General features: G+C 44.5%; 1 protein-coding gene and 1 long non-coding RNA gene across 3 annotated transcripts; one reads left to right on the top strand and one right to left on the bottom strand.

The window, feature by feature from the left end:
• Positions 1–61,630: 61,630 nt before the first annotated feature.
• FGD3 (FYVE, RhoGEF and PH domain containing 3) lies at positions 61,631–286,844 on the bottom strand. Of its 2 annotated transcripts, XM_059716171.1 has the most exons (19): positions 286,570–286,844; positions 166,723–166,893; positions 148,149–148,317; positions 146,582–147,179; positions 127,991–128,080; positions 125,969–126,105; positions 120,763–120,919; positions 107,108–107,246; positions 105,425–105,483; positions 99,732–99,878; positions 98,506–98,598; positions 97,019–97,098; positions 96,585–96,615; positions 96,016–96,117; positions 88,911–88,973; positions 81,222–81,344; positions 78,748–78,900; positions 74,658–74,798; positions 61,631–63,044 (listed from the first exon to the last, which is right to left on the bottom strand). In XM_059716171.1, exons 1-19 carry the CDS (start codon positions 286,580–286,582, stop codon positions 62,820–62,822), a joined length of 2,691 nt encoding a protein of 896 aa, XP_059572154.1. In that variant the 5' UTR covers positions 286,583–286,844; the 3' UTR covers positions 61,631–62,819. The 2 variants fall into 2 exon arrangements, with proteins under 2 accessions (XP_059572154.1, XP_019350986.1); XM_019495441.2 differs by lacking the exons at positions 166,723–166,893; positions 286,570–286,844 and adding an exon at positions 148,805–148,957.
• On the top strand, positions 184,679–196,107 carry LOC109285096 (uncharacterized). Its single transcript, XR_002092761.2, has 3 exons — positions 184,679–184,763; positions 191,540–191,640; positions 193,689–196,107. It is a non-coding gene; the product is annotated as an uncharacterized LOC109285096 (long non-coding RNA).
• Positions 286,845–288,358: the final 1,514 nt, after the last annotated feature.

Here is a 288,358-nt window from a genome sequence, read left to right as displayed (position 1 = left end):
CAGGTGGTTTCTTTTTCCTGCCTGGGATTAAGTAAGCAGTAATAGTGCTTTCTCTCTAATGCTTAATGGGTTTAATAACACTCATTAGAGTCAAAACAGTTTTGGAGTTCAAACATTTTTCTAAGTATGTGGAAATCCAATAGAAACTGGCTGGTTTCCCAAACCCCACATAACAAAAACCAAAACAAACAAACAAGAAATCCTATTGGTTCCTGTGAAAAAAAAATATTGATTTTCTTAAAGTACCTGGCCCCAGTTGTTCAATGAAGTTATGCACGTCATCTAAAAATGGAATTTGTTCTCTTTTGTTTCTCAAGCTGTCTCCTGTCAACTAATTTCTTATAGGCCATTATCCAATCCAGGCAGTCTTTCAGGATCTAAGAGTTCTCCACTGTCTTTCCAAACCACTTAAACTTTAAGGCCTATCCAAAACAAGTGTAACCTGGGTGGTACTCAACATGTATACCCCTTCTCCAAATGAAGGGATTGTTAGCGGGGTAGGGGCACTGGGGAGGTGTGGCTGCTCAGCTGGATTCAGCTTTCCTCCTCCCCTACAGAGCAGAGCAAGGGCACGTATTGGGACTTAACTATATACAATTTAATAAGAGATAAGAAAGTTAAAATAGGACATCTATACAGAGGATATAGGAACTATAGGCAGTATATGTACAAATCAATGCAAATACTCCATACACAGGTGCGGGAACAGGTAATCAGAAAAGGAAGTCTCAGCGAACGTTATACATTCTTATACTTTACTGGGGTGCAAGGCTTACAAAGCATGAGGTACAGAGCCCAAAGGAAGAGAAAAAGGGCAGCAAGCTGCACCAGGGTAATGTTGGTGACCCGAGGCAGAGGGCTCCCCAGAAAGAGAAATGGGAGCACCCAGATGTCTCTGCAGCACCCTACAACCTTACTTAAATAACCCAATGGGTGGGGCCTTCATCCCTAATCCCTCTCCCTGGCCCCTTTCAGGGGTTTCCTGGCAGTTTGCCCCACCGAGAGGGCCTCCCTCCCCTGTGGGAATTCCCTTCTCAGGCAACTCATGCTCCTGGGAGCTGTGGAGGTTCTCTTTGTCCCCCTGTGGAACTTTTCCACTCACTTCAGGGCCTGCCTCAGCTGCTTTGTGGGGCTCTCTCAGCTGGCCTGCTCATGGCCTTGTATATAGTCATGTGCACCGATGGCCCTGCCTTGTGCAAGGTGTGGGAGACCCGAGCTGCTTTGCACAGTGCTGGGATCTTGGTCTGCTCCTGGACCCTTCATGCACCAATCCGTGCACCACTTGCCCGACCCCATGCCAGGGTTGAGGACCCAAGCCTCCACGTGCAGTTCCTGGGTCTTGGTCTGCTCCCAGACCCTCCTTCCACTGATCTGTGCACTGTGCGCCCAGCCTCATTCCGGGGTTGGGGACCTGAGCCACTGCATGCAGCTCCAAGGTCTTGGTCCACTGCTGGACCCTCCATGGACCAACTGCACTAATGCTGTGCTCCCTCATGGAGGGCTGGAGTATGTGGCCACTTGGTGCTTCTCGTCCAGCAAGTCTCTTTGGGTTCTTCTGCGGCAACCACTCCACCCCGCTGGCCAGCTCTTCTTAGCTCTCTTCTCTGTACCTAGTCACAGCCGCCCATGTGCTGGGCATGCTGCCTTTATATTCTTTTCGGAGGTTCCACCCTGAGATTGCGAACAGACCAATCAGAGAGAGAGGAAGTTAGTCCCCTCTCTGGCCCGGCTCTTTGCCTCACCCCTGGGTAGGTGTGGGACAAGCCTCTCCCCTTGCCTTTCCTGATTGGTGGGGTGTGCCCCACCAATCACTTTAACCCTCTCTGAAGCCAGAGCATGGGGCTGCTGCCGGCAAGCCCACCACACAAGTATGGGTGGATCCAAAATTTTGAAAATGGGGTGTAGATGCTGAAGTGCATCACCACATACAAAACAACACATTTTTCCCCAGTTAAAAATTAATTAGAAACTTTACTAGCATGCTAGGGTCCTAGGGTTATATTATTCAAGATTGAAGCAAAAACAAATATAACTTGATTGGAATGCAGTGGCGATGTGTAGGGGGTGCATGGGGGTGCACATGTACCCCCTGAAAGCACTGGTGCACCCCCTGATAGCCAGCATTCCCCGCTTAGGCAATAAGCAGGGGGGGCAGGTGGGAATACTGGTGTCCCCCTGACAGTGCTGGCTGGGGAGTGGGGGCACCAGGAGGAGCACCACTGGCACTTCTGGGCACACCCCTGGCCCTTCCAGTTCAGTGTGACTGGCCGTGGGGGCCCTCCCCCCCCAGTCGTTGCATGGCTGCTGGGGGGACAAGTGCCCCCCCCCGCCGACTCAGGAGGCGCCAGTTGCCCATGTTGGAATGAGTTGAACAATCTTCAGGGCTGTGAAATAGGAGCTTCATTGCCAGGAGCAGCTAATAGACAGCAGAATTGCAGAACAAAGTATAACTTGATTGGTGGAACATCAAGACCATTAAGAAGAAGACAGAGTCATTTACACCTGTGAAATGAAGAGTTTAGAAGGGATCAGGTAGATGACAATGATCCATGAGGTCAATTGACTCCCTCAGCACTTCCTGACTAGAAATACTGCTACCTCTGTCAGGCAGTTGATTTTATACTTTGGATGGAGCAAGAATCAAAGCAGGGTGCAAGTGCATCAGTGCACCCTCCTGGATCCACCCCTGAAAACAAGTATAAAATAGACAAAAAAATGCAACCTGACTGGAATCAGAACATTTTAGAGTCCCTGTAAATGGATGAAGTGATTGCAAAAGTGGAACTTATCAAAAATATGCCACTGCAATATTTTTGATGGAAAATGGCTTTTCCAAAGGATGGAGTTTATTATAGGAAAACTCTTTGAATCTGGAGGTTTGTCAACAAAATAAGACACGTTGATTTTTTTGTTGTTGTTTTTTAGGTTCTTGAACCCCAAATTTCACTTCCATCAAGTTTTCTTGTATGGAGGAAAAGAATTCCCACACCCCTCTATACACAATATGTACAACAGAAGAAAATCAAGCTCTAATGCTGTATTATTTAATTTTGTTATTCACTAGTACAGAAGGACATTGTCCTTAGTACAGTGTCTATTAAAATCCAGAGAATATGGAATCCTAAATCCTTGATCCAAGCATGAAATATTATTAAAAAATATAACAATCACACACAACTGGGCTCTAGGGACCACAAAATCCCTAATGCAAATTCTTGCATTTCAGTGGTTTCACAAAAACATGGCCCATTACCTTTTAAAAACTATCAAAATATAAAGACACTAAGTCAAATCCTCATCTGGATATAAGCTGAAATAACTTTTGTTACTTCAGCGGTGGACTGCAGATCTGTACAAACTGAAGATCTTACCCATTGTCCATTTTTACAAATTAAGCTTTACTATGTAAATCCTCATTATTTTTATAGTGCTGTTTCTCCTTTGTGCAATGTTAGTGATTGCCATGTTATTAAGCCATTTTATTTAACCTTTTGTCCCTTTTTACTTCATGCAATGGATTTATCACATTCTCTGCTGGTCTAGTCAATAATCCTCTGCTAGATACTCTACAACATCAATTTTCTTTATAAAGGCCAACTCTTAAAGAATCCAAGTAACAATGCAAATATAAGATTAGCTTCACAAGTCCTCAGTGCTTATTGGTTAATATTTCTTTCTTTAGCTTTGTTAAAGGAATGAAACAAAGAAAATAAGGACAGCAAAACACAGTGCTGCATTACAGTTGTTCAGTGACAAGTAAGGCAAAATGCAAAACAGGGTGTGTGGGGTGGGAAGAGGAACTACATGACTCATAGGTAACCTAGTTTGGGCCAGAAACATAAACACAAAAGCTAGGGACAGAAATTACACATAAACCGGTATAAGTAATCAGAAACCGGTTCAAATGTGTAACATTACAGAAGGTCAGTGTATATAAACTGATTTCAAAATGACCAAAACTGAGTTAAGATCAACCTGGATGGATGTAGTATCAGACTTAACTGATTTATGTTTCATTGGCTTATTGATCTGTCCCAGATCCCCTCCAGATTCAAGTTAACTCACTGTTCCCCAGCATCCCAGGATGCTTTTCTCCTCCCTCACATACCTTCCCTCACAGGGTGGGCAGGATAGCTTTGGCCCAAGTTGTCTGCTGATGGTGGCTATCATAGAAGACATTCCGGCTTTTTGCTACTCTGTCCTCTACTGATACAAAACCCGATGCCTTTCTGTCCTCTGTTTCTCTCTGCAAGAGAAAAATAGAGGACAGAAAGGCATCCAGTTTCGTATCAGTAGAGGACAGAGGACAACTGGACTGTCCTCTATGATGGCCACACTAGCTGCAGCAGAACAGGAAGACATGCTTTAGCATCCTTTGGCTTCTGACCTGGGCTACTGCAGGCATGTGGCTGCATTTCTGGAATCAAAAGTGAATGTCTGTTCACTTGCTTATCAGTTCAATCTACACAGTTTAGACTAATCTGCGAAGATTGAATCAATTCAGCCTCAGGATTTTGGACTGTTGATACTTAGCCAGAGTGTTATAAAAACAGCATTAGCACTTGACTGTCATGAAAATATTATTGGACACCAAAGTAATTTCTACATCTGGAACAATATACTTTGAGGTATTTTTAACTTTTTATTTAGGCTTTACTCACGTAAACATATCTTTAGCCCCCTTGGAGTATTATTACAGTAGTGTCAATGCAGAGGCTACATATGTGCAGATGTTATCCTTCCCAAAGGATATCCCCAATGTGCATCTCTGCCCCATTCCAGTGAAGTCACTGAAAACATGGAGAGAATGCTTGTGTCCCTGGAGCAGTATTGGTGCAGTCATGGAACACAGCCTGTGTGCCTTGGTTTAAGATGGTGTATAGCCTTGTCCACCCCACCTAACCTTGCCTCTGCACCTGGCCCATTCTGGAGTGAAGGGGATAGTAGGAAAGGATGGCTCTCTGCTATTTCCTTGCACATTTTGTAGTAACCAACTTCACTCATCTCCTGCACCCACCAGATTGTGCCCAGTCCTGTGTTGGCTTAGTGCTGGGGAGAGCTGCTCCCCACTGCATGTCCACACAGAGCAAGAACTGTCTACATGGCTCCATCTTACACAAACAGCAACACCCAGTGGTAAACCACACATAGGGAAATGAGTGACATCACAGTAACTATTTCAGTGCAGCCTAACACAGTTTCTATTTAGGACACCTTTTCTAAAGCTTTCAGACCTGCTGCTCCCACAAGCTCTGCTAATGCTCCAGATTCTACTTCACATTCTCAGAAAGATTAAACCAAGTGCCCACTCTGGATCTTTCTTGCCAAGACAGCTGTTATCAGTCTCAACCAGATCTGTTGTTAACCTGCCCAGTTCATTCTTTGAATGAGAATCTCCTCAAGAGAAGTACAGTTGTCCAGAGTGAGGTCCTTCATGCAGATGTCCTGCTCTAAGCACATAGGGGAACATGGGTGTTAATGGCAGAGGGAAGCTCGGAGGCCTCAATCACAAATACAATAAAGAAAATGAAGTAGAGGGGGTAGGTGATGTGTGCAGGTGACTTTAGAGTATTTGTAAAGCTAGGGGTGCAATTTGCAGGCTTTTGGCAAAAGTGCCCACTGCTACTAGCAAGGGGGGAAGATGCCAGTCTCCCTGAATGCTACCATCTCTCCTTAGTGCACTGCTTCCCTCTACATAGTCACATGTGTACACCTGAGCAACAAAAACAGCCACAGTTGTATTAGGGAGTTTAATAATCCTTGAAAACAGGGTTGTCAAACATACAGCCTGTGGATTGAACTCTTCTGGCCTGTGGGGGCCCTGATGGGTATGGGAATTTGACATTGGAGTGAGTGGGGAGCAGGGCCTGCCACATAATTCATGACTGCGGGCCCTGTTGGGGATATCTTGGTGGCAGTAGGACAAGCAATAACCAACGCAGAGCCTCTCACCCCTACCACGACTGCTGCTGAACCTGCTGCTCGCCCCACTACTGCTGCCACTTGTCTGGCTGCCAGCCTCCCAACCCAAATCCAGCCTGCAGGAAGCCCAATGGTCCAGATCCAGCCTAGCGGGGATGGGGGGAGAGTTTGATACCCCTGCTTTAAAAAGAACTTTGACAAGGGCTCAAAACTGTAAACTTCAGAGCACAAGTCGAACTCTGACCAGAAGGCAGAGGCTTACAGGAGAGGCATTCTGTAATTTCCTCTTCAGGCCTTGCCTTTTCCTCTGAAGCCTCAGTAACTAGCCACTCTCAGAGAACAGAGATCGAAGCAGATAAATCACTGATCTGATCTGCTTTGGCAGTTATGTTCCTGCCTGTAAAGATGCCTATAATGAACTTGAGCGCACATACCTCCTTTCCACTAGTCCTCAATATTTTCTCTTTATCTAAATTGCTCTAGCATACAACCTGAAAGCCACAACTTTATTGTCTTCCTCTCTGAAATGGCTATAAGTCCAGGTCAGTAAAAAGGTGATCGATGAACAAAAAAAGATTTGTGACTCACAATTTTTTCCTGCCGTTAGAAACAGAATTACATGCACAGGTTATTACAGTTATCTGACGCTATTAAACTAATGGGTGGCTCATGTTGTTCTGATCTAATAGAAAGTCCCACTCACCCCCAGCATGATTCTGTAACGATGCAACTAAAACCTCCGATTTTGTTTTTCCTTTTAAGAGCAGACACGCAGAAACAACTGTCCAATTATTGAGACTTGTGCTTCCTTAGCAAGCAAAATGGGGACCATAGCTTCACTATATAAAACAAACACTGAAATCTAGAAAACAGCAAAAAAAATAAACTGGATCCTAAAGAATGAATGGAATGAAAAGGAACTGTATTTGCATTGAACACTATCAAATGCTTGGGATCAAATTATCTTGTGTCCTCAGTTTCTACCAGGCACAGCAGAAAAGGGACCATCTATCAAGGAGCTGGCTGCAGCATCCTTTTTTTTAAGTCAGATTTGTGCCTGCCTGAGCCCTGTTGGAGTTTAGAGCCGCATTTTACAATCACAATTCATCATATTGGATGGATGCATTCATGTAGTTCAAGGCCACAGTGTAGCACTGGGCAAAAGTATCATTTATGGCCCCTCATGAGTAGAAATATGTACGTATTACCCAGCAGCATGCTTCACGTTCCTCACAGTCTAGGTGGCTGCACAGACTTAGCGGAACCCTCTTTTAGCAGACAAGCCTGATTTGCTATTGCCCGGCACACAGTATAGCTGTTTTACACTGATGCGAACTGATCATGAAGTGTCTGTAAAAGGCTGTTTCTGACTCAGTCATTTTCCATAGTTACTTTGCAATGAGGCCAAGGCACAAGACAAGGTATGAGGCAGCAGAGAAGCAAGCCCAGGAGTTTCACAATGGAGGCTGATGGTTCTGGGAGTTCCCCCATTTTCTAAACCATTAATGTCTGTTATTCTTTCTTCTCATTGTTATATTTCTCATTATCCGGTGAATTAGACACCTGTCAAATTCTATCACAGTTCTACAGAAGGGAATAAATGACTGAGGACTAACCACATCTGCTCAGATTGTCACTTTCTTTTGTCTTACACTTGGCAGCTCCCTTGCTTTTGTTTTTGCTTTACCAACCACCTCTTACTGCTGGCACACCACTACATTTTAACAAGATTGAAAAACTAATAGAAAGGCACTCACACTGAAAATTGCACTGTAATGATATTAAGTACATCTAATTGATTTGTTAATTAATGCCTCCAGAAACAAAAATGTTTTTGTTCCAGACCCTTAATTTGTGACTCTCAATAATTAAGCTTCTCCATGTGTCATTCACTTTTTGGAAATGTATACTGTCTGAAAGGCAATTCAAAACTAAGCCATTATTTAAATCAGAAATGTACAAAACCAGTGTCACAAAGTATGAGAGCACTTGTAAATCCAGGGGATTTGTTTTTCTTGTGGTATCTAGTAATTTGGTGGTTTGGAATCCTATGCTCACAGGGGATCCTGTAGGCTTTCATTTCATTGTCAGACATAGTACTCTGGAAAAAGGTACTTCTAAAAACTAAGTGAGGCTGATCAGTGTGATGTCCCCTGTCTTTTGGTCCATTTCCCCTTAGATTCATAAATGCTAGGGTTGGAAGGGATGGATCATCCCTCAATGGATCATCGAGTCCGTCCCCCTGCCCGTGACAGGAAAAAGTGCTGCGGTCATGTGACCCCAGCCAGGTGCTTGTCCAGTCTCCTCCTGAAGACCCCCAAGGTAAGGGAGAGTACCACCTCCCTTGGGAGCCCGTTCCAGATTCTGGCAACCCTTACTGTGAAATTCTTTCTGATGTCCAACCTAAATCTACTCTCTATCAGCTTGTGCCCTCTGTTCCTGGTTATCCCATGGGGTGCCCTGGTAAACAGAGCATCTCCTACTCACTGATGCGCCCTGGTGAATTTATATACTGCCACAAGATCCTCCCTCAGCCTTTTCTTGTGGAGGCTGAAAAGGTCCACGTCCCTCAGCCTTTCCTTATAGGGCCTTCCCTGCAGGCCTCTAACTATATGGGTGGCCCTCCTCTGGACCCTCTCAACGTTGTCCACATCCCTCTTGAATTGCGGCACCCACAATTGCACACAGTACTCTTGTTGTCTCTTGTTTTGTATGCTCTTTATTGTATGGGCTATATCTTTGTGCTTTGTGTTTGTACAGTGCCTAACTCAATGGGGTCCTTGTCCATGACTGAGTTTCCTATACTCTGCTGTTAAACTAGTAATCATAGTATCATAGTGCTTAGGGTTGGAAGGGACCTAAACAGATCATCAGGTCTGACCCCCTGCCCCAGGCAGGAATGGGTGCCAAGGTCATATCACCCCAGCCAAATATGTGTCCAGCCTCCTCTTGAAGACCCCCAAGGTAGGAGAGAGCACCACCTCACTTGGGAGCCCATTCCAGAGCCTGGCAGCCCTAACTGTAAAGTAATGTCTCCTGATGTCCAGCCTGAACCTTCTCTCTAACAATTTGTGTCTGTTATTCCTAGTAACCCCAGATGGTGCCTGGGGGAACAGAGCCTGCTCCAGTTCTTGCTGGTCCCCCCCTGGTGAATTTGTAAACGGCCACCAGATCCCCTCTCGGCCTTCTCTTGTGGAGGCTGAACAGGTTCAGGCCCTTCAGCCTCTCTTTGTAGGGCCTGTCCTGCTGCCCCTTGACCATGCGAGTGGCCCTCCTCTGGACCCTCTCAATGCTGGCCACATCCCTCTTGAAGTGCGGCACCCAGAACTGGACGCAGTACTCCAACTGTGGCCTGACCAATGCTGCATAGAGGGGAAGGATCACCTCCCTGGACCTGCTTTTGATGCATCTGTAGATGCACAAGGTAATGAAAAGCATTACTAATCATGTCACTGAACCCCACTGCAATATGAAGTGCTCCTTATTGGTGATGTTTCAGCACTGTATATAAATGAGTAATTCTCAAACAGGGTGCTGGGTGCCCTCAGATCTTTTCAAGGGTGCCAAGAGGTGTTAGGAGACAGGGCATCATCCTGAGGCAATTACTACATCAGCCCGCCTGCCTGTCAAGGGCAGTCCACCCACCTGTCTCACCTGCCACCCATTTTGATATAATTAATAAGTTGTTTCTAGGAGGGAGGCTTCCCCTTTTATGCCCTAGTGCCAAGGGCATAATACACGACTCCAACCATCCCTATATCATATCCCAAGTCTTTCAGGTGTTATATTACTATCTTTCACTTCGGTGCCCCTCTGGTGTTAGGGGCTCTCTGCGCTCCTGTAGCTGCACTGCCCTGATGCCTCTCTCTCTCTGTGCCCATCACAGGCTCTACCCAAATCGTGTGTCCCTTGCTCCAGGCACTAATGAGGCCCCCAAACCTCCCCTTATAGTCTCATCCTAGTCCTTCAGTACAAACAAGCACAAGTATAAGCCCCTAGGCTATAACTTAAACATTATCAATGACAACAGAGCTACGCCCCTTTAAGGGGGCAAACTTCCACCCTTAGGGCAATATGCTCCCTAGCCTAAACACCTGGGAAGTTCCTAAAGTCTTGCAGCACTTGGGTAGCAAAGCAGACAGCACCAGTTCTCAGGCAGCTTTCTCACGCAAGAGATCCTTCCCTGGCAGTTGCCAGAGAGAGAGTGTCTCTGCTGGTTCCAGCCCTGGCTTGTATGTCCCAAAACCCTGCCTCCTTCCAGTCATGTGATGCCTGCAGGTGCTGCCCAATTACTGCCTTAGGCTGTTCCCTGCATCTGTGGAGCTCTGCTTAGTCTGCAGAGCTCCCTGGCCAGTAGGGCTGTGCGAAGTTTTGATTTGATTTGGCTGGGATTCGGCCCGATTTGGTGGCTGAATCTCTGAATCCAAATTGGATCAGGAGACCCTTTAATCTCTCCAAATCAAATCAGAACACTCCAAATCAATTTGTAGAGATTCGGAAATTTTCGGCAATTTGGACACAGACACAGCTTTAAATGTTTTTTCTACATGCCTCTAGGTAGCAGGCGGCTCATGAATGCTGAGATGCTGGGGCGCATGAAGCATCCCACAGGAGTGTGGTGGACTCCCCAGTGCACTCAGCAGCAGTCCTAGAAGTGGACCAGAAGCACTTCTGGTCCACTTCCGAGTCTGCCGGGAAGCGCTTGGGGGGCCCCCCACACAGTCTCCCAGCTCAGCGACTGGTGCCTCCTGGGTCTGGGGGGGGCACCTGCGTGAAGTACTTCTGGTCCACTTCTGGGTTTGCCGCTAAGCACGCGGGGTGCCCCCCCCCACGCTCCTGTCAGACACTCCATCCGCCCCACAGAGTTCACAAGCTGCATCTGGTACCTCAAGGTATGTAGAAAAAACATTTAAAGCTGCGTCTATGGCTGAATCACTGATTCTCTGAATCAGCATAGAATCTTCAGATTTGTATTTGTCCGAATCGAATCGGGGACAGTGATCCGAATCAACAAATCGAATCACTGTCCCTGATTCAGGCAGAATCCAAATCCAAATCAAATACGGCCTGTTTCACATACCCCTACTGGCCAAGCTGCTTCAACCTTAATGGAGCAGGCACATCTTAGTGCCCTGCTACAGAGATAAGCAGCTAAACTAAGCAGATAAGGGCGGGCTTAGACTTGTCTCTGCCTGGATGGTCTTCCATTCCCAATGGCAGGCCTCTCTGCAAGGAAGTGAGTACAGTACTGTAATCTATATATTAGTTTTTGAAATTGGGTGCCACTCAATTATCAAAAGTACTGGATGGGAGCCTCAAGGCCAATTAGAGTGCCTCGAGTCCAGAAAGGTTAAGAACCGCTGGTGTAGATGTACAGGCCCCTGCCAGAGGAAATACTGCAGAAGGTGCAAAAGCTGATGCTGTAGTGCAGCTCTGCAGCTAGGGGCCTGGAGAGCAGAGATCCTAGCATACTTCTTCCCCCCCACCACCCCTGCTCCCCTGCATCTCAGGAGCCTCCCTAGGCCCAAGTGGAGATAACAGCGTCTATAGTATAGGCTGTTTGATCCCTAGGTTTCTGCTTGTGCTCCCTGCCACTGTGGGCCCAGTCCATTTTACCTTGGAGGGCTCCTCAGATACACAGGCAGTGTAGGCCCAGCAGGCACAGAATGTGCCTGTTGTCTTTTTGTCCTGCAATCCCTGGCTGAGTAGTGCTGCAAGGTACTGGTTTCTCCTGTCCTGCTCAAGGCATTGTCAGCCTTGCATTTCCACTGTCTACAACAGGGGTGTCCAACCTTTTTGAATGTGGGGCCGGATCACGAACTTTTTATCACCCAGTGAGCCGGCGAGCCATATTCAAAGACCTCACCGGAAGTGACATCACATCAGGAAGTGATGTCACATGACCTTTGACACCAATGAAGTTGCAGGAAGTGACAATGAAATGGGTCTGGAAATGTGCACACGTGTGTTGCAGCAGACAGAGCCAAAGCAGCTATTGGGATGTGCTGGGAAGCGCACACGCATGTACATGCATGCACGCATGCACACACACACACAGCCCCAACCTGGCCCCGAGGCGCTGTAGTATAAATACATTAGATTTTAAACATAAGGCCTAAATTTAGACACAATGCTTTATTTTTGTAACATGCTTCTGTATCCAATATGGCTTGCAAATAGCTTCTGCACTAACTTTTGCACATAGATTAAGGCCTGCTTAACACATAGAACTGGCTCAAGTAACCTAGAGTTACACGAAGACAGGGGGTTACTACAGGCCAAGTTTACCGCAGTACCCCCTGTGCAACACACACAGGTGCGACCACATATCCCATAATAAGTTGAGCATAGCCACCTTTGAACTTCAACATCCTATGGAAACTTAGATATAACCATGGAAACTGTAACGTCTTGCGGAAACTTAAACGAAATAATAGAAGCTTGTAGAAGCTGTAAGACAACCAATAGCTGCATAACACGACACGGTTCTTTGTTTAGGTAAGCTATAAAAGGACCCCCAAACAGTGTCTGGGGGTCGACTTTGCTTTGGGTTACTTAACCCCTCTGTTGATCAATTGCGCAATCAATAAACTTATAATGGACCCAGCCTGAGTGTGAAACTCCCTCCTTGAGGTATTTGGAGAAAGCCTCCAGGGGCACGAAACTAGCGATTTGTGCAACAATTTGGCGAGCCAGCCAGGAGACGCCTTTGGTCCACTCCGAGGGTCGGACAACGAGACCGGCGAAGAGGGTCGTGGACGTGGCCACCGAACCACTTTGGAGTCTGCCACAGTCCCCGGGTACGTGAGTCGGGACACCCGGAAGGTTAAAGGCTCTCCTTTAGAGGAGTCAACCAGGCTGAGTGGGTCCGAAGAGAAGGCACTGGGGTGTTGGCAGAGTAAATATTCGCTTTCTTGTGTCACTTGGGTAGTCTGCCGGGGAGCTTGGGAGTCCGGACATTGGCTTTAACGTTCAGCATGTGGGTCTGAACTTTGGAAGTCCGGACATCGGAATTAGCGTTCAGCATGTCAGTCTGAACATCAGCCCCGGGGACTCTGTTACTGGGAAACATGAGCCGCTGACCAGGTCTGAAACTAAGGCTGAGCCTAGCCTCCCCAACTCTGCCTGACAAGGTACTGTCGAACGCAAGGGGGCTCAGCTGGAACCTCATGACCCAGTGGACGTTAGACCCGAAAACTTCCTTTAGAGACATGAGCCGCTGACCAGGTCTGAGACTAAGGCTGAGTCTAGCCGCCCCGACTCTGCCTAACAAGGTAGTGTCGAACGCAAGGGTGCTCAGCTGGAACCTCGTGACTCAGCGCACAGGACTCTGAGTGAGTGTGTATACTGGTTAACACAATGGGTTTGGGTAGCTCCCGAAAAGAAAACTCTGCAACCCCATTCGGATGCATGCTAAGGAACTTTAGTAAATATAAAGGGGAATATGGGATAAAGATGACGAAGGATGACTTGATTAAGTTTTGTCAGTTAGAGTGGCCGACTTTCGGAGTAGGATGGCCGGAGACCAGTTCTTTTGATGTAAAAGTGGCTAATGCAGTGTTAAAGGTGGTGACGGGGGATGGTCATTGGGAATAATACCCATATATAGATTCCTGGATTACAACTATAATGGCTCCCCTCACCCCGTGGGTCCAAAAATGTAAGGGAGAAATGTGTAAAATGTTGCTGGCAAAAGACACTGGAAAAAAGCCCCGAGACCTTGTCGATTTTGGTAGTGAGGTAGATCTGACTCAGGAACTAAGGCGTAGGAATAGAGCACCGTCTCCGGCCAGCACTGACTCTTCAAGAGGAGGAAGCTCGGAGAGTTCCCAGGTGTCACCGCAAACAACCTCCAGTAGTCCAGGACCGGGAAGCTCAGGGACTTCCCCCAGGACGTCTCAAGCAGACCTTGATACTTTGAGAAGGGAGGAGGGAGGAAGCCCAAGAAATTTCTTAGCATCAGCCCCCCCCTCCTTATGAGCAAAAAGAGAGAGACAAACCCCAGGATCCTAACCCGGATCCCGATCCGGATTATCCTTGGCCATCGGGTTGCTGGCCCCCGGATTGGTGTCGCAACTACTGGAATGGATGGACACTGGCGGCACCACCACCACTACCACCCCAACGCAGACCCATTCGTTCAACCCGTAATCAGGCACCCCGATACCAGTGTCCAATGAGACAAGTGGCAGTTCAGGGAGAAGAACCCACCTTTGTCTATGTGCCCTTCCATTCGTCAGACTTATTCAATTGGAAGAATCAAAATCCGTCTTTTAGAGAGGACCCTGAGAAAATGCAGAACTTGTTCAGGTCAGTAGGGCAGACTCATCGTCCCACCTGGGCTGATGTTCAGATGATGTTACATACCCTTCTAACCTCTGAGGAGAGGCGATTGGTACTGGGAGCAGCAGATCGGATAGCTGAGGGACAAATAAGGCATGGAGAAGATATGCAAAATATCTGTCCTATTGAGAGTCCCAATTGGGACAACTATTCACCGGAGGGAAGAGAGCGAAACAGCAGGTATTTAGGAATTATAGTGGAAGCCTTAGGCAAAGCAGCACCATGAGTAACAAACCTCTCTAAATTATATGAGGTCCGTCAAGGAAAGGATGAATCTCCCTCGAGTTTTTTGAAACGGTTGTATGATGCGTTTAAGAAATTCAGTAGTTTGAACCCTGAGGCACAAGAGAATCAGCGCATGGTAAACATGCTGTTTATTGGGCAAGCAGCCCCAGATATAAGGAAAAAGCTGCAAAAGGCTGAAGGAGAACCAGGGAAACCTCTTTCAGAACTCGTAGAAATTGCGTACAAAGTTTATGGAAATCGAAATCAGGTAGAGGAGAGGAAGGAGGAAAAACGTGGGCAGAAGCAGATGGCAATGCTAGCAGCCGCCTTGAGCAAGAACCCAAGTTCAGGCGGGGGACGGAAGGAGGCACCTGAGGAGGGGCAAAAGAGAGGAAAAGGCCGACTTCAGCCTGATGAATGTGCATATTGTCGAGAGAAAGGACATTGAAAAAATGATTGTCCTAAGAAGGACAAAAAGAAGGAAACCCAATCAGGGGTTCGCCAAATGCGGGCGGAATCCTCAGGGGAAGACTCTAGTTGAAGGGAACCGGGGTCCAAGACCACCACCCTGCGGGCAAATGCCCAAAAGGATCCCATGGTAGAAATAAGGGTTGGTGGCAAAAAATACCAGGCTTTAGTGGATACTGGAGCAACCTTTTCCATGATCCCCGTGAAACCCCCTCTAGCTGAAGAAAGTGGAAAGCAGGTAAGGGATAGAGGGAAAACAAACCAAATTACCAGTATGTAAGCCCCTCCTCACTAAGATTGGGAATAATATGTTGGAGCACGCTTTCGTAGTATCACCTGCCTGCCCAGTAGCTCTTCTGGGGCGAGATTTGTTAACAAAATTGCAAGCTGAAATTTTCTTCCGTGAGGATCAAATTGTGGTACAGTTGCCAGTAAAGCAGGGCTCAAATTACCAAATGGCCCTTCGAACAGTCAAAATAGAACCCGAAACAAAAAAAATTGAGATTTTAGAGAATGTTGATTCTTGTGTGTGGGGAGATGGGACCCCTGCCCGGGCAAAATGTGTAGATCCAGTCAAGATTATTCTGAAAGAAGGAGAGGGTCCTGTATGTGTAAAACAATACCCTCTGAAGAAATCTACCCAGACAGGCTTGAAACCACTGATTGAAAAATTCAAGCGGTATGGGTGGTTGATAGAGGGATCATCCCCCTTTAACACCCTGATCTTGGGTGTGCCAAAAGCCGATGGCATTTCCTTCAGATTAGTACAAAACCTGAGAGCAATAAACAAAAAGGTCTTAGTGGATCATCCAATGGTGCCAAATCCTCACACCATTCTAACCCAAGTCCCAGCTGAAGCCAGCATATTTTTGGTACTAGATTTAAAAAATGCTTTCTTCTCTATTCCGCTACATGAGGAAAGTCAGAAATTATTTGCCTTTGAATGGGAAGACCTGGACACACATTATAAAACTCAATTGCTATGGACAGTGTTGCCCCAAGAATTTGTCTCATCTCCTCATATCTTTGGAACAGCGTTGCAAAAAGATTTAGGGCGATGGAAAGAAAAGCACCCTGAGGTGGCGCTGCTACAATATGTTAACGATTTATTGATAGCAAGTCCTGATGTACAAACCGGAAAAAGGGCAACAGAATCCTTGCTAAATACCCTGGAAAAGAAAGGATATAAGGTGTCAAGGGAAAAAGCTCAAATTTGCCAACCAAAGGTTACGTTTTTGGGATACAAGATTGAGAAGGGGGTTCGGGCTTTGAGTAAGGATCGAATCCAAGCAATACAGGATATGCCTACCCCCAAAAATCCCAAAGAACTGCAAGCCTTTTTGGGCCTAACTGGGTTCTGTAAACTATGGATTCCTAACTATGGGAAAAGCCAGACCCCTATATGAGTCTCTCACTAAGAAAGGTATTGCCAATTGGAAATGAACTAAGGAAAATCAGCATGCATTTAAGTTACTGAAGGCTGCCCTTTTACAACCACCCGCTCTGATGATCCCAAATGGGCGTAAGCCCTATAGACTGTATGTGCATGAGAATAAGGGGGGTGGCCTCAGGGGTCTTAACTCAAACAGTAGGCCCAACTTGAAAGCCTGTGGGATACTATTCCAAGGTCATAAACCCAGTGGCAAAGGGGTGGCCTGCATGTTTGAGGGCTGTCGCCGCCACAGCTACCCTTGTGGAAGAGGCCCAAAAGATTGTTATGGGAGCTGATATGGAAATACATACCCCACATGGGGTTCCCCAGATTCTTGGGGGAGAGGAAGGAAAATTTTTAAACCCCTCCAAACAATCCAGATATGAAATCTTTCTCCTATCTAACCCAGGCCTTACCTTCAAGCACACCACTGCTCTAAACCCAGCCACCCTGATACCAGAACCGGAACCTCCATGCCATGACTGCTTAGAGACATTAACACAAACAGCATTGATTCGTCCTGATTTGACAGATAACCCTCTCAAGAACCCAGAGGAGGAGTTTTTCGTAGATGGCTCAAGTAGTGTGATACATGGTAAGCAACACACAGGATGTCCTGTGGTAACGTTAACTAAAACTGTGTGGAAGGAAAAACTCCCTGCAAACTGGTCAGCGCAAGCAGCAGAACTTACTGCCCTAACCCGTGCGTTGGAATTAGGAAAAAACAAAAGGGTGAACATTTTTACAGACTCACGGTACGCATTTGCCACCGTTCATGCCCATGAATTGCTGTGGAAAGAACGTGGGTTCATCACGGTCTCTGGACAAAGAATTGCCAATGGGCCACAAATTGTGAAGCTGTTGAACACCCTTCAATTACCAAAAGAGGTGGCCATAGTACACGTGAAGGCCCATGGCAAGGCTGCAGACGAGCGTCAGAGGAGAGGAAATGCAAAGGCTGACATAGCAGCCAAAGAAGTGGCACAGATGGGAGGAGAGGCAGCGTTTCAGGGGTCAGTCCATGACGTGCCCTTTCTCTTAGAAGATCGTAAAGTGGAGTATGGTCCAGGGTCAGATAAGCCAGCCGCCGAGCTTAAAGCCAGTAAGAATTTGCAGGGATGGTGGGTCGTACCTGGAGGGAAAGTGTTAATACCTCAAGGCCTATTGGGAGAAATACTCCACCAGCTGCATTCTTCCACTCACATGGGAGGAACCGCGATGGGAAACTTGTTAACTCGTCAGATGGTAGCCCCAGGTCTTTACCTGGAAGCCCAGAGAGTGGCCTCTCAATGCCCGACCTGGCAAAAGGTGAATCCAAAGTCCACAAAACCGCCGGCCCCCATGGGAGTGAAACCTTGGGCCCAGTATCCTGGACAGGCTTGGCAGATTAACTTCACTGAACTGCCTAGATCCGGTCGGTACCAATTAACTGGGTGGGTGAAAGCTTACCCCACAAGAATGGCTACTGCATCCACAGTAACACGAGTGCTACTTCATGAAATAATACCCAGATTTCTGTTGCCTGAATCTATTGAGTCAGATCAAGGTAGTCATTTTGCGGGGAAGATAGTACAAGAAGTGTCCAAAGCTTTAGATATCAAGTGGAAGCTCCATACCCCATGGAGACCCCAGAGTTCAGGCCAAGTGAAGTGCATGAATAGAACACTGAAAGTTATGCTAACAAAAATCTGTACTGAAACTCATTTGAAATGGCCGCAGGCACTCCCACTGGCTTTAACTCATATTCGTAGCACACCATGTAGGGGGATTAAATTGTCACCTTTTGAACTGATGTTTGGTATGCCTCCCAGGGTCTTGCCAGCAGGACGGAAAGAACCAGTTACGATAGAATTAGGCAAGTCCGAAATTTGGGAACATGTTATTGCCTTGCAGTCTGTTTTGTTTTCCCTACACAGGTTCGCGGCACCCTTCCAGAGCCTCCCACTGGATACACCCATCCACAACTTTAAACCAGGTGACCAAGTCCTGGTACAGAGGTGGAAAAAGGATCCCCTTGTGGTACGGTGGGAAGAACCATTCCAGGTGTTGTTAACTACAAACACGGCTGTTCGTCTAGCAAACAACAACAAGTGAACTCATTGCTCAAGGATAAAGGCTTTTCGTCAAGAGGACGCCAACTCCCAGGGTGTAATCACTCCAGAAGCTGAAAACACCTGGAAACAAGAAGCCAGCCAATGGAAAAGCGAATCAGTAGGGAACTTAAAATTACACTTGCAAAGATGTGAACCTTAACCTATTGGTTAACACTCTTGTCTCTTTTAGGTACATCAAACTCAGCGGCTGTGTCTAACTGCTGCAAATGTGAGAAACGCAACACTATTCCCTTCTCTACAACCGCCTACGAACAGGCTAAGTCCTTAATTTCTAAAGCCTACTTATTTCCCATTTCTTACTGGGAAAGAAATTTCTTGCCCTCAGCAAGAAATTATGATAGAATTCGTAGTCACCATAGGCCACAAGGTTAGGTGTGTCAAGATGAACCAGGCACTCTGGAAGGCAATCCTCAAATATCAACCTTCAAGTCTCCAGCCTATTCCCACCAACATAAGTGGCCCCTCAGTTATTGCCATTTCAAAATGTGGGGGACCACCTATAAACCCATGGGCGGGAAATTCCTGGGTAACTCTCCTCAGGAACTCAGCCCGGGCTTTAACCAGTCACAGTTGCATTTTGTGTGCGCTTACTCCTACTTCTAGTGAGGAAGGAGTCACCTTTGTACCCATCTCCCTCAACAAAACAGGTATACTATCAGATTGGGGCTTTAACCGTCAGTTCAATTTCTCTGATCGGTACAACGGTTCAGAAAAACTTAGAGTGGTAAAAAGTAGGGGTTCTGTATGTATTTCTCAAAAGGAAGGGGGATTCGAAGTAGGGGAATCAAAATCCCAAGATACTTAAACTTCTACAAATGCGGCCCCTCGAGAGGGCCCCTGGAGATGTAGTAGTACCTCATTCAATACATATAAAAATTGTGCCTGCCTATGGGCACTCTTCAACTACAATTCCCGAGGTTCCATTCAGGGTAAGCATGCATTTGTTTGGCGAAACTGCTCCGTGCCCCTACAAAAAGATACCCAAAAAGGCTCATTAACTTTAGATTTAATGTCTTCCCGCTCTAGTATCACCAATAAAGCCTATGGGCTATGGTGGATTTGCGGGCAGTGGGCATATAGACAACTTCCCTCCAATTGAACTGGAACTTGTTATTTAGGAGCTTTGATTCCCGGTGTTTGGATAACACAGCCTACAGCCGCTGGTATTAAAACAATACCTCCCAATACTCACCGCGCTAAATGCAGCATTGATAACTCCTTTGAGAGTGTAGCCAAAGGCGGGAGCCAAAAATGGAGTAACGATGAATGGCCAGCAGAAAGGATCATTAAGTACTATGGTCCCGCAACTTGGAAACCAAACGTAGTTGGTAGAGAGCCCACGTACTTAACAAACCGCATTGTAAAACTCCAAGCCGTAGTAGAGATAGTTACCAACAGAACAGCCGCAGCCCTGCGCCTGATCGGCGATCAGCTCACTCAGCTACGCACTACAGTATTACAAAACAGGTTAGCTCTTAACTATCTACTGGCCAGTGAAGGAGGAGTGTGCAAAAAGTTAAATTTGTCCAAATGCTGTGTCAAAATTGATGATAATGGGGAATTAATAAAAGCCTTGGCAGATAACATGAAAAAGGTAGCACACGTTCCGGTCCAAATTTGGAATGGGTGGAAATTTGATTGGTTTCCTACAAACTGGATTCAGGAACGGCTTGGATGGCTAAAGGGGGGCATAGTAGGTCTTGCTCTAATACTATCAGTGCTTTGTATGCTTCCCTGTATTATACCCTGCACCGTAACCCTTATGAAACGAATTGCTAAGTCGGTCGTCAAGAGTGAAATGCTTGTGCGTTATCAGGCGCTAGCCCTCATTGAAAATTATCAAAATCTGTAGATATAGAAAGCATCTTGAGGGGGGAGTTGTAGTACAAATACGTTAGATTTTAAACATAAGGCCTAAATTTAGACACAATGCTTTATTTTTGCAACATGCTTCTGTATCCAATATGGCTTGCAAATAGCTTCTGCACTAACTTTTGCACATAGATTAAGGCCTGCTTAACACATAGAACTGGCTCAAGTAACCTAGAGTTACACAAAGACAGGGGGTTACTAAAGGCCAAGTTTACCGCAGTACCCCCTGTGCAACACACACAGGTGCAACCACATATCCCATAGTCAGTTAAGCATAGCCACCTTTGAACTTCAACATCCTATGGAAACTTAGATATAACCATGGAAACTGTAACATCTTGCGGAAACTTAAACGAAATAATAGAAGCTTGTAGAAGTTGTAAGACAACCAATAGCTGCATAACATGACACGGTTCTTTGTTTAGGTAAGCTATAAAAGGACCCCCAAACAGTGTCTGGGGGTCGACTTTGCTTTGGGTTACTTAACCCCTCTGTCAATCAATTGCGCAATCAATAAACTTATAATGGACCCAGCCTGAGCATGTAACTCCCTCCTTGAGGTATTTGGAGAAAGCCTCCAGGGGCACGAAACGCGATTTGTGCAACAGCGCCCCCAGCTCTGCACGGGAACTTACCCCTTGCCTCCGTCTGCCCTGGCCTGGCCCCGAGGCACCCCCAGCTCTGCACGGGAACTTACCCCAGGCCTCTGTCCACCCCGGCCTGTCACTGAGGCGCCCCCAGCTCCTCACGGGAACTTACCTCGTGCCTCCATCCACCACGCATGCGGGCAGGGTGCGGGCCATGCTGCAGCTCCCCCAGCCACATGCCGGGGGCAAGGGGTGGAGCCCATCCCCAGCTCGTCCAATGAGGCATGGCTGGGGCAACCCCGCTCCACGCAGCCCTCGGGGCAGCTGCGGCAGGACCCAGCTCACTGATGAGCTGGGCCCCGTGGGGGTAAGCAGCTCCCCTCCCCTCACTGCAGGCTGGGGCTCTGCGCTCTGCGGCCATGGCTCTGTGCTCTGCCACCACGGCTCCGCCAGCGCTGCTGCCGCTGCTGCGGCTCCACGCCTCCACCGCCACGGCTCTGCTGGCGCTGCTGCCGCAGCCGCAGCTCTGCGCCTCCACTGCCACCGCTGTTGCAGCACCGCCGTGGGCCAGATAAAATGGCTTGGCAGGCTGCATGGCAGCCCATGGGCCATATGTTGGACAAGCCTGGTCTACAAGCTCACATGCCAAATGCTGGGCTACAGCATGGCAGCTTGTGGCAGTAGGACCAAGGCACTTGAAAGGTGACCCTTCAGGCTGTTCTACATACTCTGAACTTCCACACACAATATGCCCAAGAAGAGGTATGGGGCACCATGGAAGACAGCTTTCTCTGCAACCACCTGCATACCATGTGCCACTGCTTCTGGACCATGAAGAGCAACCAGTGGGAGTAGTTAGTTTCTGAGGAGCTGGGAAGAACTTCACTGGTAACAGAACTTCAGGAGGAGCAGGGCTACATTCACTGAGATCTGTGCTGAGCTGGCTCTGCTCAGCACAGTGACAGGCCACTAGTCTGCAAATGCCCACATCTATGGAGAAACAGGTGGCAATTGCCATGTGGAAGCTGATAACCCCCACTAGTCTCCAGTGTCACCAACTGCTTTGCCAATGGCAAGGCCTCAGGTGGAGCAGCCCTTTGGGAAGTGTGCCATGCCACTCAGAGGGTGCTGGCACTGTGGTTCCAACCAGAAGGATGCAATAGGTGGATTTTTCCACACAACCTTTCCAATCTTCACCGTGGCTATTGATGACAGTTATGTTGTAGCTGCATGCCCTGTACACTGTAGAGCAGAGTACATCAAGGGCTACTTCTCCATCATGCTGCATGGTGTCACAGATTGCTGGGGCCTGTCACTCAGGTGAGCACCAGGGGGTCCACAAGGTCTGTAGCATCTGAGTCCCCACAGTGCTCCTAACACTGAATAGAAGAAACTGACAACTTTCCCTGCTGCTTGGGAACCCTTCCTGCTCCCACCCTGGGTTATGAAATCCTATGCTAGACACTTGGAGATGAGGCTAGCTTGCTGCATAGAAAGAAGGAAGGGAACTGGACCATGATGGTCTCTGCAGACAGAAAGATACACCTTCCTACAGCGGACCAAAATAGGGTCTGTCTGTGCTTCCTTCCCTTGTTGTCATGGGACACAGCGCACTCCCCTTCTGCCACCTTGGGCTGTCACTGTGCCCCAACATTGAATCTAACACAGCACTCCCTGCTGAATGGCTTTGAATTCCCCTCCACAGAATCATAGGTCAGCATGAGTGGGTGCATCCAAACCCATGTTTGGGGGACAACTGGCCAGTGGGCGTCTGCTGATGTGCAGATAGTGGCAAGGAGGTTGTCTAGCAATGCTGTCAAAGTGTCCATGCACTGCTACTCACCAGCGGTGGTGGTCAGCCACGCAGCCATCCTCTTTAGGGACTGGGTGTTGGGTGCTGAGAGGATGAGGGCTGGATCACCATCAGAAACAGTGCAGGAACAGCAGGGTTGTGGTCAGCAGGGATGCTGATGGGATGCTTAGGTGGGAAGGCCCTGGCATCTCCATGTTGGTGGCATCCAAGCTATCATGGCTTAATGGCTGGTACATCAGCTCTAGAGAACTGAACAGGAGGAGGGGTCCCCCACTATCATTCTTTTCATCCTGGGGTATTCCTGGGATATAGTTAGAACCAAGGCTGGAGGCTTCTCATCATCCTCCCTCTCTGTCTTTTTGTTGTTATTGGAGTCGGTGATGAAGTGAGGCTCAGTGGAGTCCTTATCACCAGCATGTGTGACAGCCATGTCACTCCCCAGCACCTGAGACATGGCTGGCATCATGGGCTCTCTTGTACTGCACCTTGAGTACCTTTGTCTTGGTATAGCACTTATGTCAGTCACAGCTGCGCCCATAAAATACTATCTCAGCCACTATCTGTTTGTCCATGACCTGCTTATTATGGCCCTTTCTCAGGGAATGCTGGCTGGTCTCCTTGTTCCTGACATCTATAGATAGCAATAGGACTTCCAGAGCTACCAGGGACTTTAGCTCCGGAGCAGAGAGTTTGACTCTGGCACATTGTGCATGGTGGCTGTATCCTGGTGTCATAAGACCAGAGTTCCTCAGTAGCCTTCCAGGTGAGATGGCAAGAATCAGGTAGGGTTCATGCAAGCCTGCCTGGTGCCATTGGAAGGTTTGCCAGGCTGAGACAGGTTTATGAACATTTCAGTGTTAACTGAAGAAAACCTGTTTCACTGGAAAATTTGGAAACAACTCGAGTCTCCAGTTCCTTTAGAAATTACTAACACCTGATTACTGAATTTCTGGTCATTATGGAGAGGAGAAATTGCTGATTGTTTCGTGGTTATGTTGGCAGAGACACAGGCCATTGTAATATGTATTCTATCTCAAATCTTTTTTGGGGCACATTTGACCTTTATGAATCTCATAACTAGGTGCACTTGTAAACATCAACCTTTATTATTATTATGTATATAATAACATATGATAAACAATATCTTTCTTTCTGTACTAAGCATCCTTAGCACATGAAACTCGGCTCTGTGCAGAAAAAGAATATGAATGACAGGTCCTACTTAGGCCCTAACATGAAGGTTTAAGTAAGGTATATTTGATGTATAATTCTTCTGCTGGCCCTCTGCACAGAAGTGTATTTCACTAAGAACAAAGTCTAGGACTGGAGAGAGCTTAAAGCTTGTAGGGTGAGGGAGCTGTGGCTCTATGGTCCTGAAAGCCCTCCCACCTACTAAGTGAAGGAGTGGAGAGGAGACAGGATAAAATTACGGTCAATGTTGGGCCCATTCTGGCTGTTCCCGGTCTTAAGAGAAATGCCATGATTATGATCATAGGCACTGAGTACGTGGGAGCCCAAGGGCCCTGCCCCGACTCAGGAAGAGGATAGGGTGACCATCCATCCCTAATTGGGTGGGACAATCCCAAAATGGGAACATCGAGTCCTGGTTCAGAGCTACATGACTCCAGGACAGCATGTGTCCCAGATCCTCAGTATTGTGCAGGGATACGGGTTTTCCATTCACTGTGGAAAAATGTGGGAAATGGTGCATTTGCCCTTTCTGGCTGGCAGAGATCCATCCTGCAAGGCACTGCAGGGCATGGGGCACCACATGCATGTGTGTGCATGCACACATGCACATAGCCAGGAATACAGCCCCAGGCAGCAGTGGAGAGCAGCTCCCTCACCTGCCTGCAGGTAAGTCTATGGTGGTGGGGGGGAGGAGAGAATTGAGGCCCCCATGGTGAGGGAAGGAATACGGCAGGAGGTATGGGGCCCAGGGCTGGCACACAGAGCAGAACACAGCCCCTGGGAAGCTCATCCAGAGTGGGGGGAGGGAAGAATGGGGGGGCATGTGTCCCCCAGATTTGTGTATGGGATGGGGGTAGATGCAGGCTTGAGGCTCCCCACCTTGCTGCTCTCCTCCCAGGAGCCCCACGCCCAGCCACACCACCATGGCAAGGCACCCCTTGCCCGCCCATCAGCAGCAGGGACAGCTGTGCAGAGTTGTGCCCCACATTGGTGCTGGGTGGTCAGGGGGTGCCTCACCATGGCAGCATGCCCAGCATGAGACTTCTGCGGGGAGGGCAGTATGGCAAGGAGCCCAAAGCCCACAGTGGGCAACACACATCCACCCCTTCCCCTGCCCCAACTACAACCACAGGCTCCGCTTGTCTCTGCTCTGATCGTGCCACCGGGGGGAGGCCAGCGGGGCAAGGGGCATCATTTTAGGCCCTTTCAGAGCAAAAATATAAGCCAGAACCTATGATAATGATAACTGACACCCATGGTCTGGGCCATTTCTGCTGTCTCCCTAGGAAAAGAGGAAGACAGAATATGATAGACGGTTCACGGCAAAAGACTTCTGGTATTGACCTTTCTGCAAATAATGCTTGGTTAATGTATTCTTTTTGATGAAACACATTTCCTGTGATTTGTTTAGTATGCACATTGCCAAAGGATTTATTAATAAAATCTTGGTAAATGAGATCCAGGCCTCCTGCTGCATTTCTTGGCATATTCAACACATTTCAACTAACACGGTTCCAAGAATAGCAAGTTCGAGTAAGAGAATGTTGCAGAGGGGAAATAGGCTTTGAATACTAGCAAGCAATTGCAGCAGTTAACAATCATGACACAAGAAGAGGGAAAATATCCCCAAATATTTTGTAAAATGACATTCAAAATGGGCTAGTCTCGGTCTGAAATGTTATGGCTTATACAATTTGTCTTGAGGATAATGGAGAAACTTTCAGACTAGCAGCATATGCAATACACACAGTCACCTTGAACTCAAAACAGAAACTGTCACCATTCTGTAGTAAGAAATTACCCAAGCCCCAGGTGCAACTTGCTGGTGTCATATCTGGAATTGACTGCTAGTTTGGAACTCGCCTGTTATTTGTACTACAGAGACTTGTCAAAGATTACACAGTCAACACAGGAATGGAACCCATCACATCAGCCCCACTCCAGTGCCTTAGCCACCAGACCATGCCGCCTTCCTACTTCATTAAGAACCACTTAACCCAGGAGTGATGGAAAATCTAGTGATATTTCCTGAGCTGTATGTGTGGCTTGCCTAGAGCTATTCATCAGTTTTAGAAGCAGTGACATGGTACAGACAAACTGAAAAAGACCCAACCACCTCTAGGTTAATTCATAAGCAATCATTTCCACTTTAAATTAATGTTATTTTGAGATATTGGAATAAATGAAAAAGAAGCACTTAGCATAAGACTTCTTCCAGCTTCTAATTATGTCAAGAATTAGTTTTTAATTTCAAAAAATAACTATGGTACATTCCACCTTGGTCAACCCATTGCCCAAAGGAAAACTATTGAAACAAAAATGCCTTGCTCAGTGCAGCTATCTGGAAATTTGCAATCTACCCTTAAGAAAATACCTGACTAAGTAGGAGCCTGCTAAGAAACTACCAAAAAAAAATTTGCCATCTGTGCTTCTCAGCTTGGCTCTTGTCGATACAATAAGATATGTTTGATGATATAGTTAACTTACAATAGGATTACTTTGTCTGAGAAGAGATAAGAAGGTATTAATAATGGCAATGATGGTAACTAACAAAAGAAAAAAACAAACCCTTTGCCTATGAGTGTTTGCAAAACTATTTCAAATATTCAGCACTTATTTTAAATATGAATGTATTAGTTCTAGCAAAGTGTACCCTGAAGAAAAGAGGGGAAATTGCTTTAATCCGATGATTTGTAAATGCAAATGTCCACATGGGGCCATCTTGAGAAGGGGCGGGGGAGGAGAGGGAGAGGGGAATCTGTCATAAGGAATACAGATCAAGTTTGAGAAGATAACCTAGTCTAAAACATAGGTTTATGAAAAGAACACTTTAGCAAGATTCTTCCTATCATAATCCTGTCCTGACTTTATCAACTGAATAATGCAAGTAAAATGCAAAACCTTGTACATTCTGCATGTACGCATGTCTCTCTGTGTGTTTTATGCAAATAAAATATAAAATCTTATGTATTCTGTTTCACCAACTGTGAGTAATGCAAGCAAAGGGTAAGACCTTATTTATTCTGTGCATATATTATGAAGGTAATGTATAAAACCATGTGTATTCTGTGTGTAATCCAAGTAACGCAAAAAAGCCTTTGTATTCTCTCTCTCTCCCTGTACACACACACACACACACACACACACACACACACACACACACACGCGTGCACCTAAGTGTAATAGAGGTTGTTTGGTCAGCAGCATGATCAGGGAACAATGATAAACTACCTTTCATTTACAAACAGCAGTAAAACAAAATGAAAAGTTTAAAAAACACAAAGGGGCAATTCAGGGGAATACATAAAACTTACATTTATCTCCTCTATGACCACCCAAAACATTTACCTAGAAGCCTGGTTCTGCTCTGCAGTGACCAGTAAGATGACATCGTGGGATCCAAGGCTGTTAGTTCTCATGGATTTCCATTTCAAATGTGCCCGGTTTCCAATTACAGATTTTTGTTCTAACTGCCAGCCCTATAACTCAATCTGGGAGTCAAGAGGATTCTTGGCTTTCTATACACCCTTTCCAGTAACAAAGATTCTGCAGGCCAAATTAGGCCCCAAAGTATACTGCTTGCCTACAAATTATGTCCTCAGTGACATCTGCGCAGTCTCACTGCCTTCAAGGGGTTAGCACAGGTGTAACAAATTGGAAGTTAGTAAGCAGTTCTATTGCTAGTGAACAAAGAGTATAATCGAATTCACTTCTCCCAGCAGTGCTGGCTCCGCAGTGCTGACAGGAAACACAAGCAAAAACAGTAAAATCTTATTTTAGTCACCAAAGCCAGGAGAGGTAGCTCTGCACACACACAGGGAACAGATCTGTCGAGAAAGAAGGTGCCATTTTTTGTAGTTATTTTTCAGAGCAGAACTGCACTGCAAGGGAAAGAAAAACAAATGAGAAAGAATCAGGGCTTTTATTCATTCCTCTCAGATTTGTGTCCATAGCAAGACCAGCTCAGTCACTGAGAGGTGGCAAATGGGAGATGAGTTAATTGAATGGTTCATCAAGTTCATTTTGTCATATATTCTGGATCTGAAGGTATTATTTACACTCCAGTTCATCCCTGAGCTTGTGTCTCAAATAGAAATGGTGGTTAATTCAAGGGAAAAGATACTGATGCAAGGTGCAGTGTTTTCTCAGAAATGTAATTTGGGATATTGGGTCTGAATGGATGTGAAAGATCTCATAACTTGTCTATGTCACCAGCCCTGCCATAAGCATTTCCTGTCCACTGCTCAAAGTTACAAGCAGAAATGGACCCCTTTCCCAGTAATGGAGAGCAAGGCTTGCAGTAGACTTTGGTATAGAAAAACTGCAAGCTTCTTTTACACTTAAAGTTCACACCTGACCCTGAACTGTCTATGCTAATGGGTTCATCCCCTGCAACTTGATGTTGAGCTGTTGTGTGATCAGTTAGAAAAGTTAGACATTTTTAAGTCAGCAGGACTGCATGAACTTCATCCAAGAGTGCTGAAGGGGCTGGCCAAAGTCATTGTGGGACAAAACTTCCAAAACTTGTGGCACTCAGGGGAGGTCCCTGAAGATGGGAAGAGGGCCAACGTTGTGCCCATCTTCAAGAAGGGGAGGAAAGAGGACCCAGGCAACTACAGGCCAATTAGCTTAACTTCTATCCCAGGAAAAATCCTGGAAACATTCATCAAGGAGTCTGTGTGTGATACACTCCCAGAAGGTACGATTCTGAACAACAGCCAGCATGGCTTCATCACAGGCAGGCCTTGTCTTATCAATCTCATCTCCTTCTACAACCAGGTAACTCACCACCTGGATGAGAGAGAGGAGGTCGACATTGTATACCTAGACTTCCAAAAGGTCTTTGACCTGGTATCCCGTGATGTTCTCATGGGAAAATTTGAGGAATGTGGGCTTAACTGCTGGACAGTTAGGTGGGTAGGAAGCTGGCTGCAGGGTAGGATCCAGAGAGTTCTCATGAACCGATCTGTGTCATCCTGACAAGAAGTGGCCAGTGGTGTCCCTCAGGGGTCCGTGCTTGGTCCAGTGCTTTTCAACATCTTTATCAATGATTCGGATGTGGGGGTAAAGAGTTCACTGGCTAAGTTTGTGGATGACACCAAATTATAAGGGAGCATGGTCACACTTGAAAAATAGGCTGCAGTTACAGGAGGACCTAGACAAGCTGGCAAGTTGGGTGGATCAGAACCAGATGAAGTTCAACATTGAGAAGTGTAAAGTGCTCCACTTGTGGATGAACAATCCCCAACATACTTACAGGCTCGGTGGCACCAAACTGACTAGCACCATGACTGAAAGGGACCTAGGGGTAATAATAGACTATAGTGTGAACATGAGCTGTCAGTGCAATGCTGTAGTCAGCAGGGCAAACAATGGTCTGGCATTCATCAACCAATGCATCTCAAGCAAAACCACGGAAGTGATTCTTCCACTTTACTCAGCACTGGTGAGACCGCAGCTGGAGTACTGCATCCAGTTCTGGGCACCGCACTTCAACAAGGATATGGAAAAGCTTGAGAGAGTCCAGAGAAGATCCACCTGTATGATCAGAGACTTGCAAGGCAATACATACAAGGAAAGGCTGAGGGACTCGGGTCTCTTCAGCCTAAAAAAGAGAAGGCTGAGAGGATACTTGGTAGCAGCTTACCACTATATCAGGGGAATACGTCAAAGGGTTGGTGAATAACTGTTCACCGGAGCACCCTAGGGGAAAATCAAGAGTAACTCCAGGAAGACCATTTCAGATTTAACACTAGGAAAAACTTCTTCAAAGTCAGGGTGTCCAGACTGTGGAATAAACTCCCTCCAGAGGTGGTGCAATCACCTACCCTGGAAATCTTCAAGAGAAGACTGGACAGTCACTTTGCTGGGGTCCCTTGACCCCAGTTGCCTTTTCTGCCTAGTGCATGGGGTCTGGACCTGATGATCTTGCATGATTCCTTCCGGCCCCTTACAATCTATGAATCTATGAACTGTTTACTCACATGAATAGTCCTTATTTGCATGAGTAGCCCTATGGCCTTCATTGGAAGTACTTACATAATTTATGGTCACATGGGTTGAGATCAGCAGCAAATCAAAGGCAGCTTCTAATGGAAACTAAATAGTATTTAAACCAGAGCTAAATATGAGGCCTGGAGAGGCAAGCTGTATGGGAAAGAACCTTTAATTTCTCATCTGATTCTCCCTAGCTTGGTCCTGATACAGGCATAAAGGTAAGGACCAAGTGAACTGCTCTGCCCAGTTTAGTGAGCTGCCTCAATGAAAACATCCCACAGGTTTGTCTTCAGAGGTGTGTGATACCAGTGGAGTTAGAAACATTTCTTTGTATAGACACTTCTGCCTTCCCTAAGCAATAGGTACTGATCACTATTAGTAGTAAGTGATTAAAAATAAAGCTGGAAGGACAAATTTTACAACACATTATGCACAGGGATTATTCAGGGTGCAAATATTATGCATAGTCAGTAAAATAAGATCTATGACAAGCAGAGCAAATGCTTGCAACCACTTGGTGTGACATCATGGGGCTGTTAGGAAACAAGCAGTAGATGTGAGCTATTCCTTGTTGCTATACAGTAGAGACCCTGGAATATGCATGTAACTTGAGTAAATCCCAGGCATCCCATTAACAAGAACTGTCATCAACAGCCTTGCATCCAGAAATAAGATTGATTTGAAACACTAAGGTGTAGAGAGAATCTCCCATTTTGTTTCTGCCCGATTCATCCTCCATTTTGGGAGCCATATCAGAAGCGTTTGCATTGTGACCTGTCAGGTAACACCTGGTAATACCTGTAAAAATCCTGCTAACACTCCAAACCATGATTTTGACCTTACAAATTGGCCAACTATAATCATCTCTAAAGTGATTGGCACAAATTGTCCTAATCTCATACTACACTGAAAATCAATTACATGCCCACCCACTGAAAACCCAAGTACGTGACTTCTATATGAAAAACCATGAGGCCAACCACTAGTTCAACGTTACATGGTCTGGTGCTCCACTATCCCCTGTCCAAATCCAGTTTACCTTGGAGTCACTCTCGATTGAACCCTCTCATGCAAAGAACACATCATGAAGATAAAAGCAAAGCTGAGCACTCGGAACAACATTGTATATAAGCTTACCAGTTCAAAATAGGGAGCTAGCCTCTCAGCCATCTGAACCACTGCTCTGGCTCTCAGCTTCTCCTCTGCCGAGTGTGCATGCCCTGTGTGGGAGAGATCCATACGTGCTCAGTGCCTTGACTCCATTCTGAATGATAGCTGCCAATGCATCACAGGATGTCTCAAGCCTATCAGCCTAAACAGTGTGTACCTGCTGGCTGGCATCACTCTGCCTGACGTCAAAAGAGCAGTGGCCAGCAGGATAAAATGATCAAGAAAAACTGAAGATGAGAGACACCCGCTGTACAACCATCCCGCAGCACACAAATGCCTGAAGTCACGCAGGAGTTTCCTCACCAGCACCCAAGCTCTCAATGCCACACCCAAGGTGACACGACTACAGATTGGAATGAGAGGCTGAAGAAAATGCTTGACAGCAAAAAAATGGACATTCCAGTGGCTGAGTCCTTACCACTGGGGGCTGACAAACCATGGCAAGGTTTGGCATACTGGAGTCAGATGCTCCAAAGAATTAATGAAGAAGTGGGGCTATACCATTGGTTCAACCACCTGTGACTGTGTCACAGAGCCTCAGACTATGCAACACCTGCTGTAATGCTCACTGCTTGAAGGCACATGTACAGTGAAAGACCTTGCAAAGTACAATAACCAGGCACAAGCATATGTAAGAAAATGGTCAAATGTGGTATAGAGACTTGAGAAGAAGAAAATCCTCCATTTTCAATCCTGTCATTCCACTTTCTTACTATTTGAACACAAGGCAAAAAGTCCAGCATCAAACATCTAAGAGGTAGACACACATTTTTGGTAGAATCGAAAAAATGTCACACTGCCTTCTGTTCAGACCCACCTGAAAGAATGAGGAACCCATACCTCGTATAATTCAGTGTTTGATTAACAGGCCTGTGTGCCTACAATATCTGCTGGCCCTTCAGAAGGGGAGTGTCTGGGAAGGAGAGGTGAGGAAGAAGCTATAAGAGGGATGGTATGAAGAATCTTCACTCTTTTTCTGAGTAATCAGCAGGGATGTAACCTTCTCTCTTGTCTTTTCAAGATGGAGCAGAAGCAGCACGGAGCTTTCTCTTACCTCTCCTGTTCAAACCGGGAGGAACAGGAGTAGCCAGAGGAATCTTCACTTACATCTTGCTCCTTGCCATCCCTAGGAGGGTGAGAGAAAGGGAGTGAACAGATAGGAAAAAAATGTCACTTCCCTCCCTTCTGGGGGCCACAGGGAGGAGACATTCATTTCTGAGCTCCACTGGTGTAAGGGGTGCTGGTCTGGGGCTCTCCTTAGTCTGCTTCACCCAAGCCACACAAACAAAGCAGCAACAGAACTCTCCAGCCTCATGGATCCCATAACCAAGTGAGCAGGCTTATGGGTAGACACGGACATTTGCGAATGAACCTGCAATGCTTGGATCAAGCCATATTTCATAGATTTCATAGACATTAGGGCTGGAAGGGACCTCGGAAAATCATCGAGTCCAGCCCCCCGCCCAAAGGGCAGGACGTCAGCTGGGGTCATAGGATCCCAGCAAGATAAGCATCCCGTTTCTTCTTGAAGGTGTTCAATGAAGGCGCTTGAACAACCTCCGGTGGCAGGCTGTTCCAGACCTTGGGGGCTCGGACAGTAAAGAAATTCTTCCTTATGTCCAGCCTGAAACGATCTTGTAGTAGTTTGTGACCATTTGTCCTCGTCATCCCTTGGGGCGCTCTGGTGAACAAACGTTCCCCTAGATACTGGTGGTCACCCCTGATAAACTTGTAGGTGGCCATCAGATCACCCCTGAGCCTGCGCTTTTCCAGGCTAAAGAGCCCCAGGGCTCTCAGCCTGTCATCGTAGGGTCTGCTTCCCTGACCTCTGATCATGCGCGTGGCTCTTCTCTGGACTCTCTCAAGCTTCTCCACATCCTTTTTGAATTGTGGAGCCCAAAACTGGACGCAGTACTCCAGCTGCGGCCTCACTAAGGCCGAGTACAGGGGGAGAATGACGTCCCGGGATTTGCTTGAGAAGCATCTATGGATGCAAGCCAGCGTTTTGGTCGCTTTACTAGCCGCAGCATCGCATTGCAGGCTTATGTTCATCTTGTGGTCAATGATGACTCCCAAGTCTCTTTCTTCCATAGCGCTAACCAACATAGCACTGCCGAGCCTATAAGGATGCTGCGGGTTTTTTTTCCCAAGGTGGAGAACCTTGCATTTATCGGCGTTGAACACCATCAGATTCTCATCCGCCCACTTGCTGAGCCTGTCCAGGTCAGCCTGGATCATCCGCCTGTCTTCTGGTGTGGATGCTTTGCCCCAAAGTTTGGTGTCATCGGCGAACTTGGCCAGTCCGCTTCTGACTCCAGTGTCCACATGATTAATGAAGATGTTGAACAGTATGGGTCCAAGGACAGAGCCCTGGGGGACCCCACTGGTCACAGGACACCACGATGAGTGGCTTCCATCAATTACTACCCTCTGGGTCCGACCCCGGAGCCAATTTTCCAGCCAGTGGATCGTGGGGGACCCAAGGCGACAATTGGCCAGTTTCTCCAAGAGACGATCATGGGACACCAGATCGAAGGCTTTTTTGAAGTCAAGATATATGACATCAATCTCATCTCCCTTGTCCAGGTGATAGGTCACCTGGTCGTAGAAGGAAATGAGATTGGTCAAGCAAGACCTACCTGCAACAAACCCGTGCTGGCTATCCCTTAAGATGTTGGCGTCGGCCAGTCCATTAAGGATGGCCTCCTTAATAAACTTTTCTAAGATCTTCCCCGGGATAGAAGTCAGGCTGATGGGCCTATAGTTAGCCGGATCCACTTTCCTCCCTTTCTTGAAGATAGGCACCACGTTGGCCTTCTTCCAGTCTTTGGGCACTACACCAGAGCGCCAAGAGTTTTCAAAGATCCGCGCTAGAGGCTGGGCTATGATGCTCGCCAGCTCCTTGAGTACCCTGGGGTGAAGATTGTCAGGGCCGGCTGACTTGAAGGTATCCAGCTTCTCAAGATGTTCCTTCACGAAGTCAGCATTAATGGAGGGCAGGGGATCACCCTCACCCGGACTTCCCGGCCCTGTAGTGGGCACGGGCGTCCCATGGGGCTGATGAAAGACCGACGCAAAGTACCTATTTAATAGGTTGGCTTTTTCCTGGGCGTCAGTTGTCAGTTGCCCCATCTGGTTCAGCAGGGGTCCAACGTTGCCCCTGCTTTTCCTCCGGCTCCCCACATATCTGAAAAAGGACTTTTTATTGTCCTTGATGCTCAAAGCTAGCTGGAGTTCAGTTGCAGCCTTGGCTTTCCTGGTCTGCTCCCTACAGGACCGGAATTATATGTGCACGTTCTTTTCAGCTACAGTTATGAATGAGTGCAAAGTATTTCTGGTCCACCTAAGTGAAAGGGTCATAGAGCAGACAAGATGGACACCTTCCACCTCACCTTACCCATTTTTCCTTAAAGTGATAAAAGCAGAGAGACACCACACCATCATTTTGAAATTAGCAACAGATACCTCTACTCTCTAGCAGAGGCACTGGCCTCATCCCTCGCACACTTATGACGTTTTTAGTGAGAGCTAGAAATCATTCCCACATTTATGCTTGTTGCCCTTGAATTAAACAATACATGGAGAAATAGTCTTCAGCTATAATGGGGACCTCTCCTTCTCCACATTGGGAATGATGCTGTGCAACATGATACGCTCAGTATCGCCAATATAGTGCTTTCAGGTATAGAGGTAGAGATTTGACAAGATTAATTTCCCTGTGTCTTTCTAGGTCAGGCTGACCCACTTTTATTTCAGAAAGAGATGGCATTTTCATTCAAACATACCTTGAAAACACATGTCTAATCTGAATGTTTGCAAGGAGGTGCTGAAATGCTAAATTTAGTAATGCAGGAAATTAAAATTAGATAGAAAGTTAAAATCAGTAAAAAAATTCAGAGATACATGAAAAGGGAATATAAGTGGCTGTTTACTGGACATTTCATGGGATTCTTGGCAATTTAAATCTATGACTAGAAATAGCACAACTCCATTAATTATAATTTAAAGGGATATTACTAGTCATTACATATTACTAGTGCCTTTTTTCTGATCTCATGCTGTTTGTGCTGGTTCAGTGCAAGAGCCAAACCTTCAAAGACAAGGTAATATAACAGGAAGGTATTGCCCAATGGATACGGGCAGAAATCCTTACACCAGCCCTAGGTGTGAGTGACATGGGTGACCACCCAAGCTGCTGTAGTCAGTAAGGCATCCTACTGCTGCACTCCACCCTGGCTGATCCCCACCCCAAGCTGGAGGAGTAGTGCCCAGCCCAGCCCAGCAGAAGCTAGCCCAGCCCAGCCACCACTCCCTGCCCCCATGGGGTCCTCTCATGGACCCCCAGCTCAGCTATGTGGGGCAGAGCCCCTGCACCCCTTCCCTCCACTGTCCAGATATCCCAGCACAGCACAATGTAGGGAGGGGTGGGTGGAGGGTGGTGGGGGGTGGCCCAGGCCAGCCCCACTTCCTCCTGGTTGACTTCCAAATTTCTGTTTCTCTCCTGCATACAATTTCCCTTCCCAGCAGATGGCTGTGCTCCATGCACCCAGCCTGGCCTGCCCCCACCCTCGAGCACAGAGCAGGTAAGCACCCCGCTCCACTCCAGTCCCTCCTGTGCCAGTCTCTAGGGGGATGGCCCCAGCCCCATGCCAGGCTCAGGTGGCAGTAGGACACATCTCAGCCCAGCCACAGCAGCCTGCTGAGGTGGGCAACATGGGTCAGGGCAATGTTGTCTGCCTGTGGCTTGGGAGCTGGTTTCCCTGAGGCTCTGGGGTCCCTGCTCAGGAGAAGCCAGGCCAGGCAATGCAGGTGAGATGCCACCTGCTCCAATCCTGTTCCCCTGCCTGCCCCCTCTGCCTGCAGCAGTGCTGCTGAGGTTCAAAATACAAGTTCACCCAGGCTGCCATTTCCCTAAGGCCAGCTCTGGATACAGGGCTCCTCTGTCAAGCCATTCTGATGAGAAGAACTTGAATCCTAGACTATGTAATCCTTACTGTGTGGTGTATCTTGTCAACTCTAACCCAGGTAAGAAGCAGTTGCATTGTTGCTCTCAGATGCAGAGGAAACAAAGGGCTAGGACAAAGCAGGTGCATCTACATGTGAGCATTTACTGTGCAGTAACCAAAATTACTGCATAGTATGGGCACATATTTACACAGTAAATATGGTGACTTACACTGACTTGAGCATAAATTTGATACCTGCATCCTGCAGATATCGAATTTACACCCAATTAGTTACTGAGCAGTAATACATGCCTTACTGCACAGTAACATTGTGTGTGTGGACTGACTCGGGACTAACTTTAATCCCAAATCAGCTCACGCATAGCGTTAATGCACCTTAACACCTGCACATGAAGACACCAGCCTATTCCTATTTACTGTGTAGTAATTTACTGCGCAGTAAATTTAAGACAGCATAAATGCACATGTAGACACGCCCAGGAGGTCTGAGAACAGATCCAAAAAATAGCAAATACTATGCTTATACTTTGTCATCGCTATTTGAATTACCATTAAATACAAACCCCAGAAAAGACAAAATTGTGTATAATATGCAATATTCAGAGCTGGGTGGAAACTCCAGCTGCTTACACTTGAGAGAACTTTTAATGATGGAAATTGGCTGTGGAGCTTGGGTTCACCCTGAAACAGAATTCATTTCAGTATGTAGCACAGGGTTATTACAGCCAAACAAAGAATTCACAGGAACGGTGGGAATATTCTTCCAGCTTATGCTGAGATTCCAGTCACCCCAGGTGCTCAGCTGGGCTCACTGTTGGTCATTGGCTTGAGACTCCAAATGCCTGGAAAAATAGGAGTGAGAAGGAGTTAGAAGAGCCTCAGTCCCTTTCCTTTTTTTATTGAAACTTATTTTCCAGTAATCTTTTTCCAGTTCAGGAAAAATAGTAGGCATTTTTAAGAAAAGGAGAGGAGAGGAGACTGCATTTTCCCCATCAAAACAAAATGAATAAAATGTTCCAAATACATCATACAAATTAAATACGTTGTGCATAATTTTGAATGAAACAGATCTTTTGCATGCATGTGTTTGGCTGTGGTGGCTGGGTTTTTGTTTTTTTTAATCAGATATGCACCCCTTTTTCTGAACAGTAATTAAACACCCCTCTAATAAACTTACCTTCTGGAATGCAGGACATTTCTGGGAAATTTTGATAGGGCCTTCGGACCCCTGGGTTGCTGTGGTGCTTGGTTCTATGAAGTACTGAGCGCTATAGTCAAGATCCAGCAAAACACTTCAGCATGTACTTTAAGCATGGAAGTAATCCCATTGACTTCAATTAGGACTGCTTAAGTGTGAATTGCCATGATTTATTGGGTTAGGAATTTTGAATAGCTCAAGCTATTTGCAAAGATTCAGTTGATGTGTTCTGAGATAAACTATTTCACAATGCTAGCCAAAATGTAACAATCCACACTAAACAAAGGGCATATACCAATTCCAAAATTAGTTCATTTGGGGTTTTAACGTTGGATTCCAGTGTGGTCAGGGTTAGGACCCAAATCATGAAACCAACATAAGGGAACCACACCTCTTCTGTCTGTAGTAGATAAAACAAAACTATTTTAACCTGAATCACAAGGTTCGTTCTGACTGTTCCTCATGTAGCATGGTCTGCTATCAACAAGAGCAGACTGTACCACTCATTACATTCCATATTAATCAAATGCAGCATTATACTGATGTATGTCGTGGTAACATGTAATTGGGTCTGTTAAAAATATTATTAAACTGATTGCCTGCAGCATTCTCAGAAGGGATACATCTGTTAGCAGACTGTTTCTGATTGCTACGGGTTTTATAGCTCTTACTCTAATTTTACTGTAGCTGTGTAATATTCTGCCTGAATTGAAAAACTTGATGCAACAACCTTGAAGCACAAAGAGAAGTTTGAACACAGATATCTAACAATAAAATTCAAAGACTCAGTGCTTGCAGAATTAGTATGTTCCTCGCATAAATGCAAAAGGTTCATAAAATTGGTGAGAGTAAACTACAAACTGTTTCCCAGCTCTGATTATAGGATGACAGTTTTTCATTTATTCATTTATTCTAGCCTGCTGAAGATATATTCAAAGTAAATTGCATTCTAAATTAGTGTTTCATTATGTATAGTGTATATAGAAAACTCCCTTAGAAAGATAATGCAAAACAAAGCTGAACACTTTTTAATTCAAGCTATTATCCTTCCCAGTGCCAGTTCTTCTTCTTTATTTTTGTGTTTTTTTCCTGTTTTTTAATTTATCATGTGCATTTCTCTGGTGCTAATGCAAAGCTCTTTATTAAATCTGCCATTAAGGATAGTGCTAATGAAGGTAATTAAACCTAAAGACTGTCAGCAGCTACTAAAAATTGCCATTTAGATTATTTGGTAATTCTAGTACCTTAGTATCTATTTTACAATGTACAACATAGTCCTGTGTTGGATGGGAAAACCAGTACCTGAAGCAATCTTATGACTAATTTGTAACTAATGGGGCAGAAATCTTGCACTTTCCATTGGCTACAGGATTTACTTTAGTGAATGGTTTCCTTTCCGTAGTTCAGCACTTCGACAGAGGATAGGAATATTAAAGTCATCGCAAGTGAAAGGATGAAGTTGCTCCAGGAATCTCACCAGCAAACCAAAGGCAACTGTGAAGAAGGAAACGAGAATTGTGATGAGTATTTCTAGCTCTCTCGGTCTCAGTTCTGCCTGTAGCACTTTCAATTACCAGCTCTAGCATGACCTTCTGGGTCAAACATAACGTAGACTAAGCAGGTGCAAAGCTCATGAATGACAGTGGAACTGACTCATGGGAAATATGAACAATGGCATAAACTGCACATTGGGAGTTCACTGGTGTTTGTGCGGGCACGCATTAAACGGTACCCCTAATATTAATGGGGACAATTCTGTTAGGGTACATCTATACTGGGCACATCTCCACAAGATGCTTACTGCGCATTGGCCTAATAACACTGTGTAGTAGCATGTCACAGCAAAAACTGTGCTAATACCTTACTGCACAGTATTATCAGGCTAATGTGCAGTAAGCATTACTAAATAACCATGCAGTGCTGCACTGCACAGTAACTTTAGGTACTATGCATTTAATTAGTACTTTACTAAGAAAATACTAGACTAACTGCACAGTACCTAAGGTGCATTAATGAATGTGTAGATGCACCCACTGTTCCTCAAAGTGACACTCTCCACCACACCTCTCATCTGCTCCTGCTCTTCCAATCCCAGAAATGACGTAGTGAACCTGCTTGGAGGACCCTGCTCTCAAGAACATTGGAGATGGGGATCTCAAGAGCAGAAACAGGGGATGTTGTTAACACTGACTTCCCCAGGGCTGGTGCAAGGAGTTTTGCCACACTAGGCATACAAAATTTTGCTGCCCCGATGTCCTGCCTGTCCAAAGTGCTGCTTTTTTGCTCCCTACAGTTTGCTTCCTAGGAGCCACCTGTGCTCCCTGTAGGGTTACACAGGCTCTGGATTTCACCAGTTTACATCCAGGTTTGGTACAAGCAGAGTGGAAGCAGGCAGATAGAGCACAATGGAGAGCATGGGTGCCCACCAACAATGGTATAGACATTCTGATGGATGTGGGTGATTCTGGGAATTACAGAAATTTAAACCAAATCTGAATTTGCTCCTTATAGGATACTAGGTCTGTGACAATTGCATTTATTTCAAATAGCCACTAAATGCTAAACAGGTGTAAGATTAAACCACTGTTTTACTTAGACCCTGTATGGAACTAAAGTGATGCCTCCATCTTGACCTTCACTGGAACTTAAAACTGACTGCAAGAGCCAATGCATCTTCAGGCAGAAGAAGCTGCAACGAGATTCATATCCTCTCTAGACTGAGCCCAGGAGGACTGAGAACACACACTGATCATGGTCACATTAATACTCCCATTTATTGCACTGCTGAGTTTGTCCTATGATTTTTAGATTTTGGCCACATTAACCTTAAATTCATGGACATACCAAAGCTCCAGGACAAGCATTTGTTTGTCCTACAGATAGTTACTTTCAATTTTACTACTCAAACTGACACTGTTGCAATATATTTTTATAGACACTGGTGACTGAAACATAAAAATAAAAGAGACGGCACTTAAACAGTCTGTTACAATTTGTAGTGTGGTGGCTGTGATTAAATACACAAGAATAATGTTGGCTTGCACCAGATCTGACCAATCAGATGAGAATAAGTCCACAAATTTGAAAAAAGCCAATTTATTATTATGAAGTTAACGCCTCCCCCCAAAACAACAACAACAACAACAAAAAACAAAAAGCAAAAAACCAAAAACAATTATTTATTTCTTGGGAAAGATATTGCTGAATAAAACAGATGAATTTGGAGCAGCTGATGGAAATTCTATGGATTTTTTCAGTTTTCACTTGCCACAACAAAGGGATGGCAAGTATTAGTTAGTAATGGCCAACTTTGTAAATCTAGGTTCCCTCATGATCAGACAGACACTGCACAACAGAGCCAAGATCTAGAATGGCCACTTTGCTTGTAGACAAGGATCTTTGGAATGCAGATACAAGAGACACTAGAAGGAAAGTCAAGTTGAATTCAAGATTTTAGAACATTAAAACACCGCACCTGTCTATTACACATTATCCATTCCCTACTGCTGCTATTTTGGGGATGTGCCCCACTACTGCAAAAGATTGTACACAGTACTGCTACATCTAGGATTGCCACTTCAAATTCTGCTATAACTGGTGTAAATATATAACATGGTGAATATAGCAAGGGAGCCTTTAATCAATGCTATCTGGAGGATCAGGTTCTCTGACAAAGGGGAAATATGCAGGGATTTACAATTCCAAAGTTTTACAGGCTTCATACATCTCATATATATGATATTGACTGAATAAGTAAAGAAGCCACTTACAAATTAAGATACATCCTGTTCAATCAATTTGATACATTCCCAGATTATCTCAGTCTTTACAGCCTTGGCTCCCTATTTCTTTAGAGGATGTATCACTTTGTTTATTACCTCCTGGGCACAGCCTAGGAGAACCGGATGCCATCCTGTCCTGACCACAAAACTCCCTACTCCTTTGGTGACTGTTTTGTTTATTGCATTTGGAGGGTGGAGGGGGAGCCTTCATAGATTTCATAGATTCATAGATGCTAGGGTCGGAAGGGACCTCAATAGATCAGCGAGTCCGACCCCCTGCATAGGCAGGAAAGAGTGCTGGGTCTAGATGACCCCAGCTAGATGCCTATCTAACCTCCTTTTGAAGACCCCCAGGGTAGGGGAGAGCACCACCTCCCTTGGGAGCCCATTCCAGACCTTGGCCACTCTAACTGTGAAGAAGTTCTTCCTAATCTCCAGTCTAAATCTGCTCTCTGCTAGCTTGTGGCCATTATTTCTTGTAACCCCCGGGGGCACCTTGGTGAATAAAACCTCACCAATTCCCTTCTGTGCCCCCGTGATGAACTTATAGGCAGCCACAAGGTCGCCTCTCAACCTTCTCTTGTGGAGGCTGAAGAGGTCCAGTTTCTCTAGTCTCTCCTCGTAGGGCTTGGCCTGCAAGCCCTTAACCATACGCGTGGCCCTTCTCTGGACCCTCTCCAGGTTATCCACATCCCTCTTGAAGTGCGGCGCCCAGAATTGCACGCAGTACTCCAACTGCGGTCTGACCAGCGCCCGATAGAGGGGAAGTATCACCTCTTTGGATCTATTTGTCATGCATCTGCTGATGCACGATAAAGTGCCATTAGCTTTTCTGATGGCTTCGTCACACTGCTGACTCATGTTCATCTTGGAGTCCACTAGGACTCCAAGATCCCTTACCGCTTCTGTTCCACCAAGCAGGTCATTTCCTAGGCAGTAGGTATGCTGGACATTTTTCCTCCCTAGGTGCAGCACTTTGCATTTCTCCTTGTTGAATTGTATTCTGTTGTTTTCCGCCCGTATGTCCAACCTGTCCAGGTCTGCTTGCAGCTGTTCCCTGCCCTCCAGCGTGTCCACTTCTCCCCTCAGTTTTGTGTCATCTGCAAACTTGGACAGAGTACACTTCACTCCCTCGTCCAAGTCGCTGATGAAGACATTAAAGAGTATCGGTCCAAGGACCGAGCCCTGCAGGACCCCACTGCCCACACCCTTCCAGGTTGATACCGACCCATCCACCACGACTCTCTGGGTGCGACCCTCTAGCCAATTCACCTCCCACCGGACTGTGTAGTCATCCAAGTCACAGCCTCTTAACTTGTTTACTAGTATAGCGTGGGATACCGTATCAAAGGCCTTCCTGAAGTCTAAGTATATGACATCAACCCCTACTCCTGCGTCCAGGCGTTTTGTAACCTGGTCATAAAAAGAGACTAGATTAGTCAGGCATGATCTACCTGCTACGAACCCGTGCTGGTTTCCCCTCAGCATAATTTGTCCTGCCGGGCTCTCGCAAATGTGAGCCTTGATAATTTTTTCGAAGACTTTGCCTAGGATGGAGGTGAGACTGACTGGCCTATAGTTGCCCGGGTCCTCCTTCCTCCCCTTCTTGAAAATGGGGACCACATTGGCCCTTTTCCAGTCCTCTGGGACCTGGCCTGTGCGCCACGAGTGTTCAAATATTACCGCCAGTGGCTGTGCAATGACATCAGCCAGTGCCTTCAGTACCCTCGGATGGAGATCATCTGGGCCTGCCAACTTAAAGGCATCCAGTTCCTCCAAGTGACTCTGCACCATCTCAGGGTCTACACATGGCAGTCTGGTGCCTTGCTGCTGCCTCTCTACAATCCCAGTGAGAGCCTTGTCTTGCCCCTCGCTTAGGAACACTGAGGCAAAGAACTCGTTGAGGAGTTCAGCCTTGTCCCCCCTGTCTGTCACCAATTGCTTATGCCCATTTAGTAGGGGTCCTATTCCTCCCTGGGCCTTCCTTTCACTCCCTATATATCTAAAAAACAATTTTTTGTTATCCTTTACTTGGGATGCCATCCTCAGCTCCACGGTAGATTTGGCCCGTCTAACTGCCTCCCTACAAGTGCGAGCAGAGGAGGTATACTCCTCTTTGGTAATCTCTCCCCATTTCCATTTTTTATATGCTCCCCTTTTAGTCTGCAGGCTGCCCTGGATTTCTCTGGTCAGCCAAGGAAGCCTCCTGGCCCCTTTCCCTCTTTTTCTCTGCATCGGGATCGTCTTCCTCTGTGCCCGAAGGATCATTTCCTTAAGGCACAGCCACCCTTCCTGGGCTCCCGTCTCTTCAAAACTCCTACTCTGCAGTGCATCCTTGACTAATTGCCTGAGTTCATTGAAATCAGCTTTCCTAAAGTCTAGCACTTTCACCCTACTAGTTACCTTACCCACTTGACGTCTTATGATGAATTCTATTGTTTGGTGATCACTGTCCCCCAGGTGACTACCAATCTGTAGGTCCCCTACCATGTCATCCCCCGTTGCCAATACCAGGTCCAGTAAGGCATTCCCCCTAGTGGGACCGTGTACCTCCTGCATCAGGTGGAGGTCCTGTATGCAGGATAGGAACGAGCGCGAACGGTGGGACTTTGCTGTCTGCGTCTCCCAGTGATGTCTGGGTAGTTTAGGTCCCCCATGACTACCGCCTCCTTAGTTTTTATGGTCTCTGAGAGCTGCCTCAGGAGCCCCAAATCTAGTTCTTCCCCTTGGTGTGGGGGTCTGTAGCAGACCTCTACCACCAAATCCCTTTCATCCTTGCCCCCCATGTAACCTAACCCACAATCCTTCTACTTTCTCCTCCTTCGATTCCGTCTTGATGAGGGTCGAAGTATATTGCTCATTGACATAGAGCGCAACCCCTCCCCCTTTCTTCTCCACCCTGTCCTTTCTGTACAGCCTATAACCCTCAATATGTACTGCCCAGTCGTGGGAAGAATCCCACCAGTTTTCTGTTAGCCCTACCAGGTCATAGGTGTTTTGTGCAAGCAGGAGCACTAGTTCATCCTGCTTGTTCCCCATGCTCCTAGCATTAGTATATAGGCACTTGAGCCCTGTGACTGGTGCCTTTTTTGACCCCCCAGCTCCTGCAGCCTAGTGGGGTCCATACCTTTGATCTAACCAACACCTTCAGCTCCTTTCTTTTAGAAAAATAGAATAGAAAATAAAAGAATGGAAAAAAAACCTTGGTGGCAGCAGTATGCATCATGGCATCTAAAGGGTTGTCTCCATGCAGAAACTGCACTACAGCTATTTAGGTACAAAGATACTATATTTCAGAATAAAAGAGACTCTATAATGACAGTATTTCGTTTAAATCAGAATTACTTCCAGAATAAGGTCACCTTTATTTGGAAATAGATGCCTACATGGGAGAATTATACCAGCCAATTTACAGTGCAATAATTATTCCACTATGGTTATGCCAAACATTTTTCCCATGCAGAAGAGCCCTAAGCATACTATGTCTTTCCTTGGGCATAAATGTGAAGATGTCACAAGATTAACCCACAGGATTTTCATATTAGGAAATCTAAAAATGGTAGTGTGTGGCACTTATCATGTAATCTGGTCACCTCTGTAAGTGGCCAATTTACATCTGTACATTGAAGTTCTCAGACATGGTAAAGCCACCAAAATGGCAGCAAGTTCAGAAGCAGGAGCTGATCAGCAAACAGATAAGACAAGACCGGCTGGAAAACAGAAGAAGCGAGTGAAAGAGAGCGAAAGATTTTGGGCGCAGTAGTGGAACAAGGAATCAAAACAGAAAACCTGAAGGAAGAGAGATAGCTTGTTGTGAAGTAAGAGGTAGACGACATGAAAGGGGTGGAAACCTGTACCTATGCACTTGTGCTTGCTCTGACTCTCATTCCTTCCACTGTATGGCTTTTCTGCCAGCATGATATTTTCTTTCCTGCTTGGCAGCCCAGAGACCGCATGTAGCAGTTACAAAGATCTTTGCTGTATTGTGTTCTTTGTTTCCAGATTTGTCTCATCAGCAAATTTCCCTCGTTTATATTTGCTTCTTTTTGCTCAGGTTCCTGTGGGTGGCTGTTCTTATGTTTCTTGAAAGGAAGTGCAAGAATTGCCTGGGGGAGCATCAGCATTTTATCTTTATGCTTAAAAGAATCACCCCCTTCCTATCCCCACTCCTCTTTCCCCTCAGCAGAGGGCTCTGGCACTCACCCAGCCCATCTTCCTCTTCTTTATACTTAAAAGAGCAGCAGCCTTACTTTATTGTCATTCACCATGTCTAAACAAGACGCTACTGCCCAGTCATTACTACTAAATGAACGTGATAAATGACTTTTTTGTAATGCTACTGCACAGTAACCTAATATTATCATGCAGTAGCATCACATTATGTGACACTAGTGCACAATAGCATCAGACTACTGCACAGTCAGCGTGTTGTATAGACATGGCCACTGATCCCAAACCTGCTTTACCCCTCTCAGGTGGCATGGTAGAAAAGGTGTAACGGGAAAAGAGGGCAGTGAAAAATGAAAGGAGTTTGGGATGTAGCTTTGAGGAATAAAATGAGAAAGGCAATGAGTTGGTCCATGTGGAATATACCTCAATATGCAACACACTAGCTCAGGTGTGTCTACACTATCGCACGGTGGCAGGAATGGAGGACATGTTTATGCTAGATTGGACCATGCCAGCGAGCAACACCCCTGGCCCTCTTGCTTCCTCTTTGCAGGTTCCACAGTGAAAAAAATGTCACAAAGCCACATTTGTGCTCAGAGCCACAACACCCAGCACTACTCTCGGGCTCTTAGCTTCAGGCATACGTGGCTTCATGTGGAAATGAAAGCAAATGGGCAGTAAGTGCAGCACTGTCTGGAGTTGGTACATCCTAAGTTATGCCGGCTCACCCACTAAATGCCAAACTGCTTCAAGTTGAACTGCTTTCCCACTACAGGTGAAACAAGTCTCTGCCAATCTGAACAAAACTTTAGTTTCAACATTTATTGTGTCTACACCCAGTTCATGTCTGTCCACAATCTAAGCAGCTAACAGGCCTGTTCATAATGAAGCTACTGGTATTTTGAAACTGGAATTGCATTGTGAGAGACAGGGAGAGCTTGATGGAAGTGGGGGTGGGGGATGGAAAAAAATGGGGAGATGAAGAGAGGCAAGACGGTGAATGTAGGTAGCAGCTGTGGCAGAAGGCTTGGTGCTTCTGACACTTTAAAAAGCAGGCAGGCTAGAGCTGGCAGTCTGCAGGTGCAGCCAGGTTTGACTATAGAGTCATCTGATCCTGGAGGAAGGCTGTACTTGGGTAGCATATAAACTCAGACCCAAGTGGAGCCAGTAGTAACATCTTAGAGCCTGCTGAGAGAGCACCACCTAAGCAGGATGGCTGCAGCTCCAGAAGATGTACATGGAGGGTAACACCTAAAGCAGTCTGGAGGTTTGGGGAGGAGCTATGGGGAAGAGGAAGTTCCTAGGGACCCAGGGAGGGGTCCAGAGCCCAGATTGAGGGGCTGAGATTGTGGGACCTGCAAGGGTCCAGGAGCCCATTGAGAGGCTGAGAGTGTGAGACCAGCGAAAGTCCAGGAACCCCAGAGGAGAGGCTAAGTGGAAGAGAACATCAATGAGGATGTAATTTGCAAGGCATGGAGCATGACGTAGGGGCAAAATGGAGCCACACAACTGGCTCATAAGGCAGTGACTATGGGCACCTGGTGGTCTTTGAGAGAGCAATTTAGGAAGCACTGGGGCAGCCTCCCTCATACAAAAGTAACAGACATCAAGGCATGGCAGGGAACTGACAGAGTGATTGCCCACAAACTGTCCTCTGAAAGGAGAGCTGTCACAGCAGCCAGTGTACTCTGGAAAGAACTCTATGCTCTGAGGGTGTTGCCAAGCTCTGAAAAGGATTTTACAGATAAGTCTCCCTTCCAAGTGGTAGCTTGGTGCCCAATGCCTTAGCATCCCAGCTTCATGGACAGTAAAATGCCAGGTTAAAACATTCTGACAAGCAAATGTGTTTATAGATGCGATGCCTACATAGAGTCTAATTAGTCAGGGCACAACACGTTAACAATGCTGCCTATGGCTCATCCACCAGAGTGGTCCCCTCTGCTCTGAACTTTTTAGTGTCAGGGTTTTTATTAAACATTGAAGGGAAAAAAGAATAAGGTTGTATGCGTTTGACCTCAGGTTCTCTTTTCCATTAAGCTTACCTCAGCTATCTTCTAACCATTTATATCTATGTGCATTACTTACTTACATTCCTTCTGCATCCCTTTGGGCTTGCTTGTTTAAAAGGCGGACCTGCTTCTAGTAATTATGGTGGCTTTCCAGACTGCAGGAGACTGCACATTCATATTCTGAATGTGCAGTTTATCACCAATTGCACTCCTAAGATATGGATTTAAACTCATTTATTATGACCTGCTCTGAAATTCACCCTCAAACAGCTTTTCCTTTATATCAAGCAGTTGAAATTCCCAGGGTAGTCAACAGATAACTATCGACACAATATGAGACAGGTCTCATGAGATACCAGGAGACCCAACTGGATAGGATGCTACTGAGCAATTAATATAGCTGCCCTGCTTCTGTTTCTTTTTCACAGAGGCCATATGTCCTAGCTGTGGCCATATATAGGGTAGGTAAAGACTGTTGTACAGTAAAATTCCTGACTTTACTACTGTTCCCAGAACCAGTTCAGTCATCAAGCAGGCTCTGTAATACATCCATGTTTCATAAGCATTCCCAGCATGAGTGAGATGGCATCAGCTCTCTCTACATTTTAGTCTTTGTATCTGCTCTTTGATTTAAAACCTTGCCATACTAGTGGCACTGCTAGAAACAGCCAGGGTGATGGCACTTGTCCAGATGGTCCTTCTAGGACATTCTTGTGTTGTCCCTGTCTGGCCCTCTACCCCTCAGTGACACCTATGGGAGTTTAGAACATCAACTATCACTTGCCAACTCCCCCCACAAACGCACAAAAATCAGGAAGGTACACACTACATACACTAACATGCTTACTTTACCATGGTGTGGTGATACAATGGTGATAATGCTACCCCTGCATCAGGCTGTGGTCTCAAACTGGGGGCCTTGGCCTACCTGGCATAGCTTCACATCCCAGTCTGCCACTCTGCAGCTGCCCGTTCAGACTGGTCAAGGCTAGCTGGAACCCCCCATCCGAACCTAGCCCTTCGCCTGCCCCCTGTCACCAGAATGGCCTGTTGGGGTCAGCTGATCTCTACTTCTCTCCATTTAAACAAGGAACAGGGGTGTCTCAGACTGGGTAATATGGCTCAGCCTGATCTCAGTCTGCCTCGCTGTTCCATCCATCTTGTGTTCACATATGCTCTCTGCTTGATCTCCTGGCTCCTTGACCTGGTTCACTCTCTGACTCTGAGCTCTCTGTGATTCTCTGGCTTTCTGACCCAGCCTACTCCCAGGCTCAGTTCTCAGATGGCCCTCCTGGCTTCCTGACCTGGCCTGTGCCTGGATTCTGCTCATACCTGCTGACCGAAGTTGGCACTTTGTTCCTCAAGAAACCTGGTTGCCCACAACCTGGCATGACACCCTGGCTCCAAGAACATAGTCCTGAGGCATGACATTTAAAATAAAGGCAAAGGAGCATTATTTTAAAAAGCCCCATCAGGACTCCTGGATGCCATCAAGAGCAGCATAGTTTTCTACTTACCATTCTCTGAACTCCACCATGTACTGGCTGCTTGTCTTTCCTGGTGGTGCTTCCTATGCTCCAAGATGTATGTAGGATACTGAAAAAGGAGGGGAAACTGGCTGTTCATCAGGGAGTCTTCCAGAGACACTACACTCATTGTCTAGATACACATCATTTCCATGTCTAGATCCTAGAACACACCAAAGATGGACACCATTAGTTCAACAACAAGACAAAGCAAAAACAAAGGTTATTTACAAAGGTATAACAGGGGCAGCAGCAAGCACCTTATCTCCTCAAGTGCCAGGCTTCAAGCAATGGCAGTGGGCGGCAGCTCAGAGACTTCCAGTGTGTCATGCATGCACGTATGTGAGGTGGAGTCTCTGTCCTTCATGATGCAAGAACAAGTCCACAGGCAGGAAAGAACCACTGGGGAAAAAGAAGCTGGAATAAACAATGTGTACTCACATCATGCATGCATTGCAACAAACAGCTGCTTTCCTGACCACCACACTGGCACCATGTGGTTCCTGGCTGCAGTGCCAGGCTGCAGGACTCAGTGGAAGCTGGCCTAGCCCCTGCAATTCTCGGCCGGCTCCATGTGGTGCCGGCTGGGCCAGTTCCTGCTGCATCCTGTGGTCTCAGCCGTGCAGCCTGAGCAGCGAGCAGCAGGGGGAAGTGGCATAAGAAGAGCAGCAGTGGCAGACTGGAGGGGGAAATGGCAATGAGCAGGAGCATGGGGCCTGTGCTAGTGCCCCAGGGCTAGGAGCAGCAGGATTGCCAGGTTTAGAAGAGCACTGGCGAGGACTCTGCCTGCTGTAGGGGGGCTGTGGGCAAACCCTCCCCCTCCACACATACCACAACCCTCCCCAGCCACCCTCCCCCCACACACAGCTCCCGTCACCAACCCCATACCCACCTACACCCCATGTCCACACACATACCTGCATGCTCCCCACGCCACATACACCCCCCACACCTATCCACCACCCACAAACCCCACATATACACCCACACCCTACCTACCCACCCACCCACAGCCCCCCCAACAAACCTATACTCACCCACCCATACCCCCCTGCACTCCCTCACAATATATAAGAGTAAGACATCATTTTAAGCTATTATACAATCACCTTTATGTACACTACACAAACACATATAAATCAGGACAAAATATTTTTTTGAAATCAAATTAATGAATGTAGTAGAAGTTTGATTTTTAGAATATAATTTAATATTTTTCTGGTTCCAATATGGCAAACCCCCTTGCTGAATGGAGCACTTCTGGGGAGGAGGGGGGGGAAGGGGAGGGACTTCTGGTGGCAAAGGTCAGGGGTTAGGGGGCAGGACTTCCAGTCCCAAGATGATGACCAGGGGGTGGGGCACCTGCCAAAGGGTGGGGCTACCCTTGTTGCCCTCAACAGCTTGCGAGGTAAGTGGCCTTCCACCCAAAATAATTGCCCACCCCTGTGGTAACCAGACTGCGCATGTACCATACCCATATAACAAATGAGTATGTTCCCTGCCAGAGCTACAGGGGTTCACACCAGGACCTTCCTGTGGCTCACATTGGCTCTGAGCTGGCATGGAGCTGAGCATCAAAAGTGAAAACAGTGAGGCTGCAAAAGGATGAAGTAGCTTAATTTAAATGAAGAAGAAAAAGAGCTCGACCTGGAGGTGAGGTGGGTGAGAGGGTAGAATGGGAGAAGGGGTGGGTAGGGGAGACCTTGTACTGAGAATGTGATGGACACTGGAACTGACAAGGCAAGGAGCCTAGGCTGGGGAGCCAGTTGGAGAGTGACTGAGATTGTTCAGAAACCCATGGCGTGAGGCTAAGATTAGCTGGGGCAATTTAGTCTTGAAAGAAGACTGGGATGAAGAGTTTGGGAAGGAGAGCTCAAGTCTGACTAGGCTAAGAGACTGTAACAGAGAGCCAGTGGACTGGAAACTGGACTAGCTGGGACCAAGAGCCAGCTGTAGATGGTAGGGAGGGACCGGACAGGAGCAGACGGGTCATTGACCACCCGAGAACACTCTCCTCCAAAATCCAAAAGTGCAACTCAAAATTCCTGAGTCACAGAAGTCTTCTGCTGTGTCAGCAACCTCAGTAAAATTCACCAACAAAGTGCACATCCATCATCTTATGTCTTCTTCGTATCAGTGACAGAAACCTATTCCTGTGCTCCATTAGCTCAAGTAGATCTAAAGGTTCTAACCTTCTGATGACCCATCCGGTCACCAATATAATCCTATGTGACTGAATAGCTGTTTTTTAAGTTTTCTTTCTAGAATAAAGATCCTAAAAAAATTGAAGGCATAAATCCAAACATTCAAAACACAGGAAAAGCCAGAATTATGCTGGCTTAATGTGACTCGTCTCCCCCTGCCCCCCCCCCCCCGCCCCCCGCCACACACACACATTTCCCACCCCTAGTGCTCACGTTATGATACAGGCCTTTATTTTGTGATCAGTATTTTTTTCACAGGACCTTTGCCACATCAATACCCAGAATGGAATTGGTCTGCAGAAACTGGGAAACACAGTTAAGACAACTGAATGCTGACATGGAAAACTGGATTTTATCCCTGTGAGGCTCATGAAGTCTCTGAAAACAGGCTTCTAGCAAGTAACCACTGACTGTGTGTTTCTTATTTGCCTGACTTGTAGAGGTCCTGAATGCTCACAGCTTCAAATGAAGACAATAGGAGCTGTGAGTTGAAGAAATAAAGTTCCATGTGGTTCTACATACTCTGAAATATGAGGATTTAACATCTCAAATGTTAAATGTTAAATGTCCATGGTTGTCATGGGAGACCTCAACTACCCAGACATCTCATGGGAAGAGTGCTCAGCTAAATCTGAGCAGTCGCAAAGCTTCCTCTCCTGCGTGGATGACCTCTATCTGACACAAGAGGTCTATGGGCCAACGGGAGGTAAAGCGCTGCTCGACCTGGTACTGGCAACCGGGGTTGACCTAATCAGCAACCTAATGATCGAGAGGACGCAGGGTGACAGCGACCGCGAGCTGATCACCTTCACCATCCACTGTAAAGCTGGCAAGTCAGTCAGCAATACAGAAGTCCTTGACTTCAGGAAAGCTGACTTTGACAAGCTCAGGAGGTTTGTCGGTGAGGCCCTAAGGGACAACGACCCCAAGGGGAGGGGACTTCAGGAAGAGTGGTTCCTCCTCAAGGGAGCGATCCTCAATGCACAAGCTAATGCTATTCCACCTCAGAGGAAAGGCAGCAAAAGGGCACAGCAGCCCCCTTGGCTCTCCAGGGAACTAGCAGACCTCCTGCAGCTAAAAAGAAAGGCCTACAAAGGATGGAGGACTAGATCCACCTCCAAGGAGGAATATTACGCACTGGTCCAGACCTGCAAGGAGCGAACCAGGAAAGCCAAGGCTGAGACAGAACTCCAACTAGCTACCAATATCAAGGACAATAAAAAGTCCTTTTTTAGATATGTGGGGAGCCAGAGGAAAAGCAAGGGCAACACTGGACCCCTGCTAAACCAGATGGGACAACTGACAACTGATGCCCAGGAAAAAGCCAACCTACTAAATGGGTACTTTGTGTTGGTCTTTCATCAGTCCCATGGGACACCCCTGCCCCATTATGGGACAGGGAGGCCTGGGTGAGGGAGATTCCCTGTCCTCCATCAATGCTGACCTCGTGAAGGAACCTTGAGAAGCTGGATACCTTCAAGTCAGCTGGCCCTGAGAATCTATACCCCAGGGTACTCAAGGAGCTGGCAAGCATCATAGTCCAGCCTCAGGGACAGATCTTCAAGAGCTCCTGGCACTCTGGTGAAGTGCCTGAAGATTGGGAGAAGGCCAATGTGGTGCCTATCTTTAAGAAAGGAAGAAAAGTGGATCTGGCAAGCCACAGGCACATCAGCCTGACCTCTATCCTGGGGCAGGTCTTAGAAAAGATTATTAAGGAGGCCATTCTTAACAGACTGGCCAACGGCAACATCCTGAGTGATAGCCAGCATGGGCTTGTTGCACGTAGGTCTTGCTTGACCAATCTTATCTCCTTTTATGACCAGGTGATCTATCACCTGGACAAGGGAGAGGAGATTGATGTCATATATCTTGACTTCAAAAAAGCCTTCGATCTGGTATCCCATGATCACCTCTTGGCAAAACTGGCCAACTGCCACCTCGGGCCCACCACGATTTGCTGGCTGGGGAATTGGCTCCGTGTTCAGACCCAGAGGGTGGTGGTTGACAGAAATCAATCATCGTGGTGCCCTGTGACCAGTGGGGTCCCCCAAGACTCTGTCCTTGGACCTATATAGTTCAACATCTTCATTAATGATGTGGACACTTGAGTCAGAAGTGGACTGGCCAAGTTTGCCGATGATACCAAAGTCTGGGGTAAAGCATCCACACCTGAGGACAGGAAGGCAATCCAGGCAGATCTTGACAGGCTCAGGAAATGGGCGAACGAGAACCTGATGGCGTTTAACACCAAAAAATGCAAGATTCTCCACCTTGAGAGGAAAAACCTGCAGCATCCTTATAGGCTCAGCTGTGCTACGTTGGCTAGTACTACGGATGAAAGGGACTTGGGGGTTATGATTGACCACAAGATGAACTTGAGCCTTCAGTGTGATGCTGCGGCTAGTAAAGCAAGCAAAATGCCGGCTTGCATCCATAGATGCTTCTCAAGGAAATCCCAGGACGTCATTCTCCCGTTGTACTCAGCCTTCATGAGGCCGCAGCTGGAGTACTGCATCCAGTTTTGGGCTCCACAATATAAAAAGGATGTGGAGAAGCTTGAGAGGGTGCAGAGAAGAGCCACATGCATGATCAGGGGTCAGGAAAACAGACCTTATGATGACAGGCTGAGCGCTATGGGACTCTTTAGCCTGGAAAAGTGCAGGCTCAGGGGCGATCCGATGGCCAGCTATAAATTTATAAGGGGTGTTCACCAGGATCTGGGGGAACGGTTGTTCACCAGAGCGCCCCAAGGGATGACACGGTCAAATGGTTATAAACTCCTGCAAGACCATTTCAGGCTGGACATAAGGAAGAATTTCTTCACTGTCCGAGCACCCAAGGTCTGGAATAGCCTGCCATCAGAGGTGGTTCAAGCACCCGCACTGAATGCCTTCAAGAGAAATTTGGTTGCTTATCTTGCTGGAATCCTATGACCCCAGCTGACTTCCTGCCCCTGGGGCAGGGGGCTGGACTCGCTGATCTTCTGAGGTTCCTTCCAGCCCTAATGTCTATGAAATGTATGAAATCTATGAAAATGGGACACCCAAAAGTACCAGATACTTTAATCTTTGCCTTATTTCCCTGTTTATAAAATGGGGATTACATTACTTGTCCCACCTCAGAGTAGCACTGGGAAAAGCAGCGGATACTTATCAGAATGTTTCATACTTTGCTAATAAGCATCATGGAAGAGCGCGAGGAAACTAATAATTCTGTATTCAGAGCAGGGCTTGAATAGAGCAGTCAGTAAGGACTAGAGGCCCAAAACTGAGCAATAAGAAAATAACAAAATGGTAAAGAGCTGTTAGTACAGTGAGCACCATCTCTCCAGCACATGGATTTCCTAATTTTTGAGTGCCTGTCTTTACCACGTTAATGCTCCTTTGATATAGTTTTTTGCATGCAATTATGCACAGTATAGGTATGCAGTAGAAGCACCAAATGTGTACTATAGAGGACTGGAATACCTCATAGTGCAGTTACTTGTTCCTGAAGTAATCCAGTTGTAGCTACACTATCCAGTTCCTTAATCATTTCATTATGTTTGTTCATAACAATGCTTCTTCCATTGGTGTTCCCACACATCCTGGGACCCGTCCCATACTTCAAAGTGCAGCTCCTCAAGGCAGGTGCATATGTTATGGTATACATACAAAAATACAACAAAAATGCCCTTCAGTCCTTTGCACAGATGGATTTAGGTGGAGAGTGCCAAATTGAAGGAGCATGCAATCTTGAGGCACCGGTAGCATGGCTCCACAGGCATTAACCTGGGAGGATCAAGTGGAGGCACTTCATAGAGTGGTAGGGTATGTGGTAGCTGGGACATGGATGGAGTTGGAGAAACATGTATTCTGAGATGAAGTGATATCAGAGTGAGAAGCAGGTATGCAGATATTTTTTTATGAAAGGCGGAGATAGGACTTTGACAGGGTTTTTTCTAATAGTGCCTGTTTAAAGTGTTCATGGGATGTGAACAACTTGGGCAGTGATGGGTTAATGAGTAGAGGAGTAGGTGGCAAAATAAAAGTGTATGATAAACTTATTGATATGGTCTTTAATACTTCCTGCAGTCTTTGTATAGGAAACAAAACACCATGTGTCCAAGGCCTGATTCTACAAACTCCTTTTATCTTTCTTTTGGACTATTTATTATGCTAAAGTTGCTTTGGAAAAATGCAACTTCACATGCATTTCACATCTCATCTGAGCTCCAACTCTCAGGAATAGTGAAAAAGATTCCCTTTCATAACCTCTTTTAGCTGAAACATAAAATATAACCTTGCTTTTAAAATACAGCACATAAAAGATTCTGTTCACAAACCATTATAACACTTAATTTCTGAAGGTGACTAAAAGACTCTGAAGGTGAAATCCTAGCCCTGCTGACTTCAGCTGGAGGTTTGCCATGGACTGCTATGATCCAGTTTTCAAATGCACTGTCTTCATGTCAGATATTAGATCTATTTTCTTATTGATGACCAGGGCTAGAGCTATTGAAGAATCCCAGTTTTTACACACAAGAACAAAATGTTTTAGAGTGTCATGTGGATATTGATAAGGTGTAAATCTGAAGCTTAGTAGTAATAATAAAGCTTATAACAGAATAGCTGACAATTGGACCTCTGATTTGAGCTCAAGAAGGTCCCAGGTACTAAGGCCACAGCAGACAGGGTACAGAGAAAAACTGCGGGCTCGTAGCTGTCGTTTCCATGCACTCTTTGAGAAACATCTAAGTGGCATGCAGCCTCTCCCCTCTAAATGCCTTCAGCTACCATATCCCTTTTAGAGCCTAGGAACAGTGGGCTGATTTAAGGCTGAAACAGCCAACCTTCTCAGCACCTTCGGATCTTTTGCTTTAAGCTGGCCTGTGCCACACAGACATTTCATTTAATTTAATTTGCCCTTGCAGGCCAGAAGCATTTCCCTTTCAGCTGATGCTTAGTTCTTTTAATCAACAAAGACAATCCAGACTGATTTATTACTTTCCTCTAAAGCAGTCATTTGAAATTCCACATCTTCTACAGTTTTGCTGAGGAAGGAAGCACTGTTCACCCTCCTTTGAATTTTGTTTTCCACAGCAAGCCAATTTCAAGCTTCCTAAATACTAATTTCTTAATTAGAATTAAATGTGATTTCCACGGGAGTACTACACCACCAGCTCAGTTAACTCAGCTGTCCAACGACAACATTTCTCCTATGTGGCTGGAGGATTTGTAGAGTCTTCATCCCCCCCGATTAGGAGCAAGGAATATTCCTCTCCCATCTCCAATAAGCCCAGCCAATGTGCCTCAGGCATGATGGTAGTTTCCTATTCTTGACTTTGTTTAAAGCACATCTAACTGTTGGATTGCACATTTCCAAAACCATTAGGTGTAGTGGGCAAAGCCAGGTCACTCATTCTAGCATTGGATCTCTATGGTTCACTCCAAAGGGAAGACCTTTTATCTATACCCCTTCCACAGGATCTGGGGCTCTGCATGATTGCCATAAGCCTCACACCAGTGTCAGGCTTGGTCAAGCCCCAGTTGTTGTTCATACAGAGTCTCAAAGTTTTCTGACACGGTGGGCACTCTCATTCATCAGTGTGAAGCCTATTATTCTATTCCAAGCTTTTTAGTACTAAGCTCCTTCTTGTTTTAATTAAGTTATGGCTGTATTCCCTTTTCTAGGCACAGTGGATTCACATGGTGCTCACTTAAGCTTTAATTAAGGGGAAAAAAGTGTCACAGATCAAATGTGCTTTTCCCAAGTGAACAAATTAAATCTATTGCTAAATCCAGGAAGAAAGTGTCAATGAAGAAGCTCCCACAAAGAGCTCAAACACATTCCCACAGACCTGTGTCCATAGGAACACGCGAATGCTTCAGAACAGACTTGCTGAAAACATACAACTGTTGTAAGTCAATAGCAACAGCAACTTCTAAGTGCTGAAAATCAAAGTTTCGTAAGTTGTCCTCATAGCAATACTTGGCTCTTATCAACAAGTGTGAAGAATTTTCAAATGAACTATGAGATTAATATAGGGTCCATAAGGCCATTAAGCAACATTTAAATACATTACCCTTGTACAGAGGCGGTGTAGTAGTTGGCCATCTCCGCTGTTTCAAACCTAGCAGCACAATCGATAATAATGGCACAAAATATTGCAGAGCACCTGGCTACTTCAGTTCTTTCCCCCTTAAGTATGAGATATGAAAAAGGCATTGTGGCATACCAAATTCCTGCCTATCACCTGGCTAATCTGGGTGGGAAAGGGAAGCTAGTACAAAGGAAGCTGTTGAGAGGAAGGTTTGGTAGGGAGATTATACCTCTTTCCCCCCAGCTGGCTGAAGCCGAACAGGTTTCAAGTACTTGTTATGCAGTTGTTATTTACAGTAGGTAAAGATCTGCTCCTATCATTTACCTATGAGCCACTTTGCCAAGACCTAGGTGGTGTGTATGCATATATAGCTATAAAAGCCCTATAACTTCTTCTAGCATCAATACACTACAATGGGCAAAACATGAAGCTCATTCTCGTTTGACAAAAATTGAACAAGTCTTCTATTTAAGTCTGGATAAAACCAAACCAAGAAGATAGGGAGAAAAGTATGTTTATGGACAGCAAGCAGAATTCTTCCTCCTGTTCTCATCTCCTGTGATCATAGATCAGGCAGCATCTGTGAAGACAGCCAGCAACTGCTTTCTGAAAAGCTTGTTTTATCACTATTTCATTTCACAGAAAAACGTAATCATTCAACTCTGTCAAGCTTCCTTGGACCTGCAGATTGCCCAGCCAAGCGAAAACACCCAGACAAAAGTGCAGGCCAGATGGAAAACCTCATCATGTCCCTGTATGGGTTGAAGAACTGAAAAAAGAGAAACAATAGAAAAGTAAAAAAAAAAAATTCTTATTAATAAGACATGTAGTCATTTATATTTCACAGTTAATGCTGAGTGAAAGAGCACCAAGGAAGCAAAGTCAGAGGCACACAGGTTAACCACACACTTCATTATAAAGCTTCAGCATTTGCTGCACAACCATTTCTGAGAAATTGTGATGGGATGCAAATAAGGAAAAAAACTAAAAGAAATGAACTCTATTGCCACAAAGAGAACAGGAAACCAGCAGGTCTGCATTTGATATGCAAGCTTAAGGAAGACAAAATTCTCTCTGAACACCTTGGTGCTGATCTTGAGTGATGATAAATGCCTGCAAACATGATTGTTTTTCTCACCTCACTTTCTGAGCAAAAAAAGGGAAAAGTTTGAATTTTGCATAGAAAACAGGGCTCCCTATTATAGCTTCATCTGTGGATGCCACACAACACACAAACATTCTTTTAAAAAATATTTCATAATTTCTTGGTTCATCATTGATATGGCCCCCTTTTTTAACTTCTTTTCATGCATCATCCAGATGGCAGATCTGCTGAACACAATCAGGAAACAACCCTTTTCCCTCAGCTATCCATAAAGATTTCTCTTTTAAAAAGCTTACTTTTCTCTAAGAAAATCCGGTAGCACTTATGCTGTATCATTTCATTTAATCGATGTATTATTTAGAACAAAGAGGGGACCAGCAAAACTCCTCGGCAGTAGGGAGAATTTCTTTCCGTTTCATATAGGCCTGAATGCCAGAGAAGTCTTCAGGTTCATGACCCATTTATTTCTATGATAGATGAGATCAGGCTGAATTGACACACAAGTTTCAAGAACTTCCATAGTGCAAATTAAGTAAAAAATCCATGACACTCAAGAAGAATGCATAGGTGTTATAGCATATTCAGGTCACCTTGTGCAATCTTTATCGGTCTGATAATGAAAACGATTTCCACTTTGCATACACAGTTTTTTTCACAGCCACTAATGTGATCATATAGACAACTGTATGCTTTGCAAGCATGTGGTTGTGGACAAAAATTGCAGGCTCAAAAAGTAAAGGCTGGGTTTTAAACATCTGGGAAATCTACCCCAGTAGTACATTGGTTGCTTACGCAGGTCCCAAGCCCACACATGCTTTACATAATCCTACTGATGTCAGGAGAAATTTACAGTGCACAAAGCACATACCAAAGCTGTTGTAGAATCAGAGGCAAGAGAGACGTCTGCTTGCTCTTTTGCAGACTGACCGACCCATACAATAGAACGTCGATTGTCCAGAAGAATTAGTGTCACCATTGTTCTGCATAATCATTTTTTCTGGATAATAGAATAATAAATACCACAGTATAGAGTGCTGAAAAGTATCATTACTATATTATACAGCAAATATTTTTTAAAATTAAGAAATAAATGGATGGTTCTGTGTAATGTTCTAAAATCTCAAAGCCCTAGCAAATAAACAATGTGCACTGAAATGCAAAACCCAACTGTGGGCTGATGGTTTTGTTACTATAAAACCTTTTGATTAATTAACTTTCTGAATAATCAACTCTCTACTGTATCTATGTCATAAAATTCTTCTTAAAGGTGGCATCTTACCTACCAGTTATAATAAACATATTTTGGCCTTAGTAGCATCATATCTAACGAGTCCCAGAACATGCATTACACAACTGAATTCGGAAGATGATTTGGGGATCAGTGAACTCTGCTTGACTGCTTGCAATTTTGAAATATCTGTTCATAATGTACAGTAGACTGTGATCACTTTTGACATGATCCTCATTTATGTAAGCATATAAGAAAGAAAAGCTTGGTTTCCTGACATGGGAGGTACCTGAATTTACCAGGAATCAAGGAAATATGGAGTGATGACAGTTTATGGATCACAATTAAGTACACAGATTCAAGCCTTGCCCAGACTAAGCCTTAATTTTTATAGTAGCAATGCGATGCCCCCTGAAGGCCACTCAGCCCTTGCCAACCTAGCTCCCTTTGGGCATTCTCTCATGTACTCACCTGCCATGCCCTGATGTTATTAACTTCTGAGGAAAGGGAGACTGTCCCAGGGCTTCCCAAGCCTGGTATCACACTCATGACCAGAGGTGTCTATGGTCATTGCCTTAAGGGCTAATCATGGGCTCCATCCTCCCCAATACCCACTCCCATGCCTCAGAGGATATGCTGCTACATGCCCTTCTTGGTCTATGAGCTCCCAGTCCCAGTCATCACCCCTCCTGGGCTACAGGCTCTTTGGCCCCCTTGGTCTCTGGCTGTGGTCCCTGATCTTCAGTCTGCTTAGGCCCTGGCCCTACTCCTAGGCTAGTTGAGACCTTTGGGCCTCCTAGGCTCTGCTGATGCTCATCCCTCCTGGACTGCAGACCTCTAGGCCCCAGACCCTCTCTTCTCAGTCCCCCCTGGACTCAGGCTTTGTTCCCATGCACAGTGCTGCTAACCCTGGCTCAGCAGTTATCTCAGCAGCCCTGCTTCCAAGAGCTCCTGTCTCTCTGGCTTCTAGGGCTAGACTTCCTGACCAGCTCAGGCCCTAGGCTTATATGCCCCATCTTGGCCGCCTCCTGGTCACATAGGCAGCTTGGACTTCAGGGAAGGGCAATCTAACATATGCATTTGGGGACTTTATTAGAGTCTAGGCTGCCCTTGAGGAAAAATATTTCCATGTTGATGTCCAAGAGCACCAGAGTTTTTGGATCTATACTGGACTCCTTTAAGTGCGAGGTAGAATTTAAACTCTGGCTTTTAACCTATATAACCTTAACCTGTGTAGGCAATTGTGATTGACAGGGTTTCTCCAGGCAGAATCCAGAGATGCGAGACACTGAGAAACTTTTCCTTTGAGGACCTGGCCTCTGCCCTCATGTGTCAATCTTCCACACAAGCTGTGTCTACATGTACAGTGGATGGTGCAGTTGTTACTGCTCAGTCATTTAGTACTTGCATAAGCAACAGTAACCGGCATTACTGTGCAGTACCATCACCACATATTTTTTTCCAATGTTACTGCACAGTAGCAAATGAGCTACTGCACAGTAGCTCGTTACTACTGTACAGTAACGTTGCCACATGGCTAGTGCCTGGCAATGCTACTGCACAGTAGTGTCTCATATAGATGCGTAAACAGATGAGAAAACACTTTTTTCTGGGGGAGGGTAAGAGGGCATCTAAGGAAGGTGCTGAACTGGAATATTTTTTTAAAAATAAGATTTTACCATTTTTTTACTAAAGCTAGAAAACAACAAATTTATCAACTTTTTCTGGCTTGGGCTTACCATTTCTTCTTCCTTTCTCTTTCAGTAGCCAAAAAAAGAAAGGAAGAAAGAAAGAAAATTGAGGGAAAACTAGAAAACAATATACTGAAAATGTTAAAATCAAAAGACTTGTAAAACCATTTTTTTGTGAAACATTACCTTTAAAAATCTATAAATTGAAAAATTTTGGAATGTCATATCCATTTGTTAAGTGGCTCAGCTGATAGTAGCACTGTGGGGACAGAACTACCGGAAGCTACCTAAGCAGCAAATTAAATGGGTGGATTTTGTTTACAGAAAACGCACTTTTTAAAAGTAAAACCAAACAATTAAATCCTTAGTCAGTGGAGAGGTGTCTTATGGGAGAGAAATATGCACTGGCTTGGAGCCTTAATTTTCAAACACTCCGAACTGAAACTTTGACTGTATGGATCAGTGCTCTCCACTGACAAACACCGGATAGAAAATGTCGAAGGCTGAACAGGGAACAAAAGTTAAACCAAAGCGTTTAAAAATCATACCACTGTGACAAATTTTATTTCATTTTTTTCTCCTTGCATATCAGCACTACATGCTTGCTATTACTAAAAACAGATAGGACTCTCATACTGTACCTATGTTAAATGTTGATCTAAAGCTTGCAGTATTCTGGAGATTTGGCTCAGGAGTAATGGTACGGATTTTATTTAAATAGATAAGCACTTAAGGTTTGAAAAAGACAAATACAGGTGAACAAGGAAATTAAATTACAAATTCAATTCATACAAATATCTCGTATCATCCTATGCACTAAACCCTGTTATTAGCTCAAATCTTTTAAAACTTCTTAAAATACTTATGTAACATTATTTACAAATTATATAAATAAATCCTAGATTACTTTAAAAAGTTAACCAATACAACAAAAAAGTCACCTTTTTGTACTGTGTATACTAAAAATGTTCTTGTTTATTGGTTACATCCCGGGTTGCAGTATAAAATGTTGGTTCACTTACATTAAAATGGGTTCATAAAAGAAATAAAAAAGTGTTGGTTTCAAAAGAAAACAAAACACAATATATAAAAGCTTAATATTTATGAGGCTTCTTAATGTTCTCTTCTGCATGTTTTGCAGTAGTTATTAAAAGTCTCTTCTACAGTATACATCTTGTGAATGGGTCATCTCAAAATAGTAGAGACAAACAGCTTAGTAAAAGAAAAGGTTCAGTACATTGTTCACACTTCACAAAGACCATTCTTATCAGAAGGGGAAGGACAGAGAACGGAATGTCAGTGGCCAGCCACAAGCCTTTACAACATTTAACTTAAAGGCAGCATTTATATACCTAATCACAGACTATACACACCCTGCACTGAACAGCAATTGAAAGGACTGAAAAATATACATTTAGGAAAACAAGAGACTGTTGGTCTTCCATTACCTTTGATAAAGTTAATGCTTTCTTCCTTATCTTCCGATTTAAAACCAGCATAAACACAGTCAACAACTATTACTACTTTTTCCTTTAATGTAATATATGTCAGATAGCTAGTACTGCACGTGATAAATGTACAAAAAGAAAAAGGAGAGAGAAACCACTGAAATTCCTACACAGACACATGAAAATATAAAGCCATACAGTTTCCAAAGTGCCATGAACACCGAATTCAAGTGACGGTATATAGCATGAGTTAAAGAAACTAAATGGAATTTGCTCTATGGGTTACTGATTCCTTCAGTTAGATCTTCAGTCTCCCCTTTAGCTGCTTTGGTGAGAATTTCCATCCATTTCATTTGCAGTTCTTCATCCTCTGCACTGAAATATAGAGTTTGTTGGGATTGGTAAAGCTTTAAAATGTGTTTTGCTTCAAACTTCTCACCAGAACTTGGTAAACTGACTTCATAACCAGGCAGGGGAATGGCACGAAGACTCCGCCCATCCTAAAACACAGGAAAAAAGTCAATGTAAGAACTACCAAAGTTTTGCATTTGAAATAGAAAAAAGAAACAATATGCTGAACGCAAACACCTCCTCTCCCTAGTATTTGAGAATTCTCTCTCTCTAATGGGTTTCCCACTAATTTTAAAAAGCAAGGTCTATTTCCTAAACAGGGAGGGAGGCATCATGTCCAAACATCTAACAAAACCATAAGTCATCCAACCCAACAACTGAGGGTACCCTGAGACAATTCACTGTGTCAGTATTGTGTCCATGTATCTGATTAGCTAATAAACTGTATTCCTATCATGTATTATAACAAATTAGAATATTTATGTATGCACCCATCTACTTATATGCACATTGAAGCCTGCACAATGTTCATGCTCCAGGCTCTGGGCTGATTTAAAAAGCCACAGCAGTGCAGCAGCTCAGGGTACAAATCAACCCAGATTTCGAACTGTGCCATATATAAACTGGTTCACATCTGGCCTTGGATTTGGCAACAGTCCTTACAGTTGTAACAGTCCCTTTGGGCAAGAGTCCAGCCCTAACAGTAGAAAAGCTGGGGACTTTGGTAATTCTTTAACTGTGACATGGAAACCCAGTATTTTCTGCTTTTAAGTTTTCTTTAGACACTTTATATTAAATCAATTTACCCATCCAGTCAAGAACAGCAGAATGCAATTCCCCTGGACACCAAGATGATGCACCTATGCATAGTTAGAGCACAGCATGCAAGCACAGCTAGCCCTTGCAAACCACAAAGTGCCAGGGTGACCTTGAACTGAAAAATCCCCACTTTCATCCACCTGCCTCTAGGGCAGAAAACACATCATTTTTCCTAAAGATCCCAGAGTACTCCCAATTCCATCACAATGATGCAGGGGGAGGCACTGGAGTCCAGAAAAAAAAATCAAAGCCAGATCATTGCAGTTTTCATAGGAGCCTGGCAGAGGTGTAACTTGTCAGCACTGTGCTGGGCAGTGGCAGCACACAGCCAATGGCTGGAGGTTCATTGCCGTGGGGAAGGGAGGGAGGGTTGTCACCTCTTTTTTTGCCACTGATATGTGTGCCAAGTGGCCAAAATACCAGTGATTATTGCAGCAAAAAAGGTGGTGACATCTCCCACCCCTCCCCATCACCTCCCCCCCAGCAGCAAATCTCTGGCTGCTCGTACTTTGTGCACTGCTGCTACTGTGCTGCTGGAGCCACTGCAGGGAAGTCACAGTATGTGAGTGTTGGAAGAAAGAGGGGACCACAAGAGTAAGACCCACCCCATCCCCAACTCCATTCCAGTGCCCCCCGTCCCAACCTCTCCATAGAGAGTGCCTAGGGCTAATGTCTATGAAATCTATGAAATCTATGAAATCTAGGGCTCCTGCACTACTCACCCACCCACAGTCATGCTATTAGAGCCTGGAACAGTTCACAGATCAAAGGAGTGGTGCTGATTCAACTACCACTGATGACACCCAGATTGTCACCCACTCCCTAAACTGCCTGAGAATAAACAAATTGCTCTGCTGAACTTCAAGGCAGCAAGGGGGAGGAGAGACACCTCCACAACACAAGAGACATCATCATCTGGGGAGCTAAGAACAAGCGAAACCAGTCTCAGCTGACATTGACTTTATGTGTGACCATTGTGAAGTCATGTAAGCCAGCATTTTCACAAGGGTGAGCCTAAAGTAAGGTATCAAAATCCGCAGGCAGCCGTTGATTTCAACAGCATGTGTAGATTCTTGACACCTCTGAAAGTCAGGCTGTTTTACCCTTAGCATACTCTAATAACCAGGAATAGATAATCACAGGATTCTGGGGTAATCCTAAAAAATTAAATGCCATTTTTAACATTCAGAGTCCAGGAAGTTCCTATAGCATCCCACATAGATCATGTCTGTGAGCATGCATGTTCATGGAGCTACACCATATACATGCATGCACCCAGCACGATCCCCTCTCATTAAAATAGTGTGGGCAGTCTTAGTTGCATAGTAATATAATATTTAAATAAAAAAATAGTTACAATTAATGAGGAGATTTCCCTCAGACCTTTTGTTAGCTAACTGAACCCATTTCTAAGCATGCACTGTCACATCATCTAGTGTGGCAGCTAAGAGGAGAAAGGAGGACAAAATGGCTTTGCAACTTCCCAATTCTCAGATGAGCTATTTACACAGAGCAGATTGCAAAGTTACAAAGAACTAATGGCCTTAAGGTGGGGGTGGGCAAAATATGGCCCATGGGCCGGATCCAGCCCACCAACTGACTGAATCTGGCCCATGGCTGCCCCTGCAGCACTCCACAAGGGGCCCAGCCCCACCCGCTCCTGCCAGGGCAGCCTGTGTTGTGTTCCTGCCCGCTGACCAGGGCCCCGACTGGCGTGTGCAGCTTCCGGTGGGGCCGTGCCTGGTTCTGCTCTGCTCCCCTTGCCTCCAGCAGAAGCTGCCCAGCTGAAGCTCCCCGCCCACTTGGAGCAGTGCAGCAGGGGCAGGAGCGGGAGGAGAAGCTGGAGGCAAGTGGAGGAGAGCAGCACCCAGCTGGCTGCAGCCGCACTGGGAACAGCCCTGCTGGAAGCTGTGCGTGCTGGCTGGGGCTGGGGCCCGAGGTGGTGGGTCTGTCCTGCTCCCCTCCCAGAACAGCCCTGCTGCCCTAGGCCCCAGCCCTGGCCCCGGCCCTGGCGTTGGTGCTGCTTTGGTCCCCTCATCTCCAGCTGCAGCTCCTCCTCCCATTCCTGCCCATGCTGTGCCATTCTGGGCAGGCAGGGGGTGAAGCTTTAGCTGGGTGGCTCCCACTGGAGGCAAGAGAAGCAGCTGCACCAGGAACATCCCTGCCAGAAGCTGTGCACTGGCTGGAGCCAGGCTGGCAGGCACAGGCAGAAGTGGGGTGTGGGCTAGCCCAAACGAGGCTCGGCCCTATGTGGAGCACTGCGGGGACAGCCATGGACCATATTGCCCAGGCAAGCTCTGCTGCACGTGCTCCCTGCCTCCTGCTCCCTCCTCTCGCCCCTGCCTGACCCCTGGGTCCTAGAGCCCAGGCAGCCTCCCCCAACACACATGCCCCCCTTCCCACCACAGGGCAGGGCATGCAGGCAGATCACGGCTCAGCCCAGGCCCCAGCCCTGAGCTGTCACTGCCCCGTGACCTGGCCCCATGATCCTGGCCTCACCAGCCCAGCCCTATAAACTGACAACACCTATAAAAGGGCATAGCAACACCTTGCCTTCTAATATAAGGACAGGGTGACAAGATAGCAATCACTACAATGACTCTACGCCACCTAAGAATCATCCTCCAGAATGCTATCCTCAAATGGACCAATTCAGGTGTGGTAGGGTAGTGTGGTTTTGCACTGAGAGGCTGCTGCAAAATTGCCATAAAAGAACAAAGAAACTAGTTTTTACTATAAGCACCATGATTTTGTGGGAAAAGAAAACCCTATAAAATGTCAAGGTATTGATACCTCAGCTGCACCTGTTATTACTACAGGTACTTGTTGCATCTGTAATACACGATATTCACATGTATAAACTGGGTACAGACATTGCTACATGCATCTGATTGGTGCAGGTATGTGTGCATTGTGCAGATGGAGAAGGGGTGCATGCCCTTGTGTGGGAGCAGCTAGGGTGTCAAACTTAAGCCTGAGTCTGCTTCACTGTTAAGAAAGAAAACATTGATCATGATTGTATGGGAGGTATATCCAGGCTACATCTGCTTTGTTTGCACAATACTAGCAATCACATACTGCCCCCACCTTATTTGATCAATTTTGTTTCTCTAGAATGTATTTATTATTAATATATGTGTGTGTGTGTGTATATGTGCACACACATATATATGCATAGTCATGTATATATATGCATATGTATATATGCATGTACCTCCTTTCAGTATAATCCCAGGCCATAGACTCTAGTAATCCAAAAGGAGGAGTCACCTTGGAGGAACTGCAACACTGTAAGAGGCAGCCAGTCTCATTAATGTTAGCTTTAAGGATCAAGTAAAATCAGGCTCTCGACTGCAGGCACCTACAGAGGCTCCTTTTACAAGTTTATGAGCTTCTCTGGAGCTCTTGCACTTATTCCTCCTTTCTTCCTGGGTGGAAAGTTGCAGGCCTGTGTCCCACTTAAGCCCTGTTTACATCCTGCTGTGAGTGTGTCAGGGAGGTATAAGTGACACCTCAACCTGGTGCATAGGGTAAATGTAATATTCCACTTTGAATCAGTTCTTGGGTCTGGCTGTCTGTGTAAGGAGCGCTTGAGGACAAATGTGTAAGGAGTACTTGTGGATTAGATGGTAGCAACCAATTAGCAAATCACACTGCCCAGATGGAAAGAAGAGTTCTCTCTCAAGGGCTTATTCCCAGCCAAATATTGAAATAATTAGTGTTAAACTGAAATTTAAGGGATACTGAATGCTGGCAGTAATCACACACAGCACGCACCCTTTCAATGTTATTGTCTATGAGCTGGATGACTTGAAAGAATCATGTATTTGAGCATTAACAGTGGGCTTATTTATTGCTTGTAACATTGTGGCATGAGTGATTGCAACATACAGGATCTGGGACTTCAAGCAAAGAGCCAGACCCCACTTTTGTGGAGCTCCCTTAATGTGGGAACACTATTTAAGATCCTGAATATATGACCAGACCTACCATTAGTGCTAATAAGAGTTAAACATACACAAAACAGAAGGAAAATAAACCATTTGTTGCAATTAGAAAAATAGCTAGCTAGACACTGAGATTCTTTGTCCTCCTTTGGGAAGTTTCCAAACCTAATGTCGCTGTATTAGCTCCTAACACACAGTGGCATACCCAAAATTCTCTCAAAAGAAAGGGAACACTCCCATAGACTTGAAAAGGGTCTGGAGCAGGCCCTTAGAACCTTGCATTTTGGCTACCATGAACAAGGACTGGATATAACACCCTCTAACCTAGTTAATGCTTATTCTAGAATGACTAGTGGCCTCCAAGGAACCACAAAAGATGCTTCCTTCTCCCTGTGAGTCTGAGTAGATTACTTCCTTATTTATTACAGACACAGCTGCTATCATTTTAATTGCAGTCAGAGATTTTAATTGCAGTCAGAGTTAATTTTCATGATGGACAAAAGATGGTAGTTTTAGGAATTTTTCCAAATATTGTTTTTGTCTAAGTAAGGCTTGATTTAAGCAGTTGCTCCAGTTCATGTTGTCTAATCTTTCTCCCAAACTCATCATTTTCTCAGCTGTCAAGAGACTAACTCATTGATCTCATCCTTCTCAGAAAACATGCACCTCTGTTAGGGTACTTCATGTTTTCGGTGTAGTTCTGTGGACTTTACACTTCCATGAAGACTCTTCTCCAGTCCTCCACTTGAAACCAACCCATGGCTAGCCAACAGAGGGAGTTGTTTGAAGCCAGGAGGAAGAGTACAGAAGTCAGAGGATGTGCAGCTCAGTGAAACAGATGTTGCCCTGGACGGGAGGGAGCCCTGGTTTCATGTTATCACTGGATAGGAGAAGAGGGGAGGGACTAGAACCTGTGCCTGCTCCTCCCTGGACAAGTACCCTAATCACTATGTAGCTGGCCTAAGGGGTGGGAGAGTTTTTCTCCCTTTCAAGAGGTAAGCATACAGGGCAAAATACAACCATAATGTGTATAAGTGCCAAAAACTGCAGTTACACAGATACGTGTCATTAAAGCACATAAAGCACACTAGGATTCTTCCCTCCATTTCAAAGCTGTAAAGAATTTTATTGTGCTTACACATAGCAAGAGCTTCAGTTTCTCGTAATTTGATTTCCCCTCTCCATTCCCAAAAGTCAAATATTGTTCTATTTTTTAAGGTTTGCTTTTCTAGGAGGTAGCCAAGGTTTCTCTGTGGTGTACTATATATTTTATTCATCAGCCAAGACTAAAGATCCTATATCAGGGCCAGAGTAGGCAAAATATAGTCCGTGGGCTGCATCCAGCCCACCAGGCAATTTCATCCAGCCTGCAGGTGCCCACCAATTAATTGTACCACACATAGCCCACTCGCTTCACACTCACCCTCCTGCATGGGAGGGCCCTGGCCCTGGGCAGCACACAGCTTCTAGGTGGGGCCGCTGCTGGCACTGCTGCAGCTGCCGAGGGACCTGCTCGGCTTTCCCAGCCTCTAGCCACTCTTCTTTGTGTCCCTGCTGCTGTGCTTGCTCCGGGCAGCAGGTAGGGAAGCTGCAGTTGCGTGGGAGTGCAGAGCATGGGGCTGGGGCTAGGGCTGGTGGGAGCATGGAGCCCGGGATCCATGACCAACCAGGTGGTGGGAACATGGAGCTCAGGTGGGCAGGGTGTGGTCGTGTGCGCTTTGTGGGGTGTGAGGGATGGTGGGGGGTTGTGGGGTCCCCTACATGCCCCACCCACATCCCCTCTCCATGGCACACAGCCCCTGCTGCCAGTGGCAGCAGCAGGTGGCAGGCCCTCAGGGACCTCACAGCCCACAGGTGCAGCTGCCCACAACTCCAGCCAGTTCCAGAAGCTGCACATGGCAGCAAGGAGTAGAGCCAGGCCAGCATGCCCCTATCATTCAGGGCTGACGTACAAGTTCCCAGGAATCACATGCCACCGGGGGGATGCCAAGCACGATGGAGCCAGCCGCCTTCCCTGCTCCCTGCCACCATGTGCAGCTCCTGAGTTGTGGGGCTCCCCGTCACTTTCAGTGGAGTCCCAGGAACTAAACATGGTGGCAGGGAGCAGGTAAGGCAGCCAGCTCCATTGGGTGGGCCTTCCCCACAGTGGTGCGTGAGCCCTGGGAGCTGCATGGGAGCCTCATGCGATAGAGGTGGGCTGGCCTGGCTCTGGTCCTTCCTGCCACATGCAGCTGGAACTGGCTGGAGCCATGCACAGCAGGGAGATAACATCTGTACAGGCTATAAGCACCCCAAGAGCCCACAGCCTGCTGCCACCATGCCATGGGGGGGACATGTGGGAGGCTTCCCATACCCTCCCACTCTGCTTCACATCCCACAAACCCCACAACTTCCCCACATATACACCCCTACACTCCCAACATACCCTATACCCCCCACACAGCCATACCCCCTCACAAACCCTACACCCCACCATACACACACACTCCCAACCACACCCCATATCCTCTCTCATACAATATACAAGAGTAAGACTTTATTTTTGAGCTATTAGGCAATACCACTATATGCACTATGCAAATGCACATAAATCAAGACAAAAATATTTATATGTTGTAGTAGATGTTTGACTTTTAGTATATGAATTCATTTTTTTTCCAGTTCCAAGATGGCACCACCCCAAAAGGAGTACTTCTGGGATCAAGGGGAGAGATGTCTGGTGGCAAAGGTCAGGGGTTAGGGGGCGAGACTTCCAGTCCCAATATGGCAACCAGAGGGCAGGGCACCTGGGAAGGGACGGGGCAACCATTACAGCCTTCAACTACTTGCCAAAATTAATTAAGTGGCCATCCAGATGAAATAATTGCCCTCCCCTGTCCTATATATTAGGAAATTTGAGGAGGTTCCCCCAAAACATTTCCAGACCATGAATTCAGCAAACTTTTGCTCTGTCACTGCTAATCTCATGCTTTCTAATTTCAATGGGCATGTCTACATGAGACACCAACTGCCCAGTAGCCTAATAATACTATGTAATAGCGTGTGGCACAGCGGAAACAGTACTAATACACTACTGGGCAGTAGCATCACTAAAAAGGCATGTGCTGGCACTACCGTGCAGCAGGCATGGCTGGTGAACGCAGACTGGTGGGGCGGTGGAGCATCCCACAGGAGCAAGGGGGGGCAGGGTTTGCAGCCAGCTGGGGAGCAGGCTGGGATTTGCAGCTGGCTGAGAGTCAGCGGGAGGGGGTGTTGCAGCTGGCTGGGTACTCTGGCCAGTAGCAGGGAGGCTGCAAATCCTGCCAGCGCTCCTGTGGGACACTCTACCACCCCACCAGTCTGAGTTCATCAGCCGCACTTCCTGTGCAGTAACTGTGGTTACTGAGCATTTCTTTAGTACTTGATTATACAAGTATTAAATTATATAAAGTATATTCCAAAGTATAATATTTTATATTAAAGTATATTAAATTATACTTGTATTAAATTAAATGCGCCGTAACCACAGTGCATTAATGAACCTGCCCAGTATGTCAGCAGGAGCAATAACACATAGAAGCTTATTAGAGATGGGATGAAGTCAGACAGATATCTAAACACTAATAACACCAACGATACAGTATTTAAGAATGGATGCAGAATTCATTAATCTAAATGCCAGGAGGGGAGGTTTTGTAAAAGCCTTTTTTTAAAAGAAAGTATATTATATGATACATGAATTAGAAGCATATGGAAAATTGTGTTCACAAAGGGAATTAAGAAAGAAATTATGTTATAATTTTTTTCCTTTTTCTTTGCTGCACGTCATGAAATAGGTCCTCATTTTCATTGTTTATGATCCCAGCCAGTGACTGCTGATTTCTGATAGTAAATCCAGGATTAATGTTATTGAATACAAGACAGATTAACCTTGTACTAGGTGTTTTCTTGCTGTTTTGTTGACTGATTTATCCCATATCTGAAACAGTCAGGGGTACTAATCATTAAATTTAACCGTCATAAAACCAATGCTCAGTGTCAAAGGCATCCTTTCCCCCTAATATAGTGTCCTGCTAATCACATCACCATGGGTTCAAGATCAAATATGGCAGGGCACAGGAAAAGAATATGGTACCATGGCACCAATTTCGTTTCTCCTATTAATATATGATGAAAATGATTTAACATTTTTACAGCTGTTATTGTTCTACTGTGGACCAGACAGAACTGGTTTCTGTTGTGTGGATCATTATTAGTGATGCCCTGAGATACTAGACTGTAATGAGGACCTACATGGAAGAACTTCCTTCAAGTCACACAGTGCAAGTGAAACTGCTCTATGTCTACATGGTTTGTAGCAGTTACTGAAAATGATGTATACTGCCTTTAAATGTATTTGCAGCTCTTCTCCTGACTTTCCTCCAAACTCTTCTCAACTGGGGTGCATGAAAATGTTCCAAGGAAAAAAAAGGAGATCTGGGGCCCCACCCCACCCCACCCCACCCCACCCCACCCGCCTCTGGACCTTACATGGGAGGTCCCAACTTTTCTTTCCCTGGCAAATGGAGCTACATGATTTTGCTGGAGTCAAGCTACCACACACCTGCACAGATGAGAGGGCTTGGACCTTATAACAAATGATGTTCCTTGGGCACATCTACACATGCTACTAATTTACAGTACGGAATTAAGTTCCTTACAAAGCTCCTTACAAAGCCTTCCATGGAGCAGGTCTACATGTGCTCCCTGTTGGGAGCAGTTTTGCTCCCATTGGGAGCAGCCTGGTACAGGGCTGCTCCTGTCCTGCTTGGTCCCCCTGCAGCAACCAGAGGGAGCTCCAGGCTCCCTCTGGTTCTAGCCTGGGGTCCAGCAAGGGGCACAGGGCCTGTCTCAGTGGGCACAGAGCAAAGAGAGCTCTTCTGGCTGCAACAGCAGCTGTCTCCTGGCACCATATACATTAAGACAGGTTCCTGATGTGCACTGGGCCAGGAGACAGCTGCCCCTGCAGCAGCAGGAGGCTTGCTGAGGATTATCCTGGGTGTGGGGCAGCTGCCAGGGAGACTCCTGCCAGGTGTGGGGTAGGGACACAGGGCTTGCTACAAGATCCTCTCCTTGAGCCAGAGCTGGCTGCTCCAGGGAGCAGACAGAGGCTGGGAATCTAGCTCCCACCTGCTCCCTGGAGCAGCCAGCTCCACACGGCACAGAGCTGCTCTAGGGGACAGATGAGGGCTGGGTTTCTAGCACCCACTTGTCTTCCAGAGCTGCCAGCTCTGTGCTGGGAGTTGGGAGCCAGGACAGGTGGCAGAGAGCTCCCAGTTCCTGGGGGAAGCTGAGCAGTGCCAGGACAGGGACAGATAGCTCCCTGTCCCCTGTGACACCCTGCTTCCTAGGCTGACTGGGCGCAAATTTGCTCCCAGTCAGCATCTATACAAGTATTACTATGCAGTATCTACTGTGCGGTAAATGGTGCACACGTGTAGATGGTGATGCTTTACTGAGTAGATTAGTCAACTACACAGTAAAGCATCTTGTGTAGACACACCCCTTGAGGGTGAAATTTACTCTGTACAGAGACTCACTGCATAAAGCTTTATTCCATTGCTTCATTACAAAAAACACAGACCTTGTACTTTCTGTATAGGATAATTTTACCTCAACTGACTAATTTGGTAGGAAGACAACTTTTCTGTGCTGCTTCTTTTAAGGTTTTTTTACCCAATATTCTGGGAAAAATCTCAAAATTAGCCCTTGCTGTAATAGCCTTTGGAAAAATCTCAAAATTAGCTGCTCCTGTATTAGAAATATTGTCCTGTCTAAGGGAATTTCTTTTTCAGCTGGTTAATTCAGTTGGAAAGCTCCAGTGGGAGCTTGGCAACCCCAGAACCCCTAGAACCACTTGGAAGGTTACCCTGTACACTGTGAAATCCAGCTGAAGCAAAAGCAGCATGTGTCCATGTCCTGTAATTCAAACTTCAGCTTCCTGAATGTTGCATTCAAAGCATTACAAAGGGTCAATTTAAAGACCTTAGAGGTGGTATGCATTCTCATAGGATGCATGTTTTTGAGAGTGGCATACAAATACTTATACTTGTAGAAAGTGAAGTTCTCCATATAACAAGTCATGGATAACAGTAGCTAAAGGCCAAATTTTGTTTTCTGATGCTGTCAAATAGATTGGTGTTCATCCAAGGCAAATCCATCAACATCACTGCACTTGCCTCTGGTAACATAAAGCTCCATTTGGCCCATGATCCCTCCCCTCTATCCCAATATACCCAAAGTAAAGCAATGCCATTGGAATTTGAAACAGATGCAATTCTACTCTGGGTCTGAAGGGCTTTAACGTTCACTGCTGTCATTCTACTAGGATTTGATTCTATCATTTTGTGTTCAGTTTGACTCACCACAAACAAGTTTTGACATGCATTCTAAAAATCCACTGTATAAATTATCACCTAATTTATCACAGTGCATTCTTCCAGTCATTTACAAACAAAGCAATTAAAAAAATAGCAGCTGTTAAGACACATTGGTTTCACTGCACATAGTCCAGATCCCAGGCCTTGGGAAATATTAGTATCTGTGTAAATTCACTCCAGAGCTGGAGCAGCATTAAAGTACAAAGGCTTAAAATAGCACCATCTTATTAGTACTGCTTTGCCACCTTCTGCATTTACTAGAAACATTTTCCCCAGATAACTGATCCATAGAACCTTTGAGTGTTTATTTTGAAAATAAATGTTAACTGAAATAATTATCATTGCTTTGTCCTTTTTATGCTACCACTTCTCCTTTTAAAAAGAGAGAGATGAAACTAGACATCTGATTGCAATCACATAATCTTCATCTACAGATAAGATGGAAATTTGAAATCTCTGAGGCTTTGTGCTAAATTCAGAACACCAAGTTCATTTCTGCTGTTGAAAGTAAGCCAAATCCCTTGACCTATTTCCCAGATTGACATAGTGAAATTTATACTTTTTTGCTGAATGATGCCCCTGTGGACGTCACTTTTACCTGACTGACACCTTGCAGGTATAAGACGAGGGGTTCAGTCTTGGGGATGGTGACCAACACTTTGGACCAAGTCTTCCCTTTCTCTAGGAACTGGAGGTAGCTGCTGAAAAGGCTGTTTTCTGCTGCCAAAATGTTCTGCTTCTGTAAAAAGAAAATAAGAGCTGTTTCTATTGATTCTTATGTGGTATGGGTACTTTAAACACACCATATTTAAATACTTAGCTTTGAAACCAAAAAGGGCAAATGCTGAGTAGCCTATAATTGCACAAGAGTTTAATCATCATTATACACTATCAAGATATAGTATGCCTCTAAGTACCTAGAGGTAGGTGCTGAACTATTGTTCCCAGAGGACAGGAAGTTAAAATTCCACCTCCACAGTGTAAATTGAGAACAGCAATTAAGATGACACAGCTAGTTTCTTGCTTAGCTCAAGTAGGTTGGGAGGAGATTTTAAATTAATGAAAATGGTTTCTCAGCACAAGTGAAAGGCATCTGCAAGGTACAGAACTTCAGTAAGGGTGAGACAGAGCTCTGGGTTTACCATTGTTGGTAAGATAACATGAGCATATGCTAAGACAGAACAGCGTTCTGATTATACTACTCCATACCCCTCCAAACACTGGGACCCTATAACCTTCCCTTCTGCACATTCCTTTCGCTGCATTACAAGTTGTGTTTATCTGGTATGTTTAGGAAAGCCACCACCTTTCTATGGGTCACCCAGGTTGGCATCAAGTTCCCTTTTAGGAAGTGCCCGACATATTTTGTACATCATGTACTTTCTTCAGAGGATGACTATTTTATATCATGAATTTGCAAGAAAATGAACCAGGCAGAAACAATCAGGTGGAGAGGGTTAAGAAAATGCAGTAGTGTTATCACTAGAACTGCATGAAGTGGCAAGTATTTGCTTCAGATTCGACCGATTTGGAGAGACAGTGATTCGATTCAGCTGAATTGGATCCAAAGATTCGGTGCCGCTTTGGAGAGTCGGCCATAGACTAAACAGGCAGCAGTCCTCAGCCCACTGGACACAGCTGCCTTCAGCTGGTAAGTCTGTTGTGGTGGGCAGAGGTGGGGAGAGAAGGGACATGAGGGAGGGAGGGATTGGGGCTGAGTGGGACAAACTGTCCAGCTGGGGCAGGGGGGGTGCAGGACTGGGAGCAGGGGCTATGCCCTGCTGCTGTTTGCCCAACCAGGCCAAGGGGTTTGATGCAGACATGGCTCGCTCTGGGTGGAAGGGGGCAAGCCGCAGCAGGGCATAGCCCCTGCTCCCAGTGCTGCCGCGCCCACATCCTGCACCCCCCCACCCCAACTGGGGAAGCAGCAGCAGTGCCTGCACCCACCGGCCCCAGCTGGGCATGTGGCGGCAGTGCCCGCATCCCATACCCCCATGCCTCGGCTGCTGCTTGCCTAGCAGGGCCATGGGGGTGCAGGACGCAGGCGTGGCAGCGCTGGGAGCAGGGGCTATGCCCTGCTGCTGCTTGCCCCCTTCTGGCCGGAGCAAGGCGCGCCTGCATCACACCCCCTGCCCACCCCGGTGGGGCAAGCGGCAGGAGGGCATAGCCCCCACTCCCAGTGCTACCGCGCCCACATCCCCCCTCGCCCCCCTCCCTGGCTGGGCAGCTTATCTCAGCCCCAGCCCCTCCCTCCCCCATGCCTCTTCCCTCCCCACTCCGCCCACCACAACTGGAGGCAGCTGTGTCCAGTGTGGTGAGGACAGCTGCCTGTTTAGTCTATGGCCGAATCTCCGAAGCAGTGCTGAATCTTTTCTGAATAGATTCACAGGCTTCTGATTCGATCCAGACCTTTTAACTGGTCTCCTGATTTGATTCGTATTTGGAGATTTGGCCGCCAAATTGGGTCAAATCTCCTCTGCGTTGAATCAGCTACTGAACCTTCGCACAGCCCTAGTTATCCCTGCTTTTTTTTTTTCTAACTCAATTAAATCTTCTATTTAGAAATCCAATTTTTTTAACACTAATACTAGCAGATGCTCTAGTATACAGATGGGAAGTTGTTTGGTGAACTGTATCCAAGGGCTGTGTGACAAAAGGTAAAAAAAACCCCAAAAAACTGTCACTGAAAGATGTCTCTATCATATTGCACTTCCCAATGGAAAAACCTCTAGAGGATTTCTGGCAGTTGCTAATAATACTTGTGAAATCACGAACTCCTCAGTTATCATTAAGCTCCTTACAAAGCTTAACACAAATAGGAGGAGAAGAAACAGACTTGTTGTGATATCTCTTTTTTGTGCACCATCTTTCTTACATTTTACCTAATCCTTTCAAGACAGGAATAAAAGTAAAAGAATATGAAGGTAAACTGCCCCCTTTCTCAGATTTTTACAACAATAATCTGTTCTCTGAAGTAATGCCTTTGATGCACATTTCACTGGCTTTTAAATAGATTCCTGGCTTTCAGGATTATCAGAATTTTCGGCTGTTTAGGTACAGGCTTTAACTTTGTTGGCAGATAGTTCTGCTCAGATGGTACTAGATAGTTCATGGTGAGAGAAACCAGGCTTTACTGGTGCACCCTTGGACTGTAGCCAGATCTGCATGGCATCCTCAGATTCTGCAGCTTAATATCAACCCACAGAACCAGATTCTTTGCTCTGCCTTACAAATGATGCAGTTAAGGGAGAATGTGGCTTTATCCCACTTTTGACTTCACCGATTCTGCACCAAGCTGAAGGTGCAAAGCTGAGATAAACCATCTAGCAAGAGAGAATTACACGAGCCATAAAAGCCAAGAAACCACAATGGCAGGTGGCAACTGCCTACAACCATCTGTGGGCTGCTCTGTTGCTCAGGATAGTCATGGCTCAAAGCACTCTTATCCCTTCTCCTCTTATCACCAAAAGGCACCTAAGTATGTCTCTGTGCCAGAATAAGTACACAACAGTGGCATATGCTATCTCTGGCTGTGCTCTAAATCTACATATACTCTATCCCTATTCCCAGCACTGTACTTTCTCTCTGATGAAGCATGAAGCAGGTCACCATGAGTGCAGCTGACTAATTAACTGTGCAGTAAACATCTCAGTGTCTACACATGTGCCCCTATTAGGGTGTGTGAAAAGAATAAAGTCCACAGCAATACAAGTAAAACATAAGTACTATCCTGCTGTGGAGTGTTTTCATGCGCGCTAGCACATGGGTAGGCACTACCCCAGCTGGCCGGGACACAGGGTGCTTCAATGCAGGGTGAGCTGGCAGGCAGTACCCATGCTGAAGGATCCTTGTGCCCCAGCCAGCCACTCCACAGCATGTGGAGCCCCACTGGAGCAGCCCAGCCAGGTAAGGGACCTGGGGGGTCAGCCTGCCAGCCCAGGGATGCTTTGACCAGGCTCCATGCACTGCAGAGGGGTTGGCTGAAGCATAAGGGTGCTTCAGAGTAGGGTTAGCCAGCAGACAGCACCCATGCTGAAGCACCCTTGGGCACTAGCTAGCCCCTCCACAGCACATGGAGCCCAGCTGGAGCAGCCAGCCAGGGTAGTACTTGCTACAGGGTAGCACTTGCTCTGGCTGGGCTCCATGTGCTGTGTATGAATAAACTCTGGAGCAATATGCTCCAGAGTTTTTTGCTTGCAGGCACACGTGTAGACATGCCCTGTTCGTGTAAATTTCTGTCACTCAGCTACCCCAAAAGAGGCACCTTTAAAAACAGTGGCTCTCTCACTCTGCTGCTTCTTGGTGTTTCACAAAATAAAAAGAGCTTTTCACACCTTTGCATGGTTCACTGAGAAGTCAGCTCCACTCACATTTTGTGGTGAAATTTCCAGAGGTGCAAAATTATCCACAAAAGAGGGGAGGAGGAAGGAGCAGGCAGTGCGTACATGCCTCTATTTGTTTAATGTGTGAAACCTGGATGTTCCTGCATGAAAAACCATATTACATGTTTGAAATGTATGCCCGTTTGGCCAAACAAGTACTAGGTTGCCAGGCATGTGTTATGAGTGAGTGTTAAGCTACCAAAATGGTGAAAGATCATGATGAATATATCCAAAGGATTTTAACAATCAAAGCAGACTCCTATGTCTATTTAGTATATTATAAGATGAATAGGAAATCATCAGTACCTCAGTAGCTATTTTTTTCTTCTGTTCTCCCACAGCTTCAGCTCCAGGGCTGCTTGGGGCTGCTGATAGTATTTGAAAACAGTCTTTGCACACCCGATTGTGACGGCTGTTATCTGCAAGTGGCTTAAATTCAGAACATTTGGCACAGATAACCTGCATGAGAGAGAGGATGCTTTATTCTTCAGTCTTTAGTAAACCAAATTCACTTTTATTAATGGATTTGGTTAGTGCAAGCAGCTGAAATAAAATTCTGCAAACTTTCAGGCACAAGACAGCAGCAGGTGTCATGTATCTTTTATATGTACATGTCTGGGGGAAAAAAAATGCTGTATCCATCAGAGCTTAAGGAACAATTGTTGCAGTCTTATGTCCTGTTCCAAGATACTAACTAAACAAAACATTTCCAACCACTAATAAAGTGATGTTACATGAAAAAGCTTTTGGAATCTTAATTTTCAAAGTGATTCATTGTTTTGAAAGCCCACACTGAGATACATCAAAGAAAACTAGTAATCGGAGTGGTGAGAATGCAGGGCATGGGTGTACCATACTTTTTGAAAATCAGGTTTAAGGTATTTGGTACTCAACATCTGAAAAAAGCATTTAAAAAAAATCACTAGACACTTTTGAGAGTATAGGCTAATATGTTAAAAATACATGACCAGCCTGATACCAAATTAGTCCATTTTTTCCTGATTTGCCATGAACAACGAATTATACATTAGTCTCATAAAATTAGTGCCTATGAAAAGTGTTGGATTTAGGGCTCTAGAGTATGATTTCCCATCTGAAATTCCATGTTAGTAACTGCTGTTGCAGACTATTGTGACGAAGGGATCAACCCTTTGTGCTCACAATACAGGAGTCATCAGTAGGATTTGTCTTCAAATCCCATTTTATTATACAATAATGCAACAGGAATGCTCTTCAGCCAGAAGAATATATTCTCACAGGCAGACCTATAGGATATTCATTACTATACATTCCTCCTGTTAAATGCCCCATATAAAAGTGTTAAATGCCGCATCATTTTTCTGAAACGCGCAAACAAAAGCAGTTGTTTTTTAATATGAACGTCCTAGCTTAAGGCAAATTAACTTCTTTCATTTGCATATTACTGCCACGTGAGTAAGCACTGCATAACAAACAATTGTTTATTTAACTTTAAATTATTAATAACCTAATTCTCTTTATTGTCTTTGTGTCCATGAGGGAGGTTTTTATTTGATTTTTTAAAAATAAAATTGAGCTTTGATATAACAATTCAACCCCAAAGAAAATGAATGTGATGACTGCAGTAATTATTTAAAAAACCCTGAAGCTTCAAGAGCACTTGCTCCTGTTTGACTGTGTAATCCTTCTCTGTAATTTTATTTCTAAGACTAAAGCTTTTAAAAAGGTTTTTAAAAATATCTCCTTACCTGCATCCCTCTCTTCAGACCAAATTTACCTCCATTTCACATCATATGAACAAGATTATTTTTAAACTACTTAAATCAGGAATACCAAACTGTGAAACTAACAGCACAGAAGAAGGTTGCAGGTCATAAAGAAACTAATCTCATACAGGGTTTGAATTACAGGGGAGCTTGAGCCCCCCATAAAACAAGAGCCCCCCCATAAGATTTGAAAATCATAACCTGAGGAAGTCTCTGATTTTTATTAGGGCATCGTGATGGGCAGCCCAATTTATTTTGCAGATCCTCCAAAGAGACAAATTGTAATTCAAACCCTGATCTCATGCTATTTTAGGCTGGGAATTTTCAGGAGAACCTAAGAGAATTAGGAATCCAAATAGCACTGAAATTAAATTGGAGATGGGCTCTTAACTCCTTTAATATCCAGGCATTAAGCTACTACCACTGGATTCTCCAGACCTTCTAAGCGCAGTGGGCAACTTTCTTAGGCAAAAAGCACCACGCCTCTCTTTTCACACAAGGGAAAATGCAATCTCATTACTTTACCACTGTATATTCAGGTGTTCTGTGAGCTTCTGAATATATTGTATATTCAGGTCTCCTTTGAGCATATCAATCAGAACTAGAGAATTGTTATGAAATGAGTGCTAACACAGGAACGTTCTGGACTGTTTATTCCATTGTTGGTTAATGTTTATGACACATTAGCTCTGTAGGGAAAAACAAACCTGTTCAAAATACTGTAAACTATAAAAACCTAAGGGAGAGGAATCTTTTTTTCAGCTGTGTGATACATGTCTCCTCAACACCTCCATCCAAGAATACAGTTCTGTTTTGACTCCCAATGGACAGCACAGCTTGAAAGATCTGTTCTATCACGAGCCTGCTGCGCACTCCAGTGCCCTTCAGCCAAATTGCTGAAAAATCAAAAGCTCTTTCGGAGGTCCAAAAACTACCCAAATACTTGGGATCTGATATTAAATTTAAATTGTTTCATCTGCACTAACTGAACTGACAGAAATGAAACGTTTGCTAGAGTTTGCTTCCGATACTCACTGCCCCACACTGTTTGCAATGGTGCCGCCTCTTGGTGATGGAGTTGAAGCTCTCGTTGCAGCTTTTGCAAGCTTGCTTTTCCTTGTCTCGCTTAGATTTGGATGATTTTCTGCAAGGATCAGCCTGAAACAAAATGTATAAATGGAGGACTCTGTATAACAATTGCATATTGCAAAATAATTCTGTCACTCAGTTTTACCATATTTATTTCTTCCCAGTGTATGTTCCTCATACAGACATGCTTAAGGAAACTCTTCTCTTGTCAGTGATACGTATAGCCTGAGACTGCAGTGAACAAATGATACATCAGCTCATCCAGTGCTGATTGGCCCTATAAGGCTCTAAACAGCATGGTCTGTTCTTCACAGAGGCCATCTCTCCTGTTGTGAGACAGCACAACCATTGAATTACTCCATCTAACAATCTATTGGCAAAAGGAGATGGGTGGGGAGGCACAGCAAGGGTGTCTTCTTTCTGGAAATCACATCTTCCTCGTTGGTCCAACATGGCCTGAATTGATTTAAACTTGTTGCAGTGTTGATCTATTCCCTTGGTTGTGTAAGGTTTCAGTGAAGGTGGGGCAGGTGAGAAGACACACTAGTTGAGAAGCACACTAGCTGAGAACATTTCTGATGCATTGAACAGTTTTGAGGTTGACACTGTCCAACTCGTAAATCTATAGATCTACTTACAGTTGTGGCCAGCATCTGTTTGGTAAATTTAAATACATTAATTCTCAGCTATCTTGACTGTACCTTTTCCTTGGTCAGTGCTGCTGGCTTTAGGCTGTCTTTGGTGCCCATGAAAGGAGAGGAGGAAAATTACAGGCATCCACTGCACCCCACCACTATTACAGACACTGCAGAGCCCCCTGCTTATAGAAAGTATACACCAAATTACTCTGGCAAACGCATCTATTGTATCTAGAGAGAGGAAATCTGTCACACTGTACAGTAATGTATGGTAGCTTTATTAGCAAATTCACATCAGATTTACCTCTCTCTCAAAATAAAAAACAAATAAAGAGCCGTGTTAATTCATTCCCTCATCCCTTGCTTCAATCTGCTCATAACATTTTGAGAGAAAATGCTGTCTAATAAGTTTTTTTGATTTGCCCACAAGTAAAAGCAAGAGCAGAGGCATTTTGTGTTTGTTATGGAGTTTATAAGGAGCTCCAGAAATCAATTAAGACAAAGATCTAAGCAGCAATTTCACCACATTTTCGACCTTCATCATTTTGTCAGCACAGTTTAAAGGAATCTGCATCACCAGATGAAGAAACAAATTGCATTTTGACAGGGTGGCAACTGTACATAGAGGAACACCTGCTCCTCATATCCACTGCCTCTCCCACTCCAACACAGCTTTTCTCCTCAAAAAGTGCTAAGAGATAAATCATGGGGCCTGAGACCTGTCTGCAAAAAGAATTTCAACTTCAAAAACTCTGAAGACCCTAATAAGGAGGAGGAGGAGGAGGAGAGGGGGTTTACAGAGCTGGGAATTTAGAGATAGCAATCAGCATGTTTGAGGAGGCAGCCCACTGATCGCCAGCTAGTGGTACTAGCCCAGAAGGAATCTCACCACTTTTTCAAAGGCACTGTCTCTCATTAGCCCAGTGAAAGTCTATAAATGAGTGATGTCTCTGCAGTGAGAATCAATGGCTGCTTACAGACATTAAACCCCGCCCCAAAAAATGGCTCTTTAAACTCAGTGCGCTCCTGCGCTGAGCCCAGCACATGCCCAGAAGAGGCAGCACGTTAGTTGGACCTGGCTCACCCAAGGTCTGTATAGACTGGGCACTTTAGCGAGGCTTTTTTGGTGCTTTTGTCTAATAGCTGATTAAAACAACTAAAAGCCCTGCTGAAGTGTCTGATCTATACAGATGTTGTGGAGCCAGGTCGAACTAACGTGCTGCTTCTTTCGGTAAAGCATGGTTTGGTTTGGTTTTTTAATGTCTGTAAACAGCCAATAAGTAGCTGACTTAACTGAGCTGCTGAAGCAGAGAGATATTCAGAGACGAGTTGAATATGCATAACTCCCATTGATTGCAATATAATCTGGGAAGAAACGATAAGTAGACAAGAATTTGAATCCTGAGTCACTCTCATCCCAATGAATTAAAAGGGTTAGGGCCAGGCCTGTGTCTCATTTCTCAAGAAACTCTGGCTTTGTTTCTGACTCATTTTGCTTCTGCTCCCAGCAAAGGCAGTATGGGAAGAAATGTAACTGTCTTTAGTATTTTTATCCCATGGGAAAGTCTTGCCTGAGAGAAGCCAACATCAACGTGTCAGGGATATATTGGCTACCCATCACACATGCTTCCTCTAGTCCATGTTTAGCATCTACCCCATCTACTATTAATCTTCTCCCTCCTCTAGACCACAGCAGTCTCCCACAGCAATATTTTTGTCCCTCACCTTTCCAGTCAGTGCCTCTCTTCACTCTTTCCCTTTGCTTTAATCCCTCTCATTTTCTTCTGCTTATCTTAGCCTTTGCCTATTTTTCTACATAAAGCTCCCAGCACACTCATTTACTTCTTTCCTTAGCTGCATCATTCGCTCCCTTCCTTCTACCCTCTACTCTTCATTTTGGTGCAGGAAGGGGAGATAGAGAAGAGCCTTGGTGCTAAATTAATGGCTCCACTATTGAGTCTTTCTTCATCTTGAACTGACCCTCTCTGGTAATTTTTCCCCGGTTTAAGAGCAGAATGCTCCTGAATACAGCTGTATGACCCGCCTCACCTGCAAGAGTATTAAACGTGTGCTACTGCTAAATAGCTGGCAGTGAGCTCTAGCTCTATACAAGAGTATTAAAATGTATTCCCTCATTTTTAATTTGTGCTTTCATTTTTATTCATTTCCTCACTGCTTCCAAGGCAAAATTTCAAACTTTTACACAGCACATATGATGTCCAGCAATTACATTTTATGAAGCATATCGATACATATCTGCTCACATAGGGAAATTGCTAGACCTCTCTTTCTATACACATTTACTACTCAGCAGAAAAGCATGTATGTGAATCCATGCCATCTCTCTCACACAGCTCAAATGCACTTTACTTGCCAAGAGCCAGATGTAGCTAACGTGACACTGAATTATCATGACAATGAAACACTTACAAACGCCTGGGATGAGCCACTACTAATAATTTTAATTTCAGACTATGTTAGACCTGCTCAAAAAAGACTTACAATTAAAAAGACATGGATTACTTTCACTAATCAGCATGATTTGAAAGAGCATCAGTTCTTCCCCAGCATTTCCAGTGGCCAAAGCCACCCATTGATGAAGAACTTCTTTACAGCTCTAATTTTGATATTCATGATAATTAAACACTTATGAAAGCACATTTCCCTTCATCTACTAAGGGAAGAATCCTTCTGAAACGGTTTGAGTAGTGTACTTCATTACTGGATATTTTTTTTAAACAATTACAATTTGCATCAAGAACAATAAGCCTTTTGGTTTGCGTATTTGTACCATGTAATTTCACTAGTGTTAATGAGATTACATGGGTGTGACTGAAGGCAAAATTAAGCCTTGTGAGAGATAGCTTATTGGAAGGTGACTGTCATAAAACCATCCACAGGGTATCCTTGGAGCCCCAATTTTCTCCCTGATGTCTTACTGCTGCTTGGCTCAAGCAATAGACCAAGATTTGTCCCTGGGATGAATGCTCACACCTGCAAGCCTCAGCTCCACTGCCCTTTCCTCAGACCCTATAGCTGCAGCAGAGGAATTTTTTTCCTGCTCCAGGTAGTTCCCCCTCGCGAGTTCCAGGTCCCTCCATAGAAGGGGCCAGCTTGGAATATCACTTACTCTTTACCACAGGCAAGCTGTAAGGTAACAAAACAGAAGGATTTATTATGTAGAAGAAAATAATTGTTTGTATATGAAAAGTTTTGAAGATGAAACAAAAAGACAGGTAAAATTTCTTACTCTCTCATCTGGCTACAACCTAGTCCTTCAGAGTGTCCTGCTAATATTTCCCAAGATCAGCCTTTCTACTGATCCTGCCAAGTCCTGACAGCTGGTGACCTGGACTCGCCCCAAGCCTGGGATAATCCAAAGACAATTACTACCTTATGGATAGCTCCCAAATACCTTCAGGACCCCCTACCCACCAAATAGCATTGTTCCATTTGCTGACATGTCTCAGAATTCCCTTCTTAGGGCATCTTGAATTCCCCTAATGGTCCATCTCCCTGAAATGCACTTGCTATTATGGGGATGATTTGTCCCATTACAGATAGACACTATTTTGGGGGATCATTCCAATAATAGCCCTTTCTCCCACGTGCTTGGGAGGGCAATTGTTTTTGCCCTAGTAATACAATCAGTCAGTGATACTTACAAGTTTTGCCTCACCTCTGTTTATTAGGTATGCATTCCTAAAATCCTTTGACATCTAAACAGCTGTTAACTAGTAGTCTGGACATAACCTTTGATTCAGCTATGTTCCAAAATTGTAATGATGCGTACAGATGGAGTAATACAATCTGTACCATGATAAAAATGATGAATGCAGCTTAACATCGACTTTTGAATGAGATGAAACATAAAGTTAATCAAATCTTCTTTGGAACAAATACCTCTGGTGAGATCATTCCTACTTTTGGGGTAAGCCTATGACAGTGATCACAAAGAATACTAAAAAGAATACTACTGCTTCTACCTGTCTATCCCCGTAGCTATATACAGCCAGGAAAAACAACTGCCTAAAATTCCTCAATTGTAACTGGACTGCCAGTTAATGACTGGCCAGTTAGCTGATTTGGAATACACTGGGAAGCTCTAAAATAAGATGATGATGTGTACATCCACAGTCTAAAAGACACCCAATTGCCAATTGAATAGTCTTGCTAAGGGATCTCAGCTGTAGATGCTATTAGATAAAGTAGCCTGGATGAGCCAGCCTTCAGCTATGAAAGGTTCATATATTTAGAGTGCCAGGCTTTGGGATGGACAGATATGCTAAAGAGTGGGATTTGCGGTCGAGGACAATATTTGCACGAATTGATAGTTTTTATGTGAATGTATTTTAACTTATGGCACAGGGGCCCTTTAGCCCATGACATAACGAATGTTTAAAAAGGCCTTTCATTTAAAGGTTTCTAAATCTGAATAAGACTTCATAATGTCCCACTGAAGCAGGTGAATGTCCCTTTATAAAAACAAAGTGAAGTACAAAGAAGTCATGGTTATTCAGTTACTGAGCTGAAGAACTGGGGACAGAACCAAGGAAATAGTTTGCCTTCTGGAAGCACTGAACTACATTAAACGAGACAGTCTGCTTGCTCTAAAAAGCATGGGTGAGAGAGCAGAGAGTGCTACCTACTTCTAAATATAGGCTGTCTGAAAAAAGTTCCTTGCAAAACAAAGAAGTGCTTTGAAGCAAGTACACACTCTGAAAGCTACACTGCTATTGTCATAGCTCCCTTAACCCCAAGCCGAGGAGTTCCTTGCTTAGGGTATGTACAGGAGCTACACTTAGATCAATCTATCCAAAGGAAGGTTAATCTAAATGCCCTGAATAGGTGAACTGACTTAGACTGAGAAAGGGTTAACGTGATCTAAGAAAGGGTTAACCTAATCTTGCAAACACCTGTATACATTTGCAGTGCACCCCTGGGGCTGGAAAAACTGAGCTTTTTGTGCCAGCCCCTGGGTGTGCTATTCCCACCCTGCACATGCTGACTGGGCTATTTTTAACTCCCCAACCCTCCCCCTCTAGCTAGGCACCTCATGGACCTCCTAGCCCCTGGATCCTGCCTACTGCTATCCCCACTCCCTGTTACTTACACCAGGCCTCCTGAGCAGTACCCAGGAGCAGCAAACAGCTGCACATGCTACTCCCAGTCTATGTTCATACAGCTGAAAGCAAGCCACGTGAATGCAGACCAGAAGCGGTGAACGAGTGTATGAACCCTCAGCAAACTGAAGTCTCTCGTCTCATTTATTGAACTGGATTCCTAGTTTTAGATGCTCAGAAAGAGATTTTGCACAAAGGGAGCCTGATGCTTACTGAAACTTCCCAGTATTACTATTTAAGTAAAATAATAATCATAAGGCTTCATTTTCCTCACATGACCAATCCTACTATGCTAGGATTGTAAAATGTAAATATACTGTCAAGTTTTTACAGGACTGGGTTTCAAAACAGCTTCTTTCACACACCACAATGTTGTGATTGCTAGGCTGCTTGTACTCTACAGTTGTCTAAAGTTCTCTAACATTTTAATGAAATGTTTATCAAAATGTTAAATTTGGGGAAAAGAATGGAATAAAATATATCAGTAATTTATTATCCAGAACAAGTGACACTTAAAAATAAGTGCTTTCAAGGTCAGGATCAAGGGCTAGGGAGGGGGTGGGGAGAAAAAAGAATCAGACAAGCAGACATCACAGCTGAGCTCTTTCAGTTTCCTTGCACTTCTGAGAAGAAGGGAAGAAGCCCAAGAAATCTCACAACTGTTTTTGTGCTTCTATGGTTTTCTTGCTATTTATTTCCTCCTTATGTTTCTCCCCTTTATTCTGCACCTGGGCTAGTGTTTACATTTTAAGTACCTAAATTACACATGCAGGTTATGTTAAGAAGGTAAGAAGATTACCAGATCTTTACATAGGCAGCTGCACAAGTGAAAGTATTTGCAAGTTGAGTTATCTATTTTTGTTCACTCGGCCTCATATTTTCCATGTGCAGGTTACCAGCTTACACACAAACACATGTTTTAGTGCACAATTTCAGAATCAATCTTGAAAAATAGGCTGAACGAAGTGGAATTCAAACTTATATTAAATAGTAGGATTTAAACTTTGCAACGTTGCGAGGGTTTTTAAAAGAAAGCTTTTCCACATTCAGTTTCTCTCTAATGCATAGGATTATTTGTAAGACATACTTACCGAACACTTCAAGCTGGGGCTTAGGGTAGTTTTCTACTTGTGTATACGACCACTATCATTAAATACTGTATACTGTGTTAATAATATGATTATCAGATTCTATAACAAAGTGTTTACATACTGTTTTGTATGTTTGTTTAATTTCTCCCATTATTTCCTCAGTGTCCACCTATATTAATATGTAATACTTCAAAAAAGATCTCATTCTTTTATGTATTTCTTCACAGCAGGAGGAGAAGGAAGCTACAAGTTTGCTGACCACCACTACCACCAAGTGGCTTATATGCGTAAGCTTTAAGCAGAGTGTACTTCTTCTCATGTTCATATTGGGATGGTTGTAAAGAGATGTCATTAAAAACAAATATTGCTTAAGGCTGCAATATGCAACACAATTCACAGACCATGCTGATGTTATTCTTCAGTTAAAATACAGCAGAATGAGGGGAAAACATCAGGCAAGGATAAATTTGAATTGATTCTGAAAATTCTTAGTTTAGTATTTTTGATAGATTCAAATATAAATTTATATACTGGGTTCTTATAATTTGCTTTTCTTTAAAATACAATATAAGGGATATTATTAAATCAGCCAAAATATACCACTCAAATCCATTGACAGACAAACACATAGTGAAGATTCATCCTGAAGTGTATCTATGCCAGAAAAGCAGCTGAAAATACAGCATTAAAAAGTACATTACATCCTCCTCTCAATGTTTTCCTGCCACAAAAGATACACTTTAAAATGTTCTCAATGAGAAAATTCATCTCATGATTACTTACCCCTCCAAATGCACTGCAGCCATCTGCTCCTGGCATAGACTCCACAGAGCTGGTGCTTGCTATCTAAAGGAAAAGGTATCACAAAAACATTTCAATATGGAGACTGCACTTAAATGATTTTTGAACAGGAAAGTCAAAACATGCAATAATGTACTTCTAACCTCATAGATGTTCTGTCTGTGAAAGTTAATTATATACACATTCAACTATTTGCAACATTTAGCTAACTATGAAGTAGGTGACTTTACAGATGGCACTGAATTGCCAAGGCCCGGTTTTCTTTCAGAAATACGGGCAGTCTAAGTAACCGAGAGATGCATTAAAGACAGCATAGAACAAAAACTCATTAAAGAACGCATAGAACAAAGAGAGCAGATTTTGATTTGCACTGCTACTATAGATCCCTATAAGACAAAGCAGCAAAGCAGTTTTTGTAGTCATTGGACTCTTAACATGGATGTATAACTCATTGTTTCAAATTGTGCCTGTGTAAGCATTTTTTATAATTGATTATTTTAAGACATCCAGGAAAATACATAAATATATGTTAGCAATGTATTTAATTAAACTAAAAATATCAATTACTAGACACCACCGACATACCACACGCAAAAATACTCTTTAAGCACAAGCCCAACCCCGAGAGTATCTGCATCATTGCCTTAAACCTGAGGAGAATATTCTCTAAGGAAAAGGCTCTATTTATGATCAAGTCCCCTATGACATTCATGCATTTTTCCCACAAGCCCTTCAGAAATATATCAAGCATAGATCTAATGTTCTTAGACAATCTTAAACTTCAGAGAATTCACAGTATGTACTTTACTCCTTACAATTTCATTTGAAAGCAGTACATTTCTTTGTTGTAAACAAACCAAGCTAAATAGTATAATTGTAAAAGCTGTTAACTCTGATTTTTTTTTGGCGGCTATTTGAATCCTAGCACAACTAAGAAACTGCTTGGAATGAACACTGTGCATTTGCAACACTGAAAGCAAAAAGAAGCCAACTGGGTATAGATGTGGTCTGGATGCTTGCAAGCTTACAATAGCAGAGTAGCAGAGTCACACTACCCACTAAAGGCTACAGGAGGGATCACACCTACTCAGAAGGAGGACATCTTTGTTCACTTCCCTATATCCAATCAGGGGAACAGGCATCTGTGGAGACAGGCAACACTATTGTCTTTGGAGAACATTTAAGGAGCAAACTGGGTCTCTCAACAATAACCCTATTTAGTCAATTAAGGAGCAGCCCTGACGATTTTCCTGTAATCCTGCTTAGCAAGAAGGATAACACCTGTGACAGGATTTTAAGAGAGTGGAGACACTGCTGGGAGGGAATGTGAACTTTGACATGGATATGAAGAATGCTCCCCAAGAAGAGGTAAAACATTCTAGCTGTCTTACAGCGCCTCCTGGAGCCCCAAGCCAAAACAATATGTATATACAACACCTACACTTTCCCAGAAGCACTCTCCAGCCTTGAGATACAGATCTCAGAAGAGCTTTACTAATATTGGTTCAGTAAGCCCTACCATTTCCTTAAGTACCATGTCCCAGCACTGTTTTCTGTCCCACTTTGTTAGGCAACTGACAAGTCTACTAGTCTCTTAGGCTGTCATCTGTGTTTTAACTGCACCTTCTAATAATGGATCAAGATGTATCCAGCTCACCAGGCATCAAATATATTTTCTCTAGAGGGAAACAAAAAACTCTATGAAAAGAGACAGTCTCACTCCAAAGAAAATATATTTTGATCTTCCTTCCTTGTGGAAAGTATAGATGCACTCCTGCCAATTTGCCTAGTTAAAGCCCTTACGTTACTTTCAACATTTCCAAATCTGTTATACAGACTGGTCATTTTTCATTTATTTGTCCAAGATACTCCACCAGGAGATGAAAACTGATAAAAATTCCTGGGCATCTAACTAATCACTGGACACACAGCTGCCAGGTCCTGGGAGGCCTGCTTTCACTGAGCTCAGTGCTTGACCTGAGAGACACCAGGGCTCTTCCTTGGCTGATGTCCAATATCACATGCATTAATGCTTCTCACACATCACAAGCCTTTAGCTTTTTGAAAACAAATGGGGGGAAAGTCCTTTAATGTGAGAACATGCTGTTTAGCAAGAGACAATATTTATGAAGCCTTAAAGCATGGTAGATGGAGACTGAAAAAATGTGCAGGCCCTTCTCCTGAAAGAGTCCATGCTGCAGTGGAACCTCAGAACACTCAGACTCCTTGAAGCACCAGGGGTATGCTAGTGCTGAGAAGGATGCAAAATAACAGCCAGTAACTAGTCTGAATCTTCACCCATTCCAGAGGATGAATCAATTATTAGTCCGGTACTTGTATTGCAGTAATGCAAAGTTATGACTCCACTATTCCACGTCTATGCAAACATGCAGTAAGAGACAAAAGGTGGGTGTGAAAACCAGTGGAAGGAGTCAGAAAGGGAGGATGAGGTTAACAGTGACAGCAAAACCCACATCCGCAGATGGGCTCAGAGCCTTTGAAGGCTGTAAACAAACAAGAGATATTCATGGAATATGTAATCGTTGCTGGCCATCTGCACAGCCTTTATCAGTCAGTAATTTCAATCAGCACAATAGCAGAGCACAGTTAGGACTGAATAGTGTCTCCCAGCCCCTCATTTAGCCCAGCTTCCTCCCTGAACCTCTCATACCCCCCCACCTCCCAGCCATTTCTAGCAGAGGTCAGAGCTTGCATGCAAATTTTCAGACTTGAGAAAAAAAGTGACATGTACAACTATTCACTTCATACACACAATGCTCTTACCTCCATGCTAGCAGCTAGATCCTGCAAACACATGCCATCCATGTGCAAACCGGGGTTCTGCAAACACATGCCATCCACGTGCAAACTGGGGTTCTGCCATGGCCCACTCATAATGTGCTTTCATCAATTTTGTTATAGTAGAGACAAAGGCAGAACCTAAAAGTTGATCCCTCCTGTCCAATTTGCACATGCAAATGTCTGTTTATGCCTGCAGAAGACCTATGCACACCTTTTACAAGCAGAAAAGACAACTGGAGTGTTGAGATTTGGATCTGATTTTTATAATTAGGCACAGGATCTCTATTTCATAATGAAATCTTCAAATCCTAATTGAAAACACTACCTATAGTAGTGATCCAAATGCACTGCCATGCTGGGATTCAAGCTCTAGACTGAGGTTGGTCTTTTTCTTTCTGAAAGTGGAAAAAACTGGACATGATCTGGCAAACAGAAGGGGACTCACTTCTCTGGAGCTCAGGAAGAAGCAGCATGCAGTAGCAGCCCAGTTTTCAAATCTGTGTGTTCCTTACTAAAGCTATTGTGGAACTGAAGTGTTTGGTTTGAGACTAATTTATATTACTGTAGGTAAAAAACCTGCATGTTATTAATGTCTGACCTTGGCAAAGCACAAGGCTATCAAAACTCAGTTAAGAAAAATGTTAAGAATCATTTCTATAAAAGACTGACTTTTGTACCTTACAGCAGCCACTATGAACTTCAAATTCTGCATAAACATTATAACTTATCAGCCACCAAGTGCTAAAGTCCTGGAGTGGGGAGTCTCAATATACTTCTGCTTTTTTCCTCCCCATCAGTTTGTGGGGCCCAGTACCCAGGCTTCTCAGAGAAGAGTGAGCAACGGCTCATTCCAATCTAATGCACGACCGTGAATCACAACCATGGATCACAACAGAACTCAGGAAACTCTTTCTATGAACTGATACAAAAGTAAAATACAGGTTGTGAGAACATAGCCATTCTGCCCAATATCTTCTAATGAAGGTGACTTTATCAGTGTAATAAAACTGCTATCCTGAGATTGCCCAGTTTCTTTATTCACACGATCACATGCATCTCTTTTTGATAGCGATTTGTAGCACATTTAGCTTGACATGAGAGCCTGAAGCTGATTATGGTGATAATGCAACCTTTTCAAAAAACTGGTATAAAGAAAATTAACATGTATATTGCACTCATATCAGCCAGGAAATTAACTAGATTTTTTCCCTGCTTGGTTATTATGACCTGCTAGAGTATAAACATGTAACTGTCTTATTAGCAAAATCTGAAAATAAACTAGAACTTAAAAATAAGATATATTTATAAAAGACAAGCAGAGAGTCTCTAACTGAACAGGGGCAAGACTGCTAGTTAATTCAGCTATGTATAAAAAAGGACACTGTATAAGAGCATTTTGGCTCTGAAGGTAGCCATGCAGAACCCAAATATTCACTGGCAGTTATTTTTTCTTTGGTTTTTGTCAAATTTTAAATGGAATGCTATTAAGTGATTAATAATTTGTGCAGCGTTGCCTTTTCTGCAGAATGCCCCTCAAGGGTGTCCTGTCCTCACTCATAGAAGTGAGATGCCAATGAATCTGTCGTAGAAGGGAGAACTAGGACAGGAAATGTCCCCAGGACTCTGTGTAGATGGATATGGCCTCTCTACTTTGAGATCTGCCAGGCTAGGGACAGACATTATACATAAACCTGTTTAAGTGATCAGAAACTGGTTTAAATCTGTAGCAGAGCATAAGTTCAGCACACATAAAACCAGTCTGAGAATGGCTGAAACTGGTTTGAGATAAACCTGGTTGAATGTAGTATCAGACTTAACTGATATGGGTCAAACAGATTTATGCAATATCTGTCCCAGACCCCTTCCTGGTTTAAGTTAAACCAGAGTCCCCCAACATCCCACATGCTTTGCACCCCTGAGCTGGGCTGTGCTGTCTGCTCCAGTGGAGCAGAGCTGACCCCACCCCTCTCCTTCCTAGCCAGAGCACTATGACTGCTATGGCTGGCTGAGGGACTGCAGTGGCTGCCAAGGCTCCACCTGCTCCCCCTTCTCTGCTCTCCCATCTTTCCTCCCCCACATGGCTGCTCAAAAAGGGATCCCCCTCCTGCCTCTCTTCCATGGCAGTGGCCCTAGTGCAGGGACCCAGCATCTGGCCATGTCCCCACTTCATCCCATGCTAGATAATGCTGGGAGGTGTCTGTGTGGGTCTCCAATTTCTCTGGAACAAAGGGCAGGCAGTTAGTAGCTTGCAAAAGCAAATGCACCCTGCAGATAAGAAGAGCTTGAAACTAACGAGAGAGATATTTTTTTCTGTAGGGCTTGATGGGCTGATAAACTTTGTTCTGACAAGCAACCTGTTGGCTGTTATCTGTCAGTCTTCAAGGGGGGGATAGAGAAAGGTGTTAGAAATGACCCAGTTTGCAGGCAGTATGAAGAAGCAGGGAGAGAGAGACTGAAAATCTCAGTATCATCAACAGATGCAGGGTCTGGCAACACTCCTGACCCCTGAGCAGTAAGCAGGGAAAAGCCTTGGAGGGTGCAGACAAGGTCAGGGTATACACCCATCTCTAATCAGAGCATCCTGCCGGGGCCTGGCCATGCCCCCCCTCAGCATGGTGGAAGGGAAGGAATGGGAGGGCTGCTCTAGTACCCCTGGCTTCTAGCCTGAGCCACTACAGGCATGTCTGAAATTAAATGCAGGCACATCCAAATTGGTTCAAGCTTTGCAGGTTAGATTAACTATAAAGATGTAATCAATTCAACCTCAGGCTTTTTAAATGTCTGTCTCTAGCCCCTGTGTCAGGGACAAGTCACATGACCTTTTATTTCAGAAACAAACTCAACTTCCAAAAGGCAACTCCTTCTGAAAATTTCTTCCTCCAGTGACCTCTCCCACTCTGGCTTTGGTCAATGCCATCATTTCAGTGACTGCCTTAAATCAAGCAGCAGAGGGGACATTATTATCATCTTCACGTGACCACAGTAACTACAACCCTTATGGAAAGGTCTTGAAATTAGATAGAGCTGAGACACAACAGAAATCCCTTAGGTTTCTACTCTTAGAAGTGTATAGAACTTAATATTGCATTTACTTTTATTCTAAGACAGGCCCCTCCCCCACCAGTCAGCATGGGGGGGAAAGCTCCTCATCTTAGATTTGAATACAAAGCAGAGGGGGGAGGGAACAGGGGCAGGGGGGAGGGGAGCAGGCAGCTGCTGAGGCTGCAACTCTGACCCTGAGCCCAGGTTTGGGCCAGAATCAGACCCACAGAAGCTGTTTGCCTCTCCCTTCTACTTGCCCACTGCAGCTTCTGCCCCCTGCCCCCCTCTACCCTCCCACTGTCAAGTACACAGAGTACAGGGAAATTCCATCCCCTGCTTGACCAATCAGCAGTGCCAATATTGGTGCATGGCCCAGCAAGGGTCATGCTTCCACATGCTGTGCTCCAGGAAGGGAATAGACCCCAAACAGCATCTGACAGTAACATGGGGAGAAGAGGATGATAAAGAAGCAGATACTGCAGGGAGAAGTGGGAGAAGAGGCAGAGGTTATGGGGAGCAAGGGAGAAGGGGCAGAGACTGTGGGGAGTTGTGGGGAGAGGGTGCCAGATGGGGCAGGAAAGTTTTATGGGTAACAAATTCAAGACAACCCTCCAATAATTAGATTATCTACCTGGAAATTTATCCAATGTTATAAACTTTCCATATATAAAATCTAATTATTGGGGGGTCATATTAAATTTAGGGTTACTTATGTTATTTTTTTTTTACAGGTATTTCAAAACAGTCATAGAATTCTATTGTTGAGATGCATTTACATTTACTAATGATAGTGCTATCAAAACTGTAATAAAGATCAACGTTTGCCATATTCCTTAGAACTCTTTTAAAATAAAACAGTATGAGAATCTCCTGACAAAATACATGTCTCAAAAAAGATAATAAGCAAAACTCCCAGTCACACAAACATCATTCCAGACAGCCAACCACTCATAATATTGAAGAATTACACCTGTTATGCTAAATGAGCTACTAGTCTGAAAAACATGACTGATGGGCCTCTGCACTGAATTACTCTGATAATATATTCTGTACCTGCATGGTTGGATAACTATGACTGATCTGCATTTCACAGTAAAAAAATGGGGGGTTGACTGCATGATAATGTAACATAAAAATCAAGAACAAGACTACAGTATTAAAATAGCATTGGCTGTATATCAGGCAAGGGTAAAGGATGTGCAAAATATGGAAAGGAAAGATATGTATTCTCTCTCATACTTACTGATGAGTCAGGAAAGTGCTCATCTTCTTGAGAAAAAGAGCTATTAAAAGCTCTAAATGTTTCACTGTTCTGTTTATGTTTTTCAATTGTTGCTTGAATTACCTGAAATATGCCAGGAAGGACAAAAACACATTACAATATGCGTCCTGGAAAAATTCTCTTGTGGAAACTGTCAGGATTATTGCTTCACTGGAAAACTGATATAATTAAAAAAAAAACCTCACTGCCAAAGTTCTTTGTTCTTACAAAGGTTTTAGTCGATCAGTTTTCCACTTTCAAGTATGTACAAACATATATCAGAAATATGGATCTCCATCTCCATTACAGAGATGGAACTGTGTCTTTGGTTACACTAAGTTAGCAAATGAATCAGAATGACAGCTGGAGATTTACCAACTATGTGCAAATCCTCTACCCCCCTCCCCCCAGCCCCCACCCAAATCAGACCACACTACCTAACTTCTTAAATACAAATTCATGTATTCTTAATCCAAACTAGATAATGTGAAAATGGAATGAACTGGGGGATGTAGAAATTTCCACCAATATAAACAAGTTTGTATGTTAACCTGAATCCATTCTCTCTTCTCATCTTCTGTCCTACAAGAACAGAAAAACACAAAAAACAAATTATTGCCTTGTTTTTTGTATGTTCAATGAAACCAAGTATTGACATTTTCACAACTTCACATGCATCAGCAACTCTAATTTTGAAATCAGTTATTCTATAAACCTCATGAAAAATAGACCCTAATTTTATTACTAAATATAATTACTAAAAATTCATAACTTATTGCTGCTTATTCAACAATGAAAGCAAATCAATGTGACACTTCAGTAGGCTACGACTTAGTACCAGTTAATTCCCTTTTTTATGTAATTAATCATTGTTATTGATCTTGTAGTCTAAAACTAGATCATTCTAGCACAATCATATCCCTAAATCAAAAATAAATGTGCATATTCATATCCACAAATTCAGAAAGCTGAACAAACATCATACCTAGCTTGTAGTTCCAATGATCTCTTTTTTCCTGTTATTGAAAATGTATGAGAGGCATTTTGCTTGACAATTTCTTGGACCTGGTAGAAACAAGCCAGTATTTTACCATTCTTCATTTTATTTCAGTCATTTTTAACAGCTCTCAAACATCACATTCAAACCTTGAATACCCCAAGATGAGACGACTACCCAAATAATACAGCAGACAGCTTGAAATGAGGAAGGAGCCTTTTCATTACTTTAACAGCACCAAACAACTCTACTCAGAGACCAGGGCCACACTGCACTTGGTACATACAAAGAGAGCACAAAGACAGTCTGAACCTCAGAGAGCCTGCAAACTAATTAAGGACTTCCAAGTTCATTACATGAGATAAACAGTTATTTTGTCACTCATCTCTGGGTGGTGGCCATATGAGGGTAAATCTAAGAAGAGTAGCACTCGGTGCATCTACACATGTATGAGCTTTAGCTAATGCACATTAAATTAGTACACCCATTGTGAGGTACTAGAAAAATGTGCATTAGACTGGCTTTATGAGCATTAACTAAGGCAGACGCTTTTTAAGCGACACTTAATGTACACTGGCCTATTTTAATGTGCATTAAATAAAAGGCATGTTTTTTTATGTGATGCTTCAACATGCATTAAAATAGGCTAATATGCATCTAAGCGCACATGTAGACATGCCAGTGCTTCAAAATGAAAAGCAACTGAGAGAAATGATCTTTTCTTTCTTTCTACCGATCTCAGTTATTGAGGATACTATTGCACGGTGCTGCTATCATTATTATGATAATTTATTTCTGTTACTGTAATGCCTCTGAGCCCTAGTCACCAGCCCCCCCATACTCTGTGCAAATACACTTAACTAAAAGATGGATATAAATCTTTTCTTACACTCTGAACTTTTAGCTGCAGTTCTAGTCTACAGTATTTCAAGAGGAGAGGTTAGAAAATAGGTGGCATACTTCTATTTATGAGGTACCTGAGGCAACATATCTGAATGGTAATTTCCTCAGTAAAGCCTGAAGGGATCATAGGGAAATAGTGCACAAGCTCACATATGCCCGTGTTAGTCCATGGTCACCAGCTTCAATTGATATGCCCCTTAAGGACATTGAACTAATTTTTGTTTTCTGATTGTATTCTACCAGCCCTTAGGCCTTCAAGTCTGAGCTCATTTCCAAACAGAACCCCAAGCTGCAAAGTAAAAAAGCTGACTGCTGCGACACCAATTTAATCTGAGCATCACTGACACTGAAATCCCAGCTCTCCAGGGTGATAGAATTTGCTGAAGGGTTAGCACAGAGAGACAAATAATTCTGTGAGGAGGTCTAGCTGTCTGATTGTCAGAAGCATTACCAGTGTCCGAAAAATAGCTTCAGCCCTAAAGCCACTTTATAGCTCCCCTGCTGGCTACAGAGAAGGACTGTGATTAAGGTTTGGGGGAAGTACAAAAATAGGAAAAAAAGCAGATGCGAACCTGCAAGCCTGCAATGTCCATCTTCTCTCGAACACTGAACTTCTGGCCTATCAGCCTCAGTTTTGGCACACAGTATAATACCATGCTGTTGAACTGTAATAGGGGAAGGTATAAATTAGGCAATACAGGCAAGATGGAGTTTGCATTTTGACAGCAATATGACTTGGAGCACTGGTCTCCCTCATAACAAAATACAGCTATCATAAATAATCTGATTTGCTTAATCAGCCTCAAAAAGGAAAGAAAATTCTATGGAGAGATTTAAGGTATTGAGTGAAACCATGGATGTCACTATTTGGAGGAAGTGGTCAAGGTGGAAATAATACTAGGCACAGCCATTGTCATCTGCAAATACCTGCAATTATTGCAGGGTTGGGAGCCTATGAGACATCTCTCTCCATACTGTTTCTGGTCCTGATCTAAATCCTTCTAAAGAAAATTAGAGTTGCTATGCTGATTTCAGCAGAAGCTGGATTACTTCTTGCTCAAGAAGTTTAAAGAGACGTAGCTTCTTAGGAATGGGATGGGGAACTTACTTCTCTCAAAGAACTTGGCAACTTAAGCGTGGAGATAGGAAGACATGAATGGAAGAGGTTGTTCAGGGGAGAGAGGTGGCAGGTAAAGAATACAGGGAGGCATAAAGGCAACTGGATATAGGTGTACAGGTTTCCCTTGCTTTATGTTGTACATGCATTCCTGGAAAATGGCGCATAACTCGAATTCGCATAAAGGGAACCCACTTGACAATATAACAAATGGGACTACGTTCCAAGTCCTCGACTGTACTGACCCCAAACCCATTTCTGTCACTTTTACAAGACAATTTTAGTACTCCCCAACAGCAGGCAGTGCACAAAGCACAGAGTGGTGGTGAATGTTATCATAATGGGGATGGCAACTACAGAAACATGTGTCGCAGACAACAAGAGAATAGCACAGATCCATACAGGAGACTATATTTTGGTGTGCGTCACTCCCACAATGCACCGCACAAAGCAGGTGACTGCAGGCTTCCACCACACCTATTGCATAAGAGTGAATTTACCTTGCATATAACAAATTTTTGGTATAAAAGGGTCATCACATAAGAGCGAATTTGCACATACAGAACCCGCATAAAGCGAGGGAAACCTATATTAGCATTCTGCATTGTGATCAGAGGAAGGAGACCATTGCTGCAAGACAGAAACAATTAATAGATGCAACACTGAATACAAGAAACTCACCAGAAACAAGTACCTATCTTGAGCTGTGCCATTCTTTGCTGAGAGTTTCTGGATATGTCCTTCTTTAATGAGTTCGTTGGCTGGGTTAACAATATCCTCCTCACCTCCAAGTCGTTCATATACTTCTAAAAGCTTGTTCATCTTTTCCTGTAGGTGCAGAAGGTTATAACTATTGAACAAAGAATTTAAAAAAAATACTTCCCTTGTTCATTACTTAAAATATTATTTGCTGTGGAAGCCATAAACTATTCAGACTGGCATGAAATCAAAGATGTAGGGATGGATGTTGAAATATGTACCCTTAAAAATAAACTGTTATTCCATGCTCCAATATTCTCAGTTCTCTATTGTGGTTACCTTTGAGTCATTCTTTGCTTGAAATGTAGCAATGGCATCTTTGGCCAGTATATTTGAACATGACTTAAAAGACTCTTTAGATCAGTGGCTCCCAACCTTGGGTTGAGACCCAAATTAGGGTCACGGGGGGTCTGCCCCTTGCTCCACGCCTCTTGCCTGTGGGGCTCTCCCGGCACATGGTCTGTGGGGCTCTCGCAGCCACTGCCCCCTGCAATCCCGGCCAGGCCCGGGCTCTGCTGGCGCCACTGGGCATGAGCGAGTTGGTGGAGGGGGTGAGGGTCGCAACCCTGATTTAGGGTCGCAGCAAAAAAAGGTTGGGAGCCACTGCTTTAGATCTTCATAATTTAGTTAAAGTCCAAATGTCAATTCCAGCATAGTGAATGTTTGAACTACTGTTCTGTGGTAAGGAAGTAGGGTTCTTCCACTGCTCCAAGGAACACAACACACAGCCAAAGCTAGTCACCTCTTAAATCTTTCTTGGAGTTTGATTTTGATGATAAGTCAGCTGTAACACAATATAAACCTTAGCCTATGCTGTCTCTCACAGTCTGGCTATTTCTAGGTTTCCCTGCAAGACCTCTTCTATCTCAGGGCAATACTCCAGCTGCTCCAGTAGTCTTACTGATGCTAATGAAATCTACCTGTAGCATGATGTAGGCTCATCCTTAGTACTTTTACGGAAGGCTGCAATCCCTGAATTTACAGTGGCTCCACAAGGGGCCTATGCTTTCTCAGGCAAAATTCAGGCAAAATTTAGCTTATGTGGAGGACCAGCACGTGGCTTATCAAGTCTCAAAATATGGTGTTAGTGCAATTTAAGTGTTGGATAGGCCTGTTAAGTTCTTTACACAGGAGCTAAATCTGACACTTCCATAAACACTGTCTCTCCCTGCTTCACAAGCTGTCTTGCAAGGTGACTAGATCATCCACTGATATCTGCTACACCAAGTAGTACAGCAGCTGTAGCAAACAGAAATAGGAAACATTCTTACATCTCCAAGTAGCTGCAAAATCAGCTTAAGCGTTTGGGGAGTTTCAATTCTTTTAAAGTGGTAGCAGGTGGATGTATCTTTTAGCAGGTAGATAAATCTTTCAGGGCGAGTGTTCCAAAAGTGAAGGCAAAGGTCTATGCACAAAAAAAAAAATCATATACACACATTTGTGCACATGACACCAAGTTGCTCATGCAGATTAAGTTGGGGTTTGAGAAGTGTTTAGTGCAGTATGCATACCTGGCACCCAAACATCATGACACCGCACCAACACCTGCCTCTACTGCCACCATGCCCACCAACACACTTAAAATCACCAAAGCAATGCAAAACCAAAAGACAGGAAACAAGCAAGCAGATCAACCAACCAGTGAGAAAAAAAGCAACGTAGTCCATGAAGAGTTTCTCTATCCCCTGAAAAGGGAGAAGAACCAGAGACTCCATGAAGTGCACAACAGCTTTGCTATTACTAAGCTATTTAGTGTGAAAGAAATGCAACATGGTGCTGGACATCACTACAAAATCCTACAAGAGAGTGTATTGGTCCTGAGAAGGTACATTATTTTAGTCAGGTTTTTTGAAGCAACCAGTTGTGATTTCCTCCAAAATCGTCAGGGGAAGCTGCAGAGATTCTTTTAATCCTACTCTAGCAGATTTAGAGCATTTTGCCGCAGCTCTTGTCCTTCTTTTAGTTCTCTTATGGTTACAGACTCATTTTGCATGGTGATTTGCCTGATGCTTCTGGGTGCACATACAGTGTACAGCCATTGGCAATCAGTTATTGGTTTCTACCTGATACAAACTGGCAGTTTCCCCACGAGAAGGAGAAGGGCCGTGCAGTTGCTGCAGGGAAAAAAGCAGTGGCACAAATTCATACCAATGTTTTTTGCCCTAGCACATGTGGGGGCTAGTGTGGGGAAAAATGCTCTTGGTGGGGTAGCGGAGGCTGGGGCCAGCACCTGGGCTGACCCTAACAGCCTTACCTTGAGTTCTGGGCACCTCTCAGGGCTCCCGTGACAGCAATTTGGGCATGCAGAGCCCAGCTGGCAGCTGGAGCGTGGCTCAGGCCGGCCAAGCTGTTTTTTTGCAGCACTCCACCCACTTTTTTTTGGCATGGGTTTTTTTGACTGGGATCTTCCAGTGTCAAGAAAACTCTGCTGCACTACAAATTAGTAGCACAGTCAATACCTGCATGTACGATGCGTGCAGTTTGCAGTGCCGCAAAGTGCACATATGCGCTCATCCGGATGCACACATCCCATCTTTCCTAAGGCACTTTTTATGCATTAAATTCCCTTAGAACAGGGAAAGAGGTAGGGTGGTGACAACGAGCAGGCGGCGAGGGTCCAGTGGCTTGTACACCACATGCACAAACCACTGAGCCAAATCCTGGGATCTTCAGTTTTCTTTCCAAGTTTTCATTCAGGAAATTCCCATTAACTGCAAGGCAATTCACTGCAGTTGGTGTTTCCTGGATGAAGACTACCTAGAACTAATTAAGAACCTGGTTTGTTATGACTATGTGGAATAAATGTACTGACCCCAAACTTCTCAGATTTCTAACAGTTGGATAGCTCTCATAACACCTCTTCCACTGATAACCGCCTCATAGAAGTGTGTGAAGTGGATTTGGATTCAGCCCGAATCAGAGACAGTGATTTGATTTGTTGATTCAGATCACTGTCTCTGATTCAATTCAGCCAAATCTGAATCTGAAGATTCAATGCTGATTCAGAGAATCAGCGATTTGGACACAGACACAGCTTTAAATGTTTGTTCTACATACCTCGAGGTACCAGTGTGGCTTGTGAGCGCTGCAATGCTGGGGCAGATGGAGCGTCCCACAGGAGTGCAGGGGGGCACTCCACGTGCTTGGTGGCAAACCCGGAAGTGGATCAGACGTACTTCCAGTCCACTTCCAGGTCCAGTGGGGAGTGCACTGGAGGGCCCTCCCGTACCACACCTCCCGACTCAGCAATTATCTGCTGGGGGACCCCGGGTGCCCCCCTGACCCAGGAGGCACCAGTCGCCAAGCTGGGAAAAGTGTGGGGGGGCACCCCCACGTGCTCCCAAGCAGACCCAGAAGTGGACCGGAAGCGCTTCTGGTCCACTTCTGGCTCTGCTATCGAGCACACTGGGGAGCTCCCCCATGCTCCTGTGGGACGCTCCATCCGCCCCACCATCACAGCATTCATGAGCCCCTGCTACCTAGAGGTATGTAGAAAAAACATTTAAAGCTGTGTCTATGTCCGAATCTCTGAATCTTTCCAAATGTATCTGAATCAATTCGGAGGGTTCCGATTTGATTCAAAGAGATTAAAGGGTATCCTGGTTCGATTTGGATTCGGAGATTAGGCCACCGAATTGGGTCGAATCTCCACCGAATCTAGTAAGGGACCAACGCTCGCACAGCCCTACTGCTTCATTCCACACAAAACCCACCATTGAGGTAGTGGGGTATTTTTTCCATCTTCCTGAAAGTCTATCAAATATCCTATTTTGATATGGCCACAGATACCAAGTACACTGTAGCTGAAATGAAATACCTGCAGTGAAGTTAAAGGCCCAATGTTGAATATACATATATTTAAAGCTATTTCCAGCAAAAGAACAGAGAGTTCAAACATAAATAGATGGTTTCTAAATAGACTTTCTCTGAGACATTTGAAAGGATTCAGACATCAGCTGGTTCCCTCCCAATAACAGCAACAGGAAACAGCCTTACGATGTCTCAAGACATAGTGAAGGAGGAACACAGTAATATGGCCGTCAGCCAATTTGACAAGACTTCCTTTAGTTGGGGCAGAACGAGTGTAACAAGTGTGTAACTCAATGCATTGCCAAGAATAATTTGTATTCAAAATAACAAGGCAAGGAGGCTGTTTTAGAGAAAGCTGAATAGACAGGCAGGGAAAAAGAAAAAAACATATGTAAAGTAATCTGAAATTAAATAAACAGAAGTGTAATACAAATTATCTGGGGTGAAAATACATGGCAGTAATTTTAATATTTCCAAAGCAGTTTCATAGTAAGATAATCTCTTTCGAGAATATCATATACCTTTATACATTCTCATCATATTTCCTTACTGAGATGCTGAACTTTAGGGGCTTGATTTTGACAGGGAAATTACTTCACCTACAAATAATTTGTAGGCACAAATAAGGTATTTATTTGGTATTTTAGAAATAGTAGATGCACAAGTTCATGAAGACTTTTGCACGCATTCAAAAAAGTTATAATCTGCAACCACAGGGTCTATTCTGCACACAAAGGACTACATTCAGTTCTACCTACTAGACATATTAGTGGACTTAGGCATATAAGTCTGATTCTATTCCACCCTGTTCAAGTCCCTGAAAATCCATTCATGCATCTATTTCTATAACACACCATCATCATACTCCTAAGACTGAACCACACTAAAGCAGAAATGAAGAGGAAAATCTATCTACCTTTTGTTTTAAAAAGTTTTTCAGGGACTTGTGCTGAGTGAAATAGGATTGCATTTAGGTGCCTTATGTCCCTTTACATGCCTAATAAGTGGAACTGAATCTGGCCAAAAGCACATTAAAATAGGTCCATGGAAGCCAGATTAAAAAATTGGCCTGATATTTTAAGACAGTAGTTGGCACCTTTTCAGGTTGGGGCCCATAATGATTGATTTTGGGTCAGAGATGAGCAGGCAGGTGGGTGATAGAGCCTGGCCCCTGTCTTTTCTTTTCTCCGTGGTGGCAGAAGGAGAGCTCCCCACCACTGAAGGCTGCTTAACCCCAGGTCTGCGGGCCAGATGACATGGTTTTGAAGGCCAGATTCAGCCCACTGGCCACAGGTTGCTAAACCTGTTTTAAGATGCAGAATTTTCCACAGTTGCTTCAGATATTCAGAGGCACCCAACTTCAGATATTTAAGACCAAATTTTCAGAAACAGGTCTGCACTTTGCATGCATACACTAGATGTTTTTATGCAGATAGAAGACTGCAGGTCTAAAAAATTATAAGATTACAGGTGAAAAGCTACAAGCATGCTTTAGCAGCAGAACTTGTTCATATACTCTTAATGTCACATTTTTTTCTATGAAAGACAAGGACAATTTTTGTGAAGTTTTTTAATTTGCAAAATCCTTCCCTGCATTCCAGTTCTTTAACCAACTGTTTGTAAACTGGTTTTATGGTAAACATGGGAAATATGGCCAGGATAACCTGCTTTCTATTTAAATCCAGATATACTGTATTTGAATTTTTTTCCAGCCTCTCTCTAATAGCAATGAGAGAATCATTGATTCAACTAGGGATCTTAGTTAATGGATCAGATCATGATTCGCTTGCACAATTTCTACTCACCATCTTTCGGATGGCTGCATTTGAATGGTTTGCTGCTGTGGAAATGAGCTCCAGCGATTCTGCAATAAAGGTAGCAGCAGTTATACATTTTAAAGATTAATAGCTTAATAGCACCATTTTTACTCGCCTGATAGGTATACTTCTGTGGCAAGAAAGCTGTTACAGAAAAGCGACTGCATTCTTTTTTCCCCTGAATAACAGAGCACTTGCTAGCCCGAATACTTGGAAATGCTTTTGCACGTTTAGCATGTCAACATGCACACGATGATATTTCACTTCACTTCTTTACACACCCAGACAAGAAGCCAAATGAAATGAGGAACAAAGAGGACAATTTAGAAAGCACTCCCCTTCAGTCCACATGTGCATATGTTGAAGTGCTTCACTGAAGCAGGGCCTGTGTGTGAATTGCCAAGGCTCACACTACATGATAGACTATTCTTGAGGGGATTACAAACAGATTTTGTCTCCCCAGTATTCATGACATGTAGCTTGTATCCCCAGAAAACATTCCTAAAACAAATTGTTTCTTCCCCACAAGCCATCACAAAGGTGCCCTTTTATATTTGGACTGAAGCAAGCCGAGGGGTCAAACCTGAATACACCCTGTCTCTAAGCACAGACTTATTGTTTCTATTTACTAAAGCTGTCCTAATTTCTAGTAAAACAGCATCCAGCTAGCAGCAGTTCCTCTGACATCCTCCAACACTGGATAAAATCACCTGGTGATTACTTGGCTAGTATTTTAGTTAACTAGGGTTACCATATTTCCAGTTCCAAAAAAGAGGACGCCTGTCAGGGGGTGCTTCATTCCCAACCCACAGCCCCCTGGCACTGCCGGTGCCCCGCACTCCCAACCCACAGTCCCCTGCCCCCCAATGCCCTGCTGCTGCCCCTCACTCCAGACCCACAGGCCCCCACCCTCCTGGTGGCCCTTACTCCCAAGCCACAGCCCCCCCACTGCTCCTCACTCCTGACCTGCACCCCCTGCTCCCCCCAGTCCTGCTGCCCCCTCCAGCAGGCCACAGCACAGAGGCTCCGACTCATGCAGGTGGTGGCAGAGCAAGTCTGGCTTGGCACGGGCTGGAAGGAAGAGGAGGGGATGCCTGTGGCTCCCCTAACTCTGGGCTGGGCTCCTGTATTGCACCAAAAGCCCTGGATGTCTCCCAACTACCCCACCCCTGCGAGCATGGGCACCAGCCCTGGTACCGCCAGCCTGGCCACAGAGCTTCCCACCCCCCACCCCCCAACCGGAGGAGTAGGTGCCTCCCCCATGACCTGCCACAGCCCCGATGCATGGACAGCTTCCCCCAGGATCGGCAGGTGGGTACATGCACACACACAGACAAGAACATGGACACGGGCAGTCCTCAAGCCCTGCCCTCCAACCCCCAGTCCCCACAGATCTGCTCCCATCAGCGGAGCAGAGCAAAATCTCAGACATTTGTTCAAATTAAAAAAAACAACACTGGGATGCAGATGGGAGGACCCAAAAAGAGGATGTGTCTGGGAAAACCTGGACATATGGTAACCCTAAGTTAACTCACTTCTCTGTTTCTGCAGTTGCCCCCTTTACTTTTTGGACTATTTGAAGTTATAAATAAAAGACAGAACAAAATACAACTCCTCCTGTAGTTTGCGTGTAGTTCATGTTCATATGCAGATTGTGGAAGCTGTACTTACTTTCAGCATCTTTCCTGTCTGGGGACTCTTCTGGTAGTTTCTTTAGATAATCCTTGAGAAGAAGCTCATAGCGAGGAATTCTCTGCACTGGTTCAAGCATATGATGTTGCAGTGTCAGGTTTCCACACACCTCCTGTTTCTGTAACCGCCCCCCCAAAAGCATGTTTTTTATTTATACAGTTGTTTTTAACTTAAGTTTCTCTTTAAAAACTCACAGTTGTAGCTATGTAATGAAATGAATAAAACTGAGTAGATCTGAGATGGACAAAAATAACAGTTGAAGATAAAAATCTGTCCCTTGCTCCTCTCAACTTTTTTGAAGATTTACAATGCTATTCCCCCGTTTTCAAAATGTTATTTCTCTCGTTTTGCAAAAGATTCTCAATAAGGATCTGTCTAAAAATTGACCTCAAAAGACTAAAAGAATAAAAAATTCCATGACTGATACAATTACCATGAAGGGATAAGATAGTTTTTATTCCTAATTGGCATTATTGTCTGAAAAAGCACAGTGATTAAAAATAACTCATTTGTTCAGGTATAAGGGGTTAAGCAGGTCACTGTAGTCCTTGCTTTGCTAAACCAACCACAGGCTTGATCAAAAGGTAGGTAATTGTTTAATAAAGTCATATGCATACTCAATCAAGGAAATTCTATGGCCACGGTCACCAAAGTATTTGAGTGCTTTCAAAGCATTTACATTCACAGCAGCCTCATCAAGTGGGGAGGTAACATTTCCACTTACAGGTGGAGGAAATGAGGCATAGAACGATTAGGCAACTGCTGCAGGGCACACAGGAAATCTCAGGTAGAGTCATGAACTGAACCAGGACTCCAGAATCCTGCAGCATCCAGCTTCACTAGCTTAACCTCAAAAGGAATTTCTTCTTCTATAGGGTTATAAACTGACCACCTCAGTTTACATTTTAATTGACTGGCATTCTTTCATACGTACTGGCCAATGGCTGCTTTACCACTCCATCCAGGAAGAGCACAGACCATATGCAGACACTTCCTCAGCCTGACAAAGGGTATTTGTGCCCGAAAGCTTGCAAAGAAATTTTTTCCAACTATTTGAGTTGGTCTAATAAAATATATTGGATTTATCTAAAAAACTGTGTCTGCCTATGTCCTTAGATGAACATAGCTACAACCTACACTCCTTCAGCTTATCTAGCCCTAACTTTTGGTGTATTCAGCTACTTCTGTTCAAATATGAGCACCCTGTTGATTTCTGTACTCTGCTCCTTACTGATAGATGCTTGTGTCAAGTATTTGCAATATTTCTCATAAATATTACAGCCTACAACATAATGCTGATTTGCCTGATTCTGGAAGCAAGGGCTGAGAGATAATGAGACAAATGCCTGACAGAATAATATTCGCCATCTTTCCAGTAATTCGAAGATATAAATTTACTTTTAAAAAAAAAACCTGTCACTGTGTATCAGAGTGAACAATATTTCTGTTTATAGTGCCTGAGAATTTATTATCTTTCAGCATTTTACAGCATAACATTTCCCAGAAGCCACAATTGGGAGGAAAATAATTAGATTCCAGGAAGAAGAGTAAGAGATATGCAGCATTACATTATTCCTTATTTGCTCTTGTGTCTTATTGCATCATACCCCCAGCTCCATGAGTGACAATATGCTCCTGATGCTGTTCTCAAGTAACCTTCCAAACCAGTCTTCCTATCGCCTTTAAAGATTCGCTTCCAACATGTTACAGAAAACTGCCAACAGATCATGGCTAGTTGCAATAGTGCATGTTTCACATAACTACATTAGTTTGATACACACTCACACAAACTCTTAGTATACACTAATATTTGTAAGCACAGATGACAAAAAGCAAGCACAGAGAAATGGGACATAGAAATAACTTTCAACTGATGCTCCTGTTATATGCAATTCACTAACAATAAGCAGATATGTTAATTCCTTAGTATATTTGATGTTGCTACTTATATTAAGAGACCTTGTATCGTAGCACACAGGAACCACAGGAGCAGGTCTACATGTATGCCAACCTAAGGTGGAAAATCTGTCACATACCTAGTGCATCTACCTGTCAAGATTTCTCAAGGTGAGTAACAGTGATGTTACTGTTCTACAAGAAGCTCAGGCTGAATGCTATGCATAACGTGCAATATGCACAGTTCATGGCTATGAAGAACATGAGGTATGAAGCACATAGTCTCAGTTCTAGAGGAATCCAAGACAGTGGGAATCTATTGCTATGATATGAATCAGATAACTGATCATAACAAACATCTGTAAACTTCCCAATTTTGACTGGCTGACGCCTGCATTACCATCCTCCCATCCTGCTGTGTATGTTGGTGTCTTTTACAACCACCACTCACAATGGACCTATTCCAGATACAAGATGGCTGGTGAGCAGCTCGTAATCTGGGTTTGGTTTGAGATGTCCATTTTCTCTTTAATTCTAAATAAAAGGGCTATTTGTTCAGCCAGGTGGAACACTGAACACAGCCCAAACCTCTGCTTTCTAATAAAAGACAATAGTGGCATTCTTCCATAAGGTTCACAAACAGTGCTTGGATACTTTCCTTGCAGCCAACAGTGACCCATTATTTCACACATCAACTTTGAAATATCACTGACTGAACCAATGCCAAAATCATATTGTAATTTCTGCAAAGTCAACTGGGCTACATATACTACAGAAGCTTAAGACAGAATCAGCTCAAACTTTGTTCAACTTCTTATCAAAGCAGCTCTGAAACACATTTACTGTGGCCATTATACTCCTTCCTGGCAACAAGAGACAGAAGCACTCTTCAAAACAGCTTGAAAAAGAATGTTGATCTGGACACAACAAATGCACTGAAGAGTTGTTGACCTCCATCTGCATGAAGACATGGAATGAGAAGGTGGATAATTTTGGACTTCATTCATTCCAGCGGCAAAGCCATAATGAACAGATCTTGTAAAACATATCAATCAAAAGTAATGGGCAATGTGATCACCTGACACCTTCTCCAAACCTGAAAAATGAAAACTGAAGAGGTGATCAAACAAAAGATCCAGAAACAACTTTCCCCAAGCATCTGGCATAGTGGTGAAATGGAGCACTTGCCATCACCAAATACTAACCAGGAAATCAAAAGGACCCTTATGGCTACTAAAAACCACTCATAACAACAGCATTTATCTCAAAGTCCTCAAGAAGTTTGGGCCACAGGATGAGCTTAGCTGTATGTTTAGGGAAGACCCCAAATGCTGGCATGGGGGAATAGTCTTTGCCCCCTTCAAACATGGGAAAGCACCCAAAAGAACCAACATTACCCACAGTTTGAAAGTGAATAGAGAAAGTTTAACTGTCCTGTCCTGTTTTAGTCTATCTTCAGGGGTGTCCAGCCCAAGGACCCCATATCTATCTACCTTAAGATGAACACAGAATATTTTCAATGCTGGAAGCTCTGCCCCAGTGCCTCCCCCTCTAAGCAGCAGTCTATCACCTAAACAACAAAATTGTCAGTGAGCCTAATTTGTGAAGAACCCAGGCGTAACACTGGAGAGAACCTTGGCTTGTAAAGTTCATTTGGAAAAGCCATTCAAAAAGATAAAACCAAGGACAAGTCTCATCCAAAAACTCGCAGCTAAAACATACAGTGCAGATGCAAGTAAACTCTGAGCAACAGCACAAGCATTAGCATGCTTGACTGCTGCATACCGAGTTCCCTTTTGGGTGAGTGGCACACATACCGCATCTCTGGCCATGCAGCTGAATGCTGCAATGAGAATCATAATTGGACCATTAAAACAACAAACACATGCTGAACAGTGGCAAACATACACACGCACAAAAATCAAGAAAGACACACATGCCACTTGGAAATACAATTGGCTAATCTGACACTGAAAATTTCTGAGGACCTCCAGAATATTCCAAATGGATCCCTCAAGCCATATGAGGATCAGGCTAAAGCTATTAAAAACATCTTCATTCAGTCCTGAAGCACATTGCGATAATGCTATCAACTTAAACAAATATCCAATTCCCAAACCTGCAAAAAACTTCCAGGCTTCAATCTGCCTTGGAAACAATAGCCCTAACCGAACCATTTCACAACATTAGATGGCAGATGTCATCTCTTAGCCTCTGGAAAATGAAAGTAAATGTGATAGGTAACTGTGGACGGGGGTCATAAATTATGGACCACACTAAATTAGTAACTGCTTCAATCATTTCCCAAGTAGCATCTCTGATTCACAAGCCACTTCCAGAACTATCCACTGACTCATTTCTCTAGGCTTCGTTAACTGAATGTTGCAGATTACCTTTCTTGCTTATATAAAAGAAAGAAGCACTTCAAATTTGTGTGGGCACGTCCACACATACTATTAGCATGCAGCAATAAACTGCTTATTTCTCTTTGAACGTGTGCCAGTGAAGGTTCAAACCCAGGGATGCTCTGACCCAGCTCAACATGCTGCAGAGGAGCTGTCTGGGGCACGAGGATGCTCCATTGTGGAGCTAGCCAGCAGGCAGTCCCCACACTGAAGCACCCTCGTGTCCCAGCCAGCTGGGTCAGCATCTACACATGCTAAAAAACTCTGCAGCACTACCTTGCTGCAGAGTTAATTAGTTTCCTGTGGCCTAACAGGGCCACACATGTAGATGTGAGACATTTATTGCAGACCTGATTAGTCTACCCTGAAGTAAACATCTCTCATAGACATGCCCACTGTTAAGCAAGCTCAAGGGAGAACTGAGCTGTGCAATAGTATGAAGCCCAAAAACACTTGAAAATCAAAATGTCATTTTGATCAACACCCTGGGTTGAGCCTATTAAAAAGGTCATAGAGAGCACAGGAGTGGAAGCAATCTCCCTGGTCACTGAATCCAAAGCCTTTTATCACTGGCATCACCTCATATAATCCTTTCCATCCAGGTCAACTGAAAATTAAAGTAACTCGATTTTTGTGCCAACACTGCTCTTTAGCTTAAACAGCTCTTCTTCCTCCCTGATGTTTAACTCCCTGACAAACTCGGATTAGTCATATTGCCTCCTGGCCTGCTTTGCTAGGCTAGAAAGCCAATCTCTTCCAGTTTCCTTTCATATGATAGGCTTTTTTACCCCTACCCAGATCATTGTAGTAGCTCCTTTCTATACCAGTGCCAACTTGAGTTCTTTATTTAAAAAAATGGGGGACTATAATCGTATATGTTGTTCCACATGAGGTCTTACCACTGTGTTTTGTATAATGAATGATATTAACGCTGGTTTGTCTCTACTGGAAATATCTCCCACAATACATTTCCCTTTTCACAGCTGCATTATCCTGGTAGATCAGTCATCCAGCCAGGACACAACTAGTACACTGAATTCTCCTCTTTCTCAGTTGTTTCCAGTTAAAGAGTTCCCAGTTTTTAGTTGACATTTTGTTTTCAGTCCTCAAGTGTATGATCTTGCATTTGTATTACTGGATTTCATCCTGCTTCTATTGGTCCAGTCCTTGAGCTTGAGCATTTCTTTCTGTGATACCTCCCAATTTTGTGTCCTATGCATATTTCATAGTATGATAGTATCAGAGCTTAGGGTCAGAAGGGACCTAAACAGATCATCAGGTCTGACCCCCTGCCCCAGGCAGGAACGGGTGCCTGGGTCATATCACTCCAGCCAAATATCTGTCCAGCCTCCTCTTGAAGACCCCCAAGGTAGGAGAGAGCACCACCTCACTTTGGAGCCCATTCCAGAGCCTGGCAGCCCTAACTGTAAAGTAATGTCTCCTGATGTCCAGCCTGAACCTTCTCTAACAATCTGTAGCCATTATTCCTAGTAACCCTGGGCGGTGGCTGGGGGAGCAGAGCCTCCCCCAATTCTCGCTGGTCCCCCCTGGTGAGTTTGTAAATGGCCACCAGATCCCCTCTCAGCCTTCTCTTGTGGAGGCTGAATAGGTTCAGGCCCTTCAGCCTCTCTTCATAGGGCCTGCCCCGCTGCCCCTGGACCATGCGAGTGGCCCTCCTCTGGACCCTCTCAATGCTAGCCACATCCCTCTTGAAGTGCAGTGCCCAGAACTGGACGCAGTACTCCAACTGTGACCTGACCAATGCCGCATAGAGGGAAAGCATAGAGGGGAAAGATCACCTCCCTGGACCTGCTTATCATGCATCTGTAGATGCACGACAAGGTGCGGTTAGTCTTACTGACCGCTTCCTTGCATTGGCAGCTCATGTTCATCCTGAAGTCAACAATGACTCCAAGGTGATGGGGGTCTACTAAAGGCCATCGCACCAGGATGACGAGCTAGACCAGAAATTTTCCAAGCAGCTCGAACAGGCTGTGAGGTCTAGAGATATGGTAGTCATGGGGGACCTTAACTACCCAGATATATACTGGAAGGAGCAGTCAGCTAGATCTAACTGCTCTCGCAGGTTCTTAATCTGTATTCAAAACCTCGACCTAACACAGGAAGTAAGGTGTCCCACCAGGGGCAACGCCTTGCTCGACTTGGTGTTGGTGACAGGGGATGACCTGGTTGGGGACCTGCAGATTCAAGGCAACTTAGGGGACAGCAATCATCAAATGATTAAATTCACTATCCAGCGTAGGGCGGGCATTATACCCAACAGGGCATGGGTGCTAAACTTTAAAAAAGCTGACTTTAATAGACTCAGGGGAGTGGTTAGCAGGGTGCTAGGAGCTAAGAACTTAGATGTATTGAAGGTCCAGGATGGGTGGACATTCCTCAAGGAAACCATTCTTTGGTCTCAGAGTGAGTCAATCCCATGGCAGAGGAAAGGGGGCAAGGGGACCAGGAAGCCCCTTTGGCTAACCAGGGGCATCCAAGATACCTTAAGGGCAAAAAAAGAGGCGTACAGGAAGTGGAAGCAGGGGGTAGCTAGCAAAAAGGAGTATACTTCTTTGGCCCGCACCTGCAGGGCGTCGGTCTGGAAGGCCAAGGCAACTCTAGAACTCAGGCTAGCATCAGGGATTAAGGAGAGTAAAAAGTCCTTGCTTAGGTACGTTGGGAGCAAAAAGAGCATGCAGGATAGCATACGACCCATACAGGATGGGCAGGGGGCTTAGTGATGGATAGCAGGGACAAGGCAGAGCTGTTCAATGAGTTTTTTGCCTCTGTCTTCTTAAATGGGAATCTAGACGAACCCTCAACATACATCATGGACACCAATGAAGGGAACATCAGCTGACCAACTGTCAGTGCCTACACGGTAAAAAGACACTTGGAGGGACTGGACGTATTTGAATCACCAGGAACAGAGGGACTCCACCCACGGGTAATGAAGGAATTAGCTGGGGTCATAGCTGATCCACTGGCAAGGATATCTGAGCACTCATGGTGCTCAGGTCAGGTTCCGGAGGACTGGAAGAGGGCTCCCGTCATCCCAATCCTTAAGAAGGGGAGGAAGGAGGACCCGGGGAACTATAGACCAGTCAGCCTTACCTCTATCCCTGGGAAAATCCTAGAAAAAATTATCAAGGAGCACATCTGTGGGAGCCTGCTGGCTAATGTGATGCGGAGGGGTAACCAACATGGGGTTTTAGCAGGCAGGTCCTGCCTGACTAACCTAGTTTCCTTTTACGACAAGGCCACCAATTGTTTAGATGCAAGAGTCAAGGTGGATATTATCTATCTGGACTTCAAGAAGGCCTTTGATAATGTATCCCATACCATCCTTATAAATAAACTGAGGGGATTTGCCTTGGATAATTACATGGTAGACTGGATAGCAAATTGGCTCAAGGGTCACACTCAGAGAGTGGTAATGGATGCATCAATGTCAACCTGGAAAGATGTGGCAGTGGAGTTCCTCAGAGCTCAGTTCTGGGGCCGGTGCTGTTCAACATCTTCATCAGTGAGCTGGATGAGGGGGTGAGAAGCACCCTGTCCAAATTCGTGGACGACACAAAATTATGGGGTGCAGCTAACACCGTGTAGAGGAGGAACCAGATCCAGGCTGACCTAAACAGGCTGAGGAAATGGGCAGAGCAACAGGATGCAATTCAATAAGGACAAGTGCAAGGTGCTGCATCTAGGGAGAAAGAACTGCCATCATACATACAAGCTGGGGGGTGACCTTCTCAGCTCCACTGAGGCAGAAAAAGATCTTGGAGTCACTGTTGACTCCAGGATGAAAATGAGTCGCCAATATGGTGAAGCAGTTGGCAGAGCCAATCGCACCTTGTTGTGCATTCAAAGGTGCTTCACAAACAGGTCCAGGGAAGTGATTCTCCCCCTCTACACGGCACTAGTCAGACCGCAGCTGGAGTACTGTGTCCAGTTCTGGACACCACAGTTGAAGCAGGATGTGGACAACCTGGAGAAGAGCCACTCGCCTGATTAGAGGCCTGCAGGGAAGGCCCTACAAGGAAAGACTAAGGGACCTTAACCTCTTCAGCCTCTCCAAGAGAAGGCTGAGAGGGGACCTCGTGGCAGCATACAAATTCATAAGGGGAGAGCAACATGAAGTAGGCAATGATCTGTTTACCAGGGCAGCCCCTGGAATGACAAGGAACAAGAAAGTTCTTCACGGTCAGGGTTGCCAGAATCTGGAATGGGCTCTCAAGGGAGGTGGTGTTTGCACCATCTTTGGGAGTCTTCAAGAAGAGACTGGACAGGTACCTTGCTGGGATCACATGACCCCAGAGTTGGTCTTTTCTTGCCTGCCAGGGGTAGGAGGTCGGACTAGATGGCCCACTGAGGTCCTTCCAACTCTATGAATCTAAGATCCCTTTCTGCCACCATGTTGACAAGACGGGTGTTCCCCAGCCTATAGGTGTGTTGCTGGTACCTGGCCAGTGCCCCACGAGTGCTCATAAAGCTGTGCCACAGGCCCCACTATGACCCCCCGCCAATTCCCTCAGCACCCTCGGGTGAAGAGCATCTGGACCTTCTGATTTAAACATGTCCAGCCCCTCCAAAAGTTCCCTAACTAGGTCGTCCCGGACCCTAGGCATGGTGGTGCCTCTCCTGGGTCTGTCCGCAATTCTAGTGGGGGAGATGTCCTGGTCCCTGTTCAGGAATATGGAGGCATAGAATTCGTTAAAGAGGTCAGCTTTTTCATTTGCCGCAATCACCAGATTGCCAAGCCTATCCTGTAGGGACCCCACATTACCCGGTGCCTTCTTACTTCCTATGTATTTGAAAAAGAACTTTTTAATATCCTTAATTCTGGTTGCCATCTTTCCTTGATCATCTTCTATTTTTTTACACAAAGGTCATTTGTGAAACTGTTAAATAAGAACAGTCTCAAGACTGCCCACTCAAGGGCAACACTAGCATCCCTCTAGCTGAATCATTTGCCCCTTTGCTCACCTTAAAATTCCTCTAGTCCCCGTCTTTTCCAGATTCACTAATAATTTCCCATTATCACTGCATCACATGCTTTAATGGAGTCTAGATAGATGTAACCTTTCTAGAAAAATCACATTTGCCTGGAATGAGCCAACTCTGGCAAATCTGTGTTGCATTTTATCTGATTTCCTATTCACCTACATCTTTAATTATTCTTTCCTCCAGAATCTGCTTGAAAACCCTGAGACGGGATTATTGAGACAGGACTCATAGGCTTGTTAGTTACCCAGATGACTACTTCCCCATTGCTAAATATAGGCACGACATTACTTCTTCTGTAATCATATGCTACCAGCCCCGACTTGATTCTTTTATTGAAAAATTGTGTGCTACTACAGTTATGATTTCATGTGCCAGGTCTTTCAAAATTCTGAGATGAAAACTATCCAATGTACCCAATTTGACTGTATTCAACTCATTGAGTTCTGCTTTCCCCTTGGTCATGGGTAGGGCCCTGAGAAAATCGTGGATTTCTTGTAGAAAATTCACAGCATGTGCGCAGGTAAAGTATCATTTTTCACAGAATATTTACAGAACTACCACTGATCTTGGCAAATCGGTCCTGGTAGTTCTGTGAATATTCTGTGAAAAATTATACTTTACCTGTGCACATGCTTCATGTGTGGCAGGAAGGCACATACCATAGGTGGCAGAAGGCCAGGGTTTGTGGAGCACTGCCCACTGCAGCAGGCAAATCTGGGAAGGGAAAGGGGCATGGGGGAAGGCAGGCAGATCGAGGCCCCCACAGTGAGGGAGGGAGTGAGGCAGGGGCAGGGGCTGGAGTGAATGGAGCCCCGGGCTAGGTTGTGGGATGGTTGGAGCCTGGGTGGCTCACCCAGGGGCACTGGGGGGCTCCCTCTGCTGCGCATATCCCGGGGGAGGTACAGGGAGGCATGTGCCCCCCGGATTTGTGTGCTGGGTGAGGGTGGGCTGCTGCTGCAAGCTCGGCTCTGCACCCTGATGCCACTGCCTCGGAAGCCATGTGCAACACCATGTGCCTGCTGCCGCTGGGCTGAGCCGTGTCCCTTGCCCTCCCGGCAGTGAGAGCCATATGGCGTGGAGTGGCTCTCAAGGCAGTAACAGTGGGGAACAGAGCCCAGCATACAGTGGCAGCCACTTCCGCGCTGCACACAATATGCCCTTCATGCCTCTACCGGGGTGCGCGCAGCAGCAGAAGCACCCCCCACCCTCCCGGATGAGCCACCCAGGCTCCAACTGCCCCATGACCTGTCCATGGCCACATTCACCCCAACACCTGCCTCTGTCCCAATCCCTCCCTCAATATGGGGGCCTTGATCTGCTCCCTGCCCACCCCAACAGTTTCTAAGCCCTGGTCCTCCAAATCCCCTTCCTCCCTGCTCCCTATACACTTACCTTCATCCGGCTGCCTGGCTGTGTCCTGGCCACGCTCCAAGCAGCCACTTGCAGGCTGCAAAAACACAGGTTTCCCCTTACAGGCTGGAATGTTGCCAGCCTGCAAAGGGAAACCTGTGCTTTTGCACATTTTTTGGCACAGGCTCACGACCCTTAAAAATCGCAATGTGGGACTAATTTCACGGTATCCGCATGGTCCGCAAAATCACTATTTTCTCAGAGCCCTAGTCATGGGCATTTTAATTTCCATACCCTCCTTCCCATTAGCCATCCTGCATTTGCCCCCATGTTCAACATCATTATTCTTATTGAAAGTTGAGACAAAGTACAGCATTCCTTTAGTCTTTTGGCCAGATAATCGTGGATACAGACCCTAGATTTCCAAGGAAGCTTGGGCTTCAAGAACTGGATATAAATCCAACATAATGTTGCTTAAAGTAATCTTAATCAATAGATAGTGATCAATTTGTGTCTAAAAAGACTGTCAAGTGGTTTTTTACAAGCTCAGTGTAATTAATTATTGTTAATGCTGTAAGCAAAATAAATATGCCTTTTATAAATCCCTAGGGTGATATTAACGCCCACAAAGAATCTCATAATTAAGTAATAAAACACAATTGATAGTGCATTTCTGCAGGATTATAGTACATTTCCAGTTGTTCTTTACAAATGAAGGCCAAAGGTTAAGGGACTCTAACCACATGAATTCTATAATCAAGGTCTGCAGAAACATCATATCTAAGCAGAGCTAAACTCTGTGGGAAGGTTTTTGTGTTTTATGGCATACCAGTAAGAGATACAGGAAATCCTAAAGCAATTTCACTTAAATGAAAGCATAGCATTTTAAATTTATTGAATATAAAAATAATTGATATGATCAGTACAGAAGGCCCTATGACAATGCTTAATGTTATTTATTTAATTCTGTCCTGCATTTTCAGATACTGATAAGTTAAGGGCTTTTAGTTTGACCATGCAAATCTGTGTTACAGAAGTTCTTGAAGACAAAGAAAGGCAAAACTGTTAAGACACAATTGGGTTTTTTTAACAATGTATAGTGTTTGGATTTGTGGGATGAGCACTCTGGGCCATATCTTCAGCTGCTAAAGCTGTTACCATTGCGACAAGCTGAAAGTCTGGCCAACAAACTCTGTTTCTTTTGAAGTAAGTGGCAGTGAAAAAAAGTGCCACAATTGGCTTTCAGAATTAAACCCCCAGATATATCAGTGTTGATATTACTCATCAGAGCTCTTCTCCTGGGGCAAAAAGGACATTCATGATTTTGGACAGCTGCATGCATGTTTTGTGGACTCTGACAGCTGATGTGAATCATTTGTGGTGTTAGTGTGTCTGGTGAAATGACAGGGAGACAGAAAAAAATGGGAAATATATATCTGTTTGCTGCAGGAACTATATATATGGGACTTTCTGATTCTTGAGAAAGGAATTCTTTCCAGAGGTCTGATGGAAACTGAAGACAGTAGGACTCTGTCTTTGGCAAGCATGAATGATAACACTGTTCTGTTTTTCAAGGGACACGATTAGTGCTAGGTTCAAAATTTGAAGCCCAGCTGTGGACTTGCTTCTCTCCAGTGAGTAGGGCAGAGCCAGTTTTGGGCTCTGGGGGAAGTGGAAGTGCTCGAGGCATTCTGCTGGCACAAAGCAGAGGCACAGAGTGTCTCAGGGAGCACCATGCAGCTTTCAGACAAATTAGTCAACCAGTGGCCTGTTTGGAGTACAATTTGTAAGGGCCTCAAAGTCCAACCAACAGGGGTGCTTAACCTTACAGAATCCAGTTAAAATAATCGAAACGCTGTCAGGCTGTGTTCAGATAGAAGTAGAAGAAAGGGGCACGAATGGTGCAAGCCGGGTGGCAAGAGAACTTCCCTAGCTAAGGGTCTCATTCTTTCCTCCCCTCCACCCCTCTGATTCACTGCGCTAGCCTGCCCTGACAGGAGAGCACCTCCCTTCTTCTAGCATGCTAGCGGATTACTTAATTCATGACAGCTGTCCCAGCCCTGCTATCAGCACAATCCTTGCATTTAGGGCATGCAGCTGTGGTTTCTCCCCTCTGCACAGAAGGGAGAAGGGGAAGGGGTGGGGAAGGAGAAGCTGGAGAGGGAGACTTAACCCCTTCTTTGCCAAAGCTTAATTTGCAAAGAAACAGAGTGCATCCTCCTGGCAGCTGCAGTCAGATAGTAGTAAACATGTTGGGCCTCAACTACATCCTTAACTTGTCTGGCCCCTTGGCCCCAAAGTAAAAAGAAAGAAAGAAAGGGAGAGAAGAAATTACAAAACCAATACTATATATAAGTAAAAGGATTTTCAGTGTTTATTCTTCATTACAGTGAAAAGTTCCGAGTAAAACACTCTCCTACAAAACTGAAAACCCAAACTACAGGAAATTGTCCAAAAGCACAAACAAAATTGAATCCTTTCATATTCCAAAGTGATAAAATGTTCAAAGTAAAAATAAACACAAATATAAAATGATTTTTTTTTGCTTAAAAATACAGTTTAATTAATGCTAAGAGAAAGGTTTTTAAAAAAATTATATGAAGTGGGTCTGCTGAGACTATGCCTGATTCAAAAATAAAACTGTCATGTTGTCTTTTTTCCTGAGACAAACTCACTCTTTATTATGGTCTCATAACAATAAAGGGGAATTGGCTCCACACTTTTAGAATCTGTGTAAAGAAAGGGAATAAACTGATCAAACTAGTGTAAGCAAGTGTTACTGTCATGGCTGTCACACTAACATACATACATGTTCAACAAAAATACTACTTACGTCAAATTTATATGCCACTACAGAAGAAAGAAAAAAAGGATTTTTAGGAACTTGTGCCCACTGCACAATGCTAGAACTCAGCTGGTAAAGGAATGAAATCTTATCAAGTTGGAGGTACGTGAATACAAGTGGCTTTATACCTGTACATTTTGAACGACATCTTTAAACGAAGATGATCTCTGCATCCATGTATTCACCAGGTCCATTGCTCTGTCAAAGTTCTTTACATATTCTCCATACATCTTCAAAAATGGAGCCAGTTTTTGAAATATATCTCCTAGCCGTGGATTTATGTTCCTATTGCAAAGAGGACAGATAATTACAGATTTGTCTAGAAATATTTTGGGAACTACAAATAAATACCATGTGTGCACAAACGCACACTTTTACACACACCCACACACACGACCTGGGCATTTTCAGTCATATTTAGCTCAAATATACATATGGGAAATGCCTTGGACTTCACTCAGGTTGTACCCGTTTACATCAAGGTTCACTTTACCCCTGTACAACTTTGCTGGAAAAAAAAATTCTATCTGTGTTTGGTAAGTTATTTAGTTGAATAAACACACAATGCTTTTTGCCACAGAGAAGAACATCTGAAGAAACAAAGAGAACATTAATCTAGGTGTCCACTTGAAGATAAATACTTCATTGTAGGGGGAACATAGAAACACACTCATCTGTATGAAAGCCTTCCCCACACATACTCTTTCCACAAAGCTAGAGCCAGGACTAGGAAACAGAGTATCATGGTAAAGTCGATCTACACGCTTTAGGATTCTCTGTGGGTACGACCTCAGAGATTAGGAACAAAGAGGATAACATGCCTTCACGTCTCCAGACTCTAGACCTGGCCAGGGCTCAGCCTGTGCTGAGCTTGTCTAGTCAAAGTAACCCATGGGGCTGCTGTACTTTACAGAAGCTTTCCGTACCTATCCCTGGGCAAAACAGCTTGAGCAAAGACAGTTATTGCATTTGTCACACTCTTTCCTCCCATGCCATACATTCTCCTTCCTCAAAATGAGGGCCAAAAGAAGAAAGCAACAGCCAGGATCTGCTAGGGAAATTTTCTCCCTATTATATTACTGGAATGGCATGAGAAGGCCATGACAAGAGGCAAAGATTGAAAGAGGGAAGCCCTCAATAAGTACTCAGAGCTGGTTAGGAACGATTCTGTTTCTGGGTAAGGAAACCATGTTCTCCCTTCTCTGTGGATTCCCTAAGTGCCCAAGGGAAGAAGTGATCATATGATTATTAACTGGCACAGGCACTGTATTCTTGGATGACAGATGGGATGAGAGCCAGAAGGCTTGGTTTCCATTCCCATTCTGTCACTGATACCTTCACAAATGTGGCAAGTCACAAGCTCCATCTGTCTTGGCTCCCCAGCTATAACATTCACTCTACCTACCTTAAAGGGGCACTATACAGCTAAAACACCACAACATCCTTAGCTAGTGTGTGCCGCATGTGCAAAATATTAACAATATGACAACAGAGGGCAATACATACAATGGATACAGATTTTGTGCTGCTACACACTTACGTTGTCCTGCAGGACAGATATACTGGCATCACAATTCTACAGCTGATGGATTTAGGCTGGGATTTTTAAAAAATTAGGTGCATACATTTAAATGAGGGATGAATTCTTAACTTCCTTAAGCTCCTTCAAAAATCCCAATTATGTTTTTTTCCTCCCACTGTCAAAGGCCACTCCCTTCAAGAAACCAGCAGCATTTTTGAGGAGAAAAAAAATTATCTTAGCCCCACTGGTGCCCAAAACAAGCTCAGATGAGCTAGCTCCACATTACAGAGCTATCTATCTTCAATGGTCTACCTAGGCTGGGGTGACCCGGGCTGTAGCCCCAGGCACCAGCATAGTGCAGGGGAAGGGAGGGTGGGCAATGGCTGCTGCTGGCAGCTACACAATGATGTCAGTGGTGCAGCAGCAACTGGAAGTTGCTGTTGCCATTGCTCCTGTGTGTGGCAGCTGCCACTTTGGAAGACCACTTCAAAACTTCACTCCTTTGATGGTTATAAATCCTTTCCTAATTTCTCATCTAAATTTATCTGTAGTCAGTTAGTAGCCACTCAGTCTTGGGCCACTGTTGTTTTTCAGCCCCAAAAGTTCTGTACAGTCTCTAATATTCACCCCACACATATATTTGCACAGGGTGTTCATATTTCCTCAATCTATGTTTTGCTAAATTAAACAAGAGATGCTCCTTTGAATATCTTTGATAAGAAAAGGTCTCCATTGCTGTAACCATCTTAGTGGCTCTTCATTCCAAGTTATGATCCTCTTTTCTGAATACCGGCAACCAGAGCTGCACAGTGTTCTAAATGGGACTTTACCAATGCTTGGTACAATGGGATTAGTAACTCCTTGTCTCTACTGAAAGTACCTCACTTAATACACCCTACGATTACATTGGCTTTCTTCACAGCTGCATTGCACTGGTGCCTTATGGTCTTTCTATGGCAATAAACTGCATTTCATAGTTCATGCAACCTTTTTATTTCCCAGTCTCCTTGGTGTCTAGTCTTTCTCCTCTCTGGAAATGGCTGTCCTTACCATTTTAGGCCATGTACAAACACCAACCATTTTGTTTATTCCTTCTGGTCATTTATGTACCACAAGAACAATACTGAACTCGGCTAAGTGAGATGTGAACTCCGATCCTATCTCGGTCAGTTTAGAGTAGTTGGGGAAAGTTTAACTTTCTGTTGACTTCATAGTTTAGTATAAAAACACTGTGCTGTATCAGCGCAATCAGAGCTTCCTACAGAAGGAAAATGTCTTCGTAGACAATGTGTCATCCCAGATCTAATTTTCTAGCCCTATCTTTCAAATAACTGTCTCTCTCAAATTGTATAGCCTCCTTATTTGCAACTTGCTGCAATTTTCAGATTCTATCTTGAAGTATAAAAGTTATTAAACTCTCAGCAAAGGCAATATTTATTCTTCAACAAACATTAGTGTGTGCATAATATGGATATTAATATCTTTATGATTATAGTAATTTATCTTGTGAGTGACAAATGTCTCTGAACTTATAGGGAAAGTGGATTATTCTGTGTATTGTATAGCAAATATTAATGGAACAGACTGAATACTATACTTAAACTTATAGATCTACATTACTTGTCTAGATGCATTACCTATTATAAAATTAATTATTCCTATGAGATTTATTAGCTACAATTAATTTTAACATGAGCTGGGGTGGTGCAGGCATTAAGGCGCATAGTCGATAGCCCAGAGCTTGCAAGTGTGAAGCCAAAGAAGAAGCACTTATGGCGCAGTCATGTCAGATTCCAATAAATCTGTGAATCCTGCTAAATACTTTGTCACAAGGACATGAAAAAGGAAGGAATTCTAACATAGTCCCAACTTAGTTCTTAAAGAAATAGATTATTTGCATCAAGTCTTATGTATGATACACAAAGTTCTACACCAGTGGTTGTCAACTGGGGGTATGTGTAGCCCTAGCAGTACTTAAAAGGGTCATAGGGGGTACAAAGAAATGATGTGGCTGATAATTGCTGCGTGCGTGCGCATAGCCGCAGTGCAGCATGCAGGCAGCCAGGTTAGCCTCCTCCCAGACATGTGGAGAGCAGCTGGGTCCAGCTGGTAAGTCTGTTGTGGGGGAAGGGGTATGGGGGAGGGAGTACAGCTGGGGAAGGGGCAGGGGCTGCCCAGCTGGGGCAGGTCATGGGACTGAGCTGTGTGGGGGTGCTCCCACCAATATGCGCACCTCAGGAGGGCGTGGGAGGTGTGTGCCTCCAGATCTGCACATGGGGCAGGGCAGACTGCTACTGTGGGCTGCAGCCGGGGTGGCATTGGACTCTTCCCAGCGGGGGCCTGGGCCGGGCTGGACTCAGAGTGGGTGGTGCTGGGAGGGATGGTTGTGGGGGCTATGGTGAATTCTAGAGTGGCTGCAACCCCGCTCCGTAGCCCCACTCCCATATGCCCCAGCAGTGAGGGAGGGAGTGGGGCTGGGGCAGGGGCAGATGCTGCCCAGCTGGGGTGGAGCACAGGATGGAATCACGAGTGGCTCACCCAGGGGGTACAGGGGCTGGCAGCTCCCGCATGCACCCCAGGAAGCGTCTGCCCCCGGGTGCACGTGTGGGGCGGGGTGGGATGCGGGCCTCTGTGGGCTGGAGCCGGGGCAGTGCTGGGCTGTTCCCAGTGGGGGTGTTGGGCCAGGTTGGGGAGATTGGGGGGGCTACAGCAAATTCTGGAGTAGCTGCAGCCCCCTCCAGTAGCCTCCTCCCAGCGCTGCCACCACCCGCTGCTGCCACCACAGACCCTGGCAGGAAGAGCCCAGTGCAGCCTCGGCCCCAGCTCACTGTGCCCCATGAACAGATCTGGGGGCACACTCTCCCCATGCCCTCCTGCACTGCATGCAGTGGCAGAAGCTGCCAACCCCAAGATGAGCTGCTTGCAGCTTCATCCCATGCTCTGCCCCAGGTGGGCAGTGCCTATCCCCCTGCTCCAGCCCCAGCCTCACTCCTTCCCTCACCATGGGGGCCTACAGGAGCAGGGCTATTGGGATGGGGTCAGGCTGACCTGGCTGGGCAGCCCCTGCCCTAGCCCCACTCCCTACCCCACCACTAGGGGCCTTCCATCTGCCCCTCTCACAGCGGCAGCCCGCCCTTGCCCCACACACAGATCTGAGGACACACGCCTCCCACACCCTCCTGGGGTGCGCACAGTGGCAGGAGCTGCACTCCCTCCCTTACTGGATGAGCCACTCACAGCTCTGTCCTGCGCCCTGCTGTGCAGCACTTGCCCCAGCCCCACTCCCTTCCTTACCATGGGGGCCTCAATCTGCCCCCCCACTTAAAAAGAAGAAAAAAATGTAAAGGGGTACATGAGCTGAAACTCTGAGACAGAAGGGGTACAACTTGTTAAAAAAGGTTGAAACCCCCCTTATACCATTATAAGAGTGTATGCATATCTTGTGTAAATACATTGAGGCTCTCATTTCTTTTTTGAATGCCTCACAGTGGCATTCAAATGTGTCCAAAATAATAAAAATAGCAAGTGATCTGGCCTTCCCATAATTTTTTAATTTGTGAGTGATGGACATCAGAAGACTGACCAGATCATGTGATACTTTGTATCTATAGAGTACACTTTAAGAAAATATTTTTTATCAATCTGTGTTTGGGCTTTTCTTTATGACCAGGAAAGTATAAATTGCATGATTACATTTATATCATTTGAGAAATATTATGGCACCAAATAATTAAAACTGTTGTAAGACTAACTTTTCTAGCTGAAAGAACACCTTTCGAACTAAGTATTTATTTGTAACTTGGGTTACCCACCACTCTTCTGTAATTCTTGTTTTCAGCTCAGGCAAGAGAAACTGTCCATGGAAGCAATAGATGGAAGAAATATTTGAAAAGATGCCAGTTATCACATCAGACTGAATGCCTGCTTCAGACAACTGAGTGCAGAAAACCTGCATGGAAGAAACAAGGCAGTAAAAGTTACTTAATGCTAATTAAAAATCTGACATTTTGTTATAAACCCAGAGATCTCAAGTAGGAATCCATAGTGTTAAAAACATTCTGGTCTGCTGTGGGCTTTCTGAATTGTTTGCAACAGAAAAATAGCTCTACTATTTTTCTATAGTTAAAAACAAGTGAAAACTAAGAGCTGGTATTTGCCAAGGGGTGCTTCGAGTCTAACAAAGTTGAGAACCGCTGCCATGGGATGACATGTCCTGTATTTTACAGTATTCTTTTTGAAAGCTACATTTATAGTAGTGGCTGAAATATAAACAAAGCTCATTCTCACTCATGTGAAACAATATAAACCACAGGAAATTCTGTATTGTCAGGGGGCAAATGGAAAGGAATTGTATGCCCTTCTACAGGGGTGACAAGGATAAACCTGAAGAGCCCTATGCTTGGCTCTGGTGCTGCTCATGGGTTTTGGAGTTGATCCACAGACAGCATGCATGCAGGGCATGCTGGATGGTGCCACAGGCATTCACTCTGAGACCATGCCACATGAAGCACATGCTGTAACACATATCCTGGAGTGGCTGCCATGTGCAGCACAGCCCCAGAGCAACTGCTGCATGCAGCATGCCCCAAGAGCATCTGTAGCAGCATTGCACTGCCCACGACACTTGCTTTAGCCACTCCAGGACACATGGTGCATCCAACATGCAGGGTCAGTCTGTGGGTCCGATTCAACCTATGGACTGGCCTCGCACCACTCATCCAGCCTGCAGGAACTGCCTACAGAATCAACCACTAACTTACCAAATGAAATTTAAAGATTTTCCTAAAATTTTCAGAAACAACCAGAGCAAACAGAGCCAAAATTTTCATGGAAATCTTTAGCCCTGAAGGAAAAAGTTTTCAAATACTAATTATAGCTTGTCTAATTGAATTCACAGCAAGGGGACAGTTTTCAGTTTTAAGAAAGCCAACACACCCTATTGAGCACTGAGACTCTCCATCATTTTTAACCCTTCTTTCTTCTATGTTTATACATTGCACAATTGCCTTGGATGTACTAGAGACATTGCTCTAAATCATCCTAACTTCAGACTACTTTATATACAAAAAAAGGTAAAAAACTATTAAATCATGTTTCTGGTTTCTCTTTTATCACCAACATAAACATAAAGGAGGTAACAGGTAAAAGGATATGACTAAGTGAGGAATACAAAGTCAAAAGGGCCTGATCCTATGGGCCTGATGCTGGCAAAACTTCCATTGACAATCTGTTGTTGATCACCCTAAACTAAATTTGCTAAGATCCCTTTTCCACTACCACTTCTTTCATCAACCCACCTCTGCTCTCCTACTCCTAACTAAGCCAAACTACTCCTTCCAAAAACAAATTGGCTACTGGCAACCAGTCTCTCTCCCATAGTGGCTTTATGTTTGGCCACTGTAGCAAGGATCAATACATAAGAAACATCAGGGCAGCTGGGTTGCAAATGGGACAGAAGCTGTCCACCTGGAGCGAGAACTGGAAATCCAGCCAAGATACAGATTCTGAAAGCCAGAGAAAAAGGAAGTTGAATTACAGGCTAGTGGCTGAAGAAGAAGAAACAACTTGTGAACAGACTGTTAAAAATTCCAAGATCACAAAAGCCTTTTAATAAAACTTTCCATGACTCATCCATGACTTTAAGAGGCAGTTACCAAGATGAACTTTCAGTCTTACCTACCTAAAAAGCTTTCTCAAATTTGACTTTACTAGAATATTCTGATATCACAAAGAAAATCTTAAACCATATACACAATAAACGTAACATCCACATTTGCCTGAGCAAATATTTTTTGTGAATAGAAAATGAATCATAACTTGATCAAAGCAGTTACCTGGTCCAAGAGATGCAGTCTTCTAACATATGCTTCTTCTGTGTGAAGCAGTTCATTTGCAATGTTGAACAGCTTTTGTGGCTCTGTACACTGAAAAAAATATTAATTACAAATGTAATTGTCCAATTATTCATTGAGCATTCTACTTACCAAGATTCAGTGGCCAAGTTCCCCACTGGTGTAGCTGCTGAAATAAATGATGATATCACATGAGAGAATTTGCCCTGGTATTTCTATTCAAAGGACTGCTTTGCTGCTGGGGCATATTTTATTTTCTAAAGCTAATTAGGACACATGCCAGCTGGCTGAAATAGCACTTTAGTTCTTTAGGTCTTAGCATAAGTAACAAAATCTCAAGAAGAATAGAAAAGAATAAGAGATCTCTTCTACACTAGCTATTAAGTTTTCAGGATGAATAGCATGCTAATTTGGAGACTAACAGGCTTATCATCACATTACCTACGGTCCATTTTTTTATATCGAACTATAAAACCCACAGAATCCACAGTCAGAAAAGGTCATTTATGTCATGTAGCCCATTCCCCTGGAAGGACTGCATTGTTCTCCACAGTGCATTTCTAATAGCATGTGTGGAACATATGCATACTGTATGTATTATACATATGTAACAGTATGTATTATTGCACACTTTGATAGAACTCAATGCAGAGGATTTTTTTCCCCGGGTATTCATACTAAATTGTTCATCCCGTTATTTCTCATGTTATCCCATTGACCATTTCTCCTCCTTGACTTGTACATAACCATTTTCAAGTGCATGAATAATCATGGCTCCACTTTGGTCATAGGTTAGACATGCCACTGTAGAATGAAGGTTCAACCCTCTTAATACTTAGAGATACCCGAGTCAGTAGGCTACAGACTGAAATTCATCTATTTTCTGAACAAACTTCATAAAATTAACAACTGAATTCTTAATAGCGATTAATGGTTTTTAACATCCAAGACTACCAGTGCAAACTGTTTATGATTGAATGCTCTCTCTCTCACACAATAAAATTAAATATTATCTCAAGTCTCTCTAATGATCTTTAAATATTGATTAATATACAATTTTGTTGTTATTCTGGTAATGTCAGTGGGTGGACAGGAACAAAATACGCAGACAGGTTAGTCAAGGTCAGCCAAGGTCAGCAGACTGTGAAGCACTCCAAAAAAAAAACTTAAAATGATTGGGCAGGGGGTGGAAATGAAAGTCACTGTTGTCAGATAGAGGGTACTGTACACATTGGAAAGAGTAATTTCAACTACTCATGAACATCAAAGGATTCTAAATTAACTGTAACCATTGAGCAGAAAAATACCTGGGTTTCACTGTAGGTAGCTCAATGCAACCACCTAACCCAGGGATAGGCAACCCCCAACACGGGTGCCAATTAGTGGCACACAGAGACACTTTCCTTGGCAAGCCAGGAGGTGTGCCAAGGAAAATGTTTAAAAAAAGTGTTATTTAAGTTACTGTTCTGGGCTCTCCAGAGCAGCAGCAGATAGCAGCATCATGGCAGGAACTTGGGGCAGGAGAACACAGGCAGGGATGCAGGGAGGCTGCCTGCGTTCTGCTGCCCAATGTCTGTGATGGTGCACAGGGGAACCTGCAAAATCAAAGGAGCTGCCGCACACCCCACTCCTGCCAATTTTGCAGGTTCCCCCGTGTCAGTTCTCTCCCCCCCTCCACTTGCTGCTCACTCCTGATCAAAGGGGAGGTGAAAACCAGTTTTAAATTTAGTGTGGTTTTTGCCCCCCAGATGGTCAGCAACAGCAGTGGGGCTGCCATTGCCCCTTGGCCAATCAGCGGCAAAGACAAACACCAGAACTTTTTCCTTCTGTAGGAAGCACTGATTGTGCTGGTGCCACCCCTGTCCCTAATCATGGGCAACCCATGGAAGGGGGCACAATCCCCCCCAGTTTCTGCCAAGGCTCCTGGCAGGGGCCCAATCAGCTTGTGCCATGCTGTTGACCAGGTCTGGAGCTGGGGCTGGAGCCGTAGCAAGCAGCCTGAGTCCAGACACCACGCCGCGCAGCAAGCCTCCCCCAGCACCACCTCTGTGCCCACCCACCTGCTTGCATTGTTGAGGGGGGGTGGGAAGGGGAAGAGATGGCAGCATCAATGGCACAAAACAACCAAACCTGGTATTTACTGTAAAAAACCAACATTAATGACTTTTAACTATATTAATATGCAATGCATCCTGCCATGTACCCCCCGCCCTGGTTTTGTTTTTCTGACATGCTGGTTTTGTTTTTCTGGCATGTTGGCACTACCTTACAAGGTAGACACTAGAGGTGTGCGAAGCGGGCCCTATTCGATTCGGATTCGGCCGGAATCGGGGACAGTGATTCGATTTGTTGATTCAGATCACTGTCCCTGATTTGATTTGGTTGAATCAAAATCTGAAGATTCCATGCTGATTCAATTAGCGATTCAGACATAGACACAACTTTAAATGTTTTTTCAACATAGCTCAAGGTATCAGTGCGGCTTGTGAATGCTGTGATGCTGGGGCACGTGAAGCGTCCCACAGGAGCATGGGGGGAAATAGGAGAAAACATGAGAGAATTACATTCATATATTGAATGGAATGGGATAGTGCAGGTAAATTAAGTGCTTCTATTTACTCTCATTTATAAGCCAAGCAAGTGAAAAATTCAGGGAACCTGAAAGGAAATAAATTTAGACAGAATGAAAATACTCTTTTAAAAATGGCAATATATAAGAAATCTGTCAAAATCATTGTCAAAATTCAAAAAGGGACATTTATATAGATAAGTGAGAAGCTCCACATTTACAGATAGCAGAAAACACAAGTCAATCACTAAGTGATGGAGGAAAGAAATACATTTTCCCTGCATATTTCATAAAGTGTTTATTTCACCCTATTCTGATGTAGTTTCTTTAAATGTGCATTGCAACCTGCCGTGAACAATAGGATACTGTGGCAAAAAGCTCTGAGATTGCTCCCTATGTATTAAATTCATTGTGTGTAAACTGAAATAATCTATCTTATTTTAATTTACTGCACTGTGCCCTACCTGACTCCACATATAATAAATATTGATTTTGTGCCAAATATATAAAATTAATGATGGTAAAGCAAAGCCCTGAACTTGCCAAAGGGAACTACAATGTAGTATTTTACACCGAAACATAGCTTTGATCACTCAAGTTGCAATAAAAGTATGAATCTCTCATTGGGAATACATTTTTTACATCTCTCATTGGGGACACATTGCCAATTTTGCTGAACTTGGGGAAAAAAATCTAACTGAAAGGCACAAAATTTAATCTGCTTTAACTGGATCAGCATACTAACCACTATTGTTTGATTTGTTTGACTTCAAAATTTGAAAAAAAATATTTTCCTCCAAATACATTTGTTCTCAGAAATAAATCTATATAAAACACAGGCACTTTTAACCTTCTGACCTTCACCATCTGTAACTCAGTTTATATTTCAAAAAAACCTGCAAACATCTGTTCAAATATCAAACAATGGCTAAACAGAAATTTAACAGTCTGGGCAAAATGCTTTTAAAATGACATTGTAGTTTCAGCTATAATTTCTGGTGGTGAAGACATGGGGACATTTAAATGGGTGAATTTTCTACGCAATTCTGAGACATGCTCACATTTCTGGCTGGCACAACATTTTAAATTTAATATGGGACAAGTGCAAAGCTTAACACAGCTGGGCTGAACTTTACTTTAGAAATACTACTTGCTGAGTAAAGTACTGATCACTTTGGGAAAAGTGACAGAATCTGGCCGTAAAAATGCCATGGAGATTTAGTGCTCTATAACTTAAAAGGGTAAAATTTAAAACACAACATCAAGTACACATGAATTTGGTTTATTATGCAACAATCTGAACTAAACCTTGCTCAATTTAGTCATCAATTCCACTATTTCATCAGCAATCTGACTGAAGTCAACAGGACTCTTCAGTTGAGCATGGCAAGCAAACTTTAACTCAATGCGAATTAGACAGCATCTGTAAGTGAATGCAAGTAAAATGCTTGGGATACTGTCTGACAGTTAGAATACAGATGTGTAGGTCAGAAACCCAGACTCTGTTCCACGTCATGCTACTAATCTGCTGCATGACCATGGCCAAGCCATTTAATCTCCTACTGCCTCCTCTGTAAACTATACTTAAACAAATGGCTGATAATATATGTTGGGAACCAACGAAACAGAGTTATCTGTAAAGTATAAGTTTAGCAGATCTAACAGAAGTGTCACTTTCAACAATTGTAAATTATATTCCTTTGTAGGCTACATGAATCTTTCTAAGTCTTAGTCCTTGTAAATATACCTTACTCCTATTTTGACAAATATTTTTGCCAACTGACTGGTCAACATTGTAATTATGCTGTACATTCACCGCCCATCATTGCAGTTGTAAGCATACTTCAATTTTATATTTTATTTAATTTTTAAGTATTATGCTGCATTTCCTAAAAGGAAGAGAAGAAAAAGGGAAGTAGCAGGTGTCTACTTTGTGACACAGGAAGCTTTCTACATGATTCAAAGCAATGACTGCATGACGCTCATTTTGCAAACGGCCTGATTATTCCTTCCCAACCACCCAGAACACGTGGCCAGCACAGTGCTCTAATTCCGAAAAAGTGAGAAATTCCATTTTGCAAACACAATGTAGCAATTTCTTTCTTTCTTTCTTTTGTTCTTTATTACAGAAAAGGGGCCAGTTTTAAACATCTATTGAAATCTGTCTGTGCCTGAACACACAGTATCACAATCATAGATGTAAATGAGGTAACTTCATACCAGAGTCAGCCACACATGTGTAGGATTTACTTAGACCTCAGTTTTGGCCCCAGTGTGCAGCCACATGAGAGCCCCCATATTCCACTGAGCAAGCTGTCCACGTTGCTGCCCTCTGAAGACTGGGAATATAGGCTACTATGGGACTGCTACCCTCCTGTGTCAGCAAGTGGGAAAGGAGGGGATTAGCGATATGGGCAAGACTCTGTTGCTCCACTGTTACAATGTGCCAACAGTGCAGCTGAGCCAGGCCTGAAGGGCAAATGCCATCCAAAGAGCAAGTACAGACTACTGGACTTTGACCTAGGAACAAGAGGGAGGCGGAGACTACAGTGATCTTTGTGTCACAGTCTAGCTCCTTCCTCTCTCTTGGGACTGCACAACTCTAGATTGTCTCTTATCCAGGATAGATTACAAAATACTAATCAAGCCCTCAGTTTGCAGTTATAAATCTTTTTTTTTACCCAAAACTCAGAACTGCTTTCAAGTCAATTATTCTCCAGTTTACTTCCATCTCCTCTAGACGCTTGACCAGCTGCATCAACAGGATCAGTTGCTATGGAGATGCAGATCTGTAAGTCATCAGCATAAAGAAGACTTTTCACCCTACATCTCCCTATTGTGCTTACCACCTGACTTAAACATACTGAACAGGGCAGAAAGGGTACTTCCTAAAGGTCTCAGATACATATGACACCCTCACCCCTCTGCCCTCACTCCCGCCACACATACAGAAATGCTCATTTGAGCAAGTTGTGCTAACACCAGCACACCATCACTAATCAAGTCTTAAACCCGATTTTAAATTTTGGGTAAATGACTGTTCAACCAATATGCTACACAAGTGACAACTCCTCACATTCCAATTCATTACAAGAAGCATCTGCACTTAATTTTGCCAGAGACTGGTAAAACACATTTTTATGAAAAGCTGGTCTTAAACAGAAAATACTTTAGCAAATACTTGTTATGGAAAAACCTTTCCATTCAAAAATGTTGAAACAATATTGAAGGATTATTGATTCCATAGACTATTTATAATTCTCTGGAGTCTGGATGCCTCACATTTCCAAGGTTGCAATAAGTAGATACTGATGAGACAGTGAGTCTGTTGTTTCTTAACCAGCAGTAAGACAGAAACATTGGCAAAGCAGATGTGGAATTCCGGGAAAATTAGATGGATTTATCTATAGTGTTTAAATATCACGGAACTAGGAAATGAAGAGGCAACATGCCATGAAGTGCAACAAGCCTGCTGAAGGAACAAGTTGCAAAACCTGCTTTGGCTGGTTAAAATGGTCCAGTTTCACAATAGTTGCAGGTGTTGGATCAGGAAGCAAAGGTAATGATTTCACTGCTTTTTCAAGGCAAAGTAAATACTTTCCAATGCACATACAAAGACAATTTTACCAATGATATGACTCAGAGTAATTCAGGTCAAGTTTCCTAATGGACAAGTTACAATGGTCCCACAAAGGCCATAATAAAATTCCCATTGATTTAGAAAAGGACTAATTATGATCACAAAGAAGCTAATCTAAACATGCAGTATTTGTCACACCTAAGATATTTTACACTCATCACCAGGGATCCAGTCTGCAAGGAGCTGTTTGGAGCTGGGGGAAGTAGAGGAAGTGTGACTGGAGACAGGGAGCAGTGGTGGGGTGGGGGTTGGAGAGCCAGGGCTTGGGGACTGGGTAGGTAGATGACAGGGCGGGAGTTTGTCGGCCCTGGGAGGAAGGAGTCCGGGTGCCAGTGATACAGTGGGGCAGGAATGTCCGACGCAGCCCAGTTCAGCGTTGTTGCCAGCGGGGCCCAGCAGAAGGTACCACCTGCCCCTCCAGTGGGCGAAGAGGGCAAGGGAAGGGCCCTTTGGGAGCAGCGTGGAGTTATGTGGCACAGGTAGCAGCTGGGACACCATACGCTGCCCTGTGCTGCCAGCTGGGGCATAGACTACAGCATGGTGGGGAGGACCAGCACAGCAGCGTGAGGCCAAGTGCAGCTCTGTGTGACCCAGGCCACGCTGCAGGCTGCTGGAGGAGTGCAAGGGGCTCCAAGCAGTCTTCATCCCACTGAGTTGGTCTCACTTGTGTGGGCAGTGACAGAGCAAGTCTGGCCCCGGTCCAATCTGCAGGGAGGAGGGGATGCCAATGGCACCACCCTGCCCCAGGCTGGGTCTCCCAGTCTCCTGGCCGCACACAGCCACCCCTGCCCCTAAGATCACGGGCACCAGCCTCCGGCAGCCTAGCCATGCAACTCCCCACTGCCCCTGAAGAACACCCCCCAGCCCCTTCCCCCTGCTGAAGTCCTCTCAGTCCACACAGGGCCAGGTGAGGTAGGGTGTGGGGGGCAGCTAAGGGATCCCTCTGGCAAGGCTGTGGGAGGGAGGTGGGGGCAAGGGGCTACAGGTCAGGAATGAGGGGCACTAGCAGGGCTGGGGATGGTGGGGGTGATGGGTTGGGAGTGAGGGGCACTGACAGGGCCAGGGGTCTGTGGGTTAGGAATGGGGGGCACTGGCACAGCTGGGGGGGAGGGGGGGCTGTGGTTTGGGAGTGAGGGGCAATGGCATGGACAGGGGCAGTGCCCCAATGTATCAGGGCTGCTCAGCATCCTGGTGAGTGAAGGGGGCAGGGGGAGTTCTGATTTTCCATGATTAAAAAAACCAAAATCTAATGCCAAAATACACAGGTATTTAGAATTTATTTTATTATGATTGAGGCATTGGTAGGCTTTCAAATTGTTTTAAAATTGTAAAGATATCAATAAAACATGGTGTTTAATGAATACCTATATATATACATATACCTCTCTCTCTCTCTCTCTCTCTGTATATATATATATATAAAATGGTGTTTTGTTTTAAATCATGGGAAAATGTGGATTTGGGGTCAGAACATTTGGGATTTTAAACACAGAAAACCAGGATCCTTGCTCATCCAGGACTTCACAGATTCAACAAATATGTAGGGCTCTTCTCAAAAAATGTCAGCAAACTATTCGATCAAATGCATGACTAAACCCAATTTGTTCAGCCCATAATCTGGGATTATATGGGAACTAGCCAGGGCACAGTTATGCTGTTACGGATTGTACTCTTCTCCCTACGAAATACTAGTGTGTGTGGGTGGTAATGGGGGGAAAAAGAATAGAAACATTTTTCTTTGAGATCAATGTTACTCTTTTGTCTTTGCCTTTGTTTTAATGTTATTTACCATTTTGGGGGAGAAGGAAATAATCTAGGTGTTTCATCATTATATATCCACAGCACAACCTGTCTAGAGCACATCTATCGCTTCTGTAAATTAGCACCTGAATACCTATCTGTCATTAATGAATTGATCCTCATAAGACCCCATGATGTAGGAAAGATCCTATCCCTTGATTTTACAGATGCAAAACTGAGGCACAGAGAGACACAGTGGCAAGTCTAAAGTTACCCAGGGAATCTGTGGCAAAATAGGAAACTGAATGCAGGTTTTTCCAAGTGCTGGGTTTTCACCCTAATCATTGAACCATTCTCCCTTTTTAATCCTACTTTAACCTGCCCCATCAGGCATTTGTGAGCAGGTCAGGATCATACTCCAGTTTCTTTACAGATGGATGCCAGCCAATTCCCAGCTGCACTGAAGACTGAATTATGAAGTAAAAAACTGTCAAGACAGTTGCACTCCTTTGGGACAATGTGCATCACAAAGCTCAGGATAAAAAACCATGAGGGAACAATGAAGGGATCCTACAATGAAACACGCTCCCAGAAGAGGTGAGGCAATTCTAGAGCCGAGCTGACTGTCTTTAGAGTCTGCAAAACCTTGCCACCACAGTAAAAACACTGCTCACAACACAGACTCCCCCTTTCTAACCAAAGCCTGCCCCCAAAAAGAAAAAAAAAAGATCAACAGAAAGCCAACCAACTAAAACCACATGCACATACCCACCCACATCAACAGCCCAAGCAGAGCTTTCACTCTGAAAGAGACTCTGTTATGTCCACCATGTTGGTATTTTACCTGGAAGGCACTCAGATGGCAATAAGCAGCAGGATGGATGGATAGAAAGATAATTTCAGAGCTTATGAATAAACATGTTTCCACTTATTTTAAATATTTAACTAACAAGACACGAAAAAGTATTAGTCACTTTCAAAAGCATTACTAAATTCCTGCCAGGCTCTAGCTCCAGAAACCCCCCTAAAATTAATAGACTATAGAATGTGACAGCCATTTAAATCCCACTTCCATGTCATTTCCTCTCTTGTAAGTATCAAGACTAACATTTCATTTCTGAGCTGCTGACATGAAATGCTATCAAAACTAATATGGTCTCCATGTTCATTTTCAGTTTGACAAAAGACAGGAAAGATTCTCAATTACTCACTTTTGTGTTTTTAAAATATATTCCAATAAGTGCATACTGACAGGGAGATCTGTTAGACTGTGGCACAGACTCCCAAGGGACATTTAAAACTAGACTAAATAAAATGATAAAAGCTACATGTTAGGGAATTTCACCAGCCACTGTTTTGTAGATGTAAAAGTTGTGGGAGGGGACAGCTGGGGTTGAAAACTGCAAAGCAAAAAAAGTCAGCATTTTTTAAAATTATTCATGAGCTCCACTTAACCTGATGTACTGGGAATTATCAAGTCATCATTAAATCAATTTGAAACTGTGATTACTAAGTCTCTGCTCATGACTATAAACAAAAGCTTTCTGGAAACATGTATGTTACTACCATGCATGTTACTACTAACATGTATGTTACCCCAAGGCATGGTTCCAAAAGCTTGTGTTGAGGACAAGTGGTAGAAAAAGGGACAAATAGGTCCACAACTACCAAAATCCTTTTTACAAATGAAACCTGCAGAAGAGAGGGGATGGCCTTACCCCCTTCTCAATAGCTGATGCTGACACAGGGCTCCTTGGCTTCCTTACAGTCAAGCAGTAGCAGCTTTATTCCACTTCCTCTTTAACGGAAACTTTTTTCCACTTTTTTTGGTGAGGGTGAAATGAATCTCTGACACTGCACACTTTAGAGTTGTCAACCACAGCAATCAGGACAGGTCAGTCTCCAAAATCTTACTAGTTGTTCCCAGTGAAAGATCAGGTGAAGCAAGAACATACTCTGAGCTTTTCCAAATTCATTCCCCACTGCCTATAGTCAAAGTAAGTTGAATCAACAAATCAGGGAGGACAACATGGCCAGGTAATATGAAAACCACCCTTGTATGACAGCTTTCCAGTATAATTACACCAGTAAAAGAGGGAGCAAACTATGCTGGTCCAAAAGCGGCAGCATACCTCATGAAGCTTCTAGCATCTGCAGAGACAAGTTAACTATGAACAGAGCCTGATGAATGCAAAAGAAAGAAAATAAGCAGGATTTTTAAAAGGAGTGCAAGGCTGAAATTAATTTCCAGCTACAATGGAGAAGATACTGAGCAGGCCAGACAATGCAGTATATGCTTCAAGAACAAAGTAATTTAGATTAGAAGCTGTAATAGATAATTAACAAAAGAAGTGTCTTCAAGAGTCTTCTGATGATTGGCTATAGGGATAATTCCTTCCTCTAGAGTTTTCATTAAGCCTCTTTATTTACATATTCTATGCACAGCACTTAAGATGCCAATCAATCAATTAGTTTTTACATAAAAAACCTGGTTTATGTTGTTTAATGGGAATAGTGTAAATTCTGACTTTATTTAATTAGGGACAGGATATACAGAGGAAACAATTATTACTATAAATGCTGCCACTGGCTCCCAAATATCTTACAAGATACTGGCAGTTAGCACTAAAATGCATTTTCACAAGGAGTCAAATTCTTATAATTGGAACAACATAAGGGGGCAGTTTTGGTTAATCCTGTATTCCTGACAAAATAATTCTTCCAATGATTTCTTTTTTACCAGAGTAGAAACTGTAAAATCGAGTCTATTATCATTGTTGTGGCATTTTACATCCCTTAAATAAACTCTTTACATTGGAAAATATATATATATATTAAATATATATAGATAATTGCAAGGCAAATGGAAAATGCCTGATTGAAAGCCCTTTTATAATGGAGCAAGCATCAGATGGACCAAGAACAGCCAAGTTGTGACATGTAAACCACTGAACAGTCATCAGATGGGAACAACTGGTTTGAGCCAACAAACTGCCTGCGAAAAGCTCCCTACAATAACTAAATCCTTCACCAATCTAATAACATCACAATTTTTATTCAAAGTTTAGGAATGAGGGGATATACAAGACAGAACTATGACAAAAATACAAGTCAGGGTAAGTATATATATAGCACAAATTTTCATGAGCTGAGGCTCATTTTATCAGATGCTGTCTGATTATAAAAAAAATACATACAGAGACACAGTTAGCCATGTTAGTCTAAAATCATGATGGCAGAATGCAAGGCAGCTTTGCATGCAATAGACTAACTAAATCAGGGATATATAACATAAGCTTTCGTGAGCCTAAGCTCACTGCATCAGATGCTGTGAAAGAACAGACAAAGCAGTGTATCATTTCCAAAATTAACTCCTTCATAAACGATTAACCTATATCAGGGGTATGACACATGGGCCAGTTCTGGCCTGCAGAGGCACTGGATCTGATCTGCTGAGCCAGATGGTTTTGGTGGAGTTCTGGCAGTGGGGCATTTTGCCCATGCAGTCACTGGCTGTTCAGAAGCTTCACCTTTGATGGCAGTGGCCAGGTCCTAGTGTCAGCCCACCTTGGACCCAAGCTGAGTCATCCCAGTGCACCCCTTGAAAAGGTTGCTAACTCCTAACTTATGTGATAGCCAGGAATCTACTTTACAGAGAATGGGCATAGAGACATTCTGTCTAGATTCTTATATTACTAACATCAGCACAGTATCTACCAAACTACTCCTGGTACCACCGTTACTTAGGGTCCTGCTACACGTTCACATTAAAGCGAGACAGAAATAGCTATAGAATTCTTACACGTTTGCATGCACTAACTTTATCTGGTTGGCTCTTTTTATAGCTGGATAGTCATTTTGATCATGCAATAATTGCTTTGCACATGTGCCTGGTCAATTAACCAGTTAACAGTGTGAAAATCACTTTGAACTTCTGGCCGGTATTATTTTGCATGTGTTTAATTTATAGGGGCCATAGATTAAATTATTTTGGACAGAGATCACTTTTTTATTGTATTGCATTTATACAGTACCTAACACACCATAATCCTGCTTCATGACTGAAGCTTCTAGGTGTTACCATTATACAAACAAAAATTATAGTCGCCAACCTCCATCCTTGGCAAAGTCTTTGAAAAAATTATCAAGGCTCACATTTGTGAGAGCCCAGCAGGACAAATTATGCTGAGGGGAAACCAGCACGGGTTCGTGGCAGGCAGATCATGCCTGACCAATCTAGTCTCTTTTTATGACCAGGTTATGAAACGCCTGGACACAGGAGGAGGGGTGGATGTTGTATACTTAGACTTCAGGAAGGCCTTCGATACGGTATCCCACCCCATACTGGTGAACAGGTTAAGTGGCTGTGACTTGGATGACTACACAGTCCGGTGGGTGGCGAATTGGCTAGAGGGTCGCGCCCAGAGAGTCGTGGTGGATGGGTCGGTCTCGACCTGGAAGGGTGTGGGCAGCGGGGTCCCGCAGGGCTCGGTCCTTGGACCGATACTCTTTAATGTCTTCATCAGTGACTTGGACAAGGGAGTGAAATGTACTCTGTCCAAGTTTGCAGATGACACAAAGCTATGGGTAGACGTGGACACGCCGGAGGGCAGGGAACAGCTGCAAGCAGACCTGGATAGGTTGGACAAGTGGGCAGAAAACAACAGAATGCAGTTCAACAAGGAGAAATGCAAAGTGCTGCACCTCAGGAGGAAAAATGTCCAGCACACCTACAGCCTAGGAAATGACCTGCTGGGTGGCACGGAAGTGGAAAGGGATCTTGGAGTCCTAGTGGACTCCAAGATGAACATGAGTCGGCAGTGTGACGAAGCCATCAGAAAAGCTAAAGGCACTTTATCATGCATCAGCAGATGCATGACGAATAGGTCCAAGGAGGTGATACTTCCCCTCTATCGGGCGCTGGTCAAACCGCAGTTGGAGTACTGCGTGCAATTCTGGGCGCCGCACTTCAAGAAGGATGCGGATAACCTGGAGAGGGTCCAGAGAAGGGCCACTCGTATGATTAAGGGCCTGCAAACCAAGCCCTATGAGGAGAGACTAGAGAAACTGGACCTTTTCAGCCTCCGCAACAGAAGGTTGAGAGGCAACCTTGTGGCTGCCTATAAGTTCATTACAGGGGCACAGAAGGGAATTGGTGAGTATTTATTCACCAAGGCGCCCCCGGGGGTTACACGAAATAATGGCCACAAGCTAGCAGAGAGCAGATTTAGACTGGACATAAGGAAGAACTTCTTCACAGTTCGAGTGGCCAAGGTCTGGAATGGGCTCCCAAGGGAGGTGGTGCTCTCCCCTATCCTGGGGGTCTTCAAGAGGAGGTTAGATGAGTATCTAGCTGGGGTCATCTAGACCCAGCACTCTTTCCTGCTTATGCAGGGGGTCGGACTCGATGATCTATTGAGGTCCCTTCTGACCCTAACATCTATGAATCTATGAACCAGCAAGCCCTGCTAATAGGAATACAGTCCAGGAGGCACTCAGTTAGAATGTCTGCAGCCTAAAGGAAATTTTTCTCATGCACAGCATTGTCAGTAATTCTTCTTTACTGAGTAATGTTGCCCACATCTTTATAATTTATTCGGGTTCAGAAAAATGGGCTTACCATGTAAATTAATGTTTTTAGCCATAGGTCAACTCTAAAATCAAACAGCTTGATATAGAAACTTTAAGTGCAGTGTACTTGTATGCTAGAATGGGATCTAGTGCACAAGGCTATCTATAAGGCAGGGAAAGGATTTTTTTTTTTTTTTTTTAACTTCGCCAGTAGGGCTGTGTGAAGCTTCGGTCCTTGATTCGATTCGGCAGAGATTCGGCTCGATTCGGTGGCCAAATCTCCAAATCAAATCAGAGGACCTGTTAATCTCTCCAAATTGAATTGGAACCCCCTAAATCGATACAGAGAAATTCGAAAAGATTTGGCGGTTCAGACATAGAGACAGCTTTAAATGTTTTTTCTACATACCTCAAGGTACCAGGCGGCTCATAAATGCTGCAATGCTGAGGCGCATGGAGCGTCCCACAGCAGAGTTAGGGGGGTCCCCAGTGCACTCGGCAGCAGACCTGGAAGAGGACCAGAAGCACTTCCGGCCCACTTCTAGGTTCTCCAAGGAGTGCATGGGGGGCGCCCCTGCACCCCGCTAGCTCGATGCCTGGTGCCTCCTGGGTCTGGGGGCAGGAGCCGGGATCCCCCCCGCAGCCCATCTCTGAGCCAGGGGGGCCCCCTAGCATGCTCACTGGTGGACCTGGAAGTGGACCAGAAATACTTCTGGTCCACTTCCTGGTTTGCACCCCGAATACATGGAGGCTCCCCCGGACTCCTGTGGGATGCTCCATCTGCCCCAGCACTGCAGCATTCACAAGCCGCGCTGGTACCTCAAGGTATGTAGAAAAAACTTTTCAAGCTGTGTCTTAACCAACGCCAAGTGAAAATGGCCAAATTGCTGATTCTCCAAATCAGCATCAAATCTTCAGCCGAATCGAATCAAGGACAGTGATCCAAATCAACAAATCGAATCACTGTCCCCAATTCAGGCCAAATCCGAACTGAATAGGGCCTGCTTCACACACCCCTATTAGCTAGTAGCAGGCTAGGAATCTTGCAACACCCACCCATGTGTCAGGGACTTGTTGGAAGCTTTAAATGATCCAGCTCCAGCCTTGGCAGGATTCTTCATGTTCTATACTTTACATCATGCTATTCCTATTTTTGCCCCTCTAGCTCTCTGGAAATTGTAGATTGTACAGCTTCCTGGTCAGAAAGATGAGCCTAATACAGATTTTATACAGTTAGATCATAAAGCTTACACTTCCGGAAAATATTAATATGGACTTTATAAAAAGTCTTTCATGCCAAATTCTCTTGAGGATCTACAATGGGGTTGAGAAGGCCTACAAGAAAGCAAGCTGAAAAACTGAGTAGCTATCAGGGTGGTATCGGCAGAAGAAGAAGAGTTACAAGATATGTGCACCAGAACTCTTAAGAATTTCATCAATCCCCTTTCTCTTAATCTTTCCCCAGCTGTTTCCAGTGAATCCTACTGCTCTCAGAGTCCATATATTTCAATGGGCTTCCTCTCTACCTTCTACTCCATATGCTTGCAGACCACATAGGATTCAAAGGTTTTCCTTGGCCATGATGAATCCTACAACCCTCCTGCTTCCCTCGATTCACTTTTCCAATTCTCTGGACCTTGATTCCTAATCCATTCCATTTTTATCCTCCTGTAATTTGTTAAGTCCACTTCACCTATTATAGACCGTTATCAGGAGCCAAATTCTGAGGTACCTGATACAGATTAAAGTGCACACTGGCCAAAATAAATATAAAAATCTGTCAGTGATCAGGGTTCAGATCCTCGACAGCTGCTGTGAATTACAGAAGGTTCACAGGAAGGGAGATCCAAATATTATTTATGTATTTGATTTATATGCCACCCTCCCCAACAAAGGCTCAGCGCAGCTTACAAAAAGAAAACAGAATTAATTTTAAAATGGTAAGTGATATGAGGTCCAAAAGATCTTAAAATGGAACTAGAACATCAAGAGAAAACAGACACCCCATAAACAACATCTCAACTTGGTTTTGTGTGATGAATGCTTGCCCAAATAGGAAGGTCTTACAGCACTTTCAAAAGATGTCCAGGCTTGGGCTCTGGCAGGCTTCAAGAGGAATGGAGGTCTAAAGCTGAAGAGCAACTGCAGAGAATGACCTCCCACATGTTTTTGCCAAGAGAACCTGGTGAAACGGTACTTGTAGGAGGCTGCTTTTGGCTGACCTTAGGGATTGCAATGGGTCATAAGGGAGAAGATGACCCCTTACCCAGACCATTTAGGGCCTTATAGCCCTAAATCAGCACCTTGAATTGTGTCCAGAAAGTGATTGGGAGGCAGTGCAGACTCTGGAGTACTGAAGTTATGCATTTCTAGTCACCCGCCCCTGTCAAAAGATGGGCTGCCATGTTGCGCATCAGCTGCAGCTTCCAGACATTCAAGGGCAGCCCCATGTAGAGCACATGGCAGTAACTTCATTTTCCATTCATCTGACTTCCTATTTGTGTCAAAGCAGCAAATCTACTACACTTTGCATCTACTGCATTATGGATCTCACAGGGCCAAAGGAAACTGTGGCTGGGAGCTTTGGTAGAACCACAGACCCCATACAGTGTGAGGATACCAGCATGGTGTGTCAATGGCCATGTGGCAGGAGTTTCTTTGGCCCCCAGCCACTCAGAATTTGGACAGCCCTGCTCTAAATGTTTATAACTTATTTATTCAATTGGTGATTGAAAACTGTGGTGTCTATCTTAAATTAGGAAACTGATTCTGAACAGTTCGGTTAAAGGGCACATAATTTTTTTGCCCTTGATTTAGCCTTCCCAAAACAAGGCACATGTTTTATTTAGGGGCATGTGATGTGCAAATAAATAAAATAAAATTTTTCCCTCTCAATTTTCATTCTGAAGATGCTACATATACCATTAAATGGATGCAACTGGCCAGCTGCCTTACAACGGTCAGTGAAATGATTTTGTACATAGTTAAATTAGATTATCAGTTGACTAAGCCTCTAAATGTACTTTGGCCCCACAGACATTAAGGAAACTAGCTACACAAATATAAATTATTATAATTATGCTGGAAATTATTATTTGACTTTAAAATGAATTGTGTATTCACTCATCACATTACTTTGGAATATAAACAAATTTTACTTTGAGAAGTAGCATCTGCTAGAATAAACTTTCAAGTTTTGCCTTAATGTCAGCTAGTACTTTAAAGTTAATGTCTTTGGTAACATCAAAATCAATGTTTCTGTCCTTCCCTCTGTTTCAACTTGTGGTAGTAACTGATAGTTATGCACGAAAAATGCTGTGCCTGCTGCATTTGGATTTACCAATCTGCAATAACTAAGTTCAGAGTACATTGTCATGAGATTCAGATGGGTTCCTACATTTGTCTCCAGATCCAGGAGTCTGATTTGCCTCTCAGTTCCACTGGGTTGAAATCAGGGCACAGTTCTTGATTTACACCAGGAAAATTAGAGGAGAATCTGGGTTTCTATATCTGTTTGGTTACATAGTAGCTTTATACCAAACTCCACACAGCTGGCCAAATCCTGTACACACTGATATAAATTGGTCAAGGAATTAAGTCTGAACATTATAATAATAGCAAGGTAATGTAATTTGAAATGAATTGGCTTTCAACAGGTTTTCCAAAAGAATTATATCTGTACCAACTTTGTATCCAATGGGGACCACCTACAGGACTTAAATAACTGAACCGTTAATTAAGTCCATGAAAATTGTGACTGAAAAGTAGGCTGAATTGTATTCCAGGTGGTGGAAATAGAACACGCATATGTTACAGCATGTATGTTTGCTGGAAAATATTTATTTTGAACCCTTCTGTTTGTTTCAACATTGTTATTGTTCTGCCCCTTGAAACTCCTATTATCCCACTGCAAGCCAATGAGGTTAGCTATATCCTGTGACAGAAGAGTAAGGGATTTGGTATGCAAATTGCATTCATTGTGCAAACTGGTCTGAATGCCAAGCTATATAAGTTACGCTATTTTACAGCTTTTATCTAACATACAACTTACGTCATTGATCATATCACCAATGAACTTCCTGTAAATGAGTTGGTACTTACATCCTTCCCAGCACTGGCACAGATACCAAGCTGGTGTAAAACAGCATGTTGTCAGAGGCCTCAGGGTGGGGCCTGTAATTCACAGAAGACCTTATTGCCAGCTTTTATCATGTGTTATAACATAATGTAGTGTCCCTTCCTTACAAACACTTGCAAATACTGTAATCTTTTCCCTGTGATAAGCTTCACTGACTTCAAAAATTTTGAACCACTAACCTTTTGCAAAAGATTTTGCTGGAGGCACTACTCTACTACTACTATCACCTCCACTTCCCTCATAAGGTAGTTTAATAAATTGGTAATGAAGGCATTTGCACCTATAATTACTATGTATTCCAGGAAATTCTTTTCTAGCTACAGTTACTTGGACCGTTACATAGTATAATTTACAGAGAAGCAACCTTCCAAAGAAACTTTTTTAGTCAAAATAATAAGTCACATAGAAAGAGGTATAAGCTTCCTTTGTCAAAAAAACAAGGGTTCATATGATGAGCAAATACTTCCATTTGGCTAGGATTTCAGGCACAAATTTAAGGCATGGATCCTGAAAGAAGCTCTACCTGTTGGATCCTTGCATTCACACAACCCCGTGGATATCAACTGGGGTTCCAATAGCTTACAACTGAATGTGGGTAAATTCAGACCAGAAATAAGATGCAAATTTTTAGCTCCTGACTGTAATTAGTCACAGGAACAACCTGCCAACAGATGCAGTGGATTTGTCATCACTTGAAGCCTGTTAAATCATGAGAGGAAACATTTCTAAAAGAGAGGATCCAGGTCAGGCACACTCTTGTGACCTGGTGAAGCAGGAGGATAGCTGAAAGGATGATTACGGTCCTTCTGGGTTTAAAAATCTATGAAGGTAGATGCAAGGAACCCTGGCACAGAGACAGTTTCAGGATGAGATTTAAAGAGTATTTGTAAGTAATGAACATACTAGGTACCTTACCTTGTTTACATCCAAATATTCTAACTTTGGCACTTCTGCTGTCTCTTGTTCCTCGCTACTTCCATCATCAATGTCACTGTCTTCATCCTGTGTTGAGTCTCTCTTCTGCTCCACAGGTGAACATTTGCTACCTTTTTTGTCAGTATCCATTTCAATCGGATTTCCAGATGCAGTAGACTTCTTCTGTTCTGTGCCTTCTTCATTTGGAAAAGTCTCACCTGCCACACTACAAGAAGGGCTGTCAATTCCACTGTCTCTGTTGGGAATTTTACCATTACCATTCAGCTCTGTGGTTGAGTCTTTATTGCCAAGTTCTCCAGACGGCTCTTTGCTCACATTCACAGCAGTACAGTCTTCATGGCTTTTGTTATCCCCTATGCTTAGTTCCTTAATTTTCATTATGTCTGTGTTAGACAGATCTGAACTGCATATTAGGTCTGGCTCATTCTCATCTGGCTCACTTTTTTCACTTGCAGAACAGCCACTGGAGGCTACCATGTCAGAGTCATTTGAGCTTGGTTGTTTGGAGGAGTCTAATCCAGGTTCCATCCTAAGCGTTAAATTTAATTGGTTTCTTTGAAGAATGTGTATGGGTTGCCTGAAGGTAAAGAGGAAGCCCTTGGTCATTCAAATTTAAATTTTCAAGCTGGGATGTTAAAAAGTGTCTAAGAGGCCCAATTTCCACTGAATTTCAATGGAAGTTGAGCCCTGCAGTTCCCCATCAGACACTCTGTGGCCCTCCCAACCCAAATAACCCAATCACTTTATCATTCCTTTTGTCCTTCTTGAAAGAACAGTTTTGCTTGTTTGCTTAAACAGGACCTCATTGTCCTTCCGTGAAATTAACCATGCAAAGCAGTGTTATTTTCTGCAAGTTAAGAGTTTTAAAGGGACAGGACTGCAAGAAATGTCAAAGTGATACTTTCAAAATGTATTTCCCTTGTTTAAGCATCAGCCCTAGCAGAAAGAATGCTTACAATAAATGATCAAGCCCTATACCTTGTAACTTTGACTGTCAGGAAGAATGATCATGTGAATAGCTTTGCAAAAGCAACCAATTTTCCTGTAAAATTTGTTGTACCAAATCAAATATTTCTTGCAATGTCTTTAGAAACCAGGTTGTATATTACATTGCTTTGTAATATGCTGCAATCAAATTATGTTTTCCCTTCACAAACTGTGGGTAAACAACAAACATGGCATTTACGCAAGGTTATAAAGTTTTACCTGTAAAATCAGAAGCCTCATTTATTTAAATTATACTGATCAAGATTCTGCAATGCCAAAACAATTCGGATCCAAACTTTACAGACATTGGCACAAAACTGCCATTCATTCACTGATTTTCATCATGACCCATGATAGGTCACAGACGAATAAGTCTTAAAGAGACACTGCTTTTGTATCCAGTCCCCATAATCACACAGTTAAGTTTAGGGTTTATGATTAAACCAATGGCTTAACACCACTTTCCACGCAATTACAATAAGTATTATTCCCATTGAATGTGCTTCAAAATTCAATGAAAAACAAGCAACTTAATTAAAAGGCACAAAGATATATTTACCGAATACTTTCAAACTTTTCAATGAGGGTATTGACGCCTGCTGATATCTGTGTTTCTTCCTCTTCAAGCACTAAGTTCCTAGATGACTTGGGGTCGGCTGGCAAAGGTCGAGATGGTGCTGGAGGAATTCTCTCCTGTCCAGACTGGAGGTGGACAGGCTTAGGAGGTACTAACAAAATTAAGGGGAAATAAGAGAAGATAAATTTCCTTCTTCTTTATACCAGTGAGGATAGTAGTCCCACATTCTGATGAAAGAGTGGGAAGTATCCATTATCCCAAGCTGTTTACTAAAGACATAAGAACTAAAACAGTCCCAACTTATTCCTCAAGTAGACACATTATGATATGTTCTAAAGATAGGAAAATGGCTTCTCTTGCATTTCTAGTAAGTTGTCAGAAACACGGAGTGGCTGACAACGTTACCGCTTCCTTGTTGCCAAACAGGATGCATAACACACACATGCAGATTTGGTTTTGCGAATGTTCTCATTGCCTCCACTGGAGAGGCACATTTTCTTTACATTGACTTTTCAAAAGTTAGAATCCTGCTCAACTGAACACACTGAACTAGGGCTGTAACAAAAGCATGGATCTGCATGCCTCCTATTCATTCTACTAGAAGTCTGCAAGCAACTGTGTACTAGACTTTCTCTTACCTTCCCTCCCCCATCTCCGCTGTGGTACAGTCTTCTTCACAAATTTCCTTCCTCTTTTGGTACTACGCTGAATAAGACACCATGCATATAAAATGCTTGCTTTAAAAATGTGTCCATTGCGGGAAAAATAAATTAAAAAACTTGGTGCCTTCACCTTTTAATGAGTCCTTTACCAGCTCTTCTGATCAATGTAATTTAACAAAATGTATGCATTCAGCTCCTCATATTGTTTGCAGGATAAATGGTTTTATAAATACGTAAGCAGTAACCCATGGCAACAGGTTTATATGCTTTTACCGCTTAGTATGATGAAAGCAACTTCACATAAATAAACCCTAAACTAGAAGCTAAGAAAATGACAGTAAAATAGATCCAGAAGTGTGTATTGCTTTGAGCAATACTGTCCAACATTCACTCAAGCCTAAATTGCTTAATGGGGAAATATCCAAATAGTTCAATACATAAAATTCTAAACATATGCTTTCTTAAATAACTTCTTAAAAACAGCTTAATTCATTTTTGCATATTAGCCAGAGCAGCTAAATGACCCATACGGAACACGTTAGCATAATGTGATTAGTCTTTAATTATTAACAGTTTGGAATCTGTATTTTTAAGGGTTATTTTTTAACATAACAACTGAAACGTATGTGTTCTGAGAGCAATTATTCCAGCCATTTTTACTCTGTGTAAGAATTTCAGTCTTCAGACTTTCAGAAAGATGATTTTCTTTCCTTTGGACAGATGCTCAGTTGATCTAAATTATCCCAGATCCCTTGAAGTCAATGACTACAGACTACTTAATGTGTTTGAATGCAGTATGCATTAGGATTTTCAACTAAACTGCAGAGCAACACTAGTTCAAAATAAAGTACATCTTTCTAACGATTTGAGACTTACTGGGCATTCAAAGTGGGAGGATTAAGCAACTGAACTGCCGTAATGTGTCCAAGACCACCATGAATTCCTTACTGAAAAAATAAAGGAGGGGTCCTTTTTATGATTGAAAAAATAAAAATTCACAGAAAGGCTGAAGAGAGAAGGGGTGGAGGAGCAGGGAAGGGGAACCTTCTTCTACATGAAAGGATGGGTGGGTCTTTGGTGCATTTGTTACTGGCTTTGTTCACAAGGTCTATACATCCTTTTGATGTTTGTTAAACTTATTCAGCTCTTTAAAATTCTGTTGAACCTTACATACACTCCTGGCTGAGTGGGAGAGCCATGCCAAACTTCACTGAGGTCTCTCTTCATAGAAGCATAGGAACTGGCAGGCTGGATCACACATAAGAAGTCATGTAGGCCAGCACCCTGTCTTTAACTATGGTAAGCAAAAGATGCTTTGGAAAAAGTTGTCAGAAGCCTGCCGTAGGAAGCTGTAGGATTAACTGCCTCATTAGGATTTATCCCGCTCTCTAGAAGTTAGAGACTGACTCAGTTTGAGACTGATTAAAGCATGAGCCTTACTACTTTTCTCAACATTTTAACATTCATTGCAACAACTCTAGATATTCTTGTTATCCACTTAATGGCTAATCTCTTCTTGAATCTCTCTGAACTTTGGCTTCTATAACTGTAACTTGGGATTTACTGTCACAGAAGTCATGCACTGTGTTATGAAAATATTTTTTCTATTTGTTTTGAATTTGGCTGTTACCAAAAAAATCAGAGTAATGGGTTATGACCTTGGTGGACACTTTAAGAGCAACAGATAAATTATTACTCAGTACAATGAAAGCATGAGCCAGACAAGAGACTCTATCAGTCATGAATATGAAAATAGAAACTCACACCTGATACAGCTCTTCTTCACCAATAGAAAATGTACTAACACATTTTTAGTAGCAGTCAGATAAGAACAGTCTTTGGATTCCACATTATATCATGGTGTGAAAAGTGTTTAAAATGGAATAAAAGCCATTTTGAAAATCACATTCCTGACACCAATTTCAATATCAATTTAAATTTTATTCTGAACTAGCATTTTTAATCACATGTATCCGTTCCTAATCAAATCCATTTTAGAGCACTACAAACAAATCAGAAAAATTCCTAAATAGTACGATGGGATTCTATCACAATCAGCTTAAATGGAAATATGTAATCAGCATTATCACTAATGGAAATTATGTAACTGATTATTTTTGGCAAATCCAGGGATAATGGACCTAGAGTAAGAATACAAGAGAAAGTAGTGACATTTCATTCAGGAAACAGGTTCTATCCCTTTTCAACCCTCCAAAAAAATTCCTGCATTACCATTCCTTGACCTGTTCTGTAGCTCCCCTTTGGGGACAGCAGGAGAACAGAATGCTTGGGCAAGAAACTGTGAGAATAATGGTATTTTCTTTAGATCTTGATCTATCCTGCTATCTCTATGCTTCTGTAGCACTGCTATCAAGGATGTTTATCCTATCAGCATGCCAATAGCTTCTATCCTCCCTATAGCTCTGTCACATCCTATCCATCATATGTTAAAACTAAGGACAGGGAAATGCAACACAGTAAATTGCTGTGCATCTAACTCCAGGTTAGTGCCATGAGAAAAGAACGTGATGTGTAGAGCTGCTCCTCTGAAGTGCTCCCTTCCTGCTCCTGCTTCACACTTGGCTGAATTGCCCTGCCCTCTCTTATCAGGTCAGCTCTTCCTACAAAAAGCTGCAGAAGAATTAAAGGTGAATGCTCTCCCACACACCGTGTAAAAGAATATGTATATGATCCTAGATGTATCACATTACAGTTTCTTTAAAGCAGAACCAAAAGTACAGAGTTCATACGTACACTCAAATATGCTTTTCTGCTCCTATGATCTCACTTTGCTTGTAAGAGAGAACACGGAAGCGTGAAACTGCATCTTCAGTTCAAATAGTGTTCAGCAGATGCCGAGAGGTTTAACAACTGAATTTATATTGATGATAGCGATTGCATAGTTAAATCTTTTCTTCCTTACTTGGATATTCATCACTTTAAACCATGATGAGTAACTTTCAAATAGAATGTTTTGTATCAAGGGGCAATATGCATATCTCCAAAACAGCAAGTTCCAAAAAATTTGAGCCTTTAGACTGGATAAATCAAAACTGATTGAAAGAGGGTGCATTCACACATGCGCTTTACTGCAAGTTGACTAATTAGCTCTTCAGTAAAGTGTCATAGTCTAGATTCATAGATGTTAGGGTCGGAAGGGACCTCAATAGATCATCGAGTCCGACCCCCTGCATAAGCAGGAAAGAGTGCTGGGTCTAGATGCTCATCTAACCTCCTCTTGAAGACCCCCAGGGTAGGGGAGAGCACCACCTCCCTTGGGAGCCCGTTCCAGACCTTGGCCACTTGAACTGTGAAGAAGTTCTTCCTAATGTCCAGTCTAAATCTGCTCTCTGCTAGCTTGTAGCCATTGTTTCTTGCAACCCCCGGGGGCGCCTTGGTGAATAAATACTCACCAATTCCCTTCTGTGCCCCTGTGATGAACTTATAGGCAGCCACAAGGTCGCCTCTCAACCTTCTCTTGTGGAGGCTGAAAAGGTCCGGGTTCTCTAGTCACTCCTCGTAGGGCTTGGTCTGCAGGCCCTTGACCATATGAGTGGCCCTTCTCTGGACCCTCTCCAGGTTATCCGCATCCTTCTTGAAGTGTGGCGCCCAGAATTGCACGCAGTACTCCAACTGCGGTCTGACCAGCGCCCGATAGAGGGGAAGTATCACCTCCTTGGACCTATTCGTCATGCATCTGCTGATGCACGATAAAGTGCCATTGGCTTTTCTGATGGCTTCGTCACACTGCCGGCTCATGTTCATCTTGGAGTCCACTAGGACTCCAAGATCCCTTTCCACCTCTGTGCCACCCAGCAGGTCATTCCCTAGGCTGTAGGTGTGCTGGACATTTTTCCTCCTGAGGTGCAGCACTTTGCATTTCTCCTTGTTGAACTGCATCCTGTTGTTTTCTGCCCACTTATCCAACCTATCCAGGTCTGCCTGCAGCTGTTCCCTGCCCTCCGGCGTGTCCACATCTCCCCATAGCTTTGTGTCATCTGCAAACTTGGACAGAGTACATTTCACTCCCTCGTCCAAGTCACTGATGAAGACATTAAAGAGCATCGGTCCCAGGACCAAGCCCTGCGGGACCCCACTGCCCACACCCTTCCAGGTTGAGACCGACCCATCCACCACGACTCTCTGGGTGCGACCCTCTAGCCAATTCGCCACCCACCGGACTGTGTAGTCATCCACGTCACAGCCTCTTAACCTGTTCACCAGTATGGGGTGGGATACCGTATCGAAGGCCTTCCTGAAGTCTAAGTATACGACATCCACCCCTCCTTCTGTGTCCAGGAGTTTCGTAACCTGGTCATAGAAAGAGACTAGGTTGGTCAGGCACGATCTGCCCGCCACAAACCTGTGCTGGTTTCCCCTCAGCATAATTTGTCCTGCTGGGCTCTCACAAATGTGAGCCTTGATAATTTTTTCAAAGACTTTACCAAGGATGGAGGTGAGACTGACTGGCCTATAGTTGCCCGGGTCCTCCTTCCTCCCCTTCTTGAAAATGGGGACCACATTAGCCCTTTTCCAGTCCTCCGGGACTTGGCCCGTGCGCCACAAGCGTTCGAATATTCCTGCCAGTGGCTCTGCAATGATGTTGGCCAGTGCCTTCAGCACCCTCGGATGGAGCTCATCTGGGCCTACCGACTTAAAGGCATCCAGTTCTTCCAAGTGACTCTGCACCATCTCAGGATCTACGCATGGAAGTCTGGCGCCTTGCTGCTGCCTCTCTACAACCCCAGTGAGAGACTTGTCGTGTCCCTCTCTTAGGAACACTGAGTGCGCACAAATTAATTAATTCTGCCATAGAATAGTACTGTCTGGGACAAGTACTATCTTATGGCATGGTAATTTATGCTGTTGCAATGCACATGTAGACAGTTACTGGGGTACAAGGATGCTACAGCTCAGAGGCTGCCTGAGGGCTAACCCCACACTGTAGCACCCTCATGCCCCAGCCAGCTCTCCACCACCCAACGCCACCCCCTGGAGCCTGGGACTGACCCCCTGAGCCCCCTGCCAGCCCAGGGTTGCTCTGCCTCAGCTCAAATTGCTGCGATCCCAGGAGCACATGTAAGCACTGGGCCTGGGAAGAACTGACTCAAGCACAAAATGTACCAGAGTTTATTGCATTAGAGTAATTGCATATGTAGATGCACCCAGAGTGGAGCAGATCTACATCAGCAGGGCAGTGATCTATAGCATTAAAAGTATTTTGACATGTGGTGATCTTTCTGAGTTCTTTGCAACAGCAGAATTGCTCTATTATTTTTCTGAATCCCCAAATAAATGAAAACTAAGAGCTGGCAATTCCCAAGGGGTACTTCAAAACTATTGGTGCCTCGAGTCCACAAAGGTTGAAAACTACTTCAGCAGGGGGAAGCAGCTGCAAGTCACAGATCGTTGCTTCTAAGTGTAATGAATCCATGGCTGCATGCACACAAATAGTATGTTCATCAGCAAATGTGCACACATTTGGCAACAGAACAAAACCTTCTGATCTCTACAACTAAAGCAAAAGGGAAAACCAGAATGAGTTGTAGGAGAGGTCTCATTAACACAGCATTCCTGGATTCATTTTTAACAAGTGACCCTCACCTCAGATTCCTAGTGGGTGACCACCAACTACAGGTGCTGGGGATAAACATCAGGGGTGCATGTACACAAGTTTGGAGGCTGGTCTGATGCGCTGTAATTACAACAATTAATTAATTACCATGCTGCAGCCAGCCTCTGCATCTCATGTATCAGTGTCCCCACATTTCAAAATGGCAGCAGAGGCACTTCCACCATTTTGAAGCAAGGGGACACTAACACATGAGGCACTCTGAGCATATTAATTAGAACAGCTCTAATTAAAGCACCCCTCCCCCACCTCCGGAGCATGTCTAAAAACAGCCCAGGAATTTAAAAGACAGGGTAAGGTAGAGGCAAAGGTCTAGGTCCTTCATGCCCTATAATTCTCCTTCTGCACTTATTGACACCAGAAGGACAACTGGAGTTATATGACCATAGCGATACTAAGGGAACACACCATTCAAGGACTTTTTATTTATTTCGTATTTACTGAATTATAGACTTGCAAGGATTCTGCGTATTCTTCCTCCCCATCCCCTGAATTTCCCACGGGTCCACAACTCCATTGCAGTTCACCACCAAGTTCTCCGACTTCTTGGGAGGTTGGCCATACACGTCCACTGTCGCAGAACACTGGTCCCCACTGCACAGCTCTTATACTTCAAAGGTCAGAATCAGAGAGGAGATCATAAAGAATTCCTCTATCAAACATCAGTATTTCTAGGATTGTGAGGAGAGTGATCTTACTTGTCTAGTTGTGACCAGGAGGGACTAAGAGAAGGCATCAAGGAGGCATCCCAACCACCTGACTTGTTGTTGCTGGAGTCATCTATTTCAGATAGCAAAGGCTGCTAGGCACAGCTGTCTTCCATCCCCACCTGAGGCCATGCTGCTAGTCATTTTTAATTCTTTTGAGTACAGTCAGTTAGTTCCCAAGGGATAAACTTTTGCTCTGTGTGTGTCCCTTATCATCATTTTAGGGCTCAGGTGGAAGTGATACAAGCAAGTCCTACTCAGCAAATCTGCAAGAATCAAGGCCCAATAAGAAATCAAAATAGTTCCAGGGATGAAGAACGTTTGCAGGAAAGAACTCTACATAACCAAACCTTACCATAATAAAAAACCCTAATCCCCAAGAATGCCTACTGTGAGGAAACACACAGCACTCCTTCCAAGTGATTCTCTCTGCTGGTCTCATACAGCTACTGAAGACTATTTACAGGAACAATGTCAACTTGAATGTTTTAAGTTTCAAAAACCAAGTAATTTGCAGCACTACTTCTGATCCAAAACTCCTTGCTAATTTTTTTTTTATGATAATCACATTTTGTAGGGGGCAGGGTGTTAAGTGTTTTATTTCTTGCTGTGTAGATAACGCATACAACTGACTGACAATACAAGGGACATTAGCTATTTCAGATCCACAAAGTCTATGAACTTTCGCAGCTGGAGTACTGTGTCCAGTTTTGGGCTCCACAATTCAAAAAGGATGTGGAGAAGCTTGAGAGCGTCCAGAGAAGAGCCACGTGCATGATCAGAGGTCAGGGAAGCAGACCCTACGATGACAGGCTGAGAGCCCTGGGGCTCTTTAGCCTGGAAAAGCGCAGGCTCAGGGGTGATCTGATGGCCACCTACAAGTTTATCAGGGGTGACCACCAGTATCTGGGGGAACGTTTGTTCACCAGAGTGCCCCAAGGGATGACGAGGTCGAATGGTAACAAACTACTTCAAGATCGTTTCAGGCTGGACATAAGGAAGAATGTCTTTACTGTCTGAGCCCCCAAGGTCTGGAACAGCCTGCCACCGGAGGTGGTTCAAGCACCTTCATTGAACACCTTCAAGATGAAACTGGATGCTTATCTTGCTGGGATCCTATGACCCCAGCTGACTTCCTGCCCTTTGGGCGGGGGGCTGGACTCGATGATCTTCCGAGGTCCCTTCTAGCCCTAATGTCTATGAAATGTATGAAATCTATGAACTGAAGAGGAAAAAATATTTTCCTTATTCATTTCTCTTGAAACTACAAGAATCTTAGGTGTTACTTGTAACAACAAAAAGTAACCAATCACACAGAGTGGTGATTTCTTAAAGTTGTTTTTGTCCCTTAAAATAAAGGAAATGGAACAGTTAAGGCAATCATTAAAAAGAACTGTAAACAAGTGTTTTTTACCGGGGGTAACAGATGCTATGATGGCCAGGACTTGCAAAAGCTTTTAGTGATTTTGATACCATTATTTTCGGATGCCAAAAATGAGAATTTGAAATCGTCTTATTCACAGTGTGGTTGCTCTGCAACAGGCACAATTGCAAATCCTGGCCTACATCCTTATTTTCCTATTGAGTACATAATGAATAAATAGGGGTACAATGAAGCCTAAGAAATTGGGTTGGGCTGGTAAGTAGTAGCAAACAAAAGCACTCCAGGTAATGCTCTTGTCCTTTTTGTGACTCAAATAACTTTCCTCATTCTCACTGCATAAACACTCAATCTAAACAAGAGAAATAAAGATAATTTCTTTGATTTTGAACTCCTACTTCTCCAAGGGAGAGAGGGTTTAATGGAGCTAAGTACAGCATTTGCTAAAACAGTATTTGACCCTAGCTTGAGACTAACTTTTAGGCTTAAAACTACCATCAGTTTTTCTTTATGGATCCTCAGGGAACACAAAACGTTGTTTTTCCCAAATGAACATAGGCCAGCAAGATAAGAAGGTTACACTGAAATGTCATATAATCATAGAAAATTAGGGTTAGAAGGGGACCTCAGGAGGTTATCTAGTCCAACTCCCTGCTCAAAGCAGAACCATCCCCAACTAGATCCTCCCAGCCAGGGCTTTGTCTAGCTGGGCCTTAAGAACCTCCAAGGATGGAGATTCCACCACCTCTCCGGGCAACCTGTTCTGGTGCTTTACTACCCTCCTAGTGAGAGTTTTTCCTAATATCCAACTTAAACCTTTCTTGCTGCAACTTGAGACGGTTGCTCCTTGTTCTATCATCTGTCACTCCTGAGAACAGTCCAGCTCCATCCTTTCTGGAACCAGGCTGCTATCAACCCTCTCTGAGTCTTCTCTTCTGCAGACTAAACAAACCCAGTTCCCACAGTCTCTCGTCATAAGTCATGTGCCCCAGCCCCTGAACTATTTTTGTGCCCTCCGCTGGACTGTCTCCAACTTGTCTGCATCCTTTTTATAATGGGGGCCCAAAACTGGACACAGGACTCCAAATGTGGCCTCACCTGCACAGAATAATTGCTTTCCTCAATCTGCTAGCAGCACTCCTACTAATGCAGCCCAGCATGCTGTTAACCTTCTTGGCAACAAGGACACACTTGTTCATTCATATCCAGCTTACTGCCCCAGGTCCTTTTCTGCAGAACTGCTGCTTAGCCAGTCAGTCCCCAGGCTGTAGCAGTGCATGGGATTCATCCATCTTAAGTCCAGGACTTCACACTTGTCTTTGTGGAACCTCATGAAATTTCTTTTGGCCCAATCCTCCAATTTGTCTAGGTTACTCTGAATCCTGGCCCTACCCTCCATCATATCTACTACATCCCCCCAGGTTGGTGTCATCCACAAACTTGTTGAGGGTGCACTTCTTCCCATCTTCCAGACCATTAATGAAGATATTCAACAAAACTGGCCCCAGGACTGACCTCCTAGGGCATTTCACTTGATACCGGCTGCAAGCTAAACACACCTACTGGATCACTATCTGTTGAGTCCCACAATCCAGCCAGCTTTCTATCCATCTTACAGTCCATTCATCCAACCCGTACTTCCTCAGCTTGCTTGCAAGAATGATGTGGGAGACCATATCAAAAGTCTCGCTAAAGTCAAGGTATATTACATCCACTGCTTTCCCTGTGTCAGCAGAGCCAGTTATCTCATCATAGAAGGCAATCAGGTTGGTCAGGCATGACTTGCCCTTGGTGAATCCATGCTGACTGTTCCTAATCACCTTCTCCTCCAGGTGCTTAGAAATGGATTCTTTGAAGATCTGCTCCATGATTTTTTCCAGGGACTGAGATGAGGCTGACCAGCCTGTAGTTCCCTGGATCCTCCTTCTACTCTTTCTTAAAGATAGGCACTATATTTGCCCTTTTCCAATGATCCAGGACCTCCCCCGATTGTTACGAGTTTTCAAAGATAATGGCCAGTGGGTCTGCAATCACATCAGCCAACAACCTCAGCACCCAGAGCTGAGCTGCTCGGGCTACAGTGGTGGAGGCTCCCCAGGTACAACTGGGGAACAGGTATGAGGCCCTGGCAGCCATGGTGGAGAACGACGAAGGGGATGCCTCCAGCGGGGACGATGCCACCCCCCACATGACACAGACGGTGCAGAGAACAAACACCAGCAGGAAGAAACGCCGGGTCCTCATCATTGGAGACTCCATCCTACGAGGCCTGGAGGGTCCCCCATCTGCTGTCCCCACCCCATGGTATGAGAGGTCTGCTTCACACCTGGGGCTCGGGTTTGGGACATCAGAGAGGATCCTGGCCTACATCCGACCCACAGACCAGTACCCCATGGTTCTCATCCACGTGGGAACAAATGACGCGGCCAGGGACAACCCATACTGCATCATAGATTTCATAGACATTAGGGCTGAAAGGGATTTCGGAAGATCATCGAGTCCAGCCCCCCGCCCGAAAGCAGGAAATCAACTGGGGTCATAGGATCCCAGCAAGATAAGCATTCAATTTTTTCCTGAAGGTGCTCAATGTAGGTACTTGAACCACCTCCAATGGCAGGCTATTCCAGACTTTGGGGGCTTGGACAGTAAAGAAATTCTTCCTTAAGTCCAGTCTGAAATGGTCTTGCAGTAGTTTATAACCATTTGACTTTGTCACCCCTTGGGGTGCTCTGGTGAACAAACATTCCCCCAGATACTGGTGGTCACCCCTGATAAACTTATAAGTGGCCATCAGATCACCCCTGAGCCTGCGCTTTTCCAGGCTAAAGAGTCCCATAGCCTGTTGTCGTAAGGTCTGTTTTCCTGACCTCTGATAAGATGTGGGGGGAAGTGGGCACGCTAGAAGGGAGGAATAGTCTGCAATTAGACCTGGACAGGTTACAGGGGTGGGCAGATGAGAACAGGATGGGTTTCAACACTAACAAGTGCAAGATACTGCACATGGGGAGAAAGAACCAGCAGCAAACCTACAGGCTAGGGAACTCCCTTCTTGTCAGTGCAGAGGCAGAAAAGGATCTTGGAGTCATTATTGATGCCAAAATGAACATGGGCCAACAGTGTGGGGAAGTGGGCAGGAAGGCCAATCACACTTTGTTATGCATCCACAGATACATCTCAAACAGGTCCAAGGAGGTGATCCTCCCCCTCTATGTGACCCTGGCCAGGCCACAGTTGGAGTACTGCATCCAGTTCTGGGCACCGCACTTCAGGAGGGATGTGGACAACATGGAGAGGGTCCAGAGGAGGGCCACTCGCATGATCAAGGGGCAGCAGGGCAGGCCCTACGAGGAGAGGCTAAGGGACCTAAACCTGTTCAGCCTCCACAAGAGAAGGCTGAGGGGGGATCTAGTGGCCGTTTACAAACTAGTCAGAGGGACCAGCAGGCATTGGGGGAGTCCCTGTTCCCCTGAACACTCCCAGGAGTGACAAGAAATAATAGTCACAAGCTGGCAGAGGGTAGCTTTAGACTAGATACCAGGAGGCGCTACTTCACTGTCAGGGAGGCTAGGATCTGGAACCAACTTCCAAGAGAAGGGGTGCTGGCTCCTACCCTCGAGGTCTTTAAGAGGAGGCTAGATGAACATCTTGCTGGGGTCATTTGACCCCAGTACTCTTTCCTGCCATGACAGGGGGTCGGACTTGATGATCTGCTCAGGTCCCTTCTGACTCTACAAACTATGAAACTATGATCATGCGCGTGGCTCTTCTCTGGACTCTCTCAAGCTTCTCCACATTCTTTTTGAATTGTGGGGCCCAAAACTGGACGCAGTACTCCAGCTGCGGCCTCACAAGGCCGAGTACAAGGGGAGAACGATGTCCCGGGATTTGCTCGAGAAGCATCTATGGATGCAAGCCATCGTTTTGGTCGCTTTACTAGCCACAGCGTCACACTGAAGACTCATGTTCATCTTGTGGTCTATGATGACCCCCAAGTCTCTTTCTTCCATAGTGCTAGCCAGCGTAGCACTGTCAAGCCTATAAGGATGCTGCAGGTTTTTCCTCCCAAGGTAGAGAACCTTGCATTTTTCAGTGTTAAACACCATCAGGTTCTCATCCGTCCATTTGCTAAGCCTGTCCAGGCCAGCCTGGATCGCCCTCCTGTCTTCAGGTGTGGATGCTTTGCCCCAAAGTTTCATGTCATTGGCAAACTTGGCCAGTCCGCTTCTGACTCCAACGTCCACATCATTAATGAAGATGTTGAACAATATAGGTCCAAGGACAGAGCCTTGGGGGACCCCACTGGTCACAGGGCACCATGACGATTGACTTCCATCAACCACCACCCTCTGGGTCCGAACATGGAGCCAATTCCCCAGCCAACGGATCGTGGTGGACCCAAAGCCACAATTGGCCAGTTTCGCCAAGAGGTGATCATGGGATACCAGATTGAAGGCTTTTCTGAAGTCAAGATATATGACATCAATCTCTTCTCCCTTGTCCATGCTCCAGCAAGGCCTATACCAAATACTAAGCTAACATCCTAATCACTGGACCAAGTTACATTTTAGATGAGATGAAACACAGAATAATGGAATCATAAAAAATGAGGATTAGAAGGGACCTCAGGAGGTCATGTAGTCCAACCCACTGCTCAAGACAAGCCCATCCCCAACTAGATCAAGATCATCCCAGTCAAACCTTTGTTTAGCCAGGTCTTAAAAACCTCTATGGATGGAGATTCCACAACCTCTCTGGGTAACCTGCTCCAGCATTTTACTATGCTCCCAGTAAGAAAATTCTTCCTAATATCTTACCTAAACTTCCCTTGCTGCAACTTGAGACCATTGAGCCTTGTTCTGTCATCTGTCACCACTGAGAACAGTCCAGCTCCATCCTCTTTCACATTCCCCTTCAGGTAGTTGAAGGCTGCTATTAAAACCTCTCTCAGTCTCCACTTCTCTAGACTAAATAAGCCCAGTTCCCTCAGTCTTTCCTCATAAGTCATGTCCCCTAGCTCCCTCACCATTTTTGCCCACCGCTGGACCCTCAATTTGTCCACATCCTTTCTGTAGTGGGGGGCCCAAAACTGAACACAGTACTCCAGATGTGGCTTTATCAGTGCTGAATAGAGGGAAATAATCACTTACCTTGACCTGCTGGCAACACACCTACAGCTGCAGTCCAGTATTCCATTAGCCTTCTTTGCAACAAGGGCACACTGTTGGCTCAGATTTAGCTTATTGTCCACTGTAACCCCAGGTCCTTTTCTGCAGAGCTGCTGCCCAGCCAGTCAGCCCCTAGCCTGGACTGGTGCAGGGGACTGGTCCGTTTTAAGTGAAGCACTTTGCACTTGTCCTTGTTGAACCTCATGAGATTTATTTTGGCCCAATCTTCCAATTTGTCTAGGTCACCCTGAATCCTAGCCCTATCCTTCAGCACATATACGACACCCCCCAGCTTGGTGTGTCAGCTGCAAACTTGCTGAAGGTGCACTCTATGATATCTTCCAAGTCATTGATGAAGACACTGAACAAAATCAGCACTAGGACCGACCCCTAGGGTACTCCACTTGATACAGGCTGCCAGCTAAACATCAAGCCATTGATACTACCATCTGAGCCTGATGCTTCAGCCAGTTTTCTATCCACCTTACAGTCCATTTATCCAGCCTGTACTTCCTTAGCTTGCCTGCAAGAATGTTGTGGGAGACCATATCAAAAGCCTTGCTAAAAATCAAGGTATATCACATCCACTGGTCTCCCCACCTCCATAGAGCCAGTCACCTCATCATAGAAGGCAATCAGGTTGGTCAGGCATGACTTGCCCTTGGTGAATCCATGCTGACTGTTCCTAATCACCTTCTTCTCCTCCAAGTACTTAGAAATAGATTCCTTGAGGATCTGCTCCATGATTTTTCCAAGGACTGAGGTGAGGCTGACTGGTCTGTAGTTCCCTGGATCTTCCTTCTTCCCTTTCTTAAATATGGGCACTATGGTTTTCTTTTTTCAATCGTCCAGGGTCTCTCCTGATCGCCATGAGTTCTCAAGAATGATGGCTAATGGATCTGCAACCTCATCAACCAACTCCTGCATCCTCATCAGCCAACACTGACCTTGCCTGTGAAAACTGAGGCCACGAAGGCACTTAGCACTTGAGCCTTTTCTGCGTCCTCTGTCACAAAGTTGCCTCCCTCATTCAGTAAGGGACCCACACTTTCCCTGATCCTCCTCTTGCTACCAACATACTTATAGAAACCCTTCTTGTTACCCTTCATGTCCTTTGCCAGCTGCAACTCCAATTGCACTCTGTCTTTCCTGACATCATCCCTATATGCCTGAGCAATGCTCTTATACTCCTTTCTATTTATTTTTCCAAGTTTCCACTTGTTATAAGCTTTATTTTTGTGACTTAATTTACTGAAGAGTTCCCTGTTGAGCCAAGCTGGTCTTCTGATATACTTGCTCACCTTCCTGCTCAATGGAATGGTTTGTTCCTGTGCTCTCAATAAGGCTTCTCTGAAGTACAGCCAGCTCTCCTGGACTCTTCTCTCCCAGGGGATCCTGCCCATGAGTTCCCTGAGTGAATTGAAGTCTGCTTTTCTGAAGTCCAGGGTCCTTACTCTGCTGCTCTCCATCCTTCCTTTCCACAGGATCCTCAGCGTAATCATCTCATGGTCACTGCTGCCCAAGCTGCTACTTTCCCCACCAATTTTTCCCTGTTTGTGACCAGGAGGTCAAGAAGAGCATGGCCCCTACTTCGTTGCTCCCACACTTGCACCAGGAAGCTGTCCCCAAAACTCTCCAAAAACTTCCTGGCTTGTCTATGCACTGCTGTATTGCTCTCAGTAACATTGGTCTGCTGCTGAGATTTGGTGTGGAGCCTGCACTACTACACTGGAAAAGAAAAAAACTGATGTAGTGTGCACAACAGTCACCACCAGAAGAATTTGTTAGAGATAAAAGCAAGATCTCCTGAGCAGGTTAGAAGAGCTCTCGGCAGTCTCTCTCAGCAGCTCTTGAGCACAGTGTAACCCCAAATGTTTCTGGATTATACCTAGGCAGAGAGTTGCCAGATAAGTTTGAGACTGACTGCATCAGGAAAGAAGCCAATAACAAAATAGCCAAGAGGAGAATTTCTGTATTGGAATAGTGAGAATCACAAATTAATCTCCTGGAGGGTCGCCTAGTGGTGATGACATCTGCTATGCTGGCATTCACATCCATGCTGTGGATTTGGATATTTTCTTATTACCTGTCCTGAGCTAACCATGGCAGTTACTTGGTGTAATCCCATTCTGTTACAGGGGTAGATTTATGTGCAGTAGTTTTGCGTTTCAGGAGATTACAACTTAACCTCAAACCAAGCACTTTACTATAGATTTCATAGAAATCATGAAGGACTTTGAGGCGCTGGGGGCCAAGCTTAAGGAGACAGGGGCACACGTGGTATTCTCCTCTATTCTCCCAGTGAGTAGGCATGGACGGCAACACGAAGCCTGCATTGCTGACGTAAACTGGTGGTTATGGAGTTCGCGCCGCCAGGTAGGGCTCGGGTTCCTGGATAATGACCCATGCTTTCGTGCAGGGGACTTGCTGGGGCAGGATGGGCTACACCTCTCTCCTAAAGGCAAGAGTGTCTTCTCTTTCAGGTTGGCTGATCTTGTGCGGCAAGCTTTAAACTAGCTTCGCCGGGGGATGGGGCTGCAGGAAGATTTAAGGACACCTCCCGACCAAGGCGGGTGACATACGCAAGGAGTACCCAGGTACGTAAAAGGGGTCCAGATAGTCTTGGTAATTGGGGGGTGGCACACACAGCAATCCAAGGCCTTAAATGCCTCTATACAAATGCTTGTAGTATGGGGAATAAGCAGGGGGAACTCACCCTCCGAATAGCCTGTGCAAACCCAGACATAGTAGGGTTCACAGAAACCTGGTGGGATTCATCCCACGACTGGGCGGTTAACATTAGGGGTTATAGGCTTTACAGGCGAGACAGAACAGGAAGGAAAGGTGGGGGTGTGGCGTTCTGCATCAAAGAGCAATACACATCCTCCACCAGCAGGATAGGGTCTGAGGAGGGGCAGGCTGAAGTGCTCTGGGTCAGGATACAGGGGTGTCGTGGGGAAAGGGACCTAATGGTTGGGGTCTACTACAGACCTCCCAACCAAGAGGAAGAGCTGGACCACAAATTCTCAGGTCAGCTTGCAGAGGCATTTAAGGACAAGGGATGTAGTTGTCCAGGTAATTTAGATCACCCTTGACATCTGCTGGGAGGAGCAGTCAGCCAGGTCGGACCGCTCACGGAGGTTCCTGGACGAGATAAAGGACCTCCACTTAACCTAGGAGGTGCACAGTCCTACGAGGGGGGATGCCCTGCTGGACCTGGACCCAGTCCTGGCCACAGGTGACAACCTGGTAAGAGGGTTCCAGGTCCTCGACCACCTCGGTGATAGCGATCATCATTTTACTGGAATTCACCATCCAGTGCAGGGTGCCAAGGGCCTGCAGCAAGGCAGTAGCCCTAGACTTTAAGAGGGCCAACTTCAACGAGCTGAGGAGATTAGTGGGAGAGGCACTGGGGTCCTCGAGAGTAGGGGAACTCAGTGCCCAAGATGAGTGGTCGTTCCTTAAGGAGATGATACTCAGAGCCCAAGGGGTGACAATCCCAACAAAAAGCAAGGGGGGCAAGAGTGCCCAAAAGCCCCCCTGGCTCACCAAGGGCATTCGTGAATGCCTGATTGCCAAAAAAGAGGTGTACACCTGGTGGAAGGGAGGGGCTATCACCAAAGAGGAGTATACCTCCACCGCTCGGATCTGTAGGGGGGCTGCTAGAAAAGCTAAGGCAGATACTGAGCTACAGCTACCGTAAAGGATCAAAGATAATAAAAAGTCCTTCTTTAAATATATAGGGAGAATGAAGAAGGCACCGGGGGCCCCTGCAGGATATGCTTGGCAATCTGGTGGTTGCACAAAAGGAGAAAGCAGACCTCTTTAACAAATTCTTCACCTCCATTTTCCTGTGCAGGGACCGGGACTCCCTGAGCAGGATGCCAGATGGACTCAGGAGAAACGCCACCAGGCCTAAGGTCAGGGAGGACCAGGTTAGAGAGCTTGTGGAGGGGCTGGATATGTTCAAATCAGCAGGTCCAGATTCTCTCCACCCCAGGGTGTTGAGGGAATTGGCAGGGGTTATTGCGGGGCCCCTGGCACGGCTTTACAAGCTCTCGTGGTGCTCTGGCTAGGTGCCGGACGACTGGAAGAAGGCCAACGTGGTCCCCATCTTCAAAAAAGGGAGGAGGGAGGACCTGGGCAACTATAGGCCCGTTAGTCTTACTTTGATCCTGAGGAAGCTCTTTGAGAAGATTATCAAGGAGCACATCTGTGATGGGCCAGCAGCAGGGATGATGCTCAAGGGCAGCCAGCACGGTTTCATTAGGGGCAGGTCCTGTCAGACCAACCTGATTGCCTTCTATGATCAGGTCACAAAATCATTGGACGCAGGTGTCATGGTGAATGTAGTCTTTCTGGACTTCAGGAAGGCCTTTGACACTGTCTCTCGCCCCATTCTCATTAAAAAGCTAGGCGACTGGCATTGATGCCTACACAGTCAGATGGATTGCAAATTGGCTGAGGGGTCGTACTCAGATCTCAGCATTTATTTCATTGTGCTTCCTCTTAATTTAGATCAGGTTGCACAATAACTACAACCAAGATTAGTATGTTTTGGCACTTCAGTATGATTAGAGTTTCTTAAAAAAAATGTGTGTCATGTTTGGGTATTTCTCTTTGTTGTGTCATGTAATTATTCCTCATTTAAAAGAAAGAAGCTCCAGGGTTGAGAGTTAAACTGGTCTTGTAAAAATGAATCATGAATTTAAACTAGGTCTAAATCTTTACTGCTACCTATGGTAAATACATTGAAATATATATAAGAAAGTAGGGGGTAAGGTTAAATTAACTAAACTGTCATTTCTAAATGAAAGTTTCCCTTAAGATTTGCTAATGGGATATTGGGAAAATTGAAAATAATGAAACAATGCTAACTGAACTTACATGCTTTCATGTGAGAGGTCAGCTCAAAGTTTTAATAGCTTATACATTAAGACAATTTTTTGAACAGTACACTTCCAGTATGACAAAACAGACATGGCTTTTGGAACAGCAGAAACACTTGCCTTGGGGCTTTTGCAGAGGATGAGTTTTGGCCAGTGGTGGTTTGGTTTTGGGTTTCCTTCCAGTTTGATGGATACATTGTACAGGACTGATGTGCTGCAGCTCGGTGCATGCTTCCAATGTTGGGTTTGAGTCAATATGACATTTGATTTGAAAAGGAGCACAAGGACAACCTGCAAAAAAAGAAATGAATCAATATTTATTTCCTCATTAATTCTTGAAAGCAGCCTGTGGTGGCTCTGGTAGCTTGGTTTGTATCAGTTACTTCAAGGGGAAAATTTAAAAATAAATACATAGATAAATAAATAAACAAGGCATTCACTTACAAACATCAATTCAAAAACAGCCAGTCTTGACAATCACTTGCAACTAGATGTTTAGTAATATGCCAGGAACCTTGGTAGACATTTCTTCAAGCATGTAGTAATTTATTCACTAAAATGAACAAATAGTGAATGACTACGGGGGTAAATATATACTTTCCAATCCTTTAAAATCCTTTTCAATAGAATTCCTTCAAAGACGCAGGTGCACTCGGAAGCATTCTCCTTGTCATGTCAGCACCTATATTCACTCATAATGTTGAATTTAGAAATGCTTATGATAGACCAAAATACAATAAGCAGACCTCAGTTGTTTTAAAGAATTAGATTAATAACTTAAATCATATTCCACTGCTGCTTGTTAAGAGCCTGTAATATGCAAAACAGAAGATACCAGTTGTCCCTTACCGACGGGTACGCAGCTTGAAAGATATAGATTAGACATAACGTAGTTGACAGGAGACAAAAAGGAACGACTAACATGTTTTGTTTCTTTAATATGTGATACTATTGACTAATTTCCTGCAGGAATAAAACAATCCCATCCCATTTAACACAGTGGTGGTTGGATTTTGTTTGCTTTTATTTTATTTTCAGTGACGAGATTGTAACCATGTATCAAAAGAAAGCTGATACCTGGTTTGCTGTGTCCAAAGTCCTAGATACTTATTGTTCATAATAACTGCTGAATATGAAAATTCAGATGATACAAATACACTGCAATTAATGGATTTTCACCCACTTACAGTGGATCTGAATTTGGTCTTTACCCTTTTTTTCCCCAGTTTTCCTATCAACTTCAAAAGGATCAAAATGCAACATTTTAAGTATGTGCTCAAAGTGTCCTTCTTGAACACAGATACTTTTCTGAACCAAGGCCATTGTTAAAAGTAACTTCTAATTTTCGATTTTAAAAAAAGGAATTAGAAAGGGGGAAGTCTCTTTTGAGTTTATTTTGGGTGTTAAACTACATTTAGTGTGAAACCACTTTCCCCCTTTCTTCTTTATTGTCTTTGTTTCCTGTTTGTTTTGGTGTTTCACACAGTTCTACCCTAACAATTTTTTTTTTTTTAAATAGGAAGAAACGTGAACATAGATTTGGATTTGGAGAAGGTGCAATAACATAAAACATTTTTTAAACTGTGTTTTAAAATGGACTGAAGTCATCTGTATCCCTTGAAGTGACAGATTATCTCAAATACTGGAGAAGGAATATTTAACTCGGGTTTGGGCAATTAGTTCAGCTGGAGGGCCACTTAGTGAGTTTTGGGCACCTGTTGAAAGCCACATCTTTCTCTCCCTTCTCTTCTCTGTCTTCTCTCTCTCTCCCTCTCTTTCTCTGTCTCTGTCCATTGCCCACCCCAGAATGCACCGGAGCTGTAGTTTGGTGCAGTGGGCAGGCAGCAGCAGCAGCTGTGGATGCTGTTGGTACATTCAGGAGCCCAGACACAGAACCTGCCAGTGGCACTCAGAGCTGATGCTGCCGCCCTCCAAGCATGGTGGAAGCTCCTGCCCAGAGCTCTGACTCAGAACCTACCGGTGCATCAGCTGTGGACCCAGGCAGGAGCTGCTGCCGCGCCAGGAAGGCATGAGAGTCAGCTGTGACACCACCAGCAGGTTCCATGTGAGGCACAGCCAGCAGTGTGGAACCTGCAGGTGGTGGGTGTCACAGCTAATGCTGATGCCCGCCCAGCGTAGCAGGAGCTTCTGCCTAAATCCATAGCTGCTGCGCCGGCAGGTTCCAGGTTGGGGCTCCAGATGGGAGCTTCCACCACGCTGGGAGAATCTGTTGGCGGGCCAGTTCTGGCTCACAGGGTGTATTTTGCCCACCCTTGGTCTAACTACACATGAAAGTAAATGTCAGTCTTATGTAATTCAGTCAGGACCAGGGAAAGAGCTTCACAAATTCAATCTACTCAGGGAGAGATTCAAATCAAGATCAGAATCTAAGGACATGTAATTACAACGCATCGGAGCAAACCCAATTAATCGAGACTGCTGGAGCGTGGTAATTACTGCACTCCAAAAGACTCCAGCATCACATGCATCATTTCACCCCCGTGCTGCAAAATGGCAGCGGTGGCGCTTTAGCTAAAGCTCATTCGACAAGCTTTAGTTAAAGTGCCCCCGCCACCATTTTTCTGCACAGAGACGCTAATACACCTAACTGTAGCGAGGGTGTCCTGGGCACCTGACAAGATCGATGCCCCTTCCTCCCCTCTCCGTCCCGTTCTAGGGAAATCTGTCCTCACCCACCTGCCATGCCTTGATGTAAATGGATAAAAATACGAGAAGCTGCCCTAATTGTGGCTTGGTGTACTGGGCCAAATACATTCATAGATTTCATAGACATTAGGGCTGGAAGGGACCTCGGAAGATCATCGAGTCCAGCCCCCTGCCCAAAGGGCAGGAAGTCAGCTGGGGTCATAGGATCCCAGCAAGATAAGCATCCAGTTTCATCTTGAAGGTGTTCAATGTAGGTGCTTGAACCACCTCCGGTGGCAGGCTGTTCCAGACCTTGGGGGCTCGGACAGTAAACAAGTTCTTCCTTATGTCCAGCCTGAAACGATCTTGTAGTAGTTTGTGACCATTCAACCTTGTCATCCCTTGGGGCGCTCTGGTGAACAAACGTTCCCCCAGATACTGGTGGTCACCCCGATAAACTTGTAGGTGGCCATCAGATCACCCCTGAGCCTGCGCTTTTCCAGGCTATAGAGCCCCAGGGCTCTCAGCCTGTCATCGTAGGGTCTGCTTCCCTGACCTCTGATCATGCACATGGCTCTTCTCTGGACTCTCTCAAGCTTCTCCACATCCTTTTTGAATTGTGGAGCCCAAAACTGGACATGACTCTGAACCACCCCTACACCATGTCCCATGCCTTGCAGATAGCATCCAAATCCACTATTACTCCCCCAGCCCCTTACTGGGCCACACTCAGTCTCTGGCCCAAGTAGGCCTCAGGTCCCTTTACGTGGACCTTGGCCCCTCACCGGACCACTCCCCCCAGCCCCTCACTGGACCATACTTTGGCCCATCTCTGAGCCAACTCCAGCCCGTCTCTGGGCCACACACTCACTCCTCCCCCTTACTGGGTCACACACTCACTCTCTGGACCTTTCACTCCTTAGGCCTGAGGTCCCTCCTGGTTGACCTTGGCCCCAAGCCTTGCCCCCTCTACGAGGTGACCCACATGGCAGGGGGGTTGAGGCTTTCCAGTGCCCCATCCTCACCTTTCACTGGAGTGGCACACATGTAGCATTTCCTGGAGACTGCCCTGCCACGGGCAGCCCCACCACACTAACCAACTCCAGCAGCGTGTAGATTCAGGTCTTACCCAGGACCAGAAGGAACCTCCTCCATCCCCACAGTTCCCATCCTAATCTCCAGATAATTTGGGAGCTGCAGTCTTCAGGCTGAAGGAAGTTGCTCCTCCAGCTCCCCAGATGAAACTGCCGGCCCTGCTCCCAGGGTCTCGGCTTATATTCTGCCTGCCCAGCCCTCCTCCAACCAGGCATCCCCCTGCAGTCAGGTGACTGCCTGATTGGGCCTGAACCCACCTGCCTACTGCTCCACAACCTGTCTGATCTTCTTAAAGTGGCAGGTACTACCTATACATTGCCACACTGACATTCCAGGCACTTTAATGACCCGCCCCCCATCCCACCCCAGAGCACACCTATACATGCTTTGAGTGACTAGTAATTCTATTGATGTCAGTCAAGTTACCCGGGATTTACACTAGTGTTACTGAGATCAGAATGTGGCCCCTTGGATCCACATCAAGTGGATTAAAAAAACAGTTAAAAATTTGGTGCAGATTCATTGAGAGCTGTTCTTAAAAGGTAGAAGATTAGGCGGCAGTGCTGAGGCTTTATTAAAATTGATGTGAAATATATTATTTGCTGACAAAAAATGAATCAATCCAAACCCATCCAATAATAACAAAATAGCACAAGTCTATCTGATTATTTCTGGTCACCCAAATGCACAAGCTCTAAATTCTTCAGCATGGCTGTCAGACACTGCTGTTTAAAGGTTCATTAGTACTCTGAATAGAAAAATCTATTTTTCAGGGGATTTTTTTGAGCACAGCTATTAAAACATGTTTCCAGCTGAAATTCAAGACTTTACAAGCACTAAATTTTAATCACATAAAGTTTCATTTATCAAAAGAATGCTCCAAGTTTAGAATGGTAATTATCAGAACAAATCAATATGCAAAGCAGCTTACAAAAATATGTTAAGTCTACATGCAGAATTCCCAGTGAAAGTAACTGCATAGGTATGTTAACATGTAAGGCCTTTCAGGAAGGGACTTGGTGCTCTTAAATTTTTGGACAATGGTTTATAGCAGGAAACAAATGAAAAATAGCAGATCAAGGAGAAAATGGGTCAGCAGAGCAAAGAGAGATCTCAGTCTTCTAGTAGGTATTCAGCCCAGCCTTCTGTTGATTAAGATTGCAATAAACATTCATTTCCACATGCCCACAGTCTTCTGTTAAAAAAACAAAACAAACCAAAACTTAACAAGGTGATAGTTTTTATGGTTGGTCTTTGCTCCTAGGTGAACTTTATGGAAAGTCCCTTCAGCCACTTCTTGAAATATTTTAACTACAGATCTATGCATACACCCAAAACCAAACAGAACATACAACAATGGTTCAAATGGCTGATACTGGAAACATGACATCAACCTACTTCTCAGTGAGGAATGAGTTTTCCTGAAAGCAGAGATATTGGTTCCCTCTTCTTTACCCTGTCATGTGGCCAGCTGGAGTGTACCAGGCTGCCACCTCTCTTTTACCTTCTCTTGAGGTTCTGGTTGCACTTTTCTCACATCTTGTAATTTATGTACACCCTATCCGTATTCCCACTAAATCCAAGGACTTTCTTGTCAGGGGTACAACTGGGACATAAGTAGCTGTTGCTTAACCCTACAGGATCACCACTGATGAAATCAGGAACACACGAGGTCAGGGATAGAAAGGGTCCCAGCTAAAGTCAGGGGATCAGGAGCAAGCAGGTAAGGAAGCCAAGATTTGCAAGTGACTGGGACGTAGACAATTACCTTGGGAAGAACGAAGAGCCAGTGGGCAGTCAGGAACAGGAAGCAGGGATCCAGACCACAGGCCCAGGGGGTCTGGACAGAGACGGGTAGAGCAGCAACAATTCATGAAGGCAGCAGTGACTTCTGGCTGCCAGCCTGGCCATGGCACCAGCTGTTATTTTTCCACCCCCCACTCCATATTGGCAGCCAGGGCTGCTGCCTCAGTTATCCCACCTTAGTTTCGCTATTGGGTCTGGAGCAGATAGTTATAGCATTATGGGACCTGGATGTAGGTGGTCACCAAGCTAAGCTAGAAGCCAGAAACAGGGTCTCTGACGACAGGGGTCTGGAAACACAAGGCAGAAAGATCATCTAGAAGAACAAGGGTCTGGGCCGGAGTCTAAAGCCATGAAACAGACAGGCAGGAACCAGGAACAAGGATTGAAGCCAGGAAGCCACTAAGCAGGTCCCAGGGAACAGGAAACCAGGCACAAAAAAGTAGGACCCAGGGCACTAGGAATAAACAAGAAATTCAAAATCAAAAGACAGAAACCAGGAAACTAAGAACTTGGAGTCCAAAGCCCGAGGCTGGAGGCATCTATCCTGTTGAGCAGCCTGCGGGGCACTGAAAGACCTGCTACCTATAAGCAGGCTGCCATGCCCAGACAACTGGCAGTAGTTTGGCTACTGGCAGCCAGGCCTACTCAGTATCCAGGGCCAGCTAACAGCCTGCTTGCTGCTCTGACTGCTGATAGCTTCAGTCAATCCCTTCCTGGCCCTGGCCAAGCTGTCCATCTACTAGACCAGGTAAGAGAGGCTAGCTAGAGAAGCCCTGAGTGACTGCAGACAGAGTTTCCATGCTGAGTTTCACTGGACAGTGTCCAATGGCCAGTACTCTCTGCTCAGTGTCCTCCCTTGGCAGTAACCTGGTAACCTTCACTACCTCCTGTTTTATCATTTGTTGTTCCAAGAAATCGGTTGTTGTGCACTTAGTGGCCTGTCTAGCCACTGAGTGGGGCTTGTAGTTTCTGCTGGGCCAAGGCCCACAGTCACTGCACAAAAAGTAGGCCTGGCTGAACAAGCCAGCCTGCAAGGGAAGCAGCACAGCTGCCTCACACCTTCAGTAAGTGCCCAACCACTTTCTTGCTCCACTAGCTAACTGTAAGAAAGACACTGACAATTCCATCTTTCCTGCTCCATGCCTGCACCTCTGGGGGAGCAGAGAGGAAGCATGCTCTATGCTGCTTCAAGTGCAAGGGTATGTAAAAGTACAATAAGGAAGTTCCTTCAGCCATTATATTCTTTGATATCACTCTAGGGAACATCTAGCGTAACTAGGGAACATCAAGGGTAACAGTTTATTCTTGTTGTATACTGGGACTTGCCTCAATAAACCCAGCCCAGTTACTGTACCCAAACATTTTTAATTCATAAAAATTACCATTCTGTCATAAATAGCTGAAGGAAATATTCCTCAGCTGATATAAACTGCCATAGCTGCATGGACTTTAAGGAATCTATGTTGATTGACACAAGTTGAGAATCTGGCCCAAAGCAACTAAAGATATGTGCACTTAGGCTTCTGTGCAAACACCTTGTAAAGTCTTAAACCACTTCCTTTTAACAGTGACAAAACAAGAACAATGTGTTGCCTCTTTTGATCAAAAATTGGACATCTTTCATGTCACAAGCATTGCTGTTGACAATGGGTGTTAGTATACATGATGGGGGTTTAGTCCTCAGGGTTGCATTCTATGCCCCCTAAATTGAAATGGTGGATTTTTAATTGAAACCCACTGTTTCAATGTAGGGGTTTCCATCACTGTAATGGTGAGGGGCCTGATCCTTTTCTTTTCCCCCCTCTAGCAGAGCCTGCCCACAGCCAGGGGGGGCAAGCTGTCAGTGGGCTGAGTAGCCCCTGAGTTGTGGAAGGTCCCAGTCCTTCCCTCCGCAGTGCTGGCACCCTCTGGGGCCACTCTGGCAGGCTGCTAGTGGGCCAGGTGCTGCCCCAGCTCTTCCCCAACCCTGAGCTAGGGCAGCACCTGGCCTGCTAGAAGCCCCAAGGGGCACCACCACTGCAGAGGGAAGGACCAGGGCCCCCCACAGTTCAGGAGCTGCTCGGCCTGCCAGCAGCTTGCACCCTGGCCACAGGAGAGGTAGGTAGGCTGCACCCAAAAAAAAAAAAGAAAAGATCAGGCTCCTTGCCCCTTCTACCTTCAGCAGGCACCTGCTGATCCTTTTTTTCTGCAGAGCCTGCCCACCTCTCCCATGGTCAGGGAGTGAGCTGACTAATAGCTGCAATACATCTGCAATGATGCAAACTCATTTAAAACCCCCAGAACTCCTGCATGTGTACAATATGATGCCATTAAGCCACACAAAGTGACATTTTCATTACGTGTACATGGTAATGTTGTCACATGTACAAATGCCCAATAACATACATGTCATTCACCAGCTTGCTGCACATCATACACAAACACTTATTTACACTGTATCAAAGGAACAAGAAAACAAAGCTATATGGAACTGATAACTAAATTAAAAAAACAGAGAAACTCTGAAAGCCATAAGACCTTGAAACATCAAAGGCAGTTTTGCCCAGTATCAAGAAGTATAAGCTTATGTGAAACCACAGAAATGGTGGGGCTCCTAATTTCTTCTTTTACTACACGTATGAACATAGTGCATATCAGAAATGGTATTTAGCAAGACAACTACCAATGCACTGAGAAAATGAGTTACTGACTGCTGAATTATTGCAAAATTCCTCTGGCAATAACTTATGGGCTCTTAAGAAGGCTCCAGGCAGCTGCATGAATGGTGATATGCAATTGCACTCTCCAGTAATAGTCCCAGTAGGAACCTCCAAGAAACTGGTCCTTCCCTGTTTCTTGCTGGCCCTGAAGGGACAGTAATTTGCTGCTAGCCAAGGCTCATCCCCTTCTATGTCATCACCTGTTTCAGAGGAGAAATCAACATTCCCCTATGGCTCTGTGCAGAGCTGTATGCCCAGTTACAATCTAGCCTAGAATGTACTGGCTATAACTGTACCAAGAAAACAGAAAGCAGTATATTAAGACAAAGCTATTTGTGTCCAGTTACTACAAAAAATTTCAAATAATAAAATGTCATTTCCAGGGCCTGGTTGTTTCTTCCTGTGCACTTTGGAAATAGTAAGATTATTACAGCATGACTTAAGTTGTGAAATATGTAGGCAATGCCAGAAGTAAATAAAAGAGATAGCACTGGGAGACTGAAAGAGAGAAGGACCTAAGTGCTAATGCAAATCCATTTGCAAACAACAGATTAATTGGAATTTTTAAAAGGCACTTAAGAAAAAGTTGGTACCATGCTACTCTCCAAGGTTGATTATACATTTGTGTTTTAGTGAGACACACTTCAAAGTAAGAGACAGTGCACATTACCAAAGCTTGGTTTTTTAATGTGTGCCCTGCACTCACTAATCCATTCATATAGATCATGCACACACTGCGCTTGCCGCTTAGGCGATGGGCAGGGGGAGCAGATGGGAGCACTGATGTCCCCCTGCAAGCGCCGGCAGATCACTGCAGCTGCTCCCAGAAGTGGCCACAGTCACTCACGGAAGCAGCTGCCGTGATTGGCCACAGCGATCAGCTGTTGCAGGATTGGTTGCGGGGGTTCTCCTGGGCAGCAAGATCAGTCGCGTCCCCCCCTAGGCAGTGAGATCAGCAGCGGGGGGACTCCTCCCTGGTCAATGGGACTGGTTGCAGGGGGGGGCACATGCCCCCCCTAACTAAGGCAGCACCAGTCACCCATGGTTGGAAGGGACCTCAAGAGGTCATCTAGTCCAGAGGCGGGCAATTATTGCATTTTGCCAAGCCACTGAGGGCCACATGGGTAGCCTCACCCCTTGACAGGTGCCCCACCACTGGTCGCCATCTTGAGGATGGAAGTCCCACCCCCTAACCCCTGACTTTTGGCACCAGAAGTCCCCCCACCGAATTACTCCTTTCAGCAAGGGGTTTTCCCATCTCTGAACCAGAAAAATACCAAATTATATTCTAAAAATCAAATGTACTACAACATTCATTAATTTCATTTAAAAAAATATTTTTGTCTTGATTTACATGTTTGTGTAGTACACACAGAGGTGATAATATAATATCTTAAAATGAAGTCTTACTCATATATCGTGGGAGGGAGTGGGTGGGAGGTTGGGTATGGGTTTGTGGGTATGCGAGGTATGGGGGAGCATCTGTGTGGATGTGGGATTTGTGGGGAGTGGACAGGTGTGGGGGATGGATAGGTGTGGGTGGGTATGGGTTTTGTGGGGGGCTTTTAGTGTGTGGGGGGAGCATGGCTGCAGAAGCTTGTGGCTTGTGTGGAGGGGGAGGATTTGCCCACAGCCTGTCCCCTCCTCCGCAGCAGGCAGCGCAGCACCAGTGCTCCTGCAAGCCTGGGCTCTGTGGTCCGGCACTGGCATGGGCCCCATGGGCCCCATGCTCCCACTCGCTGCCACTTGCCCCCACTCTGCCACTGCTGCTCTTCTCCTGCCCTTCTACTTTCCTGTCCCACCCTGGCCACTCCACCACCACATCCCAGCTGCTCCTGTGGTCCCAGCACTGCAGCTGGGAACCATGTGATGTCGGAGTGTGTTGTGTGGACAGGAGGATGAAGCAGGGATATGGCTGCAGCAGGTGGGGGGAAAGGGCAGCTAACAGATGTGTGGAGCACAGTGACAGCCAGGTGGGAGCACGGGGCCCGCACCAGCGCACCAGGGCCAGTGTTGGCAAGGCCCAAAACGGGGCAGCAAAAGTGTGGGGCCCAGACTGCCAGGGGCTCTATGAAGCTGGGCTGCGCTGCTTAAGCAAGAAGACGAGGGAGCCAACCCAGGTCCATAGAGCCCCTGGCAGCCCAGGCCCCACACTCCTGCTGCCCAGCTCTGGCACCCTGCTGCCCAACTCTGGCACCGGTGCTGCCCAGCTCTGGCACCAGCGCAGGCCCCATGCTCTCACCCAGCTGTTGCTGCGCTCCATGCACCCACTCACTGCCTCTCCCCTCTGCCTGCCACAGCCATTTCCCTGCTTCCCACCACCACCCCCAACCTGTCTGCCGGCACCATGTCTCCCAGCTGCAGTGCTGGTATCCCGGGAGGTGGCCCAGCCAGCCCTGAGGACTGGGGCAATCACCCATGGTCCTCCCCTGCCTCCCTCCCCCCTCCTCTTTCTTATCTGTATTTCTCTTGGCGCAGGGAGGCAGGAACAGTCCCAGGCCAGAAGCCTCCAGCAGCCCCTGCTGGCTCAGGGTGGGCGGGGCTGGGCCAGACTTGCTGCTGCTGTTTAATTCTGCCACCAGCTCCCCCTGGGTCCTATTGCCCACGGCTCCTGTCATCTTTGACAGGCAACCAGGGGCAGATAAATATTAATTTTCTAAATTTTTTAGGGGCTCTGCAGCGCAGATGAAATAGCCGGGCAGGCCAGATCTGGCACACAGGCCATATTTTGCCCGCCCCGATCTAGTCCAACCCCCTACTCAAAGCAGGATCATCCCTAACTAGATCATCCCAGCCAAAGCTTTGTCTAGGAAGGTCTTAAAAACCTCTAAGCATGGAGATTCCACAACCTCTCTGGGAAACCTGTTCCAGTGTTTTACTACCCTTGTAGTGAGAAAATTCATCCAAATATCTGTCCTATCCCTTGCTACAACTTGAGACCATTGGTCCTTGTTCTGTCATCTGCCACCACTGAGAACAATATAGCTCTATCCCTTTTGAAGAACCCTTCAGCTAGTTGACAGCTGCTATTAGATCCCCTCTCAATCTCCTCTTCTCTAGACTAAATAAGCCCAGTTTCCACAGCCTTTCCTCAGAAATCATATGCCCCAGCCCCCGAACCATTTTGTTGCTCTCCGCTGGACTATCTCCAACTTGTCCACATCCTTTCTGTAGTGGGGGGTCCAAAATTGGACACAGTACTCTAGATCTAGCTTCACCAGTGCTGAATAGACAGGAATAATCATTTCCCTGGACGTACTGGCAACACACCTACCAATGATTCCAGTATGTCGTTAGCCTTCTTGGCAACAAGAGCACACTGCTGGCTCATATTCAGCTTATTGTCTACTGTAACCCTTAGATCCTTTGCAGAGCTGCTGCCCAGCCAGTCAACCCGCAGCCTGTACTGGTGCATGGGATTGTTCCATCCTAAGTGCAGAACTCTGCACTTGTCCGTGTTGAACCTCATGAGATTTCTTTTGGGCCAATCCTCCAATTTGTCTAAGACACTCTGAATCCTAGCTTTACCCTCCAGCATATTTACTACTCCCCCCAGCTTCGTGTCATCTGCAAACTTGCTGAGGGTGCACTGTGTGCCATCTTCCAGGTTTCTGATGAAGACATTGAACAAAACTGGCACCAGGACTGACCCCTGGGGCACTCCACTTGATAGCAACTGCCAACTAGACATTGAACCATTGATTATTACCCTCTGAGCCCAATGCTCCAGCCAGCTCTCTATCCACCTTCTGGTCCATTCATCCAGCCAATACTTTCTTAGCCTGCCTATGAGAATCCCATGGGAGACTGTATCAAAAGCCCTGCTAAAATCAAGGTACACCACATTCACCGGTCTCCCCAAGACAGTCACCTCATCATATAAGGCAATCAGGTTGGTCCTGACTTGCACTTGGTGAATCCATGCTGACTGTTCCTAATCACCTTCTTTTCCTCCAAGTACCTAGAAATGGATTCCTTGAGGATCTGCCCCAGGATTTTTCTAGGGACTGAGGTGAGGCTGACTAGTCTGTATTTCCCCGGATCCTCCTCCTTCCCTTTCTTAAATATGGGCACTATGCATGCCCTTTCCCGATTATCCAGGACCTCTCCTGATTGCCATGAGTTTCAAAGATGATGGCTAGGGTCTCTGCAATCACATCAGCCAATTCCCTCAGCATCCTTAGGTGCATCCCATCTGGCACCACAGACTATATGTCCTGCTTTTCTAAATAGTCCCTAACCTATTTTTTTGCCACCTTTGGATGCTCCTCTCCTCCTCAAGCTGTGTTGCCCAGTGCAGTAGTCTGGGAGCTGACCTCACCAGCAAAAACTGAGGTGAACTAGGCATTGAGTGCTTCAGCCTTTCCTACATCCTCTGTCACAAGCTTGCCTCCCCCATTCAGTAAAGGACTCATACTTCCCCTGATCCTCCTCTTGCTACCAACATACTTGTAGAAACCCTTCTTGTTACCCTTCACCTCCCTTGCTAGCTGCAACTCCAATTGCGCTTTGGCCTTCCTTACTTCATCTCTGCACGCTCAAGCAATATTCTTATATTCTTCTCTAGTTATTTGTCCAAGTTTCCACTTTTAATATGCTGCCTTTTCGTGATGTACTTTACTGAAGATTTCCCTGCCAAAACAAGCTGGTCTTCTGCCATACTTGCTACTCTTCCTGAGCATCGGGATGGTTTGTTCCTGCACTCTCAGTAAGGCTTCTTTCAAGTACAGCCAGCTCTCCTGGACTCCTGTCCCCCTCAGACTGGTTTCCCACAGCATCCTGCCCATGAGTCCCCTGAGCGAGTCAAAGTCTGCTTTTCTGAAATCCATTGTCCTTACTCTGCTGCTCTCCAGCCTTCTTTTCTTCAGGATCCTGAACTCAATCATCTCGTGGTCACTGCTGTTCAAGTTGCCATTCACTACTACGTTCCCCACCAATTCTTCCCCATTTGTGAGCAGCAGGTCAAGAAGAGCATGGCCCCTAATTGGCCACTCCAGCACTTGCACCAAGAAGTTGTTCCCAACACTCTCCAAAAACTTTGAGGACTGCTGGGCACTGCTGTATTGCCCTCCCAGCAGATGTCCGGGTGACTGAAGTCCCCCATTAGAACCAGGGCCTATGATCAGGAAACTTCTGCTAGCTGTTTGAAGAAAACCTCATCCACTACTTCCTCTGTGTCTGGTGGTCTAGAGCAGACCCCCACAATGATAGCACCCTTGTTGCTCTCCCCTCTGACTCTAACCCACAGACTTTCTACAGACCTATCTCCGGCTTCATACTGGAGCTCTGAGCAATCACATGGCTCTTTTACTTAAGTGCAACTCCTCCTCTTCTTCCCCCCTGCCTGTCCTTCCTGAATAGTTTGTACCCATCCATGACAGTGCTCCAGTCATGCAAGCTCCCACCGAGTCTCTGTTATTCCAATCATGTCACAGTGCCGTGACTGTGAGAGGACTTCCAATTCCTCCTGCTCATTTCCCAGGCTCTGTTCATTTATGTACAGGCACCTGAGGTAACTAGTTGATTGCCCTGATTTCTCAGGAAGTATGAGAGGACCTTCTCTGTTGCCCCCTCCTGCTTGCTCTTCCTCCAGATCCCCCACTTCCCCACTTACCTTAGGACTTTGGTCTCCATCCCCCAGCAGACCTAGTTTAAAGCCCTCTGCACTAGGTTAGCGAGACTGTTTGGAAAGACACTCTTCTCTCTCTTCATTAGGTGGATTCCATCTCTTCCCAGCAATTTTTCTTCTTGGAACAAGAAGCCAAAGCCCTACTGGCAACACCACCTGTGCAGCCCAGTATTGATCTGCAGGATGCACCTGCTCCTGCTCAGGCCTTTTCCCTTGACTGGAAGGATCGATGAGAACAAAACCTGACCCTTGCACCTAGAGCCCTGTAGTCACTTTTGATGCACTCAGGGTCTCCCCTGGCAGTATCACTGGTGCCCACATGGATGAGCAGCATACGGTAGTAGTCAGAGGCAAGGTTCCTTCTAAGGTGCGTGCATGCACGGACACGCACAAGTAAAAGGTTGGCCATGCACAAACTTTTTCAGGCCACGCACCCACTGGGAATGGAGCTGGGCTGCGGTATGGGACACTTAGTAAAGGTAAGCTCCTCCCCTAGGCAAGGTGGAGCTGAGGGCTGGCGCGGGCTTTGCCAGCTCTGGGAAACTGCTCTGCTTCCCCACATTTACTTGGGGAGCGAGGAGGCATGTGGTGTCAGGGCTGGGGAGTGGAGCACTTCCCGGAACTGGGGGAGCCTGTGGAACAGTTCCCCGGAGCCGGCAGAGACTCACTCGGGGCAGGCAGCGGCTCCTCCCTGAGGTAAGGCAAAGCAGGGATGAAGGCTGGGGTGGGCTCTGCTCGCCCCAGGGAACTGCTCCGCCAGCTCCAGGGAACTGCTCCACTCCCCACCCCTGATGCCACGTGCCTCCTCTCTCCCTGAGGCAATGCAGGGGAGCGGAACAGTTTCCCGGAGCCCACGCCAGGCCCCAGCCCCCCAGGCCCCAGTGAAGCCTCACTTGAGGCAGGCGGGCTCCAGCCCTCCAGGTTCCAGCCCCCAGCCCCCGCTGCCTGCTCTGGGTGAAGGGTGAGGACCTTACCTTTGGTAAGTCTCCCATGCCGCACCGAAAGGGGGAGGTGGGACTGAAGCGGTGCTCACGGACCGCTACTCCTTAGAGGGAACATTGGTCAGAGGGCCGGATGAGCCTCAGTAAGCCCTCTGTGACATCTCGGATCTGGGCTCTGGGCAAGCAGCAGACCTCCTGAGACAACAGGTCAGGTCAGCAGATGGCTCCCTCTGTCTGCCACAGACGTGAGTCTCCAACCACCAGCACCCGTCGCTTCTTTTTGGTGGTGGTTGTCTTGATCCTTCCCACCTTGCTGAGGCCTGGCCCACCCCCCTCCACCAGTGGAATGTGCTCCTCCCTCTCTGCTGCTAGCGCTGAATATCTATTCTCCAGATGAACTGCTGCAGGTGGAGGTGAAGATCTCTGCTTGCTCCCAGAAGTCACAAACCTCCAGCTTCCACCCTCCTGGGAGTTCATGTACTCTTCCTTCTCTAACACTGCCTCTGGCATTTCTTCCTCCACAGTCCTGGAGGTCTCCTGCAGAATCAGATCAATAAATTCCTCCTGGCAGAAGATGCTTTGGAGCCTCGCCATCTCTTCCTGTACTCCCTTGCCTGTTCCCTGAGAGACACCACCAGGAGGCACCACTCACATTGCAGGCACCCCCTGACCTGGCCGTCACTGGAAGAAACCTGCAAGATGCAGTCCCCACAGCACCAAACCTGGACCTGGATGGAAGTGTTGATGCTGAGTGGTTCTGCTTGGACAGAAACCTCACAGATGCAAGCAGAGGCAGTGGCAGGGCTCTGGTATTGTGATGTCTTCCAGTCATTTCCCTGGGTCTCTTAATCTGCCTTCTCTCTCTTACTGCTCTTCTTCCAAGCACACCTTCCCTAGAGAACTCACCTGGAAGCTGGCCTGTTTACTGCTCATTGGCACCAAAGGGTTCCTTTTTTCCTGTTTCCTCACACCAAGCTGAAAAGCACTCTCCTCAAAAAGGCGGGGGGAGAGTGACCCACAGACTGCTTACCTTGTTTGCTACCCCTGTTTGCAGACTCCCTGGTTGCCTGGGGAGTCCCCTTTTATACTCTAACACAGGGAGTCCTCTTAGGTTAATATGCTAAGCACCTAAGGGGAGTCTCTGATGCACAACAGGGAACTGTCAGGAATATGACAGTCCAAGGTCCTTCCCAGGTTCTGATTTGGCACACCCACACTTGCAGATTCAAAAGCCCATGCTCATCCCAAAAAAAGGCTCACTCTTGTATACACAAAGCACTAGACCAGTGGTGCCAAACCTTTTCGCCCTGTGGGCCGAATGGGTAGTCCAGTGGAAGAGCCCCATCCTGCTGCAGGGGAGTGCACAGCACAACCCTGATCTGTCCCCCCTGACGGGGGGCAGGGAGCAGCCCTGTCCCTATTTGGAAGTGGGGGCAGGGCATGGAGGGACAGGGTGGAGTGACCCCAATCTTGACACAGGGAGGTGGGTGGGAGGGCAGCTGGGCCCCAATCCAGATGTGCTGGGTTGGGGGAAGATAGGGCAGAGCAATCCTGGTCTGGACACGGGGGGGGAGGAGCAGCCCGGCCCTGATATGGACACATGGAACTGGATGGCGTGGAGTGCCTCCGATTCAGACCCTTGGAGGGAGGGAGTGGGGCAAAGCAACCCTAATCCAGACCTGCTGCGGGGGAAAGGTTGGGGAGCAGCCCTGAACTGGATGCCATGGGGGGGTGTGGAGTGGGCCCCTATCTGGATACATGGAACTTCTGCGCTCCCCAGCTGACAATTTCTTCCAACCCATTGGGAATGCCGCGGGACAGATGTCATGGCTCCATGGACCAGATTTAGCCCATGGGCCAGAGGTTGAGCACCCCTGCACTACACACATGCACAATTTGGGCAGCCAGATGACAGAGCTGCTTGTTCAAATGTGGACATGGAACTCTTTGCTAAGTGCATTCAGCTGCACACAAAAGTGGGTACAAAAATAAATAAATTCAGAGGACAGAAAATATACCCCTACTATGCTGACAGTGGCTGCTCTTAAAAATTTTTCATCCAATCCCTTTTACTAGAAGAAGGGTGTTTCTGGATAACTAGGGGTCTACTGAACTTAAGGTGGTTGCTGGCCAATTTTGTGGGCAGATCATGAAGCTGGCAGCCATTTTCACGGGCCAAATGTGGCAGGCCCCTCAATGCCTGTGATTGGCCAAGGGACCTGGTAGTCCAGCCCCTCACTGCTAATGGGCTGCAGGGGCTGTCTGTCATGCGGCCCTGCCCCTCACCACTGATTAGTAGAGCAGGGTGCGGTCTTAGAGCAGGCAGCCCTTGCAGCCACCTTGCGGCAGCCACCTTGCCATGCTGGCAGCCCCTGTTCCCCCAGTGGGCTGCATGGCCAGCCTGCAGCATCCACAAGGACCCAGAGGATGCCAGCATTTTATTTTTTGGTAAGTTTTTTTTTTTCCCCAGGGAACCTGAACTTACACAGAGCCCATGATTTTTCGCAGAGCCTGCCCAAAATCATGGTTTCTGTAAAAATTGCAAAATTGAGATTTTGGTAGGTCCCCAAACATAACATTCTTCTGCATGTTAAGGTGCCTGGTGCTGCCACACAGTTGTACTCTATGGTCTGAAGAGGTAATACCCTTCACAGTTCCCTGCACTCATTCCTGCCTACAATTGCATGCACAAGTAGTACAACCACAGCAGGTGAGCCTACTATGCACCTGCTAGAAAGAAGGCGGGGCAGGGATTTTCTCCCCCAGTAAATAAACCAAAAGTCATGCCTCGTGGAGAAAACCATTCTCAACAAGATTTTAAAGAGCACTCTCTCCTCGACTGAAGCGTTTCTTCAGTGGCTTCTCTGTTTATTACCATAGTAGCTATTCTAGCATTGCTCGTTTAAAATCCCAGTGGCCAAATTCTCTGCCAAATCGCATCTTGTAAAATTTCACTTAAGTCAATAGATGGGTCTGAAATTAGTGACTGGGTCAGCGATCTGAAAGCACACAAGGGGAGGCTGCTCACATTTTTCACCTTTGTGTAAAAAAAAAAAGCATAAAAACAAAGCTGACTGTAACATCTAAAGATTTACTTGATTGTAGTTTTTCCATTCTGGGCCTCACTTTGTAATAAAATGCAGTACGTGCCCTGTTTCCTAAGTACAAATTGTGTGTCAAAGTGTAAAATGTTCCGGTCAGCAAACTAAGCAAGATAATTTTATTATGTCTCAGCTCTGCCTTTCATGTTCTGTCTTACAGGAGAAATGGATACACCATGTGGAATGCCTGCATTGCATGCTTTCTTAGAGGAAAACTTAAACCACCGACCACTGAAAACATAAGGTAGGTCTAATCTAAACATTTCAAAAAAGTATGAACCCAGTAATATTCTAAATCTTTTTAAAGTGCTGGTAAGCAAAAAATCTTGCAGCTGCTCTCGGCAGCATTTTTGTGGCCAACATGAAAGCAGAGAAGTACAGTATAGGGTACTTCAGTATGTCTAACTCTCTGGATGCACACTTACAGCTGGCTATTCTAAAGAGCCTCTAGTACGTTAAGTTACTTTGGAATACAGGTCCCTGTTTGGATGCCTGCTGTGAAGCTGACTGCTTTTAAAGACTGGACTCCAAATGTTGCATGCATGACAACACCTATATTCTCAACAGATTTTTATTGTTACAAAATGTTAATGATCACACATTTTCAACTAAAATGTCATTTGATGTGTTCTGTAACAGCACTGTCCAGCATGTATCCTATAGCTGGAAAGCTAATGATTAGCCCTGTACTGAGATGCGTAAGACATTTTTATAGTCCTAAATCACAGTTTTCACTTATGCCATGTCCCCATAAGCATAGAGGCCTTCAGGACAAGAGGCTAATGCTAGTGTTAGCCTCATGCACAATACCTCTCTGTGCCCAGAGCTAGACAGTACAACCCCTAGCAGGACAGAAACAGTTGGAGGTGAAAGGAAGGAGATGACCCAGGCACACGAAAGGTGAGCCACTTCAGAATATGCACTGGCAAAAATATTTTCAGAGGGACCCCATCACAAACTATGGGTGCCACCTGTGGGTGCCCACCTCCTTCCCATGACTCAATCTACCTGCAGAAAGAAAGTCATATGCGCTCTGCCAGCAGGGGATCAATCTAATGGAGCAGTGTTAGATCAAACACCAGTGCAATACGTAATCAATCTAAGTACATGGCATGTGGCAGCAGAGGCTTTTGGAAATCTTGGTGTCACAAGGGTTACAGAGCCAAGCACAGTGCACTTTAATTAAATTAATCCTGCAGCTGAATTAAGGATACCAGATCTCATAAAACACATCATCATTGAATTTCAGAACATAATACAAAACAACCTTTCACTATCTTCAAAGTTTCCAGAGACTTGCCGTTCTCCAAATATAACATTTTTCCTGTTTTTTCCCATTCCATGTACACCAGTTTTCCCTGTCTCTCTCCTTTTTTCTCTACTCACACAGATGTATAGATCTCTCCCCCACACACTGCCTCTGCCATCTGGTACGCTCTTCTCCCCTGGCTTCTGTTGCCTAATTGACCCCAGGACTGTTTTCAAATGTCATTTAAAGACTCATCTCTTCTTCCTAACCCATGACCCTTAACCCTCTCTAATACCACAATCAAATTCAACTTCCTATGTAGCTCTTTGTCCAAACATCAGTACTCCTTTTACCCCTGCTTTAAACAGAGCTGCAGGTGGTGCCAGTATGTGAAAATCTGTAGAATCAAACCACATGTCAAGCAGCATGCAAGTGTAGTGTGAGTCTCCCATACAAAATTAAACCAAATTAAATTAGTAACAAATATTGTTAATACTGCATCTTTTCTTATGCTACTCAAGCATTTGCAAAATAATACCCCTGTTATTCCTGTGCCACAGGCTAATAGAGATAAGATAGCATTTTGTTTAGAAGCAAGCAAAAATCCAGTGCTGACTGCATTTACGTTTTATGTCCAAAGAGCTAAATATCACTTACTTGTGTTTTGGCTGATAGACCCACATTTTTCTTATTTGATCAAGCTGCAAGACATCCAAAATAAAAATGCAAGTCCCTGCTACGACTTGCACAGCATCAGTCCTAAAATGACAGTGCATTTACATTTCTGGTTTATTACGTGCCAAGCTTCACACTCACAGGAACTGAAGGGTTTTTTTCTCTTTTTTTTTTTTTTTTAAACATGCAGTGTGGTTGTTACAGCAGAAGTTGATAAAACTTTGCAAACTTCATCTCTAAAGAACTCTGCTAAATAGATGTTAACGGATGCTGCTCTGAGATGGCAAAACTGTTCTTTGTTTTTATAAAATCAAGTTTAATCAATGTCTTCTGAGACACGCTAAGTAGGATACAGATGTTCTGCAGGGCAATTACTGCTAATTTCAAAAACAGCAAAAATGGTAATAAAGTCAGACAATAACAGAGATCGTGAAAGATTTCTGTTTAGATCAGTTCCATATTATTGGACAAACAAAGAACTTTTTGTGCAGTGATGCACAGCAGCCATTTTGCTGCCAGCAGCAGGGGTACAGGAAAGAAACCTGACAGCTCCAATTCTGGCTACCTTGAAGCTTCACAGGGCCACCACTCAACATCCCCTCAACAACAGGAGCAGCACTGGCTCATCCTCCACACATTAACGAGCTTCTACTGCACTCTTCAGAGCTTCAAATCTCACCAAAAGGTTGAGTGAGGGCACTGCTGGCAGAACTCCCTAAAGCCAGAAAGTAAAATTAATGCTACTGTGAAAAAGCAGCTTGTATGGAAACTACCATATTTACTCATCTACCCTACCTCAAACTAGGTATCCTAAATGGTGGTGCATGCTTTAGGTGAGGAAGTTGATTTTCATGCTGGAATTGGGGCATGGCAACACCAGAATGGCTGACTAAAGCACTGCTCCCTTCCTGACCAAGGGCAGGAGGGGTGGAGTCCACCCTTCACTCTCACTCTCCTGGCTAAGCCTATGCTGCAGCAGGGAAAATCTTTTTTTCTTTATTTTGCCTTCCCAAAAAAAGGTGTACAGCTTATCTGAAAGGTATGCAAGAGAAGAAGAGCAGTGACAGACCACAGATACTTGGAATACTTCCATTAAAATGAAACGCCTTTAAAAAAAGAAAAAAAAAAGAAAACAATTTTCACAGACATTCCCCATCCTCTTTTTTTTCCTAACCTGTTCTCACAAATTAGAGTCATGGATTAGAAACTGGTGAAAGGATAACAAAAGAATACATAAATGAGTGACAATCAGGTTAAGAAGGAGAGTGTTAGTTCCCCAACTTTCCACCAAAGGGCTATTATTTAAGGTTTTGTTACTGATCTGGAAGAGCTGGACATTTCAGCACCCAAATTTATTTAAACCCATAACCTCCTAGGACGACTGTGAGGAACTTGTTAAATTCATTTATACTGTGGAAGAATACAGCCACAGCAAACATGAGACAGCCCCCACAAGAAAAGAAAGCTGGCATCAATCTAAACTAAGCCAAAGATGGAAAAGACCTAATAATGTATTGAGGACGCTACCCTGCAGGGGCAGGAAAGTTTCTAAGCAAACGTTTGTACACTAGCCAATTGCCCATCAAGAATGATTTGCGGGGGGGGAAGTGGGTAGGGATGGAGCCCCATGCCCCCTGCCCCACCGTCCAGGCCCACCCCCCTTCCCTCCTGCCGTTTGGGGTCCAGGCCCATTCCCCACCTCCCCGCCGCAGCAGTGGGGATGGGGGGAGCAGGCCCGGGCCCAATGCAGGGGAGGACCGGGACCAAGGGTGGGAAGAAGCTGGGCCGCCATGGCAGGGAGGGGAGCAGTGGGCCCAGGCTGACCTGGCGGTGGCGGTGGACACGGGAAGAGTGGGCTCAGGGCTGATGTGGGGGAGGGAGGATAGGGGAGGAGTGGGCCTGGGCCCGTGGTGGGGAGGAGGCCCACTCCTCCCCTCCCCCCACCACTACTGCGTCAGGTCGGGGACACCGCTCCCCCTCCACCACCGTGTCAGGTCCACTCCCCCGCCCCATATTGGGCCCACTCCACCCCTCACGTCAGGTCTGAGGCCAATCCTCCTCTTTCCCCAGCACCACCGTCACAGTGCACCTGCTCCTTCCACTCCCGTGTTGGGCCCACTCCTCCCCCCAACACTGCCCGGTTGGCCCTGTAGGCGGCAATGAGGAAAGAGGGGAGGGGTGGGCCGAGGCCAGCGCCAGTGGCCTTGCCCCCCTGCAGTGTCTTGACCCCGCCCCCCTCCCCCATGTCACTGCTGCCATTCACCTCCAAGGAGCAAGGGGGGGTGGGGATGAGGCCAGTTCTGGTGGCCTCACTCCCCCCCTCCGCTCCATCGTCCTGTGCTGGCCTCGCCCATCCCATGTCCCCATCATCATGGCAGCGCATTGCCACCTGTCCCAATGCTTCTTTGCACTCTGATTGGCTGTTTGCCAGCCAATCAGACTGCAAATAAAGCGTTACGGACGGACGGATGGACGGACAGACACATTAAGGCTTTATAATATTAGAATTTTTGTTTTCTCCAACCTAGTGTCCAATGTCTTATGTGATGGGGCTGCCACAATTCCTTTGGAAGACACTGCCACTGCATGTTACCCATCACTAATAGGGGATTTTCCCTAACACTTAGCCCAAGGTTTCCCATTCTCTCATCCCACGGCTTTTAGTAATAACACTGTGTGCCCTCCTAAACAAATTCAGTTTATTCTTGGTGTTTAAACTCTTTGAATAAAGATAGACACTTAACTCACTTACCCAATAGTTAGCTCAGCCAAAACCAGCATATCAAGCCTTTTCATTCCCATGCGTTGGTCCAAAAAGAATCTATAGTACTGCCCTAATTTTTAGTCTATGACTAAAAAACACGTGAGTCTATTGAGGCATATTTTCTATAGATTCATGCTACTTCCTGTTCATCATACATGTGTAGACAAACTAACTATAGATCTAATTAAGAAATATTTTGCAGATAGCTGTGTGCATGTTGTGAAACAGTTAAGTGCAGTTCCTTTTTACCACCTGTGGCCTCAGGAGAAAATCTTCTCAAATAAATACGATGCTCGGTGTTGCCGCTGCAAGCCCCACACCGCCATGGTGAGGCATCCCCTGCCCACCTGGCAGCAGCAGGGGTAGCAGCATGGAGTTGTGTGCTGCAGGCAGGCAGGGGGTGCCTTGCTATGGTGGTGTGGGGTTCATGGTGACAGTACTGAACCTGCCCACCCCACTCTGCCCTGCCACTCTGGGTCCCTCCTGCTAGGCTGCAGAGGCCCCCTGGGGAAGGACAGCAGGGTGGGAAGGCATAAGCCCACAACAGGCAGCCCATACCCACCTCCCCACCACAGGCTCCTCTCTGGCCATGCTACCTGTTGAGGAGGGGGAGCTGGGCTCTGCACTCTACCCCCCCGCTCAGGCCGCAGCAGCCACCACCTCCCACAGGCAGTAGTCTGGGTTTGGGCAGGGCTGGGGGGGAGCAGGGGATTGCGGGTGGGGAGTGAGGGGCTCCGGCAGGCCCAAGGGGGGGTGGGTGGGGAGTGAGGGGCACTAGCTGGTTCCAGGGGGCTGTGGTTGGGGAGTGAGGGGCATGAGCAGGGCCAGAAGCTAGTGGGTGGAGAATGAGGGGCACCAGTGGGGCTGCGACTTGGGAGTGACAGGCACTGGCATGGGCAGAGCACTGGCATATCAGGGTTGCTCCATGCCACAAAGCAGTGGTGAGGGACAGCCGCAGATGGACCGGCATCCTGGTGAGTGAAGGGGGCAGGCGGAGCTCTGATTCTCCGTAATAAAAAACCCAAAATCAAAATCCAAAATTTATACGTATTTAGAATTTATTTTAATATAGCGACTGAGGCACTGGTAGGCTTCCAAACTGCTTTAAATTTGGAAATATATCAATAAAAAATTGTGTTCACCTGATACCTATATATAAAGTGGCGTTCCATTTTAATCAAGGAAAAACATGGATTTGGGGGGTTTTAATCAGAGAATTTGTGATATTTCTTTTTAATCAGAGAAAACCTGGACCCCTGGTTATAAGTCCTAGTAACTGCTTGCCCTCCATACACATAACAAAAGCAGTAACTTATCAATACCTGCACAGGTGACACAGAAGCCCCAATCAACCAACTATCAGTTAACAGAGAAACTTTAAACGACTCTTCCAGACAAAAAAAAAGAGAATTTACTGTTAACCTTGAAGAAGGTCTCTTTCTCTAATAAAAAGGAAAGAAACTTTGTTACTGAGAAAAGGATATTATTCTGATAAGAATGCCCTCAGTAAAATTAAAGGTTAAGGTAGGAAGTTATTGTAGCAGAAGAGAGCAAAGGCTAGATTCATGATACAAAAGGAGATTAGAAGGAAGCTTGAGGCATATTAAGGATTCTGCAGCTCTATATACAGAGATATAACAGGGATTTAACCCTACACAGAAAAAAGAAAAGAAAAAAAAGAACCTCACATAAAGAAGGAAACAGAGCTAAAAGAAGAGAATATTAGAGTACTTTCCAGTGAAAACATACACCTATTAAATACAAAAACCCAGAAATATATTCACTGGTTTTCTTGGATAAAGATGAAACATCATCCAGGTTCTCTGTGGAAACGTGTGACAAAAACAGAAAAAAAAATCACTTCAATGACATACTAAGCTGAGTCCTCTCTTTAGTAAAGTATAAAATATCAAGAAATGAGTTTGCCACGGTTCAGAGGGTTCATTTCTGCAGCCACAACCATGATGCCCCACCTCTATTTCTCCAAAGAAAGGTAAGCTAATTTCCTCAAAACTCAGTCCATATGCCACAGAAAGACATTCCTACATGGCCCAACCTGGCAATTGCTTCAACCTTGTATGTAAGGAAAAATCACCAAAACTAAGCCGCTGATAAAGAACCAAATTTCAAACAATGGGTTTCTATGAATTTCAAAGTTAATTATCCATTTTCTGTTAAGTTAGATCCTGTTTCACCTCACAAAGAAGAAACAATCCAAACGTAAGAAGCTCACAAGTATATTTAAGCTAAATTAAGCCATTTTTGTCTGCTTGCTGTTGTATTCAAATATCAGAATCTTTACCTGTATTTTATTTCTATATCTCTACCACAGTAATCTGAAAGTACTGGATCTATAATCAGTGACATCAGAGTGATGGCAAAATTAAATTCTGTGTGCATGAGCTACATTTTCCACCAGTCAGTATGGAACTGGTGAGCAACACATTATTACATAAGTAATCTATATGCATATTAAAATCTCACTTTACATTATTACATTTTGCAACCAGAAAACTTTCTTTGCTCAAAGTTACATATGCTTAAATTCTTTATTTTCCTCTCATAGCTTACTCTGTCTTGCATAGCTATGATTAATTCAGCAATTCTTTTGTGGACTGCCATAATGTAGAAATACCTTCCCACAAATTTTTCCAAACTGTTGTATTATTATTAAGTACCAATAAATAAAGTACCATATTTACTTGAATCCAAGACAAGGTTTCTTCCCCCACTCAATATGTGCGAAGTGGGAGGAGATACCAGGTACCAGAGACTGCAGGGGTGGCAGAGACATGGGGGGCAGGTGGCAGGGGGACGCAGGCAGCTGGTGGAACAAGTGGGAGGGTAAGGAGTAGGGATCAGGCTGCTTGCCCCCTCCCCCACCATTACCTGCCCACCCTGTGCTACTTTCCACACTGTAGCAGTGGGGGCAGGGAGCAAATTTTAGACAACCCTCCAATACTTATATAAGTTATACAAAAGTATCAATTATCCATGTATAGCATCTAATTATTGAAGGGTCATCTTAAATTCCGTCATCTTGGATTCAGGTAAATATGGTATTTAATTCCTCACTGTGGTGCTGGAAACAGACATGGGGATATAACTAACCAACTACTAGACACTTTTCATTTAGTAAAGTTTTTAAGTTTCTCAAAACTTATACTCAGCCCATTTTTAGAGATATCAATCCAAATATCTGAAGTAAACATAGTAGGGTAACTGCATATTCATTCCCCAGAACTGGAAATCAATAGTCATTTTATGTTTACTAAAGGCAAAAGAAGGAAGTAGCTAGACCAAGAAAAATTCAATAAAAAATTCTAGTGAAACCATTTGCTTGACTTTTTCCCTAGAAAAGATAATTATGTTTCTCTAGACCCAAATAATATGCATAACAACATTCCATAACTTCAAGATAACAGATAGAAGAGAAAACACAAATATTTCCCCATGTACTAAGTAAAATAGGATAAACAATCCCAAGACTGCAAGATAAAGTGGTGGGGAAGGGAGCAGAAGAATGGTTAGGGAAGAAGCCTGGGATAGTTGTCAGCTACACTGACATCACATGTGGCAGAAAGCCATGACTAGTTTCCGCATGGTAGCATCCTGTGTGCTAAGTATACCATCGCCAGAATCCTCTGCAACAGTACTAGAATGTTAATTTTTTCCAGACCCTGCAAAAGATCATCACCTTTATTGCCAGTAATAGCAGTGATAGATTCTTCATAGATTCATACATTTATCCAGCCACACTGCCTTATATTATATAGGCTTCAAATTAATTTTCTCAGAAGGTAACTGTTACAGATTCTTTCTGTTCCCCTGCCATTAAAGTCATCTTATCAGCACAGACCCCAGAAATGGAAACCAAAACACCCAAAGACATCTGTCTGCCAATGAATGCTACGTGCCACAGGGTTGCTTTTGATTGGCAAACATATCACCTGCGATTCTGTCAGGGAAGGACAGCATATGAAACTACCAGTACACTTGTTTCACATAGGAAAATTTCTGGGGTTTGTTTTTAAATTAAAAATACAATTTATTCTTACCTTCATGCAATTTAGTCTTACCTTCTCAGATCTCTCTTTCAGTACCCTTCAATGTGTAAAACATGACCCCTTCCTTGGGATAAAAATAATGGACTTAACTGAACTCTACTGTTAAGGCTGAAAAGCAGAAGGGTCACAGAGCACTCTCGTTAATCCTTTCATAGGAAAAGAAAGAATATGTTTTCTTGACGGGTTGAAGGATTTTTATTATGATGAAAGAGCCCTGATTTAGATTACACTGATTATACTAATCAAAGAACTTGTTTCATGTTAATAATTCTCCTGAGACTTTACATCAGTCCTGTTTTATCAATAGAGCAATACCAGAATGGACCATTAGTCTAAAGTCTAAAAAAACTGCATGCAGGTTAGATACAAACATAAGCTCTTATTAACCAAAGCTATTCTGATTTGTTCCCTCAGATTATATACATCTGGATGATTCGTTGCTCTCCGGGCTGCTTTTCCTATAATTGAGATGAAGCTCACTGATAGGAATTCCAAGGATTACCTTTATTTTTGTTAAAAGGAACAAAAAAAATATTAACCCCTCTGTGATTCACAAAATTGCTGTGAAGGTTAGAGAGTAAGTGGGTACTTATTAGTATAACCGAGGCCCCAACCCTCACCCTAAAGCTGAAAGGTTTCAAAGAGCTTGATAACTTTTTTCATGATTTATCATTTTTGTACCACCTTATCAGTTTTCACTAATGAGACAAGTGGGTTTCAAACAACATATGACCCTCATTTCAACTTTGCATTGCTCCGTTGATGTGCATCTGAGGCTTCTTAATGATGTGCATTTGCTAAATGAGTGTTTACTCATGTTCATGTACACAGTATAAATCAGCCTTCACTTACCATGTAATGAAAATATAATGCATCTCATGAGGCTGTGCCAATTAACAGGATTTTTAAAAGCTCAAAATGTTGCATCAGTTTTATTATGCCGATAAATAGTCACTGCTTATTAAACAGTACCTTTAAATACTAAATTAAATAAAAGCTGCATGTTCATTTCTTTATTGCAGAAGCTATAAGCTCTGCTAGCTGGCAGGAATCCCTAAAACCTGCACCCTACAATAAAATAGAGCAGCTCAGGAACATCATGTTTGCGACCAAACACCCAGTCAGAATAGGCTCCTGAGGGATATACTTAGGCTGCTGACAGATATTCAATTTAACACACAATGGGAACCATCCATAAAGTTATTATACGTATTTTGTGTAATGACTTTGTGGCTTATTCCCAGTTTTATCACACCATTAATTGCATGAACGTGTGACCAGGTTACAATTTAAGAGGTGATTAACTAGTTAATCACATCTGAAGTGTAATGTCTGCCAGGGACCTTTGATAAGCCACATTTACTTATGCAGGCTACAGATCCTTCCTGAACTGCAGAGATTTTTTAGACTCCAGAGAAGAACTATAAAAATAACATGCCCCCGATGCATACAGCTCCAAAGCTCTATGTATTTCTCCACCTCTCAGGTAAAACTCTACCAGCCAGACCCTATCACACTAACCCACAAGAGCTGCATATTATGTAGGCTGAAGCTTCAAGGTGGCCTCTAATTCCTTTATCTTCTTGATGAGCCTGCCACAAGCAAAACCAGCACTCCAGCAATTGGGGCATTTGGGACACACCTGTTTTGACATAATGAACCACCACAGCAAAGCAATCTCTGATTGTACCTACTAATTCTGAGTCTGGACAGTGGCCTTTGTATTTAGAATTCAGGAACCAAAACAGAAACAGGATATAACAACGTGTGCGCTCTATTTATGCAATATGCCAAGCAGCCACTTGAAACACAAAAAAGGTTTTGTCCCTACGATGAAATAGTTTCAAGCAGAGCCCCTGCTGGTTATTTGATAAAAAATCAGATTAATAAAAGATGGATCACATCTACAGTCTCATTTAATCTCTCCTATGTTATCACTTATTATAATTTTGTCAAATCAATACAATTTGAAAATAAAGAGTCTCTATCAAGATAATCATTTCAGCCAACAGACACTGAAATCCTTGTAACAGGTTCCTTTAACTTTGTAGGGCAGGAGAGTTGGTTTTGTTTAATTGATAACAATATTAATGATTTTTAAGATATTCAAACCTGTCATGTACATTTTAGTATCAAATTAGGAATGAGGTCATGTAAGTATATCTTCAAATATACTGTACATTTTTCCCTTGCTTGTCTCATAGCTTCCTAGCGTTAGATCCAACTCTCTTATTCTATATATCACTTTGTGAAATATGAATACCAGCACATGAAACATACTGGAACACTTGTGTTTAAAAATATATCTCATAAGCACTATCTGCTGTAGAGCATTCACTGTTTAAGTAGTAACTTATTTTTCATAAAGTTGCCACCTCATTATTCCATATTATTCTTTTATTGATAGAGAATACTTAATATGTGTAACGTTATGCCTACCGGCAAAGCTGTAATATCAAGGAGAAAGGACAACTGGAAAATACTTTAGGGAGATAAGAATAAAAGTGATTACAACAAATTTAGAGGCTATTAAGAAAAATACAATGCACATTCTCTGCAAAAGAGAAAAAAAGGAAAAGATTATTTAGGTTTGTGGATGAAGTGCTCATAATGAATTTTTGAACTTTTGCATTCACTTGCAGTTAAAGAGAAAATGTGATCTGTAGTACCACAATTGTATATCTGATACAATGGTAAATTTGAACATTAAAGGAATTTTCAGATTAATTTTCTGAGTGCATGGGGGTTCAATCGTTTAGAATGTTTCAAGAGTATTATGTAATGATCTTTATCATACATTGAACTTCAATTTGCCTTAAACTGTATGCTTACATTTATTGAAAAATAAATATATAAATAAATAAATCCTTCTCTGAGCAAATATGAGAAAGTCTCTTTACACTGAAAGTGTGCAAATGACTTAGCAATAATCAACAAACATTATAAAAATATCTAGAAAGCACAATATTCTGTGTAGAAGGATGTTTAATGTTCAAGTCTTACTATGTCTACTGCAAGCCACAAAAGCCTTTCAAGAAAAACATTGACTGCAATGAATTTTGATGTTGTTGCTCTGTGGACCATATCCCGTTTTCAGGGTGAAACAATGTAATTAAAAGAGGCAAGTGGCTTAACCTACAGTCATTATGACTGGAACACTAATGAAATATAGCCTGCTTTTCTCTGACAATGGCTGCTGTTAAGTCACATCAGGCAAGTCAGGCCAGCATGTTTCCTCCTCACATCTCAAAATACATCCACCTCCCATTTGCTCAACCCTCTTTTGCCCCGCAAACACTTCAGATGATTGACACAAAATTGCAGCACAGTTGCTGTTCCACCAGACGGTGCTGGAAACTGGGGTTTTCTGACTTGAACATCCTTCATGACTTTCACTAAACAAGTCAATCAATATTCAGAAGACAGCCTTAAGCCAGGTTGTTCCTCTAATAAATACACTGGTGCTAATTAAAAATCCAGAGCTCAGTCTTCATCTGCCTTCTGTCTACGTCTGGTATTCATTAATAAGCGCAAAGGCCACATTGGCTATGCCACTGGACCTCCCATTTCAGGAGACAACAGCCCGCTGCTGGCAAAAACAACAGCCACTGACATTTTATTGATGAAGCTAAGACTGATTTTCTATCAGATGACTGTACTTTCTTCTTCTCAAAATCCACATCTACACTGAGACATCAGAAAAATAGTATTCTGGCTACTGTTACATCTCCTGCAGTTACGTCCGACCTTGAAGACAGCCCTGTGGAAACCGCAAGAGTAATTGATAGTGACTAACACTGATCTGTAGGTTCATTGAACTGAAACTGGCATCTCAAAAAGAGACAACTTTGCTACTGCTGCTCTTTGGCTATTCTAGCTGCAGTGACATGGAAGAAGCTACTGTAAGCATAAAGAGAAAATTGTTTTTAGATGGTTTTTAATGCAAGAATCCACCACCCTGAGCCATGATCATTAAACATCTTAGTTGCCCACCTTCTGCTATCTGGTCCAACAAGAGATGTGAGGTCAGTGATAAAACCACTAAGTACCACTACGAAGTTACAGAAACCTGTGTATTACTCTAACATGACAACTACCAGCCCTGTGGCCATACATAAGAAGTGGGTTACTTTCCCACTGTAAATGGAGACTTTTCCAAAAATGTTAAAGACCTACATCATGCAGAATGTTGGTGCTTACTATTGGAAATAGGGGGAGTACATTTGTGCCACACATTACATTGACCTGTACCTTTTTTTATCCAAGTCTGTAAAAGGGGGAACAGTCTGATGTCCTAGTGCCTTGTGACAATCCCTTAAACCAGGGCTGTCCAACTACCAAGTGCTGGGGGCTACACCAATGCAAGCCATAAGCACCCTAAGCTACCCACCTCTTGGGCAGTGTCCTTCCCTCACTGCATTGCGCATGGCCTTCCTCCACCTCCCCACCACACTGTATGTAGGGGGGCCCTGGCCTCACCCTAAGCTACCTGGCTGAATTGTGCTGTGTGGGTGCTCCCTGAGCACCACAGGTTGCCCTGCCCCACCCCTAGGGTAGGAGAAGCAGGTAGGAGCCAGAGGAAGAAAATGAAGCCTGGAGACCCCAGGGAATGCTACAGCCACAGCAACATCCAACTGGGATCTTGGGGGCAACAAATTAATGCTAGCTGGACAGCCCTGCCTTAAACTGTTTTTATTTGTGACCATTTCCCATTTTAGTTCTAGAATTATGCTCACAAAGGAATACAAATAACTCCTGTTTTCCGTTTGCTAGTTTTTAAAGCCTATTTTCAAGGAAATAAGAAGAACTTGTCAATTGCCGTATGACATCTAATAGGGTCCAGTATTGCCAACCCCACCATGCCAAAAATCATGAGATGAACTCTTAAAAAAAAAAAAAAAAAATCAAAAGATTGGCATGTAAATAATGAGATGCTATTTTTTGTGTGTGTGAGAGGAGGGGGAGGTTGGGGGGGTGTTATTTGTGAAGGTGTGGGGGGTTGTGGGTGTCACAACCCAATTAGTAGTGCCCATGTCACTAGCAAGAGATCGTTCAAAAACTTCCTTACTCTGCACTAAGTTAACTAAGGGTTAACAAAAGGTTTTGCCAGTAACCGCCTTTTTGCCGCGCATGTCAAAAAGAAATTTATTGCTGCGCCACTAACAGAGATAAAACTTAGCCTTCTGTGCTTTACATAAATCATTATAACTGGTCAGAGTAATACAGGGAGTAGCCCTAAAATAACACCCTAGCGAAACCTCTAGATAATTGGCGATTCTAATTAAATTTATGACGTGGCGAAAACCAACTGGCTATTACACAAATAAAACCCGTTTTCACTTCCGCAAAGAGGAAGAAGAAGGGGGACCTCCGTACGCACCTCGGAGACCTCTGATCACACGTATCAGAGTTACTGGCAATTTGATCACTTGTCAGTGCTCCCCCGTGTCTCGACCCAATCTCAGACGTAAATCAACGACCTGCCGGCCCGACCTTTTCTGCCCAACCACCAAACTCTTATGCAGACCGACCTACGAACCCTAAGCTGTAACTAACCAAGTATCTCTGACCTCCGCTATTCACCACCTTGACAGCATGAGTAAACAATTTTGGTTTGCAACCGACAAGCGTCCGCCTATTTAATTCCACTCCAAGCATCACAAGTACCCGCCTGACGGCCTTCTAAGGTCCCGACCCCCCCACTGCAGTGCACGGCAGCGACAGTGGGTGTATGTGTGTGTGTGTGAGGTATGGAGCCTGGGGAGGGAGTGTCCCCACACGCCATGGCAGGATGCAAGGTACTGTGGGTAGAGTGAGAAGCAGCAGCAGCAGGGCGGGCATGGGGGCGGGCTGTGGCTTGGGAGTGAGGATCAGACACACAGACACACAGACACAAGACACACAGAGAGCACCCAGCTGGTAAGTGGAGGGGAAGGGGCTCAAAGGAGCCTCAATAATGCCAACTGTTGCAAAAAACATCATGAGACTCAGGATTTTGAAGTCAAAATAACTCTGACTTGTGATCTCCCAATCGAACCCTCAAATCTCTGGATTTTCCCAACTGGTAAGTCTGTGGAGGGGAAGGGGCGGGGGGGAAAGAAAGGGGCATGGGGGTGGAGACTGAGGTCCCCACCGTGAAGGAGGGAGTGGGGTAGGAGCAGGGGCTGGGGTGAATGTGACCCAGGGGCACAGCTCCCCACAGCTGCGCGCACCCCTGGGGAAGCCACGGGGGGCATGTGCCTCCCACAGGGCAGAGGTAGGCTGCCCACTGCAGGCTTGGGGCTCTGCACCTTGCTGCCTTTGTCCTGGGAGCTCAGCCACACGACACCAGTGTGCTCCCTGCTGCTGGGCAGGCAGGGGATGTCCCATGTCCCCTGCCTGCTTGACAGGCAGCAATGGCATCACGTGGCTGAGCTCCCAGGGCAAAGGCATCATGGCACAGAGCCCCAAGCCTGCAGTGGGCAGCTGGCCTCTGTCCTATGGGGGCATGTGCCCTCATGTTCCTCCCCTGGGAGTACACGCAGCTGCAGGGAGCTGAGCCCCCCACTCCCTTCCCCACTGCTTGACAACCTGCCCCAGTTCCAGAGCTACATTTACCCCAGCCCCTGGCTCCTGCCTCATTGCCTCCCTCACCATGGGGGGCTTCAATCTGCCCTCCACACCCCTTTCCCTCCACAGACTTACCAGCTAGGAAAATCCTGAGACTGGAGGGTTTGATCAGGAGATCATGAGTCGGAGTTATTTTGACTTAGAAATCCTGAGTCTCACAATGTTTTTGTGACAGTTGGCATTACTGAGGGTCCTATGAGCCAGCAAAGGATAAATGCTCCCAAACATGCTCAGACCCCCCTATTCCACGCTTGCCTCCATACACACACATTTAGCTACTACAATTTCAGCTTTACTTTGCTGCTGTTGTTGCAGAGACAGAAAGAGTGTGCCATGTAACAAAAGAATGGAACTAACTATAAGCATTGTGCTCTCAAAAGCAAAAAAAGAGAACTATAAACACTAGGAACCCCTTTTCTCTGAGGATTCAAAGTTCACAGTAATCTTAAATTACTCAAGTTGATTGTAATAACAGTGGAGACAAAGTTCTCAGAGGGAAACAATTTTCAGATCATTAATCATGCTCACTAGACTAGTGCCTAAGGATCAACACAGAACTGTGCTCCATTTTGCTAAGCCCTGCACAAATAAAAAGTGGCAGGCAGTCCTTGCTTCCAACAGTTTGCAATCTAAATAGACATGATAGAAACAGGATGGAGGAAAAGGGGAGACTCCCTGAGTGACTAGGGAGCAAGTGAACAGGGGCAGCAAACATGACAGTTTGCAAGCAGTTCACTGGGAGCAAGGGGAGGTAAGGGAAAAAGAAGAAGAGCCAGACATCAGGTAGCAGATCCTGCTCTGGGAAGGTTAGTAAGCCAGGGCTACCTGTGTGTTTGGCTAGTGGAGTGTGTGACGGGCTGTGTGTTCGGGTGTGTGCTCTGAGCAGCTGGGAGTGCTGCTACTTGGATGATTGCTAGGTGACTGCTTGCCTCAGGGCCCTGTACCACCTCTGCCTAGCCCCATGCACTGGGATCAGGTGCCAGAGCCCTGCACCGTCCCCGCACCACTTAGCCCTACACCACCCTGTACACCTGATCTAGCACACAGAGCCACAGCCCAAATGGCTACCCACGGACCTGCAGAGTCATGCAGGTCAGATGTGACCTGTGGGTCAGGTGTTGAGCACCCCTGATATAAGTATAATAGCTTACACAAGACTACTGAACTCCTTAAATCTGACTGGTTCCTTGCATATAATTAACAAAGGGAAGTACAGTAATTATCAAAATAAGAGAAGAATGGGACAAAAGACTAGAGACATCTATTAAAGGAAGAACTGATAGAGTTGCCTTACTCTTTCCATTGTGAGAATTTGTTTTCAGTTATACATAGGGTTTCTTCTTCTTTCAACTGTATGCAATGTTGCAAAAGTTTAAGCTCTTGGACTGAAACTTTCCATGTCAAGTACCTCCCTTAGAAGGATGGTTGTTTGTTTGAAGTTTCAGCTAAAACAGCAAGAACTTTTACTTTGATCTTGATACACCTGTTTTCCTTTTGTAAAGCATTGACAATATTACTACTTAATCCCATGGTGCATTTGTGCAGATTAATTTACTGAAGTTTGTGAAGTGTGAAAATTCATGTTTTTATTTTCAGTGAATACTTTAGGTGGGGCACATTAAAGTAAGGCCTGGGGTCACATACTGAATGCAAATAATGAAGCAATGACCTATTTTTACTGAGAGAAGTAGGAGTCACTTTCATAGACTTCATAGACATTAGGGCTGGAAGAGACCTCGGAAGATCATCGAGTCCAGCCCCCCGCCCAAAGGGCAGGAAGTCAGCTGGGGTCATAGGATCCCAGCAAGATAAGCATCCAGTTTGCTCTTGAAGGTGTTCAATGTAGGCGCTTGAACCACCTCCGGTGGCAGGCTGTTCCAGACCTTGGGGGCTTGGACAGTAAAGAAATTCTTCCTTATGTCCAGCCTGAAACGATCTTGTAGTAGTTTATGACCATTCGACCTAGTCGTCATCCCTTGGGGCGCTCTGGTGAACAAACGTTCCCCCAGATACTGGTGGTCACCCCTGATAAATTTGTAGGTGGCCATCAGATCACCCCTGAGCCTGCGCTTTTCCAGGCTAAAGAGCCCCAGGGCTCTCAGCCTGTCATCGTAGGGTCTGCTTCCCTGACCTCTGATCATACGCGTGGCTCTTCTCTGGACTCTCTCAAGCTTCTCCACATCCTTTTTGAATTGTGGAGCCCAAAACTGGACGCAGTACTCCAGCTGTGGCATCACCAAGGCCGAGTACAAGGGGAGAATGACGTCCCGGGATTTGCTTGAGAAGCATCTATGGATGCAAGCCAGCGTTTTGGTCGCTTTACTAGCCGCAGCATCGCATTGTAGGCTCATGTTCATCTTGTGGTCAATGATGACCCCCAAGTCTCTTTCTTGCATAGTGCTAGCCAACATAGCACTGCCGAGCCTATAAGGATGCTGCAGGTTTTTCTTCCCAAGGTGAAGAACCTTGCATTTATCGGTGTTGAACACCATCAGATTCTCATCCACCCACTTGCTGAGCCTGTCCAGGTCAGCCTGGATCACCCGCCTGTCTTCTGGTGTGGATGCTTTTCCCCAAAGTTTGGTGTCATTGGCGAACTTGGCCAGTCCGCTTCCGACTCCAGTGTCCACATCATTAATGAAGATGTTGAACAGTATGGGTCCAAGGACAGAGCCTTGGGGGACCCCACTGGTCACAGGACACCACGATGAGTGACTTCCATCAATTACTACCCTCTGGGTCCGACCCCGGAGCCAATTTTCCAGCCAGTGGATTGTGGAGGACCCAAGGCGACAATTGGCCAGTTTCTCCAAGAAGCGATCATGGGAAACCAGATCGAAGGCTTTTTTGAAGTCAAGATATATGACATCAATCTCTTCTACCTTGTCCAGGTGATAGGTCACCTGGTCGTAGAAGGAAATGAGATTGGTCAAGCAAGACCTACCTGCAACAAACCCGTGCTGGCTATCCCTTAAGATGTTGGCGTCGGCCAGTCCATTAAGGATGGCCTCTTTAATAAACTTTTCTAAGATCTTCCCCGGGATAGAAGTCAGGCTAATGGGCCTATAGTTAGCCGGATCCACTTTCCTCCCTTTCTTGAAGATAGGCACCACATTGGCCTTCTTCCAGTCTTCGGGCACTACACCAGAGCGCCAAGAGCTTTCAAAGATCCGTGCTAGAGGCTGGGCTATGATGCTCACCAGCTCCTTGAGTACCCTGGGGTGAAGATTGTCAGGGCCGTCTGACTTGAAAATGTAGTAAGGGATCCTATAATTAATGACTGTGTCATAAAGCACAAGCCACATTAGGAATTTCCAAAAGTAACACTTAATCATTCGATTTACAACCTTGGCACTCTTGTAAGGTAGTTTTTAAATATAATTATGGCTAGGTCTCAATGATAGATTTACTGTGCCCAGCAACATCACCCTCAAGCATGCTGTGACACTCCGTAGGCTGCCTCATCATAAACCAGAAGCAATGTAGCCACATCCTCTCCACAGGCAGGCTAGCTGACTTCAGCCAGGTATAGGCATTACATTTCTACTGGGAGACTCACCACTCCCTCAGTAACAACTACAAGTTGACAAGCATTCGTTCAGTTTCTTCCAGGGGAGGCATGTCCTTTCTATGAGAAAGATCTTCCAGGTGTCAACCTGAGAGAAACCTTTTCACAAGAGCAGAAGCTTGTGCATTCCCCTTGTAACTCACCAGTGCTATATGCTCAATGCAAATATAACTTATGCTGCTTCCCAATGCGGATTGTGTATGCGCATGGGGCACTTGCTGGGCAGGGTTAGTTGGCTATGCGGATATGACCTGTGTGTATTCTAATGCCAAAGTACAAACGTGAGCTAAGTACATGCAGCTTGCAAAGAATTATCTAACCGAAAATACTGCAAAAATAAATGAACAATCGTTTAAATTTATGGAACTATTATGTCGATTCAATTAAGTTTAAATGAAACAATTCAGTCTAGCTATGATCACTATATGAAATCATATCAGCATCAACTACCCCAGCATCAGTTACAGTTTGGCGCATCACATAATGTCTTAAACTACATTATAATAAGCAAGGGCCTCTGACTTTTTTTTACAGAACAGCACAAGTAAAATGTATTTTATTTCATAGCATTTTCAGAGCTAGAAGAAAAATAGCTGCCTTATGTAAACACTGACTTTAAATACCACAAAACTGAAGTTATATTTAAGATAGGAGCAGTTCTGATCATAGCAATGAATCATGTGTCAGAAACATAAAACATAGTATTTATTATATCTTGTATAATTTCCATACTACTCCCTTCAGAGAAAAATTACCTGTTTACAGTATCTGAAAGACGCATTGCACCAAAATTTAAATATTCAATTTCTCCTTTAACATACAGCTTATGATCAAGTTCAGATCCTCTTACTTTGTGAATGTAAATAACAGTGTTAAAACCTGGCCCTTAGTACAGCCTGTCAATGAAAGTACAAGCAAAAGTTGGCAAGGTTATTTTGTTAGGAACTTTAGTTGCCCTGTTGAAGCCTTTGGGACTTGCAGTGTAGAGACCAACTGAAAAAAAAAGATATGACTTCCAGCTAATGTTAGGGAGTGCTCCCAGTTCTGCACTGATTGACTACACTGATAGTGCTTTTTCCTTATTCTAGCTATCTACTCCCTATGGATAAAAAATTGTGGTACATAAAAATGGACAATAAAGGGGGGAAAAGGCACAAGATCTAGCTTTATGACCACTAAAAAACAGTAAATATTTGATTGATATAAAGAAGAATCAGATGCTAGTAACTGAAGGACAGGTTATTCATAAATTTGCTATTACCTAGTTCAGTAGTAATGATTCAACTGCTTTTCTTTACTTGAAGAAATTAGACACTGATAGCAGCAGTCTGGTGAGTGTAGCAAGGATGCCCAAAAGGCTTTGATTGCTAGGGTTCATAACTGTTCTATATGAGGTGCCTAAGGCTGCAAAAGCAAGTGACTTTGGTACTCTAAAAGGATACGAATAGGTCTATTAAAAGTCACCACCATCTGGCCATGAGGGACTGGAATAGTGGGAGGGAGGCAGCTTTACTCTCAGGGGAACTACTATGCATCATGAGATGATCATTATCATTATTATTTATTCAGCATGGTAGAAGTTCATTGTGGCACTTTATGAACAGATAAAAGCCAGTATCCCTGCCCCTGGAGCTTACAATTTGATAAGCCAGACAAGGCAAATCATATGTGCAGAAATAGCATAAATGTTTTTAGGTAGGTCTACAAAACAGTTTTCCCAGACAGTGTAACCAGCTCTGAAGACATTTTCTAAGGCTGGAATAAAGGAAATGGGGGAGCATGAAGAGAAAAATTCACCCAAAGCTAAAATGATTCATTCTGTGTTAAATCAAAAACAGTGGCTGAGAAGCGGGAACTTTTAGTCTGCACCAAGACTACTGCTGCGCAGCTGCATGCCTTTTCAGCCCTTGTGATCAGTTTACATTGATTTACATAGGAAAGGCTTTGGTTTGCAAGGTAAAGCATTAGAAATGGTTTTTCCTTTACATGTCTAATCTGGTCGAGGAAGGAAGGCCAGTATACAAGCTGTGAGCTTTTCAGGGCTGAAAGGCCTTTGTGAGACATCCAGATACAATGATGGTACAGGGCTTCTGGCTGCAAGATTTCTAACACATCTCCACCACCCCGACAATAACCGCACCCCACACCAGAACCATCACCGTTCCTGAATCTTACGCCTGTGCCTCCTGAAATGTAATACACCTCATACAATGCAAACAACAACTGCACATCAGAATGAATGCACAAAGAAAATCTATCAAAGACAAGAATACCCAACTACTTGTGGGGGCACACTTCTCACAAGACAGTCACCCCATCTCTGACCTCTCAGTTCTAATCCTCAAAGGGAATTTACAAAACACCTTTTGCAGACAAGCCTATGAACTTCACTTCATAAAACTACTGGATACAAAAAATCATGGACTCAATATAGACATTGTATTTATGACACATTACAACCTGTCTGACATCTGATTTACCAGGTACCTGCCTGACCTTACCATTTACATTTTCCTGGCCTTCCTCCCCTCCCCTCCTTCTCTACCCTTTGTTTTCCTAATTTCCAGCTATTTACTTTTTCAAAGACAGACTCTTTTCTACCTTGGAGAACTCATTACTACAGCAGAGTCCTTCGCCCATTTTTCCCCCTCATTCTCCCCTCTTCCCCTCCTGTCTCTACCCTTTGTTTTCGTAATTTCCACCTATTTAGATTCTCACTGACATCCTGTCACATTTTAGCTTCTTTCATTCTTTGGAGATCTCAGAACAACAGCAGAGACTCCTATGCCTGAAGAAGGGCGCTTGTGCCTGAAAGCTTGCAAAGAACTTTTGTTCCAACTACTCAGTTGGTTTAATAAAAGATATCACATCTACCCAAAGAACAAAGATGATAGGCTTTTTAAAATCCTGATAAATAAATTGTGATAACTATGAGTAAACTGTTGTGATAAGTTACATCAGTGAATCTAAAAGGGTGGGAGACTGGGAAAAGAACAAGATTTACACAATAGACAGCCATGAGATATTAGTCTAACAGATGCATTTATATTGGCTCCTAGACTCCTTTAGGCAAGTAATTTCCCTTGCAAGTTAGCCGGTCTTCAAAAAAAGGAGATTTTAATCTGCCTGTGGGGAGGAAAGCACTTCAGGCCCTTTTACAAATTAATACACTGGGTTACCCATTGTCTTTCAAATAGGTAACCATCACAGCATTGTACTGACTTACTAGGACTATGGTGATGATGATTTTCTGCTCCTGTCCTTCCATTCATCAGCTAACAATTAGAGGCCCTCAGTATTGCAGCTGACACTGCATCACACTGTAGATACTGATTACACTCAAGAAAGGAGCAAGCAGTGGGAAGCACCATGCAGGAATCTCTTGGAATATAACTTCAGAAACCATTTTCCCTTGGAGAAAAAAACCTGCCTTTATTCTTTTCTAAAGCCTAGCCTCTAAGAGAGTTGCATTGATTTTCCTACAAGGGTTTTAAAACTAGCAGGTTCAAACCCTTCATTTGGTGTAAGAGTGCTCTATTTTGGGTTAACTTATACTTGGCCTGAATTGACTTGAGTTAAACTGGAAAAAAAGAAAACACTGCTTTTAAACTGGATGGAAGTGTGTCTAAACAAGAGTTAGCACCTGTTTAACTAATCAGTTAATTTCATACCTTGGCTGTTGTGCAGGGGTGTCAAACTCAGCCCAAGTTCCAGGCTGGATCCAGACCACAGTCTTTACCCAAACCAGATCTGCAGGGCCAGTGGCAGCTGCTGCAGGTCAGGCAATGATGGTGGAGATCTGGCAGCAGTTCAGTGGTGGTAGAATCAAGCAAGGGCTGTATCTGCACAGCTCTCATTTGCACCCCCCTGGAGCAGGCCACACACCCTTGGTCCCACACCACCAACTTCCACTAACCCATCAGTAGCCCAGCGGACCAGATGGAACAGTTCCTTGGGCCGTATGTTTGACACTCCTGCTGTAATGGATTGCACGCTCTCATTTAGACAAGTTGGAAGGATCTGGCAACAAGCACTGCTGAAGCAGCAATTAGTTTTCTTCTCACAAGCTGGTGCTTGACCTAGAAATTAATTAAAACTAAAAAAAAAAAAAAAACCATATATTTTATTAATTCACTGCTTTACACTAACAGTGAGAGCTCTTTCCAAGACCTCATAAAAATGAAACCAAACCCATGAACAAAACATAACTTTCCCCACAAGTAGAAATTTCATGCCTCAACATGGGAGAACTGCCAGAGCTTCACAACTTTGCTACTGCACATAATATAATTGTGTACAATTTTACATTCTAGGCACTCTGGTGATGGGTCATGTGAGACAGGTGGAAAGAGAAGTGTCTCCCAGTGAAAAGACTGGGTCACTAGCCATTGGTTGGGATCTTAATGATAGGGTCTGACCAAATAATGTCTACCAAGCTATTTACTGCAATGGATGAAGTGGAAATCGATCTACAAAATGCTGATATGTGAATACTCTTCACAAGTCTTAAGGCCAGTTTGAAAACTTATTAACCTCTCATGGTAAAGAGAAGCAATTTGAATAGGAACCTCTCCATTCTCTGGAAAAGTGGATTATACAGATGCTGGACAGCTAAATTCAACTGTCCTATTGCATTCATTCTCTTTTACACTTGGAATTCATTTTCAAGTGCAGAATCTATTTGCACGATATCAAGCTGCTTTTGTGTCACTGCAATTTAAATACAGTACAAGAAAAAGATAAAGGTGTCTGATGAAGACTAACTCCTACGTTTAACCTAATATGCAGGTTACTTATCGGCAGCTCTAAAGAATTAGCCCTGATCTTCCAAATAACTTTACAAATGTGAGTAATGTAAGTAATGTAATCAATGAGATTTCATTTTATTCAAGTGCATAACTATTTGCAGGATCAGGGCCAGTGTTAATTAGTTTGCTTTCTCACCACCTCCCAATCATAAGATGTAATTTTCTTTTGTCCTTTAATTTCCAGGAGGAAATTAATTTGCATCTACTGGGGATGCTTATCTCAAAGAGCTGAGCTCATCTTTGTACATTATGCTTTCAAGGTAGACAGAAAAATTGTAGCTGAGAAATAGTGCGAGCACTATTCACAAAGCCATATTTTGTAGAAGCTATTTATTTTTTGCTTTGTCTTTAACAATGCTTTAAACCAACTGCTGATTGGTATGGGTAATTAACACTGAAAATCAGATTCTTCACAGCTGAAATGGAGCAACTTAGAGTAATACAGAATGTAACTATTCATCTGTCGGCAGTCCTCACTCCATGGACAATGGTTTAAATTTTACAGCATGTAGAAGACTGTCATTACCAAGCTTGAAAGGAACATAACCCATATCATCAATGAACAGATTAATAGTTGTCTGATCAAAGGATAAACAAGGAAGTAACATTTTATCAAGCCCAAAAAACAAATGTATTGTGTATGTGCACGTGAAAAGCAAATGCCTACATTTCCAAAATCATATGCTCTTGTCAAAATGTTCATATTCAAATGTTATAGTTTTACTCAGAAACAATACAAACATAAGTAGAAAATTATTATAAAAATGGGGAGTCTGTATAGTGCTTAGCAGGAGGCAAGTCTAAGAACTATTACGGGTTTTGCCACTGACTCAGAAAGTTCCCTTGAATACGTCTCCTCTAGTCTCTGTGCCTCTGGTTTACCCGTTTGATAAAAAAAAAAAAAGAAAAGAATAGCATTACTTTTCTAGCTCAAAGAACTGTACATGAAGTTGCATAATTTTCCCTTAGTGACAAAATGGGGTTCACAAAATCCAAGCGTTATCACCATCTAGCAAGTCTCCTGCATACTGCACACTAAATAGTTCATCTCAGAAACTGGACCAATGCATAATTATGTGAGGGTTATATAAACTCATTTACAATGAGACTGAGTTGTCAGTGGACAACCAGCCACCTGTTCTGCTGTTCCAACATTTAACTCAAATATAAAATGAGGTTCCCCGCCCCCCCAGTCAATATCGTCTTACATTCACATACAAGAAAAGCATATTAAATACATTGCCTATCATTAAACTGTGCCAAAAGCAGCATGTGCATAATAATGAGAACTAACTCTGAAGTTGATTAAATGTAGCCAACACTGAGCATGACTATAAAACGCATGGCTCATACAAGGTAAACATCCTGATGGGAACCTTTTTTTTTCATTACAAAACAACTAAAAGAAACTACATTAACAGAAAACTTGACAGGCTCCCCCCCTACAACAATACCTTGTTCTTCTTACACCCTTTTTACCATTAACACACTAGCCTCTCATGAACCACCACTAACCCAGAAGGAAGCAACAATTTTTCCTCTGTCCCTTTGGAAGAAATACCACCATTCTTTCTTCCATCTCTTCTTTGCCTACCCCTTTTCCATCTTGCCTGCATCTTGATCCACATAGTATTTCAATTCATATACTGCCAACTCCAAACATTCCCTTCTGGTGAAAGCCAGTCCCTTGATCAATAATAGGTTTCTCACCTTCTACATCACTACAGTCACACAAAGCAGTACGGTTCTGACTCCAGTCCCTTGGGCATTAATCCATACAACAATTTCCTATGCTAAGTCACAGTTCATATTGATCACCCTCAAAAAACAATGTACCCCCTCCCATACCCTTTGCACAAGGACAGTCCCAAAATAGATGCAGCAGATTCTTCAGCCCCACCGTCTCTTTCTTGGGCACAGTGTCAATCCTACGAAACCCCATTTATGCTGAATGTTTTTGTATCATCATCTATGTGATATCCGTATGTTCTCCTTTCAACCCATTATCTGTCACTTCTTTCCACACATTTGCCATCTGTCTTGCTGCCAGATCCTTAACTATTGTTACCTTATCTTTCTTTCTTTTCATATTAATCACCTTATGGTCTTTCAAGCACTCTCAAGTTTATTTACTCTTACAAAGCTCTCCATCTTTACATAGTGGGCTGGTGGCTTTGTATAGCTCCATTCTAGCTACCCTTTCTCTTTTATTCGCCACCCCCAGCTTTTAAGCAGTCCTCCACCCATCTCATACTTTACTTCTCCTTCAATTTTTGTTTCTTTCCATTCTCTGTTCCTTCCTTTATCCCCTCAAGGAACACCTTCATTTTTTTTTCCATCCACTCTTCTTTCGTACAGCTCTTTATAAAACTCTGCCACTGCATCCAACACCTTTGCACGCTCTTCTATTCAGATTCCTTCTTCAGTTTTCACATGCTTTCAGTTCCTTACTTTTCCTCAATTTTGCAGAAAAATACTTAACATCATCCTTCCCCCTTCCCACCCCAAGGTGATCTGGAGAAAATCTCTGACATCTGTTTTCCATCTGAACCTTTCCTCAGTCTGTTATTTTATGTCTTCCAGTTCTTCTTTCACTCATACTCCTCTTACCACTTCCTTTAATAATTCCTGCTTCCTCGCCTGCAGTTCTTCTAAGCTCTCTTTTTCGCCTTTCTTCAACCAATATTTCTGAAAAATTCACTTAGTCTTCTCTTTATTGTAGTCCACCACTCCCAGATGCTTTTAGTAGTATCTCTTCATCCTTTATACAGTTCCATGTATTCTTGACAGGTCTGCTCATCTTGTAATAATTGAACATTTAACTTCCTTGACAGGTCGACTTATCTTGTAATAATTGAACATTTAACTGCCACATCCTTTTCCCCCTACCTTCACTTTTTTCTGTACTCACTTTCATTCTCAGCATCCAGTAATCACTGAAGGTCACATCTAAAATCTCCTTCTTTCCATTCACTAGCCCACTTGACATTAGTACAAAAATCAATCTTTGACACCTGTCTCCCACTTGGTTCCATCCTTGTAATCACCTTCTCACTGGCCCACACATACTTTAAACCTCCTTCTTTTATTACATTAATCAGTACTGTTGACGAGCTGTCTACCTCATGCTCCTCCAGCCCCTCTCCTATCCCCCTCCTCAATAATACAACTGAAATCTCCACCCAGAATTTGCTGCCTACCTCTGCCTCTTACATCTCTAATTTCTTAAACAAGGTAATCCTTCCTTCTCTTTCAGCTGGCATGTATACATTAAACATCTCTAACACTTCTTTTTGAACTCCACCACCATCCACTGCAGTCCCCCTTCCACTATCACTTGCACTTGCTGCATGTCCACCTCACTCTTAAGCAAAATTGCACCTCCAGCCACTTTGTTTACATCTGCCCCGCTGACCACAATGGTCCCTATCCCCATCTCTTTACAGAATACTTGTAACCCTCTCCCATGGGATTCCACACTCATGTAAGCATATTATGTCCACTTTTACCTTGCTCAATATAGGCATAATCTTACTCCACTTATTCCTTGATAACACACTTCTGACATTTATAGATGAAGCACACAAGCTTGTCCATTTAAGTTTCACATCTCTACCACGCTGAGACTTCTATGGTGATGCTTGGTGTCATTGGTTCTAATCCTCTCTGTCTCTTTGCATCCCAGGAGTCTTTGCCAGTTGTTTTATAGCTTTAACATTTAAGAAACATTCCCTTTTCCATTCTCCCCCACCTTCCCCCCCCCCACTCCTTTACCCCTCTACATTAGTCCCAGACCCCATAGCTCCAATGAGATTTTTGTCAACTCATCCCCTTCTCTCTTTTTGTCCACCTTTTTTCTAAGATTCATAGTATGTGAATTCTTTCTTTTCCCAATTTGGCTGTCATCTTCTTTCTCCTGCTTCATCCTCACTCCTCCTTCTTCTTCCTGTATCTTTCTCTCCTCTTTCCCTTCTCTCTCCTCTGTCTCCAAGTCATTTGATCCACTTCTATTTCCTTCTTTTCCCTCCTCTATAGTCAAGAAACAGCCAAGAAGTTATGCCTTTGACAGAGAACCCAGCACAAAAAAAGGTTGGTGCAACTCATCTGAATAAGTTATGTGGCAGTTATATGCCAGTTGTACTCAGTCCAGTCCCTCTCAGTGCTAACTCTTTTCAAGGTCATGGTGAGCCACTACACTGCACACATTTGTACTTCCCCTTCACTACCAAAGCTGAGCTGCACCTTTCTTTCTCATTCCCAATGAGCCCTGTTTTTCACCAGCCTTAAATGTCTGGCAAACACCAGTGAACAAGACCCCAGACAGCTTACTCAGAATCCCTCTGTTGTCCCCAGCTCTGTCGCATATGATTAGTGTGGCCCTGCCCTCCATGAGGTGGACCTAGACCAGGCTGCCCTGCATTTCATGTGCATATAAATTCTTGGAGGATCCCAGGACTCATGACAAGAACACCTGGTTCCAGTCATGAGTGGAGGGCTAATTAGCACATGGATCCATGTAGCCTCCCGTGCTTGTCCTTTGATGCCCAACGGGACTTCTCACCAAGAGAAAGTATACTCATTCCCTGGTACGTAGACAGCTTGCCAGTTCATGCGTCCACATTAGTGCTGTAAGTTCTCGCTTGCCACATCTTTGGTGTTATAGAAAACAGGCTGATCTTCAACATCCTCATACAGCCCTCACATAGACGCCACATGTCCCACGTCTTCGGGCTCTGCTTCCCCTACACCCTGCCTAGCACCTCCCAGATGATAAACACAGGGGTAAGAATGCTCAGAAAATTTTCCCAAAGTCCTTTTCTAGCATTGAGGGTAAAAGAAATGAAACCCTCAGCACCAGCCTATCTCCTCTGGTCATGAGGTAAGAAGTCTATATCAAAAGCACAGTCTGTATGATGAGCCTGGGAAAGTTGGCTCCCCTTCCCCTTTGCTCAGTCCTTTTACTCACAACTTTCTGTCCCGCCTGCAGGTCATTCTGGCCCACCTCTGGCCGTTGTCACCACAGAGAGCCAGACCCCACCTTCTGGTAAGTTGCCCAGCTTCTCCAAGCCAGTTTAGATGAGAGCGATTTGCTGCCACGGTTCCCACCATTCACCCCTGCCATGGCAAACCCTCAGGCATGTGGTCACCCCTGTACTGCCGCAGCCACTTCCGGTCCTCCTGCCTGGCTGTTATGGGCAATTTTTAAGCTCTGCCACCACATTCTGCCCTTTCCATTGGGATTGTCAAGTCCTTATAAATCAGGCTCGACCTGGGGCCGGTATGCCCTGGTGTGCATGCTGTACTTCCAAGTCGCAATCTGGGAGCCTTGGCCCCACTGTGTGTGTGGCCGATCGAGCACTGCTACCATACACCTCCCCGCCAAAGTCACCTTGTGGTGGTATTTTCTGTGTTCTCGTATCTGGCGTGTCCATTTTATGGCGTGTTGTATCTATCTCCACCAACTATGCCCACTGAGATAAAAAAATCCGCCACCTTATTGGTCTCAACGGGCCTAAAATTAATAGAGAATTTAAATGGTTGCAGCAACAGAGCCCACTGCGTAAGACGTGCATTGTCACTCTGAGTTTTATTCAGCCACTGCAACAATGCACGATCCATCGTCAGGCAGAACGCTTTCCCCATTAACTAGTATTGGAATAGTTGGTAGCCCACTTTATAGCAAGGCGTTCCCTTTCAATTGTGGCATACCTTTTTCCGCAAAGTTTAACTTCTGGCTAGCACACACTATGGGTCTTTCTGCTCCATCGCACTCATAGAATCATAGAGCTGGAAGGGTCTCCAAAGGATCATCAGGTCCAGCCCCCTGCAAGAGCAGAACCAACATTTGGGGTCAGGTGACCGCAGCCAGGTGACTGTCCAGTCTTCTCTTGAAGACCTCTAGGGTAGATGATTGCACCATCTCTGGGAGGAGCCTCTCTCATAGTTTAAACACCCTAGTTGTGAAGAAGTTTTTCCTAATGTTCAGCCTGAAACTATCTTCCAGGAGTTTGTGGCCATTGTTTCTAGATTTCCCCCAGGGCGCCCTGGTGAATAGTTGTTCACCAAGCCCTTGATGTACACCTCCGATATAGCAGTCAGCTGCAATCAGGTCCCCTGTCAGCCTTCTTTTCTTTAGGCTGAAGAGTCCAAGATCCCTCAGCCTCTCCTCATATGGCTTGCCATGCAAATTCCTGATCATACGGGTGGCCCTTCTCTGGACCCTCTCAAGCTTTAGCATGTCCTTGTTGAAGTGCAGCACCCAGAACTGGATGCAATACTCCAGCTGCAGCTGTATCAACGTTGAGTAAAGCGGGAGAATCATTTCTTCAGTTTTACTGGAGATGGATCAATTGATGCATGCCAGGTTTCATTGGCCCTAGCAGCTACTGCATCACATTGCCAGCTCATATTCATGCTGGGGTCTATTGTTACCCCCAGATCCCTTTCATTTGTAGTGCTGATCAGGTTAGCAGTGCCCAGCCTGTAGGTGTGCTGGGGGTTCTTCCTTCCTAGATGCAGTACTTTGCATTTCTCTATGTTGAAGCTCATCTGGTTCCGTTCTGCCCAACATGCCAGCCTGTCTAGGTCTGCTTGTATCCACAGCCTCTCTGTGGGTGTGTCTGCATAACTCCATACCTTGGTGTCGTCCATGAACTTGGCCAATGAGCTTTTCACCCCCTCATCCAAGTCGCTGATGACGATATTGAGCAGCACTTGGCCAAGTACTGACCCCTGGGGTATGCCGCTGCCCACATCTCACCAGGACAACACCGATCCATTCATTTGGACTCTCTGCGTCCTACCCCACAACCAGTTTCGCACCCACTTGACGGCCGCACAGTTGAGCCTAATATCTTCCAGTTTTCTGATCAGTACCTCGTGGGATACCAGGTCAAAGGCTTTCTTGAAGTCAAGGTATATGATGTCAACTGCTTTTCTCTTGTCCAGGTGACAAGTCACCTGATCATAGAAAGAAATTAGTTTGGTCAGACAAGACCTGCCCACGAGGAAGCCATGCTGGCTATCATTCAGTATCATGCCTTCTGCAAGTTTATAACATATAGCCTCTTTGATGAATGTTTCTAGGATTTTCCCAGGAATAGAAGTTCAGCTAATTGGCCTGTAGTTTCCTGGGTCTTCATGCTTCCCCTTCCTGAAGATGAGCACAACATTGGCGCTCTTCCAGTCCTCTGGGATTTCTCCAGAGGCCCATGATTTTTTAAAGGTCTTTGCCAGGGGCTCTATGATTATCTTGGCCAACTCCTGCAGCACTCTTGGGTGGAGTTCATCCAGTCCTGCTGATTTATATACATCTAATTTCTTTAATTGATCATACACCAGTTCTATGGCAATAGTGGGAATGGTGTCAATCCCACCCTGCTCATTCTGTGCCCTACTTGGCATGTTGTTCCCGTTGGTCTTATGAAAGACCAAGGCAAAGAATTCATTTAGGAGTTCTGTTTTTTCCTGAGTAGTAGTGACCAGGTATCCTGAGGCATTGAGCAGTGGCCCCACACTCCCATTAGTTTCCCTTTTACTCCCTATGTAGCTAAAGAAGGACTTCTTGTTGTCCTTGATTCTTGTAGCTAGATTTAGTTCGGTTTCTGCCTTTGCTTGCCTAATCTGGTTTCTACAAGTGCAGGCCATTGTCAAGTAGTCTTCCTTAGAGGCTATCCCAAGCTTCCATTGTTTGTACGCCTCTTTTTCTGTAGGAGGGCTGCAACTTCCCTGCTTAGTTGAGAGTATTTTTTTGATCCTTTTGGCTACTTTTTCTCCATAAGGGAATGGATTTTCTCTGAGCCTTAAGGATTGTGTCCATAAGGAACGGCCATTCTTCTTGCGCTCCCTTTACCTATGGTCCTTGGTCTCTCGGGGCATTCTCTACTAGTGACCTGAGCTTATTAAAATTTGCGGTTTTGAAGTCTAAGACTTTGAGCATGGTATATGTTTTGTCAGCCTTGCGACGGAACGTGAACGTAATGATTTCATGGTCACTATCACCTAGGCTGCCCTCTATGTTTAAGTTGGTTACCAGAAACAGCACTGTCCCTATGAACCACTCCTGAAACAGCACTGCCCCTGTGCTGTCTTTGAGGCATCCATCTGTGGAATAAACTTTTTTGTAAAATCAGGTGCAATTATCATTGCACAAAGCCCATTAAATTCTTGAAATGCAACATTCATGGGAACCAACCGGACTATCAGCCTCCTTGTCTTACCTCAAAGCGCGTCCATCAATGGGGCTGTCTTTGTGGTGAAGTCCAGGATGAATCGCCTATAGTAATTAGCCAGCCCAAGGAACAATCTGACCTCCCTCTTTGTATGTGGAGGCCTGTACTGTGCCAGGATTTCTACTTTACTAGCCAGCGGGCAAATAGAACCCTGGCCTACCCTGAACCTGAGGTAATCTGTTTTCTGCATGCCAACGGTGCGCTTTATTGGGTTGGCCAACATCCCAACAGCCCATATCTCTGCCAGGATCACCTGTAAGTGTCATAAATGCTGTGGCCAGGATTGTGAGACTATTACGATGTCGTCTACATAGGCCGCGGTGTAAGCAGCATGTGGTGCCAGGAGGTCGTCTATCCGGCATTAGAATGTGGCTGCCACTCCATGAAGTCTGAACGGCATGCATTTAAACTCAAACAGGCCCCACGGTGTTCCAAAGGCTGTCTTTGGTCGGTCCCTTGTTGCCATCGGGATCTGCCAGTAGCCCCTGGCAAGATCAATGGTAGAAAAAAAATTGTGCTCACCCAATTGTCTTCAGGACCTCCTTGATGTGTGGCATGGGGAATGCATCGAATCTGGCTATGCTGTTTACTTTACGGAATTTGATACAGAGTCTCAGGGACCCATCCTTCTTAGGCATCACCACTACTGGGCTGTGCCAAGGGCTACATGAAGGGGCTATAATTCCTTGCTCCCACATTTTCTCTACCTGTTAACTGCATCTTGTAGATGGTGAGGATTAGACCTCCACTTCTCTCACCACACCCCCCACTTTGTCATGTCTATCCTATGCTCAATGCCCCTAGTCCTGCCAGGTTTTTCGCTAAACACATCCTTTTACCTCCCTACCAGCTTCTCTATGGCAGCCTGTTGTTCTGAGCTAAATTATCCCCAACTGTTATCAGTATCTTATTTCCTGCCCTTCTGGGGTCTTCCCCCTTTTCAGAACCCAAAACTTCCTGCCTTTCCTCAGGGTTCAACATCCACCCTTCTGGTTCTTGCCATTTCCTTAACAAGCTCACATGGTAGATTTGTTTTTATTTCTCGTGTCCCAATCAGCAGACTTCACAGTCCACAGGCCCTGCCTCCCTCACAGTCTCGAAGGGCCCTTGCTACTTCGTAAGCAACTTACTAGCAGAGGTGTAAGTTGCACTTTTTCCCCAATTTGAAACCTACATTCTTGTGTCTTTTTGTCATATTCTGTTTTCTGCTTTCCCTACGCTTGTCTAAGGTTTTCCTTTGCCACTTGCATGGCCTGTCCTAATCTGCAAACGAGGTCCTGTCTGTTTTGGGGCACTTACACTCCTTTTACCCGTTTCTTCCCATTCTTCCCTCAAGCTCTGTAACAGGCCTCGTGGGTGGTGGCCAAAGACTAATTCAAAAAGCCTGCGGGTATCCCGCAGCACAAACCTCAAGGGTATAAGTAATAGATCCCTCCTCCATGGTTCTACCCGAGTACAGTGGCACAACATCCGTTTGATGGTCCCATTCAAGCACTCTACTAACCCATTGGTTTGAGGGTGATACACCGTGGTTCTAAATTGCTTAACCCCAAGTACCTGGCAGGTGGCTCTTAACATGCCAGCCATACAGTTGGACCCCCTGGTCAGTTAGTATTTCCCAGGGAACCCCCACCCAAGCTATTCATTTTAGTAACTTGTCCAAAATATGATGGGCAGTAACTGCCCTCATGGGTATAGCATCTGGATATCATATAACGTAGTCTATCATAACTAATGCAAATTGATTCCCTGACCCACTCTTCAACAATGGCCTGACTACATCTAGGGCATCCCTCTCAAATGGAGTACCAATGATCGGCATACTCTGCAGCGGTGCAGCAATGCCTTCTCTCTTGTGCCTTCTGGTAAGTTGCCTATCTCCTCCTGAAAGCTGCTTGCTGCTGCAGTTCCCACCATTTGCCTCTGCTGGGGCGATCCCTGAGGTGCGCAGCCGCCGCTGTACTGCCACAGCCTCTTCTGGTCCTCCTGCCTGCCTGTTCGAGGCAATTTTTAAGCTCTGTCGCCACATTCCGCCCCTCCCATCAGGATCATTGAGTCCTTATAAGCCGGGCTCAACCTGGGGCAGTGTTCCCTGGTGTGCTTACCGTACTTCCAGGTCGCAATCTGGGAGCCTCAGCCCAATTGCACGTGTGGCCAATCAAGCTCCATTGCCACAATCCATTATAGGGGGTATTTGGAATACACACACACACTGAGCAGTGCTGAGCTGTGGGGTCACCATGGCTTGTAATGCTGTTGTGTCTGCTGGGGCCCAGACCAATGAACTAGATGTTAAATCATGAACCTTTTGATTTTGGACAAATAGGACATATCTACACAAGATGCGTTAATGCACATTAGCCTAATTTAATGCACATTACAAGCATGTGCCCTTGATGCACATTAAATATGGTGAAATTAGGCTAATCATACCTAAATTTGATACCTGCAAATGCAAATGCAGGTATAAAATTTAGACACAATTAGCTAAAGCACATTGACGCACATGTAGACGTGGCCCAGCACTAACTTTACTGCCTGGGTCTGCCTGGCCACTAGGGGCGCATGGCAGGGCTGCAGGGACTTAGCACTTAAATTAGTACACTTGCCACTAAAGTTAATGCCAAGCCCCTGAACATGTAGGCACCTGCCAAAAATTGCTTGATGTGCATTAACTTGATGCACATTAAATTTAATTGTGCTTAAATGCATGTGTAGATGCACCCATAGTTGCATATTTTGTACTGTATACAAGTAGGTGCAGAAGTGCAGCTCATAAGCGTGTTTATGGAGTGTACCTGTGCTAAAACTTGCAGCAGTTTCAAAAGAAGTAAACTGCATCAATTCTGGATGAACTAATTTTATGGGTACCTGTAGCAATTTTCCTATATAGATTTGTTTCTAGGTCAGTGTTTTCAAATGTGCTTCTCACTTCCATGTGCTCAGGGAGAGCAAGGTCTGACAGTAAAGAAGAGGAGGAAGGGGCTATAGGGGACAGAAGGTGGGGGGGGGGGGATGTAAAGAGGGTACTTGACCCCTTAGATTTATTTTTCCTGCTGTGGCAGTGGGAGGGGGACAAATTCAGGGCAAACTTCCAATAATTAGGTTCTATGTATGGAAAATTTATAAACGTGTTAGTTTTCCAGGTATAGAATCTAATTTTTGGAGGGTTACCTTATATTTGAGTAAAGATGGTATGTTACTGCTAAAAAATGTGGCAAATTTTCAGAATAAATCTATTTAACTTCAACTATCAGCTACTTGATCATGTTATGATTTTGTCAGCAAGAACGAGACCTCTACACCACTAATAAATATATATTTCCTTGTACAGGAACCCATACAAAACTGATTAACTCCCTTAATTTTCTTCAATAAGCTGAACTTAGGCTCTGTATCATAAATCTAGTTTTCTGACACCTGGATCAAATTTGCCCCTCTGTTGACCTATTATTTCTGATATTCACTCTGGATACCACACCTGGACACAGTATTCTAGGAGCAGTTATAGCAATGCTGTATGGAAAGGCAAGGTCACCTCCTCACATTTAATTACATTTCAGCCACTAGTTTGTTTACTGGTAGAGTCCCAAATAAACCATTCCGTTGTTTTACCTGGTATAAATGTCAGGCTAACTGATCTGCAATTCCTAATCCTTTGAATTTCTCAGGGTTTTAAGATTTGTTAAATATTTGCATCAATCCCAGAGAGCAATTCAGCTATTTTCTTTAAGACAAATTATCTGAACCTGCTGATTTAAAAATGTTTGATGTTAACAGATGCTGCCTCACATTGCCTAATACAGAAATTAAACTTTGTGTTTCAGCTACAGTATAATTTAAGATAGGTGCATCTTCTGGCTTCATGCCAAATACAGAACAGAAAGGTTTTCTGAATATTTCTGCCTTTTTGAGATCATAATTTGCAGGTTTACTATTACATCCAGCAAGGTACCTATTCTAGACTTGGGGGGAGGTCTATTTTTTTAGAAAAAATAAATCATCTAATTTTCATTAACTACAATGGCCACTGGTTGTTCAGATTCCTTTAACTTTACTACTTCTTCCTTCAGTTAATTCACGCGCGCGCGCGCGCACACACACACACACACACACACACACACACACTTTATGTGCTACTTTTATGCTTTAGCATTACTTCCACCAGTATAACCTCTCACCCAGCACAACTTTTCTGTGCAACTCTGGAACCATGGGCATCCTGATGGATGCCTGAATATCTCCTGTTCTTTGCTAACACTACTCATTTTATATTGAGGTTCCCAATCATTTACATCAAAAATTATTTTAAGCTTCAGAACGAGGTCCCTGTTAAAGTTCCAATAGACAGATCCTAAAACAAAAGCAGAAAACCAGAAAGACCACTGATTAAATTATGTTAATATATTTTTGTTCTCTGAAGAGAACACTGTCTATGAAATATCTGAAAAACTAAAGGACCATTTTGCTAATATCTGGAATACTGTTTGGGTACAATACTACACAAATGCTTACCTTAACCCTAGAAAATTAATATCTTCATACCAAACAGTTTGCAAATCCTTGATTTTAAATGTGTGCCATCATCTAAAATATATATAGGTACAAATAGGAAACAGTAGTTTCTGTTCCATTCATTTTTGGTCTACATCCCATTTATACACATTCACTATATCACACAGGGCATGTTCAATAAGCTAGTTCACAAAAAACTAGAAGCGGAAAAACCATGTTATTATATTTTCCTAAAAAATCTGTTAATTACCTCTTTCACACAGCTCACCAGACAATATGGCTGTAATTAAAAATCTTCAAAGCTATATTATCTGCTCATCTGAAATGGTTTTAAGAATGAAAATAGCCTAATTTAATTATTTTGGATATTTATTACCCCATTTTCAAGATTTCAGTTTCATTCACTTATATGCTCAGATACATTTACACCCATATTTCCATCCTTAATTTTTTCTTACTACAGATATTTTATCATGAAAATACCCACACCACTTATTGATTGAAGACCTTATAGTCAAATGATAAATATTTGGACATATGTACAAACAGGTGAACACATTTAAAGAGAGAGAGAGAACTGCAATACCTTACTCCTTACTGTGATGCAAAACCAGGATGATGGGAATAATTTGGAGGAACCAGGATTACTCTAGTCTGATAGTCAAGTAGGCAACTACATACTAAAAGCTGCAAATATAACAAAAAATGCTGTGTACCTCCAGAGATGCCCTACTATGCTGAGCAAAATGATGGGTTTTTGCCAATCCAAAAGGAACTCCTGACAAAGGATGGTAGAAGGCTCTAATGTTCGCAGCCAAGCTATATACAAGAATGCTGCTTACATTTTCTGGAACATTAAACATGCAGCATATTTGCTGAAAGATCAAAGAAGAAAATACCAAGATTTTTCTGGGAACTGATAGAAAGCTGGAGAGCTGTCTGAAATAGCTTTTTAGTTCATTATGTTGTACTGAAACATAGGAATTTGCCTCTTGGTTTTCACTTGTTTTTTAAAGTGAACCTTGTATCATGATGTCCAAGTGAATACACAGTACAAAAAAACCCCACACAAAGTCTGCAGCAGATTACCTCAATGGCAATTAAAGAGTGCTCTCCTAAATTCTCTGAAACACACACACAGAATTCCTTCTGGCCTCATTGATTTCCCTGCAAGTTGTACCAGTAAAGAGGAAAGCAAGATCCAGAACTGAAGACATATAATGGAAAATGCCATATTCCCAACAGGTAGAAATGGCAATCTGGTAGGTTGATCAAAGTATTGTAGTTCAGGAGGCATGGGTTCAATACCTGGCACAGTCACAATCTTTCTCTGTCACCTTAGCCTAGCCACTTAATCTAACTTATGATGATACCCTCACAAGGGAGTTGTGAGTGTAAAATACATTAAGATTTGTGAGGTACTTAGAGCCTATGGTGATAATGGTCATATATGTAGATGTTTAAAATTTGTGAAGCATTAATACTAGCTGCTCTCAGATGCTAGGGCAGAAGATGAGAGCAGGCCCTGAGTTAATCATGACTCAACCCATGCACAACACCTTACAGTGACTTCAGTGAGACTAAGATTTCACCCCCATTTCTGCATGCAGTTCAAACAAGGCACTGCCAATGCTAGAGCAGCAACATCAGATATTCTACGTCACTATTTTAGTAAAGGAGCAGCCATGTCCTGCAAACGGCCATTTACAAGCAGTTTTAATTGTAATCAATGTAATGTTCAGCACCTGATCAAGTGAGGTTCAGCCCAAAAATGCTTGTGCTCTCTCTATACACTGTATTTTCAAATACAAGACAAGGTTACCCACCCAAGCCCTTCAGCATAAGGACAAAAAGCTTGCTTTCTTACATTCACATACAAGGAAGCTTCACTAAATACATAATCTATCATTAAACTGCTACCAAAAGCAGCATGTGCTCAGTAATAGACACCAGCTAGGAAGTTGATTAAATGTAGCCAATACTGAGCATGACTATAAAACACATGACTCATATGGGGCAAACATACTGATAAAAACATTTTTTTTTTTTGGACAGCATCCTACATCCAAGCCCCAGGCCTGTAAGCCTTGGAGTTCAATTGCCCCCTAGTCTTACTTGCTCCTAGCCAAAAGGCCAAGGAGCAGCTACGGAAAAAGCCTGGAAGCAGTCTCCCATTGAGACAAAACTGATGGGAACCTTTTTTTATGTATACATTTTATTAAAAACACACGTATCACCCTACAACTACAAAACTTCAGATCTTGAGTATCTTTGTTTTACCAAAACTTCATATTGCAAAAAACAACTACATGTCCAAAAACATACAACCAAATATATTAAACTCTTAAACTACATCAACTTCTCACAAAAAAAACCCTTACAAAACGCTTTTTCTTTATACAGAACCCTTTGAAAAACGATTACCTCAGTAACCACCTGAAAACTCTCCACCTCGCCCACCAGTCCTCCCTGTTGGTCCAGTGAAACAAGTGTGTCCAGTTCTTCTTCCCCCATTGCTTCTCTCCCTCTTTCTCTCTGGTCTCTTCCTTGTCCTGATAGATGTAATATTTTAGTTCACGTAGTCCCAGCTTCAGGCACTCTCTTTCAATGAAAGCCAACCACATGCTACCGAAGTCCTTAATAACGTTTCCGCCAATCCCTTTGGTATGAGTCCATACAGTACCATCTTCTACACTAATGACAGGTTTGTTTTCATGACACTCAGAAAGTGGTAAATCCTTTCCCACACCCACTTTCCACATGTATACTCCCAAAACATATGCCCAACTGTTTCTTCTTCCCCATGCCTCTCCCTTCGACACCTTGATGTGCTTGTCAAGCTCCATCTGCGTTGTACCTCTTTCAATGGCAAGATATTTCTTACAACCATCCACACAAGGTCAGCATGTTCCCGTTTTCGTTGCTTACTCGCCACGATTCCCCACACCTTCTTCTCTGTGAAGCTTCCCACTGATGCCATCCTGTCTCTCTCCTTTACCACTTTCAACAATTTCTTATGATCCTTCAAGATCTCCAGCCCTACCTTCCCTAATTTATACTTCTGCATGAATCCTTCCATCCTGATGTAATGAAATGGCAGTTTCCACACCCATGGACTCTTCAAAGAGGGCTGATATACTCCCCAGCTGTGTAAAATTGGGTTATATGCACTGCTTCCCTCTCTCCCTCCGTTACCACCTTGCATACCATGCTTACATATTTTGCATAGACAAAAAATCCCAAATCTGGCAGCCCCCCCCCCAATCTCTCTTGCTTTATACAGTTCAGATCTAGGCAGTCTTTCTTCTGGCATTCAAGAATGCAGTTCTTCAACCTTCCTTCCTGAAGAATTCTCCAGTCCTCTTCATCATCATCAACCATAATCTGGTACTCTTAAAATATTTCCTCAGTGTTCTCCACCCCTCATCCTTGTGTATGCTTGACATATTTCCCATCTTGTAGTCATTGCACATTTAACCTCCACACTCCCCTTCCTTTTATGGGGCACTTACCAAGAATCAGTTCCACCTTCAGTATCTGGGGGTCACTAAATGCCACACTTACAGCTTCTTTCTTCCTTATCTCTATTTCTTTTGATACAAACACAAATTCAGTTCTTGATTGTTTCTTTCCACTGGGGTCAGTTTTTAGTGAAAGCTTTCTCTCTTACCCACACATCTCTTACTGACTCTTTAATTATATTAGCTAATGATCTGGAGGGTCTTGTCCATCATTTCTACTTCACTCTCACCCTCCTCTTCTCCTGGACTGTTCCTTTTTGATTCAAACTGTTCCTCAGGGGATCTGACATTGTTTGCATAGGCTTTGGGACACCTGAGAAACAGGTGTCCTTCCCCCAGCACAGCTAGTGCATTTTAGAGGCTCCTTGTATGGCATCTCTATGCCCCTTCCCTTCATATCTGTTACACACCATGAGGGTACAGTATGCAGACAGGGGTCCCTTCTTACTGCATTTGCTGCACTGCTTTGGTTGCCCAGGGTATATTATAAAACTCCAGTGGGGGCCCCAGCTGGATCACAGATGGGAGGTGCTGCACCCCACCTGTGCTCTACTTGTTTGCTTTCAACACAACTGGTGCCCTCCATGACCCTGTCCAAATACCATATTTGTCCTACACCTTCTCTACACATATTATTCTTTGCACCTGCATTTCCATCCACCTTTCTATATCTTTTGCTTCTAATAAATCCATTTCCATTCTTACTATAATCACAAATTCCCTTGATGGTACACCTCTTATAAACATTATCCCTGTTAAGTCCTCCCTTCCACATTCCTCTGCATGTTTCTTCCAAAAAATGTCATGCTTGTCACTGTTCCAGCAAGTAAACTCCCAAGTCCTTCCGTTTTGGAAAGCAATCAGGCTGGTAAGATGTTCCTCCTGCACCTCCAATATCTCAAACAGTATCTTTTCTAAGAACTCACATCTGTTCATTGTTGATCCCGTCTCCTGTCACTGATTGATACTTCTTTTATCCAGAGTCTTTGATCCTCCCTGACATCTCTCGGTGCACCTTCTGTGTCTTCCTGCTGTGCCGCTCCTGGTGGGCTGGCATTCTGTCATGCTTTGGCCATTTTCTGCCACTCATCTGATGTACCATATCCTGCTGTTCTTGCTATATCCCCTGTTCTTCTCTGCTCCTGTCTTCCCTCTGACCTTGTTCCTCTGCCTGTTACCTTCTTTGCTACTGCCTCTGTTGTTGTTGCTACTTTTGCTGTTGCTCCCATCTTCTTCATAGTCTTTCTTCTCTGCTTCTCTACCTTTGTTCACACTCCCACTGTCTCTAGATTTACTTTTTCACTCTTCATTTCAATTTTCCACCTCCTGGTTACTTGCCACCACTGCCACTGTTTTGAACTTTGGGTTTGCCTTCTTACACCCTGACACTCCGTTGATCCCTGACCTTAAGGCATTGATCAGACTTTCAGCTGATCATTTGATCTTAACCAAAGAGGCTGAGAAAATGCTGATGGGAACCTATTCAGGTTAGTGCAACCCCAATGAATAACATACGTGGTAGTGACCATTGCACTCAGTCCCCTGCAGTCATGGTGAGCCACTACACTGCATACACTTAAACTTCCTCTTCAATCCCAAAGCTGAGCTGCATCTTTTCCTTCCCACTTCCTGTTTCTTCACCAGCCTTAAATATCTGACAAACATCACTGAACAGTGGCCCAAACAGTTCACCCAGAATCACTCTTTTACCTCCTCTCTCAGCCTACAAGCACATGATTAGTGTGGCCCTGATCTCCATTAGATGAAGCTAGATCAGGTTGCCCTGAACCTCATCTACATATAGTTTTTTGGAGGACCCCATGACTCATGACAAGAACATCTGGTTGCAGTCATGAGCGGGGGGCTAATCAGCACATGAATCTTTTTTATCTAGAGTACACACACTAAGCATTGCTGAGCTGTGGGGTCATCATGGCTTGAAATGCTGTTGTCTCTTCTGGGGCCCAGCCCAATGAACTAGATGGCAAAATCATGAGCCTTTTGGATACTCATAATAATAAATTACTACAAGCATGTTTATTTCGAAGTCAGTGTTTTCAAAATTTTCCTCTAGTTTCTATGTGTTCAAGGAGAGCAAGGTCTGATGGGAAGGGGATCAGGGGAAAGAAGTTCAGGTGGGACAGAGAACAAGGGGGCTACCTGACACCTCCCCAGATTTATTTTCCCTGCTGTAGCAGAGGGAGGAGGACAATTTAAGGCAAACCTCCAATTATTAGAATCTATGCCTGGAAAATTATAACAAATTTATACATTTTCCCTATACAGAATCTACTTATTGGGGGGGTTATTTTATAGTTAGGGTCATCTCCTATTCAAGTAAATATAGTGCATGTTATTTAGTTAGTCTGTAAAGGTGCATATCTACCCTGCCTTCTGACTGACATTAGACTAACATGGCTAACTACCTCTCTCTGCTTAGGGCATGCACAGACACATATAAAGCATTTCAAACTCCACCTTTCTGAAGCATTTTTAAGTGTGTTGTGCTTAAGCTGTATAAGTTTGCAATGTCTTGTACATGAAGTGACACTTCAGAACTATTGCTTTTTCACCAGTGGCCATTTTGATATCGTTCTGGCTCATTTGTAGCCCTGTAACACTGTGCATCATCTGTCCACTCATTTTTTTATAGCGCTTTAAAGTTATTTAGAGTACAATAAACATTATGTCTTTTCAAGCCCCTAGAAACAAAACAGTTTTAAGTTCAAAAGTCACCCGCTATATTCACTCAAAGCACAACTCTTTTTGGGAAGTTTCCTCTTGGAAATAGAACATTCTCTACTTTGCTTCATGTAAGTAATAAATGTAGTAGTAACATTTGAAAGTAAGCCTCAGTCATTTTCAAATTGGGCAAGGCTGAACAGAAAATTTACTTTTCCTCACTTGAACATAATGTGTCAAAATGCAAACAGATGGAGTATGTGATCTTGCTCTTAGTGAAAGTACAGGGGCTCTGCCAGTGAATAAAGGAGCAGGAACAGGCTCAACAGCCACTTGTACCCCGTTTGCCTCAATGAGACGAATGTCAAAGGGTAACTGGGATCATTTAAATGCTAAACATTAAGCTGAGGCATTTAAATGCTAACATTAAGCTGAGGCAATTTTCTTTCTGTGGGTGCATCTACATGTGCATAACGTACCAGAGTCTATTGCTCCCAGGAGCCATGTTTACACATGCACCCGGGACCGCAGCATGCTAAGCCAAGTCAGAGCAGCCCCAGCTGGCAGAGGGCCTCTGGGGAGAAGAGGGAGAATCAGTCTGCCAGCCCAGGGCTCCTCCAACCCAGCTAAATGTGCCGCAGAGGAGTGGGCTGGGGAATGAAGGTGCTTCAATGTGGGACTAGCCAGCAAGCAGCCCCCACACTTAAGAACCACCATGCTCCAGCCAGCCAGGTCAGCATCTACTTGTGTGCTGCTGTGCACAAAAAAAACTCTGCAGCAGGATAGTACTTGTGTTCCTGCAGCCTAATAGGGCTGCAAGTGTTGATGCTGAGATATTTATTGCAAAGCTAATTAGACAACTGCAGTAAGCTTCTGGTATATATGTGCTCTGTGTGTGTGTTTGTATTATAAAACAAAGAATTTAGCAGACAAAAAGTTGATGCATTATTAAAATAGCAGAGTTTGAGGAAGAGTATAAAAGCTGAATTTCCTATAACAACATTGGTTTAGCCACAATGCACATTCTTTACATTATATAAGGGCAACAGCTATGCTTATGACAGGACAAACCAGAACAAAAAATGCCAGACTGGATGAAAAGCTGCACATATCCTTGCATCTCCTGAAATTTTAATTTTAACTATGTAATTTTCAACATACAGTTTAGGGAGATTTTGTGCATTAAACATTCCCACAAACATTAGTTTAAAAAATGCACAGGTGGAACCATTTGAGAAGTAACCAAAAAGATTCATTTATCATCACATTTCTTGTAATAGAGATCAGAAGTTAGAACAGAAACAAAAAGCCCTGTCATGAGAAAATATACTAAAAATATTTTGAAAGGATGCTTTTCCCTGAATGATAATTTACACATTTTGACATGCAAGTGACTCTTACCAGGTATGAACCACTGCCACGTGGGATGAACTCACTACAGTAGCATTTGTGTATTACTGCTCTAAGTACAGTTTTCATCTAGATTCTTCTCCAATTTAGCCTGAGCGCTTAAGTAACCCTATTCAAACATGGTTCTAAGTAGTTTTTAGTAGCCTTTGCAGGTTTCTCCTGCTTCTTGTCTAAAAATTATACTTATAACAGTTAACATTTTGTTGAAAAAGCTAATCATTATTTATATCAAGGCAGTGCCCAGAGGCTTCTGTTACAGTCAGCACCCCACTGTGACAGACACTGCATAAACAAGGACACAACACAGTCTGTGCCCTTGAAAGTAAAATAAATTTAGGTCCCACTCTTGCAGATGGCATGCAGGTGAACAATCCCATAATGTTCAGTGGGATTACTCACAAGAGTCAAGTTAGACAGGTAAGTGACAGCTTAACTGATTTACAAACCCAGAACCCACTACAAGTCAATGGGAAGTGGGCTACTAAATTCTTTTGCTACTTAAAAAGTTACCCAGGGCCAATTATGTATTTTCAGAGGACCTCAACCAGGACTTCTGGACACTACAACCAAAAAATAATTTCAGGAAGACTATATTTAGACCCCCAGATTGGTCACCTGTTGTAAATTATTTGCTCGATATTTGAAAGAAAGAAAACTAACAGTTTTGATAATCTGACTGCAGGATTTGGATCCCATTCTGAAAGAAGTCCAATTGTTAGAACGCATTTTAATTTATGCACATGAATTACAAACATCCAAAGAACTCAGGCCAAAACACAGCTGCCTCTGAACACACAGTAACAAGCCCCAAATGCAATATTGGAGTTGCTGCATGAATGTGCAAGATATTCCCAAATTCTGTTTTATCAAAACAAAAGCCATTTAGCCGTCGGTGCTGTTCGCAGTCTCTCTCTAGTCTCAACATGCCATGACCTAAATATTCACTGACTAGCACTCTTAGATGTTTTAACTCCTTAAGGGCCCAATCCTACATGGTTCTGCATATCTCCCTATGCCAAATGCTGACCTCTTCCTGCTCAGACTCTTTAAAATGAAAGGCAAGGTGCTCAATTCCTTCCAGGAAGACATTTAAGCACCTTGCAGGAATAGGTTCTGAAGTCCTTTGGCACTCTGCAGTAGGGCTTCCCAAAGTGTTTGAACCAATGAACCACTGTCAATCCTCAAAATGTTTCATGCACTACCATGTACTCATATCTTCACACATTTATTTGAAAGGAGAAGGGAAGCTAGTGCAGTCCACAGACCAGCTGTGGATGACTTACCAAGGACGACTACGTAGACCCATAACTACAGTTTTGGGCACTTAGGCACAGTTTATGATTCGGTATTGCCTGCACTAGCATTTGGAGCATGATCAATAGGGCTGCACAGCAGTTGAGCAGCTGCCCAAGGAAGCAGAATCACACAGGTATGCATGTAAGGCCAGAAAAGTCCCAAAATATTAGCTGGTAAAAGCAATTGGAAATACTGGGCTAGACTGTGTTAGGGGACCAGGTCATGGGCAGTCTGGTGCAGGAATTGGGTCTCTGAGGGAGGGATGAGGGCCCAAGAGTTAATTTTCAGATCTGGAGAGAGAAGCTGGAGCAGTGTCTATAATACAAGCCAAGGTCTGAATCCAGAAGGTCACAAGCCAAACTACGAAGTCCAGGAGAGAGAAACCCATAGGTCAAAGTCCAAACACAGGGCCAAGCCAGAGGTCAGGAACCGCAGGCAAATCCAAAGCTGAAGTTCAAGGAAAAGCCAAAAGCCAGGGTCAGGAGCCAGGAAAACCAGAGAGCTTAGGAGTCAGGGGGCTTGCCGCAGTAGACCAAGTCAGAACTGTTGACTGGTTTGGAAACCCACAGCCCCAGCTGGTATGAAATGGACAGATAGCACTCCCAGCAGCCAATCAGGATGCTACCAGTGTCTAAACTGGGGCAGAGTTTGTTAGCTGAGGCCTTACTACAGGTGTGCCTGCCCAGGTACTTGGCCCAGGCTGGCCTGCCTGATCAGAGTCCCTGACAGATTGTGCCCCAGTAGAGTGGGTGCAGGTAGGCAGAGAGAAGGGATTAAGGACTTTGCTACTCTTCCTGTGGTGCACTTGGATACTGATCGTAACAGTGGCCCTACTGCTCTGCAAAATGCTAGCACTGCTGCTAGGCTGCTCAGAAGGAAGAACTAAAGAAAAGGAGCTACGGAGTAGACAGCATGCAGAGATGTGCAGGGTATGTCTTACTGCTGCCTAATGGAGATTTGGGTCCTGTGGAAACATTTTAATTGTCAAACATGAACAAGTCAATACCGTTGATCGTTTCACAGAAGAGAAAAGTTTTGAACATTTTTTATTCAGAAATGTTGAAACAACTTGGTCTCATGTTCAAACACCATCCCCCACTCCAGCTTAGTGGTACTTCCAGGGATCTGTAGCTTGAGTCTCTCGTTTCCCCATTCTCCTCTACAAATTGGAGAGAAAGCTGTAATACTGCTTCCACGATGTGCCACAGTCAAGACGGACCACTACAGTTCATCTAGGGACAAGATGACGAGTTATGGAAAATGCAGTTCAGTCAGGGAGCCCAGAGGGGATCTAAAGACAAGAGGCACATGGTCTAGAACTCCCATGATACACCAGGGCAAGTCAGACAGAGAACTGAGCCTTGAAATGACCCAAAAGTAAAATTCAGTGTTTAAGGCCTCAAGGGATCATTAGACCACCTTATCAATCCTCCTCTATATGGCAGACCATGACACTGCATTCAGTTTACTCTACATAGAGCCCAATAACCTGGTGTTTAGTTAAAACACAACTTCCTGAAACACATCTGTCCTTGGAAGTTACAATTGCAAAAGACATAGAATTCATCACCTCTTCCTATTGGAAAACTTGTACCTTTAGTACCCAGTATTTTCCCCCTAAGGAGGTCCATGTAATCTCTGTAAGTCAGTCATCACTCAGTTTTCTGATAAGCTAAAACAGACGCACCCTTTTAAGTCTCTTATTCAGAGACATTCCCCCAAGCCTTTTAATAATTTTGTGGATCTTTTCTGCACCCTCACCATTTTTACTACCTTTTTTTTAAACTGTGAATGTCCAAATGATACAAGAGATTCCAGCCCCATTCCCTCCAATGTCACACACAGAGAGAAAATCACCCCCTACTCCGTCTTCCTAAGGACCTCACATATGAATCCATTCATCCTCTTGCTGCTCAAGTGCCCTTTCTCTCTCATGTGTCTCCTTTTCCTGCCTCCCTCAGGGATCTCATATTGCTCAGTAGAGAACAATAGCACCAAAACAGTTTCTCCTGCTCTGAAGTGCTATGGCCTAAGTCTCTGCTCTGCTCCACCACTGATCCTGCTCCCTTCAGCTCAGCTGGGGTCACAAGCAACTAAATTATTTATACACCTAAAAACATCTTTTTAACCATCCCACTCAGCCCTTGCTCCCTCCACCCAGAAAACATTAACAAAATAAAATAAACCATGAATTTATAGGCTAAACCCTTCTGATGATAAAAACATTTTAAAGCAAGCTACAGCTACACTTTGAAAACCCCACAATTCTGCTTGAATTATATCACAACCCCCCTCCATAAGCCCTGGTAGGAGATCCATAAGCTAATATTTTTTAAAGATTGGTTTCTTTCTGTATATACTATGGGAAGACTGAAAAATCAGGATTTCACAGGGAGGTAGTTGCAACTTTGATTATGTGTGCTTCACGATGAAGTATGAAATATTACTCAGCAACTGAAACAAAACTGCGCTGTCTCCCCACTCCCTTTCCATTCCCTTAGAAAACTCACAGAGAAACGGTTTCTCCCTCATAACTAGTGACTAAAAGTCAGTAACGGTGGGCTCTCTCTGCAGCACCACCACAGCCACACTATTACAGAGCTGCCATGAATTACAAAGCACAATTTAAATCTCCAGAGCTGCCATGAATCTTGCTGCTGTGAATCTTGTATGACACTCATGTATTTAGCAGCATAGTCACACCTGTCCCAGCCCATCCGGATCCTCATGCATCCAACAACCCTGTCTCAAGAGGCCACTTCTGTGCATATTCTGTAAGCAGGGCATGATGGATCAGCAGCTGGGGAAAGCAAGGAAATAGCAGCAGGACTGAAGATGCTCTTCCAAGTAGTTCAAGGGTGCTGCACATGTACAATTGTCCCAACCAACCAGTTGTCTTGGATTTGCCACATACAATCCTGCATCTAACCAGCCACCCTAGTTCCTTCCCCATTGCTAAACCCCTCTAAACCCTACACTGACCAACAAGGACCTTCCATCACCTACTTAAAAGCATTGGAGTGAACACTGCTCTAGTCTATTCCGCTCTCCCCCTTGCCGAACACCCATGGTATGCATGAACGCATGAAGTTAGGATGCAGAAACATGTTCCCACATGCAAGAAGAAACCAACAAGAGATCAACAAGAAGCTACAGGAAATCAGTAATCAATCATAGAGTTCTGCATCTCAGCCTGACATCACTTCTACATCCACAGACCTATCTCTGGGGCTCCCACAATGAGTAGAGGGAACAAGTCTCATTTCCAGGCCTGGGAAGAAGAAAAGCCCCAAGTACATGTCTCCCAGCTTCTGGCACTCAAAAGACAAGATTTCAAGATGTCTAACTACACAAATTATCCCCTCACAATGTAATGCATCCACCCAATGCTATCCACATCCATGTACTCCATTAGACCCTTCTTGAATAACATATCTAATCACCAACTTATCTCTAGGTTTTTTTGGTGTTGGGTTCAGTTGAATGCTTCTCTCAGGAATCAAAGGACTTTCAGCCATGCCACCATCAGTCCAGCAGGTGCCAGAGCCATGAAATTGTCACTAAATAAAACCAAGTGAATAAAAGCAATAGACCATGTGCAAAGAAGCATGCCACAACTGTCTGGTTGCTTAAGAGAAGAAGCCAAAACCTGCAGAGCTCACAATAACCTCTTGTTGATGTCACTGGGAGTTTGCTTGGGAGCTAAATGAAGCCCCGCATTGTTTTCCCAATTTAAAAATAATTATTTGATTTCAAGAGTGTTGTGCCCCCCCCCCCTCTCCACCCCATAACATCAAAACAGACCAACAAACTGTGGGTAGCTAAGAAGAAAACCCCACAAACTTGTCACCATTTTTTTCATGTCACGCATGTATGGCAATAACTAAAAGACAACCCCAACCCCCCCCCCCCAACAATTCTACATCTACCTTTTGAATTACCTTTCTTCAAACGGGTTTGTGCAGCTGTTTTATTTGAGGTTACAATAGTATTATTTTAGGTTATAGTAGTGTTTAGTGAGGCTCATGTGTTTGTTCTTGAAAGATGTCAGAGAGGTACAATTCTTCTACCCACTTTTTTTTATTTGAAGGTGATGACTGCAAAAATTGGGAACCTACAGATTTCTCTATACTGTGTTCTTCATAAACAGCAGAAAAATGTGTGCTGATATTATCTGTCTGTATCATACTACCTTCCCTTCAGAGCTAAAAAGATTACCCCTTACAGCCTATACAAATATCACTATTGTGCATGCTATGAACATCCTTATATGTTATATACTTTATTTACTGTAGCATATTCAAACGTATATAAAAGCACCATCCCCTCCACCACAGGAGCCATGCTAAAGGGAGCTGGGCAGAGGTACAGGGTGGCACAGGGCTTGTACCACAAGAGACATATTAATCTGGGGGGATGCCAAGGATTTATGAGTCAGCCCCTTTGTTTCTCCCACAGAGGAAGAATCCTGCCATCCGTCAGAAGAATTTGAAGCAAACTCACTCTGTAAGGGAACATAAGGATGCTTCTTGCATCCTACAGATCCTTCCTCAAGTGCAAGTTCTCCTATCATGGACACATCTGATCCAATGTCTTTACATGACAGTCTATATTCTAATAAGATAGCAACCTGCCAGTGAATCTCTTGGACAACTTGACGAGGAAAAATAAAACAGAATATAGTATCTAATAAAAATAGAATCCAGTAAAGGACATGGTGCTGCAACATCTAAGTTTTAGGTGCCTGGGTCCCATAATGAAATCCAGAGCCCCTGTTAGAACCGCTATGAACACTGCCTAAGCAGAGTTATGTGTGTCTCTGTGGGATCCTGAACAGCCAGCACACTGAGTGGGAAGCATTCAGCACACAGCTGCCTAAAGCTAACCCATGAGGAAGCTGTGAAGACAGGCTTGCATCTTAAACCTAGCTGCACAGACACATCATTCAAGAGTACAAGGTGATGCCTCCATCCACACAAGTACCAATGCCCCAGAGCCCTCTGAGGTGGACACCTACACTCTTCTTTCCAAAAAAGAAAGCAGAACAGGACTAAAATCCCTTTTTTTCAAAATAAGGAGAATATGATGCCCTCTTCTACAGTACCCTTGAGATTAGAGCACTTTCCCAGGATGAGGAAGTCCTGGATTACAATTCCTACCTTTGATTCAAGGGATTCAAATTTACATGTCTCATCTGATAACAGAGTGCTCTTAACACCAGACTATGGGCAACTCTGGGACATCTCTTCCTCCAGCTTTCTGCAAAAGAAAGGGGCAGCTATTACAGCATTTTGCCAGAAGCATAACTTGTCTTCACATATTGGGCATGTCCTAAGAAGACCACATGTAGACAGCCCCACAGACACCTAGGCAGAGAAACACTATCTTACAGCTCTATCAGTCTTAGGCATGAGCTAGGCAGAAAGTTGCTTGGACCTATCATGACTGAGGCACTTCTGCACAACAGCGGAAGTAGACCTCTCAGGGGCCAAGAGAACTTTAATGTCTCAAACAGTGTTATGGAGTTGAGGTGACTCCATAGTTAGCCAGGAATCAGGGTTTTTTCATCACCTTGGACCTAGACACCTAAATCCCATGTCAGGTACTTATGTTCTTCATTAAATCTGGCCCCACATCTAGGGACAATTATATAAGTTATTTGTCTGGTTTTTACCAATAAACCTTAAGAACAATTTATTTTAAAGAGCAGGATATTTTTGTTAAAAAGGTCAGACCCACAAATACTACATGTTCTTTCTCCATCCATACCAGGAAATGTGTTAATAAAGATTCAGAGTAACAGAACAAAAAAAAGAGGAGAGAGAAAACATTTCTGAAACAAGGTCCAGTGTTGTCATGGTGACTCCAAAGCCATTATGTACTTCAGACCACATTTTAAGGAAAACTACATTTTTACCCTCCATGAAATAAAAAAATTAAAGTAAAATCCTGCCAGTTTGTTGCAATGAAAATATCAACAGACTTATTTGATCATGTGTCATTAACAGATTTAATCAATACTATTATGCTATCTGATTCCTGTATTTGGAGAACATGATAGATATGAATACAGAATTAAAAAATAATCTATAACTGTCCATTTACCACATATGAAGAGGATACTATTTAGAACATTTCTTACCATTATAATATCAAAACCATCTTTCTTGGTTTATGCTTTTAGAATACCTTATAAATGAGCAACTATGAAAACAACCTTTTATTCTTCCAGTCTTGCAGATGTTGCTTGGAAATAATTACCTTTACTTAGGAGGACTGTTGATTCCACATACTACTGATGTACAACATAGCAAAAAAATCCCCTTTCCCTGCTTAAAATATAAAAGAATCACTGAAGAGCTCCATGTGAATCTTCTGTGGAAACAGATTTTAAGAAGCATGCACTGTAGAGACCATAAAATCCATCTAGCTCATTGAAGCAGGACGCACAGAGAACAGTACACTCCCAATTGCTTACATTCAAAACACATTGTTGAATACTACTGAATATGCCCACTTCTGTACCGATAAAAGATACACTCAGAGATTTGGCATCTGTTAAGACACCATTTTCTACATGATACCTGAAAAGACATTAAAAGAATCCATGAGAAAGCGAGATTTGCAGCAGATCACAGCATGAGAGCTTACCAGCAGTTCACCAGCGGAGCCTGGCCAGCCATCTGCCCATTTTTCCTTGAAGCTGTTTCAGGCAATGGCCAGTTCCCTTTACAGAAAGATAATTCTGATAGCCCCCACCCCTCCAGTTAATCAATTAATCAATTAATGAAGCAAGATTGTTTTTCCTTACTAAGCAGCGAATGAACGGTAGGTCATTTGAAGGATACTTGGTCCTTTCCGCTTTAGGAACTCTGAAATAATAACTGTCCATCCAAATTCAGCATTTTTCCCCCTTCATTCAAAGCTGTAGGAATACATGGAGCCCTTGACAATGCCAGCTTGCATGATGAAAGAGCAAAAGTAGTTTTCAGCCTGCAGAATGCCTTGGAAGGGTTACCATGGAAATAAATGTAGAAAGGGGAGGGGGCTTGTCTGATGACAAATGCTGCAACTAAATGGAGACAAGCTTTAAAGGCAGGCTGAATGGGGGCTGTACAACAGAGGAAGGCTGGGGAAGAAAATGTGTCTTACCGCTACTAACAAAATGACACCTGTGCTTGCTTTCATTTTCAATTAATGTGATAGAAACCAGTGTGTGGGGTTTGTGTGTTGGTTGTTGTTTTGGTTTTTTTTACATAAAAATAAAGTTCTCTGGGAAACAAAAGGCAATGCCATTTGGAACAGCTGCTTTAGGAGAGCTTTCCCAGAGACATTAGTAACAACCAAAGACCTGAAAGGAGTTTATTTGCATATTTTGCATTTTCACAATGGGGAATTAGTGTTTAAATTAAACAAAAAAACAGGTTGGTGAGAATGAACCTGTTGCAGCACTAAGGAGACTCTAATTAGGATACAGGAAGGTTTGGGATCGATTATCTCATTAATATGCAGGTAGCATTTCAATTACTGATGATCAACATGAATATTTGGAAATTGTTTGAGAAACAGATTACATTAGTGACTACGCTTCTATTAATAGACTCTAGAAAAAAATGTAGAAAATGAGGTTAAAAAATCAACACTATGTCACAGCCCTAACCTGTTTGCAATCAATGAGAGCAGTTCTTGAAATATTATAACTATGCTCACCCATGCTGGGTCGTCAGAATTTCCATTAAAAGTCAACCAAAAATAATTTATGCTCGACTGAAACCTGGCAGAGAAATCTCAGCGCAGGGGGCTAATACAATTTAAATTTTGTGGTTTCAGGCACTGTCTGCATTTCTAAAATTCGAAAATAGCTTGGAGACAGTATTTGGAGTCCATTAATTTAGAAAGATGGAGCCAAAGCTCTGCTCTCCCACATATTAATACAATCTCCACTGAGTGCTGTTATTATCATTATGAAGTTGCCCAGAATAATGAAGAATCAGAAAAGAAAAGAAGTTGCAGAACACACACAGTAATTAACTCAATACTTACTTTTTCAGCACTTGTGAGCAGGTGTCAAAAACTCTGTAAGACATCCAGTTCATCAACACTATTTTTAGGATTTGTTTTCTTTCAATTTGGTGCAACTGGTTATGAGCACTCTGCCAAGCATTTACATTTTCATTCAGCAATCCTGAGTTCTAAACCAGCGGTTCTCAACCTTTTTAGACTCAACGCACCGCCCAATAGATTCAAAGCATCCCTTGGAAAATGCCAACTCTTACCTTTCACTCATTATTTAACTACAGAAAAATAATAAGATAAATTCTTCTGTTGCAAAGAACTCAGAAAGAGCACAATAGGTCAGAATGTTTTAGACACTATGAATTTATTTTGGAAATCTCTGGGTCTCTGGGTTTATCTCGTGAATCATGTAGGTTTTTTCATATTTAACAGTGCTAATACTGTGTCACCTTTTGGCACACTTAGAAGGACCTCACAACACCATGGCTGAAAATCACTGCTCTAAACACACCTGCACCACTCCAACTCATTGGGCAGTCTTTAGCTCTCTCAACACTCAAAGAAACATAGAAAATAGGGGTTGGAAGGGACCTTGGGAGGCCATAGAGTCCAATCCCCTGCTCAAAGGATGATCATCCCCAACTAGATAATCTCAGTTAAAGTTTAGCTGGGTTTTGAAAACCTCCAAGGATGGAGCTTCCACCACCTCTCTGGGTTACCTGTTCCAGTGTTTTACTACCCTCCTAGTGAGAAAATTCTTATTATTATCTAACCTAAACTTCCCTTGCTGCAACTTGAGACCATTGCTTCTTGTTCTGTCATCTGCCACCACTGAGAACAGTCTAGATCTATCCTCTTTTGAGCCACCTTCAGGTATTTGAAGGCTGCTATAAAATCCCCTCTCAGTTTCCTCTTCTCTAGATTAAATAAGCCCAGTTCCCTCAGTTTTTCCTCAGAAGTCATGTCCCTCAGGCCCCGAACCATTTTTGTCACCCTCCAGCTGACTCTTTCCAATTTGTCTGAATCCTTTCTGTAGTGGAGGGCCCAAAACTGGACACAATACTCCAGATTTGGCCTCACCAGTGCTGAATAGAGGGGAATAACCACTTCTCTCAGCTTACTGACAACACACCTACCAAGGCAGCCCGGTATGCCGTTAGCCTTCTTGGCAACAAGGGCACACTGCTGGATCATATTCAGCTTATTGTCCACTGTGACCCCCAGGTCCTTTTCTGCAGACCTGCTGCCCAGTTAGTCAGTCCTCAGCCTGTCCTGGTGCATGGGATTATTCCATCCTAAATCCAGGATTTAGCATTTGAACCTCATGAGATTTTTTTTTTAGTCCAATTCTCCAATTTGTCTAGGTCACTGAATCCTAGCCCTACCCTCCAATGCATCTTCTACTCCCCCAGGTTGGTGTCATCTGCAAACTTGCTGTGAGTGCACTCTATGATGTTTCCAGGTCACTGATGAAGACACTGAACAAAACCAGCCCCAGGATTGACCCCTGGGGCACTCCACTTGATACCAGCTGCCAACTAGACATCGAACCATTGCTTCCTACTCTCTGAGCCCGATGCTCCAGCTAGTTTTCTGTTCACCTGACAGTCCATTCATCCAGCCAATACTTTCTTAGCTTGCCTGTGAGCATGCCATGGGAAACTGTATCAAAAGCCCTGCTAAAATCAAGGTACACCACATCCACCAGTCTTTCCAAGCCAGTCACCTCATTATATAAAGCAATCAGGTTGGTCAGGCATGACTTGCCCTTGGTGAATCCATGCTGACTGGTCCTTACCACCTTCTTCTCCTCCAAGTGCTTAGAAATGAATTGCTTAAGGATCTGCTTCATGATTTTTCCAGGGACTGAGGTGAGGCTGACTGGTCTGTAGTTCCCTGGATCCTCCTCCTTCCCTTTCTTAAATATGGGCACTATGTTTGTCCTTTTTCATTCGTCCAGGGTCTCTCCTGATCGCCATGAGTTCTCAAGGATGATGGCCAATGGATCTGCAACCTCATCAGCCAACTCCCTCAGCCCCCTAGGGTGCATCCTGTCCAGCCCCATGGACTTGTATATCTCCAGCTTTTCTAAATAGGCCCCTACCTGTTCTTTTGTCACTGTTGGGTGCTCACCTACCTCCTTCCCGAAGTGTGATGCCTGTAGTCTGGGAGCTGAACTTGCCTGTGAAAACTGAGGCCACAAAGCCACTTAGCACTTAAGCCTTTTCTGCATCCTCTGTCACAAGATTGCCTCCCCCATTTCAGTAAGGGACACATGCTTTCCCTGATCCTCCTCTTGCTACCAACATACTTGTAGAAACCCTTCTTGTTACCCTTCACCTCCCTTGCTAGCTGCAACTCCAATTGCGCTTTGGCCTTCCTTACTTCATCTCTGCATGCCCAAGCAATACTCTTATATTCTTCCCTAGTTATTTGTCCTAGTTTCCACTTTTAATATGCTGCCTTTTCTTGATGTACTTTACTGAAGATTTCCCTTCCAAGACAAGCTGGTCTTCTGCCATACTTGCTACTCTTCCTGAGCATCGGGATGGTTTGTTCCTGCACTCTCAGTAAGGCTTCTTTCAAGTACAGCCAGCTCTCCTGGACTCCTGTCCCCCTCAGACTGGTTTCCCACAGCATCCTGCCCATGGGTCCCCTGAGCGAGTCAAAGTCTGCTTTTCTGAAGTCCAGGTTCCTTACTCTGCTGCTCTCCAGCCTTCTTTTCTTCAGGATCCTGAACTCAATCATCTTGTGGTCACTGCTGCCCAAGTTGCCATCCACTACTACATTCCCCACCAATTCTTCCCCATTTGTGAGCAGCAGGTCAAGAAGAGCACGGCCCCTAGTTGGCCACTCCAGCACTTGCACCAAGAAGTTGCCCCTGACACTCTCCAAAAACTTCCTGGATTGCCTGTGTACTGCTGTGCTGCCCTCCCAGCACATCAGGGGGATTGAAGTCCCCCCGTGAGAACCAGGGCCTGTGATCGGGAAACTTCCACTAGCTGTTTGAAGAAAGCTCATCCACCACTTCCTCTGGGTCTGGCAGTCTAGACCAGACCCACACTACGACATCACCCTAGTTGCTCTCCCCTCTCACCTTAACCCAGAGACTCCCAACAGCCCTAGCTTCACACTGGAGCACTGAGCAATCATAGGGCTCTTTTACATAATGTGCAACTCCTCCTCCTCTTCTCCCCACCTGTCCTTCCTGAACAGTTTGTACCCATCCAGGACAGTGCTCCAGTCATGCAAGCTCCCACCAGGTCTCTGTTATTCCAATCACATCATAGTGCCGTGACTGTGCGAGGACTTCCAATTCTTCCTGCTTGTTTTCCAGGCTCTGTGCATTTGTGTACAGGCACCTGAGGTAACTAGTTGATTGGCCTGATTTCTGAGGAAGTATGAGAGCACCTCCCCTGTTGTCCCCTCCTGCTTGCTCTTCCTCCAGGTCTCCCACTCCCCTACTTACCTCAGGGCTTTGGTCTCCATTCCCTGGCAAACCTAGTTTAAAGCCCTCCTCACTAGGTTAGGAAGCCTGTCTGCAAAGATGCTCTTCCCCTCCTCCTCAAAGGCCAGCAAAAAAATTTATTCTGTAAGAAAATCCAAGGATACTGGGACCAGGGCAGGACAGCATTCCAGAGTGCAAAAGTCATTAGAGAAAGCATCCTGTTAGCAGTCTCCTTTTGTGGGATATGTAGCAACACAAAAACAGTCTCTCAAGCTGTTAGGATGCCATGATACTACAACACAAGCATGGTATTATGCCCCTAGTCCAGAACCCTGCAATCTACATACCTAACTGGGTACAGCAAGGACTGAAGTCAGTATCTTAATTCCCATGACATGATTTCTAAGGGCCCCACTTGGGCCAAAATGCATGTGCAATCAGGCAGCTATATGTGCCTTTACACACACCAGAATTTCTCATCCAAATCAGAATTTTGCACTAACAATCCATATAGATAATATTTGCCCTTCCAATAATATTAGTTACAGTAGCTGCACACATGCATTTTTGCACAGAGACTTTAAGCCTCTGGTTAAAAAAAAAAAAAGAAAGAAAGAAAAAAACAAGCTCTAACCTTTATAGGCATGAGCTGAAATGAAACCTTTAGAGGAATATATTTAAGGCAACAGGTAAGTTTCACGTCATGCAGCTACCACAATGTCTCACAGGAAGAACTTGTCAAGTATAGCATAGCCATGTGTGTTACCTGAGTATTATTTATCTTTCTTATTACGGCAGCCCTACAGGTACTTCCCTGAGGAGTTGAAAGTGTAACCAGACAAAATATGGCAAGAGGTGGGGAGAAAAGGTTTAACACACAAAGCAAAGTAAACAGTATGATGGTAGCAAAGGTATATTAGATCCATATTTCTTTTTTGGGAGGGTGATAAAATCAATGGAAAAAAATGAAGGGAGGGGGACAAGATGGGCAGGGGAGAAGAAAGTATAGATTTCATAGACATTAGGGCTAGAAGGGACCTCAGAAGATCTTTGAGTCCAGCCCCCTACCCCAGGGGCAGGAAGTCAGCAGGGGTCATAGGATCCCAGCAAGATAAACATCCAAATGTCTCTTGAAGGCGTTCAAAGTAGGTGCTTGAACCACCTCCAGCGGCAGTCTATTCCAGACCTTGGAGGCTCAGACAGTAAAGAAGTTCTTCCTTATGTCCAGCCTGATATGGTCGTGGAAGAGTTTGTGACTGTTCGATCTTGTCATCCCTTGGGGTGCTCTGGTGAGCAGACGTTCCCCCAGACCCTGGTGAGCACCCCGATAAACTTACAGGTGGCCACCATATCACCCCTAAACCTGCGCTTTTTCAGGCTGAAGAGTCCCATGGCTCTCAGCCTCTCATCATAAGGTCTGCTTTCCTGATCTCTGATCATAGTCCAGAGCAGAGCCACATACATCTCAAACTTCTCCACATTGTTTTTGAATTGTGCAGCCCAAAACTGGCTGCAGTACTCCAGCTGTGGCCTCACCAAGGCCAAGTACAATGGGAGCATGACATCCTGGGATTTGCTTGACATCTGGATGAGGGACAGGTCTGGAGATAAGCTTGCCTTAAGTGAATCAGCGGTGACAGAGACTGGAAAGGGTTGGAGGAAAACAGCCAATTACAGCAGGGCAGAAAGATCAGTCAAACCTGAAGGAAGTTCCCTAAAGGTCCCTGTTAGGGTTGCTTCAACAGCTGCTCCTACCAGCCAAAGTCTCTATATCAGTGGTTTCCAACCTTTTTTTGCTCTGACCCACTGCTGGGAGCAGAGTGCAGCAGCAGTGGTGGTGGCCTGGGGGCAGGGGAGCTCCTGCACGGCTCGTTGTTTGTGTGCGGCACTGCCGACATTGCCCCTGCGACCCTCATTTGGTTCGTGACCCGAGGTTGGGAACCACTACTCTAAATGGCTTCTATCTGCATTTCCTCCCCCACCCCGGCGCCACAAGAAGCAGAAGGCGAGGCAAAGGAAGGGAAGAACTACCTGGATTCCAGTGCCCCACTATGCCGAGTTTATCTCCTCTGCCGCTTCTGGATCCAGCCAAATGCTGGAAGAAAGGGCTGGGCCCTCCCAGCTCCCCCCCTTCCTCCCCTCCTCTAGCTGCTTCTGTTGGTTGGAGTCACTGTATTTAATGAATATAGGAAATGACCCATTTTTACTTCTGCAAATGGTTTTAGGAAAGCAACCACATTAGGAAGAATAAAACTACCTATCAGGGGCCATATTCTATCTATAGATGAACACAGGCACTCACCAGAGAACATGGTGCTGTTGTGGCCAGGCAGGAGCAACCTAGAGAAGATTCTCCAGTGTCCCTCTGCATCAGTGACTGTAGACATACATGGTGAGGCTTAGCCAATGAGATATGAAGACATGGTCTACCTGTTTGTGCCTATAGACTCCCATGAACCATCAGTGACCTTTGTACAAAGCCACTTGCACAGATTCCTCTCGCCTTCTAACCGGAGAAAGCAGTTGTGTCAACATAACTGGTTTAAGGCTAACACCGATGGCTTATGCCCTCTTGTAGAATTTGTCTAGTTTGGAGGGAGGGCACAGAGGGGCTGTTACAACTTAGCTGGTCCCTCAAAGTGCCATTCATTACCCACAGTACTAAGTGCAAGTCAATTAACAAGGTTTAAACAACAAAGGCTTAATCTGATATGTATTATGACACTGCTGTAAATATAAGATTTGTTAGTCTAATTACACTGCACCAGAATCACAGAGACCGTGACTCCTAGTGCGTGCCAGTGTCAGTCCATTCCAAGCCTCATAACCACTTACATTAATTTCCGTCCCCTGAGCAAAATTCAAGGAACACTTCATAGTAGAACCAGAAGTCCTAACACAAAATGCCATAGACATGAACTGCTTCAACTAAACATGGCAGCAGTGATGAGCTAAGCAAAGCCTTACGAAGCAAGAACAGCCCTAGCAGAACCAGCAAGCAGAAAGTAGCAAGTCACGGACTTTCTGTGGGACTCAACTTTTGTGAAGGGGCAGCAATTCTTAATTCCTTGAAGGTTAGTGAATTTGTTTGCTTGGTTGCAGTTCGCAGACTCTGTGTCTTGACTGTAGTGTGTAAACTGCAGGGTGCCAGGTGTTGAGAAGGGGGTGTGAAGGCATAGGGGAGGCTTCCTACCAATCCTAAATGAGGGACTGGGGCTACCTTAGGCTAACAGTTTAAAAAGCCAAGCAGCCACAACTAAGGAAGCCCAGCTAGCAAAGGGCACTAAACAAGGGACTTTGTTTCTTCTGTCTTGGCAACCATGACCAAAGAAAAGGCAAGGATAGCAACTGAGGCAAGAGTAACAGAGCCCAAATTGCTGCTGAGACATCAAAAAGACTGGAAGCAGAAGTTGCAGGTTGAACATTACCCATGATTGGGTAAAGGCAAAGCCATTATTACCTAAGGTATCACCTAATAAAACTCATGGAAAAGGAGATATGAAAATCAGGTGGAAATGCTGGTGGACTTCAGACAGGGATTTTGAGGACATGAAAAAGGAGAGAAGAGGATGTATGGATTTCTCAAGCCATGCAAACTCTTGCTGATCAAAAGAACCTGGAAGGCAGACCTCTAAGTAAGAAGGGAGAGCCACAGAGACTGGAGAAGCAGCTGAGGAACAGGTTTGTTTCACTGCTATGAAAAGAAACAGAAACAAATAGAAGATTGGATGGCAAAACAGAGAAAAGCAGCTAGCCTGGCAAGAAACTGGAAAGAGACAATTGAGATATCCAAGGACCAGAGCACCTGAGGAGGAATAAAGATTGTATACAGGAGAGACAGAATGATCTGAAGATCGAAAGAAGAACAGAATAGAAGGGAGAGGGCCTAAGATTCACACCCAACACTAGGAAGAGGCCGGTCTGAGAACTGAGGCCTTCTTGTTAAGAAGAATCAACAAGCCTCTCACCAGGATGGCTCCTTGTCAGGAACAAGGTTGAGATATGGACCAGAGGTTGGAAAGTATTCCAATAGAAAAGGTAATTATTAGAATTAAATGATCCTGCCAGATTGTCAATGGAATGGATTGAGGATTAAGCTATTCCAAGCGAAGGAAGATGCTCAAAGAAGCGTAGGCTCCAGTGATCTTCACTGGATTTCTTCCAGACCCTAGAGAAGGAAGTTGAAGATGTGACAAGATAATAAATATTAATACATGGACTGGAACAATAAGGAAAATGTTGTGACATCTACCCACAGAAACTGGACTCTTTTTGATGAATGGGCTTCATCTGAGCAACTGGTGTTCTGTCCTTCTGAAATCAGGGCTGGCATGAAAAGGAAATAAAGGGAGAAGTTTGGGATACACTTGTGCAACCCCAGATCTGGTGCTACAAAGGAAAAGGATACAGGAATGGGTAAAGGTTGTCCCAGGGGTAGGAGAAAGAACAAGACAGAGCAAGGAAAAAGAAAATACTAGTGGGATGAGCAGTTAAATAGGTGATATGAATACTAAAAGAACTGTGCCTGTATACTAATTTGGCTGTATACTAATGCAAGAAGCCTGTTCAACAAAATGCTCAACAAAATGGAGGGACTTGACTGACTGTAATCAAGCAAGAAAGAATAGCATGAATACCAGAGATTCTGTTTGGAACAAAATCACTTTGGAGGTTATCAACGAGATTCTACAAGGGTAGCGCTAGGAGTCTGTTGCAGATATTCATGGTTAGATCAGGATTTGGACTGAACTCTTTGCAATGCCAAAGATAAATGTTGCTGGGAACTATCATTGTGGAGTATGAACTTCCCAGTTACAGTCTGGAGAACAAACACTACTAAGAATGGTAGGGCACAGATATTCTTGGATATAACAGCTGATTAATTTCTTATCAAATAGCCATCGAACCAACAAGAGGTGATGATATTTTAGAATTAGTTTTAGTAAGAAGCAAGAAAGTTATACAGAAGCTTGTGATAGAATATAACCCGGTATCAAATTACCAGAGACTAAGTCATCTTAAATGGAAGAAGAAACAGAAGTAGGTCTGAAATGAAGGTACTCTATTTCAAAAGGGCTCAGGAATCTTGTTAGTAAAGAGTTTGGGGACTTGAATTCTGTTGAGACTTCTTTAAATCAAAGATATAAAACCTGGGATTTGTATACACTGTGCAAGGGAAATAAACTTGTAAGGAAGAGGTCAAAACCTAACTGAACAAATGACTACTTCCAAAGGATATTAAAACAGTGCCTACATGGAACAGGGAAATGGGTTAATCAAAGAAAGTTGCATCTTAGAAGGCAAGAAGTGCAGAGATAAGAGTGAGAATTGTTGATTTGAGTCAAACACTGAAAAGGATATTACAACAAACAAGAAAAGCATCTTTCCTTGGTCTCTTTTTATTTATATAGCTGAAGAACAAGAAGCATGTTTTACAGTGAGGATAAAGTGAAGATTAAAGATAATCTAGGTAGGCCCAAAACCTAACTGAATGCTTGGCCTCAGTTTTTAATAAGGACAATAGTGTTGAACATGGGGAAGGAAGCAAGGAAGGATTGTTAATGGAAATAATGATATGGAAATAAAATTGCCATGTCCAGGATGGATGCAAAACATTAATAGTGCTAACATGGAGGGGCCATGATAATCTCCATTACAGCATCACAAAACATCTAGTACATGAAACCTTTACAGGTAGCAGGTAATTTTAATAAATATATCAAGTTAGGACAGTGCTATATGGTTAGAGAACAGTGAATATATTATTTATATTTAGGAAGAGGGGAAAACTGACCAGGGCAACCACAGCCTCATTCCTGACCTCAATAGCAAGTAGGATTTTAAAACAAATTTTGAAAGGAAGCATAATTAAAACCACAGCAGGAAAAAAATAACAGATAAAGTGTAACATGGATCTACAGAAAGTTGATTGAGTCAGACTAACCTGTTATCTTTTTCTTTGAAAGGATTACATATATGTAGTGTGTATGTGTGTGTATAGCATATGGAGTTTTTCCAGAAGCTCACTGTGTGTATGTATGTGTACATACAAACACAACCCTCCCCCCTCGGTTTTGGAAAAGCTTTTTAAAATAGTAGGGACAAAAAACAAACTGCTTTTTAGCTGGGACTTGATAACTTTAGGAATGGAATTATATGGTTGTCCTCAATAGTAGAAGGCCGGTCTCAGTGACTTAGGAGATCCTTTTTAGTCCCTTCTGCTTAAATGCAAACATGATCAACAACTAACAGCAACAGATGTATGCTGTATATTGTACTCCACAGTGATGCAAGCAGGCAATTCAATCCTACATCAGAAAAAAAATATAAGGCATTATGCTGAGCACACCACATGTACCAGGCACATTCCAGCTGTGCAGGCTGCCCACTAGCTGCATTCAGGTCTGCAGTCACACACCAGCTGTTGAGAACAAGTCCAAGCAATCTTGGTGTTGAACTTCCAGGTCTGGAGCATGTCAGCAGACTCAGGATGCACAGCATGCACCCAGCCCAGTGCTCCCCAAGACCCAATCCTACAGCTACAGCGATAAGTTCTTTCTGTTTCCTAACAAAAAAGAAAGGTTTATCAGAGGTGCAACACTCAAGAAATGCAGCTTTCACACTTCCCTCCTTTCAGTTAGAAAATAAATGTAACCACATAACACAGACTGTTGCTTATTTATTACCAAATGATCACTTGATAATCCTTCTGGGGCTTCCTTACAGAGATAAGCACATGCAACAAAATGATGAATTAATTGCTCATTTGTTGGTAGCTGCTATTGATAGCATCAGGTTAGAAAAAGTGCAAAGTTAGAGGAATGGTTCTAAAAAACAGGGGTCTGTTATCATAGAAAAAATTAGCATATCAATCACATTCAGGAAAACAGACAGGGGAGATGGAAATACTTGTATATTTGGTTACCATTTATTGAATATTCAGAGAAATTATGTCCACCCACCAAAAAACAGCACACTTGTCCTTTTTTTCAAATATTTGATAGACACACCTGAGTGGGTCAATACTAGTAGAATACTAGTAGAAGGGAGGTCCTGCTACTGTATGCACCCCGGTGAAAGTCCAGGGGGTACATGTCCCCCAGTTCTGTGCGCAGAGCGGAGGCAGCTGCTGCTGCAGGCTGGACTCTGCACCCCTCTGGCCCAAGAGCTGCATGACACCATGTGCCTGCTGCAGCTGGGCAGGCAGGGGACAGATACACACACACACACAGAAACACACACACACCCCCAGCAGGTAAGCGTGTGTGTGGGGAAGGGGCAGGTCAGGGGAGAGGGAAGTGGCTGGAGGGGGGCCAGATCGAGAATGGAGGGGAATGTGTCTCTGTGCCTGCTCCAAGGAGCAGAGCTGGGGGGGCGAGGGCAGCAGTGACCCCTGTGGTCTGCACACACACTGCCTGGGCAGTCAGATGGGGGGAGAGCCTTGCACACAGCAGCCGCCGCCGCCCCACACCACTTTGCTGTGGCCAGTTGTACGTGCTGCTCTGCGGGCTGGTGACGGGAGGTGCATGAGGTGCGAGGCACATCAGCAGCCCACAGAGCCGCACATGTGACCAACCGCAGCAAAGCAGCATGGGGCACAACAGCGGTGGTGGCAGTGCAGGGCAGTGGTGGCCGTCATATGCAAGGCCTCCCCCTCCCCATCCAGCTGGCCGGGTGGCATGTGCGTGGCCCACAGAGAAGTACCACTGCCCTCATCCTCCTGGCCCTGCTCCTGGGAGTGGGCACAGAAAGCGAGCTGAGGTGGGAGCGAGGAGGCACTGTGGTGAGCTGTGTGGGGGCAGCGGCACCCGGCACACCCCTCCTCCTCCCCCGGATAAAAAACAAAGCATGGGAATGCACCAGGGGAGATGCTGCTGGTGCGTCCTGGGGTGCAGCCCATCCCCACCCACCAGCCTGCCCGTGCATACCCCCTGCATCCCAAGTACCCCCTGCTTTAACCAACTGAGCTAAACAGTCATCTCCATCATTCTGCAATGGCCAGCACCTTTCACAGTCCAAAGAGCTTTAGAAATAAGCAAAGAACCAAGGGGGGAATGAAAGACAAAAAAAAGACAAGGGTGGAGTTTTGGAAAAAAATATCCTCCGTCACCCACACACCCTATCTATTAGGGCTGTGCGAAGTTTTGGTTGTTGATTCAATTTGATGGAGATTTGGCCCAATTTGGTGGGCAAATCTCCGAATCCAAATTGAATCAGGAGACCCTTTAATCTCTCCAAATCGAATTGGAAACCTCTGAATCGATTAGAAGAGATCTGGAAAGATTCGACGGTTTGGACATAGACGCAGCTTTAAGTGTTTTTTCTACATACCTCTAGGTACCAGGCGGCTCGTGAATGCTGTGATGGTGGGGCAGATGGGGCATCCCACAGGAGCATGGGGGGGGGGTCCCCAGCATGCTCAGCAGCAGACCTGGAAGTGGATCAGAAGCACTTCTGGTCCACTTCTGGGAGTAACGGGTGCCTCCTGTGTCTGGAGGGCACCCGGGGTCCCCCTGCGGCTGATCGCTGAGCCAGGGGGGCATGGGGGGACCCCCCACAGACTCAGTGGTGGACCCAGAAGTGGACCAGAAGTACTTCTGGCCCACTTCCGGGTTCACCACCGAGCACACGCCCCCTCCTCCCCCATGCTCCTGTGGGACACTCCATCCGCCCCAGCATCGCAGCACTCATGAGCCGTGTCTGGTACCTTGAGGTATTTAGAAAAAACATTTAAAGCTGTGTCTATGGCTGAATTGCTGATACTCCGAATCAGCATCGCATCTTCGAATTCAGATTTGACTGAATTGAATCGGGGACAGTGATCTGAATCAACAAATCGAATCACTGTCCTCAATTCAGGCCAAATCTGAATCAAACACAGCCCGTTTCACATACCCCTACTATCTATCCCCCTCGCTCCTGCACTCTCACTCTCCCTCTCACACACACGACCCTCCCCCTCTGCACCACACACACACACCCTGCCCCAGAGGCGACGCATAGGGGGGCTACAGGGGGGCACGTGCCTCCCCTGAGTTTGGCCCTTGCCAGCCAGGGAGTGGGGGGTGACAGCCAATGCCCCTCCTGAGATTGTGGGGCGCTGAGAGAAGTACCGGTGGCACTTCGGGGTTTGCCATTGGCAAATCGGCTGCTGGGGGGCTGTTCTAACCTAAACTGATTAAATCTGATACTACACCCATCCAGGTTCCACCATTTTTAAACCAGTCTATGTACACTGAACTTCTGTTCTGTTACAGGTTTAGACTGGTTTCTGATCACTTATACCAGTTTATATATAATATCTGTATCTGGCCTAATTGTTAGTTTAGGCCAGCCACATTTTACTGGTTGTAATAATCCCATAGTATAGGGACTGAGATCTGAACTTCCCAAACAACCTTTGTGAGCCAAATCTGCCCTGGCAGTAAGTCTATGAAAGTAAACATAAATCAGGTGTTAAAACAGGGATGCGATTTGTCCTACTATGTTTGGAGTCCTGCAATCTGTTACAACAATTTTCTTTTTAAGACACCCAAAAAGTTGAAGTTGGAGGTGCTCAGATACCTGCAGCATTGTAGAAAGATGAAGCTACTGAAATAATTACCCAAATAGCTCCAATTTATACAAAACTGCCAATAAATACTCAAAAGAAAACCATTCTTGAATATTTTCAAGACATATGTAACAACATGTATTTTATACTTGAATATACCATGAAACGTTTAGTATATCAGTGTTACCTCATTATATGCAGGAACTACTAATAGCGTAAGATTAAGTTTACAAAAGATGTCAATAATGGAATTCTACAGTGAATACAGTTCTTATAGATGGAACCTAAACTGCCTTTTTAAAGTTTCAAATGACAACCTCTTCCTTCCATGATCTACAGAGAGGCAAGATAACTAGGGAATTGATTAGAAAGAGGCTGAGAGAAAAATCACAACTGAGAAACATCATGGCTAGGGACAGACATTACACATAAACCAATTTAAGTGATCAGAAACTGGTTTAAATCTGTAACAAAACATAAGTTCAGTGCAGATAAATCTGTTTCAAAATGGCTGAAACTGGTTTAAGATAAACCTGATTGAATGTATTATCAGACTTAACTGTTTTGGGTCAAACTGTTTTATGCAATGTCTGTCCCAGACCCCTTCCTGGTTTAAGTTAACATCCCAGATGCTTTGCAGCCAAGGGCTGGGCTGTCTGTTCCAGAGAACAGGACAGGCCCCGCCCCTCTGCTCCCTAGCCAGAGCTCTGGAGGAGACTGCAGGTAAAGCAGCATCTGTTTGGCTTCCCCTTGCCCCACCCCACCTCACTGCTCAGGCAGGGATCCCCCCTTCCTCCCTCATATCTCCCACAGCACAGACCCTAGCCCCACAGACCCTAGGCATTAGGGCTGTACAAAGCTTCGATCCACGATTCGATTCTGCAGAGATTCAGCCCGATTCGGTGACCAAGTCTCTGAATCTGAATCGAATCAGAGGACCCTTTAATCTCTCTGAATCTAATCAGAACCCTCCAAATTGATTCAGAAAGATTCGGCGATTCAGACATAAACACAGCTTTAAAAGTTTTTTTGTGAATTCTGAGATGCTGGGGTGCATGGAGTGTCCCACAGAAACACAGGGGGGTCCCCAGCACACTCGGCAGCAGATCCAGAAGTGGACCAGAAGCACTTCCAGTCCACTTCCGGGTCCGCTGGAGAGCGCGCAGGAAGCCCCCCGGCGCCCCTCCCGGCTTGGCAATTGATGCTTCCTGGGTCTGGAGGGTCACCCAGGGCCCCCCATGGCTGATCACCGAGCCAGGGGAGCATGGGGGGGGCCCCCTGGCGTGCTCGCTGGTAGACCCAGAAGTGGACCAGAAGTACTTCCGGTCCACTTCCAGGTTTGCTGCCAAGCACACGGGTGCCCTCCTGCACTCCTATAGGACGCTCCTTTGGCCCCACCATTGCAGCATTCATGAGCCGCACCTGGTGCCTCGAGGTATGTAGAAAAAGCATTTAAAGCTGTGTCTATGTCTGAATTGCTGATTCTCCGCATCAGCATCAAATCTTCAGATTCGGATTCGGCCGAATTGAATCGGGGACAGTGATTGAAATCAACTAATTGAATCACCGTCCCCGATTCGGACCATATCCAAATCAAATAGGGCCTGTTTTACACACCTCTACTAGGCATGTGGTATGCTAGCTAATGCTGAGAGGTGTCTGTGTGTGTGTGCATCTCCAATTTCACTGGGATGGGCAGACAGAACAATATCTGCTTAGGGCTTTTTAGAGCTAATCAAAAGGTCAGCTGGTAACATCCCTCTGCTCCTTCCTCGGAAAAAGCTGTTTTTAAGAAGAGTTTGAACTAATGAGAGAGGCTTTTGTTTTGTTGATAGGCTGATAAACATTATGTTATCAGCTCCCTGCTGGCTCCCTCACCTATCAGGTTTGCAGACAGGATGAAGAAGCAGGGAGAGGAAGATTGAAAAGCTCCATATCATCAACAGATGCACACACTGCATACACCCGCTTTGCCTCAGAGTGCTAGCCCCGGGCTGGGATCTGGCAACATGCCCACCCCCTTGAACAGAGAGTGGGGAAAAGCCTGGGGTGCTGCAGGCAGGCTGCCCTAATCAGAGCATCCTACTGGGGCCTGGCCATGCTCCCCCCACCCCCTCAGCTCAGCACTATTGAAGAGAAAGTAGGGCTGCTTTAGCACGCCTCAGCTTCTGGCCTGAGCCACTGCAGGCATGGGGCTGCATTTCTTCAGTCCAGGGAGAATGTCTGTGTGGTTGCAAACTGGTTCTACCTAGGGAGGTTAGACTAACCTGCAAAGACTGAAACAATTCAGGCTCAGGCCTTCTGAAGGTCTGTCCCTAGCCCATAAGAGGAGTTAAAGAAGATGGGTTAGGTCTGTGGAGGTATAATTAGTATGGCTCAGCACTAGCATAGTCTGATGTGCTAGGCCTGCAGTTTTTTATTTCATACACGGTCATGATAAACTTTGAACTCACACTAACAAGAACTTTCTACAGGTTTTATGCACTTACTACAGTCTTCTAAAAAATTAGGGAAAGACGACAAAAAGGGAAAATGCTTACTCTCTTATGTAGCGCAATAACATGATATGCATACTTACATGCATTTGGCTTTACAACTTTTGTTTTGGCTTTATCAGAACAAAAAAACAATTTATAGACTCATTTCCTATGGTTTTCAGTGGAGCTCAATATTAAACACAAACTTTTAAATAGCTTGTGGTAAGTGACTTGTCATTTCACATACACACAGAGAACGGGTTTGCATTATAAAAGACTCTTAACTATAAATAGCTTTAGCAAGACCATTAGCAAGACTAATTAAAAAAAAAACCTATCCTGATTGTTAGTCTCTTCAATAATCCTATAAATTTAAAGGTGTAGTCTGATACTGTTAATTTAACATTCATGCTTCATTTTTAGATCTATTCATCCACCTTTTATGGGGGTGGAGAGTGCTGTTTCTTATTAAAAGAGAGTGCTGCAGTACAGCACCACTGAAAAATGCTCAATCACATTTACTTCTTTTGATACATTCCAAGTTGAGCATTGGAATGTATGTACATTCCAAGTTGAGCATTTTTAATAATGCTTTGGATTAAAAAATCCAAAGCATTATTAAAAAGCCCTTGGATAAGGGAACAAAAAAGTAAGAAATTGTTACCTTTGAGGCCATATTTTCCAATGCTATTTTCCCTTTGGTTCTCCAACCAACTATTCACAGTGATGTGATGAAGGACTTTTCAGGAGCTCTTTGTTACAATTCCATCACTAAACCAGTGATAGAATGTTTTATGCTTCTCTTCAAAGCACAAAAGTTTCCAGTCTGTCTTGTCTACTTGGATTTTAAGCTCCTGGAGAGAGGAAATGTCTGACTGTGTGTGTATAAGACCTAAAACAAATAGCTCCCTGGTCTTGGTCAGTAACTCTATAATACAGTTAAATAAATAAATGCAGTCTCATATATATATATATATATATATATATATATATATGCTTGTGTTGTTGGTATCATAATTATGCTACTTACAGTTACGTAAATCCCAGTCCTTCCTCCCCCACAAACTCTGTATAATACATGCACCTCTAGCATACAGGGTGAGAATTTCTGTCGGATCCCTTATTAAATATTGGTACTACATCACTAGCAGTATAACATCAAGTCCCTGCACCAGTCACACTCTGATGAAAACATAATATGCAGTTTTGCAGAAATTGCCTAGTAGTATGCAAAAAGTAGACACTATCCAAACAGTTTAGTAACCATAATGGCATTTAATGCAAGGAGAATGAAGAAAACACAACATACCACCATACAAATTCATTTGAACTGAGCAGTGAACACATTTGCCAATGAATTGTCCCCTTAAAAAATTTAAATTTCAGTGATTCCAAGCATAACTTCAGGTCTTTCAAAGAACTTATTTGCTCTTCATGCTACAGTGAAGCAGAGAAATTCTACAGCTACCATTGTAAATTAAATATACTGAGATTTTTAAGATCAAAGGCCGCCTCCTCTTTACTCACTCTCACCTTCTTCCCTTTATTAAAAAAAGTCCGAGATTTACCTGGCCCCACACCAGGTGGAAAGGGGTCATGCGAACTAGTCTGAGCCATGGTCCTTATGTAGAGGTAGGCTGGTTTGCCTCTTTAAGTACAATAGTATGCAGTTATATTTATAGAAAATGGCATGCATTCCAAACAACTCTGCGTGCTTGATGTTCTAAACCAGGGATGTCAAACTCACCCAGTGTTTGGGGTGGACCAGCTGCTGCAGGTACCTCAGGAGGTCAGTCCAGGGCACCACATACAACCTGTGCCCTGGACTCCTCGCTTCTCAGCCTCTTGTGGGCTAAGCTTGAGTGTAGGGAGTATGTGAAGTCCCAGACTAAAGAGTCTGGGATGGAGAGGATGCTTGCCTGTAGTTTCTGAGGGCATCAGAACCCCAAGACCTCTGGGGTTGGGCCTGCACGTAGGATGCCTGCCAATGGATTTGGGAGTATCTGAAGTCCCCGGGTGATAGATCTGGGATGGAGGATGCTCTCCGGTTGTAGAGTCATACATGGTGTTTAGAACAATTGAGTTCTGCCTGCTCAATCAATATGGTTTTTGGAATGATTGAGTTCTGCTCAATCAATCTGATTTGGAACTGATTTGGCCCATTTGACCTGGAACGTGAAATATATTATATAAAAAAATAAAAAATGTGCACTGTCAGGTCCAGCCCATGTGCTGCAGGCAGCCTGTGCCATGTGCTGGCCCCATGTGCAGTGCACATGACCTATCCAGCTTTGCATGCCATGGGTAGCGCATGCTGGGCCCGGGGCTCGTTGTACATGCAATCCTTGGAGCCAGCACAGGACACACGCTCCCTATGGTGCATGGGTTGGACCCAGTGCTGTACATGGCTCTGGGGGTCCAGGGCATGAGCTGCGTATGGTGCCCCAACCAGCCCCGTGTTGCCTGCAACCTGCGATCAGTGTATGGGGCTGGGGCCAGTGCATGGTCTTGGTCCACAGCCTGACCCACAGGCTGGATCCAGTCTGAGGGCCATATGTTTGATACCCTTGCTCTAAACAGATTTATTCCCATTCTTGTATAAGTGGGCTAGGTTCTGGCACTCTTATATGGACTGGAGTCATTTACTACCTGAACAGTCCCATAAGAATCAGTGGGACTGCTCAGGAGACAATAGGAAATGGTGGCAGAACCTAGTCCAGTAATAGAGGACTCTCTTAAATTTTTGAGAGCTTGGGATTCTGTGCCAATACCTCACATTAAAACACTGCTGATTCTAGAAAGAAGAGTAGAATGTATGTTGCATTCTAAGGAGATATTGCAATATAGCCATATACAGTAATAAAACTTTTCCTATTGTTACAGCATTTTAAATTATTTTATACCAATTTTCAATCCATTCATCCAAGAGAAAAATTTTGCTTTATATAGTAATGAAGAGACTGAGATTAACAACAACAAATGATGTATGAAAATCTTGCATTCAAACTTTTGTTCAGCAGTCTTTTCATGTATTTGAACATGTGTATACATTCACATAAATTGCATCAAAATGCCTTTTGCTTTACTGCAAAGGGAAAGGTTACACCTCACTGAAGTGATAATTTCTCCTTCAGTCATAAGAGCTCAACTATCTCAATTATCAAGCTGGGAACAAGCTATGACATACTTCCTTGACATAATAAACCAGAATATCTGCCTCTACCAAGAGGTAAAAAAAATATAGTTTTATCATTACAAGGAACATGTTTAGTTACTCCCATTAAGCTGTGCATTGCAACAATTAAAGCAGGGCTTGTATAAAGGCCTCTGAAAGTTATGCTACACTTGTATCAAATGTATCATTTGCAGACTTTTCATCTTGGACTTCAAAATAGAACCTATTACAATTAGCAGATTTAATAACATACATCTTCTATTTATTAAATGCTTTTTAGTCAAGAAAAGGATTCCAAAGCACTTTACCAACTTCTTTATACAGAGATCAACTATTTAAAGGCAACCACCCCAGGTGTAAGTTGGGAATTTTTTAAGGAAACAAGAAAAATAATTTCTATATCTAATTTGAACCCCAGTTTTGATCTTGAACTATATTGTTGTGGAACAGAGAACAGAGCTATTTCCCCAACAGCAATTTTCTAAGTCAGCAACCCCCTGCTTGAGTTTCCTGGTGTCTAACACACTGCTGAAAAGTGATTTATTTTTGTTCTCTGGCTTTTCAAATACCCATGACACTTGCCCTACTTAATACAATAAATTATCTGGCCATCTCATTTTGCACTTACTAGCCTGAAATCTCTTCTCTGCCTAATGCCTCTTGCACAGCCCCTTATGTTGTGTTAAGTGCTGCACAAGAGATGGTGGAAGGGCTCTTTTTGTTCCAGTTTGGTGTCAGTTTTCTTTGCTTACTTTTTACTTATTTGTTTTGTTTTTTAAAACTCTTTTATCAGATCCTCTTACACAAACTTTACGCCATGGACTCTCAGACTCGGGATCATTACCCACTTTACAGGGGGAGCTCACTAGTAGGCATTCGTCCCATATTGATAGGAAAGAGAGAGTCATTGCTGCTGCCTGTGTCTGAATGTAGAGTACACAGATAAGAGTACCAAATTCTTTCTTAAGAGTCCAAGTATTTATGTATCTTGCACAAAGAAAATCCATGCAACACATGCCATTGGGTGAGAGAAGAAGGGAAAGTGAATTAGTATGTCAGACAAAAAATGAATTCCCAGAGTGGAGTCTGACAAGTTACATCTGGCCCAGTACATCAGCAGTAATTAACCCACAGCTTCATGAGGCATCTCAACTAGTGCTTGTGGCAATTGCCAGTCTATACTTCCTGCAAAATGAAGGCTGGCCACCATGCATCCACACATTTGTTGCACAGCTATGATAATGTTCAGGAAGAACTCCAGGTTGTTCCCCAGATAAAGGAAGTCCTACAAAACTCTAGTTGTTTTTAGGGCTTCTTCAGGGTTTTTAGTCACAAAAGAAAATAATTTGTTGCCCAGAATTTCCTCTTTTTTCACTGTACAATGAAGAGATCACAAAAAATGTTTTAGGTAAAATAGAGCTTCTGGGTGCTACCACAAGTGACATTTTGTCATACGATCGGCCCCCTGACGCACTCTACAGCCATGCCCTTACAGAAGGGCATGGCTGCAGAGCACTTTAAAAGGGTCCAATCCCACAACAATCTGAACCTTCATTGCATGAGGGTTCAGATGAAGGTGCTCCAAAGCGGATATCAGCCCATGCCAGGAGCAGATCTCAGCTGACACAGCCTGGCCCTGCTCCCAGTGCTACCTTCAGAATGGGAGGGGGAGAAGGGAGCAGAAGGAGCTCCCTCTGGGATTTGCCTAGCATCCACTGGACGGTGGAGTGGGTGAACTGGAGTTCCCCGAAGTGGGGGGCCTCCCATCCTCCAGCAGTGGCTGGGCAAACAGCACCAGAGCTGGGAGGAGAGAGGGGAGGGGCGGGGCTAGGAGAGAGCAGCTGCAGACTTGCAGCCACTCTAAACTGCGGCTCGATCCTTGAAGCCTTGCAACCCAACAGTGAATGTCTGTTGGGTCTGGGGGAATCACTGTAACTCATGGCACTTCCTGCAAAGCACCATGAGTTACAACGGGAAGCAGCATGTCCATCAGCACCCTCTGGTAACAGCAGGGGACTGTTCTAGTAGAAGGTTTAAGACAAAGGTACTCAATCTTACAGCAGGCCCTACACAGTATCATGAAGGCTTCCATAAACTCAATGTGACATGGATAAACCAGTCACAGAAACACCAAATACTCATATCTCAAGCAACCTGATCTGCCGTAATGTATGGTCTTGAGCTTCAGCAGATGTTTAATCAGGGCTGAAGCTTTATCAATAGATTTGTTATGCTCACTTAGCCTTACTTGTAATTAAGAATGAGCAAACTCATGATTCAAACCTTACTTGTACTGTGAGTTTGAAATATGGCTTAAACTTGACCATTATGGGTTTTGGATGAAGAAATAATGGAGAGAGAGAGAAGACATAAAATACAATAAAAAACTAAAGTGAAAAATACGTGAAAATAAAATTAAAAAGTGAAAGTGAGAACTCAATATCAAGTAACAGGAGCAGCAAAAAGCGAGAAAGAAAAATCTCATGAAAAAGAAACTGTCCCATAAAAACACCATGCACAAAAAACAAATTAATCCCAGGCTCTCTAGTTTGGTGGGGATGGAGTCTTTCCATTCCTAAAACATACCAGAGGCTTCCCCTGAGTTAGCGAAAAAAGTCTGGATTTTTACATCTGCTGAAGGTGGGAGGGGGAATACAAGGTTAAATTACAAGAATAATCCTGTAAACTCAAGCAAATCCAAATAAATAATGTGGATAGTTTGCAAAACCTCAAATCTGTACAGTTCATCCAGACCTAACCAAGTCCCTTGAGGCATTGCTTGGATCTGTTCACTTCCCATCCAATTCAACTGTTCTGGCATCCAGATCATCCGACTTCTCACCCAGAGACTCCACAAAGCCTTACAAGTGCTCTGTTTTTGAATCCAGGTTCTCTAAGAGTTTCCAAATTGATCCCAGGCTGACACTTTGACTGAGTAAAACAGCATCTGAGCTCCTACTAGGGCCAAAGCAAACACACAAGCAGCCTGAAAAATTTGGACTTCTCTAGTTTAATCGCTCTTGCAGCCATGGCAAATGGAGGCCCAAAACCTGTAAACATAAATGAAACCGAGTAAGTTCAAGTAATAAGTGATCTTGTTGAACCAAAGCAACTGCAGAATGAAGGCCTTGGCTACTACAATATTTAGGTTGCTTGTCTAAGAATATTTATTCATTGTGTGCTTTTCCTGCTCCGGAAACTGTTTTTCGTTTGATTCCAAGCTCAGTAGTAGAACTATGGTTGAGCAAACAGAACATGAATCCTGGGTGCTGGCTAAGGGGGGAGGGGGCAGAAAGGAGACTAGGGAGTGCCTCACCCTCTGTCCACTCCTCTCACACCCTGCACCTTCCCTCCAACGGCTCCAGCTCTGACAGTAAGGAGGGCAGAGCGCCAGTGGTAGTGCAGGAGCAATGGTCTGTAGCTTGCTCCTGCTGTGGGAAGATGTTACTTCCTTTTCCGCCATCAAAAACTAGTGCATAAATGGCTGCTTGACACATGTCAGCAATGAAAAAGGAGGCTGTCCACCCCCCTCCCCCCCCAATTGCAAATAACCAACATCCTGGTGCTGCCTCTGCATCACTACCATCTACAGGACAGTAGTGGCCAGTCAGGCAATATGTCCAAGCTGGAGCTCTACATGGGATTTGTTTGCTGCTCAGGTACTGTGGCAGAACAAGGACACAGCAAACATGGCAACTTCCCCAGGCACTGACTTGTGTGAGGGGGCGTGCAAAAAAAAAAAAAGCAGTTCTTGCTGGCAGCCATGTGATTGTGATCACGGCAGCAACTGGAAGTCACTGCTGCCCCTGTGCCTCAGCTGTGTCCCTATGCTGCTGCTCAGGTATGCGGCATTTTTGGGAGACAATTCCTGGAGCACTTTCAGAACAATGCATGCAACTTCATAACAGTGACCGCTAAAAAAATAGTTCAACTTTATATCTGATCTGCAGAATATTATTATATAGTGGATGTCCTTTAGCTATATTAGGCTAACTTCCCATACAGTTTCATTAAAAATTACCACCCTTCTCTAGTGTACGTTTAGCCAGTGCAATACAATACCAAATATAGGGAACATAATGAGGGAATGCAGGTAGATAAGCACCAACTTCTCAGAACCTGAGAAAACATGATTCAGATTCCATATACAAAGCCCATTGCAGACTTTTAGGGAAAAAGCACATAAACCTGTTATCACAAGGTAAAGGAGCACAACAGCTGCTCTGTGTGTTTCTTACTCTGCCATGGAAGTGACACAGAGCAAGTCTTTCAGGAAATGTAAGAATAAAAGCATGTTTGCGGACATTTACCACAAAGCAGCTAATACGCTACAAATCTCTAGCCCCATATTTTGTGGTAACTCATTTATGTACCCATGCCCTTAGTCTTAAAGAGGTAGTTCAAGGGAAGAGAAACAAGAACGTAAGGTTTCCCAAGAAGGCAGTGAGAGCTTCTGTACAATGCCACACCATTTTAAATGAAAAGTGCTTCTCCCCTCACAAAACAGGGGGCCTTCAAGCAACTTGCTTGCTTTTAGAAATGTAAAACCATTGAGTAAAAAAACTGAAATATATATATTTTTTTAAATTGTGTTAGTTACTGAACAAGATAGGGACAACCAAAAATTCATGCCGGACATAAGCAATTTGGCAAAAGGGAAAAAATTGCCTATTTAGGATGCTTTGTTTGGAGTATAACATCTGTAAATTATCAGATTAATCTGGAAGCTTTTGATAAAGAACACTAGCCAGGCACACTGTTTTCACTAACTCCCATAGAAAGCCACTGTGCAATTGATCATGTTGATTAGGGCTGGTAATTTAGCAACATGTTCACTGGAGAGTAAAGGAAGAAAAAAATAGTACTAGCAGCAGTGAGCCAGGAATAATTCACTGTTTTCCAGTGTGAGCCTGGGAAAGAACACAACATGGTTTAGCAGATTACAAGATCTATTTTTCCCCCATTTCTAAGACTCTTTTTAGGAAAACTGGTGGTGATGAAATCTAAAAATCAGACATGTATTAGTCAATAAATTCATTTTTTAAATATTTTAGTCAATAGCTTCCATGACTCTAGCAGGGAATTATAGCATAGAGCAATTGCATAGTATCTCTTTAAATAACTATAAGCCCTCTAGCGGTGGTCCCTGCATTTCTAAAACCACCCACAACAGTAACATTTATATACAACTAGGCTTTGACAGTGGGTTTACTTTTAGGAAACCTGATTATTTATTATCACTTTGTGTCCCTCTGGTTTCTAAATATTAGTTTATGTAGGGGTTAAGAGAAAAAAAATTACCACAGTGCCCAACTCTGGCTCATTATATATTTCTGTGTATTATATCAAAGAGCATGGCTGGTGCAAAGAAGAAAGCTGTATGAGTCTTGGTTTTATTTCTCATGCCATGTAGAACTGTTGAAGTTACTGTGGACTCAACTCTGTTCTCATTGGCTAGAGACAGACATTCAAAAAGCCTGAGCCTGAATTGATTCAATCTTTGCAGGTAAATCTAACCTGGCTAGTCTAAACCAGTTTTATAACCAGACAGACATCCCAGAAATGCAGACACATGCCTGCAGTGGCTCAGGCTAGAAGCTTGGTAGGTGCTAGAGCAGCCCTCCCTTCCCTTGCACAGAGATGAGCTGAGGAGGGTGTGGGGCAAGATACTGTGATTAGGAAGGGTTCCCCTCCCCCCTAATCCTGAACAGCCCAGCAGGGAATGTTTATGACCCTTAACTTAATGTTTATCACCCCATTAAGAAAACAGAGGGGCATTACCAACTGTCTGTTAATTCTGCCTTTGTTCTATGTGCTACAGCTCCCAGGTAGCCAGCATATGGTCTGCTAGCTAATGCTGATGTGTCTGTGGTGGGGGAGGGATGCCTGTTTAGCTCTGGGGCGCAGCAGAAGCCAGGCAGACACCTGCAGAGACTGCAGCTAGGGAGCAAAGGGGAGGGGCCTGCCCTGCTGTGGAGCAGAGAGCCCTACTCAGCCCAGAGAGCATGCCAGGATGCTGAGGGAATCTGACTTAACTTAAAACAGCAAAGGGTCTGGGACAGACATTGCATAAACTGGTTTGAGCCAAATCAGTTAAGTCTGATACTACATTCAACCACTTTTATCTCAAACTGGTTTCAGCCATTCTCAAACTGGTTTGTGCGCACTGAACATCTGTTCTGTTACAGGTTTCAACCAGTTTCAGATCATTTAAACCAGTTTATGTGTAATGTCTGTCCCTAGCCATTGACATTAATATACCTCTACCTTGACTTCCTGGGTACTCAAACCTGGCTTTCTTAAAGTCTGTTCAGGAGATGTCCTGGAAAGGGATACTATCTTAAGACAACTGCACTGGTAGAACTTTTGTGAGAATTATTACTATTATTATTATTACTGGAGAGCTAAGATTAGATGTGGACCAGGACATCACCACGCTAACTACAGTACAAATACAGAACAGAAAGACAGTGCTCACCCCAAAGAGCTTTCCAGTCTAGGTCTCCAGCCTGGAACATACATCTTTACTAGCTAATGCTTCAGACTCACTTGCAAGATTATCATATTCAGCACCCCTTCACCATTTATGGCATTTAAAAACTTTCCTAATTTTTTTCTTATGATCACATAGAAATAGTCCTTATTACTGTACCTAATATCCATATTTTGCATGCAGACATTTATCTCAACATAACTGCACAAGCAATATTAATATTATAGGTTAGGTGCAAAACCAAAAACAATTAAACAATCTTTTTTGATGGAAGAAATAATTTGTCTCCTTTTCATCCTTAAGCATCAAGAGTCATCTGGTGGATTGACACAGAATTGCACCGAAGGTAATAGTTTCATAGCCAACAGAAACAGACTATCGATTAGTTTACTTACACCCTCTAGCATGCAAATAATTCAAAACTTAAATGCTGTCAACTATGGATATTTAAGTTTAACCCTATACTGCCTTTATTAAACGCCACTACTTGCCTGTCTTGTCTAATTATAATTTCTGCATCTGAGTGTTTTTTTAAAAGGATATATTCTCATTACTGTCAAATATTTCAAACAATGCCCAGAAGCACAATGAAAAGACTGAAGATACCTGATTTTATGAAGCGGAGTGGCTGTCTACTTGTGAACATCACCAAGTACAGCTCACTGATAACAGATTCAGTGCTCTGATTGAAAAATAATGAAATGCTTGCATTGGAAAGTCTGCCTGGTCTAAAAGCACCTCTTAGAATTTTAACATGTTGACTTAAAATCAATCTGACATACCTTGATGGTAGGAAGGATATAAACATTATTTATTGGTGGCAACATGTAAGCCATGTGGATGGAAGCTCATGGGTATCTCTTACCCACATAGTATTTTTAAGACAAATCAAGGACACAGAACTTGATAAAAAAATATATTAATTACATGGCAATCAGAATTATTTTTATAAAAGCTTATAAACAATTTAGAACTCATCAGCCAGAGTCAGAGATTATAAATGGCTATCATCAACCCCAGAATTTGTGAGCTAGGTATGTAACCACTGATGAGACTTGTTTATGAGAGGAATCTGAGTTTCCTCCAAAATTTGAGAATAATAGAAACCAAATTAAAAACAGTGCAGATAAGATATTACTCAATGCTAATTAAGCAAAAATAATTTGATAAACAGAATATTGCACCAGGGATAAAGCTAACCCCCATCAGTCAAGTGACAGTCATCTGCCCCCAAAATCAAATGGACTTTTTGTATAGCTTCTGTTAGCCCTTAAATCACGTGGCAAGGTATGAGGTTTTTCATGCCCCATTTCCCCTCCAGGAGACAGACTGGTATTTGAGAGACAGTACCGAGCCATTCTCTGCACTTCTTCTCCCCCAAATTCGCATTCAGGACTTGCAAAAAGGGCACTTGGTGCAACAACAGACAAACTGGGCTTTGCCCAATTAGACCAACTGAGAGAGCTGTTACTGAACCTGGTTTTGATAAACTTTGGTTAGCATTAACTATACACGCAGTGCTTTTCTTTGTTAATTGGTTACCTGAAAACTTTCAGCAAAAGCCAAGTGGTCAAATACTACAGTCAAGGTTAAATATACTTTCTACAAACAGAATCAACCCATCAAAGCTGCTTCTTAGGGCTGTGCAAAGCTTCAGGTGCTGATTCAATTCAGAGATTCAGTCCAATTCAGTGGCCAAATCTATGAATCCGAATCTAATCAGGAGACCAATTAAAAGGTCCGAATTGATTTGAAGGTCTCCGAATCCATTTGGAAAAGATTCGGAGAGCTTTGGTGATTCGGGCAGTCCCTGCTGGCTGCAGCAGGGAGCTGGACCCAGACTCCATACTGGTAAATAGGGGGCAGGGGAGGGGGGGCTGAAGGAGGGGGGAGGCAACCATGGGGGACCCCTGTCAGGCCCCATCCCCTGCCTGCTTTCCCAGCCCCCTGAGAGCCCCCTGACCCCTGCCTGCTCCCCCAGATCCCCTCACATGGCTGCCCCACCCACCCCAGCTCCCAGTTCTTTAAAACAAAAACCCCCACTCACTGGGTGCTGCCAGGTGGGGGGGGTGATCCCTGATGCCCCTCACTGCCCCATGCTGCGTGGGGAGCTCTGCCACGAGTTCCCTGACCCCCGCCTGCTCTCCCAGCCCCCCCCCATGGCTGCCCCACCCACCCCAGCTCTGGCCCTTTAAAAAAAAAAACCCAAAAAACCCCACACTCACCGGCTGCTGCAGCAGCCTCAGGGCTTCTGGGGGCTCATGGATGAGCCCCCACACACAACGTGGAGCAGCAGAGATCACTCCCCCCCCACTGGGCAGGAGCCAGTGAGTCCATGGTTTTTTGTTGGTTGTTTTTTTTTAAAGGGCTGGGAGCTAGGCCAGGTGAGGCAGCCATGGGGGGGGGAGAGGGGGGGCTGGAAGAGTGGGGGGGTTAGGGGGCTTCTGAAAGAGCTCCCCCATGTGGTGTGGGGCAGTGAAGGGCAAAGTGGATCACCCCCTGCCAGGCAGAAGCTGGTAAGTGGGGGCTTTTTTTTTTTTTAAGAGCAAGGAGCTAGGGCAGGCAGAGCAGCCATTGAGAGCAGGTAGGGGATGGGCCTATGTGTTTCAGAGATTCAGCTAATTTGGCAGCAGCCAAATCTTCAAATCAGATTCGACCAAATTGATTTGGGACAGCGATTCGAATCACTGAATTGAATCACTATCCCCCGAATCGGTCAAATCCAAATCCGAAGCAAATGCTAGCCACTTTGCGCAGGCCTACTGCTTCTCAATATATCAGCAATATAAATAGTTGAGGATATCTTCATAAATATTAAAATCAATGTCCCCAGTATGTCAGTCTATTTAATTTAATCCATTCTTCCCTGAAAACTGAGAAAGTAGATGAGCCAACCTCTATCACATATACTGTGAAGGTCAAAAAGACCCAGGTTATTTTTGAGGAATAGTGAAAGCCAGTTCCAGGATTAAGAATCCCTTATAGAGGAGACTTCACTGGTTTGCTGATTTGTCAACCTGCCATGGTTCGCTTTGCTGATTTGTCAACCTGCCATGGCATAAAGTATTTCGGGTTTTTCTAGGCCAAAGCCAACACCTTAAACTCTACCCAGAAACTAACTGGAAGACTGCTATATAGAACTGTCTGGTATAATGTGCATTTTGAACAATGCATTGCTTTGCAAGTGGACAGCCAACCGATAACCTACAGACAAAATCTACGTGTAACCTGCCTGAATCTAAAAAGCTGAAACAAGAGTTATAAGTGGCACAAAGTGAGGTGTTAACTGAAGTCCCATTGCTCCTCAGGCCCTTATCAATAAGGCCTTGCTCCCCATTGACCCAAGCAAATAAACAATGGCTCCTAAGAAAATTCTGGGGTGCCTTCCTGTTCTTCCAAGGGGTAGAAGGACAAAGCCCAGTTTACCTTTTGGGCTCTAAGTGCCCTTTGTGCAAACCCTGAATGTAATTTCATGGGTGCAGAGAATGGCTTGGCACTGTCTCTGGAATATGTCTGCCGGAGGGGGAAAGGGGCATGAAAAACCTCAGACCTTGCCACTGTTTCTATGGGAATGAGTGTCTTTGAGAGGAGCTCCCAGTCACTTCAAATACTGTTTTAATCCACCCCTGAGGCTCACCACTCTTATGTGGTATCTTCACTCCCTATAGGGACTGCAAAGTCTGTATTTAAGAAAAGTAAAGCTACCTAATAGGTTAAGGAAATTTGTGTGAATACCTCCAGAGATGTCCTACATGACCCACCTTCTGCAGTACAAGTGGTTTGTTACCTTCAAAAGAAAGGATTAATTACATATTGATAGGAACTTACCTAAATTGCAACGAGACAAAGGGATCTGCATGGGCTGCTCACAACACATGGAGACAATTTCACTTTTTTTTTTTTGCCGCAAGCCCCCCCATGCCACTGATAGGCCAAGGGGCTCTGGGAGCTCCACCCCTCGCTGCTGATTGGCCAAGAGGCCTATCAGTCACCTCCAGACTGCAGCATTGCATCTGGCTTTTTAAAAGATGGTGCCAAAACCCTTTCGCTTTCCAGACTGGCACTGTCACTGAGTCTAATGTCACTAGCTCAGCCTCTCAGTAGCTCTCTCTCAAACCGCATGCTCTGTGGATGCAGGGATTGCTGCACTTTCTTTGTATTCTGGTGTGCCTTTATTTTTTGGGTGAGATTCCACACAGTCATGGGAAACATCATTCTTTGCAGTGATCACAGAAACTGCCATTTTACGTGGTTTCAGCAAAACTCGCGAAATTGTGATTTAAGTAGGTCTCTACACACTGACTTGTATATGACCAGTAAACAGTTCTCCACACAGGTAAAAAGCACACACCATAGCTTCCAGCTGAAAAACTTAATTCCTGCAAAAATATTAGGGATTCCTTAAATCCACAGCTCTTCAGGTTGTCTTTACAATCTATGCCAAGCGTGCAGTCTGCCAGCACAGCAGTAACTCAGGCTGGCTGTGTAAGAAAAGCATTTCTAGCAAAATTAACAATTAGGAATTTCCTGCAGAGCCAGCAGAGCACTGGCAGGCAGCAGCAGAAAATGATGATATCAAGAATGACAGAAAGGTTTTCCTTCTATTAAGCTGCCTAACCATCACAAGGACTGAAGTAAACTTTTATTACCACCTGGCCTCTTTGCAAGAAGTTGAGCTAAGGCGCAGGGAAGCTCAACAATGTTTCAGAATACTTCACCCAGAATAAGACTGCCACAAAGCCACTTCCTGTGAAAGACCAAAAATTCTCCTAGTCTCTGGTTGCAATCACACCCCCACCTCCCCAGAACTCCTAGTTCTTCTAAACACCAATCACAAGAGAATACATCCTACATACACCACAAGAATCATTTGATACCTGGCACAGCTGTAAGCTTCCCTCAACAGCCTTCTAAGAATCCATGAGCTGGAAACATTTATTTCCAAGGTCACTGAAACACGGTCCCTCCAGATCAGGCGATGTAATTAATTAGCAGAACTGCAAATAAGTCTTCTCTACAATCTTGTTGCTAGCTAACCTATAGAAGAGAACGTGCATCCACCTCACAGGCAGAGAATGAATTCAAACATAAAGTTTGTTCCTATCTTTATTTTTTCCAAACAGAACACTTGGGTGTAGGCAGACAGAAAGCATTTCTCTTTATCACTTCCTGCTTTGTTTGACCAAAGCCCATTGTGCCATCTAAACTGTGAAGTCCATATCAAGCCTACAATTAAAAGAGAGTGGAAAAGAGAACAGAAAAATAGCCTATAATATCCTGTTTTCCAGTTGTATTGATATGTTATTGAAGAAAATCATTAACCATTAAGCACCACTGATCTTACACACAATGGTGCTTTAAAGTCTATTCAGCATGCAGGCACCTTAGCTAAATAAGTATTAGTAAAGTTATCTGATATTTGAACACATGGAGAAATATGTCATGAGCCTGACTGAGAGCCAAATTCCATACGCAGAGATTAATCATTTTACAGTTCCATGCATGGTTACAATTACAGGAAAAAATGTATAAGCAATACAGCAATACTTCATAATTTGGTGTTGTGTTCATTTATCTGCTCAACACTGACTTACTAGAACACTTAGTGGCTGTGAGAACACAATCCTGAGGAGCCAGGATAACTAACGTGACATTAAAGAGGGCTTTGCAGGTGGGGCATGTAGCATTTTAAGTTGCGTCAGCTACTTAGAGCAGCCAAGCCAGCTGATGTCATGTTAAACATGGCCTGTCCCTATCTCCAAAAACTGCAAAGTCCTGTTTAACAATATGTTAGTTAACTTGATTCCACACAATCACATTATAAACACAGATTCATTTTCTACTGAAGCCAAGTTATCAGAGTGCCTGGCAGCCTAGAGCGGGGCTGTCCAACTCATAAGTGGCCAGGGTCTGCGCTAGTGTGAGCCACACGTCCCCAGGCCACACCCTCCCTGCAAACCACATGCATGGGCAGACCCCACCATGCACTGCTATACCACATGTGTGACCACCTCACACCTCAGCTACCTGGCTGCACCAAGCTGTGCAGTGCTACCCCATGCCCTGTGGCATGAGCAGGAAGCAAAAGCTGAGTGAGGGGGAGGGATCCTACAAACCTCTGTTGCAACAGCAGCCAGGCAGAAGCACAGGGACTGCACATTAACCTTTCACAGGCTGCCAATTGGCCAGCCTTGACCTAGAGCATCTAAAGTGAGAAATAAAGCCAGATTAACCCCTGCTAGCACTTTTCACTTTCCTACCTTAGTGGAATTATGACCATGAAACACTTCACTATGAAAACTATTGTATCTATCAGGGGCTCCTCAAGAACCTACACCAACAAAGACTTCAGTCAGCGCATCTTCATGATTAAGCTCTACCTTCAGCTGCAGGGGTCATCTCAATGGCCTTCAGGTTTACTTGGAAAGAGATGGATTGCAACTTCTTGCACACCCACAGCTTCCTCCAGCTTTCCCCCAGGAGGAGCGCTGTGCACCCATTTGCACCAAGACTGTATTTAATTTTTAATTAAAAAATAATATGCCCAGTTCAACTGTAGGTACAGAAATACTACAGCAATTACTTAGACCAGGGGTGTCAAACATATGGCCTGAAGGCATAGGCGACGCATGGTGGGGGGAACAGGGTGGCACATACCCCTCCTGACATTGGCCGCTGCCAATGCTGCCACTAGCGTCTGCAGGCGGTCATTGCTCGCCACTTGCCCCTCGCTGCCAACACTGCTGCAGCCATCTGCAGGCGGTACCCACTCAGCCTGCCCTCGCTGCCTATGTCACCGCAGCCACCTGTGGGCATTCCCCTTGCTACCACCACGCCCCCACTACCGCTGTCTGTGGGCAGTCGCCATGCCCCCCGCAGCCTCAGGAGGCACAAGTCATTCATGCCTGAAGGCTCCTGGAGGAATTCAGGCAAGTTGGGTAGGGTCCACTGAACAAATTCTGGGGTACAGAGCCCTGTTGGGGGCATGCTTTATCAATAACATGCGACAGCTGTGTTAATTCCCATGGCTCCCTGTTGCTGGACATACTGCTGCTGCTGCCACTCTCCCAGCCACCAGAGGTGGGTCAGGAACCAAACAGGAAGATGCCCTGCAGTCTGGATCTAGCCTAAGGAGCCAAACAAGTTGGATGCCCCTAACTTAGAACCTCCTAAATTTGAGGGATTGTAAAGGAAATAATTGCTCAATATTAAGCAAAATTGATACTTTTGAAATGAACAAGACAAAGAGATATACTCATGAGTACTTACTCTGCTAAGTTACTGGAACTAGGTTTTTCCATGATATAAGCATGTTCTACTAAACAAGCCCTTTCCAGAATCTGAACATGCAGCTTTGAACTGTAAATATCATAAACCTATTAGGAATTTTCACTGGAAGAAAATGTTATTAATGATTGTTCTCAGGAAGTGATCATGTTACAGTTCAAAAAGTGTGCAGACCTTAACTTCAGTAGTCAACACAACTGGTATAAATAAGGACGTTCAAAGCTGTCTCTGGTGCTCCATTTTTGTGGCTTGACTAAGACTAACTGGAGACCAGATGTAGCAGATAGTGGGTGGCCTGAACAAAGAGCCATGCTTAGCTGTTACTCTGATTCATTCTCATTTTAGACTCACCCTGAATGAGACACTCCATTCCCCAAGATTTATGCTTGAAGCACCATATCCACCCACAGCACTGTACCAGGCATTAGAGTAGGTATTGTGATTGCAGGACACCTACACTCTTGACCATAGGCTCCCTGTAATTCTGCATGTAAGAAGCCTGGGTAGAACCTTTAAGAACCTTTATACCTCCCTGTAATTCTGCATTCAAGAACCTTTATATTCTTACTTTTCGACAATCCCTCATGGTTGAGGATGACTGTCTTCCACAACTGCCTTATCTTTGGGTCCGAAGATGGCTGATGAGGCCGATCCAGGACTGACAGATTCTGTTGCAACTTGGACACTTGTTTGCATGTGGGGTTGGTGGCTCCAGATTCTTAGTTTAGTCTGTGACACACTGTTTCTGTCAGTTCATTTTCATGTAAGACACCTGTAGATGATTTCTTTTATCATGGAGAAACTGCTGCACATTAACTTCTACATGGTTCTTGACAGAACTGGACCTTAATGCAATGACAAGGAGGCCAAAACAACTGGAGATCTTGTTCCGCTGCAGCCTTCATCCACCTTCACAGCCACTGAGACTCTAACATCTTTTTCTTCCTGCTCCAGCATTGTAGACCCATGGCAGAGCAGGCAGAAGATGTTAGAATAGGACTTGTACACCTCTGTCTAGGGCCTGGGCAGGCTTATTATAGTGGCAACCTGTACTCGCCACGTCACAGTACCGTCAAAGGATATACGTGGCTTTTCAGGAGTGAAACTATTGCCATCAGCTGTTCCCACTATATCCTGGGATATACTATAAATTCAGCACTAAGTGGAGGAGAAAAGAGTGCTCTCAAAGGCACTTTCAGATGCCAGCTAAACAGGCTATATTTGAACAGGTGTTTGAGCACTCACTGGGAATAGGATTACTCCATGTTATAAAGTATGTGGAGAACATAAGGCTCTAACAATGCCCACTATAGTGCAGTCAGAAGCAATTTGTCTGTGGGTTTCCCATTCCTTTGAAAAAATGGACTCGAACTCATGTTCACCATACCAGATTCATGCCAAGCTGCCTGGCAGCTGGGGAAAAGCCCATAGGGCTCATTTTCAAAAGATAGAGAGATCAAATTTTGAAGTGCTTACGGAATAAAATAAGAGTAGCTTTCATTCAGTCTACACACTACTACAATCTACAAGGGCAGAAGCAACAAGACTGTTTTATTTCCCTACCATGAACGCCTAGCCAGTAGAACTCATTGACACAAAAAACTATATGTTTACACGACTGAAAGGATGACTGCACATTTATATGGACAACAAGAACAGCCAGTGTTCCAGCAGAGATGATTTCCAAAAAAATCAAAAGTGAAATCCTAGTGCTACTGAAGTTGATAGCAAAATTCCCATTGACTTTACTAGAGGAAGGATTACATCTTTGGGTTCTTTGAAGAAAAGGGACTTAAGCCAACCTTTAAGGAAACCTGGATAGAATTTTCTTTTGGGCCACACTGTCCCATATCTGCCTGCTTTGGAGCTTCCTGATGTGGCAATTCCTTTATTCCTCACCGTATGTGCAAGTAGTAATTCCTTGATGTTTCCTCAACTTATCTGTCACAGCATAAAATTAACATTAAAAATAACATAGCACTTGGACAATCTAAAAAACAACAAGAATGTATTGCCCCTGCAAATGAGTAAAGAGAAGTGCCTGTACTGTACCACATGCCTGATGACTGAGGATCCTGGTTTTCTCAGTTAAAAATCCAAAATTCTCTGATTAAAAAACCCCAAATCCACATTTTTCCGTAATTAAAATGAAACATCACTATATATAAAGGCATCAGTTGAACACAATGTTTTATTGATATATTTATAATTTTAAAGCCGTTTGGAAGCCTACCAGTGCCTCAGTCATAATAAAATAAATTCTAAATACCTATATATTTTGGCATTTGATTTTGTTTTTTTCTTTTTAATCATGGAAAATCAGAGCTACCCCTGCCCCCTTCTCTCACCAGGTCCAACTGCAGCTGTCCTCCCGCCCCCTCCCCCCCTTGCTTTGTGGTGTTGAGCAGCCCTGATATGCTGATGCCCTGCCCCTGTCTATGCCGTTGCCTCTCACTCCTAACCCACAGCCCCTCAACCCCCCACAGCCCTGCTGGTGCCCGTCACGCCCAACCCAGAGCCCTCTAGCCCTGCCAGGGCCCCTCACTCCCAACCTGCAGTCCCCCAGCCTTGCTGGTACCCCACACTCCTAATCTGCTGTCCCCTGCCCCCAGCCCCCCGGTGTGTGGGGAAGAAGGGGTGGGTTCACATGCATATGGCACCCCCTGCCTGTGATTGCTTTCTCTCGCTCCCACCAGCCCCAAGCAGCCCCTTGCAGTCTAAACCTCTGCCAGCCTGCAAAGGGAAACCCACTGTTTCCTGGGTTTTTTCCTCATTTAAAGTGGAAAATCCCTGAAGAGAGAAAATCAGCATTTTTCCATGGGAAACAGAAAACCTGGATCCCTGCTGATGAAACAGCTACTTCAGCTGGTCAGTCATCACAATCAAGTTGCTGTATTTGGGACTTGCTTAGTGATTCAAGCAACTGCAAACATATGGGTGTGTGCACTCTGGGGTGCTTTGATTACACTTTGGGCTTGTTGGCAAAACAGGGAGCTTATGGAACTCCTAAATTCTAGCTTGGCATCTTTTCATTCAAATTTATACCCAGCATACTAAAAAATTAACTTCAGGGCCCTGATACTGAAAGACCTACCCTCTAGCGAACTTTGAACAATCTTAATGAATTTGGTGGAACTATATATATATATATATATATATATATATAGTTCAGCAGACACATTCATAATTCTTTGTAGTATCAGAACCTAGAACAAGAGACACTTCAGGATTGTTTTCTGTATGTAAGGAAGTCTGCCATTAGTATTTTAAATTCAAGTAAATCAACGTTGTCTGAATGATATAGTTTATTTATTAAGGTAGAAAAACAAGGCAATAACATTTTTGCCTGTTTTGCCTTTGAAAGAACTATAAAGATAGGTGTTTATCATTTTCTAAGTAGCTTTGTGCATATCTGCTGTTTAGGAAAAGAGTTAAAAGGATTTCAATTGCAATTAGAAACAGGGAGATACAGAACAGCTCAGCAGGCAGCACTGTTAGAGACTCCATGGAAAACTTCAAGTCAACAATTACTTTAATCAGTGGGGAGTGTTTCATGAAGGTGGCATACCTGCCTAGAACAGGAAATTGGAAAGGCTGAAATTTTCCTCTTGGCTAGTCCACCCTCCTCATAATCCTAGTTTCTCTGATAGCTGACAGGAGAGAAAGAAAAACAAATACATTTTTTTTTTAATTAGGCAAACTTATTTGTTACTTGAATGCAAAACGGTAATGGAAAATCAAGTGCAGACATTTTTGCAGTCTGTCTCAACTCAGTGACCCCGGACTTCAGTCAGTATAAATTGCGTGTAAGAAGTTCACTGGCTATATGTACAAAGGATAAAATCCAGTGCTTACTGAAGTCAACAGTAAAACTCCCTTTGGTTTCAACAAGGCCAGTTTTTCCCATGTTTCATGCATTGGTTTCAGCCAGTGGAGTTTACACCAGCTAAGCATTTGGCCCATTGTCCTTATTCTAATATATTCAAGGTCAGTTTCGTGATGGTGATATCTACAGCTATGGCACTGGCAAACCAGCCAACGGGTAGAAATCTACCCCAAAAACTGAGACCAAAGGCCTTATTATCAAGAAGTTTGGAAGATGGTACTCTCTACACCAAGGTTGTCCAACTGGTGGCCCCTGGGTTGCATGCAGCCTTCAAGGTGTTAAGTTATGACTCACAAGGCTTGTCAGCATGGCCGCCAGAGCTACGGTATTAGCGTGGCTTCAGAATCCAGGGGTGAACCACGGTGCTGCTTGCCCCTGCACTCCCCTGCCCACAGCCAAGTTCACGGGCTTCAGTTACTGCTGGTCACTCAAACTGGTGGCAGGGGAAAAGAGGTGGCAATGTTCACCCCCTGGATTGCAGAGCCACACCAACACAACAGTGCTGCCAGCCACACTGACAAGCCACTGTCCTGCCACCAGAGGGGGGTCATCTGGCCTGCAAGAAGCCCTGCAATCTGGATTCAGACCACAAAGCCAAATAAATTGGATAGCTCTTCTCTACACTATTGTTCAGCTCCATCATGGTGTGGGGTCCATTAAGATGTCTCACAGGATACTTCTCAAATTTTCCAAAAGGTCCATCTAGGATGCTGTTGTCCTCTAGACATCTAGCAGCTGGGGAATAACAGTATTTGAGGACCACAGAGCAGGTAATTCAACAGTCCTGGTACACTTATTTTACTGCTGAAGTAGTTATGCAAGGACACTTCAGCAGATGAACCCAGGAAGCTGAAAAAATTATCACAACTAAAACTGTTACACTCATGTCTAGAAACTTCTACAGAGGCCTCCTCTTAAAAGGAGGGTTGAGTAGATTTAAGTATTGTGCAATCCAACTGACCACCAACACCCTGTTGTTCAGTACAGTAATTTCTAGCTCATTCCTACCTCAATACCCCACCTCATTACTAAATTAGCAAGAACCTCATTAAGGTAAATGTTTGTTCAGGACATAATTACTATGAAACAATTTGTGCTTAGTCTGAAAGCACAAAAAGAAAAGTAAATACAGGCTAAATTTCCAAAAAATATAAATCTAAAGTTAATTTCTTATATACATCCATATTTAGACACTTGCCTGATTTCCAGAAGTCCCAAGTACTAAGCAATCCCCAAAGGGCTTCACTTTACTTAGGTAACTTCCTGGTTTTCAGATGCAGATGTTCAGCCAAATGCCTCAAGAAGGGTTTCATCAGCCTTTGAAAATCTTGATCTTTATGTCTGCTGACTTATAAAGATCTGCATTTCGTGTGCTTTAATTTTGTACCTAAAATACTTTAAAGCCAGGAAACAATTTAGGCTTCCGATTGGGTCTGTTGCTGGAAGCAAATTCCTTAAATCCTAGTCTTAGATTAACAGATTTTCACTCCATGCATTAATGGCACAGGATGGCCTTTACTCGTGGTAAAGGCCTTTCCCAGATAACCCAGCTGCAAATGTATCACAGGAAAGTAGGGCTGAAAGGGACCTCATAAGGTCATCCAGTCCAGCCCCTGCTCCAGGCAGGAATAAAAGCTTGTGTCAAGGGCTGACTTTTAATAAATTGCAGTGAGGTAGCTACTGTGCTACATAAAAAGCCCGGACCCAGACTTGGGTCATCTAATGATTTAGCACCAGGTTCCCCATGAACATGCAGTGAGAGGTGGCTCTCTTCTGTCTGTGCTTTGGTCCCAAAAGAAAGAGCTCTGCCTACCCCCTCATGGGGGGTGACCAAATATCTGAGATTAGGGCCATCCTTTGTGGGGGGTGGGGAAGAAATTGGGGCAACTGCCCTGGGCCCTGTGTTTTGGGGGGCCCTGCGGAGCTGGGCAGGAGCTAGGCGGAGTGGCCGCAGCCCTGTCTCTTGCAGTGTTAAAGGGGACTCACACAGGCTGATTTGCCCTGGGGCCTGCACCCCCCTACAGTCATCTCTGTCTGGGACCAACCAACACTCCACGGCACTGGAGTATTGTTATATTTAGAGGGGATTATGACTTAGAGGCATTCAGTCACAATCCCACAGATGGTAGCTTCATACTACTGGCTTTTTAGTCAAGCAGATATACCAAATGACTAAACCTGCAGTTCCTCTCATTCTGAGCAGCGTTTGGTAGCAGTAATCCTTTGATTTGAAGATGATCTCTACTACAGCTCATTGATGGTCTTGAGGTGACCTCAAGAGTCCAATCCTTGAGCCACAGATCCATCTGCAGAAGTTACAGATCTTTCCGCAGGGGAAAGTAGATCGGATAAAATATAATGGCTCTCCTGTAATATCAGTGGTAGAGGCAATTACCCTTCAGTGCACTGCACACTGGTTCAGCTTCGGAACATCTTTATCAAGTGCTTACCATTTTCCTGTTTTCAAAGCACTTTATAAATGCTATATTCATTCCGCTTGCACTCCAACATAAAATACACTTTGCACAGAATAGTCATCTATCCAAATCATTTCTAAGAGAATGCATCAAAGCAATCTATGAAGACATGCCCGAACTTAATGAATTAAGTGTTTAAAAAGAGAAAAAAATGAGATGCGTCTTGAAATATAATTTGAAGTATCTAATTATTCATTTTCATATTAAAGTTCATGAAGCCCTAAAATGTTTAATAGCTCCCTGTCTCTTACAATAGAACTTCCTGTAATCTTTTCCAGCCACAGTCTGTTAACGCCTTGAAGATTCTGTCATCAAAAGGAAAGCCTTTTCCAAGTAGTAACGGATTTGAAAAGTATGAATTGTACATTATTCCATTCGCTGCTTGATGACAGCTTTTTACTCAGTATGAAGAGTTTGCTTCAAAACAGCAATTGATGCTCCTTATGCTTTTAAAAATACTTTAGAAGTCTGTGCAATTTAAATTCTAAAAAAAAAAAAAAAAGTTATAATCCTTCCTACTAACAATGCAACATTCTCTAAAAAGTCATCGCTATCTAAGGGAAAAAAAACTGTTTGCAGTGCTTACTTAACAGTAATTTTCCTCAATGCTGAATACATCCTCCTCTCACAATCGGAGCCAAATAAAACTGCAGGAAAATTAGAAGCCAGTGAGTCAGAGCTACTAAGCCAGGGGTAGGCAATTCTTTGGGCTGAAAGACCACTTAGGGAGTTTTTGGTGAGTTGTTAGGGGTTGAGTCAGCAAATCCCTGCCCCCCTCCCCCCCCCCCACCGCATTGGATGGAGTCAGCATCCCCACCCCCACCTGCAAGAGCTCACCAAAACTCCCTAAATGGCTCTGCCCTGGGGCCTTGCCCCGCACTGTCACCACCTGATGGTCCCAGCCCCAGGGTACTCATGGAAATCAGCTTGGGACTTGCACAGGCAGGGCTCGCTCAGTCAGGTATACAGGATGGGGCCATGGGTAGGCAGGGAGCAGCATCTGGGAGAGGGGTGGGCAAGCAGGACCAGGATCATGGGATGATGACAGCGCAAGGCCAGGGCCCAGGGCAGAGTTGCAATCTGTTCCCAGCATGCCCCTGCCCACAGAACCAGCACTCACTGCTGGGACGTGTGGGCAGTGGACTGTGGCTCTGCTCTGGGTCCTGGCCCCACACTCAGTGCCCCACAATCGTGCCCTGTAGTCCTGGACCCAGCCCCAGCCCCATCTGCCTGTCCTGCTCCCAGACACTGCTCTCCACCCACCCGCAGCCCCATCCTATCCACCTGTCTAAGCACACCCTGCCTGTGCTCCTGCGCTGGTTTCTATGGAGACCCTGCCCACTCACTCTGTCTGGCACCCCCGGCACTGTGTGCAGGGTGAACGGGCTGGGGTGCCCGGCCAGCAGTGGAAGGAGCTGCCACCACCAGGGCTGCCAAGAAATGGAGTCTAGCTGCTGTACCACCCCAGCTCTGCTGCACACATGGGGGAAATAGGGCCCACTGCATGCACCATGGCCTAGTCTGCCCCCATACCTGGGCCAGGCAGGGTTGAAGGACTCACTGTGGGCCAGATAAAATCCACTGGCAAGCTGAATTCAGCTTGTGAGCCATATTTTTCCCACCCCTGTACTAAGCCTACCATAACCACTGTCTCAGAAAGACAACCGCAGGAGCATGGGTTTCATTTACAGGAAAACCAAATAGCAATAGAAGTCAGTGACACTAAGAAAAAGAGGAAAAAAGCATTTGGTGACAGTAGTGATATCAGACCAGAGTTGTAATGTACTTTAATTATGCTGTTAATGAAGAAACTAACTCTTTAATATGTATCTCTGGCATTTGTCACAGCACTGCAGTTCATACAGTAAGAACAACAAATGAATACAGCTTGAGATGTTTGCAGAAACTTAAGAAACTTCCATTCATTTTCAGTCATTCTTTCCCAGTAGCCTTCACTCCACAGATGCACACAATGGAAGAAAGAAAACCAGGAAATAAGATTTTTTCTCTACTTAATGCTGCAGACAGGTGTATCATGTGTTAACATTTCTGCATAGTCCCTGTTAGTTGGTGGCTTAGTGCTTTCTTAGTATTAAGATAAAGTAGTACTTCAGTACAAGGGAACCTGCTGACAGTGAGCTTGGGAACAGGGAAAACACCTGAAAAGCATGTCAAAGCCTATGAAGCACTACAATGTATACATTACAAGTCTAACTATACTCACCCTCTCCTTTATGTACAATCCCAATGCATCTAAACTGCCACTACACGAATGCAGAGGCCTTCAAACTTTCTCCACCCGTGACCTCCAAACTGTAGTTTCTCACCAGGACATCCAAGTCCTAAAACTCTTTGGTTGTGCCATGTACTCTTTTGTGGATGCATATTTCCAACTTTGTGGTGGGACAAGGTAAGAACTGTACAGCAGTTTTTGACAGGGTGGGGATGCTGGGTAGGCATGTGTTTTGGATCCTAAAGAAAATGCTGAGAAAAGGTGGGGAGTGCTAGAGGATACTGAAATGTGGGCAGCATACACCAGTGGATATCAAAAAATGGAAGAACTGGGCTAGCTTAGACCTCTCTCTCTCTCTATGTATTCCCATTATTCTTCCTGACACCTGTAGACCTGGGAGAGGGCATTGGCATCCTTGAGCACTTTCAGCATATGGATAAATTAAACTTAATTAAAGAGTAAGAGGTTTCAAGGAAGCAAAGGCCTCTGCAATGTTACCATGCTATATGTTGGTGAACTCTTAAAAATGTAATTATTTTTACACTTTAAAATAATCAGCCTGCCCCAGTGCACAGGGCATGGTCCAGGTTATAGGCTGCTAATGAGGAGGCCTAGCCCTGCCAGGGGGCCTGACTGCCGGATCTGTCACAAACTCAAAAGTCTAGTCTTGAGAAACGTGCACAACCTCTCTACCTCATTTTCAAATGAGGCAGGTATTATGCATCCACTTTTGTAAAGCACTTTTACATCTATGAATGTGAAGTACTGTTTATGCTGGATATGGACACATGTAACACTTGAGACCAGTTTAAATCAAGTTTAGATCTGAAGCAGACAGATATGCATGCCTGTTAAACTGGTTTAAGGCTACCTGGAATGGTTCAAAAGTGTACTTGAAAAACTAAGTACTCTTTGGAACCATTTGCAAACTGAATCAATGTTCTGATGCTGTGACATGTCTCTGGCACTTTTTATCAATGATCCCCTTGCACTTCTTGTTCAGTAAAATCTATGCAACATTCAGCTGTGTCCTCATTCTTTACTCAACTGCAAACTCTAATCACACCCCATTCCAGTCCCTGGGAACCCAAGAGAATGGGTCAAGGCTAACCCTAACACCTTCAAAGAGTGAGGTGCAAGCACTCCCCCTAACTTACCCACTGCAAGGTTTACTGGGCTGGGTATTCACAGAAATTACACATAAACCAGTATAAGTGATCAGAAACCAGTTCAAATCTGTAGCACAACAGAAGTTCAGTACACATAAACTGCTTTCAAAATAGCCAAAACCTGTTTAAGATAAACCTGGATGGATGTAGTATTGGATTTAACTGATTTAGGTTAAATCAGTTTATTGAACTTCTGTTCCACATCGCCTCCAGCTTCAAGTTAACTCTCAGTCCCTCAGCATCCCGGAATGCTTTGCACCTCCCCCGCAAACTCCCCCTCGTAGGGTGGGCAGGTGAGCCTTGGCCCAAACTGTCTATTCCAGCTGAGCAGGGAAGCATGCTCTAACACTCCCCACTTCTAGCCTGGGCCACTGCAGAGATGTGGCTGCATTTTCCCAGAATCAAAAGTGAATGTCTGTTCACTTGCTTATTGGTTCAATCTATGCAGTTTAGCCTAACCTGTGAAGACTGAACTGATTCAACCTCGGGCTTTCTGACTGTCTGTACTTAGCCCTGGTGTTGGCCTTCAGCAGCTAAAAGTCCCACCTGGAATGCTAGGCCATGTGGCATGTGGACTAAGGGTGCGTGAAACAGGCCCTATTCGATTCACATTTGGATTCGGCCCAAATCGGGGACAGTGATTCAATTAATTGATTCAGATCACTGTCCCTGATTCGATTCGGATGAATCTGAAAATTGGACGCTGATTCAGAGAATCAGTGATTCAATCATAGACGCAGATTAAATGTTTTTTCTACATCCCTTGAGGTACCAGGCACAGCTTGTGAATACTGTGATGCTAGGGCAGATGGAGCATCCCACAGGAGCATGGGGGGCCCCCTGCATGCTTGGTGGCGAACCCAGAAGTGAACTGGAAGTATTTCCAGTCCATTTCCAGGTCCACTTCCAGGAAGTGCACTGGGGGCCCCCTCGGCTCCACAATCAGCCACGGGAGGACCCCGGTGGCCCCCCCCAGACCCAGAAGTCACCAGTTGTCGAGCCAGGGCACGGGGCCCTGTGCTCTCCCCGGTGTACCCAGAAGTGGATCAGAAGTGCTTCTGGTCCACTTCCAGGTCTGCTGCTGAGTGCGCTGCGGAGCCCCCCGCACTTCTGTGGGACATTCCATGCGCCTCAGCATCACAGCATTCGCGAGCCACCTGGTACCTAGAGGTACATAGAAAAAACTTTTAAAGCTGTGTCTATGTCCGAATTGCTGAACATTTCCGATTCAATTTGGAGAAATTAAAGGATCCTCTGATTCGATTCAGATTTGAGGATTCAGCCACTGAATCAGGCCAAATCTCTGCCGAAACGAATCAGGAACCGAAGCTTCACACAGCCCTAATGTGTAGATGTGGCACGAGACAACTGTGAACCAGTTCCTAGTCAGTGACATTTGGGAACAGTTCAATTGTTCCATGTGTCCATACCCACAAGGTGCTATTAAGTAGTAGTACTTATTAATAGAGACTAGAAAACTAGAATTCTCCTCATAACTCAAATGCTGACTCTCTCTGTGAACTTGGGAAGGTACTTTAAACCTCTCTGCCTCAAGTTTCCAAACCAGTAAAATGGAAAATAACCATTTTCTGCTTTATACCATTATTTTGTGTATTTTAGACACCATGGACTAAAAACAGTGTTTTGCAAGTTGTATCATTAGTCATCACGTTGCAATAATTGTAAACAAACTAAGAAAGCATCTTTAGTGGAACATTAATTTTCCCATGAAGGTGAAATAAGATTACAAGTGTATAGTTGTTCCTCTGTCAAACCCACTATTACAATATCAATAAGGTAGTGCTATGAACACCCAATATACTTAGCAATAAAAATGTAACAAATCCCCTTTTTTTTATACAACGTATTCAGAGCCTGTTACATATTACTACAGCACATAAATGCTTACTGGAAATAAAACTTACTCTTTTTGTTCAAGAAGCCAGCTATTGTAAAACTCTTACAACACAGATTTACTGCGTAGAAAAACACATATATTAAAACTTGGTTTTTAATGGCAACTTACTGTAACTAATGTGTGATATTTTTACTAATTTCTTGGTGTATAATGTATGATTAACTTTATGTTTGCAATGTAATATGGAGAACTAATACACTTTACTCAAAAAAGATTAAGAAATGTAGATTTGCTTTCATGGGAAAAATGTATTATCAAATTAAAAACAAAATGTTAGTGCTCACAGTCTGATATGTATGCTTCCTTATCCTTTCTGTTTTTATATGAACTAGCTCAGTTCAAACCACATTGACAAATCAAGTAGAGTGGCCACGTCTGTATCAATATGGCTGAAAATCTCTCTGTACTGCTATAATAAAAGTTTGTTTTATGGGTTTGTAACAGGGTTGTAATAATCCATTCCCAATGGCAACTTGACATAGAAATCTTCTGCCCTAGACAGAACATTATTGCTAGTTTTGAAAAGTAGAAGTCATTTTATATTTTTTCCAGCAACATATTAAATATTATTAAGTACATATTGGTTGACAGAATTATGATCTCAGGCAAAAGCAAGTTAGCTTAGACAATGCTTCTTGGGCTTGCACTCTACAGACACATAGGAAGACACAGGCTGGGATTTTCAAAGACATCTAAGGAAGCTGGGTGTTCAAATCCCACAGAAATTCAGAAATCCCAGCTGCAACACCTGTCCTGGAGAACTTGCAGTGTAAACAGATAAAACATTGCATAGGAAGCATGAAAAACATTACTTTTTAAATCTGAATTTGGATTCAGAATTCACAAACCATTCTTCTCTGTCCCTAGATACTTTGGTAACAAGGTCAACCTGCTTTTCTTCCACCTATGGAAATCATAGAATCACAGAAGGTTAGGGGTGGAAGGGACCACAGGAGGTCATCTAGCCCAAACCCCAGCTCAAAGCAGGACCACCCCAAACTAGACCATCCCAGCCAAAGCTTTGTCTAGCTGGGTTTTGAAAGCCTTCAAGGATGGAGCTAAAACACTGGAACAGGTTACCCACTATCAAAGTATCAGTGTAACTTTTCACAATTTTGTGTTTGATTTTAATGCTGCTTCTGTCATTTTCTCCCACATCTGCATCTCTGGGGCATCAGGCTCATATCAGCACCCAAACCCCACCCGCCTTGCATATTATCCATTCCACTATTTTCAGCTCTTGGGTAGGGGCATAAAAGTGCTTTGAGCCTTGAAGGTGTATGTTTCCCTGCCACTGCTACACCACTCTGGGCCTTCTCAAAGAAGGTGGGATCTTATAATCCTTCCCTTGGAAAAGAAAGCTGGTGGACTCCTGCCTGCATATCGATAGAGATGGAGGGGCCTCAGGGAACCCAAAATACCAGATTCAATCTTAGCAAGGTCTTGAAGTGTGGGTCTGATTTTAAACATGAAGTGAAATGGACAACTCCCACATTACCAAACCCACGCATTCAAAAATCTTTGACTCAGGCTCCTAAAACTAGGAAACTGGCTAAGGGATGAGACTGTTAAATGATACACTTGGTGATCTTTTTATTTGCTTTCTGGTTTTGCTAGCCATTTTTAAGATTTTTTCCTCATTCAGCCACAAGCAAATTGAGCTTTCATTAAAAAGAGAGTGAAAGTGTTGGGGCTTTAAGAAAAGGACCTAGTATCTTATGATAAAAGAGAAAAACAACAAAACTACCCAAATTGGATGCATAAAGTTAATTATGTACTTGAATACTATACTGACTCAGGGCCTGAGTAACCAGAGGAAAGGAGAGCCCAGCAAGGCTGCTCCCCTTGGCAATGGTCTTGGGCTGATCTAACCTGTACCTTTACTGGGAAGAAGGGGCCCTAGCAAAACTGTATTTATAAATATTAACGTGAACTAATTATACAAAGGCATCGTTCCTAGAAATCTGTTGAATTAGATTAGATTTTTACCATGTTTTTCTCACCTTTATTCACCTAAAGATTTACAAGTAGCAGAGAGAAAGACATCTGTCCACACTGTAGTCACTTGGTATTTTTGAGTTTGTTTGTAAGTCCAATTTGCTTATTCGAGAATGATGTTGTATGTGTCATTTTACTCAGACAGAAGTGTAGCTCCCAGCTGTAACATAAGCGATTCTGCCAAGTGCTCTGAGTTACAACCTTACCCCAGACCAAACAGAAGTTCACTGTTGGTTCCAGGGGGAGGGGAATGGGCTGGGAGCCTGCAGCCAGGTTTCCATAGTAACGGCCAGGTTCTCTGCCAGCTGCTGTTTTCCGAGTGGGAGGGGGAAAGGCAGTGGAGGGAGCGCGTTCTTGGGGCTCCCCAGCCAGTGCTGAAGGGTTGGGTGGGTGAATTGGAGTCCCTCCATGCCACCTCTGGGGGGGAGCGGGCTTCAAACCCCCCAGACTGAACTCCCTCCACTCTCTTTCCCCCTCCCATTCTGAAAACAGGGACAGGCTGGGAGCTCCCCAGATGCAGGTTACAGAAGAGGCTACATCTTGAAATATCTTTATCTGATATCTCATGCAATGAGGGGGTCAGATTTTCACCAGATGAGCCATTTTTGAAGCTGTTTGCAGCTGTGCTCTTGTCTTTGGTTACAGCTATAAACTGCTTTCTGCGGCCAGATCAGGTGAAAATTGTCACTTCTGTCTGCACCCATAATGCACTGGTCTAGATCAGTGGTGCTCAACCTATTTGGTCCTTGTCCTGCAAGCTAGATCCCAAATGCAGGGCTGGCCTCTGGGTCAGATTCAGCATGGGGTTGGTGCCCCAGGTCAGTCCATCAATGCAACCTGGCTGCAGATGGCCCCGTGCCTGGATCCAGCCATGGACTGGTCGTACCCCACACAGCTGGCTCCAGCAATAGTGTGACCCTGTGCTCTAGACCAACCTCATGGGTGCATCCCAGCCCCTGGGGGTCCTCACAGGTCTGCAAACTGGGCAGCAGGAGAGCAGCAGTTAATGCTACCACCACTCTCCTGCCAGCAAGTTTCCACACCTCTGGGGAGACCCATGGACCAGATGACAAGACTCCGCAGGCTGGATCTGGCCACAGGCCAGAGGTTGAACACCACTGGTCTAGATTAACCAAAGTTATTAGAGATTTGTTAATTTATGTTTATACAGTGTTTTTACATGTCTAAGATATCTGTCACTATATACATTTTGCATGTCTCTCCATGTGCTTGGAAGATGTTAGGTTAGGGCGCTACCTATGCCTTGTAGATGCAAGACTGTGTAGTCTCAGTAATAGGTTAAAGAAGATTTTGTGTGGGATGGTCTGCATGGGGCTGATCCTGCCTCAGGCAGGGTGCTAGAGTAGATGACCTCCGGAAGTCCCTTTCACCCCTACTTCTCTATGATGAAAAGTCACAGCAAACACCATCACTTTCTTATAGCATATAAGAAACTTCCAGGTTCTTTAACCATTTCCTGCAAATAGCATAGCGCTAGTGTGCTGAACATGTTTAGACACTGGAGATCTTCACTTGGGTTTAGAGTCTAGCGTGTTTGGTAAAAACTTAAATTTGGTAGGCCAAGTTCAAAGCAAGCGTATACCTCCCCCTTTAATAAAGTTTAACAACTCCTAGTATTTCAAATGGAAAATGTGACTTCGGTACTGAGGTTTAAAAAAGCAGTTACGATGCATGCAGCCAATTTTCTAAACATGAATCTCATAAGGTTTTTTTCCCCCCTTGCACATGAGAATGTACAGCCGAGGCAAGGCAGCCAGCTAGATGCAAGAGACCAGAATGGCTCAGAGGTTTTCAATTTGCAAGCTAGAAATGGTTTACATTACAAGCACTAACAGCTCCAGTAGGTATAAAAAAATAAAAAAATAATAAGGGATTGGGGGTGGGGGGGAGAGAATAAAAAAAAAAGTCTTGGCTTTTCTTAAGTGCCTAAATATGGATTTTGCTTAGTAGCTCGAACCAGCGCAGAGGAAATGAATTGGAGGCGTGTGGTAGCAGTGGCCTTACTCATGAAGTATGTGACCGGATGGTTTTATGTGGTTGTGGAAAGACCTAAAATATATTTACGCAGATCAGCACTATATTTACCCCCGAAAAAGGCCGATCTGGTCAGGGCTGTCAGACACGAAAAGGCTGGAGTCTCGGGGCCCTGAGACGAGGAGGAGGAGGGGAGGCTGAGCTGACTCCCGTCCCGAAGGGCTCTTCGCTCCCCCCGGGCTGCTCCGACCCTTTTGAAAGGCGCCGAAAGCCCAAGCGCCCGGTCCCCTCCGCGCCGCCGGCCCCAGCCCCGGCCCCCGCTCCCGCTCCCCAGCGCCGCGGAGCCCGCCTGCCCCGAGGGGCGCGGCTGGCGGCGGGGAGCCCCGCTGTGCCGGGCCGGGGCCGGGGCCGGGGCCGGGGCGCCTGTGCCCGCCGCGCTCCCCTCGGGCCGGACCCGGAGCCCTGGGGCACCGCCGCTGCCGGCGCGTGGGGGCCGGGGCCGGGGCCGGCTGCGGGATGCTCGCACTCACCGTCCGCCTCCATGGGCTCGGGCCGGGCCGGGGCTGAGACGCTGCGGGCGGCGGGCGGCTGCAGGACGGCGCGCCGGGCCGGGCCGGGCCGGGCGGCTACAAAGGCGGGCGCCGGGCGAGGGCGGTGGGTTTCCTCTCCCTCCCCTGCAGCTGCATCGCGCGGCGGCGGCGGCGGCGGGCGGGCCGAGCGCGGGGAGGCGGGAGGAGGCGGCCGAGGCGGCGGCGCTGCTGCCGCGCCTCTCCCCGCGCCCCGGCCGGCCGCGAGGGTCCCGCTGGGGGCCCGGGCGGGGGAGGCTGCGGCCGGCAGAGCGCGGGCCCCGGCTGCGGTCGGTGGGCGGCCGGGCGGGCTGCAGCCTCCCGCCTCCGCCGCCGGCCCGCGCGCACCCCGGCAGCTGCAGGCTCCAAAGGCTGCCTCGGTGCTCGCTGCTGCCCGCCCGAGGGAGCCGGGGGCCCCGCGCCCCTTCCCGGGTCCCCCCCAGCCCTGGGGAGCCCTGCCAGCTGCACCGGGGTCCCCGCGGCTAGGAGCTACATCAGGCCTCTCCGTTTGAGCGCCCCCCGTTTGAAACGGGCCCATTAGCAAATCCTCTGCTGCGGCCCGGGAAGTCAAACGTGACAGGACGCTCCAGGGGAGGCTTTTTACATCTGGGGATGCCGGCAGTCACTTGGCCGAAGGGGCAGGCGGGGGCAGTTTGCCAGCGGCGCCGACTTTAAAAGCGACCCCGGCCGTCGCAGAGGACAGGCCTTGCTGCTTAATTCGGGTACCATGCTCCTCCAGGATAACGAACCCCACTTCAGTTAGGTAGCAAGGCAAACTCCACCAAGTGGGTGGCTGAGAACTAAGTTTCCCATCCACCCTTCTCAGCAAGCAGAACAAAAGAAGACAGGAGACAAGCTGCATCTGAAATGTGTTTCCATTAGTCCAAACTCCCTCAAATTATCATCATCATCACAGCTCCTCCCAGGAGGAGAGAGGCTCCATGCCAGCTATGAACCGCCTGCCTGGAGGAGTTTTCCATCTAGTGCCTCCTCTGGGAAATCCTATGAAATATAAGCTTTCCTTTCTACCCAGGAGAACTTTTACGATCTTTTCTCCAATGCCTGATGGAGGGTGTTTGCACCTGAAAGCTTGCAATTAAAGACTCTTTTTGGCAAAAATATTGTTGGTCTAATAAAAGATATCTCTACAGATTGTAAACCCCCCGCCCCCTCCCCCCCAAAAAACCCAGACTGCATCTTCTTCACAAATATTTTACACCTCAGGAAGGACTACAAAAATCCAGAACTAAACAGTTATGGTACTTAGTAATGTCCGATTGCTCTGTGATCTTTCATTATGCTTTATCTCCTACCTCAGGGGGATCAGAGATACGGCCTGGGGTGCTACCCACGGGTCTTTGACTCTCACAGGCAATGTGCACTCGCCCTTGGCTTGTGTGTGGCATGCAGTACCTGCAGCCGAAGTCCCATGCACTGGATCCAGCAGTGAATTGGCCCTGCACCACTCATCTAGCTCAAAGGGCCTGATGAGCAGGGATCCCGGCTTTATTTGATTTAAAAGAATCCCCAATTTTCGATTTTAAAAAAAGTAACCCCAAATCCACATTTTCCTGCAATTTAAATGAAACACTCTGTGTGTGTGTGTGTGTGTGTGTGTGTGTGTGTGTGTCAGAGAGAGTGACAGAGAGAGAGAAACTTCCTTAGCCTGATGAAGGGTTTTTGAACCCGAAAGCTTGCTTAATAACTATTCTCCAACTATTTGGGTTGGTCTAATAAAAGATATCAAAGTCAC

This window comes from Alligator mississippiensis, chromosome 12, assembly GCF_030867095.1.
Source record: "Alligator mississippiensis isolate rAllMis1 chromosome 12, rAllMis1, whole genome shotgun sequence".
Classification (NCBI taxonomy): Eukaryota; Metazoa; Chordata; order Crocodylia; family Alligatoridae; genus Alligator; species Alligator mississippiensis.
Note: the sequence above shows the minus strand (reverse complement) of the source record. Positions and strands in the feature narration are given on the sequence as shown.

Coding starts and splice junctions, on each gene's coding strand:
- FGD3 (XM_059716171.1), bottom strand. Junction 97,099..98,505: donor TGGACATTGCAGGCTTGCAG/GTTCGCATCTGC, acceptor TGTTTCTACCAG/GTCCAAGAAATTGTCAAGCA. Junction 81,345..88,910: donor GCTGCAGTGCATTTGGAGGG/GTAAGTAATCAT, acceptor ATTTTGTTTCAG/GCTGATCCTTGCAGAAAATC.